We start from the raw sequence: 212,500 nt of genomic DNA, 5'->3' as shown, positions 1-212,500 counted from the left end.
GTGCAGGCTTTCCTAAATCATCCCAGCTATATGTTTATCCAGCTTCCGCTTGAGGATTTCCATTGATGGAGTGCTCACTGCCTCCTGTGGATGCCTGTTCCATTCTCTGACTGCCTTCATCCTGGAATCAAACAATAAATTTTCATGATATTTTGAATTTTGTTTTTATTTATGTAATTTTGTAAGTCAATGGTGGACTTTTTCTTTAGAATCCACTTCTGGCTTTGCTTAAAAAAAAATGCATCAAAGACTTCAATGAAAACTGCATGTGTGATTCCAGGCTTATACTCCAAGTATAGTTTTTTTTGTCAAGGATATTTCTGCCTAAAAATCTCTCACAAGCCTAAGGCTATGTTCACACACTGCGTTTTTTACCTGCGTTTTGGGTCCGTTTTTGCTGCAGAAATTTCTTGAGAAATTCTTGTAACCTTTCTGCAGACATTCCCCAGCAAAACCTATGGCAAAAAAAATTAGCTGTGCACACACTGCGTTTTTTTCTTAAGAAAATTCTTTCAGTAGATTTTCTTAAGAAAAAGAATGAGCATGTCACTTCTTTTCTGCAGCTAACTGCGTTTTTTGCCATAGATAATTGGCACAATAACGCAGGGAGCAACCAGCGGTAAAAACGCACCAAAAACGCACCGAAAACGCACCAAAAACGCACCAAAAACGCGGCAAAAAAGCAGGTGCGTTTTTGGTGCGTTTTTTAACGCAGGTGCACTAATCCTTCACTCTTAAGAAATTTCTTAAGAAATTTCTTAAGAAAAATCATTTTTCTAGTGTGAACATTGCCTTAAGCATTTTTTGGTGTTTTATTTATTTATTTATTTATTTAATACACTGTTTATATCTGTAGAGTTGTTTTCTATTTCCAATATCTTCAAATAGAATATTAAGCTTATTTTTTTTAAATAAATCAAGTATCTCTAGAATTGACATATTGAAAAATAGGTTAAAAGTATAAGAGCAACATATGCACTATTGGTTTCAATAGGAAGCCCTATTCAAAAAGTATTTGTGTATGAATTGAACATACTAAGAAAAAAACATTTGGATAAGTAAAGGAAGTACATCAGCCTCATTAGGACAAACATCTGTTTTAGGCCTGTTTCACACGTCAGTGATTCTGGTACGTTTGTGCTTTTCTTTATACGTAACAAAATCACTGATATATGCAGACCCATTATAATGAATGGGTCTGCTCACACATCAGTGATTTTTCACTGACTGTGTCTCCATGCGGCGTACATGCGTGTCCGTGATTGCCGTACGGAGACATGTCCGCTTTTTTCTGGCATCACTGTTCCATGGACCACGCAGTTGTGTGATCCGTGAAACACGTACCTGAAAAACACGAACATTTAAAATAATAAACATTTTCAACTCACCTTTCCAGCGACGCTGTGTTCTGCCTCTGCTCTCTGCAGCTTCCTGCCCGGCTCATGCATATTTATGAATGCAGCCAGAGACAACCCGGAAGTAGCTGCAGAGAGCGGTGGGCGGACGCTGCAGAGCTGAGGAGTTCAGCACCATGGAGAGAAGGAACGTGACAGGTGATCATACGCCAATGTGCAATCATGAATAACGGATCACGTATTGCACATGGACAACCCACGTGTGCCGTGAATCACGGAACACGGAGGGACATGTGCGTGTTTTACACGTCAGTGAAGAACGTCTGTGGTTTTCACTGGCATGTGAAACGGGCCTTAAAAGCTTCTTCCGGCTGCAATTTAAAAAAAAAAAAAAATGGACTTCATTCACCCTTCCCAGGTATAGTGCTGAGTTCACACCACTGCTCCTGTGCCTGTTATTGTCTGGTGCGCTGATGGCACATAGAGCTCAACAGTATATGGCATGAGCCGCTGAGCTCATAGATTGGCTACATTGCTGTTAACGTGACGTCAGTGCTGGAGACAATAAGACACCAGGAGCAACAGACGGAAACTTAGCTGGACCAGGGGAGGGCGAGTAAAGCACAAAGGCTTAAAGAAAAAACAAACTTTCAGCTGTGGGTCAGAAGTCTTCTGAAAAGTTGAAAATCACTTTATTAATGCATGTACCTTATTGTCACGCAAGGTACGGGGAAGTAGCAAGCGAGCGGCGAACAGTAAGGGAAGAGAACCCCTGCGTTTAGAGAAGGGTGAGATGGTGACCTCTGACCAAACCTACAGCTGATCCCTGGGGTCCCTCACCACCCTAGATAGGCTCTGCACCTATGCACTGAGCTGGATACTTGACCATAGGTATCCATAGTGCTGGGCGCTAAATAGGTAATGGATGGGATGAGCTCTTCGTCATCACCGCTAAACACTATAGAAGACACAAAGAGGACACACCAGGGGAAATACATGAACTACTTATCCACAGATGACGCAGGCAAGGGATCAGCAAGCTTCAGCAACAATACCACAGAGGAGGACAAGCCAGCTGATTGTAACCAGAGCTAGAAAGAACTGAACAACATCACCAGCACGGCCGCCACTAGGAATTTCAGGGCCCCATATTGGCAAAATTATGGGGCCCCCTTGAGACTCCACCCCTGCCCTGCCTCCACCCCGCAAACTTTCCACAGTCTGCCACTACTCTTGGAAAAACATACATACATACAGAATATAAGGTGATAAATAAGCCGCACTGTGCCCCCCCATTAGCTATAATCTGTCGCCTAATAAATATAAACTGACACTCCCCCAACTAATTATAAGGCTATGTGCACACATTGCGATTTTGTAGCGGAAAATACGCATTTTACAGTTGCAAGCAAAACGCATATTTTATGCAGTGTTCTTCCTGCCAACACATCAGCACTTGGAGCACAATTTTATGCTGAAAATATTGAATGTGTGCACAAAGCCTTATTCCCTGTCATGTGACCTCCCCCACAATTTACCATACGTCCATAATAGCTTCACAATGAATTGCGGGGGGTGGGACAAGACACAACCAGGGCTATATAATGAATTTTAGTTTGGGTAGGAGGTTATCAGGGCCATATAAATTTTGGAGCGGAAGCTATGAGGAACTTAGCATCCTCCCCCACCATCCAACTCATTTTAAAGGAAACCTGCTGTCAGGTCCTCTATGCCCTCCAGCAGCATTCACGTATGTATGTTAAACATCCCTCCTCACCAGCCCTGTGTAATGTTATTCACTAAAATGAATGTTTAAAAAAGACGATTTATAAACTGAGCTGTTTCTATGCTAATTAGGTCTATGACTAGTCGCAGGGGCATTGTTTCCTTAAGGTACCGTCACACTAAGCGACGCTCCAGCGATCCCACCAACAACCTGACCTGGCAGGGATCGCTGGAGTGTCGCTACACGGGTTGCTGGTGAGCTGTCACACAGGCAGATCTCACCAGCAACCAGTGACCAGCCCCCAGCCAGCAGCGACGCGTGGAAGCGATGCTGCGCTTGGTAACTAAGGTAAATATCGGGTAACCAACCCGATATTTACCTTGGCTACCAGCGCACACTGCTTAGCGCTGGCTCCCTGCACTCCTAGCCAGAGTACACATCGGGTTAATTACCCGATGTGTAGTCTGGCTATGTATACAGGGAGCGGGCACTGACAGTGTGAGAGCGGCGGACGCTGGTAACGAAGGTAAATATCGAGTAACCAAGGAAAGGGCTTCTTGGTTACCTGATATTTACATTGGTTACCAGCGTCCGCAGAAGCCGACTCCTGCTGCCTGCACATTCAGTTGTTGCTCTGTCACTGCCACACACAACGATGTGCGCTTCACAGCGGGACAGCAACAACTAAAAAATGATCCAGGACATTCAGCAACAACCGGCGACCTCACAGCAGGGGCCAGGTTGTTGCTGGATGTCACACACAACAACATCGCTAGCAACATCGCTGTTACGTCACAAAAGTTGTGCCTCAGCAGCGATGTTGCTAGCGATGTTGCTTAGTGATATGTGGTCTTTAGACTAGTTACTATCTTTCCATGCTATCACACCCCTGTGGACATGATAACATGATTTCCACAAGCCGGCGTCATCGTCAGCCCCTGGAAATTTTGCACATGCGCCGCTGTTCTCTCACATTGAGCCTCATCTGAAGTTGGGTGTACACGTCCCGGCTTCAGAGAGGCGCACTGTACATGATCAGAGGAACAGCTTCTGCACCTCTGACCATGTTCAGTGCGCCTCTCTGTAGCCGGGACGTGTGGGTAAGTGAGCACAATGGCGCGCAAATGCGCAAAATTTCCAGGAGCTAGCGGTGACGCTGACTTGTGGAAATCATGTTATTATGCCCACAGAGGTGGGATAGCATGGAAAGATCGCGGACTAGTCTAGGGAAACAACGGCCCCTGCAACTAGTCACGGGCCTAATTAGCGCAGAAACAGCTGCTATCAAAGCTGGTGAGGCAGGGAATTCTGAGACAATCTAATATATATATTATTATTATTTATTATTATTATAGCGCCATTTATTCCATGGCGCTTTACAAGTGAAAGGGTATACGTACAACAATCATTACCAGTACATAACAGACTGGTACAGGAGGAGAGAGGACCCTGCCCGCGAGGGCTCACAGTCTACAGAGATATCTGTCTGTCTGTCTGTCTGTGTGTGCTGCTGGAGCTCCCACAATCCCCTGTACTAAACCCAACCCTCCCCCTCCCTATTATCCCCTTCTCCCCTCCTCGGTCTATTTAAAAAAAAAAAAAAAAAAAAAAGCGAAGTTAACCCTTACCTCTCCTGTACCGGCTGTTTGGACCCGCACCGCGCCGCGCCATCCATTCACCTCCCAGCTCCCGGGTACTTTTCAAATGACACAGGCGCGCGCAGCGTGGTGACGTCATCAATGAGTGGGCGCCTGTGTCACACAGAAAAATGTAGGGCAGGGAGCAGAGGACGGACTCCTGAGTTCCGCTCTCTACACTGTACAGAGCTGCAGATCGCTCCCTGCCCGGCACGCTGCATGCGATGAGGGCAATCTGGCCAGGAGCCCCCAGAGCCTTGAGCAGCTACAGGTCAGATTGCCCTCATTCCTGACAGGTCAGAAAAACTCCCCCTGAATTTCGGGGCCCAGTGCAGCTGCATCTCCAGCACACGTGGCTAATTTGCATGCGATGCAAATTAGCCACGTGTATAGCGGCAAAAGCAGTACTGCCGGGCCCCTCTGCTGTGACTGTGGCCCGGCCGGCCCGGGGCTTAATAAACTAAGTAATTGTCCCTGGCTCAGCCGGGCCACCCCCTCTTCACCCGGCCCGGTACACCAGGCACAGTAGTAATGCATTGATGGCGGCCCTGAGCACCAGTCCAGGAAAGAATTTAAGCACCAAGAGAGCACTGATGAACAATAGTTGGGTGGAAGGCAAGTTCCTGCTGGGTCCAAAAGGGGAAGACATGAAAATCCAGCAGGAAAGCTATCTATTACAATGAATGCTAACAGCAGGAACAATAGAAAGTCAGGGAGCATTCTGTGCAGCCAAACACTGAGACCTTCTATAGCCAGAAACCACAGGACTGACCGTCACCTGTGACAATTTAATTGTGAAATGTGTTGACAAATCAGCTTTAAAAGAGCAACCCCCTAAAAGATAAACATTTTGGAGAATAGGACAAATCCCTTGTACAAAAAATACAATTTCTCTTGTGGTATTATGTTTTCCCAGATATCAGGACACCTTTAAGACTATGCTAACACAGCGTCTTTGAGATGCTGGCATTTCTGCTGAATTTTTATTTATATATATATAAAAAAAAAAAATTCAGGTAAAGCTTGTGGGTTTTTTTGTGAAGTACCGGTATCTCTTTTGGTGTCTTTTGAGTATTTTTTTTTTATTTTGCAAACAGCTTATTTTTAGGTGTCTTTATTTTACAATTTAGCATATAATATTGCCTGGAGAATGGTAAAGTCACTCCTTTTAACCACTTCATGGTTTTAGAAACGCAAAGTGATTAAGTGATTAAAAGCTGCTAAAAAAAAAAAAAAGCCTGAGCACATGTACAGCAAGTCATTTGGGCATTACACAGCATTAAGTTAATTCTTTTCAGCTTATTATATATATATATATATATATATATATATATATATATATATATATATTAGTATTTTCAAACAGATTTAAAGCAGAATACACCTTAAAAAAATGACATGGTGCCCCCTTCCCCCTTATGTTCTCACCATAAAGTTGGATTTTAAACAAGTGCATAATACTGCAACAAAGCGTGTAAGGCTATGTGCGCACACTGCTTTTTTTTTTTACGCTGCATTTTTGTGCTTTTTTTGCCACTAAAATCGCACCAGCTGCAAAACCGCAGCGGTTAAAACACATTTCGTGTTACTGCATTTTTGGCTGCGTTTTTCAAATGCACTGGATGGGTGGAAAAACAGAAAAGAATTGACATGCTAATTTTTTTTCTGCACAAAAATGCAGCAAATCAAGACTGCGGACAACAAAAATGAAATGTCATGGGCTTTGCTGGGGAAGCAAAGTCATGAAGTTTTGAGCCCAAAAATGCACCACAAAAGCGCGGTAAAAACACAGCGTGCGCACAAAGCCTAAAACTTCTGAGAAAAAACTATGGTCTTGTGGTGTGGATCACTGCCTGAACGCTGTATTCCCCTGGGCAGTTTTTTAATGCATTTTATTTTAGTTACGATGTATAATTTTCTTGGCGGTGACCGCCATTACTGCCAAATAATTTTACTATAAAAGTTAGTAGGGAAGCAATTTTGTAGAGCAGGGACATACGGGAGAGCCTAATACAAACAAAAAAAAAAACATGATTAATTGTCCTGAATGAAGAGATCTCAGAAAAGCATAGGAGGAAAAAAAAAAAATATCACTTGAACTTCATCCAGATTTGTCTATATGATAGCACGGCGTTTAACCCATTCTCCACTGATATACTCATCTTAACATTACCTTATGAAATAAGGATTGTAAAATATGTTGCACAGCTTATAGCTTCCCAGTTGCAGAAGAAAGTTCACAGAGCAGATTACATGGGATAACAAGCTCTTTACTTCTCAGAACATGAGGTAAAAAATATGCACTAGTGTTGGGTCGGTCGCGAACGATCCGACACAAAGATCCGGCTCCCTGCAGTGACTGACAGGAGCCGGATCACTAGTGTGAGCCAATAAAATCTCGAAACTGCTCTTTTCGCCGCTGAAACCCCGCCCACCCGCGGCTAAACTCCGCCTACTCAACAATCTAATTGGTCACTGCAGGCGGGGTTTTGCCGCGGGTGGGCGGGGTTTCAGCGGCGTCACTATAATCTTAAATATAAGGAGCCAAGAACGATCTGATAAATCCGGCTCTTTTTGGTGAGCGGAGCAATGGGAACCGGATCACCAAAAAGAACCGGACTGCCCATCACTAATATGCACAGTCATACAGCACTGTATCAGGAAGAGAAAGCCAAAACCATGAAGAACAAGAGACCTTATAAAATACAGTGAATAAGGAAACTTTACACAACATCGCCATCTACTGTTAGATCAGCATAAAGTCCTCCTTCACACAGACAAAGAAGTCCTCATCTGTTGCATATACCAACAAAATAAATCCAAAAAAAAAAAAACCCACACTGACCAAATATTGCAAAACAGTTTATATAAAGGCCTTTTTTCCCCTTGGTCATTAGAGTCCTCTGGTCTGACAAGTTGCTTGTACATTGGCAAGATCTATCTTATGTGTCATCTTTATATATCCCATGATGATCCCTTTTATTGCGTTAGGAAGGGGGGGACGCGTCGGGAGAGTTGAGGGTGCCCATTTAGTTAAGTAGGCACGTTGACTCCATTCCTAAATATCATATCTAGTTTCTCTGACTAGGGATAGAGTACTAGTTGGAAACCATAGTATATTTTAACACAATTTTTGTATTGTGTGTATGTGGTTTGTCTTTCACTTTCTTTTACACCTGTTTTGGTGGTGGACACATTGCTAGTTAAGTATAGGTAGAGTGAAGGTCAGCAACCTGGAACGGGGGGATGCCCAAAAAATTATGACATCCTCTGTCGGTAGGAAGGGCAACAGAGGATGTGATTTAGCATCTCTAAGGCTATCTTAAAAATTAAACAGTGTTTACTGATAAGTAGGGAATATGCATAAGTAATAAATTGAGAAAATTCTTTTTTATTCCCAAAGTGCAAAATGTATTAATAATAAAATGCTGTACATAGCCAAAAACCTGAAGTGATCTCTTCACAACCGCAACAAGCGGGATAACCTCAAGGTCTGTTCCTGAATAACAGGGGCAGACCAAGGAATCCTAAATATAACCTATGGCAGATAATTTACATCACATAGTAATGGTTTGATACAAACAAAATCACCAAGCTCAATTAAAGCCAATACTCAGCAGTATTCCTACAGATAGTATATGATCAATTGACCATCCCACTTCAGTGGATAGGTAAAATATCATAAAATATCAGTTGTGGTATAGTACTGACCCATTCCAACTTGTATCAATCTGCACCCCCTGACGCGCATTTCGTGACTTGCTTCATTGGAAATTGCATCTTTTTAATTTTTAATGTATGTGGTTTATAAGTACATTATTTTTTTTGTGTGAGTTCTTTTGAGTCCGTTTTTTTTTTTTCTTCTATTGGATTTCCTAGTCACTGATGGGGTTCGACAGTCCGTAGTATAATCCACAGCCATTTCTTCCATGGAGTAGCAGTTTAGCATGGAGAGAAGTTTACGGAGCGTCCTTTACCGGAGAAGTAATAATCCCTGAAACATCGCCCTAACGGGTGAGAATGCTTGACACCCCCCCCCCCTCCTTGGAGCATCTCCACGCTATCTTACTTCATGAGAAACACTGCTATGGACTATACTACTGACCCTAGATACTAATTACATTTACTTTGGAATTATCTGTGTTGTTTCTGATTAGATTAAAAATATGCCTTTTGTAGAAAAATAAACTTAGTTACTTGGTACATCTAGTGTGAAAGTATTTTGGCACACGAGTAGGGGGGTAAGAGGGGACTAAAGGGTCCCTCCTTTGTTGCACCTTCACAGCTACTATTTGTCAGATCCAATTATAAGGGAATTTCCAATATATGTCTATGGGGAGGGCTCCTGTCAAATGTGGTTTAGACTTTTGTTAAAGGGAATTTGTCACCAGGTTTTTGCCACCTAATCTGAGAGCAGCGGGATGAAGGAAAAGAGACCCTGATTCCAGCAATGTATCACTTATTGGGCTTCGTAGTGTTCTTTTTATAAAATCACTGTTTAATCAACAGGAGATCATTATTATTATTATTATTATTATTATTTATTTATCATTACAGGACTACTTGTCGTGCTGCTAGGTAGTCCAGCATATTCATGAGCTCTGTATAACTGCTAGATCTGCAGCAGAGAAAACAGTGATTTTCTCAAAATGACATCAAACAACTCAGTAAGTGACACATCGCTGGAATCAGGGTCTCTGTCTCTACATTATGCTTTACTCTGATGGGGGAGCAAAAACCTGGTGACAGATTCCCTTTAAGAAAGGCAGAGTTCAGCAGAGCCTTCAATTATACACGCTCATTTCTGCCCAAAAAAAACAGCGCTCGATCAGCGCTTGCTCACGAATCTGTTTCCACAGGCTGAGGAATACTAATTGCAGAAAAAAGGTGATAAAAATCGCTCGTTTTAGGAATAAGAACAATTTGCCAGTAGCAGTTTCCTCATTTTGCACAGGGTAATGTGCTTCTGATAAGGCCTCTTTTAGACATTTTATTCCCCCCCCCCCCATGTATGTGAAATACCCAATTTTTCTGTATACCCCTTCTCTAGCGCTGTAGTGCTTCAGGGGTCAATCCAAGATGGCAGGGTCTTAGCTCTAAAGATACCCAAGCCGCTGTATATCCTTATTTTGACATAATAGTGCTTCAGGAGTAAGTACAAACGTGGCAGACTCTTCTTATTAATAAATACAGGGCAAACCAGAGATATCCATCTATATAGGTAGATTGCATATGGCACCTCATCAGACAATCCTGTAAGGAAAAATATCCATAGACCAAATTGAATTCTAAGGAGGGCGCTTGTTACCACTACCAGGTCCTAGCAGAGCTCAACCTGCAAAGGCACATACAGTCATATGAAAAAGTTTGGGCACCCCTATTAATGTTAACCTTTTTTCTTTATAATAATTTGGGTTTTTGTAGCAGCTATTTCAGTTTCATATATCTAATAACTGATGGACTGCGTAATATTTCTGGATTGAAATGAGGTTTATTTTACTAACAGAAAATGTGCAATCCGCATTTAAACAAAATTTGACCGGTGCAAAAGTATGGGCACCCTTATCAATTTCTTGATTTGAACACTTCTAACTACTTTTTACTGACTTACTAAAGCACTAAATTGGTTTTGTAACCTCATTGAGCTTTGAACTTCATAGGCAGGTGTATCCAATCATGAGAAGAAGGGAATTTTGTTTACTTACCGTAAATTCCTTTTCTTCTAGCTCCTATTGGGAGACCCAGACAATTGGGTGTATAGCTTCTGCCTCCGGAGGCCACACAAAGTATTACACTTTAAAAAGTGTTACCCCTCCCCTCTGCTATACACCCTCCCGTGCATCACGGGCTCCTCAGTTTTGGTGCAAAAGCAGAAAGGAGGAAACTTAAAAATTGGTCTAAGGTAAATTCAATCCGAAGGATGTTCGTAGAACTGAAGACCATGAACCAAAAGAACAATTCAACATGAACAACATGTGTACACAAAAGAACAAACAGCCCGAAGGGAACAGGGGCGGGTGCTGGGTCTCCCAATAGGAGCTAGAAGAAAAGGAATTTACGGTAAGTAAACAAAATTCCCTTCTTCTTTGTCGCTCCATTGGGAGACCCAGACAATTGGGACGTCCAAAAGCAGTCCCTGGGTGGGTAAAAGAATACCTCGATAAAAAAAGAGCCGAAAACGACCCCCTCTTACAAGTGGGCAACCGCCGCCTGAAGGACTCGCCTACCTAGACTGGCGTCTGCCGAAGCATAGGTATGCACCTGATAGTGTTTCGTGAAAGTGTGCAGACTAGACCAGGTAGCTGCCTGACACACCTGCTGAGCCGTAGCCCGGTGCCGCAATGCCCAGGACGCACCCACGGCTCTGGTAGAATGGGCTTTCAGCCCCAAAGGAAGCGGAAGCCCAGAAGAACGGTAGGCTTCAAAAATCGGTTCCTTGATCCACCGAGCCAAGGTTGACTTGGAAGCCTGCGAACCCTTACGCTGGCCAGCGACAAGGACAAAGAGGGCATCTGAACGGCGCAGGGTCGCCGTGCGAGACACGTAGAGCCGGAGTGCTCTCACCAGATCTAATGAGTGCAAATCCTTTTCACATTGGTGAATTGGATGAGGGCAAAATGAAGGTAAGGAGATATCCTGATTGAGATGAAAAGGGGATACCACCTTAGGGAGAAATTCCGGAACAGGACGCAGAACCACCTTATCCTGGTGAAAAACCAGGAAGGGGGCTTTGCATGACAGCGCTGCCAGCTCCGACACTCTACAGAGCGATGTAACTGCCACTAGAAATGCCACCTTCTGCGAAAGACGTGATAAAGAGACATCCCGCAGCGGCTCGAAAGGTGGTTTCTGAAGAGCCGTTAGCACCCTGTTAAGGTCCCAGGGTTCCAGCGGACGCTTGTAAGGTGGGACTATGTGGCAAACTCCCTGCAGGAACGTGCGGACCTGCGGAAGCCTGGCTAGACGCCTTTGAAAAAATACGGATAGCGCCGATACTTGTCCCTTGAGAGAGCCGAGAGACAAACCCTTGTCCATTCCAGATTGAAGGAATGAAAGAAAAGTGGGTAAGGCAAAGGGCCAGGGAGTAAAACCATTATCAGAGCACCAGGATAACAAGATCCTCCAAGACCTGTAATAGATCTTGGCGGACGTTGGTTTCCTGGCCTGTCTCATGGTGGCAATGACATCTTGAGATAACCCAGAGGACGCTAGGAGCCAGGACTCAATGGCCACACAGTCAGGTTGAGGGCCGCAGAATTCAGATGGAAAAACGGCCATTGTGACAGCAAGTCTGGGCGGTCTGGGAGCGCCCACGGTTGACCCACCGTGAGATGCCACAGATCCGGGTACCACGACCACCTCGGCCAATCTGGGGCGACGAGAATGGCGCGACGACAGTCGGACCTGATTTTGCGCAGCACTCTGGGCAGCATCGCCAGAGGAGGAAATACATAGGGCAGTCGAAACTGCGACCAATCCTGAACTAATGCGTCCGCCGCCAGAGCTCTGTGATCTTGAGACCGGGCCATGAATGCCGTGACTTTGTTGTTGTGCCGTGACGCCATGAGATCGACGTCCGGCTTTCCACAGCGGCGACAGATCTCTCGAAACACGTCTGGGTGAAGAGACCATTCCCCCGCGTCCATGCCCTGTCGACTGAGAAAATCTGCTTCCCAGTTTTCTACGCCCGGGATGTGAACTGCGGAGATGGTGGAAGCTGTGGCTTCCACCCACTGCAGAATCCGTCGGACTTCCTGGAAGGCTTGACGAATGCGAGTGCCGCCTTGGTGGTTGATGTATGCGACGGCAGTGGCGTTGTCCGACTGGATCCGGATCTGCCTGCCCTCTAGCCACCGATGAAAGGCCAATAGGGCTAGATACACTGCCCTCATCTCCAGAATATTGATCTGAAGGGATGACTCTATCGGAGTCCAGGTTCCCTGAGCCCTGTGATGGAGAAAAACCGCCCCCCACCCTGACAGGCTCGCGTCCGTGGTGAACACAGCCCAGGTGGGGGGTAGGAAGGATTTTCCCTGCGATAGAGAGTTGGGAAGGAGCCACCACTGAAGTGACATCTTGGTTGCAAGGGAAAGAGAGACGTTCCTGTCGAGGGAAGTCCAACTCCTGTCCCATTTGCGGAGAATGTCCCACTGGAGTGGCCGCAGATGGAATTGCGCGAAGGGCACTGCCTCCATCGCTGCCACCATCTTCCCCAGGAAGTGCATGAGGCGCCTCAAGGGGTGTGACTGACCCCGAAGAAGAGATTGCATCCCTGCCTGCAGCGAAAGCTGTTTGTCCAGCGGTAGCATGACTACTGCTGAAACTCCATCCCAAGGTACGTCAGTGATTGGGTCGGTGTCAACTTGGATTTTGGGAAGTTGATGATCCACCCGAACTGCTGGAGAGTCGCCAGAGCGACGGAAAGGCTGTTTTGACATGCCATCTGAGAGGGTGCCCTGACCAGAAGATCGTCTAAGTAGGGGATCACCGAGTGGCCCTGAGAGTGTAGGACCGCCACAACAGATGCCATGACCTTGGTGAACACCCTTGGGGCTGTCACCAGGCCGAAAGGCAAAGCCACGAACTGAAGGTGTTCGTCCCCGATGGCGAAACGCAAAAAGCGTTGATGTTCGGGTGCGATCGGCACATGGAGATAAGCATCCTTGATGTCGATCGATGCTAGGAAGTCTCCTTGTGACATCGAAGCGATGACCGAGCGGAGAGATTCCATCCGAAACCGTCTGATGCTCACATGTCTGTTGAGCAGTTTGAGGTCCAGAACGGGACGGAACGAGCCGTCCTTCTTTGGCACCACAAACAAGTTGGAGTAAAAGCCGCGACCATGTTCCTGGGGGGGAACAGGGATCACAACTCCTTCTGTCTTCAGAGCGTTCACCGCCTGAAAAAGTGCCTCGGCTCGCTCGGGGGGCGGAGAGGTTCTGAAGAAACGAGTCGGGGGACGAGAGCTGAACTCTATCCTGTAACCGTGAGACAGAATGTCTCTCACCCATCGGTCTTGCACATGTGGCCACCAGGCGTCGCAAAAGCGGGAGAGCCTGCCACCGACCGAGGATGCAGTTCGGGGATGCCGAGAGTCATGAGGAGGCCGCCTTGGAAGCAGTGCCTCCTGCGGCCTTTTGGGGGCGTGACTTGGACCGCCACGCATAGGAGTTCCTCTGGCCTTTCTCCGGCCTGCTGGACGAAGAGGATTGGGGCTTGGCGGAGGGACGAAAGGACCGAAACCTCGATTGTATTTTCCGTTGCTGAGGTCTCTTCGGTTTGGACTGGGGTAAGGAGGAGTCCTTTCCCTTGGATTCCTTAATAATCTCATCCAATCGTTCGCCAAACAAGCGGTCGCCAGAAAACGGCAAACCGGTTAAGAACCTCTTGGAAGCAGAGTCTGCCTTCCATTCGCGCAGCCACATGGCCCTGCGGACTGCCACAGAGTTAGCGGATGCCACCGCTGTACGGCTAGCAGAGTCTAGAACTGCGTTCATGGCGTAGGAAGAAAAGGCTGTCGCCTGAGAAGTCAAAGACGCAACCTGCGGAGCAGAATTACGTGTGACCGCAGTAATCTCAGCCAGACAAGCTGAGATAGCTTGGAGTGCCCACACGGCTGCAAAAGCCGGGGCAAAAGACGCGCCCGTGGCTTCATAGATGGATTTCACCAGGAGCTCTATCTGCCTGTCAGTGGCATCCTTTAGCGAGGAGCCATCTGCAACCGATACCACAGATCTAGCCGCCAATCTAGAGACTGGGGGATCCACCTTGGGACATTGAGCCCAACCCTTAACAACGTCAGAGGGGAAGGGGTAACGTGTGTCAGTAAGGCGCTTAGTAAAGCGCTTGTCCGGAACCGCTCTGGGCTTCTGGACAGCATCTCTGAAGTTAGAGTGATCGAAAAACGCACTCCGTGTACGTTTAGGGAACCGAAACTGGTGTTTCTCCTGCTGAGAAGTCGACTCCTCTACAGGTGGCGGCGGGGGAGATATATCTAACACCTGGTTGATGGACGAGATAAGGTCATTTACTATGGCGTTCCCTTCAGGTGTATCAAGATTGAGAGCAACGTCAGGGTCAGAGCCCTGAGCTGCGACGTCCGCCTCGTCCTCCAGAGAGTCCTCAAGCTGGGAACCCGAGCAGCGTGAAGAAGTCGGGGAAGATTCCCAGCGGGCCCGCTTAGCCGGTCTGGGACTGTGGTCCGGGCCGGAGTCCTCCATATGAGACCTAGGGCCCCCCCTGGGAACGTGCTGCGGCGCGGACAGAGAGGGGCCTGGAGGCGAAGATCCAACAGGGCCCGGGGCCTGTGGAAGGACCGGTCTGGACTGCAAAGCTTCAAGCAGCTTGGCAGACCATTTGTCCATAGACTGAGCCATGGATTGTGAGAGTGACTCAGAGAGTTTTTCAGCAAAAACTGCAAACTCTGTCCCTGCCGCCTGGACAGGGGGAGCAAGGGGTTCTACCTGAGCCGAGGGGCCCTCTAGTGACCGAGGCTCCGGCTGAGCAAGCAAAACAGGGGTTGAGCATTGCTCACAGTGAGGGTAGGTGGAACCCGCAGGTAACTTAGCCGCACAAGAGGTACAGGTCGCAAAATAACCCTGTGCCTTGGCACCCTTGCTCCTTGTGGACGACATGCTGTTGTCTCCTAGGAGAGTGATCACTGAGGGTTATATGGGAAAGGGTATACAGCCCGACCAAACAGAAATATATAAATATATATATAGTATCTATTCCGGCACCCTAAGGGGACCAGCACCGGGTGACCGGTGTGGCTTACCGACCGCTAAAAAGCGGAGTGTGTGTCCTCCAGATTCCCTGCCTTAGATCTCCCAGTGTTGCAGAGCTCTTTCCTGGAAATCCTCCACAGGCAGAATGCCAAAAAAATGGCTGCCGGAGCTCTCTGGGGAGGAGTGGGGCCGTGGGCGGCGCTAGAAAAGTGCGGGAATCTGGAGTCCCCACAGTGATCAGTGAGGGGGGGAGGAAACATACAGGATGCTCCGGCCCTCACAACCGACGTCAGGTCGGCAGTCCCGCCCTTACCCCTGATAGACAGGCCCGGGGGCGGGAGTTTTGCTACTAGGCCGCAATTGAAGCCGGGGACTAAATTTAAGACCGCAGCCGACAAACACGCGCGGTCGGCGCGGAAGTCCGCCGGCCGTCACAAATAAGCAGCTGCTGCAGCGTCCGGGATGAAGGCGCTCCATGCACATCCCCCATGGGGATACAGAGTACATTAGTGATGCAGGGCCCGGTCCCTGAGGATAAATCAACTCCTGTCCGACAGATTCCCACAGGGGCTGCGGAGGGAGCACGGTCCCAGTGAATGGATGACCGCTGAGGATCCCACTTCTCCCAGAGCCGCTAAGGGATGGTGAAGGAGACGGCATGAGGCTCCGGCCTTTGTACCCACAATGGGTACCTCAAGCTTAACAGCACCGCCGACTTAGTGGGGTGAGAAGGGAACATGCCGGGGGCCCACTTTTCTTCCAACCGATATAACTAAAATGAGAATGCATGAGTGGATGTGTGCCTCCTTCCACACAAAGCATAAAACTGAGGAGCCCGTGATGCACGGGAGGGTGTATAGGCAGAGGGGAGGGGTTACACTTTTTAAAGTGTAATACTTTGTGTGGCCTCCGGAGGCAGAAGCTATACACCCAATTGTCTGGGTCTCCCAATGGAGCGACAAAGAAAAGGTATTTAAGGTGGCCACTTGCAAGTTGTTCTCCTATTTGAATCTCCTATGAAGAGTGGCATCATGGGCTCCTCAAAACAACTCTCAAATGATCTGAAAACAAAGATTATTCAACAGTTGTTCAGGGGAAGGATAGAAAAAGTTGTCTCAGAGCTTTAAAGTGTCAGTTTCCACTGTGAGGAACATAGTAAGGAAATGGAAGAACACAGGTACAGTTCTTGTTAAGCCCAGAAGTGGTAGGCCAAGAAAAATATCAGAAAGGCAGAGAAGAAGAATGGTGAGAACAGTCAAGGACAATCCACAGACCACCTCCAAAGACCTGCAGCATCATCTTGCTTCAGATGGTGTCAATGTGCATCGGTCAACAATACAGCGCACTATGCACAAGGAGAAGCTGTATGGGAGAGTGATGCGGAAAAACAAACGTTTCTGCAAGCACACCACAAACAGAGTCGCCTGAGGTATGCAAAAGCACATTTGGACAAGCCAGTTACATTTTGGAAGAAGGTCCTGTGGACTGATGAAACAAAGATTGAGTTGTTTGGTCATACATAAAGGCGTTATGCATGGAGGCAAAAAACACGGCATTCCAAGAAAAGCACTTGCTACCCACAGTAAAATTTGGTGGAGGTTCCATCATGCTTTGGGGCTGTGTGGCCAATGCAGTCACCGGGAATCTTGTTAAAGTTGAGGGTCGCATGGATTCAACTCAGTATCAGCAGATTCTTGACAATAATGTGCAAGAATCAGTGACGAAGTTGAAGTTACGCAGGGGATAGATATTTCAGCAAGACAATGATCCAAAACACCGCTTCAAATCTACTCAGGCATTCATGCAGAGGAACAATTACAATGTTCTGGAATGGCCATCCCAGTCCCCAGACCTGAATATCATTGAAAATCTGTGGGATGATTTGAAGCGTGCTGTCCATGCTCGGCAACCATCAAACTTAACTGAACTGGAATTGTTTTGTAAATAGGAATGGACAAATATACCTTCATCCAGGATCCAGGAACTCATTAAAAGCTACAGGAAGCAACTAGAGGCTGTTATTTTTGCAAAAGGAGGATCTACAAAATATTAATGTCACTTTTATGTTGAGGTTCCCATACATTTGCACCGGTCAAATTGTGTTTAAATGCGGATTGCACATTTTCTGTTAGTACAATAAACCTCATTTCAATCCAGAAATATTACTCAGTCCATCAGTTATTAGATATATGAAACTGAAATAGCTGTTGCAAAAACCCAAATTGTTCTAAAGAAAAAAGGTTAACATTAATAGGGGTGCCCAAACTTTTTCATATGACTGTAGGTCTCGAACGTGTGCACTGCACTTCACAATTCTCATAGACTTTACTGGCATAAGGATTTCCTTGCAGATTCCTGAAGATCTGCAAGCAAAAACACTGTGTGCACAGTTTAAATGCCGCCACCTAGTGGCCATTCCAAATATAACTTTTATCTACCCTGTTGCACCTTAGAACATATATGCATTCAGCACAGGCACCTTATATTGCTAAAGAAACACTTTGTTTTACAATGTGCTGACCCTACTGTAAAATACATTTACAGCAAAGATTAATATTTACCCGTGAGTGTTTTTCTACCAAAAGTGGCATATTTAATGGTAAGGTGTTTTTTCTATTGGATTTCCAGCTTGTATAGGACCCTTTGTATAAACTGGCATTTTTTTGGTTACTAATATCATTTATTATTTACGATGGTTGGAGCAAGGTACAAATAAAATGTAAACCGCCCATTGTTTCAAAACTGTTCACCTTTAATGTTGTAAAGTTGATTGCACTTTAATTTTAAAAGTACCAAAACATAGACAAAAACATTTCAAGAGGACCAAAAAGGAGACAAGTCAGAGAGGACACGACAAATAAATAAAGGCCGTAATAAGAATTGCTGGTGGGCTATTTTACAGTGAATACTCTTGTGATGTCGGATGCGGTCCGGTAACAGGGCAGATGCGCAGGATGTCACACGTCGCTTTCCTGCAGATAGATCATTCCTTGAAGTCAAGAAATTGCTGCAGTTTTTTCCGATGCTCTGAAGATACAGGAACAGCGCTGGAGACGAGAGACAGGTCCAGGTTTAATCCAGTTTATTAAAATGTAATCAACAGCCCGTTATATCAGATACTTACTGCAGGTGCTCGCCAAATGTAGTGGTAATCCTGTAGATTGCAGTCTTCAGGGTGGATCTGACAGCGAACCTTAGCGTCTTGTAGGAGGAATCTACAAGGCTCGATGTAGGTCTGGTCGGTTTGCTGGAGGCGTGTGGAAGTTTAAAATGCTTTTCTACAGCCTGAAATAGAAATTACTCTTTAAATAGCATATTTTTAGATGATTTTGGCAGCACTCCTGGGAATATGAGTACCAGCAATTCTTGGAGTACAAGAGGGTTTCTGGAGGAAAAAATAAAAAAAAAATCTGCTTTGTGTGTCATTCCACTAATATTTTTGGAAATTAATTAAAGGGCTGTTTCTGGACTGTCGACTTTAGAGGTAAGCTGTGCGGATGACGGCAAGAAGTCTGCCCGGACATGTCATGCGCCTGTCCCATCAGAAGGAGCGCCCGTCCTATCAGAAGGAGCGCCCGTCCTATCAGAAGGAGCGCCCGTCCTATCAGAAGGAGCGCCCGTCCTATCAGAAGGAGCGCCCGTCCTATCAGAAGGAGCGCCCGTCCTATCAGAAGGAGCGCCCGTCCTATCAGAAGGAGCGCCCGTCCTATCAGAAGGAGCGCCCGTCCTATCAGAAGGAGCGCCCGTCCTATCAGAAGGAGCGCCCGTCCTATCAGAAGGAGCGCCCGTCCTATCAGAAGGAGCGCCCGTCCTATCAGAAGGAGCGCCCGTCCTATCAGAAGGAGCGCCCGTCCTATCAGAAGGAGCGCCCGTCCTATCAGAAGGAGCGCCCGTCCTATCAGAAGGAGCGCCCGTCCTATCAGAAGGAGCGCCCGTCCTATCAGAAGGAGCGCCCGTCCTATCAGAAGGAGCGCCTGTCCGAGGCAGTGAGCAGCACCAGAGCAAACCTTTATTCTTTAATAACTTGGAAAGTTTTAGATTTCATTGCTCATGGGCTGTAATAAGAGTTCTGTGATAAGCAGCGAGTACATAGTATGGAAACGCCCTGGAGGAACTGAAGAAAGGCACAGATGTAGAGTTCCTAATTGTTAATTAATGAGAATTATAAATATTTACCAAAGAAGGGAATTTTGTTTACTTACCGTAAATTCCTTTTCTTCTAGCTCCAATTGGGAGACCCAGACAATTGGGTGTATAGGCTATGCCTCCGGAGGCCGCACAAAGTATTACACTAAAAGTGTAAAGCCCCTCCCCTTCTGCCTATACACCCCCCGTGCTCCCACGGGCTCCTCAGTTTTGGTGCAAAAGCAAGAAGGAGGAAAAAATTATAAACTGGTTTAAAGTAAATTCAATCCGAAGGAATATCGGAGAACTGAAACCATTCAACATGAACAACATGTGTACACAAAAAAACAGGGGCGGGTGCTGGGTCTCCCAATTGGAGCTAGAAGAAAAGGAATTTACGGTAAGTAAACAAAATTCCCTTCTTCTTTGTCGCTCCATTGGGAGACCCAGACAATTGGGACGTCCAAAAGCAGTCCCTGGGTGGGTACAATAATACCTAGTAATAGAGCCGTAAAACGGCCCCTTCCTACAGGTGGGCAACCGCCGCCTGAAGGACTCGTCTGCCTATGCTGGCATCCGCCGAAGCATAGGTATGCACCTGATAGTGTTTCGTGAAAGTGTGCAGGCTCGACCAGGTAGCCGCCTGACACACCTGCTGAGCCGTAGCCTGGTGCCTCAAAGCCCAGGACGCACCCACGGCTCTGGTAGAATGGGCCTTCAGCCCTGAGGGAACCGGAAGCCCAGCAGAACGGTAAGCTTCGAGAATTGGTTCCTTGATCCACCGAGCCAGGCTTGATTTGGAAGCCTGTGACCCTTTACGCTGGCCAGCGACAAGGACAAAGAGTGCATCCGAGCGGCGCAGGGGCGCCGTACGAGAAATGTAGAGTCTGAGTGCTCTCACCAGATCTAATCAAGTGCAAATCCTTTTCACATTGGTGAACTGGATGAGGACAAAAAGAGGGTAAGGAGATACCCTGATTGAGATGAAAGGGGGATACCACCTTAGGGAGAAATTCCGGAACCGGACGCAGAACCACCTTGTCCTGGTGAAAAACCAGGAAAGGGGCTTTGCATGACAGCGCTGCTAGCTCAGACACTCTCCGAAGTGAAGTAACTGCTACTAGAAAAACCACTTTCTGCGAAAGGCGTGAGAGAGAAATATCTCTCATTGGCTCGAAAGGTGGTTTCTGAAGAACCATCAGCACCCTGTTCAGATCCCAGGGTTCTAACGGCCGCTTGTAAGGAGGGACTATGTGACAAACCCCCTGCAGGAACGTGCGTACCTGTGGAAGTCTGGCTAGGCGCTTCTGGAAAAACACAGAGAGCGCTGAGACTTGTCCCTTAAGGGAGCCGAGCGACAAACCCTTTTCCAGTCCAGATTGAAGGAAGGACAGAAAAGTGGGCAAGGCAAAAGGCCAGGGAGAAAAACCCTGAGCAGAGCACCACGACAGGAAAATTTTCCACGTCCTGTGGTAGATCTTGGCGGACGTTGGTTTCCTAGCCTGCCTCATAGTGGCAATGACGTCTTGAGATAACCCTGAAGACGCTAGGATCCAGGACTCAATGGCCACACAGTCAGGTTGAGGGCCGCAGAATTCAGATGGAAAAACGGCCCTTGAGATAGCAAGTCTGGTCGGTCTGGTAGTGCCCACGGTTGGCCGACCGTGAGATGCCACAGATCCGGGTACCACGACCGCCTCGGCCAGTCTGGAGCGACGAGGATGACGCGGCGGCAGTCGGCCCTGATCTTGCGCAACACTCTGGGCAACAGTGCCAGCGGAGGAAACACATAAGGGAGCTGAAACTGCGACCAATCCTGAACTAAGGCGTCTGCCGCCAGAGCTCTGGGATCTTGAGACCGTGCCATGAACGTCGGTACCTTGTTGTTGTGCCGGGACGCCATGAGGTCGATGTCCGGCACCCCCCAGCGGCAACAGATCTCCTGAAACACGTCCGGGTGAAGGGACCATTCCCCTGCGTCCATGCCCTGGCGACTGAGATAATCTGCTTCCCAGTTTTCCACGCCTGGAATGTGAACTGCAGAGATGGTGGAGGCCGTGGCTTCCACCCACATCAAAATCCGCCGGACTTCCTGGAAGGCTTGCCGACTGCGTGTGCCGCCTTGGTGGTTGATGTATGCCACCGCTGTGGAATTGTCCGACTGAATTCTGATCTGCTTGCCTTCCAGCCACTGCTGGAACGCTTTCAGGGCAAGATACACTGCCCGTATTTCCAGAACATTGATCTGAAGCGAGGACTCTTGCTGGGTCCACGTACCCTGAGCCCTGTGGTGGAGAAAAACCGCTCCCCACCCTGACAGACTCGCGTCCGTCGTGACCACCTCCCAGGATGGGGGTAGGAAGGATTTCCCCTTCGATAATGAAGTGGGAAGAAGCCACCACCGAAGGGAAGCTTTGGTCGCCTGAGAGAGGGAGACGTTCCTGTCGAGGGACGTCGGCTTCCTGTCCCATTTGCGTAGGATGTCCCATTGAAGAGGACGCAGGTAAAACTGCGCGAAAGGAACTGCCTCCATTGCTGCCACCATCTTCCCCAGGAAGTGCATGAGGCGCCTCAAGGGGTGTGACTGGCCTTGAAGGAGAGATTGTACCCCTGTCTGTAGTGACTGCTGCTTGATCAGCGGAAGCTTCACTATCGCTGAGAGGGTATGAAACTCCATGCCAAGGTATGTGAGCGATTGGTCCGGTGTCAGATTTGACTTTGGAAAATTGATGATCCACCCGAAACTCTGGAGAGTCTCCAGGGTAGCGTCGAGGCTGTGTTGGCATGCCTCTTGAGAGGGTGCCTTGATCAGGAGATCGTCCAAGTAAGGGATCACCGAGTGACCCTGAGAGTGGAGGACCGCTACTACAGTAGCCATAACCTTGGTGAAAACCCGTGGGGCTGTTGCCAGGCCGAACGGCAGTGCCACGAACTGCAGGTGTTCGTTTTCTATGGCGAAGCGCAAGAAGCGCTGGTGCTCTGGAGCAATCGGTACGTGGAGATAAGCATCTTTGATATCGATCGATGTAAGGAAATCTCCTTGGGACATTGAGGCGATGACGGAGCGGAGGGATTCCATCCGGAACCGCCTGGTCGTTACGTGTTTGTTGAGAAGTTTCAGGTCCAGGACAGGACGGAAAGACCCGTCCTTCTTTGGGACCACAAACAAGTTGGAGTAAAAACCGTGGTCCTGTTGCTGAAGAGGAACAGGGACCACCACTCCTTCTGCCTTCAGAGTGCCCAGTGCCTGCAGAAGAGCCTCGGCTCGCTCGGGAGGCGGGGATGACCTGAAGAATCGAGTCGGGGGACGAGAGGTGAACTCTATCTTGTAACCGTGAGACAGAATGTCTCTCATCCAACGGTCTTTTACCCGTGGCAGCCAGGCGTCGCAAAAGCGGGAGAGCCTGCCACCGACCGAAGATGCGGAGTGAGGAGGCCGAAAGTCATGAGGAAGCCGCTTTGGTAGCGGCACCTCCGGTGGCCTTTTTAGGACGTGACTTAGACCGCCATGCGTCAGAGTTCCTTTGATCTTTCTGAGGCCTTTTGGACGAGGAGAACTGGGACCTGCCCGCGCCCCGAAAGGACCGAAACCTCGACTGCCCCTTCCTCTGTTGGGGTATGTTCGGTTTGGGCTGGGGTAAGGATGTATCCTTTCCCTTGGATTGTTTGATGATTTCATCCAAACGCTCGCCAAACAATCGGGTCGCCAGAAATTGGCAAACTGGTTAAGCGCTTTTTGGAAACAGAATCTGCCTCCCATTCCCGTAGCCACAAGGCCCTGCGGAGTACCACCGAATTGGCGGCTGCAACCGCCGTACGGCTCGCAGAGTCCAGGACAGCATTAATAGCGTAAGACGCAAATGCCGACGTCTGAGTGGTTATGGACGCCACCTGTGGCGCGGACGTGCGTGTGGCTGCGTCAATTTGCGCTTGACCTGCTGAGATAGCTTGTAGCGCCCATACGGCTGCGAACGCTGGGGCAAAAGAAGCGCCGATAGCTTCATAGATGGATTTCAACCAGAGTTCCATCTGCCTGTCAGTGGCATCTTTGAGTGAAGCCCCATCTTCCACTGCAAGTATGGATCTAGCTGCCAGTCTGGAGATTGCAGAATCCACTTTGGGACACTGAGCCCAACTTTTGACCACGTCAGGGGGAAAAGGATAACGTGTATCCTTAAGGCGCTTAGAAAAACGCTTATCTGGACAAGCATGGTGATTCTGGACTGCCTCTCTGAAATCAGAGTGGTCCAGAAACATACTCGGTGTACGCTTGGGAAACCTGAAACGGAATTTCTCCTGCTGAGAAGCTGACTCCTCCACCGGAGGAGCTGAAGGAGAAATATCCAACATACGATTGATGGACGCAATAAGGTCGTTCACTATGGCGTCCCCGTCCGGAGTATCAAGATTGAGAGCTACCTCGGGATCAGAATCCTGATCAGCTGTCTCCGCATCATCAACCAGAGATTCCCCCCTCTGAGACCCTGCACAATATGATGATGTCGAGGGAAAATCTAAGCGAGCTCGCTTAGTCGGTCTGGGGCTGGGGTCTGTGTCAGAACCCTCAGCCTGGGATCCATGAGATACCCCGGGAGGACATTGTTGGTCCAGCTGAGGTGGGCCAGGGAACAAAGATTCAACAGAGTCCCTGTGCTGAGATACCGGCCTGGACTGCAAAGCTTCTAGTATCTTAGCCATAGTCTCAGAGAGTTTTGCAAACTCCGTCCCCGTCACCTGAACAGTGTTAGCAGGTGGCTCCCCCTGGGCCCCTCTTAGCAGAGGCTCCGGCTGAGTAAGTGCCACAGGGGCCGAACAGTGCACACAATGAGGGTCAGTGGAACCTGCCGGTAGCGGGGTCGTACATGCGGCGCAGGCAACATAATAAGCCTGTGTTTTGGCACCCCTGCCTTTCGTGGGCGCCATGCTATTATCTTCCCTGAGTAACACAATAGGGTATATAGCCAGAAATCAACTGTGCACCCTACAGTGTAAAACATATATACCATAAACATATAATGTTACACTACTGCACAATGGGGCTAGCACCACAGGTGCTGCTTACCACCCGCCTAAAGCGGTTGTGAGGCCACCAGAGTCCCTGCCTGGGTCTCCCAGACTTTGTCCCCCTCTGCAGCGTCCGAGGAGCTGACAGGAATGGCTGCCGGCGTCCTGAGGAGAGGAGGGAGCCGTGGGCATGACACAGAAAGAGCGGGAACTGGTGCCCGCACTGTGCACAGTGAGAGGGGTGGAGTATGCAAAGCATGCTCCAGCCCTCAGTGCTGCTCGTTCTGTGCAGCGTCCCGCCCTTCCCCTGCCTGTCAGGGCTGTGGGCGGGAGGAAAGGAAACTAGGCCGCAAAAAGCCGGGGACTCTAGTAATAAACGCGGCCGCCGTAAAAGCTCGGCGGGCGTGAAAGTCCCCGGCGCACTACAAGTCCCAGCCACGCCGCAGTGTTTCCATGGCCGCGGCGGTCAGTGCGGCAGTCCCTATACATAAACACACTCAGCAACGCTGAGTGTGTAATGGCACATATTAACCCGGTCAGCGCCGTGGTCCCCGGTGCACTAGCACACCCAGCAAAGCTGGAGTGTTGCTGTGCGCTGTCCCCACAGGGATACAGAGTACCTCCAAGAAGCAGGGCCATGTCCCTGAACGATACCCGGCTCCTATCCAGCAGGCTCCACAGGAGTTGTGGATGAAGCACGGTCTCAGTGCCTGGAGACCGATAGGATCCCACTTCACCCAGAGCCCTGAGGGGGATGGGGAAGGAAAACAGCATGTGGGCTCCAGCCTCCGTACCCGCAATGGATACCTCAACCTTACAACACCACCGACAAGAGTGGGGTGAGAAGGGAGCATGCTGGGGGCTCTATATGGGCCCACTTTTCTTCCATCCGACATGGTCAGCAGCTGCTGCTGACCAATCTGTGGAGCTGTGCGTGCGTGTCTGACCTCCTTCGCACAAAGCAAAAAACTGGGGAGCCCGTGGGAGCACGGGGGGTGTATAGGCAGAAGGGGAGGGGCTTAACACTTTTAAGTGTAATACTTTGTGCGGCCTCCGGAGGCATAGTCTATACACCCAATTGTCTGGGTCTCCCAATGGAGCGACAAAGAAAGGGGCTTTGCACGACAACGCTGCTAGCTCAGACACTCTCCGAAGTGAAGTGACTGCTACTAGGAAAACCACTTTCTGCGAAAGGCGTGAGAGAAATATCCCTCATAGGCTCGAATGGTGGTTTCTGAAGAACCATCAGCACCCTGTTCAGATCCCAGGGTTCTAACAGCCGTTTGTAAGGAGGAACGATGTGACAAACCCCCTGCAGGAACGTGCGTACCTGTGGAAGTCTGGCTAGGCGCTTCTGGAAAAACACAGAGAGCGCTGAGACTTGTCCCTTAAGGGAGCCGAGCGACAAACCCTTTTCCCGTCCAAATTGAAGGAGGGACAGAAAAGGGGGCAAGGCAAATGGCCAGGGAGAAAAACCCCGAGCAGAGCACCACGACAGGAATATTTTCCACGTCCTGTGGTAGATCTTGGCGGACGTTGGTTTCCTAGCCTGTCTGATAGTGGCAATGACCTCTTGAGATAATCCTGAAGACGCTAGGATCCAGGACTCAATGGCCACACAGTCAGGTTGAGGGCCGCAGAATTCAGATGTTAAAACGGCCCTTGAGACAGCAAGTCTGGTCGGTCTGGTAGTGCCCACGGTTGGCCGACCGTGAGATGCCACAGATCCGGGTACCACGACCTCCTCGGCCAGTCTGGAGCGACGAGGATGACGCGGCGGCAGCCGGCCCTGATCTTGCGTAACACTCTGGGCAACAGTGCCAACGGAGGGAACACGTAAGTGAGCTGAAACTGCGACCAGTCCTGAACTAAGGCGTCTGCCCCATAGCTCTGGGATCTTGAGACCGTGCCATGAACGTCGGTACCTTGTTGTTGTGCCGGGACGCCATTAGGTCGACGTCCGGCATGCCCCAGCGGCAACATATCTCCTGAAACCCGTCCTGGTGAAGGGACCATTCCCCTGCGTCCATGCCCTGGCGACTGAGAAAGTCTGCTCCCCAGTTTTCTACGCCTGGGATGTGAACTGCGGATATGGTGGAGGCTGTGGCTTCCACCCACAGTAGAATCCGCCGGACTTCCTGGAAGGCTTGCCGACTGCGTGTCCCGCCTTGGTGGTTGATGTATGCCACCGCTGTGGAGTTGTCCGACTGAATTCGGATCTGCTTGCCTTCCAACCACTGCTGGAACGCGTTTAGGGCCAGATACACTCCCCTGATCTCCAGAACATTGATCTGAAGCGAGGACTCTTGCTGAGTCCACGTACCCTGAGCCCTGTGGTGGAGAAAAACTGCTCCCCACCCTGACAGACTCGCGTCCGTCGTGACCACCGCCCAGGATGGGAGTAGGAAGGAATTCCCCCTCGATAATGAAGTGGGAAGAAGCCACCACCGAAGGGAAGCTTTGATTGCCTGAGAGAGGGAGACGTTCCTGTCGAGGGACGTCGGTTTCCTGTCCCATTTGCGTAGGATGTCCCATTGAAGAGGACGCAGGTGAAACTGCGCGAAAGGGGCTGCCTCCATTGCTGCCACCATCTTCCCGAGGAAGTGCATGAGGCGCCTCAAGGGGAGTGACTGACCTTGAAGGAGATATTGCACCCCCGTCTGTAGTGAACGCTGCTTGTTCAGCGGAAGCTTCACTATCGCTGAGAGGGTATGAAACTCCATGTCAAGATATGTCAGCGATTGGGCCGGTGTCAGATTTGACTTTGGAAAATTGATGATCCACCCGAAACTCTATAGTCTCTAGAGTAGCGTTGAGGCTGTGCTGGCATGCCTCTTGGAAGCCTTGACTAGCGGAGCGTCTAAGTAAGGGATCACCGAGTGACCTTGGCAGTGGAGGACCGCGACTACTGTAGCCATGACCTTGGTGAAAACCCGGGGGGCTGTCGCCAGGCCGAACGGCAGTGCCACGAACTGGAAAGTGTTCGTCTCCTATGGCGAAGCGCAGGAAGCGCTGATGCTCTGGAGCAATCAGAACGTGAAGATAAGCATCTTTGATATCGCTCGATGCAAGGAAATCTCCTTGGGACATTGAGGCGATGACGGAGCGGAGGGATTCCATCCGGAACCGCCTGGTCTTTACGTGTTTGTTGAGCAGTTGTAGGTCCAGGACAGGACGGAAAGACCCGTCGTTCTTTGGACCCACAAACAGGTTGGAGTAAAAACCGTGACCCTGTTGCTGAAGAGGAACAGGGATCACCACTCCTTGTGCCTTAAGAGTGCCCACCGCCTGCAGAAGAGCATCGGCTCTTTCGGGGGGCGGAGATGTTCTGAAGAATCGAGTCAGAGGACGAGAGCTGAACTCTATCCTGTAACCGTGAGACAGAATGTCTCTCACCCATCGGTCTTTTACCTGTGGCAGCCAGGTGTCACAGAAGAGGGAGAGCCTGCCTCCGACCGAGGATGCGGTGTGAGGCTGTCGTATGTCATGAGGAAGCCGCCTTGGTAGCGGCACCTCCGGCGGTTCCCGTAGCCACAAGGCCCCCACCGAATTGTCGGCTGCAACCGCCGTACGGCTCGCAGAGTCCAGGATAGCATTAATAGCGTAGGACGCAAATGCCAACGTTTGAGAGGTTATGGAAGCCACTAGCGGCGCAGACGTACGTGTGAGTGCGTCAATTTGGGCTTGACCCGCTGAGATAGCTTGGAGTGCCCATACTGCTGCGAATGCTGGAGCGAAAGACGCGCCGATAGCCTCATAGATGGATTTGAACCAGAGCTCCATCTGTCTGGCAGTGGCATCCTTGAGTGAAGCCCCATCTTCAACTGCAACTATAGATCTAGCCGCCAGTCTAGAGATTGGAGGATCCACCTTGGGACATTGAGTCCAGCCCTTGACCACGTCAGGGGGGAAGGGATAACGTGTATCCTTAAGGCGCTTGGAAAAAACGCTTATCTGGACAAACTCGGTGTTTCTGGACTGCCTCTCTGAAGTCGGAGTGATCCAGAAACATACTCGCTGTACGCTTGGGGGACCTGAAACGGAACTTCTCTTGCTGAGAAGGTGACTCCTCTGCTGGAGGAGCTGAGGGAGAAATATCCAGCCTCATATTTATGGACGCAATAAGATCATTCACTATGGCGTCCCCATCAGGGGTATCAAGGTTGAGAGCGGCTACAGGATCAGAATCCTGATCAGCTACCTCCGCTTCATCATACAGAGAGTCATCTCTCTGAGACCCTGAACAATGTGATGAGGTCGAGGGGATTTCCAAGCGAGCTCGCTTAGGCGGTCTGGGACTGCGGTCCGTGTCAGAGACCTCACCCTGGGATCTATGAGACACCCCGGGGGAACATTGTTGTTCCAACTGAGGGGAACTAGGGGGCAGTGATTCCACAGTGCCCATGGTCTGAGATACCGGTCTGGACTGCAAAGCTTCTAGTATTTTAGCCATAGTCTCAGAAAGTCTGTCAGTAAAAACTGCAAACTCCGTCCCTGTCACCTGGACAGTGTTAGCTGGTTGTTCCCCCTGGGCCCCCCTTAGCAGAGGCTCCGGCTGAGTAAGTGCCACAGGGGCCCACAATGAGGGTCAGTGGAACCAGTGTTAGCTGGTTGTGCCGGTAACGTACATGCGGCGCAGGCAGCATAGTAAGCCTGTGTTTTGTTGTCCTTTGAGCAACACAACAGGGTATATAACCAGAAATCAACTGTGCACCATACAGTGTAAAGTATAGCAAACATATAAACTATAAACACACTTCTACACAAGTGGGGTCAGCACCTCAGGTGCTGCTTACCGGCCGCTTAAAGCGGTTGTGTGGCCACCCGAATCCCTGCCTGGGTCCCCCAGAGTTTGTCTCCCCTCTGCAGCGTCCTAGGAGCTGACAGGAATGGCTGCCGGCGTCCTGAGGAGAGGAGGGAGCCGTGGGCGTGACCCAGAAAGTGCGGGAGCTGGTGCCTCACTGTGCACAGTGAGGGGGGTGGAGTATGCAAAGCATGCTCCAGCCCTCAGTGCTGCCGTGCTGTACAGCGTCCCGCCCTTCCCCTGACTGGCAGGGCTGAGGGCGGGAAGAAACGGAGACTAGGCCCAAAAAGCCGGGGACTCGAGTTATAAGCGCGGCCGCCGTATAAGCACGGCCGACGCAGAGTCCCCGGCGCACTAACAGTCCCAGCCGCGCCTCAGTAAAAACAATGGCAGCGGCGGTCAGCGCGGTAGTCCCCATACACACACACACTCAGCGACGCTGCAGTGTATAATGGCACAAAGGCGGTCAGCGCCGCGGTCCCCGGTGCACTAGCACACCCAGCAATGCTGGAGTGTTGCTGTGCGTGGTCCCCACGGGGACACAGAGTACCTTAAAGTAGCAGGGCCATGTCCCTGAACGATACCCGGCTCCTATCCAGCAGGCTCCCAGGAGTTGTGGATGAAGCACGGTCTCAGTGCCTGGAGACCGATGGGATCCCACTTCACCCAGAGCCCTAAGGGGGATGGGGAAGGAAAACAGCATGTGGGCTCCAGCCTCCGTACCCGCAATGGATACCTCAACCTTAACAACACCGCCAAGAGTGGGGTGAGAAGGGAGCATGCTGGGGGCCCTATATGGGCCCACTTTTCTTCCATCCGACATAGTCAGCAGCTGCTGCTGACTAATCTGTGGAGCTATGTGTGCAGGTCTGCCTCCTTCGCACAAAGCATAAAAACTGAGGAGCCCGTGGGAGCACGGGGGGTGTATAGGCAGAAGGGGAGGGGCTTTACACTTTTAGTGTAATACTTTGTGCGGCCTCCGGAGGCATAGCCTATACACCCAATTGTCTGGGTCTCCCAATGGAGCGACAAAGAAAACGGACACATTAGCATAGTCCACAGTCCTTTTTATAGGGTGCATATTTAGTTTGTAACACTTTTACGCTGCAAATAGACCCCATTCTGAAATGCCGTAGGCGAACTTGCATGTTCAAGTGTTTGAAATCCAGGATGGGTGAGACCGAGCCCTCCTTCTTTGGGGCCACAAACAGGTTTGAACAAAAACCTGAAAAACACTCATGGAACCAAATGGGGAAGATAACATATGATTGGCGAAGACAAGAGATAGTCTTGAAATCCCAGGTACCAAGGAGAGTACCCCTTTGGGGATGGGACTCAAAAAAGTGAGACCAACCGATAGAGAAGAAATCTTTTGTAGCCAGAAGAGACCACTCTCCTAAACCAGGTATCCTCGACTACCAAGAGCCATGCAGCATGAAACAGACGGAGACAATCGCCCCGGATACGTTCCCCAGGTGGGAGCCCAGTCATAAGGAGGAAAATCTGTGAGATCTAGATGTTGCCGATCTATTTTGATGCCCACGTGACCTCAAGGAGGGGGCTGCTCTGAAGGAGGGTTTTTTTCTTTTCCTCCTTCATCTGACTTCTTCCCAACAACAGTAAGCCCCAGGAGACGAAAACTGACGAAAGAGAAAATGAACAGTCAGTCTTCTGGGAAGAGGGCGCTTAGGCTTTTGTTCGGGAAGCGAGGAACTCTTCCAACTTTTGCATCCCAAATGATCAAGTCCGCCTGGGTTCCAAAGAGCAGGGAACCCTGGAAATGAAGGCTGATGAGAAACCTCTTGGATGCCGCATCAGCAATCCATGTCTTAAAGCCATAGAGACTGGCAGATGGCTGCGATATTGCTAGACACTAAGGTTGAACACCCTACGTTTTCTAGGGAAGCTGACAGGAGATATTTTCTTGAGTGAGCTATCTGGCTAATCAGGTACAACGGATTAGCTTGGTTCCAGTTGTTGGGTGTAACCTGCTGTGGAAGGGTTACTTTTTTTGCATAGTGTCAGCCTCCTAGTGGTAGCAACATTCTCCCATGGTTTCCTGTGTCCTCCAATGAAGCGATGGAGAGGTCACTCCCAAAATATCTTCTGACCTGTCATCAAAGGGGTGAAGGTGCACGTGATTGCTTCATTCATAGGTCTGTGAGACTGGTGGAAATCGTCCAGCGATGTACTACTGGAGTGAAAGCAGAACATGCGCATCTCTGCTCCACTCAGGACAAGGCTATGAGGAACCCTGCAGAATACTGACAAATCCCCAGCCGTCAACCAGATATGACATATCCATTGGATATGATGTTATTGACATGAGCAAGGTGCACCACTCACAAAGGTGAGAACTTTACGTCAAACTGTGCTTTTACCATTTTGACGTATATTCATTCCAGAAGTGTACTTCTTCCCTCTGCATTTTTAACTTTTTGTCTCAGGCAGGTAGCAGCTGGTGACACACTCACCTCTTGTAGAGTAAGAAGGGTGGAGAGTATGGTGGAGAGGGTCGTCTGCACAACTCCCATTCTGTCTTCTGAGAACGATGCTGATACCAGATTAGACAAAGCTGAAAAAAAAAAATATAATAGAAACCCGGGATTATTGCACAAATGGTGCAATCAAAGTGATTACATAACTAGTTTGTACTTCAGATACATTTATGATAATGTGTAGGAGTGATATAAAAACAGTGCAAATTATTATTAAAAGACTAAACACGTGCAACATCAACAATATGAAAACAGATCATATTAAATCTTAACTATGTCGCCTGTCCTGATTTATATAGTTTAATAAATACTTGCATTCTTCAGGAAATAAGCATAATTTTCATACAACTCTGTATTGTGTTTTGGTTACCGTATTTTCCCGCGTATAAGACAACCCCCAACTTTTCCAGTTAAAATATTTGGGATATACCGTATATAATCTAGTATATTGTTTAGTAATGTCCCCTGCAGTAATGAGCCCATTGTTTAGTAATGTCCCCTGCAGTAATGTGCCCATTGTTTAGTAATGCCATCCTACCAGTCCCCTTTTATGCCGATGTTTACGCACAAACATTATTCTCACCTCTCCTCCGTTCCTGCAGTGACCTCAGCTGTTTCTTGTAGACCGCAAGACACATAGACCCCTCCGTGATAGTGTCCAATGTACGGGGATGCTGTCTGCTGTCATGGCTTTACTGCAGTTGAATGCTTTGCGATGCCGTAAAGCATTCAACTGCAGTAAAGTGCTGACAGCAGCGGACCCGTGTATAGGATGCGATCATGGAGGAGTGCTTCTTGCGGACCACAGGCCCATAGACCCCTCCACGATCGCATTCTGTACACGCGACTGCACTTTACTGCAGTTGAATGCTTTACGGCACCGCAAAGCATTCAACTACAGAAAAGCCAAGACAACAGCGGTGGCGACCCAGTGTTCAGGACGCTATTGCGGAGGGGACTATGGGCCTGTGATCTGCCAGAAGAAGCTGAAGGCACCGTGGGGACAGACGGGCAGGTGAGAATGTTTATTGTGTATAAGAAGGGGACCAGTAGGAGGGCATTACTAAACAATGGGCTCATGCAGCACCGTGGACTGCTGTATAAGACGACACCCGGCGCATAAGACGACACCTGACTTTTGAGAAGATTTTCAGGGGTTAAAAGAAGGGAATTTTGTTTACTTACCGTAAATTCCTTTTCTTCTAGCTCCTATTGGGAGACCCAGACAATTGGGTGTATAGCTTCTGCCTCCGGAGGCCACACAAAGTATTACACTTTAAAAAGTGTAACCCCTCCCCTCTGCTATACACCCTCCCGTGCATCACGGGCTCCTCAGTTTTGGTGCAAAAGCAGGAAGGAGGAAACTTATAAATTGGCCTAAGGTAAATTCAATCCGAAGGATGTTCGGAGAACTGAAACCATGGACCAAAAGAACAATTCAACATGAACAACATGTGTACACAAAAGAACAACAGCCCGAAGGGAACAGGGGCGGGTGCTGGGTCTCCTAATAGGAGCTAGAAGAAAAGGAATTTACGGTAAGTAAACAAAATTCCCTTCTTCTTTGTCGCTTCATTGGGAGACCCAGACAATTGGGATGTCCAAAAGCAATCCCTGGGTGGGTAAAAGAATACCTCGATAAAAGAGCCGAAAAACGGCCCCCCTCTTACAGGTGGGCAACTGCCGCCTGAAGGACTCGCCTACCTAGGCTGGCATCTGCCGAATCATCGGCCTGCACCTGATAGTGTTTCGTGAAAGTGTGCAGACTCGACCAGGTAGCCGCCTGACACACCTGCCGAGCCGTAGTCTGGTGTCGCAATGCTCAGGACACCGACGGCTCTGGTAGAATGGGCCTTCAGTCCTGCAGGAATCGGAAGCCCAAAAGAACGGTATGCTTCAAGAATCGGTTCCTTGATTCACCGAGCCAAGGTTGACTTGAAAACCTGAAATCCCTTACTCTGGTCCGCGATAAGGACAAGAGCGCATCAGACCGGCGCAGGGGCGCCGTGCGAGAAATGTAGAGCCGGGGTGCTCTCACCAGATCTAATAAATGCAAATCCTTTTCACATTGGTGAACTGGATGCGGACCCAAAGAGGGTAAGATGAAACGGGGATACCTTAGGGAGAAAGGCCGGGACCGGACGTAGAACCACCCTATCCTGGTGAAACACCAGGAAGGTGGCTTTGCATGACAGCTCTGCCAGCTGAGATACTCTTCTGAGTGATGTGACTGCCACTAGGAAGGCCACCCTTTGCGAAAGAAAGTGGGCAAGGCAAACGGCCAGGGAGTAAAACCCTGATCAGAGCACCAGGATAAGAAGCTCCTCCAAGTCCTGTGAGAGATCTTGGCGGATGTTGGTTTCCTGGCCTGTCTCATGGTGGCAATGACATCTGGAGATATCCCTGATGACGCTAGGAGCCACCACACAGTGAGGATTAGAGCCGTAGAATTCCGAAGGAAATATGGCCCTTGAGGCAGCAAGTCAGGTCGGTCAGGGAGTGCCCACGGTTGACCCACCGTGAGGTGCCACAGATCCGGGTACCACGATCACCTCGGCCAGTCTGGAGCAACGAGGATGGCGCGGCGACAGTCTGACCTGATCTTGCGTAACCCTCTGGGCAGTAGTGCCAGAGGAGGAAATACATAAGGCAGTCGAAACTGCGACCAGTCGTGAACTAGCGCGTCTGCCGCCAGAGCTCTGTGATCCTTGGACCGAGCCATGAATGCCGGGACTTTGTTGTAGTGCTGAGACGCCATTAGATCGACGTCCGGCGTTCCCCAACGGCAACAGATCTCTAGAAACACGTGCGGGTGAAGACCATTCCCCTGTGTCCATGTCCTGGCGACTGAGAAAAATCTGCTTCCCAGTTTTCTACGCCCGGGATGTGAACTGCGGAGAAGTTGGAGGCTGTGGCTTCCGCCCACAGCCGCATCTGCCGAACTGCTCGGAAGGCTTGACGACTGCGTGTGCCGCCCTGGTGGTTGATGTACGCAACCGCCTTGGCGTTGTCTGACTGAATTCGGATCTGCCTGCCGTCCAGCTACCGCTGGAACACCTTTAGGGCTAAATCCACTGCCCTTATCCCCAGAACATTTAACCGAGGGGAGGACTCTGTCGGAGTCCAGGTTCCCTGCTAGTAACTTCATCCAATTGCTCGCCAAACAAACGGTCGCCATAAAATGGCAAACCGGTTAAGAACTTCTTGGAAGCAGAGCCTGCCTTCCATTCACGTAGCCACATGGCCCTGCAGACTGCCACTGAATTGGTGGATGCTACCGCTGTACGGCTCGCAGAGTCCAGGAACGGCGTTCATGGCGTAGAACGAAAAAACCTACGCCTGAGAAGTGAAGGACACAACCTGCGTGGCAGAGTTATGTGCAACCGCAATAATCTCAGCCGGAGAAGCTGAGATAGCTTGGAGTGCCCTCACGTCTGCGAAGGCTGGAGCAAAAGATGCGACTATGGCTTCATAGATGGATTTCATCATAAGCGTTATTTGCCTGTCAGTGGCATTTGTGAGAGATGGACATCTGCCCCTAATACTACGGATCTAGCCGCCAGCCTAGAGACTGGAGGATCCACCCTGTGACACTGAGCCCAACCGTTAAGCACGTCAGGGGGGAAAAGAGTAACGCGTGTCAATAAGGCGCTTAGTAAGCGCTTGTCCGTCAAGTTCTGTGCTACTGGACGGCCCCTCTGGAGTTAGAGTGATCGAAACACGCACTCCTGATGAAGTCGGGGAAGGTTCCCAGCGGGCCCGCTTAGCCCATCATAGGCCGCGGTCCGTGACTGAGTTCTCACCGTGGGAACTGGGTGTTACCCCAGGATGTTGTACCGACTCAGAGGGACCCGGGAGCGATGAACTCACAGCTCCCTGGCCCTGTGGTATCGGTCTGGACTGCAAGGCTTCCAGTATCTTAGCAGACCCCCTGTCCATAGACAGAGTCCTGTGATGTGAAAGCTATTCAGAGATTTGCTGATTTCATCATGCAAACTCTGTCGCTGTCATCTGTGCAGTGCCCGTAATATAGCCGCACAAGAGGTACTGGTTGTAAAATAAGCCAGTGCCTTGGCACCCTTACTCTTTAAGAGCAGACAACAGCATGTCGTCCGCAGAGTAATCAGTGAGGGTATACAGCCAAAAACAAATAATGCTGCCGAACAGTGAGATCATATACCATATAAATAAACATATATATATATATATATATATATATATATATATATATATATATATATATATATATATATATATATATATATATATATATATATATATATATATATATATATATATATATATATATATATATATATATACACTGCGGCACCAAGGGGGGGACAGCACCTGAAAAACTGGTGCCCCCCAGTGCTCAGTGAGGGGGAAGGAGGATACCAACGTATGCTCCAGCCCTCCCTGCCGACGTCCAGTCGGCCGTCCCGTCGTTACCCCTGACTGGCAGGCCCGAGAACGGGAGTATATGGCACTAGGCCGTAAGAGCCAGGGACTAAATTTAAAAACGCGGCCGGCAGACATGGCGCGGTTGGCGCGGTAGTCCCAGTCTCACAAACCACTCAGCAACCGCTGCGGCGTTTGTAACACAGATGCTGCATGCACTGTCCCTCAGGGGACACAGAGTATGTTATGATGCAGGGCTCTGTCTGCAGGAATCTGGTGGCCTATAGTGATCAGTGAGGGGGGCAGAGGACAGCGAGGTGTGCTCCAGCCCTCACTGTCGGCAACATACCGACCATCCCGCCCTTCTCCCTGACTGGCAGGCTCAGGGGCGGGAGTTTAACACACTAGGCCGCAAAAGCCGGGAACTAAAGTAAAAACCGCGGCCGGCCGGCAGTGCACGGTCGGCGCGGTAGTCCCGGACCCATACGCACGCCGCAGTCGCTGCAGCGTCTGGGCCCAAGGTGCTTTATGCGCCGTCCCAACGGGGACGCAGAGCACCTTGTCCTAGAAAGTGCGGGAATCTTCCAGTGCAGCATCCCTCCCTTCCCCTGACTGGCAGGCCCGGGGGTGGGAATATGCGGTACTAGGCCGCAGAAGCCGGGGACTAGAGTTATAAGCGCGGCCGGCAAACAAGCGCGGTCAGCGCGGTAGTCCCGGCGCACTAACACGCCCAGCAGTGCTGCAGCGTGTATGACACAAGCGCTCCATGCGCCGTCCCCAAGGGGACACAGAGTACCTCACAGTAGCAGGGCCATGTCCCTGACGATACCCAGCTCCTGTCCAGCAGATTCCCCAGGGGCTGCGGAGGGAGCACGGTCCCAGTGTCTGGAGACCGATTATGGATCCCACTTCACCCAGAGCCCTGCAGGGATGGGGAAGGAAAACAGCATGTTGGCTCCTGCCTATGTACCCGCAATGGGTACCTCAACCTTAACAGCACCGCCGACCAGAGTGGGGTGAGAAGGGAGCATGCCGGGGGCCCTATATGGGCCCACTTTTCTTCCATCCGATATAGTCAGCAGCTGCTGCTGACTAAATTGTGGAGCTATGCGTGCATGTGTGCCTCCTTCGCACAAAGCATAAAAACTGAGGAGCCCGTGATGCACGGGAGGGTGTATAGCAGAGGGGAGGGGTTACACTTTTTAAAGTGTAATACTTTGTGTGGCCTCCGGAGGCAGAAGCTATACACCCAATTGTCTGGGTCTCCCAATGGAGCGACAAAGAAAAGTAGTCTTATACTCTGGAAAATACGGTATTCCTCCTAGAAATTTATATATAAACTGAGAACTGCGGGTTTCCATTCCCTTTGTCAAAGGAGATGTCTCTACACAGTCAGCACTGATTGGACAGCATGAAAATATATAGGAACACGCCCCTTACTGGAAACACCCAGAAGTCAATTTATTCATAACAATAAGAAAGGAAAGAATCGGCAGGAAAATATGCCGCATAATTAGGAAACACTGTATGCGATACAGCCGCGCTATTAAAACCATGTACTGGGTTTTAGCGTTTAGGCCAGTACATTGTTGTAATAGCGTGACCGTACCGCATACAGCATTACTGCATAATTACCTACTAAAACAGACATAAGAGCTGACAGAGAAGGGAATTTTGTTTACTTACCGTAAATTCCTTTTCTTCTAGCTCCTATTGGGAGACCCAGACAATTGGGTGTATAGCTTCTGCCTCCGGAGGCCACACAAAGTATTACACTTTAAAAAGTGTAACCCCTCCCCTCTGCTATACACCCCCCGTGCCTCACGGGCTCATCAGTTTTGGTGCAAAAGCCCGAAGGAGGAAAAAATTATAAACTGGTTTAAAGTAAATTCAATCCGAAGGAATATCGGAGAACTGAAACCATTTAACATGAACAACATGTGTATACAAAAACAGGGGCGGGTGCTGGGTCTCCCAATTGGAGCTAGAAGAAAAGGAATTTACGGTAAGTAAACAAAATTCCCTTCTTTGTCGCTCCTTATTGGGAGACCCAGACAATTGGGACGTCCAAAAGCAGTCCCTGGGTGGGTAAATAATACCTCATAATAGAGCCGTAACGGCTCCGTCCTACAGGTGGGCAACTGCCGCCTGAAGGACTCGCCTACCTAGGCTGGCATCTGCCGAAGCATAGGTATGCACCTGATAGTGTTTCGTGAAAGTGTGCAGGCTCGACCAGGTAGCTGCCTGACACACCTGCTGAGCCGTAGCCTGGTGTCGCAAGGCCCAGGACGCTCCCACGGCCCTGGTAGAATGGGCCTTCAGTCCTGAGGGAACCGGAAGCCCCGAGGAACGGTAAGCTTCGAGCATTGGTTCCTTGATCCACCGAGCCAGGGTTGATTCCACGTCCTGTGGTAGATCTTGGCGGACGTTGGTTTCCTAGCCTGTCTCATAGTGGCAATGACCTCTTGAGATAATCCTGAAGACGGTAGGATCCAGGACTCAATGGCCACACAGTCAGGTTGAGGGCCGCAGAATTCAGATGGAAAAAACGGCCCTTGAGACAGCAAATCTGGTCGGTCTGGCAGTGCCCACGGTTCGCCGACCGTGAGATGCCACAGATCCGGGTACCACGACCTCCTCGGCCAGTCTGGAGCGACGAGGATGACGCGGCGGCAGTCGGCCCTGATCTTGCGTAACACTCTGGGCAACAGTGCCAGAGGAGGAAACACATAAGGAAGCCGAAACTGCGACCAATCCTGAACTAAGGCGTCTGCCGCCAGAGCTCTGTGATCTTGAGATCGAGCCATGAATGTTGGGACCTTGTTGTTGTGCCGTGACGCCATTAGGTCGACGTCCGGCATCCCCCAGCGGCAACAGATCTCCTGAAACACGTCCGGGTGAAGGGACCATTCCCCTGCGTCCATGCCCTGGCGACTGAGAAAGTCTGCTTCCCAGTTTTCTACGCCCGGGATGTGAAATGCGGATATGGTGGATGCTGTGGCTTCCACCCACAGCAGAATCCGCCGGACTTCCTGAAAGGCTTGCCGACTGCGTGTCCCACCTTGGTGGTTGATGTAAGCCACCGCTGTGGAGTTGTCCGACTGAATTCGGATCTGCTTGCCTTCCAGCCACTGCTGGAACGCTTTTAGGGCAAGATACACTGCCCTGATCTCCAGAACATTGATCTGAAGTGAGGATTCTTGCTGAGTCCATGTACCCTGAGCCCTGTGGTGGAGAAAAACTGCTCCCCACCCTGACAGACTCGCGTCCGTCGTGACCACCGCCCAGGATGGGGGTAGGAAGGATTTCCCCTTCGATAATGAGGTGGGAAGAAGCCACCACCGAAGGGAAGCTTTGGTTGCCTGAGAGAGGGAGACGTTCCTGTCTAGGGACGTCGGCATCCTGTCCCACTTGCGTAGGATGTCCCATTGAAGTGGACGCAGGTGAAACTGCGCGAAAGGGACTGCTTCCATTGCTGCCACCATCTTCCCCAGGAAGTGCATGAGGCGCCTCAAGGGGTGTGACCGACCTTGAAGGAGAGATTGCACCCCTGTCTGTAGTGAACGCTGTTTGTCCAGCGGAAGCTTCACTATCGCTGGAAGAGTATGAAACTCCATGCCAAGATATGTCAGCGATTGGACCGGTGTCAGATTTGACTTTGGAAAATTGATGATCCACCCGAAACTCTGGAGAATCTCCAGAGTAACGTTGATGCTGTGTTGGCATGCCTCTTGAGAGGGTGCCTTGACCAGCAGATCGTCTAAGTAAGGTATCACTGAGTGATCCTGAGAGTGGAGGACCGCAACTACTGTAGCCATGACCTTGGTGAAAACCCTTGGGGCTGTCGCCAGGCCGAACGGCAGTGCCGCGAACTGAAGGTGTTCGTCTCCTATGGCGAAGCGCAAGAAGCGCTGATGCTCTGGAGCAATTGGTACGTGGAGATAAGCATCCTTGATATCGATCGATGCTAGGAAATCTCCTTGGGACATTGAAGCGATGACGGAGCGGAGGGATTCCATCCGGAACCGCCTGGTCCTTACGTGTTTGTTGAGCAGTTTTAGGTCCAAAACAGGACGGAAGGACCCGTCCTTCTTTGGAACCACAAACAGGTTGGAGTAGAAACCGTGACCCTGTTGCTGAAGAGGAACCGGGACCACCACTCCTTCTGCCTTCAGAATGCCCACCGCCTGCAGAAGAGCCTCGGCTCGCTCGGGAGGCGGAGATGTTCTGAAGAATCGAGTCGGAGGACGAGAGCTGAACTCTATCCTTTAACTGTATCCATAATCTGTCTCCTCCATATATCTCTGAACTAATCTCTCGCTACACTCCAAAACGTAACCTCCGGTCCTCCCAAGATCTCCTTCTATCCTCCTCTCTCATTCGCTCCTCATGCAACCGACTCCAAGACTTCTCCCGAGCATCCCCAGTCTCCTGGAACTCACTGCCTCAACACGTCAGACTATCTACTACACTCGCAAGCTTCAAACGGAACCTAAAGACTCATCTGTTCAGAAATGCCTATAACCTTCAATGACCTCACTGCTTCACCACCGTGCGGAGCTGCCGCCCCACCACCGTGCGGAGCTGCCGCCCCACCACCGTGCGGAGCTGCCGCCCCACCACCGTGCGGAGCTGCCGCCCCACCACCGTGCGGAGCTGCCGCCCCACCACCGTGCGGAGCTGCCGCCCCACCACCGTGCGGAGCTGCCGCCCCACCACCGTGCGGAGCTGCCGCCCCACCACCGTGCGGAGCTGCCGCCCCACCACCGTGCGGAGCTGCCGCCCCACCACCGTGCGGAGCTGCCGCCCCACCTACACCCCACCTACTGTCTCCTCCCCAAAATCCTTTAGGATGTAAGCCCGCAAGGGCAGGGCCCTCTTCCCCCTGTGCTAGTCTGTCTATTGTAACGTGTACATGTATTCTGTATGTAACCCCCTCATGTACAGCACCATGGAATCAATGGTGCTCTATAAATAAACAATAATAATAATAATAATAATAACCGTGAGACAAAATGTCTCTCACCCAACGGTCTTTTACTTGTGGCAGCCAGGTGTCGCAAAAGCGGGAGAGCCTGCCACCGACCGAGGATGCGGTGTGAGGAGGCCGTAAGTCATGAGGAAGCCGCCTTAGTAGCGGCACCTCCGGCGGTCTTTTTAGGGCGTGATTTAGACCGCCATGCGTCGGAGTTCCTCTGATCCTTCTGCGGCCTTTTGGACGAGGAGAATTGGGACCTGCCCGCACCCCGAAAGGACCGAAACCTCGACTGTCCCCTCCTCTGATGGGGTGTTTTTGGTTTGGCCTGGGGTAAGGATGTTTCCTTTCCCTTGGATTGTTTGATGATTTCATCCAATCTCTCACCAAACAAACGGTCGCCAGAAAATGGCAATCCAGTTAAGCACTTTTTGGAAGCCGAATCTGCCTTCCATTCCCGCAGCCACAAGGCCCTGCGTATTGCCACCGAATTGTCGGCTGCAACCGCCGTACGGCTCGCAGAGTCCAGGACAGCATTAATAGCGTAGGACGCAAATGCCGACGTTTGAGAGGTTATGGACGCCACCTGCGGCGCAGACGTACGTGAGTGCGTCAATTTGCGCCTGACCAGCTGAGATAGCTTGGAGTGCCCATACGGCTGCGAATGCTGGAGCAAAAGACGCGCCGATAGCTTCATAGATGGATTTCAACCAGAGCTCCATCTGTCTGTCAGTGGCATCCTTGAGTGAAGCTCCATCTTCCACTGCAACTATGGATCTAGCCGCCAGTCTGGAGATTGGAGGATCCACCTTGGGACACTGAGTCCAGCCCTTGACCACGTCGGGGGGAAAGGGTAACGTGTATCCTTAAGGCGCTTGGAAAAAAGCTTATCTGGACAAGCTCGGCGTTTCTGGACTGCCTCTCTGAAGTCAGAGTGGTCCAGAAACATACTCTTTGTACGCTTGGTAAACCTGAAACGGAATTTCTCCTGCTGAGAGGCTGACTCCTCCACTGGAGGAGCTGAGGGAGAAATATCCAACATTTCATTGATGGACGCAATAAGATCATTCACTATGGCGTCCCCATCAGGAGTATCAAGGTTGAGAGCGGCTTCAGGATCAGAATCCTGATCAGCTACCTCCGCTTCATCATACAGAGAGTCCTCTCGCTGAGACCCTGAACATTGTGATGATGTCGAGGGGATATCATAGCGAGCTCGCTTAATCGGTCTGGGGCTGCGGTCCGTGTCAGAGACCTCACCCTGGGATCCATGAGACACCCCGGGAGGACATTGCTGTTCCAACTGAGGGGGACCAGGGGGCAATGATTCCACAGTGCCCCTGGCTTGAGATGCCGGCCTGGACTGCAAGGCTTCTAATATCTTAGCCATAGTCTCAGAAAGTCTTTCAGTAAAAACTGCAAACTCCGTCCCTGTCACCTGGACAGTGTTAACAGGTGGTTCTCCCTGGGCCACCCCTAGCAGAGGCTCCGGCTGAGAAAGTGCCACAGGGGCCGAGCATTGCACACAATGAGGGTCAGTGGAACCTGCCGGCAGTATAGCCGTACATGCTGCACAGGCAGCATAGTAAGTCTGTGCTTTGGCACCCTTGCTATTTGTGGACGACATGCTGTTGTCTCCTCTGAGCAATACAGGAGGGTATATAGACAAAAATCAACAGTGCACCATACAGTGTAAAGTATAGTCTATAATCATATAATCTATAAGTACACTTCTGCACTAGTGGGGCCAGCACCACAGGTGCTGCTTACCGCCTGCGCAAAGCGGTTGTGCTGGCACCAGAAATCCTGCCTGGGTCTCCCTGAGCTTGTCTCTCCTGTCCAGCGTTAGCAGAGCTGAGAGGAATGGCTGCCGGTGTTCTGAGGAGAGGAGGGAGCCGTGGGCGTGACCCAGAAAAGTGCGGGAACTGGTGCCCCACTGTGCACAGTGAGGGGGGTGGAGTATGCAAAGCATGCTCCAGCCCTCAGTGCTGCCGTCCTGTACAGCGTCCCGCCCTTCCCCTGATTGGCAGGGCTGGGGGCGGGAAGAAAAACGAGACTAGGCCGCAAAAGCCGGGGACTCGAGTTATAAGCGCGGCCGCCGTATAAGCGCGGTCGGCGCGGAAGTCCCCGGCGCACTAACAGTCCCAGCCGCGCCGCAGTGATAACCATGGCAGCGGCGGTCAGCGCGGCAGTCCCCCTACACGAACACACTCAGCGATGCTGAAGTGTGTAATGGCACAAACGCAGTCAGCGCTGCTGTCCCCGGTGCACTAGCACACCCAGCAATGCTGGAGTGTTGCTGTGCGCGGTCCCCACGGGGACACAGAGTACCTCAAGGTAGCAGGGCCATGTCCCTGAACGATACTCGGCTCCTATCCAGCATGGTCCTCAGGAGCTGTGGATGGAGCACGGTCTCCTGTGCCTGGAGACCGAAAGGATCCCACTTCACCCAGAGCCCTAATTGAGGGATGGGGAAGGAAAGCAGCATGTGGGCTCCAGCCTCCGTACCCGCAATGGATACCTCAACCTTAACAACACCGCCGACAAGAGTGGGGTGAGAAGGGAGCATGCTGGGGGCCCTGTTATGGGCCCTCTTTTCTTCCATCCGACATAGTCAGCAGCTGCTGCTGACTAAGCTGTGGAGCTATGCGTGCATGTCTGACCTCCTTCGCACAAAGCATAAAAACTGATGAGCCCGTGGCAGCACGGGGGGTGTATAGGCTGAAGGGGAGGGGCGTTACACTTTTAGTGTAATACTTTGTGTGGCCTCCGGAGGCATAGCTATACACCCAATTGTCTGGGTCTCCCAATAAGGAGCGACAAAGAAAGTCTGCTTCCCAGTTTTCTACGCCCGGGATGTGAACTGCGGATATGGTGGAGGCTGTGGCTTCCACCCATAGCAGAATCCGCCGGACTTCCTGGAAGGCTTGCCGACTGCGTGTTCCGCCTTGGTGGTTGATGTAAGCCACCGCTGTGGAGTTGTCCGACTGAATTCGGATCTGCTTGCCTTCCAGCCACGGCTGGAACGCCTTTAGGGCAAGATACACTGCCCTTATCTCCAGAACATTGATCTGAAGGGAGGACTCTGGCTGAGTCCAAGTACCCTGAGCTCTGTGGTGGAGAAAGACCGCTCCCCACCCTGACAGGCTCGCGTCCGTCGTGACCACAGCCCAGGATGGGGGCAGGAAGGATTTCCCCTTCGACAGAGAAGTGGGAAGAAGCCACCACTGAAGGGAAGCCTTGGCTGCCCGAGACAGGGAGACGTTCCTGTCGAGGGACGTCGACTTCCTGTCCCATTTGCGGAGAATGTCCCATTGAAGTGGGCGCAGATGAAACTGCGCAAAAGGAACTGCCTCCATTGCTGCTACCATCTTCCATAGGAAGTGCATGAGGCGCCGCAAGGGGTGTGACTGGCCTTGAAGGAGAGATTGCACCCCTGTCTGCAGTGAACGCTGTTTGTCCAGCGGAAGTTTCACTATCGCTGGGAGAGTATGAAACTCCATGCCAAGATATGTCAGTGATTGGGCCGGTGTCAGATTTGACTTTGGAAAATTGATGATCCATCCGAAACTCTGGAGAGTCTCTAGAGCAATGCTCAGGCTGTGTTGGCATGCCACTTGAGAGGGTGCCTTGACAAGCAGATCGTCTAAGTAAGGGATCACCGAGTGTCCCTGAGAGTGCAGAACTGCTACTACTGTTGCCATGACCTTGGTGAAGACCCGTGGGGCTGTCGCCATGCCAAAAGGCAGTGCCACGAACTGAAGGTGTTCGTCCCCTATGGCGAAACGCAGGAAGCGCTGATGCTCTGGAGCAATCGGTACGTGGAGATAAGCATCTTTGATGTCGATTGATGCTAGAAAATCTCCTTGGGACATTGAGGCGATGACGGAGCGGAGCGATTCCATCCGGAACCGCCTGGTTTTTACATGTTTGTTGAGCAGTTTTAGGTCCAGAACAGGACGGAAGGATCCGTCCTTTTTCGGCACCACGAACAAGTTGGAGTAAAAACCGTGACCCTGTTGCTGAAAAGGAACAGGGATCACCACTCCTTCTGCCTTCAGAGTGCACACCGCCTGAAGAAGAGCATCGGCTCGCTCGGGGGGCGGCGATGTTCTGAAGAACCGAGTCGGAGGACGAGAGTTGAACTCTATCCTGTAACCGTGAGACAGAATGTCTCTCACCCAACGGTCTTTTACCTGTGGCAGCCAGGCGTCGCAAAAGCGGGAAAGCCTGCCACCGACCGAGGATGCGGTTTGGGGAGGCCGAAAGTCATGAGGAGGCCGCTTTGGGAGCGGTTCCCCCGGCGGTCTTTTTAGGACGTGACTTAGACCGCCATGAATCGGAGTTCCTCTGATCCTTCTGAGGCCTTTTGGACGAGGAGAATTGAGACCTGCCCGCGGACCGAAAGGACCGAAACCTTGATTGTACCTTCCGTGGTTGAGGTCTGTTTGGTTTGGACTGGGGTAAGGATGAGTCCTTTCCCTTGGATTGTTTAATGATTTCATCCAATCGCTCACCAAACAGACGGTCGCCAGAAAATGGCAAACCGGTTAAGAACTTTTTGGAAGCAGAGTCTGCCTTCCATTCACATAGCCACATGGCCCTGCGGACTGCCACCGAATTGGCGGATGCTACCGCCGTACGGCTCGCAGAGTCCAGGACAGCATTAATGGCGTAGGACGCAAACGCCGACGCCTGAGAGGTTAAGGACACCACTTGCGGAGCAGACGTACGTGTGACTGCATTAATCTGCGCATGACAAGCTGAGATAGCTTGGAGGGCCCATACGGCTGCGAATGCTGGAGCAAAAGACGCGCCGATAGCTTCATAGATGGATTTCAACCAGAGCTCCATCTGTCTGTCAGTGGCATCCTTGAGTGAAGCCCCATCTTCCACTGCAACTATGGATCTAGCCGCCAGTCTGGAGACTGGAGGATCCACCTTGGGACACTGAGCCCAGCCCTTGACAACGTCAGGGGGGAAGGGATAACGTGTATCCTTAAGGCGCTTGGAAAAACGCTTATCTGGACAAGCTCGGTGTTTCTGGACTGCCTCTCTGAAGTCAGAGTGATCCAGAAACGTACTCAATTTACGCTTGGGAAACCTGAAACGGAATTTCTGCTGCTGAGAAGCTGACTCCTCAATTGGAGGAGCTGGGGGAGAAATATCCAACACCTGATTGATGGTCGCTATAAGGTCATTCACTATGGCGTCACCTTCAGGTGTATCTAGGTTGAGAGCGGCATCAGGATCAGAATCCTGATCTGCTACCTCCGCTTCATCATCCAGAGAGTCCTCCTGCTGAGACTCCGAACAGTGTGAGGAGGTCGAGGGAATTTCCCAGCGAGCCCGTTTAGGCGGCCTGGGACTGCGGTCCGTGTCAGAGACCTCACCCTGGGACCTACGGGTCACCCCAGGAGCACTTTGCTGCTCCAACTGAGGGGGGCCTGGGGTCAATGATTGAACAGTGCCCGTGGCCTGAGTCACCGGTCTGGACTGTAAGGCTTCTAGAATCTTAGCAGACCATTTATCCATACTCTCAGACAGTTTGTCAGCAAATACTGCAAACTCCGTCCCTGTCACCTGGACAGTGGTAGCAGGTGGTTCCACCTGGGCCACCAGTAGCAGAGGCTCCGGCTGAGTAAGTGCCACAGGGGCCGAGCATTGCACACAATGAGGATCGGTGGAACCTGCCGGTAGTATAGCCGCACATGAGGTACAGGTTGCAAAGTAAGCCTGTGCTTTGGCACCCTTGCTTTTTGCGGACGACATGCTGTTGTCTCCTCTGAGTACAATCCAGGAGGGTATATAGCCAAAAATCAACAGTGCGACCGTACAGTGTAAATGTATAGCATATAAGCATATATATATATATGTACACTTCGGCACTCAGTGGGGCCAGCACCCAGGTGCTGCTTACCGACCGCTAAAAGCGGTTGGGTGATCACCAGATTCCCTTGCCTGGGCCTCCCAGAGCCGTGTTGTCTCTCCTCTCCAGCGTCAGAAGTGCTGACAGGAATGGCTGCCGGCGTTCTGTGGGGAGGAGGGGGCCGTGGGCGTGCCCTAGAAAGTGCGGGAATCTGATGCCCCACTGAGCTGAGTGAGGGGGGAGGAGGATACAGAGTATGCTCCAGCCCTCAGCGCTGACGTCCTGTGCAGCGTCCCGCCCTTCCCCTGACTGGCAGGCCTGGGGGCGGGAATATGCGATACTAGGCCGCAAAAGCCGGGGACTAAAGTTATAAGCGCGGCCGGCAAATAAGCGCGGCCGGCGCGGTAGTCCCCGGCGCACTAACACACCCAGCAGTGCTGCAGTGTGTATGGCACAAGTGCTCCATGCGCGGTCCCCCAGGGGGACACAGAGTACCTCACAGTAGCAGGGCCTTGTCCCTGACGATACCCGGCTCCTGTCCAGCAGATTCCCCAGGGGCTGTGGAGGGAGCACGGTCTCAGTGCCTGGAGACCGATTAGGATCCCACTTCACCCAGAGCCCATTAAGGGATGGGGAAGGAAAACAGCATGTGGCTCCTGCCTGTGTACCCGCAATGGGTACCTCAACCTTAACAGCACCGCCGACCAGAGTGGGGTGAGAAGGGAGCATGCTGGGGGCCCTGTTATGGGCCCTCTTTTCTTCCATCCGACCTAGTCAGCAGCTGCTGCTGACCAAGATGTGGAGCTATGCGTGGATGTCAGCCTCCTTCGCACAAAGCATGAAAACTGAGGAGCCCGTGAGGCACGGGGGGTGTATAGGCAGAAGGGGAGGGGCTTTACACTTTTAAGTGTAATACTTTGTGTGGCCTCCGGGGGCAGAAGCTATACACCCAATTGTCTGGGTCTCCCAATGGAGCGACAAAAAGTATTACACTTTAAAAAGTGTAACCCCTCCCCTCTGCCTATACACCCTCCCGTGCATCACGGGCTCCTCAGTTTTGGTGCAAAAGCAGGAAGGAGGAAACTTATAAATTGGTCTAAGGTAAATTCAATCCGAAGGATGTTCGGAGAACTGAAACCATGAACCAAACGAACAATTCAACATGAACAACATGTGTACACAAAAGAACAACAGCCCGAAGGGAACAGGGGCGGGTGCTGGGTCTCCCAATAGGAGCTAGAAGAAAAGGAATTTACGGTAAGTAAACAAAATTCCCTTCTTCTTTGTCGCTCCATTGGGAGACCCAGACAATTGGGACGTCCAAAAGCAGTCCCTGGGTGGGTAAAAGAATACCTCGATAAAAAGAGCCGAAAAACGGCCCCCTCTTACAGGTGGGCGACCGCCGCCTGAAGGACTTGCCTACCTAGGCTGGCATCTGCCGAAGCATAGGTATGCACTTGATAGTGTTTCGTGAAAGTGTGCAGACTAGACCAGGTAGCCGCCTGACACACCTGCTGAGCCGTAGCCTGGTGCCGCAATGCCCAGGACGCACCCACGGCTCTGGTAGAATGGGCCTTCAGCCCTGAAGGAATCGGAAGCCCAGAAGAACGGTAGGCTTCAAGAATCGGTTCCTTGATCCACCGAGCCAAGGTTGACTTGGAAGCCTGCGACCCCTTTCGCTGGCCAGCGACAAGGACAAAGAGCGCATCCGAACGGCGCAGGGGCGCCGTGCGAGAAATGTAGAGCCGGAGTGCTCTCACGAGATCTAACAAGTGCAAATCCTTTTCACATTGGTGAACTGGATGAGGGCAAAAGGTAAGGAGATATCCTGATTGAGATGAAAAGGGGATACCACCTTAGGGAGAAATTCCGGGACCGGACGCAGAACCACCTTATCCTGGTGAAACACCAGGAAGGGGGCTTTGCATGACAGCGCTGCTAGCTCAGACACTCTCCGAAGTGATGTGACTGCCACTAGGAAGGCCACCTTCTGCGAAAGGCGTGATAGAGAGACATCCCGCATCGGCTCGAAAGGTGGTTTCTGAAGAGCCGTTAGCACCCTGTTACGATCCCAGGGTTCCAGCGGACGCTTGTAAGGTGGGACTATGTGGCAAACTCCCTGCAGGAACGTGCGGACCTGCGGAAGCCTGGCTAGACGCTTTTGAAAAAAACACGGAAAGCGCCGATACTTGTCCCTTGAGAGAGCCGAGAGACAAACCCTTATCCATTCCGGATTGAAGGAAAGAAAGAAAAGTGGGTAAGGCAAACGGCCAGGGGGTAAAACCCCGATCAGAGCACCAGGATAAGAAGATCCTCCAAGCCCTGTGATAGATCTTGGCGGACGTTGGTTTCCTGGCTTGTCTCATAGTGGCAATTGTCAAATATATAGAAATAGGAAAACGGGTTTTAGCCGCGCTGAAAAACCACTGGTGCAGGATTAATGAAGAGGTTTCTTTTTTATTACAGCATTTCCAACGCGTTTCAGAGACAAGGACCGTCTCCTTCCTCAGGGAAAAAAGAAATCATGCAGCTGTCTAACAGTCAAGTGTTATAAAGGAGGATGAAGACTGCCACGTTGACAGCCATGACGTCATCCACCCACTCTGTTGCAGGGCTATGACTCATAGACACGTGGAGAATATACAGGAAAAAATCACAATCAAATACATCAAATTATTGTAAAACACAAATGACTGCATGAGATAAAAGAAGGGAATTTTGTTTACTTACCGTAAATTCCTTTTCTTCTAGCTCTAATTGGGAGACCCAGACAATTGGGTGTATAGCTACTGCCTCCGGAGGCCACACAAAGTACTACACTCAAAAGTGTAAGGCCCCTCCCCTACTGCCTATACACCCCCCGTGGGATCACGGGCTCCTCAGTTTTAGTGCAAAAGCAAGAAGGAGGAAAGCCAATAAACTGGTTTAAGCAAATTCAATCCGAAGGAATATCGGAGAACTGAAACCATTCAACATGAACAACATGTGTATACAAAAAAACAGGGGCGGGTGCTGGGTCTCCCAATTAGAGCTAGAAGAAAAGGAATTTACGGTAAGTAAACAAAATTCCCTTCTTCTTTGTCGCTCTATTGGGAGACCCAGACAATTGGGATGTCCAAAAGCAATCCCTGGGTGGGTAAAATAATACCTCGTGATAGGGCCATAAAAACGGCCCTTTTCTACAGGTGAGCAATCGCCGCCTGAAGGACTTGTCTACCTAGGCTGGCGTCCGCCGAAGCATAGGTATGCACCTGATAATGCTTGGTAAAAGTGTGCAGACTCGACCAGGTAGCCGCCTGGCACACTTGCTGAGCCGTAGCCTGGTGTCGTAATGCCCAGGACGCACCCACGGCTCTGGTAGAATGGGCCTTCAGCCCTGAGGGAACCGGAAGCCCCGCAGAACGGTAGCCTTCAAGAATTGGTTCCTTGATCCACCGAGCCAGGGTGGATTTGGAAGCCTGCAACCCTTTACGCTGGCCGGCGACAAGGACAAAGAGTGCATCCGAGCGGCGCAGAGGTGCCGTGCGGGAAATGTAGATTCTGAGTGCTCTCACCAGATCCAACAAATGCAAATCCTTTTCACATTGATGAACTGGACGAGGACACAAAGAAGGTAAGGAGATATCCTGATTGAGATGAAAGGGGGATACCACCTTAGGGAGAAACTCCGGAATCGGGCGCAGAACCACCTTGTCCTGGTGAAACACCAGGAAGAGAGATTTGCATGACAGCGCTGCTAGCTCGGACACTCTCCGAAGAGACGTGACCGCTACTAGAAAGGCCACTTTCTGTGAAAGGCGAGACAGGGAAACATCCCTCAAAGGCTCGAAAGGCGGCTTCTGGAGAGCAATTAGAACCCTGTTCAGATCCCAGGGCTCTAACGGCCGCTTGTAAGGAGGGACGATATGACAAACCCCTTGCAGGAACGTGCGTACCTGAGGAAGTCGTGCTAGGCGCTTCTGAAAAAATACAGATAGCGCAGAGACTTGTCCCTTAAGGGAGCCGAGCGACAGACCTTTTTCCAACCCGGATTGCAGGAAGGAAAGAAAGGTAGGCAAAGCAAATGGCCAGGGAGAAACTTCCTGAGCAGAGCACCAAGTTAAGAATATCTTCCACGTCCTGTGGTAGATCTTGGCAGAGGATAGTTTCCTAGCCTGTCTCATGGTGGCAATGACCTCTTGAGATAGTCCTGAAGACGCTAGGATCCAGGACTCAATGGCCACACAGTCAGGCTCAGGGCCGCAGAATTCTGATGGAAAAACGGCCCTTGAGACAGCAAGTCTGGCCGGTCTGGTATTGCCCACGGTTGTCCTACCGTGAGATGCCACAGATCCGGGTACCACGACCTCCTTGGCCAGTCTGGAGCGACGAGGAGGGCGCGGCGGCAGTCGGACCTGATCTTGCGTAGCACTCTGGGCAACAGCACCAGAGGTGGGAACACATAAGGCAGCCGGAACTGCGACCAATCTTGAACTAAGGCGTCCGCCGCCAGAGCTCGGTGATCGTGAGACCGTGCCATAAAAGCTGGGACCTTGTTGTTGTGCCGAGACGCCATTAGGTCGACGTCCGGCCTCCCCCAGCGGCGACAGATCTCCTGAAACACGTCCGGGTGAAGAGACCATTCCCCTGCGTCCATACCCTGGCGACTGAGGAAGTCTGCTTCCCAGTTTTCTACGCCCGGGATGTGAACTGCGGATATGGTGGATGCCGTGTCTTCCACCCACGTCAGAATCCGCCGGACTTCCTGGAAGGCTTGCCGACTGCGTGTCCCTCCTTGGTGGTTGATGTATGCCACCGCTGTGGAGTTGTCCGACTGAATTCGGATCTGCTTGCCTTCTAGCCACTGCTGGAAGGCTTGTAGGGCAAGATACACTGCTCTGAGTTCCAGAACATTGATCTGAAGTGTGGACTCTTGTTGAGTCCACGTACCTTGAGCCCTGTGGTGGAGAAAAACTGCTCCCCACCCTGATAGACTCGCGTCCGTTGTGACCACCGCCCAGGATGGGGGTAGGAAAGACTTTCCTATTGACAATGAGGTGGGAAGAAGCCACCACTGAAGAGAATCCTTGGCCGCCTGAGAAAGGGAGACGTTCCTGTCCAGGGACTTCGACTTCCCGTCCCATTGGCGGAGAATGTCCCATTGTAATGGACGCAGATGAAACTGCGCTAAAGGGACTGCCTCCATTGCTGCTACCATCTTCCCCAAGAAGTGCATGAGGCGTCTCAAGGGATGCGACTGGCCCTGAAGGAGAGATTGCACCCCTGTCTGTAGTGAACGCTGTTTGTCCAGCGGAAGCATCACTATCGCTGATAGAGTATGAAACTCCATGCCAAGGTATGTTATCGATTGAGTTGGGGTCAGATTTGACTTTGAAAAGTTGATGATCCACCCGAAACTCTGGAGAGTCTCCAGCGCAACGTTCAGGCTGTGTTGGCATGCCTCTTGAGAGGGTGCCTTGACAAGTAGATCGTCCAAGTAAGGGATCACAGAGTGACCCTGAGAGTGCAGGACTGCTACTACTGCTGCCATGACCTTGGTGAAGACCCTTGGGGCTGTCGCCAGACCGAAAGGCAGGGCTACGAACTGAAGGTGTTCGTCTCCTAAAACGAAGCGTAGAAAACGCTGGTGTTCTGGAGCAATCGGCACGTGGAGATAAGCATCTTTGATGTCTATTGATGCTAGGAAATCTCCTTGAGACATTGAGGCGATGACGGAGCGGAGGGATTCCATCCGGAACCGCCTGGTTTTCACATGCTTGTTGAGCAGTTTTAGGTCCAGAACAGGACGGAAAGACCCGTCCTTTTTTGGCACCACAAACAAATTGGAGTAAAAACCGTGACCTTGCTCCTGAAGAGGAACAGGGATCACCACTCCTTCTGCCTTTAAAGAGCACACCGCCTGCAGAAGAGCATTGGCTCGGCCGGGAGGCGGAGAAGTTCTGAAGAATCGAGTTGGAGGACGAGAACTGAACTCTATCCTGTACCCGTGAGACAGAATGTCTCTCACCCAACGGTCCTTGACATGTGGCAGCCAAATGTCGCCAAAGCGGTAGAGCCTGCCACCGACCGAGGATGCGGAGAGAGGAGGCCGAAAGTCATGAGGAAGCCGCTTTGGTAGCGGTTCCTCCGGCTGCTTTCTTTGGGCGTGACTGGGCCCGCCAAGAATCTGAGCTCCTCTGATCCTTTTGAGTCCTTTTGGACGAGGAGAATTGGGACCTGCCCGAGCCTCGAAAGGACCGAAACCTCGACTGTCCCTTCCTCTGTTGGGGTTTATTTGGTCTGGGCTGAGGTAAGGATGAATCCTTACCCTTGGACTGTTTAATGATTTCATCCAATCTCTCACCAAACAGTCTGTCACCAGAAAATGGCAAACTGGTTAAGCACTTCTTGGAAGCAGAATCTGCCTTCCATTCCCTTAACCACAATGCTCTGCGTAAAACCACGGAGTTGGCGGACGCCACTGCCGTACGGCTTGTAGAGTCCAGGACAGCATTAATAGCGTAAGACGCAAATGCAGACATTTGAGAGGTTAAGGACGCTACTTGCGGAACAGATGTACGTGTGACAGTGTCAATCTGCGCCAAACCAGCTGAAATAGCTTGGAGTGCCCATACGGCTGCGAATGCTGGAGCAAACGACGCGCCGATAGCTTCATAGATGGATTTCAACCAGAGCTCCATCTGTCTGTCAGTGGCATCTTTAAGTGAAGCCCCATCTTCCACTGCAACTATGGATCTAGCCGCAAGCCTGGAGATTGGGGGATCCACCTTTGGACACTGGGTCCAGCCTTTGACCACGTCAGGGGGAAAGGGATAACGTGTATCCTTAAGACGTTTGGAGAAACGCTTATCTGGATAAGCGTGGTGTTTCTGGACTGACTCTCTAAAGTCAGAGTGGTCCAGAAAAGTACTCAATTTACGCTTAGGATACCTGAAATGGAATTTCTCCTGCTGTGAAGCTGACTCCTCCACTGGAGGAGCTGTGGGAGAAATATCCAACATTTTATTGATGGACGCTATGAGATCATTCACCATTGCGTCCCCATCAGGTGTATCCAGATTGAGAGCGGTCTCAGGATCAGAATCCTGATCAGCAACCTCTGTCTCATCAAACAGAGAGCCTTCCTGCTGGGACCCTGACCAGTGTGATGAAGTCGAGGGTCGCTCATAGCGAGCTCGCTTAGGCTGTCTGGGACTGTCGTCCGTGTCAGAGCCATCACCCCGGGATGCATGGGACCCCCCCAGAGCACGGATGTGTTCCAAAAGAGGGGAACCAGGGAGCATTGAATCAACAGTGCCCATGGTCTGAGTTACCGGTCTGGACTGCAAAGTCTCAAGGATTTTAGACATAGTCACCGACAGTTTATCAGCAAAAACTGCAAACTCCGTCCCTGCCACCTGGACAGTGTTCACAGGTGGTTCTCCTTGGGCCACCTCTAGCAGAGGCCCCGGCTGAGCAAGTGCTACAGGGGCCGAACATTGCACACAATGGGGGTCAGTGGCACCTGCCGGTAGAACAGCCTTACATGCGGTACAAGTAGCATAGAAAGCCTGTGTCTTGGCCCCTTTGCTTTTTGCGGACGACATGCTGTTGTCTAGCAATCTAGGAGGGTATATAGCCAAGAATAGCGACCGTACAATGCAATGTATAGCCTACAAGCATAAAGTACAAATGAACACTGCGGCACTAGTGGGGTGAGCCCTCGAGGGCTGCTTACCGCCCGCTGAAAAGCGGGTGTGTGACCGCCAGAATCCCGTGCCTGGGTCTCCCAGAGCTCGTGTCCCTTCTCCACTCAGACTGCAAACAGGAATGGCTGCCGGCGTCCTGTGAAGAGGGGCGGGCCGTGGGCGTGCCCCAGACAAAGTGCGGGAAACTAGCGTCCCACTGTGCCTAGTGAGGGGGGTTGGAGTATGCTAAGCAGACTCCAGCCCTCGGCGCTGACGTTCTGACCAGCGTCCCGCCCTTCCCCTGACTGGCAGGCCTGGGGGCGGGAACGAAACGGAACTAGGCCGCAAAAGCCGGGGACTCGATTTATAAGCGCGGCCGTCGTATAAGCACGGCCAGCGCGGAAGTCCCCGGCGCACCACAAGTCCCAGCCGCACCGCAGTGTAAAAAACCGCCAGCAGCGGCCGGCGCGGCAGTTCCTAATACAGAAACTCACTCAGCAAAGCTGCAGTGAGTAAAGCACCAGCGCGCCGCGCTGCTGTCCCCGGCGCACTAACACACCCAGCAATGCTGGTGTGTGTGCGCGATCTGTACGGGGACCCAGAGTACCTTAATGTAGCAGGGCCCTGTCCCTGACGATACTCATCTCCACGTCCAGCAGATTCCCAGGGGCTGTGGACGGAGCACGGTCTCCTGTGCTTGGAGACCGATAGGATCCCACTTCACCCAGAGCCCTAAGGGGATGGGGAAGGAAAGCAGCATGTCGGCTCCAGCCTCCGTACCCGCAATGGGTACCTCAACCTTAACAAACACCGCCAACAAAAGTGGGGTGAGAAGGGAGCATGCTGGGGGCCCTAGTATGGGCCCTCTTTTCTTCCATCCGACAAAGTCAGCAGCTGCTGCTGACTAAACAGTGGAGCTATGCGTGGATGTTAGCCTCCTTCGCACAAAGCATGAAAAACTGAGGAGCCAGTGATCCCACGGGGGGTGTATAGGCAGTAGGGGAGGGGCCTTACACTTTTGAGTGTAGTACTTTGTGTGGCCTCCGGAGGCAGTAGCTATACACCCAATTGTCTGGGTCTCCCAATAGAGCGACAAAGAAATAAAAATTATTAAAAGATGTTAAAAAAAGTTTTTTGTGGTCCATTTTTGACATATAAAATTTTAGATTTGCAGGTATAATTTATGAAAAAAACTAAAAAGAAAAAGGAGAGGTGCGAACCTGTGAACAATTACTAGTATGCAGGGGGATTAACCCCCATACCATTCCTCCAAATACACCTAGTGAACTTGGTAGAAATGGGGATGGGATGTCATGAAGTGACTCAGAAGGATCAGTTTATAAAGGCAACCGCCCTCAAAGAAACGTGAACATTTAATAAATATTTATATATATATATAAAATATAGATCTGTGCAAGTGCATGGACATGATAAATGAAGGGAATTTTGTTTACTTACCGTAAATTCCTTTTCTTCTAGCTCCAATTGGGAGACCCAGACAATTAGGTGTATAGCTATGCCTCCGGAGGCCACACAAAGTATTACACTAAAAGTGTAAAGCCCCTCCCCTTCAGCCTATACACCCCCCGTACTGCTACGGGCTCATCAGTTTTGGTGCAAAAGCCAGAAGGAGGAAAAAATTATAAACTGGTTTAAAGTAAATTCAATCCGAAGGAATATCGGAGAACTGAAACCATTTAACATGAACAACATGTGTATACAAAAAACAGGGGCGGGTGCTGGGTCTCCCAATTGGAGCTAGAAGAAAAGGAATTTACGGTAAGTAAACAAAATTCCCTTCTTCTTTGTCGCTCCTAATTGGGAGACCCAGACAATTGGGACGTCCAAAAGCAGTCCCTGGGTGGGTAAATAATACCTCATAATAGAGCCGTAACGGCTCCGTCCTACAGGTGGGCAACTGCCGCCTGAAGGACTCGCCTACCTAGGCTGGCATCTGCCGAAGCATAGGTATGCATCTGATAGTGTTTCGTGAAAGTGTGCAGGCTCGACCAGGTAGCTGCCTGACACACCTGCTGAGCCGTAGCCTGGTGTCGCAAGGCCCAGGACGCTCCCACGGCCCTGGTAGAATGGGCCTTCAGTCCTGAGGGAACCGGAAGCCCCGAGGAACGGTAAGCTTCGAGAATTGGTTCCTTGATCCACCGAGCCAGGGTTGATTTGGAAGCTTGTGTCCCTTTACGCTGGCCAGCGACAAGGACAAAGAGAGCATCGGAGCGGCGCAGGGGCGCCGTACGAGAAATGTAGAGTCTGAGTGCTCTCACCAGATCTAACAAGTGCAAATCCTTTTCACATTGGTGAACTGGATGAGGACAAAACGAGGGTAAGGAGATGTCCTGATTGAGATGAAAAGTGGGCAAGGCAAATGGCCAGGGAGAAAACGCCTGAGCAGAGCACCACGACAGGAATATTTTCCACGTCCTGTGGTAGATCTTGGCGGACGTTGGTTTCCTAGCCTGTCTCATAGTGGCAATGACCTCTTGAGATAATCCTGAAGACGCTAGGATCCAGGACTCAATGGCCACACAGTCAGGTTGAGGGCCGCAGAATTCAGATGGAAAAAACGGCCCTTGAGACAGCAAATCTGGTCGGTCTGGCAGTGCCCACGGTTGGCCGACCGTGAGATGCCACAGATCCGGGTACCACGACCTCCTCGGCCAGTCTGGAGCGACGAGGATGGCGCGGCGGCAGTCGGCCCTTATCTTGCGTAACACTCTGGGCAACAGAGCCAGAGGAAGAAACACATAAGGAAGCTGAAACTGCGACCAATCCTGAACTAAGGCGTCTGCCGCCAGAGCTCTGATCTTGAGATCGAGCCATGAATGTTGGGACCTTGTTGTTGTGCCGTGACGCCATTAGGTCGACGTCCGGCATCCCCCAGCGGCAACAGATCTCCTGAAACACGTCCGGGTGAAGGGACCATTCCCCTGCGTCCATGCCCTGGCGACTGAGAAAGTCTGCTTCCCAGTTTTCTACGCCCGGGATGTGAACTGCGGATATGGTGGATGCTGTGGCTTCCACCCACAGCAGAATCCTCCGGACTTCCTGGAAGGCTTGCCGACTGCGTGTCCCACCTTGGTGGTTGATGTAAGCCACCGCTGTGGAGTTGTCCGACTGAATTCGGATCTGCTTGCCTTCCAGCCACTGCTGGAACGCTTTTAGGGCAAGATACACTGCCCTGATCTCCAGAACATTGATCTGAAGTGAGGATTCTTGCTGAGTCCACGTTCCCTGAGCCCTGTGGTGGAGAAAAACTGCTCCCCACCCTGACAGGCTCGCGTCCGTCGTGACCACCGCCCAGGATGGGGGTAGGAAGGATTTCCCTTTCGATAATGAGGTGGGAAGAAGCCACCACCGAAGGGAAGCTTTGGTTGCTTGAGAGAGGGAGACGTTCCTGTCTAGGGACGTCGGCCTCCTGTCCCACTTGCGTAGGATGTCCCATTGAAGAGGACGCAGGTGTTTGCTGTCACCATCTTCCCCAGGAAGTGCATGAGGTGCCTCAAGGGGTGTGACCGACCTTGAAGGAGAGATTGTACCCCTGTGTGTAGTGAACGCTGTTTGTCCAGCGGAAGCTTCACTATCGCTGGAAGAGTATGAAACTCCATGCCAAGATATGTCAGTGATTGGACCGGTGTCAGATTTGACTTTGGAAAATTGATGATCCACCCGAAACTCTGGAGAATCTCCAGAGTAACGTTGAGGCTGTGTCGGCATGCCTCTTGAGAGGGTGCCTTGACCAGCAGATCGTCTAAGTAAGGTATCACTGAGTGACCCTGAGAGTGGAGGACCGCAACTACTGTAGCCATGACCTTGGTGAAAACCCTTGGGGCTGTCGCCAGGCCGAACGGCAGTGCCGCGAACTGAAGGTGTTCGTCTCCTATGGCGAAGCGCAAGAAGCGCTGATGCTCTGGAGCAATTGGTACGTGGAGATAAGCATCCTTGATATCGATCGATGCTAGGAAATCTCCTTGGGACATTGAGGCGATGACGGAGCGGAGGGATTCCATCCGGAACCGCCTGGTCCTTACGTGTTTGTTGAGCAGTTTTAGGTCCAAAACAGGACGGAAGGACCCGTCCTTCTTTGGAACCACAAACAGGTTGGAGTAGAAACCGTGACCCTGTTGCTGAAGAGGAACCGGGACCACCACTCCTTCTGCCTTCAGAATGCCCACCGCCTGCAGAAGAGCCTCGGCTCGCTCGGGAGGCGGAGATGTTCTGAAGAATCGAGTCGGAGGACGAGAGCTGAACTCTATCCTGTAACCGTGAGACAAAATGTCTCTCACCCAACGGTCTTTTACTTGTGGCAGCCAGGTGTCGCAAAAGCGGGAGAGCCTGCCACCGACCGAGGATGCGGTGTGAGGAGGCCGTAAGTCATGAGGAAGCCGCCTTAGTAGCGGCACCTCCGGCGGTCTTTTTAGGGCGTGATTTAGACCGCCATGCGTCGGAGTTCCTCTGATCCTTCTGAGGCGTTTTGGACGAGGAGAATTGGGACCTGCCCGCACCCCGAAAGGACCGAAACCTCGACTGTCCCCTCCTCTGTTGGGGTGTTTTTGGTTTGGCTTGGGGTAAGGATGTTTCCTTTCCCTTGGATTGTTTGATGATTTCATCCAATCTCTCACCAAACAAACGGTCGCCAGAAAATGGCAATCCAGTTAAGCACTTTTTGGAAGCCGAATCTGCCTTCCATTCCCGCAGCCACAAGGCCCTGCGTATTACCACCGAATTGGCGGCTGCAACCGCCGTACGGGTCGCAGAGTCCAGGACAGCATTAATAGCGTAGGACGCAAATGCCGACGTTTGAGAGGTTATGGACGCCATCTGCGGCGCAGACGTACGTGAGTGCGTCAATTTGCGCCTGACCAGCTGAGATAGCTTGGAGTGCCCATACGGCTGCGAATGCTGGAGCAAAAGACGCGCCGATAGCTTCATAGATGGATTTCAACCAGAGCTCCATCTGTCTGTCAGTGGCATCCTTGAGTGAAGCTCCATCTTCCACTGCAACTATGGATCTAGCCGCCAGTCTGGAGATTGGAGGATCCACCTTGGGACACTGAGTCCAGCCCTTGACCACGTCAGGGGGAAAGGGGTAACGTGTATCCTTAAGGCGCTTGGAAAAACGCTTATCTGGATAAGCTCGGTGTTTCTGGACTGCCTCTCTGAAGTCAGAGTGGTCCAGAAACATACTCTTTGTACGCTTGGGAAACCTGAAAACGGAATTTCTCCTGCTGAGAAGCTGACTCCTCCACTGGAGGAGCTGAGGGAGAAATATTCAACATTTCATTGATGGACGCAATAAGATCATTCACTATGGCGTCCCCATCAGGAGTATCAAGGTTGAGAGCGGCTTCAGGATCAGAATCCTGATCAGCTACCTCCGCTTCATCATACAGAGAGTCCTCTCGCTGAGACCCTGAACATTGTGATGATGTCGAGGGAATTTCATAGCAAGCTCGCTTAGTCGGTCTGGGGCTGCGGTCCGTGTCAGAGACCTCACCCTGGGATCCATGAGACACCCCGGGAAGACATTGCTGTTCCAACTGAGGGGAACCAGGGGACAATGATACCACAGTGCCCCTGGCTTGAGATGCCGGCCTGGACTGCAAGGCTTCTAATATCTTAGCCATAGTCTCAGAAAGTCTTTCAGTAAAAACTGCAAACTCCGTCCCTGTCACCTGGACAGTGTTAACAGGTGGTTCTCCCTGGGCCACCCCTAGCAGAGGCTCCGGCTGAGTAAGTGCCACAGGGGCCGAGCATTGCACACAATGAGGGTCAGTGGAACCTGCCGGCAGTATAGCCGTACATGCTGCACAGGCAGCATAGTATGTTGTCTCCTCTGAGCAATACAGGAGGGTAAATAGCCACAAATCAACAGTGCACCCTACAGTGTAAAGTATAGACTATAATCATATAAACTATAAATACACTTCTGCACTAGTGGGGCCAGCACCACAGGTGCTGCTTACCGCCTGCGCAAAGCGTTTGTGTGGGCACCAGAATTCCTGCCTGGGTCTCTTTGAGCTTGTCTCTCCTCTCCAGCGTTAGCAGAGCTGAGAGGAATGGCTGCCAGCGTCCTGGGGAGAGGAGGGAGCCATGGGCGTGACCCAGAAAAGTGCGGGAACTGGTGCCCCACTGTGCAGAGTGAGGGGGGTGGAGTATGCAAAGCATGCTCCAGCCCTCAGTGCTGCCGACCTGTACAGCGTCCCGCCCTTCCCCTGATTGGCAGGGCTGGGGGCGGGAAAAGAATGAGACTAGGCCTCAGAAGCCGGGGACTATAGTTATAAGCGCGGCCGCCGTATAAGCGCGGTCGGCGCGGAAGTCCCCGGCGCACTAACAGTCCCAGCCGCGCCGCAGTGATAACCATGGCAGCGGCGGTCAGCGCGGCAGTCCCCCTACACAAATACACTCAGCGACGCTGAAGTGTATAATGGCACAAATGCAGCCAGCGCTGCTGTCCCCGGTGCACTAGCACACCCAGCAATGCTGGAGTGTTGCTGTGCGCGGTCCCCACGGGGACACAGAGTACCTCCAAGTAGCAGGGCCATGTCCCTAAACGATACTCGGCTCCTATCCAGCAGGGTCCTCAGGAGCTGTGGATGGAGCACGGTCTCCTGTGCCTGGAGACCGATGGGATCCCACTTCACCCAGAGCCCTAATTGAGGGATGGGGAAGGAAAGCAGCATGTGGGCTCCAGCCTCCGTACCCGCAATGGATACCTCAACCTTAACAACACCGCCGACAAGAGTGGGGTGAGAAGGGAGCATGCTGGGGGCCCTGTTATGGGCCCTCTTTTCTTCCATCCGACATAGTCAGCAGCTGCTGCTGACTAAGCTGTGGAGCTATGCGTGGCTGTCTGACCTCCTTCGCACAAAGCATAAAAACTGATGAGCCCGTAGCAGTACGGGGGGTGTATAGGCTGAAGGGGAGGGGCTTTACACTTTTAGTGTAATACTTTGTGTGGCCTCCGGAGGCATAGCTATACACCCAATTGTCTGGGTCTCCCAATTAGGAGCGACAAAGAAATGATAAATGTTAAATCCATTATCCGTATCAAGTTTTTCTGTTTAGAAGAATCAAATATCAAAATGAGAACCAAAGTGAACAATTTGGATGAATCAAAGAGGGGCTAGTGTGGGAGAGCCGAATATAAGGTGAATAAGAATCGCATCTATGAAAGAAGGAAGCGAGTGCCAGTGGAGACAGGGTGAAATGAGTTCGGACCGTGGGAAAAAAGCAGACTGCGCAAGCGCATAGGGAAAGTATAACCCTGCTGGGGTAACAAAAGTTCAGACCGCAAGGAAATGTGCTCAGTAACACAGAGTGGTGGGTGAATATACAAGTGAAAGTGCGCTGTGCAGGGCTGAAGGGTGATCGAAACTAGTGATTATACTGATAAAAATATCAGGATGACTAATGGGTACCTGGAAAAACAAGGGGAAAGAAATTACTTGTGGATTTAAAATCACTTTAAGAAGGGCTATTAAGCTGAGATAATAACAATACAAATGTGCACCATGCGGAGATGAGAAGTGCACGGGACTAGCGATAATCCCAACAACATATCTAAAGGGGAGAAGAAAGAGGGGGACCAAATATGTTTATAATAAAATATTTAAAATTATAAAAATGATAACAATAAAAAGGCATCCATTTATACCAATCATTATTATCATTTAATATTCTTAGAAGGGGAAGATATTGGATATTTATTGATACCTTAAAATTAGAGCGGAAACACGCTGGATAAGAAAGCAACTAATAATTCATGTAAAAACAAATAAAATCATGTAAAAAACCGTGCCAAAGGACACTTAAGGAGATTAACTCCCCTTTGAACATAAGAAAGAATATTTGCCTCTTTTTATATTACAACTTTGCCATTCGAATGACTGCACCATATGAGGTTTTTTTTCATGTATATAAAGATTTTATCCATAACAATGGGTCGCAAAAACCTAGGGCAGCATACATTGCCCGGGCTATAAAGGACTTAAAACGGACCATAAAACACTGATTTTAAATTAGGCTAAAAAGACACTGAAATCGGACATAGGTGTATTAAAACAATAAATTGGCATAAAAATAGGTTAATAAAATAAATCAGAGACTTCATTAAGGCCAAAGGGTTTCAGGGTATTCAATTTATATATCCAGAAAGTCTCTTTCCTGCTGAGGGTTTCAGCCCTATTGTGTACAACAGGGTCAATCTGTTCAATCGGTGTGATTTTAAAATCAGGATTTTTATTATGCTGTAGAACACAGTGTTTAGAAAGGCCATGTAAAAGGAAGCCCGTTTTTATATTGTGGCGATGCGAATTCAATCTGTTATGCAGTGCTTGGCTTGTTCTACCCACATACTGTTTGCCGCATATACAATCAACCAGATATATAACAAAATTTGATTGGCATGTCAAATGATTTTTAATCTTAAACAATTCCTTCCCATTGGACGCGCTAAATGAAGTTCTCCCATGGTGAATGATTTTGCAACACAAACAGTTCCTAGAACCGCATCTAAATACACCCACTGGGGCTGAAAGAAAGTTTTTTGGGGTGGGCTTTGTCCTTAATTTACTGGGGGCTAATATATTTTTGATAGTGGGTGCCCGTCTGAATGTTACACCCGGGGTGGGAGGAAGAATAGGACTCAGGATGGGGTCATTTTGTAGAATATCCCAATGTTTGGCCAGGATGTTTTTGATCGACTTGTTGTCGCTACTGAAGGTAGTGATGAGATTCAGGCTGAAATCCTGCTTGGCCTTTTTTCTTACATATTCATTTTGGTTTTCATTAGTGAGAGGGTTTTTATCATTACTTTGCTCAATGGGGGGCATACTTAAACGGGTCTTGATTAGGTCTATTTGTTTCAAATTAGAAGATTCCTGATAAGCCCTCCGAATGAGAGGTTTGGGATATCCTTTTTATTCAAAACGTTGTTTCAATATAACCACCTGATCATTAAAATCATTATCCTGAGTACAGTTCCTCCTGACTCTTTTATACTGGTTTAGAGGGATATTCTGCAGCCATTTATTGTAATGTTCGCTATTGTAGTCAATGTAGCTATTGGCATCAACTTTTTTAAAATAGGTTTTAGTAAAAATCTTGTGATCCTGATGGAAAATAACTAAATCTAAAAAATGTATGCTATCATGACATACTGATGATGTGAAATTGAGACCCCAATTGTTGCTATTAAGGTCATCAAGGAAAACTTTGATGTCAGAAAAGCTGCTATCCCAGATAATAAACAGATCGTCTATGAATCTTTTATAAAGGACAATACCCTCTTTATGCCGGCCACTCGTGATGTAAATCATTTCAAAAATCCCCATGAATAGGTTTGCATAGGAACATGCAGCTTTCGACCCCATTGCCGTTCCAAGTCGCTGATGGTATAATATGTTGTTGAAAGTAAAAAAATTATTATGGAGAATAAAATTCATGCCTTCCAGAATAAAACTCCTTTGCATAGGTGGAATATTAACATCATCCTCTAGGAACAGGGAAATACAGAACAAGCCTAAATGATGCTGTATATTTGAATATAAAGAAGCCACATCTATGGTTACAAACACGTAAGAGTCTTTCCACACAATATCGCTAATATTCTCTATGAGATGAGCAGAGTCCCTGATGTGGCTATTTAGCCTTAACACATATGGTTGCAGGAATAAATCCATATAGTTAGCAAGATTGGAAGTTAAAGAATCAATGCCTGCAATTATAGGTCTACCTGGGGGGTTTTGAATATCTTTATGGATTTTAGGTAGATGGTAGAAGAATGCCATTATTGGATTTTTGATTTGCAGGAACCTCTTTTCAGTCGGATTTAAAATATTACTTTCAATGGCTTTCTGGATGAGCCTATTGTAGGCAGCAATAGCCTGATCATATTCCACTCTATCAGCAGTTTTATAGTAAATCGGATCAGACAGGATCCGATATGCCTCTTTAAGGTAGTCAGTACGATTTTGAATGACGATTCCACCACCTTTAACGGCTGCTCTGATGACTATGGCGCCATTATTTTTCAAGGTTGACAGGGCTTCCCTTTCACAAAAAGATAAATTATATTTAGTTTTCCTTTTTTGATTAATGGCTTCTTTTAGATCTGACAACACCAAGTCACAGAACGTTTTTAAAAAATGCCCCTTACTTTGTGTGGGATAGAACCTGGATTTAGGTTTGACTGCAACATGCAGGAATGGGGTGTCCTCAGCAGTGGTAGTGGAAGGATTATTATCGCCCTTGAGTAGGAAATGTCTTTTTAATGTCAGTCTCCTAATGAAGCTTTGAACATCCAAAAAGGTATCATAGTGGCAATGACATCTTGAGATAACCCTGAGGACGCTAGGAGCCAGGACTCAATAGCCACACAGTCAGGTTGAGGGCCGCAGAATTCAGATGGAAAAATGGCCCTTGAGACAGCAAGTCTGGTCGGTCTGGGAGTGCCCACGGTTGACCCACCGTGAGGTGCCACAGATCCGGGTACCACGACCTCCTCGGCCAGTCTGGAGCGACGAGGATGGCGTGGCGGCAGTCGGACCTGATCTTGCGCAACACTCTGGGCAGCAGTGCCAGAGGAGGAAATACATAAGGCAGTCGAAACTGCGACCAATCCTGAACTAATGCGTCCGCCGCCAGAGCTCTGTGATCTTGAGACCGTGCCATGAATGCCGGGACTTTGTTGTTGTGCCGAGACGCCATGAGGTCGACGTCCGGCGTTCCCCAGCGGCAACAGATCTCTTGAAACACGTCCGGGTGAAGAGACCATTCCCCTGCGTCCATGCCCTGGCGACTGAGAAAGTCTGCTTCCCAGTTTTCTACGCCCGGGATGTGAACTGCGGAGATGGTGGAGGCTGTGGCTTCCGCCCACAGCAGAATCCGCCGAACTTCTTGGAAGGCCTGACGACTGCGTGTGCCGCCCTGGTGGTTGATGTACGCGACCGCCGTGGCGTTGTCCGACTGTATGCGGATCTGTCTGCCCTCCAGCCACCGATGGAACGCCTTTAGGGCTAGATACACTGCCCTTATCTCCAGAACATTGATCTGAAGGGAGGACTCTGTCGGAGTCCAGGTTCCCTGAGCCCTGTGGTGGAGGAAGACCGCTCCCCACCCTGGCAGACTCGCGTCCGTCATGACCACAGCCCAGGATGGGGGCAGGAATGATTTTCCCTTCGACAAGGAAGTGGGAAGAAGCCACCACTGAAGAGAGGTTTTGGCTGCCAGTGAAAGAGACGTTCCTGTCTAGGGACGTCAACCTCCTGTCCCATTTGCGGAGAATGTCCCATTGAAGTGGACGCAGATGAAACTGCGCAAAGGGAACTGCCTCCATTGCTGCCACCATCTTCCCTAGGAAGTGCATGAGGCGCCTCAAGGGGTGTGACTGGGTCCGAAGGAGAGAGTGCACCCCTGTCTGCAGCGAACGCTGTTTGTCCAGCGGAAGCTTCACTATCGCTGAGAGAGTATGAAACTCCATCCCGAGGTAAGTCAGTGATTGGGTCGGTGTCAATTTTGACTTTGGGAAATTGATGATCCACCCGAACCTCTGGAGAGTCTCCAGAGCAATGGTCAGGCTGTGTTGACATGCCACCCGGGAGGGTGCCTTGACTAGGAGATCGTCTAAGTAAGGGATCACCGAGTGGCCCTGAGAGTGTAGGACCGCCACCACGGATGCCATGATCTTGGTGAAGACCCGTGGGGCTGTCGCCAGGCCGAAAGGCAGTGCCACAAACTGAAGGTGTTCGTCCCCGATGGCGAAACGCAGGAAGCGTTGATGCTCTGGTGCAATCGGCACATGGAGATAAGCATCCCTGATGTCGATTAAGGCTAGGAAGTCTCCTTGGGACATCGAGGCGATGACAGAACGGAGAGATTCCATCCGGAACCGTCTGGTTCTCACGTGTCTGTTGAGCAGTTTGAGGTCCAGAACGGGGCGGAATGATCCATCCTTTTTTGGCACCACGAACAAGTTGGAGTAAAAACCGCGACCACGTTCTTGAATGGGAACGGGAATCATAACTCCTTCTGCCTTCAGAGTGTTCACCGCCTGAAAAAGTGCATCGGCTCGCTCGGGGGGCGGAGATGTTCTGAAGAAACGAGTCGGAGGACGAGAGCTGAGCTCTATCCTGTAACCGTGCGACAGAATGTCTCTCACCCATTGGTCTTGGACATGTGGCCACCAGGCGTCGCAAAAGCGGGAGAGCCTGCCACCGACCGAGGATGCGGTTTGGGGAGGCCGAAAGTCATGAGGAGGCCGCCTTGGAGGTGGTTCCTCCTTACGGTCTTTGGAGGACGTGACTTAGACCGCCATGCAGAAGAGTTCCTCTGGCCCTTCTCTGACCTGTTGGACGTGGAGGATTGGGACCTGGCTGAGGGCCGAAAGGACCGAAACCTCGATTGAATTTTTCGTTGCTGAGGTTTGTTTGGTTTGGACTGGGGTAAGGACGAGTCCTTACCCTTGGATTGTTTAATAATTTCATCCAATTGCTCGCCAAACAAACGGTCGCCAGAAAATGGCAAACCGGTTAAGAACTTCTTGGAAGCAGAGTCTGCCTTCCATTCGCGTAGCCACATGGCCCTGCGGACTGCCACCGAATTGGCGGACGCTACCGCTGTACGGCTCGCTGAGTCCAGGACGGCGTTCATGGCGTAGGACGAAAAGGCCGATGCCTGAGAAGTCAAAGACACAACTTGCGGAGCAGAGGTACGTGTGACTGCATTAATCTCAGACAGACAAGCTGAGATAGCTTGGAGTGCCCACACGGCTGCAAAGGCCGGAGCAAACGACGCGCCTATGGCTTCATAGATGGATTTCATCAGGAGCTCTATTTGCCTGTCAGTGGCATCCTTGAGCGATGAACCATCTGCCACTGATACTACGGATCTAGCCGCCAGTCTAGAGACTGGAGGATCCACCTTGGGACACTGAGCCCAACCCTTAACTACGTCAGAGGGGAAGGGGTAACGTGTGTCATTAAGGCGCTTAGTAAAGCGCTTGTCCGGAAATGCTCTGTGCTTCTGGACAGCATCTCTGAAGTTAGAGTGATCGAAAAACGCACTCCGTGTACGTTTGGGAAACCTAAACTGGTGTTTCTCCTGCTGTGAAGCCGACTCCTCTATAGGTGGAGTTGGGGGAGAAAGATCTAGCACCTGGTTGATGGACGCTATAAAGTCATTTACTATGGCGTCCCCTTCAGGTGTATCAAGATTGAGAGCAACGTCAGGATCAGAGCCCTGAGCTGCGACCTCCGCCTCATCCTCCAGAGAGTCCTCATGCTGAGACCCCGAACAGCGTGATGAAGTCGGGGAAGGTTCCCAGCGAGCCCGCTTAGCCGGTCTGGGACTGCGGTCCGTGTCGGAGTCCTCCCCGTGGGACCTAGGTGTCACCCCAGGAGCACTCTGCTGCACCGACCGAGAGGGGCCTGGGGGCGATGAACTCACAGTGCCCGGGGCCTGTGTGACCGATCTGGACTGCAAGGCTTCTAGTATCTTAGCAGACCATCTGTCCATAGACTGAGCCATGGATTGTGAAGGCAACTCAGAGAGTTTCTCAGCCAAAACTGCAAACTCTGTCCCTGCCACCTGGACAGTGGAAGCCGGCTGTTCTACCTGAGCCGAGGGTCCCACCAGTGCCCGAGGCTCCGGCTGAGTGAGTGCCACAGGGGCCGTGCATTGCACACAGTGAGGGTAGGTGGAACCTGCAGGTAACATAGCCGCACAAGAGGTACAGGTTGCAAAATAAGCCTGTGCCTTGGCACCCTTGCTCTTTGCGGACGACATGCTGTAGTCTCCTCTGAGAGTGATCACTGAGGGTATATAGCCAAAAGCAAAACAATGCGGCCGAACAGAGAAAATGTATACAAATTATATATATATATAAAGAGAATTTTGTTTACTTACCGTAAATTCTTTTTCTTATAGTTCCGTCATGGGAGACCCAGACCATGGGTGTATAGCTACTGCCCCCGGAGGACACACAAAGTTACTACACTCAAAACGTGTAGCTCCTCCCTCCTAGCATATACACCCCCTGCTAGCCAGTTCTAGCCAGTTTAGTGCAAAAGCTGAAGGAGGACATCCACCCACAAGAAGAGAGAGTAAAATCCGGAAGAGCCGGAACCTCTGTCTACAACAATAACAGCCGGTGAAGACACACGGAACAAGAAACCTGCCAACAGGCAATAGGGAGGGTGCTGGGTCTCCCATGACGGAACTATAAGAAAAAGAATTTACGGTAAGTAAACAAAATTCTCTTTTTCTTTATCGTTCCTATGGGAGACCCAGACCATGGGACGTTCAAAAGCAGTCCATGGGTGGGAATAAACAGACAACTGAGAAGCAGGCAAACCTAACTTCACAAATGGGCGACAGACGCCGGAAAGATGCGTCTGCCCAAGCCCGCGTCTGCCAAAGCATGAGCATGCCTTGGGTAGTGCTTCGAAAAAGTATGCAGACTAATTCGAGCTGCAGTCTGACAGACCTACTGAGCCGTAACCTGGTGCCTGAAAGCCCAAAAAGGCGCCGACAGGTCTGATCAAATGTGCTCTGATCCCCGGCGGGGAAGGCACTTGAGTACACTTGTAGGTCTCCGAAATGGCCGACCTAAGCCAACGAACCAGGGTCGGCTTAGATGCCGAGAGACCGCTACGCTGACTAGCAGTCAGCACCAGAGAGAGGTGCACCGCCTAATAACGGCGGTGCGAGACACATAGATCCGGAGCGCCCGCACCAGATCCAGGATATGCAACGCTTCCTCAAGCGATGAACAGGAGCCGGACAAAAGGAAGGCAGGAAAATTGCCCCGGATAAGGTGGAAGCAGTAACCACCTTAGGGAAAAAAGTCCGGAGTCGGACGGAGACCACCTTGTCTTGATGCAAAGACCAAAAAAAGGGGGTGACTCCGAGAGAGTGCAGCCAGAACTCTCTGGCGGGAAAATATAGCCACTAGAAAGACTACTTTCTGTGAAAGATGAAACAAAGAAACCTCCCCAAGAGGCGCAAAGGGAGGTTTCCGGGAACCGGGAGGACCGGATTAAGGTCCCAGGGCTCCATAGGTCGCCGGAAAGGCGGAATGATGTGAGATGCGCCCTTAAAGGAGCGCACCGGAGCCAGCCGGACGATACGCCGCTGGCACATACTGACAGAGCCGAGACCTGTCCCTTAATGAGGGATAGTCCTAGCTGTAGACCGGACTGTGGAAGGGACAGGAGGGTCGGCAAGGCCAAAAAGGTCAAAGGACACTTTGGAGCTCGAGTCATAGCGGAGATGACTTCAGGAAGGATACCAGAAGTCGCCAAGATCCGGGACTCAAGAGCTACGCCGTCAATCTGAGAATCCAGAATTCTGATGGAAAAAACGGACCTTTTGAGAAAAGGTCTGGACGGTCCGGAAGATGCCATGGCAACCCAACGGACAGAAGGAGCAGGTCAGAGTACCAAGCCTGCCTGGGTCAGTCTGGAGTATGAGAATGACCCGACGGCCCTCTTTACTGATCTTGCGCAGGACTCTGGACAAGAGGTAGAGGGTAAAATACGTAAAGAGACGAAGCTGGGGTCAAACATGAACCAGTGTGTCTACCGCAAAACCTGAGGATTGTGGACCACGGTTGGACAGCTGAAATAGTCTGCCTCGCAGTTTTCACATCTAGGATGTGGGCTGCGGATACGGTGGACTAGGAGTCCCTTGTCCACTGAAGAATGTTGAGCCGCCAAGATTGCCAGGCGGCTGAGTGTCCCGCCCTGGAAGCTGATGTAGGAAAAACGCTGTCACGTTGTCCGACTGGACTCGAATGTGCCTAGCCGCCAACAGATGGTGAAGGCTTAGAGAGCTAGAATACAGCTCTGATTTCCAGCACATTGATCCAGAGGGCGGATTCGGACAGAGTCCAAGCGCCCTGCGCTCCACGGTGGAGATATACTGCTCCCAAGGCGGATAGACTAGCATCCTGGTGAGGCTCACCCGGGACGGGGCCAGGAAGGAGCGCTCCTGAGACAGAGTGGCCGAAGCCACCACTGAAACGAGCCTCTGGTCAGTGGCGAAGCCACCACCCCGTGGGAGGAGGGAGTTCGCTTGTACAGCGGAAAACATCCAATCTCAGAGGACGCAGGAGAAACTGGGCAAGGAATCGCTTCCATTGATGCCACCGTCTGACCAGCACCTGTATATGGTGTCTGATAGAACGACGCCGACCGCCAGCGGAGGGACTACTGATCGACTAAGAGCAGCTTCACAAGTGCCGATAGAGACTCGAATTGCGTCCCTGAGAACCTCTGGTTCGAAGTCAGAGTGGACTTGGGCAGAAAGACAAGCCACCCGAATAGGTTAGAGTGGCGAGAGTGAGCGAAGCACTCTGCTAAGAGTCAGCACTGGATGAAGCCCCGACAAGAAGGCCGTCCAGGGCAAAAGATCACTGCCAATCCCTAGGGGTGCAGGACCCTAATCACAGCTGCCCCAATGAGAATACTCGAGGGGCCGTGGCTAACCCCAAGGGAAGAGCCACGAATTGGACCACTCCGATTGTCAAAACGTAGTCAACGCTGGTGTGAAACTGCGATTGACCCCTGCAGATAGGCATCTCTGATGCCGATGGCTGCTAGGGAATCTCCTTGGGTTCTTGATTGATCCGGTGAAAAACACACGGAACAAGACCGAGACTCCATGTGAAAACGCCACACCTGACTATGCTTGAAAAGCTAAAGATCCAGGTCGGAAGGCACCGCCCTCTTCGGGGACTAGGAATAGATTTAAGCAAAAATCTCAGAACCGTTCCCAGTCGGGAACCGGTACAATTACTCCATTGGTCTGCAAGAAATGCCACGGCCTGTGAGAAGGCGGCGGCCTTGGAGCTGGGAGGAGTTGACAGAAAAAATCTGTTTGGCGGGTGGACAGAATTCCATCCTGTAGCCATGGGAGATATAATCCCGCCCCCACTGAACGGAGACGTGTTAGAACCATACGTCGCCAAGTGGAGAGAGCCTGCCACCGACCAAGGAGGTTGTTGGCGTGGCTAGATAGCTCGGAGGAAGCTGGCTCAGTGGCAGCATCTCCTGCGGTCTTCTGAAGACGCAGCTTCGAGCCATTTGGTTCTATGAACCTAGGCCGAGCTAGAGGACGATCAGATGGAGGAACGGAAACCACCGAAACCTCAACTGATTCCTGCCCTGGACAGGTTCCCTGGTTTAGGATTGTGGCGAGGAAGCACACTCCCCGCCAAGAGCTTCCTTAATTTCACCCAGCTTGGTTCCGGGGAAACTGGGCCCACCAAGGGGGAGCCCAGCCAGGAACCTCCATAGAGGCATCTGCCTTCCAATTTCGAAGCCACAGGAGCCTGCGGATAGCGAGGAAGGTAGCCCAGACCACCGCCGTGCGGCGTCTAGCATGGCAGACCTGGCAGAGGATGAAAAGACTGAAGTCTGGAGTTCAGGCAACCGTTTTGGGCATAGAGTCCCTGTGAGAGAATGCATCTCCTCCAGAGAAGCAGAGAAGTTACAAAAAACCGCACTGCTGTAAGCTGAGGAGAACAAGCTCCTGCCGTTCCCATACCGACTTGGCCCAAAGGACAACCGGGCGGACCGCAGAACCATAAGTGAGGAGCCATCAGCCACTGACATAACGGTCCGGGCTGAGCCACCTGAAGTGAATGAGCCCACTTCTTGACCACCATGGGTGGACAGGGGAAACACAGTCCTCAGAAACACGCTTCATCTCAGAGCGGAGTGAGGTCCAGTACAAAATTAATGTACGGTAGAATCCTATAGAGGTGCCGTCAGCCACTGATACAACTAACCGGGCAGTCTAGACCGGAGTGGCTACCCTCTCTGAAGGGAGGGGGAGACAGGCAGCAGAACCCCGCTGTGGGGTCTGCAGGATAGGCTGTGGGCTTGGACGCAGCGGCCTGAAAACTGGAGTGGTTAAGTAACACACTCCTTGACCTGCTAAAGGTAAACTGTGCCTTTCTGCCAGCGGGGAATACTCCCCTGATCAGGCGGACACAAGAATAATGGACGCAAGCCAATCATTCGCATCTGCGTCACCTACGGACGGATCAATGTACATAAAGTAGCGTCCGTGTCCGCGGTAGAGACATCTTCCTCGTCCGGTGAATCAGCTCGTAATCGGAGCTGCGGGACGGGGAGGACAGGGGACCCTGCGTCTCCCTGTCAGGAGAACGGGGTCTGAGCCCAGAAGGAGAGTCCCTTGTGAGCTTGGCCGAGCGAGCAGAAAACGCCCTATGAGGGGAACTGCATGCTCAGCAGATGCCGGGACAGCCGACCCCTGGAAATAGGAATCCTATGGGGGTCAGCCACCAAAACCGGAGCAGCTGGAGGGACCATTAATGAGCCCCCATGCTGAGGGGCCACAGTGGTTAGGAGCTCGGTATAGCCGTACGAGACTACCTGCAGTGGATAATAAAGAAACAGCCTGCAGCCTCGCTCTGTGAGACATGCTGCAGAGGTGGGGGCTCTGTCCAGCATGGGTAGAATACCCAAGACAGGGGTTCAGCCTGGGGGGACTCCCACCTAAGAACCATTACAGTGTGCCGGTTCAGGCAATATGAGGTTACATGCAGCACATGTAGAACCTTGTAGCTTAGCTGCTAGAGTGAGACATGCTGCTGAGGGGGAGATTCTATGATAAAGAATTAACTCCTTCAGCATGCCTGAGAGTGTCATGCTGCTGAGGAGGAGATTCTATGATAAAGAATTAACTCCTTCAGAATGCCTGAGAGTGTATAAAAAGTGCACAACCAGGGGTTGTGACTTATCAGGCCATATTATGAGTGCCCTCCGGATTCCAAGCCTGGACCCTCAGCCAGTATTCCCTCCCTGTGCTGCAGGGCAGCCAGCGCCGACCAGTGTACTAAGACGCTGGAAAATGGCGCCAGAGTGAGGGGGGGAGGCGGGGGTTAACCCAGGAGCGGGAATCGGAGGGCGAAGGAGATGTACAGGGGAGGGAATCATCACCTCAAAACGGAGCGTCCTCCCCTGTGGAGAGCGGCCGGCGGGCGGCTCTGCAGCGTCCCCCTGCATGCCTGACATGCAGGGGAACGAAACGAAACTAGGCCGCGGCTGAAGCCGGGGCCTAAAGTTATGCATGCGGCCGAAAATCAGGCCTCATCGGCGCGGTTCTCAGTAAAAACTGTGGAACCGGCCGGAAACACAGTAAACAAAGCAGCATTATTCAGCAATCACTGTCCCCCCCAATAAAAGTGCCCCACATGCAGAAAGACCCTCTGAATAAACGTCTCTATACTTAGCTTTGAGACGCAGGGTCCAGTCCCTGTGGGGTGGGGGTCAGTGCTCCGTCCAGCAGGGTCCTGCACAAGGGCTGCGGATGGAGGCCGGTCTCCTGCAAGGCAGTGAGAACCGTGTTGGCTCCCACTTCAAATCAGAGCCCCTAAGGGATGTTGAAGGAGCGCGGCATGAAGGGCTCCTGCCCTGAAGTCAACCTTAACAGCACTGCCGCCAGGGGAGTGTGAAGGGACATGCCGGGGGTCCAGTGGACCCGCTTTTCTTCCAAATCTTTGTAAAAAATGAAAAATCAAAAAGGGATGCATGTGTGTGTGTGGATCCTCCTGACACAAAGCAAGAAACTGGCTAGAACTGGCTAGCAGGGGGTGTATATGCTAGGAGGGAGGAGCTACACGTTTTGAGTGTAGTAACTTTGTGTGTCCTCCGGGGGCAGTAGCTATACACCCATGGTCTGGGTCTCCCATAGGAACGATAAAGAAATATATATATATATACACACTTCGGCACCCAAGGGGGGCCAGCACCGGGTAACCGGTGTGGCTTACCGACCGCCCAAAGCGGTTGTGTGTCCACCAGATTCCCTACCTGGGCCTCCCAGAGCTGTAGAGCTCGTTCTGAAATCCTCCACCGGCAGAAGTGATTGTAAATATGGCTGCCAGAGTTCTCAGGGGAGGAGGGAGCCGTGGGCGTGACTAATAAAGTGCGGGAATCTGGTGCCCCACAGTGCTCAGTGAGGGGGGAGGAGAACACCTAAGTATGCTCCAGCCCTCACTGCCGACGTCCAGTCGACTGTCCCGCCCTTACCCCTGACTGGCAGGCCCGGGGGCGGGAGTTATGGTACTAGGCCGCAGAAGCCGGGGACTAAATTTAATAACGCGGCCGGCAAACAGGCGCGGTCGGCGCGGTAGTCCCGGTCGTCACAAAAAAACAGCAGCCGCTGCAGCGTCTGTAACACAGGCGCTCCATGCACCGTCCCCAAGGGGACACAGAGTACCTTATAGATGCAGGGCCTGTCCCTGATGATACTCAGTCTCCTGTCCGTCAGATTCCCCCAGGGGCTGCGGAGGGAGCCCGGTCCCAGTGAATGGTGACCGGTTAGGATCCCACTTCTCCCAGAGCCTCTAAGGGTTGGGGAAGGACAAACGGCATGTGGCTCCAGCCTTTGTACCCGCAATGGGTACCTCAACCTTAACAGCACCGCCGACTTAGTGGGGTGAGAAGGGAGCATGCGGGGGCCCTGTTAGGGCCCTCTTTTCTTCCATCCGATACAATCAGCAGCTGCTGCTGACTAAAATGGGAGCTTGAGTGAATGTGTGCCTCCTTCAACACAAAGCATAAAACTGAGGAGCCCGTGATGCACGGGAGGGTGTATAGGCAGAGGGGAGGGGTTACACTTTTTAAAGTGTAATACTTTGTGTGGCCTCCGGAGGCAGAAGCTATACACCCAATTGTCTGGGTCTCCCAATGGAGCGACAAAGAAATAAAAGTTTATCATCTATTTGTATTGCTTCCATTACAAGTATAGGAAATAATAGATTACAAGATTATCTCTGACCTTCCAAAGCCCAAATGTGGATCTGTGAATCGGCGAACACTTCTTGGCTAGAGGCTTCTGGATGCTGTATAATACAAAAAAAATAAAATAATAAAATACAAAAATAGAGCAGACTTGTATAAATAGACAGATAACTGAGAAACCTTGTCTAATGTAGGTCAGAATCTGGCACAAAATATTAAACCACCATCATCTACCTATTTGACCCGATGACAGATTATTAATAGTGTTAATTCCATTGCTGTAGATGTGCTGCAGTTGTACATCGCCCAGGCCAAAAACTAATTCTCTAGCAGGATAAAGCTAAACCCCCACTAAGTGGAGGCATCACAAGTGCAGGAGGAGCAAATCACACACACACACACACTTCCAAAAAAATGGAGGGGACAATTGCTGGATGATAATCTGCACACTGATGGCTCGCATCAGTGCCTAGGCTTCCGTTTTATGGCCATAATACCAACTAAAACCTCTTTTTTTGTACAGGATGCAGCCAGGCTCCTTTCTGTTGGGCCTTGCATATTAGAGTTTCTGTCCCTGTATGGTGCACAGATGGAGTACGGCTTGGCAGCTCGCCTGATATAATAGAAGGGCGTCACTTAATAGGCTGTGGGCTTGTGACTGTGCATCTGCTAGCGTGAACAGCGCTCTATACAAGCCATCAGTGTACAGTTGTATCATCCAGCAATCGCCCCCTCCATGTTTTGGAAGTGTGTGTGTGATTTGCTCCTCCTGCACCTGTGATGCCTCCACTTAGTGGGGGGTTTACCTGTATCCTGCTAAAGTACTAGTTTTTGGCCTGGGCGATATACAACTGCAGCTCATCTTTGCTGTAAGTAATACTTAATTTTTGGAGTATATTTATTCCTCTTTTTGTTGCTATTTTTACATTGCTGTAGATGACAATAGAACTTTGAGAAAATTTAGCAAAGTTTCAAATTAGATAATCGCCAAAGCCAACATCTCACCCACTTACCTTGCTGAACAGATACGTGAACAAAACTCGTTTTGCCAAAAAATGCTTGATCTAAGAAAAAAAAATATGCAATATCCATTACACAATATATATACAAAACTGTAGATTATAAACATACAATGCTAATCTATAAGTATTTATGATGCCACAATTAAAGGGGTTGTGGTTTTTTTTTTTGTGTGGACCAATGGTCACTACTAAGGGATATGGACTTCATAAAAGGGAATGCCACAATTGGGATAGTCCTCTATGAGCCAAAACAGACAGCAGTTCAATAACAGAGGCGTGTGCTTTGGCAGATCTGTCAAGTCTATGAATTACATAGACAAGTGGTCACTCCCTTTCAAAAAGGGTATGGATTTGAAAGACAACCACTTAAAGTGGACCAACCACCAGGCTTTTTCTATATAAGTGCTATACTGATGCCATCATGATGATTCTATACATATCTTTAGTGGTGAGATCGGATGTATAGTATCTGAAATATAGGCAAGTAAACTTTGTGAAATATACTGTTATTTGATTGATAGCAGCTACAGAATATCTAATAGGTGGGTTGAGATTTGGTAGTTATTTATGCCCCTGTCTGCCTGTCCTTCCTCCCCCTGTAATAACAGAGACAGGGGGAGGAAGGACAGGCAGCAGACAGGGGTGGGAATAAATACCAAATCTCGACCCACCTATTAGATATTCTGTAGCTGCTATCAATCAAATACCAGTGCATTTCACAAACTTTACTTGCCTGTATTTGAGAAAGTATACATCCGATCTCACAACTAAAGGTATGTATAGAATCAGCATGATGGCATCAGTATAGCACTTGGTTTAATTTATATAGAAAAATCCTGGTGGTTGGTCCTCTTTAAAAAGAGATTTATAGTGTCACATTAGGGGGTCCTACCAGAAGCACTACCAATACATAAGGAGTACATAAAATACCACCAGTCACACAACCCATGCTAGGAGGGGAGTGAATGGAGAGGTTATCAAGGGTGGATTCAGCATGTGTATATATACAAATGAATATTAAATAAATTAATTCACCAAAAAGCTTACAAATCAAGGTGTTAAAAGTCAAAACACAGATTTGGCCCCTCCACTTATGTGATATCATATGCGTCTGCTTGTTGCAAGACTCCAGTAACTGATTACACACAGCATGTGGGCAGAAAACCTGCAGCGGGTAGGACCATCAGCATAACACATCCAGCACCTACCTGCTCCTTTATGTTCTGGAGCCATGCATAGAGGACCCGCTGCCCCTCACTTCTAGTAAGGCTAGTGCTGGCTTTAGAGGCCAGAGAAGCTTCTGAGCCGTTGCTCTGGATGTCTGTAAAGAGATGTAAAATACATGTCAAGAACTAAATACATGTGTGGTCAATATAAAGGACTGGAACATGACTTATTTCTTCCAAAGACAATACTAAGGACCAGGGGGCACTCACTGCGAGTGGAAGAAAAGCGATTCCGACAGCTAAATAGGAAAGGGTTCTTTACAGTTAGAGGAGTCAGACTGTGGAATGCCGACCACAAGAGGTAGTAATGGCAGATACTATAACAGCTTTTAAAAAAAGAGCTGGATAATTTCCTCAGTACACAACATTGTTGGTTATAAGTGACTTAGTGACAAAGGGCGGCATTTTGTTTACTTACCGTAAATTCCTTTTCTTCTAGCTCCTATTGGGAGACCCAGACAATTGGGTGTATAGCTTCTGCCTCCGGAGGCCACACAAAGTATTACACTTTAAAAAGTGTAACCCCTCCCCTCTGCCTATACACCCTCCCGTGCATCATAGGCCCATCAGTTTTGGTGCAAAAGCAGGAAGGAGGAAACTTATAAATTGGTCTAAGGTAAATTCAATCCGAAGGATGTTCGGAGAACTGAAACCATGAACCAAAGAACAATTCAACATGAACAACATGTGTACACAAAAGAACAAACAGCCCGAAGGGAACAGGGGCGGGTGCTGGGTCTCCCAATAGGAGCTAGAAGAAAAGGAATTTACGGTAAGTAAACAAAATTCCCTTCTTCTTTGTCGCTCCATTGGGAGACCCAGACAATTGGGACGTCCAAAAGCAGTCCCTGGGTGGGTAAAAGAATACCTCGATAAAAAGAGCCGAAAACGGCCCCCTCTTACAGGTGGGCAACCGCCGCCTGAAGGACTCGCCTACCTAGGCTGGCATCTGCCGAAGCATAGGCATGCACCTGATAGTGTTTCGTGAAAGTGTGCAGACTCGACCAGGTAGCCGCCTGACACACCTGCTGAGCCGTAGCATGGTGCCGCAATGCCCAGGATGCACCTACGGCTCTGGTAGAATGGGCTTTCAGCCCTGAAGGAATCGGAAGCCCAGAAGAACGGTAGGCTTCAAGAATCGGTTCCTTGATCCACCGAGCCAAGGTTGACTTGGAAGCCTGCGACCCCTTACGCTGGCCAGCGACAAGGACAAAGAGCGCATCAGAACGGCGCAGGGGCGCCGTGCGAGAAATGTAGAGCCGAAGTGCTCTCACCAGATCTAACAAGTGCAAATCCTTTTCACATTGGTGAACATTGGATGAGGGCAAAAGGAAGGTAAGGAGATATCCTGATTGAGATGAAAAGGGAATACCACCTTAGGGAGAAATTCCGGGACCGGACGCAGAACCACCTTATCTTGGTGAAACACCATGAAGGGGGCTTTGCATGAAAGCGCTGCTAGCTCAGACACTCTCCGAAGTGATGTGACTGCCACTAGGAAGGCCACCTTCTGCGAAAGGCGTGATAGAGAGACATCCCGCATTGGCTCGAAAGGTGGTTTCTGAAGAGCCGTTAGCACCCTGTTAAGATCCCAGGGTTCCAGCGGACGCTTGTAAGGTGGGACTATGTGGCAAACTCCCTGCAGGAACGTGCGGACCTGCGGAAGCCTGGCTAGACGCTTTTGAAAAAACACGGAAAGCGCCGATACTTGTCCCTTGAGAGAGCCGAGAGACAAACCCTTGTCCATTCCGGATTGAAGGAAAGAAAGAAAAGTGGGTAAGGCAAACGGCCAGGGGGTAAAACCCTGATCAGAGCACCAGGATAAGAAGATCCTCCAAGCCCTGTGATAGATCTTGGCGGACGTTGGTTTCCTGGCCTGTCTCATGGTGGCAATGACATCTTGAGATAACCCTGAGGACGCTAGGATCCAGGACTCAATGGCCACACAGTCAGGTTGAGGGCCACAGAATTCAGATGGAAAAATGGCCCTTGAGACAGCAAGTCTGGTCGGTCTGGGAGTGCCCACGGTTGACCCACCGTGAGGTGCCACAGATCCGGGTACCACGACCTCCTCGGCCAGTCCGGAGCGACGAGGATGGCGCGGCGGCAGTCGGACCTGATCTTGCGTAACACTCTGGGCAGCAGTGCCAGAGGAGGAAATACATAAGGCAGTCGAAACTGCGACCAATCCTGAACTAATGCGTCCGCCGCCAGAGCTCTGTGATCTTGAGACCGTGCCATGAATGCCGGGACTTTGTTGTTGTGCCGAGACGCCATGAGGTCGACGTCCGGCGTTCCCCAGCGGCAACAGATCTCTTGAAACACGTCCGGGTGAAGAGACCATTCCCCTGCGTCCATGACCTGGCGACTGAGAAAGTCTGCTTCCCAGTTTTCTACGCCCGGGATGTGAACTGCGGAGATGGTGGAGGCTGTGGCTTCCGCCCACAGCAGAATCCGCCGAACCTCTTGGAAGGCTTGACGACTGCGTGTGCCGCCCTGGTGGTTGATGTACGCGACCGCCGTGGCGTTGTCCGACTGTATGCGGATCTGCCTGCCCTCCAGCCACCGCTGGAACGCCTTTAGGGCTAGATACACTGCCCTTATCTCCAGAACATTGATCTGAAGGGAGGACTCTGTCGGAGTCCAGGTTCCCTGAGCCCTGTGGTGGAGGAAGACCGCTCCCCACCCTGACAGACTCGCGTCCGTCGTGACCACAGCCCAGGATGGGGGCAGAAAGGATTTTCCCTTCGACAAGGAAGTGGGAAGAAGCCACCACTGAAGAGAGGTTTTGGCTGCCAGTGAAAGAGAGACGTTCCTGTCTAGGGACGTCGACCTCCTGTCCCATTTGCGGAGAATGTCCCATTGAAGTGGACGCAGATGAAACTGCGCAAAGGGAACTGCCTCCATTGCTGCCACCATCTTCCCTAGGAAGTGCATGAGGCGCCTCAAGGGGTGTGACTGGGCCCGAAGGAGAGAGTGCACCCCTGTCTGCAGCGAACGCTGTTTGTCCAGCGGAAGCTTCACTATCGCTGAGAGAGTATGAAACTCCATCCCGAGGTAAGTCAGTGATTGGGTCGGTGTCAATTTTGACTTTGGGAAATTGATGATCCACCCGAACCTCTGGAGAGTCTCCAGAGCAATGGTCAGGCTGTGTTGACATGCCACCCGGGAGGGTGCCTTGACTAGAAGATCGTCTAAGTAAGGGATCACCGAGTGGCCCTGAGAGTGTAGGACCGCCACCACTGCTGCCATGACCTTGGTGAAGACCCGTGGGGCTGTCGCCAGGCCGAAAGGCAGTGCCACGAACTGAAGGTGTTCGTCCCCGATGGCGAAACGCAGGAAGCGTTGATGCTCTGGTGCAATCGGCACATGGAGATAAGCATCCCTGATGTCGATTGATGCTAGGAAGTCTCCTTGGGACATCGAGGCGATGACAGAGCGGAGAGATTCCATCCGGAACCGTCTGGTTCTCACGTGTCTGTTGAGCAGTTTGAGGTCCAGAACGGGACGGAATGATCCGTCCTTTTTTGGCACCACGAACAAGTTGGAGTAAAAACCGCGACCACGTTCTTGAAGGGGAACGGGGATCACAACTCCTTCTGCCTTCAGAGTGTTCACCGCCTGAAAAAGTGCATCGGCTCGCTCGGGGGGCGGAGATGTTCTGAAGAAACGAGTCGGAGGACGAGAACTGAGCTCTATCCTGTAACCGTGAGACAGAATGTCTCTCACCCATCGGTCTTGGACATGTGGCCACCAGGCGTCGCAAAAGCGGGAGAGCCTGCCACCGACCGAGGATGCGGTTTGGGGAGGCCGAAAGTCATGAGGAGGCCGCCTTGGAGGCGGTTCCTCCGGCGGTCTTTGTAGGACGTGACTTAGACCGCCATGCAGAAGAGTTCCTCTGGCCCTTCTGTGACCTGTTGGACGTGGAGGAATGGGACCTGGCTGCGGGCCGAAAGGACCGAAACCTCGGTTGTATTTTTCGTTGCTGAGGTCTGTTTGGTTTGGACTGGGGTAAGGACGAGTCCTTTCCCTTGGATTGTTTAATAATTTCGTCCAATTGCTCGCCAAACAAACGGTCGCCAGAAAATGGCAAACCGGTTAAGAACTTCTTGGAAGCAGAGTCTGCCTTCCATTCGCGTAGCCACATGGCCCTGCGGACTGCCACCGAATTGGCGAACGCTACCGCTGTACGGCTCGCAGAGTCCAGGACGGCGTTCATGGCATAGGACGAAAAGGCCGACGCCTGAGAAGTCAAAGACACAACTTGCGGAGCAGACGTACGTGTGACCGCATTAATCTCAGACAGACAAGCTGAGATAGCTTGCAGTGCCCACACAGCTGCAAAGGCCGGAGCAAAAGACGCGCCTATGGCTTCATAGATGGATTTCATCAGGAGCTCTATTTGCCTGTCAGTGGCATCCTTGAGCGATGAACCATCTGCCACTGATACTACGGATCTAGCCGCCAATCTAGAGACTGGAGGATCCACCTTGGGACACTGAGCCCAACCCTTAACTACGTCAGGGGGGAAGGGGTAACGTGTGTCATTAAGGCGCTTAGTAAAGCGCTTGTCCGGAAATGCTCTGTGCTTCTGGACAGCATCTCTGAAGTTAGAGTGATCGAAAAAACGCACTCCGTGTACGTTTGGGAAACCTAAACTGGTGCTTCTCCTGCTGCGAAGCCGACTCCTCTATAGGTGGAGTTGGGGGAGAAAGATCTAGCACCTGATTGATGGACGCTATAAGGTCATTTACTATGGCGTCCTCTTCAGGTGTATCAAGATTGAGAGCAACGTCAGGATCAGAGCCCTGAGCTGCGACCTCCGCTTCATCCTCCAGAGAGTCCTCATGCTGAGACCCCGAACAGCGTGATGAAGTCGGGGAAGGTTCCCAGCGAGCCCGCTTAGCCGGTCTGGGACTGCGGTCCGTGTCGGAGTCCTCACCGTGGGACCTAGGTGTCACCCCAGGAGCACTTCGCTGCACCGACCGAGAGGGGCCTGGGGGCGATGAACTCACAGTGCCCTGGGCCTGTGTTACCGATCTGGACTGCAAGGCTTCTAGTATCTTAGCAGACCATTTGTCCATAGACTGAGCCATGGATTGTGAAAGCGACTCAGAGTTTCTCAGCCAAAACTGCAAACTCTGTCCCTGCCACCTGGACAGTGGAAGCCGGCGGTTCTACCTGAGCCGAGGGTCCCACCAGTGCCCGAGGCTCCAGCTGAGTGAGTGCCACAGGGGCAGAGCATTGCACACAGTGAGGGTAGGTGGAACCTGCAGGTAACATAGCCGCACAAGAGGTACAGGTTGCAAAATAAGCCTGTGCCTTGGCACCCTTGCTCTTTGCGGACGACATGCTGTTGTCTCCTCTGAGAGTGATCAGTGAGGGTATATAGCCAAAAGCAAAATAATGCGGCCGAACAGAGAAAATGTATACAATATATATATATATATATTATATATATATATACACACACTTCGGCACCCTAGGGGGGCCAGCACCTGGTAACCGGTGTGGCTTACCGACCGCCCAAAGCGGTTGTGTGTCCACCAGATTCCCAGCCTGGGCCTCCCAGAGCTACAGAGCTCGTTCTGAAATCCTCCACCGGCAGAAGTGATTGTAACAATGGCTGCCAGAGTTCTCAGGGGAGGAGGGAGCCGTGGGCGGTGACTAATAAAGTGCGGGAATCTGGTACCCCACAGTGCTCAGTGAGGGGGGAGGAGAACACCTAAGTATGCTCCAGCCCTCACTGCCGACGTCCAGCCGACCGTCCCGCCCTTACCCCTGACTGGCAGGCCCGGGGGCGGGAGTTATGGTACTAGGCCGCAGAAGCCGGGGACTAAATTTAATAACGCGGCCGGCGATCAGGCGCGGTAGTCCCGGTTGTCACAGAAAAAACAGCAGCCGCTGCAGCGTTGTAACACAGGCGCTCCATGCACCGTCCCCAAGGGGACACAGAGTACCTTTTAGATGCAGGGTCTGTCCCTGATGATACCCAGTCTCCTGTCCGTCAGATTCCCCCAGGGGCTGCGGAGGGAGCCCGGTCCCAGTGAAAGGTGACCGGTTAGGATCCCACTTCTCCCAGAGCCTCTAAGGGATGGGGAAGGAAAACGGCATGTGGCTCCAGCCTTTGTACCCGCAATGGGTACCTCAACCTTGACAGCACCGCCGACTTAGTGGGGTGAGAAGGGAGCATGCCGGGGGCCCCGTGGGGGCCCTCTTTTCTTCCATCCGATACAATCAGCAGCTGCTGCTGACTAAAATGTGGAGCTTGCGTGAATGTGTGCCTCCTTCAACACAAAGCATAAAACTGATGGGCCCGTGATGCACGGGAGGGTGTATAGGCAGAGGGGAGGGGTTACACTTTTTAAAGTGTAATACTTTGTGTGGCCTCCGGAGGCAGAAGCTATACACCCAATTGTCTGGGTCTCCCAATGGAGCGACAAAGAAATATATAATTAGTGGAGGAAGGTTGAACTAGATGGACCTAGGTCTTTTTTCCCACCTATGTAACTAGGACAAAAAATGCTAGGCAAACAACCAAGTGTGTGTACTCACCTGGGCCACAAGTCCACAGCTTTGCGCCTCTTCTCATATGTGGGCTCTGTATGGATCCATGCCATGGAGAATTTGGGTCCACGACACCAGTGATGTGACCAATCGCAGGGAAGCAAAAGGACTGCCCGAGCCCCATGTTGCTTTGAGAGAAGCGCCAGGCTTCAGAAGGGAGGGTATAGGGGTCCGAGGAGTTGGAACAAAGGTTGGTGAAGGGTCAACTGTGTCATTGATGAAAGAAGTGCCTGAAAAAAAGAAAAAGAAAAAAAAAAAGTTAAAATCCAACAAAATAAACCAATGTATAAAAACAGAAAAACAAAGAAAATATATACAAGTTGAAAAATTAGCAAAAATACTTTTCTTCATCCCCAACGACATAAGGAATACAATTTTAAAAAGGGGATTCCAACTTTAGACATTTTTGGATATATACGCTGCAACTCTTTCCATATACTTCTAGGAACGTTACAGATGAAGTTTCATTAGTTTTCCCACAGATGTGAATGTAGAAAGCCGCCTCCTTTTATCCCCCCCCCTTTTCTGCCATATTTGCATGTTAATCATGCAAATATGGCATATCCTGTAGCCTGTTAAAAGGCATGAAATGGTTTTCACAAACTATGGTGTACATCTCTGAGGACGTTACCCGAGCTGCTGGAAGAGGATTTCCTCGACTCGGAGGAGGATGACGATGAGAGCAGGATACGTCCATTACTTGCAGCAGCCTCCTGGTAAGCCACGAGTCTTGATGTCAAATTGGTCAAAGCGTCCAAGCACGCTTTAGAGACGGCGGTCCAATTGTGAGGATGTCCTCCTATCAAATAAGCGATATTATATTTATTCACTTATATAGTGCCATTAATTCCACAGCGCTTACAGGCATCATCACCATTGTCCCCATTGGGGTTTACAATCTATTCCCTATCAGTATGTGTTTGGAGTGTGGGAGGAAACCGGAGTACCCGGAGGAAACCCACGTAAACACAGGGAGAACATACAAACTCCTTGCAGATGTTGTGCTTGGTGAGATTTCAATCCAGGACTCCAGAACTGCCTGCAAGACTTCAGTGCTAACCACTGAGCTACCGTGCTAGAAATCAAATTCCAAGGTGGTCGTCCGTAATTCTACCGATAACAAAACATAAGCTAAAACGTCACCAAGATGCACATACCGGGCTGACTGAGGCTGAACACTTCTTGCCTTCGAGATGGAGAATATTGAGAAAGGAGCATTAAATCTTGGAAGGCCAGATACTGTAGAGGACAAGGAAAATGCATAGAATTACTTTAATTCCACTTTGTCTGTGTAGAAGAGTTAATACAAACAAATAAAGAGAATGAGGAACTCAGTTAAGAGGGTTACTCAAGTTTGGGGAGAAAGTTTGCAATCACTCTGCAGTCTTGTGAATCCTCACAGTGCACACTGTGCGCACGGTCAGGATTTTCCAGTACCAGTGTTGACGGCCGCATGGACAAAAGTATGAAATTTGCATACATGCAGTCACGTGCCGACTAGATGTGTGCGGCCTAACTCAATGCAAGTAAATTGAGCGAGGTCAGACACGTCTAGTAGGAATGTGGCTGCAATTATGCATATTGCATACTTGTGGTCACACACCCACAAATTCTGACCACGTGCACACAGTACACCGTGAAGTCTCTTTGGCCTTTATAGCTGGAGGGTTGTTCCCACCTGATCCTAGATTATAATCGGACGCCCTTATCCATATTTATTCGCAAAAGCAGTCACTGGTCGCTCTTGCCAGCCAAAGGTGGCCCAGCAACGGTCATACTGATGGCCAGCCTACACCACTCTCTGCAAGCAGAGGCCAATAATGTAAGCGACATTATGCAGCCATCAGTAGGCTGCAAGTAACAGGCTTCCAGTCGAAAGAAAGTCCCTCTCCTGCACGTACGGACATGAATAATGTGGAAGGGGGTTTGGACGTCCATCCAATCCAGATATTTTGGAGTCACTGACCGGGAAAGAGGCCAATAATCGAGTCACTACAAAGCTACGGTGGTATTATATTGCAAGTTGCCATCAACCAGAACAGAGACACTGTAGATAGGATTTACAAGTGGTAACCTCCGGCAATGATGTGCATATGTCATACATACTGTGTTAGGAGAGTAATCGGAGATAGATACTCACTTTTAGTAGAGGAGAATTACAGCTCAACATGTTCGGAAGACATTTTTCTGCCTCCTCAGGAAAGGCTGTCTGCACAGGAAACGCGCGGGCCTAGAAGGATCAGATAATATAAGTAATAAAGTTCTGCCATGGCACAAAAAAAAACAACCTACATTCATGCAAGTATTTATTAAGAGAATGAATATATACAATATGCATTATTCCAACAATGACCTGCAGAAGAAAAGCAGGAGCCCTCACTTTATTAACTCGGAAATATTGCAGTTTGGGCCACATTATCAAAACTGTTAACCAGAGGAAAAAAAAAGTGCTTACTGCCCATAACAGGCAACATTATTTTTAGATTTGCTGATTCAGTGTTTCCCTGAAAATAAGACCTACCTCAAAAAAAGAAAATTTTGTTTACTTACCGTAAATTCTTTTTCTTATAGTTCCGTATTGGGAGACCCAGACCTTGGGTGTTTAGCTTCTGCCTCCGGAGGACACACAAAGTACTACACTTAAAAGTGTAGCTCCTCCCTCTGAGCTTATACACCCCCTGGTGAGCCAGTCCCAGCCAGTTTAGTGCAAAAGCTGAAGGAGAATAGCCACCCACATTTAGAACAGAGCAAGAGCTGGAACAACCGGAGACTCTGTCCACGACAACAGCCGGTGATAACACACGGAACAAGAATTTGCCAACAGGCAACAGGGAGGGTGCTGGGTCTCCCAATACGGAACTATAAGAAAAAGAATTTACGGTAAGTAAACAAAATTCTCTTTTTCTTTATCGTTCCTTTGGGAGACCCAGACCTTGGGACGTTCCAAAGCAGTCCCTGGGTGGGAAATAAACAGAAAAAAGAGAATTTTGTTTACTTACCGTAAATTCTTTTTCTTATAGTTCCGACATGGGAGACCCAGACCATGGGTGTATAGCTTCTGCCTCCGGAGGACACACAAAGTACTACACTAAAAGTGTAGCTCCTCCCTCCGAGCATATACACGCCCCGGATGACAAATCCAACCAGTTTAGTGCAAAAGCTGAAGGAGGACATCCACCCATAAGTAGAGATAGAGTAAAACCCGGAATAACCGGAACCTCTGTCTACAACAACAGCCGGTGAAAAACACACGGAACAAGAACTGCCAACAGGCAACAGGGAGGGTGCTGGGTCTCCCATGTCGGAACTATAAGAAAAAGAATTTACGGTAAGTAAACAAAATTCTCTTTTTCTTCATCGTTCCTTATGGGAGACCCAGACCATGGGACGTCTCAAAGCAGTCCATGGGTGGGAAATAAACAGAAACTGAGAAGTAGGCAAAACCTAACTTCACAAATGGGCGACAGCCGCCTGAAGGATGCGTCTGCCCAAGCTCGCATCTGCTGAAGCATGAGCATGCACTTGGTAGTGCTTCGAAAAGGTGTGCAGACTAGACCAAGTGGCAGCCTGACAGACTTGCTGAGCCGTAGCCTGGTGCCTGAAAGCCCAGGAGGCACCGACAGCTCTGGTCGAGTGCGCCTTAATCCCTGGCGGTGGAGGCACCTGAGAACATTGGTAGGCATCGGATATGGCCGACCTAATCCAACGAGCTAGGGTCGGTTTAGAAGCCGAGAGACCCTTGCGCTGACCCGTGGTTAGCACAAAAAGAGAGGTGCACCGCCTAAGAGCGGCGGTGCGTGACACATAGATCCGGAGCGCCCGCACCAAATCCAAGGTATGCAACGCTTTCTCAAAGCGATGTACAGGGGCCGGACAAAGGGAAGGCAATGAAATGTCCTGGTTAAGGTGGAAGGGAGACACCACCTTAGGGAGAAAGTCCGGAGTCGGACGGAGAACCACCTTGTCTTGGTGAAAAAACAAAAAGGGTGACTCCGAAGAAAGCGCAGCCAAATCAGAGACTCTCCTGAGAGAAGTTATGGCCACCAGAAAGACCACTTTCTGTGAAAGTCGAAACAAAGAAACCTCCCTAAGAGGCTCAAAGGGGGGTTTCTGTAAGGCCGTGAGGACCAGATTAAAGGTCCCAGGGATCCAAAGGCCGCCGGTAAGGAGGAATGATGTGAGATGCGCCCTGCATGAAGGTGCGCACCTGAGTCAGTCGGGCGATACGCCGCTGGAACAAGACTGACAGAGCCGAGACCTGTCCCTTGAGGGAATTGAGGGATAGTCCTAGCTGCAGACCGGACTGTAGAAAGGAAAGGAGGGTCGGCAAAGAAAACGGCCAAGGAGCATGGCCGGAAGAGCGACACCAGGACAGGAAAATCCTCCAAGTCCTGTGGTAAATCCTGGCTGAGGAAGACTTCCGAGCCTGAGTCATAGTGGAGATGACCTCGGAAGGAATGCCTGAAGCCGTCAGGATCTAGGACTCAAGAGCCACGCCGTCAATCTGAGAGCCGCAGAATTCTGGCGGAAAAACGGACCTTGAGAGAGAAGGTCTGGGTGGTCCGGGAGATGCCACGGCATTTCTACGGACAGATGGAGCAGGTCTGGGTACCAAGCTCGCCTGGGCCAGTCTGGAGCAATGCTTATGACCCGACGGCCCTCCATTCTGATCTTGCGCAGGACCCTGGGCAAGAGAGCTAGAGGGGGGGGAACACGTAGGCCAGACAAAACTGGGACCAATCTTGAACCAGCGCGTCCGCTGCCAAGGCCTGAGGATCGTGGGAGCGAGCCACGTAAACCGGGACCTTGTTGTTGTGCCGGGATGCCATTAGATCCACTTCCGGAGTGCCCCACTTGCGGCAGATTGACCGGAACACTGCCGGATGCAGGGCCCACTCGCCGCTGTCCACGGTTTGACGGCTGAGATAATCTGCCTCCCAGTTTTCTACGCCTGGGATGTGGACTGCGGATATGGTGGACTTGGAGTCCTCCGTCCACTGAAGGATGCGTTGAACCTCCAACATCGCCAGGCGGCTGCGAGTCCCGCCCTGGTGATTGATGTAGGCAACTGCTGTCGCGTTGTCCGACTGGACTCGAATGTGCTTGCCCGCCAACAGGTGGTGAAAGGCTACGAGAGCTAGGAGTACAGCCCTGATTTCCAGCACATTGATCGAGAGGGCTGATTCGGACGGAGTCCAAGTGCCCTGTGCTTGGTGGTGGAGAAACACTGCTCCCCAGCCGGAGAGACTGGCGTCCGAGGTAAGAATCACCCAGGACGGGGTCAGGAAGGAGCGTCCCTGAGACAGAGAGAGGGGCCGAAGCCACCACTGAAGAGAGCTCCTGGTCTGTGGCGACAGAGCCACTAGCCTGTGCAAAGAAGAGGTCCGCTTGTCCCAAAAGCGGAGAATGTCCATGCCGTGGGAGATGATATCCCGCACCCACTGATCGGAGACGTGTTGAAACCACACGTCGCCAAAGTGGGAGAGCCTTCCACCGACCAAGGACGTTGCTGGCGCAGCCAGATAGTCAAGAGGAGGCTGCCTTAGTGGCAGCGGCTCCTCCGTTCTTCTGAGGACGCGGCTTCGCGCGCCAGCTGGGTTTTCGATCCTTGGCTGAGTTAGTGGACGAAGCTGAGGGCTTAGAGGATGACCAGTTAGAGGAACGAAAGGAACGAAACCTCGACTGGTTCCTGCCCTGGACAGGTTTCCTGGTTTTAGTTTGTGGCAAGGAAGTACTCTTCCCGCCAGTAGCTTCCTTAATAATTTCATCCAGTTGTTCACCAAACAGCCGGGACCCAGCAAAGGGGAGCCCAGCAAGGTACTTCTTGGAAGAAGTGTCTGCTTTCCATTCTCGAAGCCACAAGATCCTGCGGATCGCGAGTGAATTAGCGGAAGCCACCGCCGTGCGGTGAGAAGCCTCCAGAATGGCAGACATAGCATAGGATGAAAAAGCCGAAGCCTGGGAAGTTAAGGCAATCATTTCGGGCATAGAGTCCCTGGCGAGGGAATGTATCTCCGCCAGAGAAGCAGAGACTGCTTTAAGAGCCCACACTGCTGCAAAGGACGGGGAGAACGAAGCCCCTGCCGCCTCATATACAGATTTGGCCAGAAGATCAAATTCTAGACACCGGAGGATCCACCTTTGGTGACTGAGCCCACTCCTTGACCACTTCTGGTGGAAAGGGAAAGCGGTCATCAGAACTACGCTTTGGGAAGCGTTCGTCAGGACAGGCCCTGGGCTTGGTCACAGTGGCCTGAAAACTGGAGTGGTTAAAAAACATACTCCTTGCTCTCTTAGGTGAGGTAAACTGGTGTTTTTCTACCAGAGAGGCTTATTCCTCTGACACTGGTGGATTGAGGTTCAGTACGGAGTTAATGGACGCAATCAAGTCACTAACATCCGCATCACCTTCAGTTAGATCAATGGGGTACATAGAGGTAGCGTCCGAGCCCACAGTAAAGGCATCCTCCTCGCCCTGCAATTCAGCTCATGAATCAGAGCCGTGGGACGAGGAGGGAGAAGAGTCCCTGCGTCTCCGTTTAGGAGGACGGGGTCCGGGAACAGATAAAAAATCCTCTGTGAGCTCTGCAGAGCGAGTCGTAACAGCAGAAGCGCCCTGAGAAGGGGGCTGATGCATGGTCAGCAGAGTCCGGGACAACTGTCCCATGGAGTCGGCAAAGGACTGGGAGATAGCGTTAGAAAACGATGCTACCCAAGCCGGGGGTTCAGCCACCGGGGCTGGAGCAGCCGGAGAGACCCTTGGGGAGGCTCCAGGCTGAGGCACCACCATGTTAGAGCAGGCATCACAATGTGGATATGTGCTCGGTTCAGGCAGTATGAGCCGACATGCAGTGCATATAGAGTAAAGCCTTGCAGCCTTGCTCCTAGTGAGAGACATGCTGCTGAGGTGGAGGCTCTGCAGTAAAGAACACACTCCTTCAGAATGACCCCCAGAGAGTGTACAAGAAAGTCCACAACCAGAGGTTGTGGCTTACCAGACCGCTTTTTGTGTGCCCTCCGGATTCCACAGCTCGGACCCCCAGACAGATGCAGAAACTGCAGCAGCCAGCGCCGATCAGTGTGTGAACGCTGATAAAATGGCGCCGGAGTGAGGAGGGGGGGCGGGACCTAGCCCAAGAGCGGGAACCGGAGGGCCAAGGAGAAATACAGGGGAGGGAAACATCTCCTCAGAGAGGAGTGTCCTCCCCTGTGCTGAACGGCCGGTGGGCGGCGCCGCACTGTTCCCCTGCATGACTGACATGCAGGGGCACTGAAAACGAAACTAGGCCGCATCTGAAGCCGGGGCCTAGATTTTTCCATGCGGCCGACGAGCAGGCACCCTCGGCGCGGTTCTCAGGAAAAAAAAACAGAGAACCGGCCGGAAATCACAGCAAGTGAACAAAACACACTCTCCCCACAATACATGTACAAGGGACCCCTGAATAACGTCTCAATACTTAGCTTATGAGACGCAGGGCCAGGTCCCTGGGGAGTGAGCGCTCCGTCCGGCAGGAACCTGAAAGGGCTGCGGATGGAGACCGGTCTCCTGCAAAGCAGTGAGAACCGTGATGGCTCCCACTTCAAGCCAGAGCCTCAGGGGATGGTGAAGGAGCGCGGCATGTAAGGCTCCAGCCTTGTAAATCAACCTTAACCGCACCGCCGACACAGTGGGGTGAGAAGGGACATGGCGGGAGTCCAGATTGGACCCGCTTTTCTTCCAAATCTTTAAAATCAAAAATCAGAGAATGCATGTGTGTGTGTGACCTCCTGAACACAAAGCATTGAACTGGTTGGATTTGTCATCCGGGGGGTGCATATGCTCGGAGGGAGGAGCTACACTTTTAGTGTAGTACTTTGTGTGTCCTCCGGAGGCAGAAGCTATACACCCATGGTCTGGGTCTCCCATAAGGAACGATGAAGAAAACTAAGAAGTAGGCAGAACCTAACTTCACAAATGGGCGACAGCCGCCTGAAGGATGCGTCTGCCCAAGCTCGCATCTGCCGAAGCATGAGCATGCACTTGGTAGTGCTTCGAGAAGGTATGCAGGCTAGCCCAAGTGGCAGCCTGACAGACTTGTTGAGCCGTAGCCTAGTGCCTAAAAGCCCAATAGGCACCAACAGCTCTGGTCGAGTGTGCCTTGATCCCCGGCGGAGGAGGCACCTGAGTACTCTGGTAGGCGTCCGAAATAGTCGATCTAATCCAACGGGCTAAGGTCGGCTTAGAAGCAGGGAGGCCCTTGCGCCGACCTGTGGTTAGCACAAAAAAAGAGAGGTGCACCGCCTGAGCGCAGCGGTGCGAGACACATATATCCGGAGAGCACGCACCAGATCTAGAGTATGCAGCGCTTTTTCAAAGCGATGAACAGGGGCCGGACAGAAGGAAGGTAAGGTAATGTCCTGGTTAAGGTGGAAGGGAGAGACCACCTTAGGAAGAAAGTCCGGAGTCGGACGGAGAACCACCTTGTCTTGATGAAAAACTAAAAAAGGTGACTCCGAAGAGAGCGCAGCAAAATCAGAGACTCTCCTGAGAGAAGTTATGGCAACCAGAAAGGCCACTTTCTGAGAAAGACGATACAAAGAAACCTCCCTAAGAGGCTCAAAAGGGGGTTTCTGCAATACCGTGAGGACCAAGTTAAGGTCCCAGGGATCCAAGGGCCGCCGATAAGGCGGAATGATGTGAGACGCACCTTGCATGAAGGTGCGGACCTGAGCCAGCCGAGCGAGACGCCGCTGGAACAGAACTGACAGAGCTGAGACTTGTCCCTTGGGAGAGTTGAGGGACAGTCCTAGCTGCAGACCGGACTGTAGAAAAGACAGAAGGGTCGGCAAGGAGAATGGCCAAGGAGGATGGCCGGTAGAGCGACACCAGGACAGGAAAATTTTCCAAGTCCTGTGATAGATCTTAGCGGAGGAAGACTTACGGGCCCGAGTCATAGTGCAGATGACTTCAGGAGGAATACCAGAAGCCGTCAAAATCCAGGACTCAAGAGCCACGCCGTCAATTTGAGGGCCGCAGAATTCGGGCGGAAAAACGGACCTTGCGAGAGTAGGTCTGGACGGTCTGGGAGATGCCACGGCACCTCTACGGACAGTTGGAGCAGGTCCGGATACCAAGCTCGCCTGGGCCAGTCCGGTGCAATGAGGATGACTCGACGGCCCTCCATTCTGATCTTGCGCAGGACTCTGGGCAAGAGAGCTAGAGGGGGAAACACGTAGGACAGATGAAACTGGGACCAGTCCTGAACCAGAGCGTCCGCGGCGAAGGCCTGAGGATCGTGGGAGCGAGCCACGTAAACAGGAACTTTGTTGTTGTGACGGGATGCCATTAGGTCCACGTCCGGAGTGCCCCATTTGCGGCAGATTGACTGAAACACTGCCGGGTGCAGGGACCACTCGCCACCGTCCACGCTTTGACGGCTGAGATAATCTGCCTCCCAGTTTTCCACGCCTGGGATGTGGACTGCGGATATGGTGGACTTGGAGTCCTCCGCCCATTGAAGGATGCGTTGTACCTCCATCATTGCCAGGCGGCTGCGTGTCCCGCCTTGGTGATTGATGTAGGCAACCGCTGTCGCGTTGTCTGACTGGACTCGGATGTGCCTGCCCGCCAACAGGTGGTGAAATTCTAGGAGAGCCAGGAGCACGGCTCTGGTTTCCAGCACATTGATTGAAAGGGCTGACTCGGACAGAGTCCAAGTGCCCTGCGCTCTGTGGTGGAGATGTACCGCTCCCCAGCCGGATAGACTGGAATCCGTGGTGAGAATCACCCAGGACGGGGCCAGGAAGGAGCGCCCTTGGGACAGGGAGAGCGGCCGAAGCCACCACTGAAGAGAGCTCCTGGTCCGTGGCGACAGAGCCACTAACCTGTGTAAGGAGGAAGGCCGCTTGTCCCAACAGCGGAGAATGTCCAGCTGCAGGGGGTGCAGATGGAACTGGGCAAAGGGAACAGCCTCCATGGACGCCACCATTTGACCCAGCACCTGCATTAGACGCCTGAGGGTATAACGGCGGGGCCTCAGCAGAGAGCGCACCGCTAGCTGAAGTGACTACTGTTTGATTAAGGGCAACTTCACAAGTGCCGGCAAAGTCTCGAACTGCATCCCTAGGTACGTGAGACTCTGGGTCGGAGTCAGAGTGGATTTGGGAAGATTGACAAGCCACCCGAATTGGGCTAGAGTGGTGAGAGTGAGCGAGACACTCCGCTGACAGTCTGCGCTGGATGGAGCCTTGACTAGAAGGTCGTCCAGGTAAGGGAGCACTGCCAACCCCTGGAGGTGCAGAACCGCAATCACTGCTACCATGACCTTGGTGAATACCCGAGGGGCCGTGGCTAACCCGAAGGGGAGAGCCACGAATTGGAAATGATCCTCTCCTATTGCAAAACGTAACCAACGCTGGTGTGAAACTGCAATTGGCACATGTAGATAGGCATCTCTGATGTCGATGGACGCCAGGAAATCCCCTTGGGTCATTGAGGCAATGACTGATCGCAGAGACTCCATGCGAAAATGCCGCACCCGAACATGCTTGTTGAGAAGCTTGAGATCCAGGATGGGCCGGAAGGTACCGTCCTTTTTGGGAACTAGGAAGAGGTTTGAGTAAAAACCTCTGAACCGTTCCAGAGCGGGAACTGGTACAATTACTCCGTTTGCCTGCAAGGATGCCACGGCCTGTGAGAAGGCGGCGGCCTTGGAGCAGGGTGGAGTTGAGAGAAAAAAATCTGTTTGGCGGACTGGAAGATAATTCTATCCTGTAGCCGTGGGAGATGATATCTCTCACCCACTGATCGGAGACTTGCTTTAACCAAGCGTCGCCAAAGTGGGAGAGCCTGCCACCAATTAAGGACGTTGCTGGAGCGGGCAGAGAGTCACGAGGAGGCTGCCTTAGTGGCAGAATCTCCTGCGGTCTTCTGCGGACGCGCTTTTGGGCGCCAGTTGGATTTCTGGTCCTTAGCTGAGTTAGCGGACGAGGCGGAGGGCTTAGAGGACGACCAGTTGGAGGAACGAAAGGAACGAAACCTCGACTGATTCCTACCCTGGGCAGGTTTACTGGCTTTAGTTTGAGGCATGTAAGTACTCTTCCCGCCAGTAGCTTCCTTAATAATTTCATCCAGCTGTTCACCAAACAGCCGGGAACCAGCAAAAGGGAGCCCAGCAAGGTACTTCTTTGAAGAAGCATCTGCCTTCCACTCTCGAAGCCACAAGATCCTGCGGATAACGATGGAATTAGCCGAAGCCACTGCAGTGCGGTGAGAAGCCTCTAGCATGGCAGACATGGCATAAGATGAAAAAGCTGAAGCTTGAGAAGTTAAGGTAACCATCTCAGGCATAGATTCCTTGGTGAGGGAATGCATATCCTCTAGAGAAGCAGAGATGGCTTTGAGAGCCCACACTGCTGCAAAAGTCGGGGAAAACGCGGCCCCCGCCGCTTCATACACAGATTTGGCCAGAAGGTCAATCTGACGGTCAGTGGCATCCTTAAGTGAGGTGCCGTCAGCCACCGACACAACGGTCCGGGCTGAGAGCCTAGACACCGGGGGGTCTACCTTTGGGGAGTGAGACCACTCCTTGACCACCTCAGGTGGAAAGGGAAGAAGGGAATTTTGTTACTTACCGTAAATTCCTTTTCTTCTAGCTCTTATTGGGAGACCCAGACGATTGGGGTATAGCTACTGCCTCCGGAGGCCACACAAAGCACTACACTAAAAAGTGCAAGGCCCCTCCCCTTCTGGCTATACCCCCCCGTGGTATCACGGGTTCTCCAGTTTTAGTGCCAAAGCAAGAAGGAGGAAAGCCAATAACTGGTTTAAACAAATTAACTCCGAGTAACATCGGAGAACTGAAAAACCGTTCAACATGAACAACATGTGTACCCGCAAACAACAAAAACATCCCGAAGGACAACAGGGCGGGTGCTGGGTCTCCCAATAAGAGCTAGAAGAAAATGAATTTACGGTAAGTAACAAAATTCCCTTCTTCTTCAGCGCTCTATTGGGAGACCCAGACGATTGGGACGTCCAAAAGCTGTCCCTGGGTGGGTAAAGAAATACCTCATGTTAAGGCTGCAAAACAGCCCTCCCCTACGGGGGTGTCACTGCCGCCTGCAGGACTCTTCTACCTAAGCTGGCATCCGCCGAAGCATAGGTATGCACCTGATAATGCTTGGTGAAAGTGTGCAGACTGGACCAGGTAGCTGCCTGGTACACTTGTTGAGCCGAAGCCTGGTGTCGTAATGCCCAGGACGCACCCACGGCTCTGGTTGAGTGGGCTTTTAGCCCTGAAGGAACCGGAAGCCCCGCAGAACGCTAGGCCTCTAGAATTGGTTCTTTGATCCATCGAGCCAGGGTGGCTTTAGAAGCCTGCAACCCCTTGCGCGGACCAGCGACAAGGACAAAAAGTGCATCGGAACGGCGCATGGGCGCCGTGCGGGAAATGTAGAGTCTGAGTGCTCTCACCAGATCTAACAAACGTAAGTCCTTTTCATACCGGTGAACCGGATGAGGACAAAAGGAAGGCAAGGATATATCCTGATTAAGATGAAATGAGGATACGACCTTAGGGAGAAACTCCGGAATGGGGCGCAGCACTACCTTGTCCTGGTGGAACACCAGGAAGGGAGCCTTGGATGACAGAGCTGCCAGCTCAGACACTCGCCGAAGCGATGTGATCGCAACGAGAAACGCCACCTTCTGTGACAGGCGAAAAAGGAAACTTCCTTCAGAGGCTCGAAAGGCGGCTTCTGGAGAGCAACTAATACCCTGTTGAGATCCCATGGATCTAACGGCCGCTTGTACGGGGGTACGATATGACAGACCCCCTGTAGGAACGTGCGCACCTTAGAAAGACGTGCTAGACGCTTCTGAAAAAACACGGATAGTGCCGAGACTTCCCCCTCAAGGAAGCCGAGCGACAAGCCCTTTTCTAACCCCGATTGCAGGAAGGAAAGAAAAGTAGGCAATGCAAATGGCCAGGGAGACACTCCCTGAGCCGAGCACCAGGTTAAGAAAATCTTCCACGTTCTGTGGTAGATCTTAGCAGAGGTGGACTTCCTAGCCTGTTTCATGGTGGCAACGACCCCTTGGGATAATCCTGAAGACGCTAGGATCCAGGACTCAATGGCCACACAGTCAGGTTCAGGGCCGCAGAATTCCGATGGAAAAACGGCCCTTGGGACAGTAAGTCTGGCCAGCCTGGTAGTGACCACGGTCGGCCGACCGTGAGATGCCACAGATCCGGGTACCACGATCTCCTCGGCCAGTCTGGGGCGACGAGTATGACGCGGCTGCAATCGGATCTGATTTTTTGCGCAGTACTCTGGGCAAGAGTGCCAGAGGTGGAAACACATATGTGAGCCGGAACTGCGACCAATCTTGCACTAAGGCGTCTGCCGCCAGAGCTCTGTGCTCGCGCGATCGTGCCATAAATGCCGGGACCTTGTTGTTGTGCCGAGACGCCATTAGGTCGACGTCCGGCACCCCCCAGCGGCGACAGATTTCCTGAAACACGTCCGGGTGAAGGGACCATTCCCCTGCGTCCATACCCTGGCGACTGAGGAAGTCTGCTTCCCAGTTTTCTACGCCCGGGATGTGAACTGCGGATATGGTGGATGCTGTGTCCTCCACCCACATGAGGATTCGCCGGACTTCCTGGAAGGCTTGCCGACTGCGCGTCCCTCCTTGGTGGTTGATGTATGCCACCGCTGTGGAGTTGTCCGACTGGATTCGGATCTGCTCTCTTTCTAGCCACTGCTGGAAAGCTAGTAGGGTAAGATACCCTGCCCCGATTTCCAGAACATTGATCTGAAGGGTGGACTCCTGCTGAGTCCACGTCCCCTGAGCCCTGTGGCGGAGACAAACTGCTCCCCACCCTGACAGACTCGTATCTGTCGTGACCACTGCCCAGGATGGGGGTAGGAAGGATCTTCACTGTGACAATGAGGTGGGAATAAGCCACCATTGCAGAGAGTCCTTGGCCGTCTGGGAAAGGGAGACTTTCCTGTCCAGGGAGGTTGACTGCCCGTCCCATTGGCGGAGAATGTCCCCTTGCAGTTGGCGCAGATGAAACTGCGCAAAGGGAACTGCCTCCATGGCTGCCACCATCTTCCCTAGGAAGTGCATGAGGCGCCTTAAGGGGTGCGACTGGCCTTGAAGGAGAGACTGCACCTCTGTTTGCAGTGAACGCTGCTTGTTCAGCGGAAGCTTCACTATCGCTGATAGAGTGTGAACTCCATGCCGAGATACGTTAGTGATTGAGTCGGTGACCGATTTGACCTTGCCAAATTGATGATCCACCCGAAAGTCTGGAGAGTCTCCAGCGTAACATTCAGGCTGCGTTGTCATGCCTCGAGGGAGGGTGCTTTGACGAGTAGATCGTCCAAGTAAGGGATCACCGGGTGTCCCTGAGAGTGCAAGACTGCTACCACTGCTGCCATGACCTTGGTGAACACCCGTGGGGCTGTCGCCAGACCGAATGGCAGAGCTACGAACTGAAGATGGTCGTCTCCTATCACAAAACGTAGAAAACGTTGGTGCTCCGTAGCAATTGGCACGTGGAGATAGGCATCTTTGATGTCTGTTGAGGCAAGGAAGTCTCCTCGAGACATTGAGGTAATGACGGATCGGAGGGATTCCATCCGGAACCGCCTGGCGTTCGCATGCTTATTGAGCAGTTTTAGGTCCAGAACAGGACGGAAGGAGCCGTCCTTTTTTGGAGCCACAAAGAGATTGGAGTACAAACCCTCGCCCTCGTTCCTGAGGGGGGACAGGGATCACCACTCCTTCTGCTCTTAGAGCGTCCACCGCCTGCAGCAGGGCATCTGCTCGGTGGGGAGGTGGGGCCGTTCTGAAGAATGGAGTCGGAGGACGAGAACAGAACACTGTCCTGTGCACGTGAGCACAATGTCCGTCACCCACCGGTCTGTGACCTGTGGCAGCTAAATGTCGCCAAAGGCGGGGGAGTCTGCCATCAACCGCGGATGCGGAGAGAGAGAGAGAGCTGAGAGTCATGAGGAGACCGCCTTGGTAGCGGTTCCTCCGGCTGCCTTCCTTGGGCGTGATTGAGCCCGGCCGGAATCTGAGCCCGTCTGAGGTTTTGTAGCCCTTTTGCACGAGGACAATTGGGACCTGCCCGAGCTTGGGAAGGACCGAAACCTCGACTGTACTTTTAGGACAGCATTAATAGGGTAAGTCGCAGTGCAGACATTGCGGAGTTACGGACGCCTCTGCGGTACAGATGTACATGTGCTCAAGGCCAGCTGCGCAAGAACAGCTGAAAAGGTTAGGTTGCCTATACGGCTGTGAATGCCGGAGCAACCGACACGCCGATAGCCTCCTAGACAGATTTCAACCAGAGTCCATCTGTCTGTGAATGGCATCTTTAAGTGAAGCCCCATCTCCAGTGCAACTATGGCTCTAGACGCAAGCCTGGAGATTGGAGAATCCACCTTTGGACCCTGGGTCCAGCGCTTGACCACGTCAGGGGAAAAGGGATAACGTGTATCTTAAAAACGTTTGGAGAAGACGCTTATCTGGTAAGCGTGGTGTTTCTGGACTGCTTCTCTGAAGTCAGCGTGGCCAGAAAAATACTCAATATCCGTTTGAGATACTGAAAAGGGACTTCTCCTGCTGTGAAGCTGACTCCTCCACTGGGGGAGCTGAGGGAGAAAGATCCAACCTTCCATTGATGGACGCTATAGGATCATTCCGTATGGCGTTACCATCCGGTGTATCCGGATTGATAGCGATGTCAGGATCAAAGTCCTGGAGAGCTGCCTTATCATACAGAGAGTCCTCCTGGGACCCCCCCGTTCCAAATGAGGTTGGTCAGGAAGATTGCCCATGGCCTGTCTGGACTGCAAGTCTCTATCTTATGACAATATATCTGTCGAAACTGCAACTCCGTCCCTGTCCTTGGACAGGGATGACAGGTGGTTTCTTTGGCCACGACTAGTAGAGACCCCGGCAGACGAAGCGCTAGAGACCCCGGCAGACGAAGTGCTACAGGGGAGCATGCACACAATGGGACGGTGTCATGAACAGCATCCCATGTAGTAAAAACAGCACTGAAAATCTGTGTTGCTTTTTTGCCGCTGCCGACTAGCCATCTAGAAGTATATAGCCAAGATTGGTGACCGTACAGTGCAATGTATAGCATACAAGCATAAAGTACAAATGAACACTGCAGCACAAGCAATACAAGCAGCATAGAAGCCTGTGCCCTGGCACCTCTGCTCTTCTGCTGCTGTAGACTAGTCATCTAGGGGAATATAGCCCAGAAGAGTGACCATACAGTGCAATGTATAGCATACAAGCACAAGTACAAATGCACACTGCAGCCCATGCAATACAAGCAGCATAGAAAAAAAAAAAAAAAACCTGTGCCCCAGCACCCTTGGTTTTCTGCTGCTGTAGTCTAGCCATTCCAGGAGAATATAGCTAAGACTAGCGACTGTACAGTGCAGTGTATAGCATACAAGCATAAACACAAATGAACACTTCAGTACGTGCAATACAAGCAGCCTAGAAAGCCTGTGCCTTAGCACACCTGCTTTCCTGCTGCTGATGTGTCGCTCTCCAAGCGGGCATATAGCGACCTATGCAGTTAAAATACACATGTACACACTGCAGTATATATTGGGGTCAGCACTATGTGTGCCGCTTACCGCCCGCCTATAAGCGGGTGTATGGTCGCCACCGTCCTGCCTGGTTGCCGAAAGTCCGAGCTCGGACTGCAGTAATGGCTGCCGGCGTCTTCCCCAGCTCGTGTGAGGAGGGGCGGGCCGTGGGCGTGCCCCAAGTCAGAGCGGGAATCCGGCGTCCGACAGTGTGCAGTGAGAGGGCTGGAGCATGTAAATAAGGCTCCAGCCCTCGGCGCTGCTGATTGCTCAGCGCCTGTCCCCTTCCCTGAGTGACAGGGAGGGGGCGGGAACGAAGCGGCACTAGGCCGCAGAAGCCGGGGACTGGATTTATAAGCGCCGCCGCCGTAAAAGCGCAGTCGGCGCCCAGTCCCCGGCGAACTACAAGTCCCAGCCGCGCCGCCGCTCCCGGAGCGTCCGGCGCGGTAGTTCCCAATACACAAAGTCACTCAGCAAAGCTGCAGTGACTGTAACCCTTTACTGTCCCCGGCGCACTAGCACACCCAGCAAGTCTGGAGTGTGCTGTGCCTGTGTGTACGGGGACACAGAGTACCTGTAATGGTGCAGGGCCATGTCCCTGAACGGTACTCCAGCTCCGTATCCAGCAGGTTCAAATGGGTCTGTGGATGGAGCCCGGCGTCAGAGCTTTGAGGCCGGCAGGATCCCACTTCCTCAGAGCCCCCCAGGGGGATGTGGAAGGAAAGCAGCATGTGGGCTCCAGCCTCCGTACCAGCAATAGGTACCTCAACCTTACAACACCATCAACGGGTGAGAAGGGAGCATGCTGGGGGCCCTATATGGGCCCTCTTTTCTTCCATCCGAAATAGTCAGCAGCTACTGCTGACTAAAATCTGTGGAGCTATGCATGGATGTCTGACCTCCTTCGCACAAAGCTTGAAAACTGGAGAACCCGTGATACCACGGGGGGGTATAGCCAGAAGGGGAGGGGCCTTGCACTTTTTAGTGTAGTGCTTTGTGTGGCCTCCGGAGGCAGTAGCTATACCCCAATCGTCTGGGTCTCCCAATAGAGCGCTGAAGAAAACGGTCATCAGAACCACGCTTTGGAAAGCGTTTGTCAGGACAGGCCCTGGGTTTGGTCACAGCGGCCTGAAAACTGGAGTGGTTAAAGAACACACTCTTTACTCTCTTAGGCGAGGTAAACTGGTGCTTTTCTGCCAGAGAGGGTTGCTCCTCTGCTACTGGCGGATTGAGATCCAGCACAGAATTAATAGAAGCAATCAAGTCACTAAGATCTGAGTCACCCTCGGAAAGATCGATGGGGTACATGGAGTTAGCCTCCGAGCCCCTCGTAAGGGCATCCTCCTCATCTTGCGAGTCAGCTCTTGAATCAGAGCCGCGGGATGAGGAGGGAGAGGAAACCCTGCGCCTTCTCTTAGGAGGACGGGGTCTGGGACCTGATGATGAATCCTCTGTGAGCTCCGATGGACGGAGGTCAGAGGATAGGGATCCTAAAGGACCCTTAGCAAGAGCATTAGAGGCACCCTGTGAGGAGGGCTGATGCATATTCATAAAAGTCCTGGACAAATGTCCCATGGACTCAGCAAATGACTGGGATATAGACCTAGAGAAGGACTCTACCCAGGCCGGGGGTTCAGCCACAGGTGCAGAGGCAGCCGGAGAGACCACTGGGGGTGAGACTCCAGGCTGTGGCACCGCTAAGTTAGAGCAGACATCACAATGTGGATAGGTGCTTGGCTCAGGCAGCAGGAGCTTACATGCAGCACATACAGTATAAAGCTTTGGAGCCTTGCTCCTCGTGTGAGACATGCTGCTGGAATGGGGACAGCTTCTACAAAGAGAATGAACCCCAGGGAGTATATACAGAGGTCCACAACCAGAGACCGGCTGTGGCTTACCAGACCGCTGGAAGCGGTGTTGTGTGCCCTCCAGATCCCGAAGCCCGGACCCCCAATGCACAGCACCTCAGCAGGGATGCAGAGTGCAGGATGGCCCAGCGCAGAGTGAACCCTGTCCAAGAAAATGGCCGCCGGAGCGAAGAGAGGGGGCGGGACGGGGGCGTCCCTGTACGAAAGCGGGATCTGGAGGGCCATAGAGACCTGCAGGGGAGGAGACACGCCCCAGCAGTGGGGAGTGTCCCTCCCCTGTGCAGGACGGCCGCCGGGAGGAGCCGTGCCTGTCCCTCTGCATGAGTGACATGCGAGGGTAGTTAACAGAAACTAGGCCTCCGGCAAAGCCGGGGCCTAAATTTAAGCGTCGAGGCCGACGCGCAGGCACCATCGGCACGGTTCTCGGGCGAAAGCTAGAGAACCCGCCGGAAATGCCAAAATAAATACATTCAGCATACTCTCCCCATACAATAAAGAACAGGGACCCCCAACATATAAACGTCTCAGGTACTTAGCTGCTGAGACGCAGGGCCAGGTCCCTGGGGATGAGTGCTCCGGTCCAGCAGAATCCTCAAGGGGCTGTGGATGGAGACCGGTCTCCTGCCAGGCATGGAGACCGTGCTGGCTCCCACTTCAAGCCTGAGCCCAGGAGGGATGGTGAAGGAACACGGCATGTAAGGCTCCAGCCTTGGAAATCAACCTTACAACACCGCCGACACAGTGGGGTGAGAAGGGACATGCCGGGGGTCCAGACGTGGACCCGCACTTCTTCAATCTCTTCCAAAAAAAGAAAAAAATCATGAGAATGCATGTGTGGATGTATGCCTCCTGAACACAAAGCGATAAACTGGCTGGGACTGGCTCACCAGGGGGTGTATAAGCTCAGAGGGAGGAGCTACACTTTTAGTGTAGTACTTTGTGTGTCCTCCGGAGGCAGAAGCTAAACACCCAAGGTCTAGGTCTCCCAAAGGAACGATAAAGAAATAAGCCATGGCAGGATTTTTAGGGCTTTTTAAAGTATGCTTAAAATATAAGCCCTACTCCAAAAATAAGTCCTTGTTTTGGTTCATTTTTGCATACCATACTGAGAGTATCCTGACATAGGGCTTGGGCAGAACTTTCAGGATATGTAACTTTTATTGCTGTATGTTGCCCCGCTGTGTTGCTGTAAGCCACAGAAACTTAAGTTGCGAGCCGGCTAGTCAAGAGTATGTTAATGCAAAATGAATATTCACCTATTCCCCTGCCCACCCCTCTGTGCAGACACACTGCTGTATTACTCATCCAAGGATCACATTGCATTCCTCAGACTGGCTGGCGGCTCTCCTGACCTGAGAGTGACAGCTGCATAGAAATACATGCTGTCAATATCCGGTCAGGAGAGCCGCCAGCCAGTCCGAGGATTGCAATGCGATCCTTGGGCAAGTTATACAGTTGTCTGACAGCGCTCAATCCCTTATGCTAGCACAGAGGGGTGGGCGGGGGAAGGGGTGAATATTCATTTTTCATTAACATACCTTTAGCCGGTGCACAACTATTAACTTTCCAGGGTTTACTGCAACTCAACAGGGTAACATACAGCAATAAAAATTACATATTCTGAAAGAGCTGCCCAAGCCCTTATTGTTCTTCATGGAAAAAAGAGAATTTTGTTACTTACCGTAAATTCTTTTTCTTATAGTTCCGTCATGGGAGACCCAAACCATGGGGTGTATAGCTTCTGCCTCCGGAGGACACACAAAGTACTACACTCAAACGTGTAGCTCCTCCCTCCTAGCATATACACCCCCTGCTAGCCAGTCCTAGCCAGTTTAGTGCAAAAGCTGAAGGAGGACATCCACCCACAAGTAGAGACAGAGTAAAACCCGGAACAACCGGAACCTCTGTCTGCAACAACAACAGCCGGTGAAGACACACGGAACAAGAAACCTGCCAACAGGCAATAGGGAGGGTGCTGGGTCTCCCATGACGGAACTATAAGAAAAAGAATTTACGGTAAGTAACAAAATTCTCTTTTTCTTTATCGTTCCTATGGGAGACCCAAACCATGGGACGTTCTAAAGCAGTCCATGGGTGGGAATAAACAGACAAACTGAGAAGTAGGCGAAACCTAACTTCACAAATGGGCGACAGCCGCCTGAAAAAAGCGTCTGCCCAAGCCCGCGTCTGCCGAAGCATGAGCCTGCATTGGGTAGTGCTTCGAAAAGGTATGCAGACTAATCCAAGTGGCAGTCTGACAGACCTGGTGAGCCGTAGCCTGGTGCTTGAAAGCCCAAGAGGCACCGACAGCTCTGGTCAAGTGTGCCCTGATCCCAGGCGGGGAAGGCACTTGAGTACACTGGTAGGCATCGGAAATGGCCGACCTAAGACGAACCAGGGTCGGCTTAGATGCCGAGAGACCGCTACGCTGACTAGTGGTCAGCACCAGAGAGAGGTGCACCGCCTAATAACAGCGGTCCGAGACACAAAGATCCGGAGCGCCCGCACCAGATCCAGGATATGCAACGCTTTTTCAAAGCGATGAACAGGAGCCGGACAAAAGGAAGGCAGGGAAAATGCCCCGGTTAAGGTGGAAGCAGCAACCACCTTAGGGAGAAAGTCCGGAGTCAGACGGAGACCACCTTGTCTTGATGAAAAACCAAAAAAGGGGGTGACTCAGAAGAGAGTACAGCCAAAACAGACTCTCTTGAGGGAAATTATGGCCACTAGAAAGACCACTTTCTGTGAAAAACGAAACAAAGAAACCTCCCTGAGAGGCTCAAAGGGGGGTTTCCGGAAACCGTGAGGACCGGATTAAGGTCCCAGGGCTCCATAGGCCGCCGGTAAGGCGGAATAATGTGAGATGCGCCCTTGAAGGAGCGCACCTGAGCCAGCCGGATGATACGCCGCTGGCACACACTGACAGAGCCAAGAGCTGTCCCTTAAAGAGGGATAGTCCTAAGCTGTAGACCGGACTGTAGAAGGGACAGGAGGGTCGGCAAGGCCAAAAGGCCAAGGACACTTCGGAGCTCGAGTCATAGTGGAGATGACTTCAGGAGGGATACCAGAAGTCGTCAAAATCAAGGACTCAAGAGCCACGCCGTCAATCTGAGAATCCAGAATTCTGGCGGAAAAAAAAAAAAACGGACCCTTTGAGAGAAGGTCTGAACGGTCCGGAAGATGCCATGGCAACACTACGGACAGATGGAGCAGGTCAGGGTACTAAGCTTGCCTGGGCCAGTCTGGAGTATGAGAATGACCCAACGGCCCTCCTTACTGATCTTGCGCAGGATTCTGGGCAAGAGCTAGAGGGTGAAACACGCAAGACAGACGAAGCTGGGACCAAACATGCACCAGTGCGTCTGCCGCAAAAACCTGAGGATCGTGGACCGCGGATGGACAGCTGAGATAATCTGCCTCGCAGTCTTCACGTCTGGGATATGGGCTGCGGATATGGTGGACTAGGAGTCCTTCGTCCACTGAAAAATGCGTTGAGCCTCCAACATTACCAGGCGGCTGAGTGTGCCGCCCTGGAGGTTGATGTAGGTAAACGCTGTTACGTCGTCTGACTGGACTCGAATGTGCCCAGCCGCCAACAGATGGTGAAAGGCTTAGAGAGCTAGAAACACAGCTCTGATTTCCAGCACATTGATCCAGAGGGCTGATTCGGACAGAGTCCAAGCGCCCTGCGCTCCGTGGTGGAGAAACACTGCTCCCCAGTCGGATGGACTAGTATCCTGGTGAGGATCACCCGGGACGGGGCCAGGAAGGAGCGTCCCTGAGACAGAGTGGCCGAAGCCACCACTGAAACGAGCCCCTGGTCTGTGGCGAAGCCACCACCCCGTGGAAGGGGGAAGTTCGCTTGTTCCAACAGCGGAAAATGTCCAGCCTCCGAGGAGGAGAAACTGGGCAAGGGAATCACTTCCATTGACGCCACCATATGATCCAGTACCTGTATTTGGTGCCTGATGGAACAACGTCGACCGCCAGCAGAGGGACTACTGTTTGACTAAGGGCAGCTTCACAAGTGCCGACAGTCTCGAATTGCGTCCCTGGGTACGTGAACTTCTGGTTCGAAGTCAGAGTGGTCTTGGACAGAATGACAAGCCACCCGAATTGGTTAGCGTGGCGAGAGTGAGCGAGGCACTCTGCTAAGAGTCTGCACTGAATGAAGCCCCGACAAGAAGGCCGTTCAGGGCAAAAGATCACTGCCAACCTCTAGGGGTGCAGGACCCTAATCACAGCTGCCCCAACCTTGAGAGTACTCGAGGGGCCGTGGCTAACTCCAAGGGAAGAGCCACGAATTGGACCACCCCGATTGCAAAACGTAGCCAACGCTGGTGAGAAGCTGCGATTGGCACATGCAGATAGACATCTCTGATGTCGATGGATGCTAGGGAATGTCCTTGGGTTATCAATTGATCCGGTGAAAATACCCGGAACAAGACCGAGACTCCATGTGAAAACGCCGCACCTGAACATGCTTGAAAAGCTTGAGATCCAGGTCGGAAGTACCTGCCCTCTACGGGGACTAGGAATAGATTTAAGCAGAATCTTAGAACCGTTCCCAATTGGGAACCGGTACAATTACTCCATTGGCCTGCAAGAATGCCACGGCCTGTGAGAAGGCGGCGGCCTTGGAACAGGGGGGAGTTGACAGAAAAAATCTGTTTGGCGGGTGGATAGAAATCTATCATGTAGCCATGGAGAAGTAATCCCGCCCCCACTGATCGGAGACGTGTTAAAATCATACGTCGCCAAGGTGGAAGAGCCTGCCACCGACCAAGGACGTTGCTGGCGTGGCCAGATAGCCCGGAGGAAGCTGACTTAGTGGCAGCATCTCCTGCGGTTTCTGAAGACGCGGCTTCGAGCGCCATTTGGGTTTTACGATCCTTGGCCGAACTAGTGGACGAGGCCGAGGGCTTAGAAAACGCTCAGATGGAGGAACGCAAGAACGAAAACCTCCGCTGATTCCTGCCATGGACAGGTTTCCTGATTTGGGATTGTGGCATGGAAGAACTCTTCCCGCCAAAAGCTTCCTTAACAATTTCATCCAGTTGTTTTCGAAAGACTGGTCCCAACAAAAGGGAGCCCAGCAAGGAACTTCTATAGAAGCATCTGCCTTCCACTTCCGAAGCCACAGGAGCCTGCGGATAGCGAGGAAAGTAGCCGAGGCCACCGCGGTGCGGTGAGAGTCTCCAGCATGGCAGACATGGCATAGGATGAAAAGGCTGAATCTGGAAGTTCAGGCAACCATTTCGGGCATAGAGTCCCTGTGAGGGAACGCATCTCCTCTAGAGAAGCAGAGGAGGCTACGAAAGCCCGCACTGCTATAAAGCTGAGGAGAACGAAGCTCCTGCCGCCCCTAAACAGATTTGGCCAGAAGGACAACCTGGTGGACAGCAAAACTATAAATGAGGAGCCATCAGCCACTGATATAACGGCCCGGGCTGAGCCACCCTTGGTGAATGAGCCCACTCCTTAAACACCACTGGTGGAAAGGGAAACAGTCATCAGAACCACGCTTCATGGGAAGCGTCTGTCAGAGCAGACTCTGGGCTTGGTCACAGAGGCCTGAAAAACTGGAGTGGTTAAGGAACACACTCCTTGTTCTCTTAGGCAAGGTAACTCCGGCAGATTAAGGTCCAGTACAAAAGTAATGTACAGTGGGATCCCTATAGAGGTGCCGTCAGCCACTGATACAACTATCCGGGCTGAAAGTCTAGACACCGGAGGGACCACCCTTGGCAAATTAGCTCACTCCTTGACCACCACTGGTGGGAGGGAGAAACAGTCATCAGAACTCCGCTTTGGGGGTCTGACAGGACAGGCTGTGGGCCTGGACACAGTGGGCTGAAAACTAGAGTGGTAAGGAACACACTCCTTGTTCTGTTTAAGGTATACTGATGCCTTTCTGCCAGCGGGGAGTGCTCCCCTGATACAGGCGGATGGAGTACAAGTATAATGGACGCAATCCCATCATTAGCATCTGCGTCACCTTCGGACAGATCAATGGTACATAAAGTAGCGTCCGAGCCCCTGGTAGGGACATCCTCCTCGTCCAGTGAGTCAGCTCGTGAATCAGAGCTGCGGGACGGGGAAGGACAGGGGACCCTGCGTCTCCATTTTAGGAGGACGGGGTCTGAGACCAGGAGAGTCCTCCGTGAGCTTTGCTGAGCGAGTAGCAGCAGAAATACCCTGAGAAGGGGGCTAATGCATGCTCCGCAGAGTCCGGGACCGTCATCCCCTGGAAAGAGCGGATTCTGCCCAAACCGGGGGTTCAGCCACCGAAGTCGGAGCAGCTGGAGGGACCACTGATGAGCCTCCAGGCTGACTCTGCGTCTCCTGTGTTTATGTGCTCGGTACCGGCCGTACGAGTCCTCATACAGTGCAAATTAAAAACAGCCCTGCAGCCTTGCGCTGATGTGAGACATGCTGCAGAGGTGGGGGCTCTGACCAGAGTGGCCCCCAGCAGAGTATATAACAGATAAAATAAGCAGCTGCACAAACCGGAGGTTGTGGCTGCTAGGCCGTTTAATAGACATTTTTGTGCCCCCAGTCCCTCAGCCTGGGCCCCCACTTGTCACAATGTGGAATCTCTGTGCCTATGCAGGCACAGAGAACGCTGAGAAAATGGCGACCAAAGCGAGGAGAGGGGGCGGGGCCTACTCTGAGAGCGGCAAATGAGGTAGACAGGGCAGGGAATCCTTCCTCAGTGAGGAGTGTCCCTTCCCTGTGCTGCACAGCCGCTGGGCGGAGCCATCCTGTCTCTCTGCGTGACTGACAAGCAGAGGCAGTGGAAACCGAAACTAGGCCTCAGGCGAAGCCGGGGCCTAGATTTAAACATGCGGCCGGCGTGCAGGCACCATCGGCGCGGTTCTCCAGTGAAAACTGGAGAACCGGCCGGAAATGTTAACACAAACATAAAACACACTCTCCCCACAAAATAAAGTATAAAGGACCCCTGGAAAGACCACCTTCTGTGGTAATAACGTCTCATGTACTTAGCTTGTGAGACGCAGGTGCCAGGTCCCTGGGGGATGAGCGCTCCGTCCGACAGGATCCTGAACAGGGCTGTGGATGGAGACCGGTCTCCTGCAAAGCAGTGAGAACCGTGTTGGCTCCCACTTCAAACCAGAGCCTCTCAGAGGGTGTTGAAGGAGCGCGGCATGTGAAGGCTCCAGCCTTGGAAAATCAACCTTAACAGCACCGCCGACACAGTGGGGTGAGAAGGGACATGCCGGGAGTCCAGACTGGACCCGCTTTTCTTCCAAATCTTTGATCCAAAGAAAAAAATCAAAAATCAGAGAATGCATGTGTGTGTGACCTCCTGAAACACAAAGCATTGAACTGGCTAGGACTGGCTAGCAGGGGGTGTATATGCTAGGAGGGAGGAGCTACACGTTTGAGTGTAGTACTTTGTGTGTCCTCCGGAGGCAGAAGCTATACACCCCATGGTTTGGGTCTCCCATAGGAACGATAAAGAAAATATGAGACAGCCCCTAAAAATAAGCCCAAGTGCATAATTCAGAGCCCAAAGTAATATAAGACCCTGTCTAATTTTCGAGAAACACGGGTATTCATAAATAGCAAAGGGACCCATGGAGGTTTTCAATATAAAATTACAGAACAGGATTTTAATGTGTGAATGTAGTCGTCAATAATAAATCCAAATCTATCCTGCTGACCTCTGTAGCATAGATCTGGAAGAGCAGCCACACGATATACCAGGTGGTGAGCAGAAACACTCCCGACAGCCAAATCTGGTAAAATAGCGACACATCGAGGAGACCACGAATAGTATCCAGCGGAGGCAAATGTCTGTAGAGACAAGTCACAGGTTAGCGGATAAATTACTACCATGCACAAATTATATAGCGAATGCCAAGGGTGCGCTACATATAGCCTATAGCAGGTTACAGTCACATTTCCGTCTGCATATTCCATTTGTCTGTTCGATTTTGAGGGAAAGAATTAATGAACAAAATGGATTTGTTACATAAATAATTCAAAGGGAAGCAGAGGGGCCTTACTGATTTTGGGGCAAAGTTGTGTGTCAATTTTAGGCTATGTGCGCACGTGTGCGCTCTGCACGGCACCTAAAAAGGTGCGCTTCAGAGCGCAGCTGAAAAGCTCCGTTCTGAAGCGCACGGTGCCGGCGAGAACGTGCGCTCTTCCTGCAGCTCCTGCCATAGACAGAGCAGGGGCTGCCGGCAAAGCGCACGGAAGAAGTGACATGTCACTTCTTAGAACGCAGCGATTCGGGCAGCAGCCGAATCGCTGCGTTCTAATATGCCACGTGCGCACGGCTCCTGCACAATCTCCATAGACTGTGCAGGGGACGCAGGACGTATGCAGTTACGCTGCGCTACAAAGCGCAGCGTAACTGCATGAATTACGCACACGTGCGCACATAGCCTTAAGATGGAAAAAAAAACAAAACCATCATTAAAACTTTTTCTACAATTTTTAAAAAAGTGACAAGACAGAATGCAGTTGGACCCCATATAATGGGGGTCTCTCTGCTTCCATTTGTATAAGTTCTGCAACGACATCAAATCAGTTTGTCTTTGCCTCAAAAAAGAGAAAACAGATCGTCTGAACAGCAGTGTGACTGTAGACAATTTTTCGGTTTATAAGATGCACCGGATTACAAGACACACCCCAAATTTAGGGGAAAAAAAAAAAAAAAAAAGGGGAGGGGGTCAATCTTACAATCCTGTGGTCGCTTACTGGGGAGGGATGGGAGTGGTGGTGCAGTGGGGTCACAGGAGGCAGGGGCGGTGTTGGAGCTGGCGATACTGCGGGTGTCTCAGATGCTGTGAGGTAGGCAACTTCCAAAAACTGTCAACTGTGCGCAGATTGAGCTATAAGCTCAATGACAAGCCGAGATCTTATCTGTGCATGCGCCACCTCCGGGCGCCATTTTCCTTAAGTCTGGGAGATTAATTGGCTGGAGGTGACACGTGCGCAGATGAGATTTTGAGCCAAGAGCTTCATCTGCGCACACGCAGCCTCTGGGTGCCCTTATTTGAATCCTACACCGCCAACATTTTCATGATGCCCCTGCTTCACAGCCTGCCACCGCAGCTGGCGCCCCAGCACAGCCCGCCACAGCACGGGCAACAGCACAGCCCGCCACAGCACGGGCAACAGCACAGCCCGCCACAGCACGGGCAACAGCACGGGCCACAGCACAGCCCGGGCCACAGCCCGGGCCACAGCCCGGGCCACAGCACAGCCCGGGCCACAGCCCGGGCCACAGCACAGCCCGGGCCACAGCCCGGGCCACAGCACAGCCCGGGCCACAGCCCGGGCCACAGCACAGCCCGGGCCACAGCCCGGGCCACAGCCCAGCCCGGGCCACAGCGCAGACGGGCCACAGCCCAGCCCGGGCCACAGCGCAGACGGGCCACAGCCCAGCCCGGGCCACAGCCCAGCCCGGGCCACAGCGCAGCCCGGGCCACAGCGCAGCCCGGGCCACAGCGCAGCCCGGGCCACAGCGCAGCCCGGGCCACAGCGCAGCCCGGGCCACAGCGCAGCCCGGGCCACAGCGCAGCCCGGGCCACAGCGCAGCCCGGGCCACAGCGCAGCCCGGGCCACAGCGCAGCCCGGGCCACAGCGCAGCCCGGGCCACAGCGCAGCCCGGGCCACAGCACAGCCCGGGCCACAGCACAGCCCGGGCCACAGCCCAGCCCGGGCCACAGCCCAGCCCGGGCCACAGCCCAGCCCGGGCCACAGCACAGCCCGGGCCACAGCACAGCCCGGGCCACAGCACAGCCCGGGCCACAGCACAGCCCGGGCCACAGCACAGCACGGGCCACAGCACAGCACGGGCCACAGCACAGCACCTGCCTCCTGCGACCCCTCTCTACCACCTCCCGGTAAGGTGCATTCAGATTATAAGACCTTTTGGGAGGAAAAGTGTGTCTTATAATCTGAAAAATATGGTCTATGCCCTAAGAATTATTGCAGCCCTTTGGAGAAGTACAATTTTACTCAACAAAAAAAATATTTACCACTGGTTTATATAACCTGTGAACATACAAAAAAACAAAACAAAAAACAAAGTCTTATTGCCAAAAAGCAAGTTATTCCCTTTCTATAAGAGAAGGGATAAATTGCTATCCCTGGAGATCCAAGTGTTTGGATCCCTCCATGTTCAGCCTCCACAGCCATTCATTATCCATGAGAAAAAGGGAATTTTGTTTACTTACCGTAAATTCCTTTTCTTCTAGCTCCTATTGGGAGACCCAGACAATTGGGTGTATAGCTTCTGCCTCTGGAGGCCACACAAAGTATTACACTTTTAAAAAAGTGTAACCCCTCCCCTCTGCCTATATACCCTCCCGTGGACCGCAGTTTGGTGCAAAAGCAGGAAGGAGAAAACTTATAAATGGTCTAGAGCAAATTCAATCCGAAGGATGTTCGGAGAACTGAAGACCATGAACCAAAAGAAAAAAATCAACATCAACAACATGTGTACACAAAAGAACAACCAGCCCGAAGGGCACAGGGGCGGGTGCTGGGTCTCCCAATAGGAGCTAGAAGAAAAGGAATTTACGGTAAGTAAAGAAAATTCCCTTCTTCTTTGTCGCTCCATTGGGAGACCCAGACAATTGGGACGTCCAAGAGCAGTCCCTGGGTGGGTAAACCAATACCCCAAGCAAAAGGCCGGAAACGGCCCCCTCTTACAGGTGGGCAACAGCCGCCTGGAGGACTCGCCTACCTAGACTGGCGTTTGCCGAGGCATAGGCATGCACTTGATAGTGTTTCGTGAAAGTGTGCAGGCTGGACCACGTAGCCGCCTGACACACCTGCTGAGCCGTCGCCCGGTGCCGTAATGCCCAGGACGCACCAACGGCTCTGGTAGAATGGGCCTTCAACCCCGAAGGGGGTGGAAGCCCAGAAGTACGGTAGGCCTCAAGAATAGGTTCCTTGATCCACCTAGCCAAGGTGGACTTGGAGGCCTGAGAGCCCTTACGCTGGCCAGCGACAAGGACAAAGAGCGTGTCTGAACGGCGCAGGGGCGCCGTGCGAGACACGTATACCCGGAGTGCTCTCACTAAATCCAAAGAGTGCAAATCCTTCTCACACTGGTGAATTGGATTAGGACAAAAGGAAGGTAAGGAAATATCCTGATTTAGATGAAAAAGGGGATACCACCTTAGGGAGGAATTCCGGGACAGGACGCAGAACCACCTTATCCTGGTGGAAAACCAGGAAAGGAGATTTGCATGACAGCGCTGCAAGCTCAGACACTCTCCGAAGTGATGTGACTGCAACCAGGAAGGCCACCTTCTGAGAAAGACGGGAGAGAGTGACATCCCGCAACGGCTCAAAAGACGGCTTTTGAAGACCCGTCAGAACCCTGTTAAAATCCCAAGGTTCCAATGGACGTTTGTAAGGTGGGACCATGTGGCAAACCCCCTGCAGGAACGTGCGGACCTGCGGACGTCTGGCTAGTCGCGTTTGAAAAAACACGGAGAGCGCCGACACTTGGCCCTTGAGAGCCGAGGGACAAACCCATATCCATTCCAAATTGTAGAAATGAAAGAAATGTGGGTAAGGCAAACGGCCATGGAGAAAAACCGTTATCAGAGCACCAGGATAAGAAGATTCGCCAAGTCCTGTGATAGATCTTAGCGGACGTTGGTTTCCTGGCTTGTCTCATGGTGGCAATTACATCCTGAGATAACCCTGAAGACGCTAGGAGCCAGGACTCAATGGCCACACAGTCAGGTTGAGGGCCACAGAATTCAGATGGAAAAACGGGCCTTGGGACAGCAAGTCTGGGCGGTCTGGAAGTGCCCACGGTTGACCCACCGTGAGATGCCACAGATCCGGATACCACGACCGCCTCGGCCAGTCTGGAGCGACGAGAATGGCGCGATGGCAGTCGGACCGGATTTTGCGTAGTACCCTGGGCAGCATCGCCAGAGGGGGAAACACATATGGCAGTCGAAACTGCGACCAATCCTGGACCAAAGCGTCCGCGGCCAGAGCTCTGTGATCCTGAGACCGTACCATGAAGGCCGGGACCTTGTTGTTGTGTCGTGACGCCATGAGATCGACGTCCGGCGTTCCCCAGCGCCGGCAGATCTCTCGAAACACGTCTGGGTGAAGAGACCATTCCCCCGCGTCCATGCCCTGACGACTGAGAAAATCCGCTTCCCAGTTTTCCATCCCCGGGATGTGAACTGCGGAGATGGTGGAGCCTGTGTTTTCCACCCACAGCAGAATCCGCCGGACCTCCTGGAAGGCTTGACGACTGCGAGTGCCGCCTTGGTGGTTGATGTAGGCGACGGCAGTGGCGTTGTCCGACTGGATTCGGATCTGCCTGCCCTCCAGCCACCGCTGGAAAGCCAATAGGGCTAGATATACTGCCCTTATCTCCAGGATATTGATCTGAAGGGATGATTCTATTGGAGTCCAGGTTCCTTGAGCCCTGTGGTGGAGAAAGACCGCTCCCCAACCTGACAGGCTCGCGTCCGTGGTGACCACGGCCCAGGTTGGGGGTAGGAAGGATTTTCCCCGGGACAGAGACGTGGGGAGGAGCCACCACCGAAGTGACGTTTTGGTTGCGAGGGAAAGAGAGATGTTCCTGTCGAGAGAAGCCAAACTCTTGTCCCATTTGCGAAGAATGTCCCATTGAAGTGGCCGTAGATGGAATTGCGCAAACGGCACTGCCTCCATAGCTGCAACCATCTTCCCCAGGAAGTGCATGAGGCGCCTTAAGGAGTGTGACTGACCCCAAAGAAGGGACTGCACTCCCGCCTGCAGAGAAAGCTGTTTGTCCCGCGGTAGCTTGACTAACGCTGGCTGGGTATGGAACTCCATCCCGAGGTAAGTCAGTGATTGGGTCGGCGTCAACTCGGATTTTGGGAAGTTGATGATCCACCCGAACTGTTGGAGAGTCGCCAGAGTGACGGTAAGACTCCGTTGACAAGCCACCCGAGAAGGAGCCCTTACTAGGAGATCGTCCAAGTAAGGGATCACCGAGTGGCCCTGAGAGTGCAGGACCGCCACGACGGAAGCCATGACTTTGGTGAAAACCCGTGGGGCTGTCGTCAGGCCGAAAAGCAGTGCCACGAACTGGAGGTGTTCGTCCCCGATGGCGAAACGCAGGAAACGTTGGTGTTCGGGTGCGATCGGCACATGGAGATAAGCATCTTTGATGTCGATTGATGCTAGGAAGTCTCCCTGTGACATCGAGGCGATGACCGAGCGGAGAGATTCCATCCGAAACCGTCTGATTCTCACATGTCTCTTGAGCAGCTTGAGGTCCAGAACGGGACGGAATGACCCGTCCTTTTTTGGCACCACGAACAAGTTGGAGTAAAATCCGCGACCACGTTTCTGAAGGGGAACGGGAATCACAACTTCTTCCATCTTCAGAGCGTCCACTGCCTGAACAAGTGCGTCGGCCTGTGCGGGGGGTGGGGAGGTTCTGAAGAAACGAGCCGCAGGTCGAGAGCTGAACTCTATCCTGTAACCATGAGACAGAATGTCTATCACCCAACGGTCTTGAACGTGTGGCCACCAGGCGTCGCCAAAGCGGGAGAGCCTGCCACCGACCGAGGATGTGGCTGGATGAGGACGAGAGTCATGAGGAGGCCGTCTTGGAGGCAGTGCCTCCCGCGGCCTTTTGGGGGCGTGACTTGGACCGCCACGCATAGGAGTTCCTCTGGCCTTTCTCCGGCCGGTAGGACGAAGAGGATTGGTTCTTGGCGGAGGGACGAAAGGACCGAAACCTCGATTGGATCTTCCTCTGCTGAGGTTTCTTAGGCTTGGACTGGGGTAAGGAGGAGTCCTTTCCCGAGGATTCCTTAATAATCTCATCCAACCGTTCGCCAAACAAACGGTCGCCAGAAAAAGGCAAACCAGTTAAGAACCTTTTGGAAGCAGAGTCTGCTTTCCATTCGCGCAGCCACATGGCCCTGCGTACTGCCACGGAGTTAGCGGATGCCACGGCCGTACGGCTAGCGGAGTCCAGGAAGGCGTTCATGGCGTAGGACGAAAATGCTGATGCCTGAGAGGTCAAGGATGCAACATGCGGGGCAGAATTCCGCGTGACGGCATTAATCTCAGTCAGACATGCCGAGATTGCTTGGAGAGCCCACACGGCCGCAAAGGCCGGGGCGAAAGACGCGCCCGTAGCCTCATAAATAGACTTCACCAAGAGCTCTATCTGTCTGTCAGTGGCATCCTTCAGGGATGAGCCATCGGTCACAGACACAACGGACCTAGCGGCCAATCTAGAGACTGGAGGATCCACCTTGGGGGAGTGTGCCCAGTCCTTAACGACTTCAGGTGGAAAGGGGTAACGCGTGTCAGTGTGCAGTTTAGCAAAGCGCTTGTCCGTAACCGCTCTGGGCTTTTGGACAGCGTCCCTGAAGTTAGAGTGATCAAAAAACGTATTGCGAGTACGTTTGGGAAATCTAAATTGGTGTTTCTCCTGTCGAGAAGCCGGCTCCTTGCAGGAGGAGGTGGTGGTGAGAGATCCAACACCTCGTTGATGGACGAGATGAGATCATTTACTAAGGCGTCCCCTTCAGGGGCATCAAGGTTAAGAGTGAAGTCAGGTTCAGAGCCCTGAGCTCCCACGTCCGCCTCGTCTTCCTGAGAGTCCTCCAGCTGGGATCCAGAGCAGTGTGAGGAGGCCGGGGAAGAGTCCCAGCGAGACCGCTTAGCCGGTCTGGGGCTGCGATCCGGGCAGGAGTCCTCCGTCTGGGACCTAGTGGCTATCCTGGGCGCGCGATGCAGCGCGGACCGAGAAGGGCCTGGAGGAGACAAACAAACAGGGGCCGGGGCCTGTGAAGGGCCCGGTCTGGACTGCAATGCCTCAAGGAGCTTAGATGACCATTTGTCCATAGACAGAGCAATGGATTGAGAAAGTGACTGGGAGAGCGTCTCAGCGAAAGAGGCCAACGACGGTGTCTCTGTCCCTGCTGACTGCTCAGGGGGATCTACATGAGCCAAGGGGCCCACAAGTGCCCGAGGCTCCGGCTGAGCAAGCGTGGCAGGGGTCGTGCATTGCTCACAGTGGGGGTAGGTGAATCCCGCAGGCAACATAGCCCTACAAGAGGTACAGGCCGCGAAAAAAGTCTGTGCCTTAGGGGCTTTGCTCCTTGTGGACGACATGCTGTAAGCAATCGGTGCCTCTCAGGAGAGTGACCACTGAGGGTATATGGGAAAAGGGTATACAGCCTTTCCGAATATATATAATATATATATATATATCCCGGCACCCTAGGGGAACCAGCACCGGTACCGGTGTGGCTTACCAACCGCTAACGAGCGGTGTGTCCTCCAGATTCCGTGTCGTGGATCCCCCGGAGCTGTAGAGCTGTGCAGCTGACAACATACACCGGCAGAATGCCAGAAATGGCCGCCGGAGCTCTCAGGGGGGGGGGGGGCGTGGAGCCGCAGGCGGCGCCGACAAAAGGCGGGAATCTGGATGCCCCACAGTGTTCAATGAGGGGGAGGGAGACATGCAAAGATGCTCCAGCCCTCAAATCCACGTCATGCCGGTGATCCCGCACTTACCCCTGACTGGCAGGCCGGGGGCGGGATTTTTCGCGACTAGGCCGCGGAAAAGCCGGGGACTAAATTTAAGACCGTGCCCGACAAGCAGGCACGGTGAGCGCGGAAGTCCGCCGAAAAAACAACGGACGGAACTACCGCGGCTTCCGGAGAGAAGGTGCGACCTCCCTCCCTGTACAGTCCCCACATGGGGACACAGAGTACCTTGAAGTTGCAGGGCCCGGTCCCTGGGGATGAAGAAGCTCCGGTCCGGCAGGATCCACCAGGGGCTGCGGATGGAGCACGGTCCCAGCACGTGGGTCACCGTTTAGGATCCCACTTCTCCCAGAGCCGCATAAGGGGTGGTGAAGGAGACGGCATGTGGCTCCAGCCTCTGTACCCGCAATGGGTACCTCAACCTTAAAAACACCGCCGACATAGTGGGGTGAGAAGGGAACATGCCGGGGACCCCATGGAGGTCCTCTTTTCTTCCATCCGTCATAACTATGATGAGAATGCATGAGTGGATGTGTGCCTCCTTCCACACAAAGCATAAAACTGAGGAGCCCGTGGTCCACGGGAGGGTGTATAGGCAGAGGGGAGGGGTTACACTTTTTTAAAAGTGTAATACTTTGTGTGGCCTCCAGAGGCAGAAGCTATACACCCAATTGTCTGGGTCTCCCAATGGAGCGACAAAGAAATAGCTATTTAGGGGGAAAAAGAAGGGAATTTTGTTACTTACCGTAAATTCCTTTTCTTCTAGCTCTTATTGGGAGACCCAGACGATTGGGGTATAGCTACTGCCCTCTGGAGGCCACACAAAGCACTACATTAAAAGTGCAAGGCCCCTCCCCCTCTGGCTATACCCCCCCGTGGTATCACGGGTTCTCCAGTTTTAGTGCCAAAGCAAGAAGGAGGAAGCCAATAACTGGTTTAAACAAATTAACTCCGAATAACATCGGAGAACTGAAAAACCGTTCAACATGAACAACATGTGTACCCGCAAACAACAAAAAAAACATCCCGAAGGACAACAGGGCGGGTGCTGGGTCTCCCAATAAGAGCTAGAAGAAAAGGAATTTACGGTAAGTAACAAAATTCCCTTCTTCTTCAGCGCTCTATTGGGAGACCCAGACGATTGGGACGTCCAAAAGCTGTCCCTGGGTGGGTAAAGAAATACCTCATGTTAGAGCTGCAAAACAGCCCTCCCCTACGGGGGTGTCACTGCCGCCTGCAGGACTCTTCTACCTAAGCTGGCATCCACCGAAGCATAGGTATGCACCTGATAATGCTTGGTGAAAGTGTGCAGACTGGACCAGGTAGCTGCCTGGCACACCTGTTGAGCCGAAGCCTGGTGACGTAATGCCCAGGACGCACCCACGGCTCTGGTTGAGTGGGCTTTTAGCCCTGAAGGAACCGGAAGCCCCGCAGAACGGTAGGCCTCTAGAATTGGTTCTTTGATCCATCGAGCCAGGGTGGCTTTAGAAGCCTGCAACCCCTTGCGCGGACCAGCGACAAGGACAAAAAGTGCATCGGCACGGCGCATGGGCGCCGTGCGGGAAATGTAGATTCTGAGTGCTCTCACCAGATCTAGCAAACGTAAGTCCTTTTCATACCGGTGAACCGGATGAGGACAAAAAGAAGGCAAGGATATATCCTGATTAAGATGAAAAGAGGATACGACCTTAGGGAGAAACTCCGGAATAGGGCGCAGCACTACCTTGTCCTGGTGGAACACCAGGAAGGGAGCCTTGGATGACAGAGCTGCCAGCTCAGACACTCGCCGAAGCGATGTGATCGCAACAAGAAACGCCACTTTCTGTGACAGCCGAGAAAAGGAAACTTCCTTCAGAGGCTCGAAGGGCGGCTTCTGGAGAGCAACTAGTACCCTGTTCAGATCCCATGGATCTAACGGCCGCTTGTACGGGGGCACAATATGACAGACCCCCTGCAGGAACGTGCGCACCTTAGAAAGACGTGCTAGACGCTTCTGAAAAAACACGGATAGTGCCGAAACTTGCCCTTTAAGGGAGCTGAGCGACAAGCCCTTTTCTAACCCCGATTGCAGAAAGGAAAGAAACTTGGGCAATGCAAATGGCCAGGGAGACACTCCCTGAGCAGAGCACCAGGATAAGAAAATCTTCCACGTTCTGTGGTAGATCTTAGCCGAATTCGACTTTCTAGCTTGTCTCATTGTGGCAACGACTCCTTGAGATAATCCTGCAGATGCTAGGATCCAGGACTCAATGGCCACACAGTCAGGTTCAGGGCCGCAGAATTCTGATGGAAAAACGGCCCTTGGGACAGTAAGTCTGGTCGGTCTGGCAGTGACCACGGTCGACCGATCGTGAGATGCCACAGATCCGGATACCACGACCTCCTCGGCCAGTCTGGAGCGACGAGTATGATGCGGCTGCACTCGGATCTGATCTTGCGTAGCACTCTGGGCAAGAGCGCCAGAGGCGGAAACACGTATGGGAGCTGAAACTGCGACCAATCTTGAACCAAGGCGTCTGCCGCCAGAGCTCTTTGATCGCGCGACCTCGCCATGAATGCCGGGACCTTGTTGTTGTGCCGGGATGCCATTAGGTCGACGTCCGGCACTCCCCAGCGGCGACAGATTTCCTGAAACACGTCCGGGTGAAGGGACCATTCCCCTGCGTCCATGCCCTGGCGACTGAGGAAGTCTGCTTCCCAGTTTTCTACGCCTGGGATGTGAACCGCGGATATGGTGGATGCTCTGTCCTCCACCCACATTAGAATGCGCCGGACTTCTTGGAAGGCTTGCCGACTGCGCGTCCCTCCTTGGTGGTTGATGTATGCCACCGCTGTGGAGTTGTCCGATTGGATTCGGATCTGCTTTCCTTCCAGCCACTGTTGGAAGGCCAGTAGAGCAAGATACACTGCTCTGATCTCCAGAACATTGATCTGAAGGGTGGACTCCTGCGGAGTCCACGTCCCCTGAGCCCTGTGGTGGAGAAATACTGCTCCCCACCCTGACAGACTCGCATCCGTCGTGACTACTGCCCAGGATGGGGGCAGGAAGGATCTTCCCTGAGACAATGAGGTGGGAAGGAGCCACCATTGTAGGGAGTCCTTGGCCGTCTGGGAAAGCGAGACTTTCCTGTCCAGGGACGTTGACTTCCCGTCCCATTGGCGGAGAATGTCCCATTGAAGTGGGCGCAGATGAAACTGCGCAAAGGGAACTGCTTCCATGGCTGCCACCATCTTCCCTAGGAAATGCATGAGGCGCCGCAAGGGATGCAACTGGCCCTGCAGAAGAGATTGCACCCCTGTCTGTAGTGACCGCTGCTTGTTCAGCGGAAGCTTCACTATCGCTGCTAGAGTATGAAACTCCATGCCAAGATACGTTAGTGATTGAGTCGGTGATAGGATCGACTTTGGAAAGTTGATGATCCATCCGAAAGACTGTAGGGTCTCCAGCGTAGCATTCAGGCTGCGCTGACATGCCTCTTGAGAGGGAGCTTTGACCAATAAATCGTCTAGGTAAGGGATCACCGAGTGTCCCTGAGAGTGCAAGACTGCTACCACCGCCGCCATGACCTTGGTGAAGACCCGTGGGGCTGTCGCCAGACCAAATGGCAGAGCTACGAACTGAAAATGGTCGTCTCCTATCACAAAACGTAGAAAACGTTGATGTTCTGTAGCAATTGGCACGTGGAGATAAGCATCTTTGATGTCTATTGAGGCAAGGAAGTCTCCTCTGGACATTGAGGCAATGACAGAACGCAGGGTTTCCATCCGGAACTTCCTGGCGTGCACATGTTTGTTGAGCCGTTTTAGGTCCAGAACAGGACGGAACGAGCCGTCCTTTTTTGGAACCACAAAGAGATTGGAGTAAAACCCTTGCCCTTGTTCCTGAGGAGGGACTGGGATCACCACTCCTTCCTCTCTTAGGGAGTCCACCGCCTGCAGCAGAGCATCTGCTCGGTCTGGATGTGGGGAGGTTCTGAAGAACCGAGCTGGAGGACGAGAATTGAACTCGATTCTGTACCCGCGAGACAAAATGTCCGTCACCCACCGGTCTTTGACCTGTGACATCCAAATGCCGGAAAAGCGGGAGAGCCTGCCCCCGACCGGCGATGCGGAGGGAGGGGGCTGGAAGTCATGAGGTAGCCGCTTTGGAAGTGGTACCTCCATTTGCTTTCTTGGGGCGCGTGTGAGCCCGCCACGAATCTGAGTTTCTTTGCGTCCTCTGAGTCCCTTTGGACGAGGTAAACGGTGTCTTGCCCGAACCTCGAAAGGACTGAAACCTCTGCTGCCACTTTTTCTGCTGAGGTTTGGTTGTTCTGGGTTGTGGTAAAGAGGAGTCTTTACCCTTGGACTGCTTAATGATATCAGCCAATGGCTCGCCAAACAGTCTATCTCTAGATAAAGGCAAACTGGTTAAACATTTTTTGGAACCAGCATCAGCTTTCCAGTCCTTTAACCACAAGGCTCTGCGCAAAACTACCGAATTGGCGGACGCCATTGAGGTGCGACTGGTAGATTCTAGGACCGCATTGATAGCGTAAGACGCAAACGCCGACATCTGCGTGGTAAGGTGCGCCACTTGCGGCACTGCTGGATGTATGATAGCATCCACTTTTGCTAAGCCAGCTGAAATAGCCTGGAGTGCCCATACGGCTGCGAATGCCGGAGCAAACGACGCGCCGATAGCTTCATAGACAGATTTTAACCAAAGGTCCATCTGTCTGTCATTGGCATCTTTAAGTGAAGCGCCATCCTCCACTGCAACTATGGACCTAGCTGCGAGTTTGGAAATCGGGGGGTCTACCTTTGGACACTGTGTCCAGCGCTTGACCACCTCAGGGGGGAAAGGGAAACGCGTATCTTTAGATCGTTTAGAGAAACGCCTTTCTGGGTGAGCGTCGTGCTTCTGGATTGATTCTCTGAAGTCAGCGTGATCCAACAAAGCACTCAATTTACGCTTGGGATAAAGGAAACGAAACTTCTCCTGCTCCGCAGCCGCCTCTTCTGCTGAAGGGGCTGGGGGAGAAATATCCAACAGCCTATTGATGGCTGAGATAAGGTCGTTTACCATGGCATCCCCATCAGGGGTATCCAGGTTGAGAGGGGTTCCAGGAATGGATTCCTGATCACTCTCATCAGACACATCACAGGGAGACCGATTGCGCTGAGACCCTGAGCAGTGTGATGACGTCGAGGGTCTTTCCCAGCGAGCTCGCTTAGGGTGGCTGGGGCTATCATCTGAGTCATAATCCTCGGCCTGTGAAGCCGGGGACCCCCCTGTGGGCTGGATTAATTCCAAGTGAGGGGGACCTGAGGACAGAGGCCTCGCCGTGCCCAAAGACTGAGCCCCATGCATAGATTGCAAGGTTTCAAGGATTTTTGCCATAGACACAGACATATTATCAGCAAAAACTGCAAAGTCTGTCCCTGTCACCGGGGCAGAACTTACAAGCGTCTCAGCCTGGGTCACTACCTCTCCTGACTCCGGCTGGCGAAGCAGCACCGGGTCGGAGCATTGCACACAATGGGGGTCATCGGAGCCTGCTGGTAGATTAGCCCCACATGCAGCACACGCAGTATACACAGCCCTAGCCTTGGCAGCCTTGCGTTTTGAGGATGGCATGTTGTTGCTTCCACAGAGGGATCTGGGAGATGCAGCCAGAAGCGACCTCACAGTGCAAGAAATACAATATCTCTATATCCTACACAGTACACCGATACACCGTGAGGCACTAGAGGGACCAGCACAGAAAAATCGCTTACCGCCCGCTTAAAAAGCGGGTGTGTGGTCGCCAGATAGCCCCTAGTCCAGGTCTCCCAGAGCCTTGCGTCCTTCCTCCAGCCAGACTGCATGTAATGGCTGCCGGCGTCCTGAGAGAGAAGGGGGGCGGGCCCTGGGCGTTCCTGGCTAAGAGCGGGAAGCCTGCTTCCCTCTGTGCCTAGTGTGAGGGCTGGAGCATGTAAATCAGGCTCCAGCCCTCGTCGCTGCTAGCGAACAGCGTCTCTCCCCTACCCTGAATGACAGGGTGGGGGCGGGAACGAATCGGAGCTGCCGGCGTCCTAGGCCCAAAAAGCCGGGGACTCAATTTATAACCGCCGCCGCAAAAGCGCGGACGGCGGATCCCCGGCGCACCACAAGTCACAGCAGCGCCGCCCGGTCCAGAGGGGGTCGGCGCTGCGTTCCCATACACAAAAAATCCCCCAGTAATCTGTAGGGACACTAACTCCAACGTTGCGGTCCCCGGCGCACTACAACACCCAGCCAGCCCGGAGTGTGTCTGTGCCTGCCGGGGACACAGAGTACCTGTATGATGCAGGGCCTGTCCCTGATCGTACTCCTGCTCCGTCTCCATCAGGTTCTAATGGGTCTGTGGATGGAGCCCGGCGTCAGAGCTGAGAGGCCGGCAGGATCCCACTTCCACAGAGCCCTACCAGGGGATGTGGAAGGAAAACAGCATGTCAGGCTCCAGCCCTGTACCAGCAATAGGTACCTCAACCTTACAACACCATCCAGGGGTGAGAAGGGAGCATGCTGGGGACACTATATGTGTCCTCTTTTCTTCCATCCGAAATAGTCAGCAGCTACTGCTGACTAAAATCTGTGGAGCTATGCATGGAATGTCTGACCTCCTTCGCACACAAAGCTAAAACTGGAGAACCCGTGATACCACGGGGGGGGTATAGCCAGAGGGGGAGGGGCCTTGCACTTTTAATGTAGTGCTTTGTGTGGCCTCCAGAGGGCAGTAGCTATACCCCAATCGTCTGGGTCTCCCAATAGAGCGCTGAAGAAAAATAAAATGAGAGTGTTGGTTTAGTATGTGCACCTCAGCTCCAATCCTAATGGTGCCGGATAGCCCAGTTCTTGGGATCTCTAGAGGTTCCAGAGTTCGGACCATCAGCACACAAAGTTATCCACTAAAAGAAGAAAACAAAAAAAAAAAAAAAAAAAACAACAACAACTCACTTGTCCATTTGAAGGTTTAAGACTGCTTGAATCCATTTCCGTGGAATATAGCCTGGAATAAAAGACCGTGTGAAATGTGTGTGTGTGCAAGTAAAACATATTTATATAGGGGACTACATAACAAAACATACCCAGGAAAAAATACACAGCAGTGAAATTCCGTATCAGGTACAAGGACTGGACACAGGTGTGCTTAAGGAGATTCGGGACACTCTGACGAAACTGCAAATACTTGAATTGCTGAAAAACAAATTAAAAAAATTCTTAATTTTCTAATCCAATAACACGGTTTTATGTTTAAACTTAATTTGTAATTTATTTTTTTGTATTTGTATCATTTATATTACTATCGGCAGTTGCAGATTGCGGGATGAACCAATGCTCTTATCTGCTCCTGTTCTAGGGTAGACGTGCAGATTAAATAACATGATGGCTTTACAGTTTGGGGCGGTACAGACGCCTCGTGTTAGTTCTTACCTGCACAGAAGGAAAGGACAAGCAGTTCATATTGTGCCTAAAATACAGCAGGCTGTAACTGTACCCCATAAACCATCCAGTCAGCAGCAGAAAGAGGTATCGCTCATTCAGACACATCGCCTGACTTTTGTCTTCGTGACCACTGAAGGAGAAGGGTGTAAAAAAAGCATATAAACAGAATAGTATCCAAATATTCATTATAAATCCCATAATTTCCTAACTCACCTAGGGTCTGGATTGCAAGGAACAGTCAGGCCCCTGTATGGAGTTTGCCCCAGGACAACGCAGCACCTGAACACCAGCATCCCCATAGTGGCATGGAGGACGGAGTGAATCACGTGCTGCGGAAGCAGGATGAGTCCTATCAGGGAGAGCCGGGAGCTGGGGATGGAAGGCACCACTGTGGATGACAGCAACAACATCATAAATAAATCATATTAAACAAATCCACCGGGCACCCCTGGACCGCGAGAGGCTCAAATATTAGTCCGACTGTGCACATAGACATCATGGTTGAAGCCGCATGCGGACAGGAACGGCAGACAGGAGACATTTTTTGTATGTAAAGCAATGCAGCTCTGCTCATAAGTAGTGTTGAGCGGACCCGGACTGTAAATGTCCGGATCCGCGCGGTTTCAGCGCTATCTCCGGTGACGACCCGGACGCGGGATTCAGAGTGCGCGATCCGGATTCAGCAAGTCATAAAACATGAAAAAAACAATAAATAAATGAGCGTTTCATACTTACCGACACTCTGTGTCATGGCGGCATACTTCTTCCGGGTCTTCACACTTCTTTCCTTGTTTTCTCTGCCGAGCGTCCATCCGTGCAGGCTGACACGCCCCCCAGCCTGTGACAGTCTGCTGCGGTAATCGCGTCATCACCGCTCCCCGCCCACAGTCCGCCCGTGCAGGTTGACACGCCTCCTAGCCTGTTACAGTGTGCTGTGGTGATCAGTCCCCGCCCACCGGCCGTCAGTGCATGCTGGCACACCCCCCTAGCTTGTGACAGTGTACCGGCCCCGGAGGCTGTGACAGTCTGCCGCGCTCATGGCGGCATCATTAACGCTACACTCAGAGCGGGCAGTGTTATCGCTCTGAGATGTAGCAGAGCTGTTTGTGTTGCCGCGGGGTGGATCTCTGTCTCTTATTATGGGGGCACTGTGGATGGCTTCATTGTGGGGGGCACTGTGGATGGCTTCATTGTGGGGGGCACTGTGGATGGCTTCATTGTGGGGGGCACTGTGGATGGCTTCATTGTGGGGGGCATTGTGGATGGCTTCATTGTGGGGGGCATTGTGGATGGCTTCATTGTGGGGGGCACTGTGGATGGCTTCATTGTGGGGGGCACTGTGGATGGCTTCATTGTGGGGGGCACTGTGGCTGGCTTCATTGTGGGGGCACTGTGGCTGGCTTCATTGTGGGGGCACTGTGGCTGGCTTCATTGTGGGGGCACTGTGGCTGGCTTCATTGTGGGGGGCACTGTGGATGGCTTCATTGTGGGGGGCACTGTGGATGGCTTCATTGTGGGAGGCACTGTGGATGGCTTCATTGTGGGGGCACTGTGGATGGCTTTATTGTGGGGGGCACTGTGGCTGGCTTCATTGTGGGGGGCACTGTGGCTGGCTTCATTGTGGGGGGCACTGTGGTTGGCTTCATTGTGGGGGCACTGTGGCTGGCTTCATTGTGGGGGCACTGTGGCTGGCCTCTCTCTCTCTATGGACCCCCACACTTATGAGCCATGCACGGCTAAGCCAATCACAGGTATAAAATTGCTGAATGCTTCTGTGCCATTGTTTGAGCCATCCCTGCAGAACCCAGAATGGCAGCAAAGAAAACTTCCTAAAATATCTCTAGGATTTGTGATAAGTTTTAAGAAATGCAGTCACTCCTTGCGCTTCCCAAATAAATTTGAAGGGATGTCTCACCTGAATGGAACTGCACATTGAAGGTGCACTGAACAGTCTGCAGCAGACACAGGAGCAGCAGACAGAAGAACGAGGAACCGCTGAGAGACTCCTTTATGGCGTCTATAAAGGGAAGAGAAAAAAAAGAAATCATAAATAATGTGGTTTTCTCATGCTCAATTTACAGGAAAGCAGCTGCCCAGCCTCCTTGCCAGGAGAGAAGGGGGTCGGAGGCTGCGCTCCCTCCCGATGACTGACAGTTCGGATGTCGGTATGGTTGAGCCACTAATCTCAACTGTGTCTTGTAAAATGAGGAAGCTTCACCTCTGCTGCATTGGAGGCACTCAAGCTGGCCGCATCGAGCGATCGGGACAGCTACAGGGCATTGATTGCAAGCACTCGCTCTTTGCCTACGACACTGACCACCTATGGCTGATTCAGAGGCGGTCAGTAACCTAGACAACAAGTAGTGGACTGTAGACTTGAAAAGAAGGGAATTTTGTTTACTTACCGTAAATTCCTTTTCTTCTAGCTCCAATTGGGAGACCCAGACAATTGGGTGTATAGGCTATGCCTCCGGAGGCCACACAAAGTATTACACTTAAAAGTGTTAAGCCCCTCCCCTTCTGCCTATACACCCCCCGTGCTCCCACGGGCTCCTCAGTTTTGGTGCAAAAGCAAGAAGGAGGAAAAGAATTAAAAACTGGTTTAAAGTAACTTCAATCCGAAGGAATATCGGAGAACTGAAACCATTCAACATGAACAACATGTGTACACAAAAAAACAGGGGCGGGCGCTGGGTCTCCCAATTGGAGCTAGAAGAAAAGGAATTTACGGTAAGTAAACAAAATTCCCTTCTTCTTTGTCGCTCCATTGGGAGACCCAGACAATTGGGACGTCCAAAAGCAGTCCCTGGGTGGGTAAAATAATACCTTGTAAGAGAGCCGTAAAACGGCCTCTTCCTACAGGTGGGCAACCGCCGCCTGAAGGACTCGTCTACCTAGGCTGGCATCCGCCGAAGCATAGGTATGCACCTGATAGTGTTTCGTGAAAGTGTGCAGGCTCGACCAGGTAGCCGCCTGACACACCTGCTGAGCCGTAGCCTGGTGCCTCAAAGCCCAGGACGCGCCCACGGCTCTGGTAGAATGGGCCTTCAGCCCTGAGGGAACCAGAAGCCCAGCCGAACGGTAGGCTTCGAGAATTGGCTCCTTGATCCACCGAGCCAAGGTTGATTTGGAAGCCTGTGACCCTTTACGCTGGCCAGCGACAAGGACAAAGAGTGCATCCGAGCGGCGCAGGGGCGCCGTACGAGAAATGTAGAGTCTGAGTGCTCTCACCAGATCTAACAAGTGCAAATCCTTTTCACATTGGTGAACTGGATGAGGACAAAAAGAAGGTAAGGAGATATCCTGATTGAGATGAAAGGGGGATACCACCTTAGGGAGAAATTCCGGAACCGGACGCAGAACCACCTTGTCCTGGTGAAAAACCAGGAAAGGGGCTTTGCATGACAGCGCTGCTAGCTCAGACACTCTCCGAAGTGAAGTGACTGCTACTAGAAAAACCACTTTCTGCGAAAGGCGTGAGAGAGAAATATCTCTTATTGGCTCGAATGGTGGTTTCTGAAGAACCAGCAGCACCCTGTTCAGATCCCAGGGTTCTAACGGCCGCTTGTAAGGAGGAACGATGTGACAAACCCCCTGCAGGAACGTGCGTACCTGTGGAAGTCTGGCTAGGCGCTTCTGGAAAAACACAGAGAGCGCTGAGACTTGTCCCTTAAGGGAGCCGAGCGACAAACCCTTTTCCAGTCCAGATTGAAGGAAGGACAGAAAAGTGGGCAAGGCAAAAGGCCAGGGAGAAAAACCCTGAGCAGAGCACCACGACAGGAAAATGTTCCACGTCCTGTGGTAGATCTTGGCGGACGTTGGTTTCCTAGCCTGTCTCATAGTGGCAATGACGTCTTGAGATAACCCTGAAGACGCTAGGATCCAGGACTCAATGGCCACACAGTCAGGTTGAGGGCCGCAGAATTCAGATGGAAAAACGGCCCTTGAGATAGCAAGTCTGGTCGATCTGGTAGTGCCCACGGTTGGCCGACCGTGAGATGCCACAGATCCGGGTACCACGACCGCCTCGGCCAGTCTGGAGCGACGAGGATGACGCGGCGGCAGTCGGCCCTGATCTTGCGTAACACTCTGGGCAACAGTGCCAGCGGAGGAAACACATAAGGGAGCTGAAACTGCGACCAATCCTGAACTAAGGCGTCTGCCGCCAGAGCTCTGGGATCTTGAGACCGTGCCATGAACACCGGTACCTTGTTGTTGTGCCGTGACGCCATGAGGTCGACGTCCGGCACCCCCCAGCGGCAACAGATCTCCTGAAACACGTCCGGGTGAAGGGACCATTCCCCTGCGTCCATGCCCTGGCGACTGAGATAGTCTGCTTCCCAGTTTTCCACGCCTGGAATGTGAACTGCAGAGATGGTGGAGGCCGTGGCTTCCACCCACATCAAAATCCGCCGGACTTCCTGGAAGGCTTGCCGACTGCGTGTGCCGCCTTGGTGATTGATGTATGCCACCGCTGTGGAATTGTCCGACTGAATTCTGATCTGCTTGCCTTCCAGCCACTGCTGGAACGCCTTCAGGGCAAGATACACTGCCCGTATTTCCAGAACATTGATCTGAAGCGAGGACTCTTGCTGGGTCCACGTACCCTGAGCCCTGTGGTGGAGAAAAACCGCTCCCCACCCTGACAGACTCGCGTCCGTCGTGACCACCTCCCAGGATGGGGGTAGGAAGGATTTCCCCTTCGATAATGAAGTGGGAAGAAGCCACCACCGAAGGGAAGCTTTGGTCGCCTGAGAGAGGGAGACGTTCCTGTCGAGGGACGTCGGCTTCCTGTCCCATTTGCGTAGGATGTCCCATTGAAGTGGACGCAGGTGAAACTGCGCGAACGGAACTGCCTCCATTGCTGCCACCATCTTCCCCAGGAAGTGCATGAGGCGCCTCAAGGGGTGTGACTGGCCTTGAAGGAGAGATTGTACCCCTGTCTGTAGTGACCGCTGCTTGATCAGTGGAAGCTTCACTATCGCTGAGAGGGTATGAAACTCCATGCCAAGATATGTCAGCGATTGGGCCGGTGTCAGATTTGACTTTGGAAAATTGATGATCCACCCGAAACTCTGGAGAGTCTCCAGGGTAGCGTCGAGGCTGTGTTGGCATGCCTCTAGAGAGGGTGCCTTGATCAACAGATCGTCCAAGTACGGGATCACCGAGTGACCCTGAGAGTGGAGGACCGCTACTACAGTAGCCATCACCTTGGTGAAAACCCGTGGGGCTGTTGCCAGGCCGAACGGCAGTGGCACGAACTGCAGGTGTTCGTTTTCTATGGCGAAGCGCAAGAAGCGCTGGTGCTCTGGAGTAATCGGTACGTGGAGATATGCATCCTTGATATCGATCGATGCAAGGAAATCTCCTTGGGACATTGAGGCGATGACGGAGCGGAGGGATTCCATCCGGAACCGCCTGGTCTTTACGTGTTTGTTGAGAAGTTTCAGGTCCAGGACAGGACGGAAAGACCCGTCCTTCTTTGGGACCACAAACAAGTTGGAGTAAAAACCGTGACCCTGTTGCTGAATAGGAACAGGGACCACCACTCCTTCTGCCTTCAGAGTGCCCAGCGCCTGCAGAAGAGCCTCGGCTCGCTCGGGAGGCGGGGATGACCTGAAGAATCGAGTCGGGGGACGAGAGCTGAACTCTATCCTGTAACCGTGAGACAGAATGTCTCTCACCCAACGGTCTTTTACCCGTGGCAGCCAGGTGTCGCAAAAGCGGGAGAGCCTGCCACTGACCGAAGATGCGGAGTGGGGAGGCCGAAAGTCATGAGGAAGCCGCTTTGGTAGCGGCACCTCCGGTGGCCTTTTTAGGACGTGACTTAGACCGCCATGCATCAGAGTTCCTTTGATCTTTCTGAGGCCTTGTGGACGAGGAGAATTGGGACCTGCCTGCGCCCCGAAAGGACCGAAAACTCGACTGCCCCCTCCTCTGTTGGGGTATTTTCGGTTTGGGCTGGAGTAAGGATGTATCCTTTCCCTTGGATTGTTTGATGATTTCATCCAAACGCTCGCCAAACAATCGGTTGGCAGAAATTGGCAAACTGGTTAAGCGCTTTTTGGAAACAGAATCTGCCTTCCATTCCCGTAGCCACAAGGCCCTGCGGAGTACCACCGAATTGGCGGCTGCAACCGCCGTACGGCTCGCAGAGTCCAGAACAGCATTAATAGCGTAAGACGCAAATGCCGAAGTCTGTGTGGTTATGGACGCCACCTGTGGCGCGGACGTGCGTGTGGCTGCGTCGATTTGCGCTTGACCTGCTGAGATAGCTTGCAGCGCCCATACGGCTGCGAATGCTGGGGCAAAAGAAGCGCCGATAGCTTCATAGATGGATTTCAACCAGAGCTCCATCTGCCTGTCAGTGGCATCTTTGAGTGAAGCCCCGTCTTCCACTGCAAGTATGGATCTAGCTGCCAGTCTGGAGATTGGAGGATCCACTTTGGGACACTGAGCCCAACTTTTGACCACGTCAGGGGGAAAGGGATAATGTGTATCCTTAAGGCGCTTAGAAAAACGCTTATCTGGACAAGCATGGTGATTCTGGACTGCCTCTCTGAAATCAGAGTGGTCCAGAAACATACTCGGTGTACGCTTGGGAAACCTGAAACGGAATTTCTCCTGCTGTGAAGCTGACTCCTCCACCGGAGGAGCTGAGGGAGAAATATCCAACATACGATTGATGGACGCAATAAGGTCGTTCACTATGGCGTCCCCGTCCGGAGTATCAAGATTGAGAGCGGCCTCAGGATCAGAATCCTGATCAGCTGTGTCCGCATCATCAACTAGAGATTCCCCCCGCTGAGACCCAGAACAATATGAGGATGTCAAGGGAATTGTCAAGCGAGCTCGCTTAGTCGGTCTGGGGCCGGGGTCTGTGTCAGAACCCTCAGCCTGGGATCCATGAGACACCCCAGGAGGACATTGTTGGTCCAACTGAGGTGGGCCAGGGGACAAAGATTCAACAGAGTCCCTGTGCTGAGATACCGGCCTGGACTGCAAGGCTTCTAGTATCTTAGCCATAGTCTCAGAGAGTTTTGCAAACTCTGTCCCCGTCACCTGAACAGTGTCAGCAGGTGGCTCCCCCTGGGCCCCCCTTAGCAGAGGCTCTAGCTGAGTAAGTGCCACAGGGGCCGAACAGTGCTCACAATGAGGGTCAGTGGAACCTGCCGGTAGCGGGGTCATACATGCGGCGCAGGCAGCATAATAAGCCTGTGTTTTGGCACCCCTGCCTTTCGTGGGCGCCATGCTATTATCTTCCCTGAGTAACACAATAGGGTATATAGCCAGAAATCAACTGTGCACCATACAGTGTAAAATATGTATACCATAAACATATAATGTTACACTACTGCACAATGGGGCTAGCACCACAGGTGCTGCTTACCACCCGCTTAAAGCGGTTGTGAGACCACCAGAGTCCCTGCCTGAGTCTCCCAGACTTTGTCCCCCTCTGTAGCGTCCAAGGAGCTGACAGGAATGGCTGCCGGCGTCCTGAGGAGAGGTGGGAGCCGTGGGCGTGGCTCAGAAAGTGCGGGAGCTGGTGCCTGCACTGTGCACAGTGAGGGGAGTGGAGTATGCAAAGCATGCTCCAGCCCTCAGTGCTGCTCGTTCTGTGCAGCGTCCCGCCCTTCCCCTGCCTGTCAGGGCTGTGGGCGGGAGGAAAGGAAACTAGGCCGCAAAAAGCCGGGGACTCTAGTAATAAACGCGGCCGCCGTAAAAGCGCGGCCGGCGCGAAAGTCCCCGGCGCACTACAAGTCCCAGCCGCGCCGCAGTGTTTCCCTGGCAGCGGCGGTTAGTGCGGCAGTCCCTATACATAAACACACTCAGCAGCGCTGAGTGTGTAATGGCACATATTAACCCGGTCAGCGCCGCGGTCCCCGGTGCACTAGCACACCCAGCAATGCTGGAGTGTTGCTGTGCGCGGTCCCCACGGGGACACAGAGTACCTCCAAGTAGCAGGGCCATGTCCCTGAACGATACCCGGCTCCTATCCAGCAGTCTCCCAGGAGTTGTGGATGAAGCACGGTCTCAGTGCCTGGAGACCGATAGGATCCCACTTCACCAGAGCCCTGAGGGGGATGGGGAAGGAAAGCAGCATGTGGGCTCCAGCCTCCGTACCCGCAATGGATACCTCAACCTTAACTACACCGCCGACAAGAGTGGGGTGAGAAGGGAGCATGCTGGGGGCCCTATATGGGCCCACTTTTCTTCCATCCGATATAGTCAGCAGCTGCTGCTGACCAATCTGTGGAGCTGTGCGTGCGTGTCTGACCTCCTTCGCACAAAGCAAAAAACTGAGGAGCCCGTGGGAGCACGGGGGGTGTATAGGCAGAAGGGGAGGGGCTTAACACTTTTAAGTGTAATACTTTGTGCGGCCTCCGGAGGCATAGCCTATACACCCAATTGTCTGGGTCTCCCAATGGAGCGACAAAGAAAAGCCTCCATTCTTGAAGATGGGGGGGGATTTATCATAAAAGGTAAAAAGCAAAGTAGCTTGTTTGTACAAAGTAGTTTGCAATTTTACCCTTTTAAGATGAGACAACCCCTTTAAAGGGAACCTGTCACCAGTTTTTTCTTTATTAAACCAAAAGTCTCCCCCTTCTGCAGCTCCTGGGCTGCATTCTATGAAGGTGCACTTTGTTGCTGACTCCACTTGCAGACCTCAGAAATAACTTTATAAAATCTGACCGCCACGTATGCTAATGACCTGTTCGGGTAGGATAGGCATGCTCATTTTCGGCTCCTGTCCCTCCTTCTGGTCTTGTTTGCCGTCCTCCTTTCATGATTGATGTAGAGGACGTCTCACTCATCAGCCACGTTGCTCTGCCAAATCTCGCGCCTGTGCAGAGGCATTCCCGGCTTGCGCAGGCGCAGTTTGCTCTGCCCCATCGCGGGCCGAGCCAAAAACATAGCTGACCTGGTGAAGTCTTTGCGCAGGCGCGATATTATGGTCAGCGAGTGCATGACCATAATCTCGTGCCTGCGCAAAGACCTCACCGCCTCGCGCAAGGGCAACTATGTTTTCGGCTAGGCCCAGAGTTGGGCAGAGCGAACTGTGCCTATGCCAGCCGAGTATGACTCTGCACAAGCGCAAGATTTGGCAGAGCAAAGTGGATGATAACGGAGGCGTCATCCATGAACGGAGGATGACAAACAAGGCCAGGAGGGAAAGCAACCGAAAATGAGCACGCCCATCCGACCCGAACAGGTCATTAGCATATGTGACAGTCAGATTTTATAAAGTTGTTTCTGAGGTCTGCAACAAGGTGCACCTTCATAGAAGGCAGCCCAGAAGCTGCAGAAATTGATACTTTTGGTTTAATACCGAAAAAACTGGTGACAGGTTCCCTTTAATGGTGTACATATAGCACCATTTATATAATTTCCCAATGGAAATCTCACTAAAGAAAGGGGGAAAACATAGTGTCACCTCCTAGAGCCAGCAGCATACACCCATGGTTTCCTGTGTCCCCCAATGAAGCGATAGAAAAAAAAAACTTAAAGCATCACTCCAGCATTTTGTTTTTTTCAGCGATGGTGTGGCACTGTAAATCTAAGTCCCCCGTCGTATACTTACCATCTGGCGGCTTCATATTTTACCTACGCCACTCGTCTCATGGCACACGTAACTTCTGACTGGCCACAAGTCAGAAGTTGTGTCACAAACTCCCATTGCAAGTCTATGAGAGGCAGAATGAGGCTCTCATAGACTTGTATGAAATGCTGGAGCTGCTGGCAGGTCACATATCACAAGAGACCAACCAGAGCGGCGCTGGGAAAAGATGAAGACGACGGAAGAAGAGTATGAGACAGGAGTCCGGGGACAGATTTAAAGCATCATTCCAGCAGGGAAATAAAAAAAAAAAACAATGATGCTTTAAAGGAATTGGCTTATGATTATAGCTTTCTTCTGACAATTAAACTTTCTTAATAGACTTGAAAATCCAATGCAGGACCAGCGCAGTCATCACTCTGCGATTATAAATATATATCTCGTTAATAAATGGGAAACAAAATGATTTATGATGACTCCGTCCGATCCATAAAGGATCCACAAGTCACCTTCTTCTGCAGAAAAGTCACCATACTATAAAATAATAGCCATGTTTATCACAGTCTTAAAATGAAACATTAGGTCACCCCCCTTTGTCATCAAAAGCCATGCCCCCTTGTCAGACCAGAAAGTGTGTAACACACATATTATGGGGCCCATGAATCTCTTACCTGTGAGGCATTGAGCCGGATGGAAAATTTGGAATTTGCTAAGACAGATGAAGGCCAAGCAGCAAAGAGGTAACAAGATAACGGCCCAGGCGAGGCTGGCGGCCACTCTCCATCTCAACACCTGCAATGTAAGCAACCAGTAACATTAGACATGAAGGGCTGGAATAATTCATTGCACGGGGTCCTCCCATCAGGACACAGGTGTTAAAGGGTCATTCTCAAAATTCCAAGGTTTATAGGGTATCAAATGCTGATTGCTGGGGCTTCCGACCGCTGAGACCCCCAGAAATCCTGGGAATTAATGAAGAGACACAGGCTCAATGGCAGCGTTGGAGAAAGCCAAGTGTGATATACTGCCATCTCCAGCACTCCCATAGACAAAGAGGGCAGCAGTGAGGCCTGTGCACCAATCAAGATGGGGCTCTGCAGAGCATACATTTTCTTTTCCCCCCACTGCAGTGCTCGTCTCTCCTTTATGTCGGTTTTCTCTCCATTTAATGCACTGGTGGCAGCATCAGGGCTGTGGAGTCGGAGCTCATTTTGGTGGAGTCGAAGTCGGTATAAAATGCACCGACTCGTAAAGAAGGGAATTTTGTTTACTTTCCGTAAATTCCTTTTCTTCTAGCTCTTATTGGGAGACCCAGACAATTGGGTGTATAGCTTCTGCCTCCGGAGGCCACACAAAGTACTACACTTTAAAAAGTGTAACCCGTCCCCTCTGCCTATACACCCTCCCGTGCATCACGGGCTCCTCAGTTTTGGTGCAAAAGCAGGAAGGAGGAAACTTATAAATTGGTCTAAGGTAAATTCAATCCGAAGGATGTTCGGAGAACTGAAACATGAACCAAAAGAACAATTCAACATGAACAACATGTGTACACAAAAGAACAACCAGCCCGAAGGGCACAGGGGCGGGTGCTGGGTCTCCCAATAGGAGCTAGAAGAAAAGGAATTTACGGTAAGTAAACAAAATTCCCTTCTTCTTTGTCGCTCCATTGGGAGACCCAGACAATTGGGACGTCCAAAAGCAGTCCCTGGGTGGGTAAAAGAATACCTCAATAAAAAGAGCCGAAACGGCCCCCTCTTACAGGTGGGCAACCGCCGCCTGCAGGACTCGCCTACCTAGACTGGCATCCGCCGAAGCATAGGTATGCACTTGATAGGGTTTCGTGAAAGTGTGCAGACTAGACCAGGTAGCTGCCTGACACACCTGCTGAGCCGTAGCCCGGTGCCGCAATGCCCAGGACGCACCCACGGCTCTGGTAGAATGGGCTTTCAGCCCTGAAGGAAGCGGAAGCCCAGAAGAACGGTAGGCTTCAAGAATCGGTTCCTTGATCCACCGAGCCAAGGTTGACTTGGAAGCCTGGAAACCCTTACGCTGGCCAGCGACAGGGACAAAGAGCGCATCTGAACGACGCAGGGGCGCCGTGCGAGACACGTAGAAACGGAGTGCTCTCACCAGATCCAAAGAGTGCAAATCCTTTTCACATTGGTGAATTGGATTAGGGCAAAATGAAGGTAAGGAGATATCTTGATTGAGATGAAAAGGGGATACCACCTTAGGGAGAAATTCCAGGACAGGACGCAGAACCACCTTATCCTGGTGAAAAACCAGGAAGGGGGCTTTGCATGACAGTGCTGCAAGCTCCGACACTCTTCGGAGTGATGTAACTGCCACTAGAAATGCCACCCTCTGCGAAAGACGTGATAAAGAGACATCCCGCAGCGGTTCGAAAGGTGGTTTCTGAAGAGCCGTTAGCACCCTGTTAAGGTCCCAGGGTTCCAGCGGACGCTTGTAAGGTGGGACTATGTGGCAAACTCCCTGCAGGAACGTGCGGACCTGCGGAAGCCTGGCCAGGCGCTTTTGAAAAAATACGGAGAGCGCCGATACTTGTCCCTTGAGAGAGCCGAGTGACAAACCCTTGTCCATTCCGGATTGGAGGACGGAAAGAAAAGTGGGTAAGGCAAACGGCCAGGGAGAAAAACCATTATCAGAGCACCAGGATAAGAAGATCCGCCAAGATCTGTAATAGATCTTGGCGGACGTTGGTTTCCTGGCCTGTCTCATAGTGGCAAGGACATCCTGAGATAATCCTGAAGACGCTAGGAGCCAGGACTCAATGGCCACACAGTCAGGTTGAGGGCCACGGAATTCAGATGGAAAAACGGCCCTTGTGACAGCAAGTCTGGGCGGTCTGGAAGCACCCACGGTTGACCCACCGTGAGATGCCAAAGATCCGGGTACCACGATCGCCTCGGCCAATCTGGAGCGACGAGAATGGCGCGACGACAGTCGGACCTGATCTTGCGTAACACTCTGGGCAGCATCGCCAGAGGAGGAAATACATAAGGCAGTCGAAACTGTGACCAATCCTGAACTAATGCGTCCGCCGCCAGAGCTCTGTGATCCTGAGACCGTGCCATGAAGGCCGGGACCTTGTTGTTGTGTCGTGACGCCATAAGATCGATGTCCGGCGTTCCCCAGCGGCGACAGATCTCTCGAAACACGTCTGGGTGAAGAGACCATTCCCCCGCGTCCATCGGAGCATCGGAGTCCAGGTTCCCTGAGCCCTGTGGTGGAGGAAAACCGCTCCCCACCCTGACAGGCTCGCGTCCGTGGTGACCACAGCCCAGGTTGGGGGTAGGAAGGATTTTCCTTGCGATAGAGAATTGGGAAGGAGCCACCACTGAAGAGACATCTTGGTTGCAAGGGACAGAGAGACGTTCCTGTCTAGGGAAGTCGACCTCCTGTCCCATTTGCGGAGAATGTCCCATTGGAGTGGCCGCAGATGGAATTGCGTGAACGGCACTGCCTCCATCGCTGCCACCATCTTCCCCAGGAAGTGCATGAGGCGCCTCAAGGGGTATGAGTGACCCCGAAGAAGAGATTGCACCCCTGCTTGTAGAGAAAGCTGTTTGTCCCGCGGTAGCTTGACTAACACTGACTGTGTATGAAACTCCATCCCGAGGTAAGTCAGTGATTGGGTCGGTGTCAACTGGGATTTGGGAAAGTTGATTATCCACCCGAACCGCTGGAGAGTCGCCAGAGCGACTGTAAGGCTGTGTTGACACGCCACCCGAGAAGGTGCCCTGACTAGGAGATTGTCTAAGTAGGGAATCACCGAGTGGCCCTGAGAGTGAAGGACCGCCACAACGGATGCCATAACTTTGCTGAACACCCGTGGGGCTGTCGCCAGGCCGAAAGGCAATGCCACGAACTGAAGGTGTTCGTCCCCGATGGCGAAACGCAAGAAGCGTTGATGTTCGGGTGCGATCGGCACATGGAGATAAGCATCCTTGATGTCGATCGATGGTAGGAAGTCTCCTTGTGACATGGAGGCGATGACCGAGCGGAGAGATTCCATCCGAAACCGTCTGGTGCTCACATGTCTGTTGAGCAGTTTGAGGTCCAGGATGGGGCGGAAAGATCCGTCCTTCTTTGGCACCACGAACAAGTTGGAGTAAAAGCCGCGACCTTGTTCCTGAGGGGGAACAGGGATCACAACTCCCTCTGTCTTCAGAGTGTCCACTGCCTGAAAAAGTGCGTCGGCCCGAGCGGGGGGCGGAGAGGTTCTGAAGAACCGAGTCTGAGGACGAGAGCTGAACTCTATCCGGTATCCGTGAGACAATGTCTCTCACCCATCGGTCTTGAACGTGTGGCCACCAGGCGTCGCAAAAGCGGGAGAGCCTGCCACCGACCGAGGATGCGGCTAGGGGATGCCGAGAGTCATGAGGAGGCCGCCTTGGAGGCAGCGCCTCCGGCGGCCTTTTGGGGGCGTGACTTAGACCGCCACGCATAGGAGTTCCTCTGGCCTTTCTCCGGCCTGCTGGATGAAGAGGATTGGGGCTTGGCGGAGGGACGAAAGGACCGAAACCTCGATTGGCCTTTCCGTTGCTGAGGTCTCTTAGGTTTGGACTGGGGTAAGGAAGAGTCCTTTCCCTTGGATTCCTTAATAATCTCATACAATCGTTCGCCAAACAATCGGTCGCCAGAAAACGGCAAACCGGTTAAGAACCTCTTGGAGGCCGAGTCTGCCTTCCATTCGTGCAGCCACATGGCCCTGCGGACTGCCACAGAATTAGCGGATGCCACCGCTGTACGGCTAGCAGAGTCTAGGACTGCGTTCATGGCGTAGGAAGAAAAAGCTGACGCTTGAGAAGTCAGAGACGCAACCTGCGGAGCAGAATTACGTGTGACAGCATTAATCTCAGCCAGACAAGCGGAGATAGCTTGGAGTGCCCACACGGCTGCAAAGGCCGGGGCAAAAGCCGCGCCCGTGGCTTCATAGATGGATTTCACCAGGAGCTCTATCTGCCTGTCAGTGGCATCCTTTAGCGATGAGCCATCTGCAACCGATACCACAGATCTAGCCGCTAATCTAGAGACTGGAGGATCCACCTTGGGACACTGAGCCCAACCCTTAACTACGTCAGAGGGGAAGGGGTAACGTGTGTCAGTAAGGCGCTTAGTAAAGCGCTTGTCCGGAACCGCTCTGGGCTTCTGGACAGCATCTCTGAAGTTAGAGTGATCGAAAAACGCACTGCGTGTACGTTTGGGGAACCGAAACTGGTGTTTCTCCTGCTGAGAAGCCGACTCCTCTACAGGTGGAGGCGGGGGAGATAGATCTAACACCTGGTTGATGGACGCTATAAGATCATTTACTGTGGCGTCCCCTTCAGGTGTATCAAGATTAAGTGCAACGTCAGGTTCAGAACCCTGAGCTGCCACGTCCGCCTCGTCCTCCAGAGAGTCCTCGAGCTGGGAACCCGAGCAGCGTGAAGAAGTCGGGGAAGATTCCCAGCGGGCCCGCTTAGTCTGTCTGGGACTGTGTTCCGGGTAGGATTCCTCCGCGTGGGACCTAGGGCCCAACCTGGGAGCGCGCTGCGGCGCGGAGCGAGAGGGGCCTGGAGGCGACGAGCTAACGGGGACCGGGCCTGTGTAAGGACCGGTCTGGACTGCAAAGCTTCCAGCAGCTTGGCAGACCATTTGTCCATAGACTGAGCCATGGATTGTGAAAGTGACTCAGACAGTTTCTCAGCAAACGTAGCAAACTCTGTCCCTGCCGCCTGGACAGGGGGAGCAGGTGGGTCTACATGAGCCGAGGGGTCCACTAGTGACCTAGGCTCCGGCTGAGCAAGCGAAACAGGTGTCGAGCATTGCTCACAGTGAGGGTAGGTGGAACCCGCAGGTAACATAGCCCTACAAGAGGTACAGGTCGCAAAAAAACCCTGTGCCTTAGCACCTTTGCTCCTTGTGGACGACATGCTGTTGTCTCCTAGGAGAGTGATCACTGAGGGTATATGGGAAGGGGTATACAGCCCGACCGAACAGAAATATGCATATAAACACGTATCTATTCCGGCACCCTGGGGGGGACCAGCACCGGGTGACCGGTGTGGCTTACCGACCGCTAAAAAGCGGAGTGTGTGTCCTCCAGATTCCCTGCCTTAGGTCTCCCAGAGCTGCAGAGCTCTTCTCGGATAATCCTCCACCGGCAGAATGCCAAAAAACATGGCTGCCGGAGCTCTCAGGGGAGGAGTGGAGCCGTGGGCGGTGCTAGAAAAGTGCGGGAATCTGGGGTCCCCACAGTGATCAGTGAGGGGGGAGGACACATCCAGGATGCTCCTGCCCTCACAGCCGACATCAGGCCGGCCGTCCCGCCCTTACCCCTGACAGGCAGGTCCGGGGGCGGGATTTTTGCTACTAGGCCGCGATGAAGCCGGGGACTAAATTTAAAACCGCGGCCGACAAGCAAACGCGGTCGGCGCGGAAGTCCCCCGGTCTTCACAAATCAGCAGCTGCTGCAGCGTCCGGGAAGCAGGTGCTCCATGCACAGTCCCCATGGGGACGCAGAGTACCTTATAGATGCAGTGCCCGGTCCCTGAGGATAAATAGACTCCTGTCCAGCAGATTCCCACAGGGGCTGCGGAGGGAGCCCGGTCCCAGTAAATGGATGACCGGTCAGGATCCCACTTCTCCCAGAGCCACTAAGGGATGGTGAAGGAAAACGGCATGAGGCTCCGGCCTTTGTACCCGCAATGGGTACCTCAACCTTAACAGCACCGCCGACATAGTGGGGTGAGAAGGGAACATGCCGGGTGCCCCGTGGGGGTCCTCTTTTCTTCCAACCGATATAACTAATCTGAGAATGCATGAGTGGATGTGTGCCTCCTTCCACACAAAGCATAAAACTGAGGAGCCCGTGATGCACGGGAGGGTGTATAGGCAGAGGGGAGGGGTTACACTTTTTAAAGTGTAGTACTTTGTGTGGCCTCCGGAGGCAGAAGCTATATACCCAATTGTCTGGGTCTCCCAATGGAGCGACAAAGAAATCTATAATAAATTGGGGACAGTAGTGCAATGCAGAATGTGCTGAATATTTTTTCATAGGAATTTGGGACAGTTATGAAATGTCCTATAAATGTCTGTTCTATTCCTGATCTAAGGCTACATTCACACACAGCGTTTTTGCTACATTTTTTGAGGATACGTTTGTCAGCTGCAAAAGCAGATCAGCTTTTTTTTTTCAAAAACTTATTAATTTTCCAATTTTTTTATAAACATAACAAGATATTTATAGTTGCACAAGGAAAAACATTTGTCTGACAATATGTGACATAATAGGGTGCGATGCCCCAACTTGATATTTTAAACTGTTTATCTGTTTGATATGATCTCTATTAAACCCAGGCAAAAGTACTAAGAAATAACATATGCGATACAAGTCAATTAAAATCATTAAACCCCTGTGCCAACCCCGAATGCTTCAGATCAGCTTTTTAAAAAACTGCATCACCTGAAAGGAAAAGCAGATTAGAAAAAGGCCACACAAACTGACTGCTCGTTCTTTGTGAGGATCCTCACAAAACGCTGTGTCTGAATGTCCTATCTTTTCACCCATTGCCTTTGCTGGGATGCCAGAGTCACTGCATTTCACTGAATTATTTTGCCATCAATGTTCGTTATGTTTGTAACAAGAAAGAAATTGTTAGCAAGACCTTGGCAGTAAAAGATATAAAGCTCATCACACCGGCCAGTTTCTACAGACCTTAGTGGAAAAAGTTCTGCAAGATTACGAACTCAAAAAAGCAGAGGTTCTTGCCATTGTAATGGACAATGCTTCAAATATAAGTACAATTAAACTGATGAATGAGAGTAATGAACAACAGCTAGAAGAAAATTTAGGATTTAGTATGTTAGAGATGGAAGGCCACAGCGCTGTTCATGTAACTGAGGAACAAACAGATATTACAACAGAACAGCAAAATGATACTTTAGGATTAGATGATCTTGTTGAAGCTGCTTCAAAACACTTTCATATTCATCACATGCGCTGTGTTGTGCACACGCTGCAGCTGGCAATAAGAGAGAGTCTGCAAGAGGGAACCCGATTTCACACATCCGGCTTTTCGCCAGTTTGGCGGATGCGGCGCACTCCAGTACAGTGTATACAGTACAGTGGCAGCACGACAAACGCCGGAGCATGTGACCCGGAAGTTGCAGCGCTGCCACTGTACTGTATCGTACTGTACTGGTGTGCGCCGCATCCGCCAAGCCGCCGAAAAGCCAGATGTGTGAAACTGGGCGGACATGCTGGAAATCTAATTGGAAAAGTGAGGAAGTTGGTTTTTGCCGCCAGAACCCCTAAAATTGATTCCATCTTGAAGAGACATGCTGGGAAAGGGGCAATTGTTGATCAAGCTACTCAGTGAGGCAGCACTTATTTAATGACTGAGCGATTGCTTGAACTAAAATCGTTTCTTATAGATATGGTGAACCCTCAAGTAACCTTAAATGAAGGTCAATGGACACAGGTGGCTGAATTGAAGGAATTGCTTAATCACCCATTTACCGTGACTAAAAAATTACAAGCTGAGTATTTAACTCCTGGCATTTTCATAAGGGAGTGGAAGAACTTGCTATTTTGCCTGTCCCAAAGAGGAGGTTTAATCGCAGATGGCATTTCTGCTTCAATGAAACGGAGAGAGACAGCTATTGGAAAATAAAATTCTTCTGGCAGCTGTTTATGTGCACCCAAGTCATCGTATACTGCTTGATGATCAACAGCTTACTAAAGGAAAAGAAGCTCTGACTGAGGTAGCAGTTAGGATGAGCGGCTACAGGACTGCCAGGCGCAAGAGGACTTGGGTCCTGACAGTGCTACTGCTGCCATATTTTCATCCTCATCAGATGAGGAGTTTAGCTTTGACAAGTATTTGGATGACATGGAGCAGGCAAAGCGATGCCGCAAGGAAAAAGATTTCCCTCCGTCTCCTATAGCAGCAGATTGACCAGATTTCAGTAAAATTTTTCACTTGCTTTCAAAGAAATAGAAAAATTCAACCGTTCATCAAAACTGACTGTGCCTCTTGCCTTGATTGAAAAATTTGGCTCATTCTCCGGTTTCAAACTGAACAAAAAAAAATGCGAGATCATGTTCCTAAAGGGGCATCATGGGACAATGGGGGGACAAATAAGGGATGGCTGTCTATGTGGAATTCCTATAGCACAATCTTCAATTAAATACCTGGGAGTGCATATAGGAAGATCGGTGGAAACAATCTATAACTTGAATTATGGACCGCTAATCAGGAAAATTATAGTTCAATTAAAGGGATGGAAAGGTCTGCCACTTCCATTACTGGCAAGATGCCACCTGATAAAAATGATGAGCTTTCCTAGGCTGCTGTATCCCTTCCAGACAATCCCGCTATTGCTAAAACTAAAGGATGTGAATAAGCTCAACTCCGCGTATACAGAATTTCTGTGGAGGGGAAGGAAACCCAGAATAAAGCTGCGTACGCTGATGAAGTCAGCAGAGGAGGGAGGTCTAAACTTTCCAGATGTCCAAGGGTATAATCTTGTATGTATCATGAGGCATGTAATTGATTGGGTGAGAGGAACGAGTAGGCACTCAGATCATGCGATGGAAACTAAATATGCGTCACCGTGGGATCTGACGTCCATTCTGCACTCCCCACTATCCAGGGTTGAAGGGCACATAAGGAACTCAATTATATTCCGAGACACCATGCTAACATGGAAGTCGGTAAGGAAAAAACTGGGGCTCTCATGGAAAGTGTCCAAGTACTTGAACCCCTGGGCATTCCCAAATTTTCCCCTGGGACGAGAAAACAAGCTATTTACTAGATGGAAAGAGAGGGGAGTCAGGAGAATGATAGATGTTATGAATGTGGAGGACAGGAGGTGGATGACAGGTCGGGAAGTGTTGGATAAGTACAACCTTAATAGCTCACATGTCATCCAGTATGAACAATTGAAACATGGAATAATAGGAGACCTGGGTGTGGTTGGAAGAGAGCTGAACAGAAGTTCGATTGATGAGTTACTGGAATGTGATGTAACAAGTATAAATGTCTCTAAAATATATCGATCGCTAAGGGGGGTGCTTATCTCACGGGAGGATAGTCGGACTTTAAAAGCGTGGGGGAAACAATTGGGAAGGGAAGAAGTGGTGGATGATATACTGAGAGGATGGGTACAAGTGCGGAAACATATTACCAATGAGAGATGGAGAGACACTCAATTCAGAATTCTACATAGGGCCATTATAGGTTTCAACATACCAGGTAGGGATAGGTGGTGTCCTAAGTGTCAAAAAGAAAAAACGGATATGCTGCATGGGCTATGGGAATGTGAGACAATCGCTAGGTTCTGGAACCAAGTCAGACTATTTGCCCAGTCAACATGGGGAATTTTCAGCAAACTAGACTTAATGGTGTGGATTTTCCACTCCTTTGAGGGAGGAGTAGGAGGAGGACCGAGCACGCAGGAAAAGAGGAAATACGCAATAACGCATGACATAGCCATGATAGCTAAGCGTTGCATCTTAAAACACTGGATTCAAAGGGAGGGCCCATCCATAAAGGAGGTTGTGGGCGAATTACACAACCTTCTGAAGTGGGAAAAACTAGAAGCGGAGAGGGATAAAGATGGGTTGACAGCCAAGTTTTTTGTGAGATGGAGACATTTTATTGAAAGCCAATTCACACAGGGAGAAATAATTAACCTGATGGCACCTTTTGTTCACTCGGAGTGGTATATCCTGAGCGATATCCAGGACAGCCTGGGTAAACTGAGAATCACCTAGGAGGGGGCTCTGGCGGGAGGGGGAGACGAGACGGTTGGGAATACCAAGACACGCTAGCAAAATTGAAATCATTCAGGGACGACACAGAGATTTAACGAATTGTATTGCATATGTTATATTATATTTCATTACCTCTGTTTTGGTTTAATGTTACTGTATACTATCTTAAATCAAACAGCAGCATGGAACTCCAAATTGGGGTATCACCCACCTCTATGTCACATTTTGTCAGACGAATGTTCTTTTTTTGCAATGATACTTGTCATGTTTTTACAAATTTGAAAAATCAATAAAAAACGTTTTGGAAAAAAAAAACTGACTGTGCATGAGGCAATTCCTTTATACCCGGAAATTGTTAGAGATGTCGCCCATGTGGTTACGGCTTTGCCTCCAACCCAAGTTACTGTAGAGAGGTTGTTCTCCAGCCTTAACATTATAAGGTCAGATTCGAGATCATCTGCGAAGGAGGATCTGATGGAGGCAATTCTATTTCTTACAACAAACTCATAGACTGCACAAATGTTATTTACTATGTTTTTGTTGAAAACTGTTTTTTGCCACTTACATAGTGTATTACATGGTGTTATATATAACACATAATATATACTGTATATATAACACTATGTAATGCAACTGGCAAAACACAGTTTTAAACAACATACTAAATAAGAACAATTAGTATATTGCTTATATTTAAGTGAAAGATTTATTGTAGTACAATGTGAACATCAGACATTTAATAATTTTTATGATACAATAATCAAGATATTTAGATAGAACATAAAATATTTATTGGATACAACTTTAGAACACAAAAAACTAATAAATTGTAAATATGTAATATACAGTAGATTACATATATATCTTGTGTGTATATAATATATATATTATACACACACAAGATATATATGTAATCTACTGTATATTACATAGTGTATTACATATTTACAATTTATTACAGTTTTTTGTGTTCTAAAGTTGTGTTCCAATAAATATATTTTATGTTCTATCCAAATATCTTGATTATTGTATCAAAAATTATTAAATGTCTGATGTTCACATACACATGTTCATGTACTAAAATAAATTTTTCACTTAACTATAAGCAATATATGTAGGAGTCGGAGTCGTGGAGTCGGTGCAAGGGAAATTGAGGAGTCGGAGGTTTGGCTTTCCGACTCCACAGCCCTGGGCAGTCACTCCAACAAGGGGAAATGTATCATCACATTTTCACATTAGAACGGTATATATTATTCATCTTGGTCCTGATGAGGCTGGTGTACTCATTTTGAAAACCCATTTCAGGATGCCTGTATAATAACTTTTTGAACGTTTTCCTGATGGAAGTTAAAATACTTATCTTAAGGGAACTGTAATTTGTGGACACAAAAGTGCCTCACTTAAAAAGTAAAAAACCTAATTTCCCTGGCCTGGTACAGTTCCCGTGATGTTGCTGTTGTCTCCTTGTGGTTTTGTCACAGATCTGTTAGGTGCAATTGGTAAAGCTCCAGCAGGTCTGGTAGAAGTTGTTTGTTTCTTATATGGGTCTCTTTAGCTTTAAAGGGGCAGTCCGGTAAATAACAGTTCCTTTAAGACGAGATTATACCAATTTTTATTTCATTATATTTTTCCCCAAAATAAGTACATCAGCCTCATCAGGTCTTATATTTGTACTGTGACATCTGGGTACACATCCACCTTTAGGTCTCATCGGGACGAATGGGAAGCTGCGCAGTATAAAAACGGCGTATTACCAGGTCTGGATTTAGCCGTCTGCCAGCTTAGTGCCCCTGAGCTATAGCCTAGACCGGGTCAGCAACCTGCAGCACTCCAGCTGTTGTAGCACTACAACTCCCAGAATGCACTGACAGCTGGGGAGCTGCACTACAACTCCCAGCATGCACTGACAGCTGGGGTGCTGCACTACAACTCCCAGCATGCACTGACAGCTGGGGAGCTGCACTACAACTCCCAGCATGCACTGACAGCTGGGGTGCTGCACTACAACTCCCAGCATGCACTGACAGCTGGGGTGCTGCACTACAACTCCCAGCATGCACTGACAGCTGGGGAGCTGCACTACAACTCCCAGCATGCACTGACAGCTGGGGAGCTGCACTACAACTCCCAGCATGCACTGACAGCTGGGGAGCTGCTGCAGGATGCTGACCCCTGCTAGGTCACGTGGAAACATTATACACTGGCTGTCACTACAGACAGGGAGGTCAGAGGCTGCACTGTACAGCCTGCAGGCGGTGTATACAGGCGTGAGCTCTGTGGCATGGCTGGGACTTGCAGTTCTACAGCACGCACGCTCACGCTGCAGGCTGCACGCTCCCCAGGCCCGGCACCGCCTCCCTTACCTTTCTCTCCCCGGTCACATTCATGTCGCTGCCGCTTCCCACATTCAAACAGTCAGCGCGGCATGAAAGGAGAAAGACCCTCCCGGAGGCTGTCCTCCGCACTGCCTGTGTGAAAACGGCCTATAGAATATCATCACAGGGCTGCCCCAACATGTGCCTGACGGAATGTGAGGACCCTACTGTCCGCTGACTGACTTTTGAACAAGCAAAACTTTATGTAACACGACCACGAAATAAGTGACATTTTATGATTGTCGTGGTAGAAGGCCCATTTGTTTTACAAGACACAGGTGTGCAGGCTACAATCTTTTCTAATTATTTCTTTGTCATAATATGAGTTATGAGCTACATTTAACCCATTAAAGAGTTGTCCTCTCCTGGTGACATCTTTGGGAAACGCTGCTGCTTATCACTTCGTAAGAATGTGTAATGCACTCACTGTTAGGATTCAGCTTTGCTTGTCAGTTTCTGCGTTCATCACGTAACCATTCACTAGATTTGCATATGTATGCTCGTGATGACCGCTGCAGTCAGCCAGCATAGCCAAATTCGAAGGCCTCATGCACACGTTGAGTATTTGGTCTGTTTTTTTACCTCAGTATTTGTAAGCCAAAACCAGGAGCGGGTAAAAAATGCAGAAGTGGTGCCCGTGTTTGGGTACTTTCACACTTGCTTTGTTTGGCAGCCGTCGCAATCCGCTGATTTGGGAAACAGCACAGCAGCAGTTAACGGATGTGCGCTGCTTCCCATTGACTTGTATTGATGACGCATTGCGATGGATGGCCTTGCGTTGTATTCGCCGACCGACACTGCGTTGCATCCGCCGGGCGGAAAGAACGCAGCATGTAGCATTTTTCTGCGCTTCCCAGAACGTCAAAAAAACGCAATGTGCAGGATTCCGTCATCATCCGTCATTTTTATAATGGCAGCCTATGGTGGCAGAATCCGTCGGAATCCATCATTTGACGGATTCCTGTGACGGATTCTTCTTTACACAACTGCACATGCTCAGTTAAGTAAATTGCTGAAAAATAAAAGCTACAAAGGATTCCGTTGTTTTGCAGCATCAGTTGTGCCACTATATGCAACGTATCCGTTACATCCGTCACACAACGCAATGCGACGGATGCCGCACAACGCAAGTGTGAAACTAGCCTGGTTTTGACTATAAATACAAAGGTAAAAAAAAAAACTCGACGCATGCATGTGGCCTTAGGATCTGGCATTTCTTGATGATTGCAGCGGTCATCACATGCCCATACATATGCAAATCTCATCTGAGTGGTTACGTGATGAATGCAGGAACCGACAAGCAAAGCTGAATTCTAACAGTGAGTGCATTACACATTGTGAGGATGAGACAAGTAGCAGTCATTACCTTTTTTCTTTTTACAGAGCTGTATCTGGGCTTATTATTTGCTCATTGAGCTGTAGTTTTGTATTGCTACCAATGTGAGATACACATGACATTTTAATCACTTTTTATGTCATGTTTTTTTTCTCCAAAAACATCAATTCTGGAAGTGGACATACGAGCAATCACACTGAAGCAGGACATGCGTGAAGCTCTGATAATGATACTACAGCCATAGCCAAAAGATTTTAGACAGACACAAAATTTGGTTTCCACAAAGTTTGCTGCTTCAGTGCTTTTAGATCAGGGAAAATGATCTCTGTACACAAAGTAGTTGATATATTAGCATTATTCCCTCTTGGGAAAACTTTTGGGTATTATCTTTGTTAGTTACGAAACAGCCTAGTACCAACCCTCCCGGGGTCCTGCATTGAGTCTCTACTTCAGTCCGGGTCTCTGTTGTTTGGCTGCAGCGATCTACACTGACAAAGCTCTGGGATTAGCTGCAGCGCTCTCTACTGGGACATGACCGCTGCAGCTAAACAACAAAGTACACACAGCGCTGTAATACTACTTGAAGTTTATACTCAAATGTGTTCTGAAAGGAGACAATCTCTTTAAGACCAATATTTTATAAACTAGTTTTATAAACGTTGAGCTAATATGTGAAGTTGATTTGCAAGACCCTGGGCCAGTGACCACCTCAGTAGCCCATACCTGCAGGATGGGAGCCCTGCGATCGGCCTTCTACTGCCGCATGCCCGGCGCCTCTTCTGATTGGTAGGTCAGTCCTCTCTCTTCTGTAGAGTGTAAGGTCTTATGTCAGTAGGGTCTTCTCTCTTCTCTGGAGTGTACGCTCTTATGGTCAGCAGTATCCTCTCTGTCCTGTAGAGTGTAAGCTCTTATGGTCAGCAGTGTCCTCTCTATACTGTAGAGTGCAAGCTTTATGGTCAGCAGGTTCCTCTTTCTCCTGTAGAGTGTAAACTCTTATGGTCAGCAGAGTCCTCTGTCTCCTGTAGTGTGTAAGCTCTTATGGTCAGTGGGGTCCTCTCTATACTGTAGAGTGTAAGCTCTTATGGTCAGCATTGTACTCTCTATACTGTAGAGTGTAAGCTCTTATGGTCAGCAGGGTCCTCTTTCTCCTGTAGAGTGTAAGCTCTTATGGTCAGTAGGGTCTTCTCTCAATACTGTAGAGTGTAAGCTCTTACGGTCAGCAGGTTCCTCTTTCTCCAGTACAGTGTGTAACAGGGTTACTGGTCCTATAGTCGATGGGAGGTATGTGTCGCAGAGATGGTTATCCTCTGTAATGTAAGCCCGGGAGTAAGCTCCAGTACATGTAGTGCTGGGAGAATATTAGGAGAATATTAGGAGAATATTAGGGCCGGGTTTTACGAGCAGCCGGAGAGAGGGTTGGGTCTGGCTGCTCACATACCTACACTTCTGGGTCTGCTTGTGGATATAAAAGGAGATCAGGAGTCTCATAGGGTGTCTGTGTTTGGGGATTGCTGGACTCTAACAGAGAGGAACTCTGTGTGAAAGTGGACTGTTTATGCCGAGTGGACACGCCCGCAGTGACACGGACTTATTGGGGGTTTTTTTTGTTGTTTTATACCTTTGTGGCCGAAAAGGCTTGCTTTATGTTTCTGCTGAAGCAGGTTATGAGACTTTTAAAATAAACCTGCTGGACTTTTCTAATGAAACCGTTCCTGTCCTTACCTCAACACGCAGCCAAGTGAGTAGCCTTGTTACAAGTGTAAGCTCTTATGGTCAGCATTGTACTCTCTATACTGTAGAGTGTAAGCTCTTATGGTCAAAAGGGTCCTCTGTCTCCTGTAGAGTGTAAGCTCTTATGGTCAGCAGGGTCCTCTGTCTCCTATAGAGTGTAAGCTCTTATGGTCAGGAGGGAGTGTCCTCTCTATACTGTAGAGTGTAAGCTCTTATGGTCAGCAGGGTCCTCTTTCTCCTGTAGAGTGTAAGCTCTTATGGTCAGTGGGGTCATCTCTATACTGTAGAGTGTAAGCTTTTATGGTCAAAAGGGTCCTCTGTCTCCTGTAGAGTGTAAGCTCTTATGCTCAGCAGGGTCTTCTCTCTATACTGTAGAGTGTAAGCTCTTATGGTCAGCAGGTTCCTCGTTCTCCTGTACAGTGTAAGCTCTTATGGTCAGCATTATACTCTCTATACTGTACAGTGTAAGCTCTTATTGTCAGCAGTGTCCTCTCTATACTGTCGAGTGTAAGCTCTTATGGTCAGCAGAGTCCACTGTCTCCTGTAGAGTGTAAGCTCTTATGGTCAGCAGGGTCCACTGTCTCCTGTACAGTGTAAGCTCTTATGGTCAGCATTATACTCTCTATACTGTAGAGTGTAAGCTCTTATTGTCAGCAGTGTCCTCTCTATACTGTCGAGTGTAAGCTCTTATGGTCAGCAGGGTCCACTGTCTCCTGTAGAGTGTAAGCTCTTATGGTCAGCAGGGTCCTCTTTCTCCTGTAGAGTGTAAGCTCTTATGGTCAGCAGGGTCCACTGTCTCCTGTAGAGTGTAAGCTCTTATGGTCAGCGGGGTCCTCTCTATACTGTAGAGTGTAAGCTCTTATGATCAGCAGGGTTCACTGTCTCCTGTAGAGTGTAAGCTCTTATGGTCAGCAGGGTCCTCTTTCGCCTGTAGATCCTTCTGATTAGTGGGATTTTCTCTCTCTCCTTTCCCCCATTTATATTTTCTTAGCAATTACAAGTTTAACCAATATTGGGATTCATGTCAATTTGTTTGCAGTTGTCCATTCGGAGAGTCTTTTAAATCCTCCAGCAGCTCTGCTCCAAGAGAGGCCTGAAAAATTGCTAAAAATATGCTTGACATACACTTCTTGTTTGCATTTAAAAACAACTTTGCGGTTCCTACATTCAGGCTTTTAAATCTTTTTTTATCCTCAGGTTTCCACACGTGGCAAGCATTTAAGAGAAGTGATCGGACCATTTTTCTGCCGTTTTCTACTGTGAAGCCGCTGTATATTTACAATAGAAGTTAATAAGCAAAAAAAAAATAATCACAAAGTCGCCTGGGTGTTTTTACCTAATTTTAGAGTATTATTCCTTACTTAACGGATTGAAAAGAAAACAAGGAAAAAAACTAGCCACAAGAAACACTTAATAAGTTGTTGAAAAAATGTTAAAGGACAACAATTTAGAGGAACCGTTAGCAAAACGCTACGTTATATGTAAAGAAGATGCTAACAAATAAAGTGCGAGGACCAGGAAATGTCAAGAATTGTCACGTACAAGAATTTCGGAAGCGGTTTCCACGGGAAAATCATTTCGTATTTGAACTCTTAATGAAATGCAGTGTGAACTTACCCATGCATTTGAACAGTGCGACTCCAGGACTGAGGCAGAGGAGCTCCTGAGCCCCGCACCACAATGCCGACATCACCGGGGCCGCTCGAAAGAAGAGGACGCTCAGGTACTAGGTAAGCGCTCCTGAGGAGCCGAACATGACATGGAGAATCATTTTAGATGTAAAGGCGATAGTGAGGTAGGAGCGGTATTACTTTACAGAGGACATTATCAGGTAGTGGAGGACATTATGGAAAAAATTGATTGGGACATTATTGGGCAATGTGGGACATGATAGGGCAATGTGGGACATGATAGGGCAATGTGGGACATGATAGGGTAATGGGGGACATGATAGGGCAATGGGGGACATAATAGGGCAATGGGGGACATGATAGGGCAATGGGGGACATGATAGGGCAATGGGGGACATGATAGGCCAATGGGGGACATGATAGGCCAATGGGGGACATGATAGGGCAATGGGGGACATGATAGGGCAATGGGGGACATGATAGGGCAATGTGGGACATGATAGGGCAATGGGGGACATGATAGGGTAATGGGATACATGATAGGGTAATGGGGGACATGATAGGGCAATGGAGGACATGATAGGGCAATGGGGGACATGATAGGTCAATGGGGGACATGATAGGTCAATGGGGGACATGATAGGGCAATGGGGGACATGATAGGGCAATGGGGGACATGATAGGGCAATGGGGGACATGATAGGGCAATGGGGGACATTGTAGGGCATTGGTGGACATTATGGGGCTATAAGTGATATAATGAGGCAATTAGGAAGGAGATTGTGATAGGCGGCATAGTATAATAATGAGTGGGGGGGACTTTATGCAGTGATGTAGTATGTGGGAGATATTATAGAAAGGGCAAGTTTTGGGGGGACATTATGGAAAGGAGCACTTTGTGGGGTGATATTTTGTTCAGGAAGCAATTATCAAGCCCCTCTGATTCCCCTTGTTTCCCCCAGCTAAAATAAAAGACCCTGTATTCACCTCTGGTACTGGCACCATTCCAACGCTGCCAGTAATCGCGATCGCGGCTCACGTTACATTGTCACATCACGGGAGCCCTACGTCCAATCACTGTCAGCTTCTGTCTCCCCACCTTAGGAATGAACAATCATTTGGGGGAACATAGGGACCCAGGATGAGAGACTTTATTAAATAAAGGGGGCCAGGATGGGAGATATTATTACTATATGGGGCCAGAGTGAGGAACATACATTATTGGTTTATGGTGGCAAATGGTAGATATAATTACTGTAGGGGCAAATTAGAGGACATTATTACTGCTGTAATATAATTTAATTTTGCGGATACTATCTTCCATGGAGGAACAAAAGTCTGATGTAGTGTAGAAATTGGGGGAAAAGTGGGGAATGTGCTCTGGGAGTGATCAGCTATAGGTGACTATGTTATTTTCTGTAGAGTCGAGTCATGGCAGGAAGAAGTGATGGCGGTCAGTGCCAGATGAAGAAAATGAATAACTTCAACTAGAGAGGTTACTGGTAAGTCAGTGTATTACATGTACACACATTATACACTATATACAGAGCTCCTATGTTTAGTGTCACTGATTAATGTCACTGGTGATCATTGTATTACCTGTGCACTATATACAGATCTTCGGTGTATAAAGTCACCAGTGATCACTGTACACTTACAATATATACAGAGCGCTTGTCTATAATGGCACTGATGGTAATATTAGTGTTATTAGTATTGTGGTTTTCATTCATGATCATTATTGTAATTTATTTGGGCACTGTATGGTGGTAATATGTGGTCTGGTCACAGTGTGGGGGTATTTCTCTGTTTATGTGGTATTATTTGGTCATTTATGTGCTCTGGTCATAGTGTTGCGGTATTTCTCCCTTGTATGTGGTAATATTCGGTCACTATGTGCTCTGATTATGGTGTGGTGGTATATCTCTCTTGTATGTGGTTGTATTCAGGTACTATGTGGTGGTAATATGTTATTGGTCATGGTATGGTGGTATTTCTCCCTTGTATGTAGTATTATTGGTCTTGGTATAGTGGATTGTGTTGTGTCTGGAGGTCACTTTTTCTATCAATAAAAGGAAGATTATTTCCAGTAGCGATTAAATACATGAACGTTTAACCCCCTCCCTGTCCTGTGACTATTACACTGTAGCAAATATGCGAAGTAATAGCCTATTCTAAGGCCATATGCTCATGTTGAATATATGGTAAGGTGTTAAGGGCACTTTACACGCAGCGATATCGATATCGCTAGCGAGCGTACCCGCCCCCGTCGTTTGTGCGTCACGGGCAAATCGCTGTCCGTGGCGCACAACATTGCTTACACCCGTCACACGTACTTACTTGCCTAGCGACTTCGCTGTGACCGGCGAACCACCTCTTTTCTAAGGGGGCGGTTCGTTCGGCGTCACAGCAGCGTCACTAAGCGGCCGCCCAATAGAAGCGGAGGGGCGGAGATGAGCGGGCCGAACATCCCGCCCACCTCCTTCCTTCCTCGTTGCCGGCGGCCGCAGGTACGGTGATGTTCCTCGTTCCTGCGGTGTCACACGTAGCGATATGAGCTGCCGCAGGAACGACGAACAACCTGCGTCCTGTAACAGCAACGATAATCGGGATTAGAACGACGTGTCAACGATCAACGATTAGGTAAGTAATTTTGATCGTTAACGGTCGTTCGTGCGTTTCACATGCAACAACATCGCTAACAAGGCCGGATGTTCGTCACAAATTCCGTGACCCCAACGACATCTCGTTAGCGATGTTGTTGCGTGTAAAGCCCGCTTTACGGGGAGATTTAGTAAGGTTTTTTTTTTACAGAAATCTGGTGTGTAAACACGTTAAAGAGAACCAACCACCAGGAATTTGCTATATTAAAGGGAACCTGTCAACAGAATTTTCACAATTAAACTAAAATAATCCCCCTCTGCAGCTCCTGGGCTACATTCTAGAAAGGTTCCTCTTGCTGCTGTGCCCCATTTCAGACCTAAATAAAGACTTTATAAAATCTTATCTTATTAAAATCCCTGGCTCTCCAGTTACTGCTGTTGCCCCCGGATTCTTGGGTCAGTGAAGTCCTGGATGGTCCCCTAACTGTGCAGGTATTTGTCAGGCAGCTTGAAGCGTTCACCTAACCTAGGGCCCTGTGCCCCGTCGGTGCTTTGGTTCCAGGGGTACCTTGTCGTACCCTCCCTGGCAGCCACTCTCCTTTGCCAGTCAGGTCACTGCTACACGACACCGTCTCGAGACATATCCATCTCCTACTGACTGAGCTACTGTCTCTCTCCTCCCCCCCCCCCCCCCGGGTTGATGGCTAGTGGACTGGATCGGCTCCACCCCTAAGTGGCCATCCATTGGTTCCCCAACTAGTCAGTCACCCCAGATTGCGCGAGGGAACTGAGGATGTTATGTGTTTTGGTGGTACTGGCACTGGGCTTCCAAGTCCCTGGGGCTAGATCCAGCATCTATGATCGGATGAAGTACCTAGTAGTGCCCCGGGGGGTTCAGGGGCACTACACTTTCCCCCCCTTTCTTTATTTTTATTATGCTACCATTGCTGCTGTTTGGGGCACGTGCACATTGCTACAGTATTCTGTCTTAATTAAAATGGCGCCAGAGTCTGTGCATGCACATACAGCAATCTCCGACGCCATTTTATTGACGACACTACAGTGAAGACTGTGAGAGGCATCAGTGTGTGCGCAATTTTTTTTTTTTTACATCTGCGCATGCGCCCCTGCTGCTCATAGTCTTCACCACAGTGTCTTCAATAAAATGGAGCCAGAGATCGCGGTACGTGCATGCGCGGACTCCAGCACCATTTTAATGAAGACAGAATACTGTGGTAATGGGCATGCGCCGCCAACAACAGCAATGGTGGTGCTGTGCGATATTCAAATAAAGAAAAGGGGGAAAGTGAGGAGGTTGCCGGACGAGGAATAAATGCCAAGGACCCGACCCACAAAGGCTCGCCCCCGCTGCATCTGTCAATCAAAGTGCAGTGCATTTCTAGAACTTTGATTAAAGATATTTCTGCAACCGAGCATCGGATCTTTCTATAACAGATATGCCTGGATTCAGCATCTTACTGCCTGTATGGCGCTGCTTTACTTTATACAGCAAAATCCTGGTGGTTGGCTCTCTTTAATAGGTTGCAATGTTTTCACAACTTGGAAGTTGTGCAAAAACATTGTGATTTTTGGCATTTACACCACCATATCGGCCATCTACACCAATACAAACATAAGATGCGCAGCGCATGGGCGGGAACAGGCGTGGTCATGTCCGCCCATCAGATTCATCATAGGTTACATCACTAAAGATGTGTAACTTACTCCAGAAATGTCCCCAAAGCAGGTGGATTTTTTTTTCCCAAGTAGAGGACATTGAAAGAAGGTTTTAAAATTTATTCTGTTTCTCTATAAATTTGATAATATTTTGTTTACTTCTTTTTATATTAAATAAGTCTGTTATTTTAAGTCTGGATGGTAGAACATGTGAAAGCCATGTCAGGATAGGGGAGTTAGCATGCAAGAAATTTTTTCATCACCTTTTATGAACAATGAAAATGACATGTTTTAATAAAACTCTACCGGTATGTCATCAAATTAAGACTGCAGCTCTACTTTTTGTTAGAATGGCTGCTGTATGTAATCAGCAGCTCATCAGTCAATGTGTGCTGAATAATCTGCAATACAGAAAGGGCAGGATAATTATAAGTCACATACATCTCACCGGCTGGTGAAGAGGAGTCACACTTGGCAGTGACTCGCGCAACCCTTGTATTGTATCACCTGACGCTGTCTGCCGCTCTCCGGACAGGAGCGTCTCCACTACATAGAAATACACGCAGCTAACCTGCTCCTGTCCGGAGAGTGTGCGGCCTCCGCTACATAGAAATACATGCAGCTAACCGGCTCCTGTCCGGAGAGTGTGCGGCCTCCGCTACATAGAAATACATGCAGCTAACCGGCTCCTGTCTGGAGAGTGTGTGGCCTCCACTACATAGAAATACATGCAGCTAACCGGCTCCTGTCCGGAGAGTGTGCGGCCTCCGCTACATAGAAATACATGCAGCTAACCGGCTCCTGTCCGGAGAGTGTGCGGCCTCCACTACATAGAAATACATGCAGCTAACCGGCTCCTGTCTGGAGAGTGTGCGGCCTCCACTACATAGAAATACATGCAGCTAACCGGCTCCTGTTCGGAGAGTGTGCGGCTGTGCCGGGTGATGTGATGCAAGACTCGCACGAGTCACTCGCAAGTATGACTCCGGCCTAAGGCAACTGCCATTTATATATAGAAATTAATGAGCCTCAGAAAAATCTTCTCTGCTCAAAAAAGATTGTTATGCCATAAATATTTGTTTAGTGGGACTTAATCTGTTAAGACCAATAGTAATCTAAACCCCTTCACCCCCAGGCGATTTACCGTTTTTCCTTTTTGCTCCCCTTCTTCTGAGAGCTTTAACTTTTTTATTTTTCCATCAATCTTGCCATATGGGGTTATTTTTTGTGGGACGAGTTCTACTTTTAAAAGAAACCATACGTTTTACCATATAGTTTACAGGAAAATGGCAAAAAAAAAATCCAAGTGAAGAAAAATTGCAAAAGTGCAATTGCACAATTGTTTGGGGGATATTTTATTACCGTGTTCACTATTTGGTAAAACTGATGTGTTGGTGTGATTCCTCAGGTGGGTACGAGTTCGAAGACACCAAACATGTATAGGTTAACTGTTATCTAAGGGGTTAAAGAAATTCAGGCGTTTGTCCAAAAAAAGTGGTGCACTTTTTGCGTCAATTTCTGAAAACCATAGCGTTCTCATTTTTCAGGATTTGGGGCTCAGTGATGGATTATTTTTTGCGCCTCGAGCTGACATTTTATAATGATACCATTTTTGCACAGATGCTACGTTTTGATTTCCTGTTATTGCATTTTGTGCAACATTTGCGGTGACCAAGAAATAAAAATTTGGCGTTTGGAATTTTTTTGACGCTATGCTTTTTTTTTTTTCTTCTTAGTATATTAAAAACAAGTTTATACCATTTTCTGGTTGGTCTCTTACAATTTTTTTTACTTTATGAGAAGCTAAGAGTATTTTTCTTTTTACTCATACCTGGAGAAAACAGAAGGATTAGTTCGGAATAAAAGCGGAAAAAAAATACTTCTAATTACCGCATGTAAAGGGCTCCCTGTCTCGTCAATTCTGCTCTATATTGTGGAACATATAAAAGAAGGAGAGGACATTTCAGACGCTGATGTGAGAGGAAATAATTTGGCGTTACAAAAATAACAAACTATCCTGCCAGAGTTTATTCCTGACTAGCATTTCAGCTCCAAATTCTAAATCACACAGGCACTTTACATGTCAGGAGAGCAGAATTTCTCCTAACAGAAGCTTAGAGCATCGAAAAAGAATTATAAAACTCGTAAAAGGTCCAGCGACATCCTTGACTGTCTAATATCAACATTCAAGACTTTCACTTCCACCCTTTCTCCGGGTCCCAGTCCAAGACTTCTCCTTCTCTTCTCCTTGGAAAGTTTGTCTTCTGTTCTATATCGCATTGGAATTAACCCGGCTTTGCCCACACCGATGTCAACAAAGACGCCGAACAATGTGGCGTTTTCCACTTTCCCGGTTAGAATAGTCCCCAGCTTCAAATCTTCGAGGCAAACTATATTAGTCTTGAAATCAGTTTTGTCAAATTCTGTACGCATGTCATAACCTTCAGGCTGGCAGAAACCATCAATTATGAGCTGCAAAGTGAGCACTGTCGTTTTAACTTTTTCAGCTACTTTATCAATTCCTTCTTGTTGGATGTATCCGTTGATTTGCTTTTGTATTTTCTCTGAACCTATATCGTCTGTACTTCCACCTACAAATGCCAGAAACCTCATTGCTATGTCGTAGGACTCGGGGTGAATGCACGTCTGATCCAGCGGGTCTGGCTTGGCAGCACCTGTCTGCGCGGATTTTGCTGTCTTTTTGCCTTTTTTAGGTCCTGTGACCTCCGTAACTTTCACGTTTGATCCCTGGCCTCCTGATTGGTCCCGGAGCAGGTTCCTGACATATTCCTGATTAACTCTAATGAAGCCGGCACATTGCTGGAAGGTCTTCGGACCCAGCCCTTTGACACACTTTAGCTGCTCTCTGGTAATAAAAGGTCCATTCTTCTCTCTCCACTCAATTACGTTTTTGGCCCTAACAGAATTCAACCCGGCAATATGCCTTAATAATATTTCGGAGCAGATGTTTATATCCACCCCCACCAAGCTGACGCACTTTTCCACCACACTGTCCAGGGTGCCTTTCAGCAGCACCTGCGAGACGTCGTGCTGGTACATGCCGACGCCAATGTGTTTGGGCTCAATTTTCACCAGCTCAGATAAGGGGTCTTGTACACGTCTTGCAATGGAAACTGCACTCCGCAGATTAGGGTCCAGATCTGGCATCTCTTTGGCAGCTTCGGGGCTCACACTGTAGATTGACGCTCCGGCTTCATTGGTAATGCAGTAGACGACACTGAGTGGTGCAAAAAACTTCCTTTGGATGAGAGTATCTTTCCATTTCCCTACACGCTGTTCCATTTCCAATAGCGATGGTATAACAGTTGAAATTCAGCAAAAGTTTTCTAATTGTTTCGGCTTCTTGCATGCTGCGCCCATGTCCTGTGTGTAAATACACAATATCTGTATGAAGAATTTAATTTGTGGCGGAAATGATGGCCAGCTTACAGCCATGCTTATATCCAGGATCAATGCCCATTATTGTTCGCCCTCGAACTGGATTTGCAAGGAGCAACTGGTGCAGGTTTCTTCCAAACATCATGATGGATTCCTTTTCTGCATCCGAGGTCAACTTCGAGCGGTATTCTCTGCAGAGAAGAGGATAAATCAGACGTTTGTAGGAGTCTTCTACAGAGTTGTGGAGTATTTTCATCAGCTCGGTTTGCAAGACCCGCTTTGGCCTCCACCTTTCATTCACACACCACCGACAGAAAGCATCCTTCACCCTGTCAGGAACATTGACCTTTACTGTCAGGACTTTCAGATGTTCCCCACGGTTAATGGCCAGAATCTGGTGGTGCTGGATTCTATTTATATTGCAGGTGAAGCTGTGATATAAATGGAATTTGTCGACGTCTTTCACGTTTCCTTCCTTCTCTTTTCCTGTTGATTTAGCCAGGGCAGACTGGAGGGTGACGTAATTCTGTTTGCAGAGGTTTCTGATGTGTTCTAATGAGTCCTTATCTTTGGCGATCATGTCTGGTGAGATGTGTTGCACTCCCGCCTCGATATCCGAAAGTTTTGAAAGGCCTTCTGTGTTAGGTTTTATGTACATGTGAAGGTTTAGTTGCTGCGGAGCTTCAAGCAGCGCTTTGGCTGCAGCTTCCAGCCCCAGTTGCCTGGCTCTCTGGGCTTTGGTGCCTTTGCTTCCAGTTTTGTACGTGCTCGATTTCATCCATGGTCCTGCAGTTCAGCATGGCGGTGTGTAGACCTGAGTGCAGCTTCCCTTCCTTCTTCAGTTTCTCTACCAGATTGTGGGCTTTTTTTGCAACAGACCGTAATTCCTCTAAGCCTTGCTGTACTTCTCTCAAGGCGTCTGCATCCAGATTGTTAATGAGCTCCTTCCTGTACCGAGCGATGAAGGGGATGGTGTTCTCATCCTGGAAGAACTGGATCAGGTTGGAGCAAACCCAGGGTTCAACATTTGTCCTCTCTGATAAAACGTCAGCAATGTTCCAGTTCATGTCACTGCTCTGAGAGGCAGAGCTGCTGGCCTTATACTTCACCGGCTTCCCGGCAGGATCAGAGGACGTTCTCATTTTCTTCAGCGGTGGACCACCGAACGTGAAGTCATCTGACGGCTCTTCTTCCTCCGCCTTGGAAGGAAACTCATTATTCACGCTCATTCCCATGTCCTGGCTGCTAGTAGAGGGGAAGTCTTCAATGCCGACACTTCTCCGCTTTGTCTTTACCGAAAGCAGACGCGGAGATTTAGCAGTCTGTTTTTTGGAGCTTTTTAGGTTTAATTTTGGTGACTTTTCCATTTTAATGGGTTTATCAAAAGATATTGTCTCTTGTTTACTTGAAGGATCTGACATATTATCTTCATTATCCTGAGAAATGGCTTCTTGTGCAGCACTGGATGCCTTGGCTTTTTTTTTTTGCAGGAGCTTTTCTTGGTTTTGGGGCAGCGGCAGTCTTCGGTTTTGCAGCAGTTTTCTTTACAGCCGTGGTTTGTTTTTTTGGGACTTTTTTCTCTGGCATCCATTCGTCCTCATCTGTTGACAGTTCTTCTGAATCTGACATTTCGCTCAGAAAGGACAGCTCCGGTTTAGGGACCACGGTGGTTTTTCTTGCCCTTTTGGGAAGTTCAGACATCTTTACTACTTTACTGTGCCAGCAGTGGACGTGTTCAGCACTTGACCTCAATGCACAGGGAACACGTACAGCCCGGGAAGCAGTTCTTCAATTTTCCAGCGCTTTCCTGAACCCCGCCTCCTTCTACCGACGCTACGCTTTTTAACAATCAGATTAATTGACTTTATATTTTGATAGATCGGGGATTTCTGAATGTGGCGATACTAAATACATGTATATATTTTTTTTAACCCTTTAATTTTCAATGGGGCGAACAGGGGGTGATTTGATCTTTTAGGATTTTTTTTTAAACTTTTTTTAAGTTTTTTTTTTAATTTTACTAGTCTCTCTAGGGGACTATAAGGATCAGCAGTCTGATCGCTCATTTATTTCTGTAGATCAGAGCAGCATTGCTCTGATCTGAAGAAAAGCAGCTCTCCTCTCACACATGGCGCTCTGCCGGGTGTAAAAGGAACTGAGTCATGATAGCTACAGGAGTCGTCACATGACCCTGTGCTACCATGGCAACCATCGGATCCACATGATCACATCACGTGACTTCCGATGGCACCGGGTAAGTTAATGCTTACCGTGGCTGGGATGTACACCACGCTGTCACATTTTGACAACGCGGTGCAAGGGATTAATAGGCGTGAGTGGAGTGTGTATCCACTTGTGCCTGATAGCCGCACATGTCAGTTGTTCAAGCCGGCAACTGGGAGTGAGTATACCGACATAAGGCAGGACGTACCCAGTACGTCCAATGTCGGTAAGAGGTTAAAAAAAATTTTCCAGCAGAGAAGTCTAAAGGGAAAAAGGTTTCTCATTGTGGAGTGAGCTATATCAGTATAAGGAGACTTGTAGGCCATGCAATGCTATTTTTCACTTTAAATATGCAAATAGAAAGGAACAAAATGAGATCTTGAGCTCCACCTATTAAGCTGACACTGAACAAACTGTGATGACTCTGATGGAAAATACTGATGAAACTCGGATCAACCACTGAGGACTCTCAGTTCTTTTAAACAATTTTTTTCTATCTCCTGGCTAACACGGTACAAAGATATATTTTACCTGGATGAAATTCGGAGAGTATTTGTGTATGAGAAAAATCACTGACGTGTGAAGAAGAAATAAGATGCATCAAATCTGTTGCAGGTCGATGACTCTTGATATATTTCGCACATCTCAGGCAGCGTTCACACCAGTGACTGAAATCTACTGCAGCCATCAGCTGATACAGACATCTGCTATATTTATGCCAATTTCTGCTGCAAGGTGAAGTGGATCCATAGGCCTTTGTTTGTCTGTAAAGTTTGTGCTTCTCCTCTTACTGTAAATACTTTTCTGCCAAAACAGACAGAAGTTTTCTCTATCGGCCAATCTAAAAAATATTTGCTTTTGGAGCACAGAAGCTTCTTCATCAGGCAAATTTACAAATGAAGCAAAAGCTCGTTTTCCGGATTATCTGCTAAATAAATTGGCTGCCAGTCACCCGACTAAAGAGCAAAACGTTGTCCATCGGGTGACAGATGATTGTGCTGGTGATTGTTGATGTGCTAGAGTTATTGAGAATCGAATCACAGGATCCGGTCTATTGAGCTCATCAGTAATCAGAGAATCATCAGTAATCTGAGAGCCCCGAGATCCGCGGAGGAAGGAGACGGTTCTCAGGGCATCCAGCGGCCACAGATTAGTGACATGGCCAATATACTGGGTCGTGCAAATCGATTTGTACCATCCGTATTCTGTACGTCTGGAAGTGCGATGGTCGGACGGTCTAGAAACACAAATGATGGACGATCAACTGGATGTGGCTGATCAGCGGTTGTTTAACAGACATGATTGGCCATTGTAAGCGCACAGTGTGCGTCCCACTGCCTATGAGACAATATGCAGATGAGAGAAACTGGACCCTTCATTCCCATAGCTCACAATTACTGGCTGATCGGCCACCAATGATACACTTTAGTTTAGGGCTACACAGCGGCATGTGCGGGCGACATCTAGATCATGCATCTTATTGCTACATTAAAAGACAAATGTTTCCAAATGTGTTTGATTTTCCATTTTTCTTTATTGCAGGAAGATAAAGAAGATGACACAGAGTTATATTTATAATATTCTACCTTGTATTACTGACATATTTACTATACTTATAAATGTGAGGTTCTTAGTGCACATTTTAGCCAAAATGTGCAAGCCCATCTGCCAACGACAAGGCGACCTCATCAGATGGGGCCCTACACTAACCTATTTATTGTATTTATAATATTCTTATTATTATCCTAGTAACATATTCATTACTATTACAATATTTTTATACTTCTTATTACTATCATTACTCTAGTACTAGAACATCACTAGAATTAAAGTTGTTGATCCAGAAGAAGGCGAAAAACCCCCGGACACATTCAGCCAATTTGTGTCTCAAGGGGAAAAATTCCTTCTTGACCCCGGGAAAAGGCGATCAGTCCGAGAACCCTGGATCAAACCTGCTGGTGCCTAATAATGTATTATGTTATTATTATTATTATATTATTCCTAATATTGTAATATTATCATTTAGATTTAATTTTTTTTAAATACTATTTCTATCCTTTTTAACTTATTCTTTCTAATATTATGTTTATTATTACTAATATTTCCATTATTTCTCTATTTCCTATTAATTAGATGCCTATTCCTAAAGCTGTTGATCCAGAAGAAGGCGAAAACCCCCGGACACATTCAGCCAATTTGTGTCTCAGGGGGAAAAATTCCTTCTCGACCCCGGGAAAAAGCGATCAGTCCGAGAACCCTGGATCAAATCCCCTAATAGCTATTAGTTATATACTAATTATTCTACTCATTACTATAAATACTGTAATATTATTATTACTATTATTTATGCTATTTTTAGTTTGTTGCTATTTTACTGATCTTATTACTATTCTATTATTATTATTCTACTCTGTAATTTTATTCTAGGTATCTTTGGAATATTGCTATTTTTTTATTATTATTATTATTATTACTAACATTTGTATTGATATTTTACTAAAATTATAACTTAGATTCCTATTCCTAAAGCTGTTGATCCAAAAGAAGGCAAAAACCCCTGGACACATTCAGCCAATTTGTGTCTCAGGGGGAAAAATTCCTTCTCGACCCCGGGAAAAGGCGATCAGTCCGAGGACCCTGGATCAAATCCCCTAATACCTATTAATTATATACTAATTATTCTAGTCATTACTATAAATACTGTAATATTATTTTACTACTATTATTATTACTACTATTATTTATGCTATTTTTATTTTGTTGCTATTTTTCTGATCTTATTACTATTCTATTATTATTATTATCATCATCATTATTATTATTATACTTGGTAAGATTTTATTCTACGTATCTTTGGATTATTGCTACTTTATTATTACTATTACTGACATTTGCATTGATATTTTACTCAAATTTTAACTTAGATTCCTATTCCTAAAGCTGTTGATCCAAAAGAAGGCAAAAACCACTGGACACATTCAGCCAATTTGTGTCTCAGGGGGGAAAATTCCTTCTTGACCCCGGGAAAAGGCGATCAGTCCGAGGACCCTGGATCAAACTGCTTAGATTATTTTTAGGGCTCTAATTATCATTATTATACAATTAATGTTGGAGTTGCTGTTCTTATTATTACGATATTAGATACTATATTACGGCTCCTATTATATGTCTTTTTAATATTTTTACTACATTTTTAACCTATTTTTAAACCTAATAATTACTATTTTATGTTTATTATTATACTTACCATGCTGTTGATGTTCTTACAGCTTGTATGTTGGGGCCACACAGTCCATCAGCGTCTCATCACTTTGAGGAGGTTGGTCCAGATGGTATTTCTTATTCCACTGAGTTTGGTGCTGATATATTTGAACATTGACTGCTGGCGGCTCATCTGACTCTTTGCCGGCTGGTTCCGAACTCGTCTTCGTGCCGGCTGGTTCTCAACCCGTTGTCTTTTTGCCGGCTGGTCCTGAACTTGTTGTCTTTTTGCCGGCTGGTTCTGAACTTCTTGTCTTTTTGCTGGCTGGTTCTGTACTCGTTTTCTCTTTGTCGGCTGGTCCTGAACTCCTGTTGTATTTTGCACTGTTGCTTGTTTAGCTTCTGAATTTTTCTTTTTAGTGTCTTTGTCATCTTCTTCCAGGTCTTTCACCTCCCGATACTTCATTGGATCGGATACCAACACTTCATTCCACTGCTTTGACGTCTTTTTGGTGTATTCTGTCTCATCTTCTTCCAGGTCTTTCACCTCCCGATACTTCATAGGTTCGGATATCCTCACTTCATTCCACTGCTCTGACATCTTCTTAGTGTATTCTTTCTCATCTTCTTCCAGGTCTTTCACCTCCCGATACTTCATAGGTTCGGATATCCTCACTTCATTCCACTGCTCTGACGTCTTCTTGGTGTATTCTTTCTCATCTTCTTCCCGGTCTTTCACCTCCCGATACTTCATAGGTTCGGATATCCTCACTTCATTCCACTGCTTTGACGTCTTCTTAGTGTCTTTCTCATCTTCTTCCAGGTCTTTCACCTCCCGATACTTCATAGGTTCGGATATCCTCACTTCATTCCACTGCTCTGACGTCTTCTTAGTGTATTCTTTCTCATCTTCTTCCAGATCTTTCACCTCCCGATACTTCATAGGTTTGGATATTCTCACTTCATTCCACTGCTTTGACGTCTTCTTGGTGTATTCTTTCTCATCTTCTTCCAGGTCTTTCACCTCCCGATACTTCATAGGTTCGGATATCCTCACTTCATTCCACTGCTCTGACGTCTTCTTAGTGTATTCTTTCTCATCTTCTTCCAGGTCTTTCACCTCCCGATACTTCATAGGTTCGGATATCCTCACTTCATTCCACTGCTCTGACGTCTTCTTAGTGTCTTCTTTCTCATATTCTTCCTGGTTTTTCACCTCCATTGGTTCCGGTATCTCCTCTTCATTCTGCTGCTCTGGCGTCACTGATGGCGGCTCTGGCGTCACTGATGGCAGCTCGGGTCTTTTTTCTTCTAAAGGAAATGGAAGATATTTTTTCTGGGCTTCGCGGTTGGTCGGCATCAGGCGCTGAGAAAAGAAGAGTCAGTTAATTGTCTGCTGAGATGTTACTTTATATCTATGGACAAAACATGAGGACATAACATGCGGCGTGATCGGTTACCTCCATGTTGAAGATCGGTGATGGGAGGAATCTCGTTCTGTAGATGAGCAGCTGGTTTTCCGCCTCCTCCTTGGTGCTGGGATGAGCTGGAGAGAAAACACAAGCAGATAATGAGATCAATCATACAATGTCAAATCCTTAAAATTACAGGAAAATTCCTTTAACCCAAATCACTGTGACCTGCTGGATTCTGAATGATTCTGTGCACAGAAAATCACACAAATTACTATGGAAAACTATTTTCTAACTGACTTTCTGATGAATCTGCAATGTGCTGTAATTCTGTGCTGGATTAATACATGTTCTGGATTATTAAATGCTGGATTATAGGAATGACACTTTATTCTCAGATTGACTGGAAGTTCTTGTTATATAAAATAATAATCTCACATGAGAAGTATCCAGATCCGAAGACGCAGTCCTGGCGGCGGTTGACGTCCTAAAGAAAACAGAATCCGGTGAGTCTCCACTTATCACTCATAAGGGATGGACAATAGGACGAGGGTCCGTGTATAATAAAGCTGCAGACCTCCATAGAGCGGCCGCTCGCTGCCATCCTGTAAATCTCGTTCATTGACAACTCCATAGTAAAATCTGTGAATCCAAAAAAGATATAGTCACAGATCTGCTAAAGACACAAACACCGCAGATCCCACACATATTCACAGTGAGCGTCCCCCAGGTAATCGGACCCCATTACACCCATACATGGAGGCCACATGATCAAATCAAGTCTTTACTGGGTGTTTGTAGTCTCCAGTATAGGTAATACCACATGGAAAACATTGTACATTGGATTATACTGGGGCCTGTATATAAAGATATATGGCATACATGGATTTCTATGTTATTCATGCAAATAAATACAGGTAACCCCACAAAAATGACAGCGAAAGTGACTTTATTACCAGCACATAGAGCCGAACCCCCAATAACAGGACACTAATCCCACTGACATTAGAGGTAAATAATGCTCCAATAAAAAATACTGGCAGCAGTGTCCTGTGTAACCTAATAATAAAATTCTGCTTTCCTGCAGCCACTAGGGGGAGCACAGTGCACCATTAAATACAGATTACACTGATAGCGTCCCCTAGTGGCCGGTGACAGCAGCTGTTGTGGCAGAATTCTCTGCTCTGCCCGGTTTCTCGTGTATTTTGAGTTTAGGTGAAATGATAAAATCATCAGCGGATTCCAGATAACAGGAAAGAAGCATCAAGATGATATAAATCAGTGTCAGGTCATCAGGGGATGTGATGGCGGCTACTCACCAATATCCAACTCCACTGGTCACTGTCTGCAATAGACTGAGGAGGAGTCACAGTTTGTTTGTGTTTATTTTTCCACATTCAAATCCAGCAATCTTATTGGCTGCTGACCAGTGTCATGGAACACACAGTATTTAAAGGGACAGGACGCTCTTATTTCTCCACAGTGCATTTCATATAGACGTGCTATAACTCTGCTTAATATATGAAGCTGTGGAGATAATCTGGGGGAGCAGCTTTATGTTTTCATACACAGCAATTAAAATGTCACTATCGATATTGTCAGAACATTACTGTATTTTTCGGACTATAAGACGCACCCTGCTTTTAGAGCAGGAAAATAAAATTATAAGCAAAAAATGTGGTCATGACACACTGTTATGGGGAGAGGATCTGTTGCTGACACTGTTATGGGGGTAATGTCCCCAAATTCTCTAAGGTACCCCATCCTGGTAATGATCCTCCTACCTTGTATATGATCCCCATCCTAGTATATATGTACCCCATCTTATTATATATTCCCATTCTGCTATATACCGCCATCGTGGTATAGTCCCCATCCTGCTACATAGCACCATCCTGGTATATGCCCTTATCCTGCTATATACTGCCATCCTGCTATATACTGCCATCCTGCTATATACCCCCAGCCTGCTATATACCCCCATCTATCTATATACCCCCATCCATCCTGCTATATACCCCCATCCATCTTGTTATATAACCCCTATCCATCCTGCTATATACCCCATCCATCCTGATATATACCTCCATCCATCCTGTTATATAACCCTTATCCATCCTGCTATATACCCCCATCCATCCTGATATATACCTCCATCCATCCTGAAATATACCCCCATCCATCCTGTTATATACCCCCATCCTTCTCTATACCCCCATCCATCCTGTTATATACCCCCATCCATCCTGTTATATACCCCCATCCATCCTGATATATTGATATATACCTCCATCCATCCTGAAATATACCCCATCTATTCTGCTATATACCCCATCCTTTTATATACCCCCATCCATCCTGTTATATTCCCCCATCCATCCTGCTATATACCCCCAGCCTGCTATATACCCCATCCATCTATATACCCCATCCATCCTGTTATATAACCCCTATCCATCCTGCTATATACCCCATCCATCCTGATATATACCTCCATCCATCCTGAAATATACCCCCATCTATTCTGCTATATACCCCATCCTTCTATATACCCCCATCCATCCTGTTATATACCCCATCCATCCTGCTATATACCCCCTTCCATCCTGATATATACCCCCATCCATCCTGATATATACCTCCATCCATCCTTATATATACCACATCCATCCTGCTATATACCCCCATCCATCCTGCTATATACCCCCATCCATCCTGATATATACCTCCATCCATCCTGAAATATACCCCCATCTATTCTGCTATATACCCCATCCTTTTATATACCCCCATCCATCCTGTTGTATACCCCCATCCATCCTGCTATATACCCCCATCCATCGTGTTATATAACCCCTATCCATCCTGCTATATACCCCATCAATCCTGATATATACCTCCATCCATCTTGTTATATAACCCTTATCCATCCTGCTATATACCCCCAACCATCCTGATATATACCTCCATCCATCCTGAAATATACCCCCATCTATTCTGCTATATACCCCATCCTTCTATATACCCCCATCCATCCTGCTATATACCCCCATCCATCCTACTATATACCCTCATCCATCCTGATATATACCTCCATCCATCCTTATATATACCACATCCATCCTTATATATACCCCCATCCATCCTGCTATATACCCCCATCCATCCTGATATATACCTCCATCCATCCTGAAATATACCCCCATCTATTCTGCTATATACCCCATCCTTCTATATACCCCCATCCATCCTGTTATATACCCCCATCCATCCTGCTATATACCCCCATCCATCCTGGTATATACCTCCATCCATCCTGAAATATACCCCCATCTATTCTGCTATATACCCCATCCTTTTATATACCCCCATCCATCCTGTTATATACCCCCATCCATCCTGCTATATACCCCCAGCCTGCTATATACCCCCATCAATCTATATACCCCCATCCATCCTGCTATATACCCCCATCCATCCTGTTATATAACCCCTATCCATCCTGCTATATACCCTATCCATCCTGATATATACCTCCATCCATCCTGTTATATAACCCTTATCCATCCTGCTATATACCCCCATCCATCCTGAAATATACCCCCATCTATTCTGCTATATACCCCATCCTTCTATATACCCCCATCCATCCTTCTATATACCCCCATCCATCCTGCTATATACCCCCATCCATCCTGCTATATACCCCCATCCATCCTGATATATACCTCCATCCATCCTTATATATACCACATCCATCCTTATATATACCCCCATCCATCCTGCTATATACCCCCATCCATCCTGAAATATACCCCCATCTATTCTGCTATATACCCCATCCTTTTATATACCCCCATCCATCCTGTTGTATACCCCCATCCATCCTGCTATATACCCCCAGCCTGCTATATACCCCCATCCATCTATATACCCCCATCCATCCTGCTATATACCCCCATCCATCCTGCTATATACCCCCATCCATCCTGATATATACCTCCATCCATCCTTATATATACCCCAGCCATCCTTATATATACCCCCATCCATCCTGCTATATACCCCCATCCTGCTAAATGGCCTGTATCCTGTGGCACACAAAAAAAATAAACATTTATACTCCCCTTTCCTCGCTTCATGCAGCATCACTCCTCCTCCTGTCAGTGCCGGCAGCAGCGCCGCTGGAGTGTGGAGCCGTCACCGTTCCCCTGCAACATCGCAATCTCCTCCTGTCCACCTGTCAGCTGACCTGTGTGCAGACAAGCGCTGTGCACAGCAATGACGTTGTCGCTGTGCTCACCGCTCTCTACACACAGATCAGCTGGCCGGCAGACAGGAGGACGAGCGATGCTGCAGGGGAACGGTGACAGGTGAGTATACTGATTCACTGCACCCCGCACTGATGATGATGATGCGCTGGGGGCAGTGAATACATCCACACATGATCACTCCAGGCTGTAGTTGCCAGGGGTGATCACGCGGGCCGGCTGTTAATTATGCGCGCACCCCCCCGCCCATCCTCCCGCCCACCTGTCAGCATTGGCTTCAGCGCTGAGGGATGATGGGCGGGAGGATGGGCGTGCATGTCAAATGAGCTGGCCCACGTGGTCACGGCAGGCTGCTACAGCCTGCTCGTGCGACCGATGACCTGCTCCAACGCAGTACCCTCATTCCACATAGCCACATTCAAACTATAAGACGCACCCCCCACTGGATCGTGGTGATGTCATGCCCCGATCAAACCACAACGAATGACCTCATGGAGGGCTTTCGATTCAGGAGACCCTTTGGGGATGCGGCAGGTAGGAGGCGGATCGCAGGGCGTACATCTGGCAGTAAGGCCCCCTTACAAATGTATGTACTAAGTACCCTGTTATTAAGCACTTGCATTTTAATGATATTCAGGTAAAATATATCTTTGTACCGTGTTAGCCAGTAGAGATAAAAAAAAAATGGTTTAAAAGAACTGAAGTCCTCAGTGGTTGATACCTTTTAATTGCTAACTGAAAAGATGGTAACAGCGACATATTTTTCTTATCCAATTACCATCTTTTCAGTTAGCCATTAAAAGGTATCAACCACTGAGTACTTCAGTTCTTTTAAACCATTTTTTTAATGATATTCAGGGTATTTTTCTCTTTGTTTTTTTCCTGTCTAGAGGCTGCATTTACTGCTTGTAATGTTGCATGGTTACTGATTTTTTGTTACAGCTCAGTTTTTTGTTTTTTGTTTGTTCTCTTGCTTTAGTGCAAGTTAGGGGCGCAGCCCTCCCTTTACTGAGGCTGAACAATTAATTTGCTTCCCACTGCGCTGTGTATTTAATCTGGGACCCAGGTGGCCACTTGCTACTATTCACATTGGAGTTTTGACATGACACAAGTCAGGTATAGAAAATGTTTTTAACTTTAGTTGGTTAGGGATCGTCCCAGATGGGTACACCTTGACGAGGAGGGATGGCTTCTTACCTTTTTGCAAAAATGTATATACTAAGTACCCTGTTATTAAGCACTTGCATTTTATTTATTATTATTCAGGATATTTTTCATACAATTTTTCTCTTTGTTTTTTTCCTTTTACATTGCGCTTTTACTTACGTTCAGTGGTCCCGTCGGGGCATCCGTCCGAACCGCCCCTCCCCCACCCTGCAAAACGTGTTTCGGACGCATGCGCCGACAGGGCCATTGACTATAATGGAGAAGACTCCGGTAGCGTGTGCTCTGTCTTGCACCATTTTCGGGCATATGCCTTTTCTGCAGGCGGACACCCAAACGTAGTCAACTACGTACATGCCCGAAAATGGAGTATATATATAATCTGGCAAAAATGAATAGATCACTTCCAAATTGTCAGTTTTTCTGATTTATCCCTTTATAGTTAGGGAAGAGTTCAGAAATTAATATTTCTGGAATAACCATGGTTTGTAATCACAGCTTTCATGTGTCTTGGCATGCTTTGCACCAGTCTTTCACACTGCTTTTGGGTGACCTTATGCCAGTCCTGGTGCAAAAATGTAAGCAGTTCTTCTTTATTTGATGGCTTGTGACTATCCATCTTCCTCTTGATAACATTCCAGAGGTTTTCAATGGGGTTCAGGTCTGTAGATTGGGCTGGTCATGACAGGGTTTTGATGTGGTGGTCCTTCATTCACACATTGATTTACTTAGCAGTGTGGCATGGCGCATTGTCCTGCTGGGAAAAAAACAGTCCTCAGAGTTGGAGAACATTGAGCAGAAGGAAGCAACTGTTTTTTTAATGATAACCTTGTATGCGGCTTGATTCATACGTCCTTCGCAAAGATTAACCTGCCCAATTCTAGCTCCCCAGATCATCACCAATCCTCCACCAAATTTCACATTGGGTGCAAAACACTGGCTTGTACGCCTCTCCAGGTCTCCGTCTAACCATTAGACGACCAGGTGTTGGGCAAAGTTGAAAATTAGGTAAAGAAAATTCAACAAACATCTTTGCGAAGAATGTATGAATCAAGCTGCATACAAGGTTATCCTGGAAAAACAGTTGCTTCCTTCTGCTCAGGCAATGTTTCCCAACTCTGAGGACTGTTTTTTTCCAGCAGGACAATGCGCCATGCCACACAACTAGGTCAATCAATAAGTGGATGAAGGACCACCACATCAAAACCCTGTCATGGTCAGCCCAATTTGCAGACCTGAGCCCCATTGTAAACCTCTGGAATGTAATCAATAGGAAGATGGATAGTCACAAACCATCAAACAAAGAAGAACTGCTTACATTTTTGCACCAGGAGTGGCATAAGGTCACCCAAAAGCAGTGTGAAACTGGTGGAAAGCATGCCAAGACGCATGAAAGCTGTGATTAAAAATAATGGTTATTCCATCAAATATTGATTTCTGAATCTTCCTGAGGTAAAACATTATTAGTATTGTTGTTTCTAATGATTATGAACTAGTTTTCTTTGCATTATTTGAGGTCTGAAAGCAATGCATTGTTTTATTATTTTGACCATTTCTCATTTTCAGAAGATAAATACAAAATTTATTGCTTGGAAATTCGGAGACGTTGTCAGTAGTTTATGGAATAAAAGAACAATTTACATTTTATTCAAATATATAAAGAGAAAAATCAGAAAAACTGACAATTTTGCAGTGGTCTTTTAATTTTTGCCTGAGCTGTATATGTGCATTTAGGTGTATGTGTGTCACTGAGCCCCAGATCCCGAAAAATGAGAACGTTAAAGGTATCTGAAAATGGCATGAAAAGCATTATTCTTTATTTGGGTAAACTTATGATTTTTGATATTTAGACACAATCCTATGGATAGGCCATTGATACTGTGAACCTGAAATTGTGTGGTCAACATATATTAATTCCATTTTTCTGAATTTCCACCTTTCCCATGCCTCTTTAGGGGTCCTTTCGAAGGATAACTGTCCACTGAACTAGTGATGTGTTGGTCACGAACGATCCGACACAAAGATCCAGCTCCCTGCTGTGACTGACAGAAGGCGGATCAACAGTGAAAGGCACTAAATTCTCTACTCTCACTGGGTGTAAAATATGCGTGTTTGGTCGGCGAAACCCCGCCCACCTGGACAAAACCCCGCTCACTCAACAAATTAGTTGGCCCGTTGTGGGTGGGCGGGGTTTAGCCGTGGATGGGCGGGGTTTTGGTGGCATTAACACAAGATTAAATGTGTTCATCCACATATTTAATAGGGAACCATGAACGAGCCTTGGGAACCAGAAAGAGCTGGACTGCCCATCACTGCACTGAGCTGATGGAGGGATGGAGCATCTACCTTAAAAAAAATTTCAAATTGACTGAAACTGCTGATCTAAAAAAATTCACCTTTTTCTTTTTATTTACAGAACTTGTAGAGAATTTTGACGAAGCATCGAAAAATGAAGCAAATTGAAAAACTTGTTTCTAACTTTTGGAAGACAACATGGACTTGATTTTAACAAAAGAAAAAAGTAAAACATGAAAAAAATCAGCTGTGTGGTTCCAAACATCACGTGTTAATAGTTCCATAATATAAATATTTTGTATTTTAACAATGCTACTGCAGCATTTTTCTTGCTGTTTATTTTGCGTTTTGCACTTTCCTCCCAGGACTTGCCCTTTTTGGAGAGACTGAAAAAATAAATAAAAAAAAAAAAAAGAAAACACAACATTTTGTGTCTGCCCTGCAGCGCCATTCGGTGAGCAGAACTCTCCAGCAACACATCTTCTTGTCCTAGTCTCCAGTAGAAATAAAACACTTGTTTCAATGTTTTTATTTTATTTTTTTTCCCCCATAAATTATAGACACCAATCTGGGACTTGTAAACTGTATCTTAAAGGGGTTGTTCATGCGGAAGGGGGGGGGGGGTTCGAAATGGTTTGTTACTAAGTCCTGAGCAGTGACTGGCATTGCAGCTGAGTTTTGGGTCTCGTTCAGCCATCTGTGTACATTGGCCTGATCATGGACCGCTCCACACACTGGCCACAGGTTGTGACCCGAACTTTGGCAGCTTCATAGGCAAATACGGGGCTGCAGCGTTCAGGTCAGGACACCCACGGCCAGTCTGTACAGTGCAGCCAGGGCTGTAATTGCCCACTAGGCACTGGAGGGACGGTGCCTTGGACGGCGCCTTCCAGGGGGCGGCACCAAGACCAAAACAACGATGTGCAGGCGTGCGCTCACACTGCAGAGGTCACAGCAGCATAGGGCAGCGCCGCGCAGAGGATGATGGGAGATGCAAGCCGCCGCCGAGGACGGGAGATGCAGGCGCCGTCACCGAGGACGGGAGATGTAGGCTGTAGTAGGTAAGCGCTTTACAGCCGAAGACAGCGCTGAACAAACAGCTGGGGGGGCGCAAGATGGGGGATGGAGCATGATGGGGGTGCGCAGCCTCGGGATGGAGCATGATGGGGGTGTGCAGCCTGGGGCTGGAGCATGACAAGGTGCGCAGCCTGCGGGATGGAGCATGATGGAGGTGCGCAGCCTGGGGATGGAGCATGACGGAGGTGCACAGCCTGGGGGATGGAGCACGATGGGGGGTGCGCAGCCTGGGCTCAGTAAGTGATACATCGCTGGAATCAAGGTCTTTGTCTCCACATTATGCTGCTTTCAGATGTCAGATGGGGGAGCAAAAACCTCATGACAGATTCCCTGTACAGGCACCGTTTCGGTATGTGCTGCAAAAGACCAGACGAGAGGGAAGTCTTGGGAGACGCAGGACAATGTGTTGCTAAGAACGATGACATTTTAAAGGAGACTTTTAATCTGCAGACACATTTCTATAAGAGACGTCGCCCTAGCATGTACAGTTTTAACTTAATATTTTATTTTGTAGATGCAGACGGTTCTGTCCCGCCTGGCGTAGCCGATGTCTTGGTGCAGCGGTGCACTCTCCTATTTGCATGTTAAAGACAGTTCCTCATCTTAACTGACAGACGTCCATTGGTGAGAGTCAGTGCTGTCTAAAATGACTTAGCATTTCTGCACGTGTGTCCTGACACTGGAGGAGCAGAGTAACACGCAAAGTGTCAGTGTGGGTGTGCACACAATGTGACTGCAGTGTCAGTGTGGGTGCGCACAGAATGTGACTGAAGTGTCAGTGTGGGTGCGCACACAATATGACTGAAGTGTCAGTGTGGTTGTGCACACAATGTGACTGCAGTGTCGGTGTGGGTGTGCATGCAGTGTGACTGCAGGTATGTTCTGACACCTGTTTGCTGCATGTATGTGACTGCAGATTCAATGAGGAGGAAGGGTGTTGAAGTGAGCAGATCGCACATCACGGCGCCGTGTCCCCCTCCCCACTGGAGCCGCTCACTTGCTATACTTCCAGGTGCATCAAGTGGCAGCTACAGACACGGGATCTAGGCATCAGAACGCAGCACTGACACTGAGTATGCCGCTGTGTTCCACCTCATTGTGTGCACCTACACTGACACTTGGAGTGTGCCGCTGTACTCTGCCATGTTGTGTGCACACCCACACTGACGCTGGAGTGTGCCGCTGTGCTCCTCCTGTGTTGGATGCACATCCGCTGTGACACTTGGAGTGTGCTTCGCCATGTTGTGTGTGTGCCGCCCCCACGTCAGCAGCCGGGCTGCTCGGATTCCGGACCCACGGTGGCTCGAGGGGCGTCTGGATCCGCGGGTCGTGCGGCCACTCAAATAAAGGGGGTATTTACAGGGGATGGTGTATTTAGAGTTCATGACGCCACCCATGGTGTGTGGTAAGGTGGAGTACCACTGCTGCAGCTGGGAGTACCCGATGGTGATGGAGTGGGCAGCCAGGTGTTTAACCCCTCCACGGGTAGGGGAATACCCCGGGACTCGGTGATGGTGGCGGGACGTGCCATTGGGGAGGTAGGGGTCACTTGCGTACTCACTCAGTCCATAAAGCTGACACCGACAACTTAGTAAACCAAAGTTCTGGACACCGCTGCCACTGAGGGGGAGCACATTTGGGTCCCGTTTCTTCTGGTGTTGCCTGATGATCTGTGACCTTTCCCTTGGCACCTTGTTCTCTTCTAGTTGGCCCCTATAGCTTGAAACTAATTGGGTCCCGCTCCCCAGTATGGCTAACTGAGGGAGCTTGCTCTCAGGGTTCACACGTGGGATTTCCTGGACCGTTTTAGTGGAAAGTCCAAAGGACTGGTTATTATTTTCCTATATTAGGTGGTATCGGTGCACCCAGGCTTAGACTGCGCAGAAATGTCCTCATTTTCATATTAAATAAATGTGGCTTTTTCAGTATATATTAAAGGTAACCTGTCACACCGTTTTTCGATATTAAACTGCCCCCAATGTCTTGTTAGTGACGCAATGTAGGTGATGCACATTTTCTGACTAACAAGACAATGGAGCAGTTTAAAATTAAAGGATGTGACCGGTTCCTTTTAAGCTGAACTCTATATGGGTGGGATTATTTCTGACCCACATATAAATATTTCTGCAGTCTAGGTGTCATTTTGGGGTGACCGATCCCCTTTCAGTCAGCTTAAAAATCATCTCACCCGACGTATGTGTAGCGCCTCTGAATACATCAGGGTGCTACAGAGAACTGCATCCTGTCCCCCAGGGTGCAGGGCCTACCCCCCATGGTTCCAGGTTCCCAACAACGGTGTCACTAACAAACGCACTACAATTCCCAACCACACCTCACACCATGACCTGTACAGACACACCTTTTGGTTATTCAGGTTAGAGCAGGGCCGCCCAACTAGGGGTCAGGCAGACTGGTGGGAGGGAGGAAATGAGGGAGGAAATGAGTGTTGGAGTCAGCTCTCAAAGAGTGAGGAGCTGGGGAGTTGTAGGTCCCAGGGAGGCGACGGGTTGTGTCGCAGACGGTGGTCCGGGACCACAGGAGTCGGGGACTAGTAGCAGGGATATTGGACAAGGGTGTAACGGACGAAGTCTAGGAGGACTATCAGCACCAGGAAGCCCAGTTACCTTATTGATACCGAGCACGACAGGGCACAGGACCCTAGGTCAGGAGAAGGTTTATCCGTCCAGGTAATTAACCTGTGGAGGATAGTCTCTTTATGAACTTTCCCCAGGAGCTCAGAGATTGAAGGCATCAGCACAACGCGGAGGATAGGGTTCTCCAAAGTACACAACCCACTAAAATCCCAATTGCCAGCTATCAAGAGCACAGCTGCCATACACACGGGTAACGGGGCCCCAAAAGCTTCAAGCCACAATGGTCAATCAATTTGTGCACGGAGGCAGGGCTCCGAACTTACCAAGTGACACCGGGGGGAGCGGGACCTGGACGGGCTCCCCCCGTAGAGACTGCGGTGCATAGAAACTTTGGTTTACCATCTGGGTGAGTGTCTGCTTATTCTACCAAATCCAGCACCAAGACTACCGCAGTGAGTAATCACGCCCCTGCACCCTGCTTTCCAAGGCCAAGCCACCTGTACACCAAACCCCCCACTATCTGGGGCCTTCCCTACCTGCGGAGGGACTGACACCTTGCTGCCCCCACACCATCTGCCCCGGTACTCCCTTCGGCAGCGGCGGTACTCCCCTTACCGCAACCCGCAGGTGGCGTCACGAACATTTATCCCCTGTAAATACCCCCTTTACATTTGAAGAGGCCGCAAGCCCCTGGGTCCGGAGACCATCGAGCCACAGCAACCTCGGATCTGAGCAGTTTGACTGCTGCAGGGGCGGCACACACCTGATTCATCACTCAATTGCTCCAGAATCATTAGATGCTCCTTTTAGAAGATGTTTAGATCCCATTTTTATTCAAGTGATCTCAGGCAAAATTGTGAGTGAGCCTCCTCTATGGATGAGAAACCCACACTCGAATGGTCTCAGTACAATTTAGTGTTGGCATGACACAGGAGCCATGGGAGCACTCACCTTTTCTTCTCTAGTCGGTTGCGCCAATGGTATATCCACCCTGCTCCAGCAGCTTTTTCTCTGCCTTTAAACAATATGCACTTATCCTAATTTTGCTATACCGTGTTCATTCTTATTAATATATTTGATATTTTTTTTCTCCGAACATTTTAAGTCAATAGTCATGTCTAATTTATAAAGTAAAGTGCTGCGGAATATGTGGGCACTAGTAATGAGCGAGCACTAACATGCTCAGGTGCTGGGTACTCGGAGTGAGCAGTCAGACGCTTGGATGGGCACATAGCAAGTAATTGAGTATAATGGAAGTCAACAGGGAATGTGAACATTTTTATGGGAAATCATCAGGAAAAATGTTCCAGTCCACCATTGATTTCTATTATACTCGGGTACTCAACTGGTCTTAACAAGTACCAAGCATGGTAGCGCTCGCTCATCACTCATCACTAGTTGGCACTGTATAAATAAAATAATTATTATTATTAAAGGTGGGCTGTATCAACACTGCTCTACTTTGACTCCTATTATTTCTGCTCGTCTTTCTGGGCGGCTGCTAATTAACATTCTTATGCTAACACTTGTACTCAGAGGACCTGATCCCACCATCAGATCATCTTCGGCCACTGTCTATCGTGGGACAATCAAAGAGACACAATTCTCATCTATCAGTTTTGGCAAATCATCTGAAGTTTTATGAACAAGACGGAACCTTTGAAGAAACATCTGCTAGCCTCCAGGCAGCCTTGTATGTAGATTAGGGCAGTCTCGTCTGGATCGAAATATGGTCTGTAACTAGTTCATAACTTTTCACGTAGGTAGGTTGCAGAAAAAGAACATGGTGATATCACAGGCAGAGAGTTACATTATGTTTGTCACCAGGTCATAACCATTTAACTGGGGGCATCTGCATGATATGATGACACCCAAATTTAGTTACTGGGGATGGATGTCGTGTTGTGCATGTATCATAGAGAGCACTTGAAAGATTACATTCTATGAAGCCAATCCATCAAAGCTTTAACACAAAGAAGCTGTTGTAAATGTTTGCACAATGTGAATGTTACGATTCCGCTGTGTGGAGCATTTTGCATTTGAAAATGCTCTGCTATGTGTCTTAAGACCCCGTCACACACAGAGATAAATCTTTTGCAGATCTGTGGTTGCAGTGAAATCATGGACATATTGTTCCATTTGTACACAGCCACAAACCTGGCACTGATTGTCCACAATTTCACTGCAACCACAGATCTGCCGCAGATTTATCTCTATGTGTGACGGGGCCTTTACTGATGGGTTGTCTTTCGACACTAGGGTCCACGCTGGTTTTGGGAGGTGCCATCAAAGATGCGCTTCATTACTGGTGATTGCTCTGTTACTTTACTGGGCTTGCTTTGTCTGAACTTCGCTAGTCGTACTTCCTGTTTGCTCAGTGTGCTCTTGATGCCTGTCTGGTGTAAGTGTTCTAATCTTGTCTTCTGACCTTCCTGACCACGTCTCTGTCTGCTCCATGAACCTTATATATTGCCTCCCTGCTTCTGACCTCAGACCTCTTCGTGATCACGTCTCTGTCTGCTCCCTGAACCTTATACGTTACCTCCCGACTTCTGACCTTGGACCTCTTCCTGACCACATCTCCTTCTGCTCCCTGAACCTTATACGTTACCTCCTGACTTCTGACCTTGGACCTCTTCCTAACCACATCTCTTTCTGCTCTCTGAATCTTATACGTTACCTCCTGGCTTATGATCCCGGCTCGACTGACTACCCTTCTATGCATACTGCTCCTAGTGTCTAGCATCACAGTGGAGTTGGACAACTTTTGGCGACAGTTTGAATCCGCTCTACTGAAAGGGGCAAAGCTGGGAAAGGGTTTGGATGTGGACATGTCTGCCCGTCCAAATAATTAAAAGTGCCAGCATTTTGTAAGACTGGAGTAGCATTTCTGGTAAGATTCATGGGGGGTCACGCCACTCAGATGATGCACCAAATTCATTAAGTGGTGTGTCCCTCTTAATGAATTTGGCGCCTTTTATACCATTAAGACTAGCCTAGCATGAGCGCGTTCTACGCCAGTATTAATGAATCGGCTCCAATGTGTACATTGAATTCATTCATCATGTTTACAAATCAGCTGAGCCAGAGAAAAGCACTAAATAACCTTTAGATAGAATATCCACTGGGGGACATTTATTATCACGTTTGGGGGAATTTTTTAATGCAAATTGTGACATTTCTTTATTGTAAATGCCGTAAACAAAATGATCAAAATTTTTTTTGCACTTACTCCAAAACTTAAAATTAAAAAGAAAATGTGTCATAGCCCCATTTTTGCCCCCCTCGTATTTCAGTTACTCCCATGAATTTAAGTAGAATGGTCATTGTGAATCAACACATTGGCAGTCATGGGATCCCCTGTCTTTCAGAGTGGGGTCCTGGTCCTGATCTATTACACATTTTAGCATATCTTGTGGATATGCCATAAATCTATAGGTTGGAAATGAAGAAAATACTCTTAATTGTTCAAAAAGATTCATGCGGCCCTGTTCCACCATGTAGTCCTGACCTCCATGCCGGCCAAATCAGGACATTTTTCACTTGTGTGGCTGGTATCATGGGATTCTTTGGCATTTTCTAAGCCCCACAATGTTGTAATGTCACAAGAGGTGTTGTCCCTAGGTTCACGCAATGTCATTATGAGGCTTATTATTTGCTAGAAGCTCCCAGTTATTCAGAGTCAAAGGTGATGGCTGCAGATGTGAAGTCTGTCTTGATCAGGCTGCCAAAAAGTAATGGACACCAGACCAAGGCAGCGTGAATCGTTTTGCTCAATTCTGTTTGACATATTTTAATACATGCAAAATACAACGTTTGATGAAGTTAATTTTAAGTATATTTTATTCATTTCAAAACTGACAAGGTATGTCTACTAGTGATGAGCGAGCACTATCATGCTTGGTACTCAAAACGAGCAGGTCGGATGCTCGGACGAGCTCAACTAGAGTACCGAGTATAATGAAAGTCAATGGGAAACTCAAGAATTTTTCCCTTCAAGTGTCCTACCTACTCATTCTGAGTATTAAGTATGATAGTGCTCGCTCATCACTAATGTTTCCCTCTAGAAGAACATGGTTGCCTTCTTCAAAAAACAGCATCACACCAGTTGTATCTATTATATTGTGGCTCAGCTCCATTGAAGTGAATGCTGCAAAGCAACGATACCACACACAACCTGTAGGCAGGCCTGGCATTGTATTTGGAAAAAGGCAGCCATGTTTTTCTAATTCCGGACAATATCTTTAAAAACTCAGGTCTACTCGAAGACCCTGCCAGAATCTATGCCTATTAAGACTGATTGCGTAAAGTCCTGTAATATGGTTTCTGGATGCTTCCTGCAGACAATGGTGGTGAGTTACTTGTTTCCAATGAAACCTTCCTCTTCTCCTGTGTAACTTGTGAAGCCTGTGAACTGCTGGATTCTCTGGAGATTTTCTTGTAAGTGGTCGGTAAAGTGACAGGAATGGACGTGGTTGTTTGCACAGACCGGCTCGTAACCGTCTTGGCATCTTCAATGGATTTCTTGAGCATCATGTGAACTCTTTCCAACTCCTCTCTTTCTTTTCGACTTTCCTGCAAAAACTGTTCCAGCTTGTTGTTTTCCTTTGCTAGATCCCGCATTTTTCTTTCCATATCCTTGAGTTGAGTCTGCAGCTCAGACTTTTGCTGCTGTGTCTGTACAATGATAGGAACCATTTCTCGGAGCTGCACAGAGAGAAGCTGGTTGTTCTCTTTCAGATGAGAGCACGTGTCTTCCTGCTCATATAGCTCCTTGATGACATCCTTGGTCATCTTGCCTTTAAATCTTGGATTGCCTTCTAGGCCCAGGTCTAATCTGAGTTTCTTGACAGTTCGGTGAAGATTCTTGTTTTCGTTGGTCAATTCTTTAAGCTTGGCTTTCAATTCTTGGATCTGGCTACGTGAAGACACCTCAAGTAGCTTCAGCTTGTCCCTGGATGATTCCTCTCTTCGGAGGGCATCATCTCTCTCCTTCTGACACTTCAGCACAATTCGACTTACTTCATATGACGACATGTAGGACCTAAGCAGAGGATGCCTGGATGGATCAGAGAGGCTGACTGCAGAAGGGGACCTAAGAAAAAAGATATCTCAAGTCAGCCAATACACATCAAAGTAGCAATATATATTTTACCAAATCTCATTCATACACTGGGTAAAAAGTCCGCATTGTAACCATCCATGGTGAGGATTATAAATTTGAAGCACGTCTGTCTATGTTGCAGATATTCTTGGCAAATTTCACCCTTTGGGACTGTGTTCCCACCATGAGTTTTTTACGCTGGATATCTTAATTGTGTCAAAAACGTAGCATCTAAAGGCCGCTTTACACGCTGCGATATCGGTACCGATATCGCTAGCGTGCGTACCCACCCCCATCTGTTGTGCGACACGGGCAAATCGCTGCCCGTGCCGCACAACATCGCCCAGACCTGTCACACATACTTACCTTCCCTGCGACGTCGCTGTGACCAGCGAACCGCCTCCTTTCTAAGGGGGCGGTTCGTTCAGCGTCACAGCGATGTCACGGCAGTGTCACTGAACCGCCGCCCAATAGAAGCAGAGGGGCGGAGATGAGCGGGACGAACATCCCGCCCACCTCCTTCCTTCCGCATTGTGGCCGGGAGGCAGGTAAGGAGAGCTTCCTCGTTCCTGCGGTGTCACACGGAGCGATGTGTGCTGCCGCAGGAACGAGGAACAACCTCGTTACTGCTGCAGTAACGATAATTGAGAATGGATCCCCATGTCACCGATGAGCGATTTTGCACGTTTTTGTGACGATGCAAAATCGCTCATAGGTTTCACACGCAACGGCATCGCTAATGCGGCCGGATGTGCGTCACCAATTCCGTGACCCCAACGACTCCGCATTAGCGATGTCGTTGCGTGTAAAGCCCCCTTTACAGTTCCAGCAAAGTGGATGGGATTAATTGAAATCTCATACCCATCGTGATTTTCATCTTATTCAGTATAAACTGGCCTGCGGTGCGTTTCAGATCGGTAAGATGTCAATTTCTCTTGCGAGTACGCTGAATTTTATGTGCAGATTTTTTCCCATAAAATTGATTTTGATGCAGAAAATCCACAGATAATAGACGCGTGTGTTTTTACTGTGTTTCTGCTGCCAGAATGCACTAAAAAACGCGTGGAATCTGCACATGAATGTATCAATAAATTTTTGTAAAAGTCAAAAACAAAGCTGCTTTCTTTAGAGTATGGCACAGCAAAAAGAGAAAAAAAATTGCCACGTTAAAGAAAAAAAAAAATTGAATGTGAAAAAAAAACGCACTAAAAACCACAATGCAATTAACCTAATTTACCTAATACTGTAGATGCAGAAATGCTGAAGAAAGTCTGCAACAACGAAAACTCAGCACTTAAGCTGCGTTCACATGTCCTGTAATCATCCGTGAGAACAGATCCTGCAGAAATCTGTTGGCAAAATGATTTCTGCCAGATCCGGTTTTTTTAACATTGAAGTCTATGGAGAACAGATCCGTCAACAGATTGCTATTTATCCTCCATAAACAAATGTAAGAAAAATGTATGCCTAATTAGCAATCCGTTAATGGATCCGTACGCCGTAGACTCCAATGTAAAAAAAAAAAAAGAAACAAAAAAAAGGATCCTGCAGTCATCAGTTATTTAACAACGGACACAAAAAGTTGTGTTGCAGAAGTTTTTTTCCAACAGATCTCTGCGGAATCTGTTCTAAGGGATGATTATAGGATATGTGAACGCAGCTTTACTCATCGACATGGTGAGAACGTAACATTGCAATACAGAGGGTAAAAACAGTGGCAAATACTCAGCATTTGCACAACAAAATCTTCACAATTTGGTTCGGATTTTGTAAGTGCAGAATTCCTGCACCAAATTAATCTCATAAAAGCAAAACTTAGTTTTACAGTCTCCACTTCATGGCTGAGTTGCTGCAGTTCCTTTTATATCTCAGTAATATCACTCAAGTGATGGGTGAGATTTATGGGGGAGATTTATGAGGAAGATATGTCATGAACGGACTTGTTACACAGGTACCTCCTATTACAGGACCGCGCTGGTATCATTGAGCTTTGCACCACAATTGTTAGTAAAGGCAAATGTTATGGCCAGGGGCCAGAGGTTATATACCGTTGGACAAGGGTTCGAAGGTTATACATCAGGAAACGAGGGGCTGGAGGTTATACACGAGACAAGGGGACGGAGGTTATACACCAGGGTACAAAGGGCAGGAGGTTATACACCGGGAGACAAGGAGCCAGAGGTTATACACCAGGGTACAAAGGGCTGGAGGTTATACACAGGGAGACAAGGGGCCAGAGGCTATAGACCGGGGGCGAGGGGCCAGAAGTTATACACTGGGAGACAAGGGGCCAGATGTTATAGACCGGGGGCGAGGGACCAGAAGTTATACACTAGGGGACAAGAGGCCAGAGGTTATATACTGGGGTACGAGGAGCCAGAGGTTATACACCAGGGCCGAGGATACGGAGATTATACAGTTAGGTCCAGAAATATTTGGACAGTGACACAAGTTTTGTTATTTTAGCTGTTTACAAAAACATGTTCAGAAATACAATTATATATATAATATGGGCTGAAAGTGCACACTCCCAGCTGCAATATGAGAGTTTTCACATCCAAATCGGAGAAAGGGTTTAGGAATCATAGCTCTGTAATGCATAGCCTCCTCTTTTTCAAGGGACCAAAAGTAATTGGACAAGGGACTCTAAGGGCTGCAATTAACTCTGAAGGCGTCTCCCTCGTTAACCTGTAATCAATGAAGTAGTTAAAAGGTCTGGGGTTGATTACAGGTGTGTGGTTTTGCATTTGGAAGCTGTTGCTGTGACCAGACAACATGCGGTCTAAGGAACTCTCAATTGAGGTGAAGCAGAACATCCTGAGGCTGAAAAAAAAGAAAAAATCCATCAGAGAGATAGCAGACATGCTTGGAGTAGCAAAATCAACAGTCGGGTACATTCTGAGAAAAAAGGAATTGACTGGTGAGCTTGGGAACTCAAAAAGGTCTGGGCGTCCACGGATGACAACAGTGGAGGATGATCGCCGCATACTTTCTTTGGTGAAGAAGAACCCGTTCACAACATCAACTGAAGTCCAGAACACTCTCAGTGAAGTAGGTGTATCTGTCTCTAAGTCACCAGTAAAGAGAAGACTCCATGAAAGTAAATACAAAGGGTTCACATCTAGATGCAAACCATTCATCAATTCCAAAAATAGACAGGCCAGAGTTAAATTTGCTGAAAAACACCTCATGAAGCCAGCTCAGTTCTGGAAAAGTATTCTATGGACAGATGAGACCAAGATCAACCTGTACCAGAATGATGGGAAGAAAAAAGTTTGGAGAAGAAAGGGAACGGCACATGATCCAAGGCACACCACATCCTTTGTAAAACATGGTGGAGGAAACGTGATGGCATGGGCATGCATGGCTTTCAATGGCACTGGGTCACTTGTGTTTATTGATGACATAACAGCAGACAAGAGTAGCCGGATGAATTCTGAAGTGTACCGGGATATACTTTCAGCCCAGATTCAGCCAAATGCCGCAAAGTTGATCGGACGGCGCTTCATAGTACAGATGGACAATGACCCCAAGCATACAGCCAAAGCTACCCAGGAGTTCATGAGTGCAAAAAAGTGGAACATTCTGCAATGGCCAAGTCAATCACCAGATCTTAACCCAATTGAGCATGCATTTCACTTGCTCAAATCCAGACTTAAGACGGAAAGACCCACAAACAAGGAAGACCTGAAGGCTGCGGCTGTAAAGGCCTGGCAAAGCATTAAGAAGGAGGAAACCCAGCGTTTGGTGATGTCCATGGGTTCCAGACTTAAGGCAGTGATTGCCTCCAAAGGATTCGCAACAAAATATTGAAAATAAAAATTTTTTTTTTGGGGTTTGGTTTATTTGTCCAATTACTTTTGACCTCCTAAAATGTGGAATGTTTGTAAAGAAATGTGTACAATTCCTACAATTTCTATCAGATATTTTTGTTCAAACCTTCAAATTAAACGTTACAATCTGCACTTGAATTCTGTTGTAGGGGTTTCATTTCAAATCCAATGTGGTGGATGCAGAGCCCAACTCGCGAAAATTGTGTCACTGTCCAAATATTTCTGGACCTAACTGTACTCTGGGGTACAAAGGGCTGGAGGTTGTACAAAGGAAATGGATGAGGAGCTGGAGATTATTCACCGTTGGTTCGAAGGTTATACATCAGGAGACAAGGGGCCGGAAGTTATACACCGAGGTACAAAAGGCCAGAGGTTATACACCGGGGGACGAGGGGCCGGAGGTTATACACCAGGGCCCAAGGGGCCCAGAGGTTTTATATTAGGGCAATGGCACCACATGAAAACCATGAATTCAACGATTAAACCCTTTGCAACCTATGACATACTATGTTTGTCATGAGTTGTTTCCCTGCCTTTGATGCGGGCTTGCACACTGAGCCTGCATCTTTCCCTGCAAACGAAGGCTGAATCTTTCAGCTTTCATCTGGCTCTTAGGCTACTTTCACATATCTGGTTTGAGCAGTGCGGCTCAATCCGGCTGTGAAACCTATGTAACGGATGCGGCAAAAACACCGCATCCTTTGCATAAGTTTTTACATGCGGCCCGTCCGTTTTTTTCCAGTTGCGGCATGCTACTGAGCATGCGCAGTGAAAGAAACCGCATGCGGCGGCCGGATGCGTTTTTTTTCCGCATCGCGCCGCATCCGGCGATGCGGTTTTTTTTGCCGGAGCAAAAAACGTGCCAGGGAACGTTCCATCCGGCCGCGGCATCGGCTAAATCTGCCGCATGCGGCAAAAACCGGACCGAACGCAAGCCCATGCGGCACATTACAGCACTAATGTAAGTCTATGCAAAAAAACCCGCAACCGGCGGCAAAAAAAACGGTTGCGTTTTTTCTGCACAGCGCCGTATTGTGCCGCAGAGCAAAAACCGGATGTGTGAAAGTAGCCTAACAGCCGCTCTCCATCCATGCTGTTAACCTGTTAAGTGCCTTTGTCCATCTCTGACAGCAGCATTTAACACTCACTGGCAGGGGGACATGCTGTTCTAAGCCCTCATCAATGTGACACATTTTTTTTTTAAATTCTTTTATTTATAAATGTAATCCTTTAACAGTACACGTAACAGTTCTTAAGATCAAATGGACCTTTGTAAGATACATTCAACACACCAAAAAATAGGACATAAGGCACACTTTACATTTTTACATTGTGACAGAAAATGTTCCCGCAAATGCCCCCTTTCAGGTGTATAGACATTCAAGGTTCCATCTAGCTTTTTCAAAGAATAAATTCACATTTAACAGGTAACATACGTAACTCACCAAGAATAGTAAGAAGCGAAAGAGGAAAAGACCAGAAAGAAAGCAAGAGAAATAAAACAAAGAATAGAAAAGAGTGAGAAACTGGGGAAAAGGAGGAGGGTGGTGGGGGGGAGGGCTGGGAGGTGGAGGGGCCAGGTGAGGGTAAGAAGGGGTGGGGGGGGCTGGGAGGTGAAGGGGCCAGGTGAGGGTAAGAAGGGGTGGTGGGGAGGCTGGGAGGTGGAGGGGCCAGGTGAGGGTAACAAGGCGTGGGGGGGGGGTCTGGGGATCCGCTTATGTACTACCTTCTGTGGTTCCCTCAGCCGCCTCAACACTGCCCACCAGAGCACCATAGTCCTCCGAGTGCTGGAAGTCCATCCACTCCCTCCACGTGGCCCAAAATTTCTCATATGAGTTGTGTAATGATGAAGTTAGATCCTCCATATACATGAGGTCATTGACTTTATTGATCCATTGAACCAGCGAGGGGGGTGCCGTGCTCCTCCATCTCTCTGGGATGCACACTCTCGCCGCCATGATGAGGAATTTCCTCAGAGATTTTTTGTATATTTTTTCAGAAGTCCCGCAGTGATGTAACAGGGCGGCAGGAGGTCCCAATTCCTCCTCTCCACCCGTCACCCGTGAAATGATATCCGACACTCCCCTCCAGAAGGGCCGGATCGCCTCACATTCCCAGAACACGGGTAGAATGTTGCCCTCTGCTGTGCCACACCGCCAGCACATGGTATCAACCGTTGGGAACATCGCATGTAACCTCGAAGGTACCATCTGGTTAGCAGCTTGTAGCTAGCCTCTTGAAACCTGGAGCTGATGGAGGATGTGTGCGCCAATCTGAAGACCCTTTCCCACTGTGTTGGTGTCAGCTGGATTCCCAGATCCCATTCCCACTGTGAAGCAAAAGGAGGGATTTGTTGGTCCGGGGGCGAAGATAGGAGCGAATATACTGCCGAAAGAGAATGCCGTATCGTGCCTGGTCCCATACATATTTGTTCAAACTGTGTCTTGGGTCGCTGAAAGAGGGATCTGCCTGGAAGGCTACTGAAAAAGTGTGCCAGTTGCAAGCATCTCCAATGACCAAGTGAGCTGGGATCCTGTTTAGCTGCCAATCCCTCTACCGACGGCCAGGTGTCCCGGTTTCCAAAGTCCTCTACCCGATCCACCCCGCCCCGAACCCAAGACTGAAAAACTGGATCCGCTCTGCCTGGCTCAAAGGCAGGATGGCTCAGGATTGGCGTCAAGCTCGATTGCCTGGGTAACATTTCTGATTGCACCTTCCCCGTATTACAGTATTTCACAGTTGACCCGATAGTTGGATGTGTTTTCAAGCTTGCAGGGACCTCCGAGAGCACTCATGGCAATTTGTTGAGGGGAATTGGGGAAAAGGACTGTTCAATTTGTATCCAAGCCTTTTGAGACCCGTTCCTGCACCAATCAATCATTCTAGTTAGATGACCTGCTAAATGATACCTTCTCATGTCTGGCAGCCCAATCCCCCCCTACACTTGGTCCTGTGCAAAATAGCTCTTTTTATTCGTACCGATTTACCTGCCCAAATGAAGGAGGACTGAGTGGACTCCAGAGATTTGAAAAATCCTGAGGGTATTTTGATTGGGAGCACCTGCAGTAGATATAGAATTCTAGGTAAGATATTCATTTTGTAAATCTGGCTTCTGCCAAACCAAGAGAATAATGATTTCCCCCATCTGTCACAGTCTCGCCTAATGGAAGACAGCAGAGACGGGAAATTCTGAGAGTAGAGCAGACCGAGATCCCCAGTCAGCCGTATCCCCAGGTAATTTAGAGATTGGGATGCCCATCGGAAATTAAACGATCCCTTCAACTCTTCCACCTCTTTGGATGAGAGATTTATGTTAAGGGCCTCAGATTTCGTGAAATTTATCTTGAAATTTGATAAACTGGAGTATCGCTGGAATTCCCTCATTAAGTTGGGCAGGGAGATCTTGGGGGCTGAAACGAAAAACAGGAGATCGTCCGCATATGCAGCTACTTTGTGCGTAACATGGCCCACCCCAATACCCGCAATATCTGAGTTGGCTCGTACGTGTCTGAGGAAGGGTTCTAGCGTCAAGATGAAGATTAAGGGAGACAGCGGACATCCCTGACGGGTGCCATTAGATATTTTAAATGGGTCCGACAGAATCCCATTCACTCGGACTCTCGCCGAGGGTACCGAGTATAAAGACATGATCCAACCCATCATTCCACTTCCCAACCCCAGACACCCGAGCGTGGCTTCCATAAAGGTCCAATCCACTCTATCAAAAGCCTTTTCGGCATCAGTTGACAGCAGGATAGAGGGTAGACCCCCACTTTTAGCTTTATATATCAAATTAATGGCCTTAACTGTGTTATCACGTGCCTCACGACCCGCCATAAACCCTGCCTGATCTGGGTGGATTATTTCAGAGATCAGAGGTGCCAGCCTGCTTGCAAGGATTTTAGCAAATAATTTTGTATCCACATTCAACAGGGATATCGGGCGATAGCTAGCACATTGTGTTGGGTCTTTCCCCATCTTAGGTATTACCGTGATGTGTGCTCTCAATGAATCTGCATTGGGAGTTGAGCCCTCTGAAGCCCTAGAATTAAAGGCTGACAGGAGGTGTGGGGATATAATCTCCTTAAGTTTTTTGTAGTATACGAGGGGGAGTCCATCAGGCCCAGGTGCCTTTCCCGATTTGGATGACCCTATTGCGTCCACCAGCTCTTGATTTGAAATTGGAGTTTCCAATGCGGCTATCTCGGAGTCTGTCAACCGCGGCATTTTTGCTTCTCTGATGTACTCTGAAATTTTACTTTTAATAGATGATTTTGACAAAGTGGGGTCATGTGTCTCTAAATTATATAAGGATGCATAGAATTTTTGGAACGTCTCCGAAATTTCTGCCGAAGAATGTAATATTGATCCCTGAGGGTGTGTAGGGGAAATTTTTGATATAAAGGTTGTCGCCTGTTGTTGTCTGAGTGCTCTCGCTAATGTCTTGCTACACTTGTTCCCGTATTCATAAAAATGTCTACGGCATCTATTAAGGACCCCTTTTGCCTTGCTGTTAAGTAGTTTCCGTAGCTCGTCCCGGACTTTGAATAAGGTTCCCCCCACCTCCGCCGAGGGCATCTGCTTATGTTGTGTCTCCAGATCTCTCAGCTGTGTTAGCAGTCTGTTGACCTCTAGTTCCCTTTCCCTCTTTCTTCTTGCCCCTTGCTGTATGAGAACCCCTCGAATAACACATTTGTGGGCCTCCCAGACCGTCGTTGGTGATGTATCCCCATCCGCGTTCAACGTAAAGTATTCAGTCAGGGAGTTCTGTACTTACTGAAGGCCTTCAGGGTCCTCCAGTAGGGAAGTGTTCAGTCTCCATTGCCACTGCTGTGGAAACGGAGATTGTAGCACCATAGACACAGTGCAAAGTGCATGGTCAGAGAATGTTATGCTATCTATCTGGGCTTTGGAGATCCTTTCGAGGTCTTTATGTTTTACAAAAAAGTAGTCCAATCTGGAGTATACACCATGTGCATTTGAATAGAAAGAGTAGTCCCTGACAGTCGGGTGCAACAATCTCCATGTGTCCACAAGCTGCTGCTCATGTAATAAGTACCGCAGCCTGCGGAGGGCTGATGTAGGATGTGCAGAGGCCCCCGAGGAGGTGTCCTGAGCTGGGTTTAGAGCGATATTGAAATCCCCCCCCATAATGAGTGTCCCCTCCACGAAATCCTCCATAGTTTCAACAAATCCGGCCACGGTATCAATTTGCCCCACATTGGGGAGGTATATAGAAGCTAATGTGTAAATATGCGTAGCGATCCTGCCCTTCACCAAAAATAGCCGTCCCCTGTCATCACTGCGAGAGTCCATGAATTCCCAAGGGATGGAGCGCGAGACAAGAATACTAGTACCTCGGGACTTCGGGTCCAGCGAGAAGCTATGATACGCCTCAGGGAACCAGCGTGATGTCAATTTAAACGGTTTATGTTTGCACAGATGCGTTTCTTGCAAGAAAGCAATTTGGACCCCCATTTTTTTTTACGTATTTGCCAGGATAGACCTCTTACCCGGGCTATGTAAACCTTTCACATTCAATGTCCCAGATTTCACCTCCGAGTTCCCTGGTTTATGCATGTTGGGTCAGGAACAGTGTTGAACCCCCTACAAAACACTGACCGGATACGGGAAAGTGGGTTAAGGATCGGGTGGGGGGGGGGGGATCAAGAATCAGGTAGAAAAAAGAACTAGCAGCAGAGAAGAAAGAGCAGAGAGAGAGAAAAAAAAAAGCGATAAGTATTAGCAGACAGAAAATATGAACAGTAACAGCTGGCCTAAAGGAATGGCCAGTAAGTTTCACACAATAAAACTATGCAGTCTCTGAAGAACTTAGAGACCTGGTGCTCTCCAGATGGGAGAACCACCCTTGGGGTGCGTGGAAGACCAAGGGAAAAAGCTAAACAAGCTCGAGGCAGAAATGACAATATTATAGTGAACTGAAAACCCACGTCTCACCCCCCCCCGTTACACAACAGGGCAGTGAGAGGCACATTTCTTAGAAGAACAACACGTTTATCAGACTATCCATCAACATTATCAATTGAAGGGTCCATGTGAGACCCCCTTAGGGGGAGAGAGAGACAAAGAGAGGGGGTGTGAAAGGGAGAGCGAAAGAGATAGAAAAGGGGAAGAAAGGGGAGAAAAAGATAAAGAAGAGAGAGAGTGGAGGAAGAGAGAAAAAGAGAAAGAGAAAGAGAAACGATGGAGCAGAGAGAGAGAGAAGAAAGAGAGAAAGGGACGAGAGAGAAAAGGAGGAGCAAGAAGAGAGAGGAGAAAGAGAGGGAAGAGAGAGAGAGAAGAGGGAGAGAAAAAGAGAGAAAAGGGAGGAACACAAACGGATAAAAGAGAGCATAGAGGAGGAATAATAATCTCTCCACCTCTCTCCCTGCCACCCAAGAAAAGAGAGACAAATACATTTCAAGTAGCAATTAACCCAATATTTAAGTTCGCGTCCGGCCTATAAGGAGCCATCCTCCCACATCTCCCGCTCCCCCCACCACAAGATAGAAAACCGCAATCAGACCCAAGTCTTCAATCTGGCTCCTCCTGGGAAGATTCTCCGGCCGGCTTGGGATCCCTGGAACTCTTCTGAGGTCTTGCACGGCGGCGTCCACCTTCTCTTCTTCTTTGGGGTAACCCGGCGGTTCTGTCCATATGTAGCCAGTTAGGGATCTCCACTGCCGGTGTATCAAGAAATTGGAAGAGACCCTCCACCTCCTCCAGCCGCTTCAGCAGATATTGGTCTCCATTGTGGCGTACTATTAGGTGAAATGGATGTCCCCATCTGTAAGATGCTCCTTTCTCTTTAATTTTTTGTAGAATAGGGAGGAGCTGACGCCTCATATACACGGTTCTGGCTGATATGTCAGGAAAAAGCTTGATTTCAGACCCTTTGTAAGAGACGGTTCCATGGACCCATGCCTTCCTCAGTATGGCTTCTTTATCCGTGTAGTAATGCAGTCTGTACAGAACATCTCTCGGCTGTGCTGTGTCACCCGGCCCCTGGCGGAACACTCTGTGGACTCTGTCGATCACATAAGTGGAGTCCTCTGCAGCTCCCATCACTTTGTTGAAAATTAAAGTTACAGACTTAAGGAGGGCAGCTGCTGCTATCTCTTCTGGGATGCCTTTCAAACGAATATTATTTCGCCTCCCCCTGTTTTCTTGATCATCTAACAGGATGGCGACATTTTGCAGGTGTGTACTGGCTTTGGATAGAGTTTGCTCCAGTGTGTTAACTCTTTCAAATAGTGTAAACACATCATTCTCCACTGCAGTGGTGCGTGTATCCAGAGCATCAATGTCCCCTTTCACAATGGACAGAGCCCTCTCATGTGCCGCCTCCATTTTAGTAACTAGATTGTCCAGGTCATGTTTAGTGGGGAGAGCAGCCAGCAGCTGCAGGATGCGCTCTGTATCCACAGTGGAGCTTCCTGGGTTAACTCCTTGTGTGATCTGACCTCCATTTTGGTTCCCCTGACTGTGTGGGGATTGACTGCTTTGGGAGCCTGACAACTCCTGACATGCCTGGGAGGCCCTGCATTCATTACCCACATGCATATCTCCATCAGTGCCCAGACTCCTGCTCTCTTCACCAGCCTGGCTCATCAAGCTCTGCTGTGGGGCCTGAACTCCACCGCCCCCCTCCTTCTGAGTATTCTGTGCAGCAGCCTCACCTCCTGTATACCCCTATGTAACGGGGTGCCGGGGGTGCCTCGGGGGTTGTAGTCGTGGCCCCTTTGTATGCCAGGCTAACCCCCTGCTCCGCCGTCACTATTGGGACAGGGGATTGTTCTGTGGGGCAGAGTGTGGTGGTACAGAGAATGCTGGCAGACGTAGAAAGACTCTGTAGACGGAGGTCAGATGAACCAGAAGGCATATTTATTGCACGAATCTTCACAATGGCAACAATTTGATAGCGTCGATTCACAACCTCTGCTGGGGGGGGAAACTTCACTTGTCGTCTCCTCTCATGGGGCTGTGCCCGGCTTCTCCACTTCACCTGGGCTCCCACTCTGGCTACTACAGGCTTGACACACCCAACCCTGCTTCACCATAGAGGACACTCTTTCTTTTCCTTTTTCTTCGCTAGTTGTCCAACAAGCTTCCACACCCTGCCCCCTCTGTTCTTCTCCCCTGTCCCGGACTCGACTGCCACCAAGCTCTCACTCCTCTCTCTCTCCCTTCCCCTGCTGCTGCCGGCTCCTCCTTTTTCTTGCCCTGTTTCTATGGGGACAGCCGTCCCACCCGGCCACTAGGGAAACCCATCTATTCAGTGCAATAAAGTACAGTATAAACATAAAACGTTAACAGCTTTGTCTACCCCAGCGGGGGTATCTTCAGGGGGAAACACTGCACCTCTTTGTAAGGGGTCTGCCCACCCCTTACATTCCTCCCCTCTTTTAGCCTTAGCCTCCCGGCAAGGCCCGTACCTGCAAAACACGGTTTTAACAGCAAGACATTTTTCAAAACCTTAAAAGCTTTCATATAAACCACAATCAATAAGTGCATGAGTTCTGTGCCCGGAGTCCCTTCCAGGGAGCTCCCGGTCTTTGCAGCAGGTTTGCCCGGAGGCCATAGCAGGCACTCCCGGTCTTTGCTGGTTTTCTGCCCGGAGTCTCTCACAGCACTCCCGGTCTTAGAAGGCAGGAGCACAAACAATAAAGTTCTCCTTGACATCACAGAAGGAGTCCTCGCTCAGTTCAGCATCAGGCTCCTTCCGGGCTCAATACCTTAAACATGGTTACAACCTTTACAACTTCACCGGTTCTTCAACACTACCAGTACTTAACACAAGTATGTCCCCCTTCTCCGGTCACTAGGGTTCACACGGGGTGATAAGCTCGGAGCCATTCGGCCCGCTGGGCCCGCACATAATCAGAAAGTGACTGACCTGGCAAGCGGCGCAGCCTCCGGAACGGTTCGTAGTTAATCGGTACCTCCGATCCTTCTGGCTCCAGCTTTGGCTCCTCGACTCCTGGTGGAGGTTTCACCGGTCACGGCATCCCAGGAAGTGACCCACGTTACTTTCGCGGGCCGCTCCGGACCTCCTGGCACAGCCGGTAATTTAACAGTGAGTACTTCTTCGGCTGCGGACTTCTTCGGGCGTCCTCTGCCCCGACTGGTTGCCACCAGCGCGTCCGCTGCAGCTCGCTGCTTCATCGGAGTCTCCATCTCACTTGAGGTCAGTTGTGGAGTTGGCGTCTCCTGCAGCTCTTTCTGTAATGGCGCCGGGGACAGTGGAGATGCTGGGGAAGGTGGAGGCGGGCCTTCTTTTCCCGCTCTTGTATACACTCCACCCCCAGTCTCGCACATCACGTCGACCCAGCACAGGCGACACCTTTTTTCCTCTGTAACGCCGCCCTCTTCACATGCCTTCAGCAACATCTTGGGGCCGGCACCTCCCCTCTTTGAGCGGCGCACTCTGTACTTCTTTTTCTTCGCCGGCCAACTCAGCGTCTTTCGTTTGGCGCCAATTCTTCGTGCGCTCGCTATGCTCGTGAAGACGGCGGCCATCTTACCGCCGTCTTGTGCCTGGTCCAACGCCCTAGGCACCACTTGGTCTCCATCTTCTTGAATCGGGACCCCCTCCAGATAATACGGATCCTGCCGACTACGCCACATGTAACGGGGTGCCGGGGGTGTCTCGGGGGTTGTAGTCGTGGCCCCTTTGTATGCCAGGCTAACCCCCGGCTCCGCCGTCACTATTGGGACAGGGGATTGTTCTGTGGGGCAGAGTGTGGTGGTACAGAGAATGCTGGCAGACGTAGAAAGACTCTGTAGACGGAGGTCAGATGAACCAGAAGGCATATTTATTGCACGAATCTTCACAACGGCAACAATTTGATAGCGTCGATTCACAACCTCTGCTGGGGGGGGGAAACTTCACTTGTCGTCTCCTCTCATGGGGCTGTGCCCGGCTACTCCACTTCACCTGGGCTCCCACTCTGGCTACTACAGGCTTGACCCACCCAACCCTGCTTCACCATAGAGGACACTCTTTCTTTTCCTTTTTCTTCGCTAGTTGTCCAACAAGCTTCCACACCCTGCCCCCTCTGTTCTTCTCCCCTGTCCCGGACTCGACTGCCACCAAGCTCTCACTCCTCTCTCTCTCCCTTCCCCTGCTGCTGCCGGCTCCTCCTTTTTCTTGCCCTGTTTCTATGGGGACAGCCGTCCCACCCGGCCACTAGGGAAACCCATCTATTCAGTGCAATAAAGTACAGTATAAACATAAAACATTAACAGCTGTGTCTACCCCAGCGGGGGTATCTTCAGGGGGAAACACTGCACCTCTTTGTAAGGGGTCTGCCCACCCCTTACACCTGCACCACTGGTCTCTGTGACGAAAGCAGAGATCTCGGTCCCAGCTGATCTCTGACGGTACCGCCCTGTACCTGCACGCTATGCATCGCCACCGCCACTTCTGTCCCGCTGCCACCACTGACGGCTGCTGTTGCTGCAGGCCCCTGCCTCATGGATGCAGGTGCCATTACTGGAGCAGGCCTGGAGACCGGAGAGAGCTTCCCCCCTTTGAACAGACGATCCACTGCTGCGCTGCTGCTTCTCAGGGGTGGTGGTCCGGTCTGTGGTGCTGTGCCTCTCCTCCCCGGCATGTTAGAGAGTGCCAGGTGGGTTTTGCTATGTTATTTGCCACCTCAGCCTGCAAGAGCTCCTACAGAGCACGTCAGCCTGCCATCAAGCTCAAGCCACGCCCCCCAATGTGACACAATTACAGGACGCCGATGTGTTGTCATGAAAGCCAGTGGTCAGCGGATGACCCCTGTGTCTGTCCTCACATTACTGTGAAAACCAGCTAGTGACCTGTGTTCATAGGAAACTATAATTTCTTCTATATACAGTAATGCTGTGGCATTGCTGTATATAGAACAAGTGATCAGACTATTGCAGGTTCAAACCCCCTAAGGGGACTATTAAATAGAAAAAAAAATGTAGATAAAAAAAATGTTTTAAAAAGTATGAAAAAAATAAAACAAATATAAAAGTTCAAATCACCTCCATTTTACCACATTAAAAATTAAGAAATAAAAAAATGCACATATTTGGTGTAAAGTGTAAAATAAATTAATCCAATTGCTAAACAGTGTAACAATGAAAAAAAAATTCCAGAATTACAGTTTTTTGGCCGCTGCAACAACAGAAAAAAATGTAATAACAGGCGATCAAAACATGGTGTATATCCCAAAATAATATTAATAAAAACATCAGCTTTAGGTGCAAAAAAACAAGTCTTCACACAGTCTGTGATGCCAGAAATGTAAAACGTCATGGCTCTCGGAAAGTCGTGACACAAGACTTTTTTTTCTTTCAAAATTTCTGATTTTTTTTTTCAACACTTAAGCCAAAAGCTATACATGCCTGGTATCTATGTAATCATACTGTCTTGGAGAGACATACTATCAGGTCAGTTTTTTGGTAAAATAAATGCTGTAAATTAAAAAAAAAAAAGAAAACAAAAACAATTGCAGAACTTAACTTTTTTATTTGCTATTTTACAACAATTGGATTTTTTTTCCCCCCCTGCTTACCATTACATCATATGATATATTGAATGGTCTCATTCAAAAGTATAACTGATGCCACAAAACAAAAATGCCCTAACACGACTATATCGTCCAAAAAAAAATGTTATGGCATTTGGAATAAGGGGAGGAAAAAAAAAGCACAAAAAACCCCATGAAAAATTGCCCAACCCTTAAGGGGCCAAAAGGTCCCAATACTGAATTAACACTATGATGCTGTCAGCTCAGGTCAGCAGAGCTGCGGATTAGGACGATTATTGCAATCCAAATATGGCCCCTATGGATATAAGAATTCAGAATGATATTTATGACATAAATGTATTTTCAGGTGTGTAATTAAACTAATTATACATGAAATTGCTTCAATTAAGCATCTAGAGAGTTTCTAATTATGTAGAGCTGCATATAACATGGACTTTGGCAAGAACAGAAGTAGAGATAATAAAATAAATTCTCCTAATTAAAAAAAACCAACAAAAAAAACCCAAACTTATTAAAATCTAAATTACTTTTCTATGACCATTTGATAATCCTAAATATTTGATAACCTGGTGACAATTATTTCCAACTGATGCAGATTACTGTGTACATGGATATACGCAGTGGATAAGATTGAAGGGAAGGGACATAAAAAGTTATTTTAATGTTGGGCAAATAGAAAATAATTGAACTTACTGATATTCTTTAGTTCTAAAATCTGCCTGAAGGTCTTTCCACCCTCTGTCACTGTCCGGGCAGCTTTACCTCCCTCCGCGCTGAGCTGTCCTCCTCTCCGTGTGTCAGTAATATGATGAAGGCTGTCAGGATCAGTGACTTAGCTGAGCTTAGACCCCTTCATCACGTGACGAAACATGCGGTTATGACGGTGTAACCACCAATGAGAAAGTGGTGCGGCAGAAAAAAACAGGACTAAAACTGAGAAATATGTGCCAATTTCAGAATGAAATTACTAAATTCAATTCTTTTCAATTCATCCAAATAACATTTTTACGTCCCTTTAAAAATCCCTAATTGGCATGTTTCAATAAGCCGATGTTACGCTGTATTAAATCTAAGTAAATATATCAGAATGGTACAGCTTTGTCTCTCTCCATCATCTATCTTCTATCAATCTCTATGTATCTATCCCTCTATCATCTATTTTCTATCAATCTCTATGTATCTATCCCTCTATCATCTATCTTCTATCAATCTCTATGTATCTATCCCTCTATCATCTATCTTCTATCAATCTCTATGTATCTATCCCTCTATCATCTATCAATCTCTCTCTCATCTATTTATCATCTATCTATCTCCCTCTATCATCTATCTATTTCTATGTCTATATCTATATATTGATCTATCGCTATAATTTATCTATATGTCTATCTCTATATCTATCTATCTATCCCTTTATCAATTTCTCTATCAATCTCTCTATCTATCATCTATCTTTCTCAATCAAATAAGCTCTATTAGCAGGACCAAATACATTAGTTTTGCCAAAGAAAGTGTACATTAAGGACTGGGGCTGATTGGTAGGGACTCTTGGAAGGAATGATGGGTGCACATCCAGGGTGGGGACTGTAGGAAGGAAGGATGGGGTCACATCCAGGGTGGGGAGGACTGTAGGAAGGATGGATGGGGCACATCCAGGGTGGGGACAGTAGGAAGGATGGATGGGTGCACATCCAGGGTGGGGACTGTAGGAAGGAAGGATGGGGTCACATCCAGGGTGGGGACTGTAGGAAGGATGGATGGGGTCACATCCAGGGTGGGGACTGTAGGAAGGAAGGATGGGGTCACATCCAGGGTGGGGACTGTAGGAAGGATGGATGGGGGCACATCCAGGGTGGGGACTGTAGGAAGGATGGATGGGGGCACATCCTGGGTGGGGACTGTAGGAAGGATGGGGTCACATCCAGGGTGGGGACTGTAGGAAGGATAGATGGGGCAGATCCAGGGTGGGGAGTGTAGGACGGATGAATTGGGGCACATCCAGTCTGAGGACTGTTAGAAGGAAGGATGGGGTCACATCCAGGGTGGGGACTGTAGGAAGGAAGGATGGGGCACATCCAGCGTGAGGACTGTAGGAAGGAAGGATGGGGTCACATCCAGGGTGGGGACTGTAGGAAGGAAGGATGGGGGCACATAAAGGGTGAGGACTGTAGGAAGGAAGGATGGGGAACATCCAGGGTTGGGACTGTAGGAAGGAAGGATGGGGTGACATCCAGGGTGGGGACTGTAGGAAGGATAAATCAGGGCACATCCAGGGTGGGGACTGTAGGAAGGATGGTTTTGGATACATCCAGGGTGGGGACCGTAGGAAGGATAGATCGGGGCGCATCCAGGGTGGGGACTGTAGGAAGGATGGATTGGGGCACATACAGGTTGGGGACTATAGGAAGACTGGATTGAGGCACATCCAGTGTGAAGACTATAGGAAGAATGGATGGGGGTGCATACAGGGTGGGGGCTGGATCGGGTCACATCAAGGGTGGGGACTGTAGGAAGGAAGGATGGGGTCACATCCAGAGTGGGGAATGTAGGAAGGATGGATGGGGGCACATCCTGGGTGGGGACTGTAGGAAGGATGGATGGGGTCACATCCAGGGTGGGGACTGTAGGAAGGATGGATGGGGGCACATCCAGGGTGGGGACTGTAGGAAGGATGGATGGGGGCACATCCAGGGTGGGGGCTAAGGAGATCCATGGCTTATCATAGTTCTCTTTCTTGAAATCTATGACATTCGCTCACATACCGTGCTGCTATCTCCATTACGCTATCTATCAATCTATCTATTTATCCTTCTATCAATCATGTTTTTGGCTTTTTGCATATTTTACATATATAAAAAACCCAAATCAGTATCATGCATTTTTTTCCAGTAGCGGTTACCCAGACATGTCACATAGATGACACATGGATGTAACACAAATGACCAAAGTGGACTGTGCAACATGTGCGATTTTTACACGGACGTATGACGGAGGCCTTGCAGACATTAACATAAAATATAATATCTGTAGACTGTGAGCCCTCGGGGGCAGGGTCCGCTCTCCTCCTGTACCAGTCTGTGCCTTGTATTATTCAGGATCATTGTATTTGTTTTAGTATGTACACCCCTTTTTCACATGTACCGCACCATGGAATAAATGGAACTATAATAATAATAATAATTAAAAAAATAATAATATTATGGAGTGATATGACAGCAAATTCCCCAGTTTCCTTGCTGATCTTGGGATTTACAAGGGCTGTGAATGGTGGAAGGTTAATCATTGGAAATGTTTATTCTGCAAATAAAATTTTAATTATTTATGCAACTTTTTGAATATTTTTTTTATCCAAAGTGTCTCCAAACACCATACAGACTATAAATATACAATATATAAGATTGTATCTTACCTGCCAGTCACTGAACTCATATCATAGGAGTCTATAAAAATCTTGTCTGCAGGTATTGGAGCACAGGAGGTGGATAATTACACCTGGAGGATTGTGGTAGCGAAACCTCATCCCGGCTGACAGCATCGCTTACAGCGGCTGTGTAGAGTTACTGTCATTAACTAAGAAGAATCCCTCCTGGTTACGGCGGACTCTGCAGACATCACACTAATTGATGCATGCTTACATCTTGATGGGAGACTTGAGAGCTGCCTACAGTTACCAGATTCTGGTTTCTTACGTACATTTCCCGGTATGGAGACATTGGTGATTAACGATGCCTCATTAGTACATGCGAATAGGACACCTTAAGAGAAACTTATTCTGTGGTTTCTACAAACTTTGCATAAAAAATAAGATTGCTGGAATCCAGACTATTCTGATGAATAATGGAAGAAAGATCCTCACTACCTGCGCAAAGTGTAAAACGTAAGCAGGATTACAGTAATAGTAAGTGAAGGCCTGGAATATTCCATTACTTAAAGGGAACCAAATCACCAGGAGTTTCGTATATAACCTAAAGCCAGTGCTATACTGGCACTATCAGGCTGATTCTATACATACCTGTAGCGGTCACCTCGGATGTTGAGGTTTTGAAATACAAAAAAGTAAAGTTTCTAAATTAGCTGCTTGTTGAGTGACAGCAGCTGAGGAGCAGATAATATCTGGGGGTTATTCATAGTTATCCCCTCCCCCTGTTAGAATTAGCATAAGTATTATACAAACAATTCACTTTGTCTGTTGAGGGACCTGTGTGAGGTCATACCCATGTGACCTGGTATCCACCTTTGTTGGTTGAGGCCCCGCCCTTTCTGGTCACATGGGTATGACCTCACACAGGTCCTTCAACAGACAAAGTGAATCGTTTGTATGCTTATGCTAATTCTACCAGAGGGAGTGGATAACTATGAATATATGATCTGCTCCACTGCAAAGGTCACTCAAGAAGAGCTCATTTTATAAACTTTACTTTTTTGGATTTCAAAACCTAAACATCCGAGCTGACCACTACAGGTATGTATAGAATCAGCCTGATAGTGCCAGTATATAGCACTGGCTTTAGCTTATAGACGAAAATCCTGGTAATTGGTTCCCATTAAAGGAAATCTGTCAGTAAGATCAACCTTCCTAAGCAGTCTTCGTCATAGAAAGTTGAAGAAAATGATACCTTGATAACTGCGATTCGATCTCTTATTCTAGAGAAATCAAATTTTTTCTTAATATGTAAATTAGCTGTTAAGATCTATAGGCCAGAAATAAATCTCCCTGAGAATCTGCCTCTAGGGCATATTTTACATGAATGGGGGCATTACTAGGTTGAGATATGTAGCTACGGAGAGCAGACTGTCAGTCATTACATGTCTCACACTGGTAACACCCGTTTTTATATATATAATAAGCTCTGGAGGCAGAATCTCTGGAAGATCTATATCCGGCCCATAGATCTTAAAAGTTAATTTACAGGATCAACCATGCCAAACCTGCACATTGGTCATAGGAGCATGATCAAAATCAGACTTTGTTATCCGCAATACGATCTCTTATTCAAGAGAAATCCACGTTTCTTAATATGTAAATAAACTGTTAAGATCTACAGGCCGGACATAGATCTCCCCGAGAATCTGCCTCCAGAACTTATTTTATATGAAAGGGGGCACCAGAAAGAGTAGTCAGCAAGCCTAAGTCTACACCGGGATGTCACGTCAATACAGGGGTAGTGAGCAAGCCGTAAACAGGTGGAAGCAAAAAGGGTCAGGAGCCGAGAAGACACGTCAAAATCCAAACAAGAAAAGCAGAGCTGAAGTCAGGAAACGTTACCGAGGTCAGAGGTCGGGAGAGCAAGTAAGTACAAGGAGGGGTAGGAGATTGAGACACAGAATGGGACAGGGGTCAGGTAGACAGGCTGGACAAACAGTACAAGGGAAGTGGAGGTCAGGGAGAGAAAAGCTGGGTAGCGGGACGGATCACAACTCTCAAGAACCATTTGAGCACGCTGCAGAGCTGGATCTATTACTGGCGGCATTCCGGGAGGAATCCACACCATGATAAAGCGGTGTGAGCCCCGGAACGAGGCACAACCGAGCAAGCCCCTCCCAGACTTTACCCCGTCAGTGTCCAGCTTTAGTCATGATGGTCACATTTCGACATGTTCTTTTCAAATTGCCGGCAGGAGTTACTCCCCTCACCCTATTGAGAATATTTGCTCTCTCAGACAAGCCAAAAAGGTGTATGTTAGGTTTGGGAGGAATCATTGTCCTCAAAGCGTTATCTATTGTCTATGGTCACTCTTAAAGGAATTACGCGTCTCATGAAATGAAACAACGGAGCCTCTTCATTCAGAATAGACTATTGTTTTATTATAGGATTATTAGACAGGTTATATTGACCTAATACATGACTGGATTCTGCATAAGAGAGGAGAACAGACAGTATAATTATTGCCTTTCCTTATCTTCTGAGGTCATCCATCCTGGGGGTTCGATGCCTCGAGCCTCCTCTTCTTGATCTGCTCCAGTGCAAATTGTAATGTCGGACACTCATTGGGCCTCATAAATGAGAAATATTGCAGGCAAGAACCAATGTTGTCCATAGCAAACAGTGCAATCGTGGGTTTAAATTTTTTAGAAAAAAAATGAACCCAATTTGCTGCTATGGGCAAATACCTCCATTCTTGTCTGCACTAGTTTTTATATATGAGGCCAATAGATCCAAAGACTGGTCATTGTATATAGTATATAGCAGCAGCGATTATTGAAATCAGGTTAAGAGTGAAGATGTTGCTTAATATCAATCCCAAAAACTAAACACCGATTTTTTTGGGGGGGATATCCTTTATAAATGCATTGCAACTAAAAAGGTTGAATTATAATTAGGCGTTTAGTAATAAATAAAATACGCGACATGTTAAATAGTGCAAATTCCCTATGAAGTCGTTTTCAGGAAATATACATTGATGCTTACACTTACGATAAGACAACAACATGCTGCTAATCAGTGGAGGGTTTACAAATCGACTGTGATGATCCATAAGGATGAGGCAACACAGATTATGCGATCAAAGATCGCTCTATGCCGCTGTTATAGGCGACACGCAAGTTGCAAAAAGTTAGAACCAGTTGTTTTTTTGTTTTTATGCAAATTCATAGTCCCAGAATACTACTAACTTGCATCACGTTGTGATGTAACAGAGGAATACAGCACATAAACATGTGTCAAAGGCAAAATCGCAGTATATCCCCGGCCTAAATGTTCATCCATCATGTGTATGTACACATATTCAACCCAAATCTATGAGAGTCAGGATAGGACTCCTTATCTATCACAAATCGATTGCTTAATGTATTTATATTCCAGGTATACCCCTAAAGAAGCATTATGCGAAACGTGCGTCGGGTGCTTTTTTCCTGACTGGTGAGTTGGATTATATGCCACTGTGCACTTTACCACACTCATGGGTCATTACTCACTCTATATAATAATTTTTTTATTGCCCCATTCAGATCTCCATTTCTGACTATTGGACCCCTTATATCACTTAATATTTTTATGTTTATTTTTCTGTACTGAAAATTGTGTTTTAAAAGATATTCACTGTGAGCATCAGTTTGTAACCACTGTAAATATATTTGATATTTATTTATTACTTGCTTGTGTTGGTATTTCTGTATGTTATATTGTACTTTGTTGGGTTTTTTTCAAATAACTTACGTAATAAAAGTATCATTTTATCTTGTTTCCTATTTCACCTTCCACTTTATTTTCATTGGTTTTACTTTAATATTTAGAAAACCTCTGCTCACTAATTACAAAAAAAAATAAGGAATAAGCCATCATATATCCTATCCAAATCACAACGCCATCTTTTCTTGGCACAAAAGAAATCATGATGAAATATGATAGGCATGTAGTATCTTCCATGGTTAATCTCATCGTGGATCATTTTTAATATAATAAATAAAAAAAACAACAAAACAATAAATTATTATTTAAAGGGTAAAAAGCACAAGGAGAACCCAGCAGCTCATCATGAAGACGGGAGACCCAGCTTCCCTCCACCATATAAGCCCGAAGTTTGGACCCAACTTTTCCAACTGTGAAGAGACTGTGATGACATCTAAAAATAAAAAAGGAAAATAAAAGTGTAAGAACCTTTCTGAAAGACAGTAGCATTATTCAATGTGTCATCAGCACGATTATACTATATTGCTCTATGACTACTATTCTATAACCCGTGTCATCTCTGACCATACATTTTAGATAATGGTGCACGGATCTTTCCAGCCATCTAGTGTGTATGGAGCATCATGGTGTTCAGCAGCAAAATCCGACGGGATAATTTGTAAAAATGCTGCAGTTTTTACAGAGTTTTCACCCTCTCTATTGCAAAGGATAAATCCGCAGCATAAAATGACAGCGTGTGCATGATTGTATAATTCACACAAGATCAGAAAATCTTTGAATATTAATAAGAAGCGTGGATTAAGCAAACCTTTTTGTCATCGTACGATAGGTAGGGTTATAAAGACGTAGGGGCATCAGATAAAAGGGAAATATACTGTATTTTTCGTTTTATAAGACGCACCTTAGTATAAGACGCACCCCAAATTTGGAGGGAAAAAAAAGGGAAAAAGAAAAAATATGGGGTTTGTTTTATAATCTGGTGGTGTCTTACCAGGGAGAGGGTGCAGCAGCGGAATGAGATTCACGGGAGGCAGCAGCGGTATTGGAGTACTGCAATACTGCGAGTAGTATAGAGGGGGGCCCAGATACTCACGGCGGGTGCTGCTCTGTGGCGGGGCCGGTGACGCCGCTCTGCTCTGTGCGGGGCCGGTGACGCCGCTCTGCTCTGTGCGGGGCCGGTGACGCCGCTCTGCTCTGTGCGGGGCCGGTGACGCCGCTCTGCTCTGTGCGGGGCCCGGTGACGCCGCTCTGCTCTGTGCGGGGCCGGTGACGCTGCTCTGCTCTGTGTGGGGCCGGTGACGCCGCTCTGCTTTGTGCGGGGCCGGGTGACGCCGCTCTTCTCTGTGCGGGGCCGGTGACGCCACTTCTGCTGAGCAGAACGGAGGAGCCGAGCAGAAAGGAGCCGCCGTGCACAGAGTAGAGCGGCCCCACACAGAGCAGAGCGGCGCCGCCCGATGCACAGAACAGCGGCGCACAGACCAACGCCGGCAGCATACCACATAGTATTACCCCTGCCTCTGTTGACCCCTATGCACAACCCACCCGGTAAGCTACATTCGGATTTTAAGACGAACCCCTCATTTTCCTCCCAAAGTTTTGGGAGGAAAAGAGCATCTTATAATCCGAAAAATACGGTATATAATTTGATTTTCGTCTGTAACCAATTGTCTGCACTGGAGCTGTATACAGAAAACAGTAAGGCACTGTCAATCAAAACTATTTGCAAATCCATAATAGGACCAATGGTAGGAAAAGCGCCGACTCTTATGGGGTCATTAGAAGCTTACAGATAGAGTGTTAATACCTTCTATTAGCGACTCTGGGGGGTCCCTTTGGTCACATTGATTATAGACGTCACAGCGTGCTGTACATGATCAATTTGTGGCCGATCGAAGAAATATTGCTACATAAAGAAATAAAAAAAATACACATATAAGATATTTATTATAACTGTACAGTGGATTACACTGCACATGAAAATTTTCATTTACTCTAATATAAAATTTAAAGGGTTTGTCCGATACCCAAAGTTAATTTTCGAAAACTTCATTTTAGTACTCAAAACAGCTCTAGGATATCTGCAAAGTTGTTTTTTTTTCTTTCTTAGTACTGTGCTTATTCTTCTCCCCCATGTCAAGGCTCATCAGCTCCCATGTAGCCCCCTTACAGCCGCTGCAACGTCCCATGACCCTGAGGGACCTCATTACCTATAAAGCTAAGTCATCAATGACTTCATGCAGCCATGACCATTCTCCAAACCAAGTTTCGCCCCTATGCTCTACTATCACTTTGCCTACAGCAGCCCCCTCCTGATTCTGGCTGTCAATCAAGGTGGCGTCCCATCATCAGGTCAGAGCGGAAGAGAAGAAAGAGCTCTGTTCACAGCACACAAAGTTGCCACATCGCAGTATGGGGTGGTTACATGACGAGTGGGGGAAATGGGCACCAAACTTGGCTTCATTCAAGCACTTAGGTCAGTGCCCCTCTTCCCATACAGGCCCTCTCGTCAGTGCCCTTCCCCATGCAGGCACAGCATACAAGACTATGAGACATAACCCCACTAATCTAGGCCTTTACACAATGCCCCAACACTCATAAAGGAGCAGTATACAGACCCTCATGTCAGTGGCCCCATCTCCACATGTATGATCAGCATATAGGCCCTGACCCAATAATCTGTTGGCCATGCTGTTTCCTGCAGTCATAATCTTCAGAGCAAGTAAAGGGCCTCTTACACAATAGATAAAAGTCGACCAAAGGAGCATTTTGGCAAGATCAGAAGACTATCTAATGTATGGGGTCTTCCTGGCTGTCCCTCGGCAAATTATATTGGGAGACATAATGGTCAGGTGGTTGGAATTCAATTGCCCGATCATTTTCCTTGGCGGGGAGATAAGCCTCTACCAGAGGAGCCTGACAACTCTAATGCGTCGGCCAAACCAAGCGTCCTGTGTTTGAGGATTTGGGGAAAGCTATCTGATGAGAGGACCTGTACACTGTGCATGGGAGAATGTACTGACAAGAGGTCCCGTATACTGTGCACGGGGGAGGGCACTGACGAGAGGTCCTGTATACTGTGCATGGGGGAGGGCACTGACAAGAGGGCCTGTAATTTCTATGGGGGGCCTTAGTGTAATTATGTCATTATCTGTATGTGGGTCTTATGGGGTAAGTTACCTGTACTCACTAGTCATGGCCAGCTTGCAAGTGCTGAGATAAGATTGTTTATGTAACTGTGCTCCCCCCTCTCGATCTCTCCTTCCCTCTAAATTTCTCTCTTCCCACCTCTCGATCTCCGGCTTCTCTCCTCTCCCCTCCCCTCCCCTCCATCTCTCTCCCCTCCCTCTCCATCTCCCTCTCCCCTCCCTCTCCATCTCTCTCCCCCTCCCTCTATCACTCTCTCCCTCCCTCTCCTCTCTCTCCCTCCTCCTCCATCTCTCTCTCCCTCCTCTCCATCTCTCTCTCTCCCTCCCTCTCCATCTCTCTCTCCCTCCCTCTCATCTCTCCCTCCCTCTCGATCTCTCTCCTCCCTCTCGATCTCTCCCTCCCTCTCGATCTCTCTCTCCCTCCCGATCTCTCTCTCCCTCCCGATCTCTCTCTCCCTCCCGATCTCTCTCTCCCTCCCGATCTCTCTCTCCCTCCCGATCTCTCTCTCCCTCCCTCTCCATCTCTCTCTCCTCTCCATCTCTCTCTCCCTCATTCTCGATCTCTCTCTCCCTCCCTCTTGATCTCTCCCTCCCTCTCATCTCTCTCTCTCCTCCCTCTCGATCTCTCTCTCCCTCCCTCTCGATCTCTCTCCCCCTCCCTCGCATCTCTCCTCCCTCCCTCTCGATCTCTCCCTCCCTCTCGATCTCTCCCTCCCTCTCGATCTCTCCCTCCTCTCGATCTCTCTCTCCCTCCCTCTCGATCTCTCCCTCCCTCTCGATCTCTCTCTCCTTCCCTCTCGATCTCTCTCTCCCTCCCTCTCGATCTCTCCCTCCTCTCGATCTCTCCTCCCTCTCGATCTCTCTCTCCCTCCCTCTCGATCTCTCTCTCCCTCCCTCTCGATCTCTCTCTCTCTCCCTCCCTCTCGATCTCTCTCATCTCTCCCTCCCTCTCGATCTCTCTCTCTCCTCCTCTCGATCTCTCTCTCTCCTCCCTCCTCCCTCTCATCTCTCTCTCCTCCCTCTCTCTCTCTCTCTCTCCCTCCCTCTCCATCTCTCTCTCTCTCCCTCCCTCTCCATCTCTCTCTCTCTCCCTCCTCTCCGATCTCTCTCTCCTCTCCCGCTCTCCTCTCTCGATCTCTCTCTCCTCATCTCGATCTCTCTCTCCCTCCCTCTATCTCTCCCTCTCCTCTCGATCTCTCTCTCCCTCCCTCTCGATCTCTCTCTCCTCCGATCTCTCTCTCCTCCGATCTCTCTCTCCCTCCGATCTCTCTCTCCCTCTCGATCTCTCTCTCCCTCCCGATCTCTCTCTCCCTCCGATCTCTCTCTCCCTCCCGATCTCTCTCTCCTCCCGATCTCTCTCTCCCTCCCGATCTCTCTCTCCCTCCCGATCTCTCTCTCCTCTCCGATCTCTCTCTCCCTCCCGATCTCTCTCTCCCTCCCTCGATCTCTCTCTCCCTCTCGATCTCTCTCTCCCTCCCTCGATCTCTCTCTCCCTCCTCGATCTCTCTCTCCCTCGCCATCTCTCTCTCCTCTCCCTCGATCTCTCTCCTCCGATCTCTCTCTCGCTCTCCCTCGATCTCTCTCTCCCTCTCGATCTCTCTCGTCTCCTCTCCCTCGATCTCTCTCTCCCTCCCTCTCGATCTCTCTCTCCCTCCCTCTCGATCTCTCTCTCCTCTCTCTCTCTCCTCCTCGATCTCTCTCTCCCTCTCGATCTCTCCTCCCTCTCGATCTCTCTCTCCCTCCTCGATTCTCTCTCTCCCTCCTCGATCTCTCTCTCCCTCCTCTCGATCTCTCTCTCCCTCCTCTCGATCTCTCTCTCCCTCCCTCTCGATCTCTCTCTCCTCCTCTCGATCTCTCTCTCTCCCTCCCTCTCGATCTCTCTCTCTCCTCCCTCTCGATCTCTCTCTCCCTCCTCTCGATCTCTCTCTCTCCTCCTCTCGATCTCTCTCTCCCTCCCTCTCGATCTCTCTCTCCTCCCTCCCTCTCGATCTCTCTCCCTCTCATCTCTCTCTCCTCCCTCTCGATCTCTCTCTCCCTCCCTCTCGATCTCTCTCTCCCTCCCCTCTCGATCTCTCTCCTCCCTCTCTCTCTCCTCTCTCTCTCTCTCTCCTCCCTCTCGATCTCTCTCTCCTCTCCCTCTCTCGATCTCTCTCCCTCCCTCTCGATCTCTCTCTCCCTCCCTCTCGATCTCTCTCTCCCTCTCGATCTCTCTCCCTCCCTCTCGATCTCTCTCTCCCTCCCTCTCGATCTCTCTCTCCCTCCGCTCTCTCTCCTCTCCCTCCTCCGATCTCTCTCTCCCTCCTCTCATCTCTCTCCTCCCTCTCGATCTCTCTCTCTCGATCGCTCTCTCCCCTCCCTCTCGATCTCTCTCTCCCTCCTCTCATCTCTCTCTCCACTCCTCTCGATCTCTCTCCCTCCCTCTCGATCTCTCTCTCCTCTCGACTCGTCTCTCCTCTCCGGAGTCGTGCTCGGTGCTCGCCATCCTCATCTCTCTCTCCGCTCCCATCTCTCTCGTCCCTCCTATCTCTCTCCCTCCCGTCTGCGATCGTCTCTCTCGCCTCCCTCTTATCTCTCCATCCCTCTCGATCTCTC

The 212,500-nt window shown here is 49.7% G+C and overlaps 2 protein-coding genes and 1 pseudogene across 3 annotated transcripts; all 3 read right to left on the bottom strand.

Moving 5' to 3' along the window:
- Positions 1-18,176: 18,176 nt before the first annotated feature.
- NDC1 (NDC1 transmembrane nucleoporin) lies at positions 18,177-148,633 on the bottom strand. Its single transcript, XM_075321079.1, is given in 19 exon segments — positions 18,177-18,492; positions 18,570-18,730; positions 31,853-31,953; positions 75,612-75,675; positions 76,588-76,638; positions 77,805-77,917; positions 84,378-84,488; positions 84,491-84,619; positions 85,021-85,188; positions 85,547-85,628; positions 86,530-86,619; positions 110,557-110,689; positions 125,352-125,403; positions 125,483-125,591; positions 125,829-125,970; positions 126,054-126,228; positions 127,756-127,857; positions 136,071-136,191; positions 148,546-148,633. Coding segments are annotated over 19 exon segments (1,992 nt in total). The 5' UTR covers positions 148,570-148,633; the 3' UTR covers positions 18,177-18,428.
- An 11,035-nt stretch (positions 148,634-159,668) lies between these two features.
- LOC142249423 (S1 RNA-binding domain-containing protein 1 pseudogene) lies at positions 159,669-162,753 on the bottom strand (annotated as a pseudogene).
- A 19,656-nt stretch (positions 162,754-182,409) lies between these two features.
- On the bottom strand, positions 182,410-203,244 carry LOC142249422 (uncharacterized). Of its 2 annotated transcripts, none has more exons than XM_075321076.1 (2): positions 203,043-203,244; positions 182,410-184,266 (listed from the first exon to the last, which is right to left on the bottom strand). In XM_075321076.1, exons 1-2 carry the CDS (start codon positions 203,060-203,062, stop codon positions 183,462-183,464), a joined length of 825 nt encoding a protein of 274 aa, XP_075177191.1. In that variant the 5' UTR covers positions 203,063-203,244; the 3' UTR covers positions 182,410-183,461. The 2 variants fall into 2 exon arrangements, with proteins under 2 accessions (XP_075177191.1, XP_075177193.1); XM_075321078.1 differs by lacking the exon at positions 203,043-203,244 and adding an exon at positions 200,327-200,420.
- Between the last annotated feature and the right edge of the window lie 9,256 nt (positions 203,245-212,500).

The sequence above is a fragment of the Anomaloglossus baeobatrachus genome, chromosome 8, assembly GCF_048569485.1.
Source record: "Anomaloglossus baeobatrachus isolate aAnoBae1 chromosome 8, aAnoBae1.hap1, whole genome shotgun sequence".
In the NCBI taxonomy this organism is placed as follows: Eukaryota; Metazoa; Chordata; class Amphibia; order Anura; family Aromobatidae; genus Anomaloglossus; species Anomaloglossus baeobatrachus.
Note: the sequence above shows the minus strand (reverse complement) of the source record. Positions and strands in the feature narration are given on the sequence as shown.

Excerpts from the sequence above, each read along its gene's own strand:
- LOC142249422 (XM_075321076.1), bottom strand. The coding sequence starts at position 203,062 with ATGAGTTCAGTGACTGGCAG. Across the intron at positions 184,267-203,042 it reads ATGAGTTCAGTGACTGGCAG|GTCCCCTTCTGCAGTCAGCC; the intron begins GTAAGATACAAT and ends CTTTTTTCTTAG.